Source organism: Macaca mulatta, chromosome 1, assembly GCF_049350105.2.
Source record: "Macaca mulatta isolate MMU2019108-1 chromosome 1, T2T-MMU8v2.0, whole genome shotgun sequence".
Lineage (NCBI taxonomy): Eukaryota > Metazoa > Chordata > Mammalia > Primates > Cercopithecidae > Macaca > Macaca mulatta.
Genome location: NC_133406.1, coordinates 56,198,211 through 56,486,568, shown reverse-complemented (window position 1 = coordinate 56,486,568; position 288,358 = coordinate 56,198,211). Strand labels below are relative to the sequence as shown.

At 36.0% G+C, this 288,358-nt stretch overlaps 1 protein-coding gene, 1 long non-coding RNA gene and 1 pseudogene across 7 annotated transcripts; 1 reads left to right on the top strand and 2 right to left on the bottom strand.

Annotated features, from left to right (window-relative positions):
* Positions 1–83,328: 83,328 nt before the first annotated feature.
* On the bottom strand, positions 83,329–205,592 carry PTPRC (protein tyrosine phosphatase receptor type C). Of its 5 annotated transcripts, XM_015120723.3 has the most exons (33): positions 205,550–205,592; positions 205,346–205,461; positions 150,332–150,358; positions 145,411–145,608; positions 142,614–142,754; positions 139,760–139,903; positions 138,907–138,981; positions 137,780–137,806; positions 135,074–135,307; positions 133,791–133,919; positions 132,204–132,341; positions 128,949–129,068; positions 124,841–124,999; positions 122,539–122,744; positions 118,354–118,414; positions 112,283–112,391; positions 111,560–111,594; positions 108,988–109,097; positions 108,343–108,433; positions 108,176–108,252; positions 106,189–106,225; positions 105,994–106,091; positions 105,199–105,324; positions 98,376–98,533; positions 98,045–98,180; positions 96,223–96,372; positions 92,162–92,252; positions 90,814–90,947; positions 89,744–89,878; positions 87,974–88,096; positions 87,573–87,751; positions 85,922–86,057; positions 83,329–84,418 (listed from the first exon to the last, which is right to left on the bottom strand). In XM_015120723.3, the coding sequence occupies exons 2-33, from the start codon at positions 205,416–205,418 to the stop codon at positions 84,143–84,145; spliced, it is 3,933 nt and encodes a 1,310-aa protein (XP_014976209.2). In that variant the 5' UTR covers positions 205,419–205,461; positions 205,550–205,592; the 3' UTR covers positions 83,329–84,142. The 5 variants fall into 5 exon arrangements, with proteins under 5 accessions (XP_014976209.2, XP_014976216.2, XP_014976221.2 ...); XM_015120730.3 differs by lacking the exon at positions 139,760–139,903; XM_015120735.3 differs by lacking the exon at positions 145,411–145,608.
* Positions 164,101–164,831, top strand: LOC100428174 (phosphatidylethanolamine-binding protein 1 pseudogene; annotated as a pseudogene).
* A 25,503-nt stretch (positions 205,593–231,095) lies between the features above and the next one.
* LOC144340847 (uncharacterized) lies at positions 231,096–283,253 on the bottom strand. 2 transcript variants are annotated; one of them, XR_013417315.1, is made up of 3 exons: positions 283,137–283,253; positions 239,376–239,472; positions 231,096–231,922 (listed from the first exon to the last, which is right to left on the bottom strand). It is a non-coding gene; the product is annotated as an uncharacterized LOC144340847 (long non-coding RNA). The 2 variants fall into 2 exon arrangements; XR_013417313.1 differs by lacking the exon at positions 283,137–283,253 and adding an exon at positions 248,012–248,152.
* Between the last annotated feature and the right edge of the window lie 5,105 nt (positions 283,254–288,358).

Sequence of the window (288,358 nt, the reverse complement as noted above, 5' to 3'; positions counted from 1 at the left end):
TAATCTCAATTTAAACGACCCCATCATAATAGTAGTTTAGGCGAAAACCTTAGAGTCAGCCCTTTCATCCCCCAAATCAAGCGACTTAATTATTGGCTATTCCTTATGATGGTTTCTATTGTAGCCAGGGCCACCATCCTATCTACCTGAATTGTGATAGAATCTCACCTCATTTCTCCTCTTCCTTGGGCTCTTGGCAGTCTCTTCTTCATGAGGTACAGGGAGAAATCCTTTTGAAATGCAAACCTGATGATGTCACTCCTCTCCTTAAAGCCAGTAATGGCCCCCCTTTTACACAGAGAAAGAGAGGAATTCCCAGCAATGGCCCCCCAGAACCCATGTGACCCTCCACCTTCATCTTCTATGGCTCTTCACCTTGTATATTCCCTTCCAGCCCCAATGGCCACCTTACTGTTATTCTAATAGGCTTTCTCACAGGCCTGTCACACTCCTCCCTTTTCATCTTTGCAAATGAAGATATGCCCTATACCCGCAGCACCTTCCCACAGATATCTTAATAGCTATTTTTTGTCTCTTTCAGGCCTATGACCAAATAATTGGCTTTACAGTGAGACCTATACTGGCCATGTTGTCTTATTAGACAAACTGTTCCCCAATCTACCTCTCAAATTTATCTTATTCTGTAACATTTAGCCCCTTCCAATATATTACACAATTTATGCAGTTTTTATGTATATTAATTGCATACTTTCTCTCTTCCACCACTAGAATGTAAGCTCTTTGAGTGGAGAGATAGTTTCTTTTTTAATTGATTCATCCTAAGTGCCTAGAATAGTGCATGATATATAGCAAGAGATGAATAAAATTTTAGTTTACTGAATGAAAGAATGAATGTATATTTTGAAGTGATTAAATAAAATAGTCTAAACTACAGCACCTACCACAGTGACTAGCAAAGAGAAAACACTAACCATACATTATATTTATTGTCAAGCAATTTGCTGGGGATACCTTCTGGGGACACTGGATCACTGAATGTATCATTTTGGTCATGTGGAAATAGCTCCCTATATAAAGTTCTATATGAGTTCTAAGAGCAATGGGGTTAAAACAAGGAAACTTAATCTGAGGGATTTTTGTTCATCAAATCCCACACTTGTTTGCATGATGATAAATTTTTGGTGTAAAAAGACTATTCATGACCATTTTATCAAACAAGATTGTTGTACAGTGTTTCCCACCTAATGGTAAGCAGTGCATTACCTTAGCTGTCTTCAGGCTGTCTTTTTCTGAACTTATTTATAAATGTCTCTAGAGAAATCATCACACTTTATTTTGAAGGTTTTAAGAAGTATCTGACACACATGTCTCACAGGTATTTCATTAAGGGCCTAACGAATGAAATGGTTCACATTTTATAACTAAAAAGAAATTCCCTTGATATCAGAACAATTATTCAATTCCTTAATACTTGTGATGAGCAATGCTTGTGAAGTCACAGGAATCAACATAAATAGCCTTTCTGGACTTTGCAGGTCTTTGGTTTCCAGGTTGGAAATACATGGTTACTATTTTTGGCATATGCAAGACTTTTAAGAATGAATCAAATTTCTACGTTTACTTTAGGGATTAACATATACAGGCAGGGCAGATTAAAAAGCTGTAAAATCTTTGCAACTTCAATAAAAAGACATGAAAAATGTTATTTTTAATTATTTTAGTTATATAGTGCTGATAGCAGAGGCGAAATCGAAACATGGAAAACAAGATGCTAGCGTAAAACACCTTATTTTTTTGTTTGTTTTGTTTTCTTCAAAGAACATTTATCATGTGTTTGAAGGGTACTGAGTTAACAAGGCTCTGGTGCAAACCCTACCTAACCATGGGGTGGAAGGTTTACAGCAGTGTCACTTCCAGCTGCCAGCAGGTGCTGCTCTGGGTATCAGGCTAAAGACTCGATTCATTAAGTTCTGCCACTCCAGTACTGTACTCTTTATGACAAGAAAAACAAGAAGGAACAGTGAGTCTCTTATATTTAACCCATAAAACTTAACACTCTGACCTCAATCATATAAACCAGAAGTGAAAGAGGCAATTGCAAATCTGACCAATAAAACTGGTAAAGCACTTACATACTGGGAGTAGAAGAATATATGTCTTCGTGTAGGGGAAAAAGAACAATCTGCAAATTCCTGTTAGGTGGTACCAGAACTGGTGTAGTCCATATCCTCTGCAGCATTTTAGATGTGTTTGTGCATGCTTGGTACACTACTGGGTGGCCTCATTACAAGCTTGGTTACACAAGGGACTGGGGAAGCCTTGGAGTAGAAAGATATATAAGAGAAGGGCCACACCACCAAAGCCTCTATTGTGGAGAGAAAGTCAAATCCCAAATCTGTTCCTTTCCTTCTCTGTGTCAGGACTGAAAAACCCATTTGTGTCCTAGAAAGATTTTAAAGTAGATACGAGAGAACTATTTTGTACTAAAACCCAGATGCAGGGCACAAGGCAATGCTCCTTTGGAACAAATCCTTCCAGGCCTACAGCAAACATGAGGTTTTGGTGCACAGGAACCTCAGCTTGTTCTGCTTTATGCAGGCAGAAAAGGCCTAATGATGAATCTCTTTATCTTTACATGGAATCATACAAAAAGGTCCACCACTCCCATAGTTTTGCTGTATTTAGGGCTAGAATAAATCCCTTTTAAGGCTCCTTTCTGTGTTCTCCTGGAAGAGGTGGGGTGGAGAGGTTGAAGACAGGGAAGAAGACTCTTGCTGAGAATGAGAACCTGGTTGATGCCTCTTTTGTTTAAGGAAACTCCAGAATGTGTGCTTGGGTAACTTTGAGTAGTTTGGGGTAGGTGGTGAACTGTGACACTGTCTTTCTAAGGAAGTCGCTGGTAAGTAGAGTATAAAAGAATAAAACAGTCTTTAAGGAAACAGACTCTGAGTAAAGATGGTCAGTGAACCAAGGAAGAAATGTTAGTAATTTATTGATTTTTAAAATTCACTTAAAAGTTTTCTATTTATTATTCTCCGATATCATCTCCTAGTTATAACTCAACTGATAGTAAACATGTGCCACGCACAATGGTTTATTTGTTATACTTTTGATGAATTATGGAAAATATGTTGCCTTCAATATGACATACAGTAATGTGAGGGAAAGTGGAGTGGAAACGAGGGACTTTTTGAGAAGCAAGCAAGGAGGTCTGGAGTAGGCATCCTTAAAATCGTTTATGTGGCTGCCAGCATTTTAAGATGACCCCCTATAAATGCAATGAGCCAGAACTACTGCAATTATGTTATATTACATAGCAAAGTAATTTGACAGATGTTGAGAAGGTTATTCATCAGTTGACTTGAAGATAGGGGGTGTCTCCCGGTTGACCTAATCTAATCACACAAACCTTTTAAAAGCAGACTTTCTTCCAGCTGGTAGCAGAAGACATTCGAGATATTGGAAGTTTCAGGGAGATTTGGCATGAGGTTGGTTTATTGTGGAGATGGAGGGGAACAGGTGAAAGGACCTCAAAGCAGATTTTAGGAACTAAACGTGACCTCCTGACTGAAAGCCAGCAAGAAGACTGGCACCTCACTCCTGCAACCACATGGAAGTAAATTCTGCCAACAACATAAATGACCTTGGAAAGAAATTCTTCCCCAGATATTCCAAGTAAGAATGTAATCTAGGCAAGACTTTGGTTTTAGCCTCATGAGATCCTAGATTGAAAACCCAGCTGAGCCCTCCTAGACTTCTGACCTACATATCTGTGCTATAATAAATGGGTGTTGCTTTAAGCAGCTAAAGTTGTGGTAATTTATTATGCAGCAATAGAAAACTAATACACTTGGGGAAACTGAGATGAGAAAATGCTGGTTTTCTTCAATAAGTGGAAGGACATTGGATTAAAAGTTTGGCAAAAAGTGCCTGGAGGATGTGGAACCATCTAAGTGTCAGACAATAAACAAGGGTAATTTTAGGTCAACGCTTATTAGGCATTTTGATTAGGTGTCCAAGGAATACCAAAATCCCCTGTTTGCTTGTGTGGCAGCCATGGGAATGTGCCTCTCAACCTTCAACCACAGAAAGTGTAATTGAACTCCAGCTGCTGCTCTTTGAAATCCATCACTGCTTTGTACCAAGGCTATGCCTGTAAAAGGGCTGCTCCTTGCCAATCATTGAGTGCAAACTGATTCCTAAGGCACGGTCATTTTGGAGCAACAAGAGACTTTTCCGATGGCTTTGGTTTGAGTTCTTGACAGCTTTTGTGACACTTCCTTAAACTGTATAGAAGTATAGGTGCTTCCCTCCAATCTCTCTTCCCTTCCTCCTACACGGGGATGAGACTTGCATCCTATTAGACTGTTTTCTCAGTCCTTCCTTCCTTCCTTCCTTCCTTCCTTCCTTCCTTCCTTCCTTCCTTCCTTCCTTCTTTCCTTTCTTTTTTAGAGACCTGATCTTACTGTCATCCAGGCTGGACTGCAGTGACATCACCATAGCTTACCCCAGTCTTGAACTCCTGGGCTCGAGCCATCCTCCGACCTCAACCTTTTGAGTAGCTATGACTGTAGGTGCATTCCCCCACATCTGGCTAATTTTTTAAGACTTTTGGTAGAAATGAAGTCCTGCTATGTTGCCCAGGCTGTTCTCAAACCTGAAACTCCTGGGCTTAAGCAATCCTCCTACTTTGGCTTCCCAAAGAACTGGGATTACAGGTGTGAGTCACTGCACCTGGCCTTCACCATTTCTTCATGCAGGCTTTTTTTTTTTTTTCTAACAAAATCCATGTAAGCTTAATACTGTCTTAAACAGTCTGCTTTTTGGAGAATCCGGAGTAACACAGCTGGATTCTCTCTCTTAGTTTCAATATGAACATAAGACAAATGCTGATGACACAAATATTACCAACTGAGGCTTTGGGTCTGAGTGCTAATGTAGACCTGTTGTAAACCAGGCAATACCTCATCAAGCCCCCTTCACCTCAGCTAAATTATAACCATGTTGACCTGAATGTACAAGGATCAAAGGATCCTGTCAATCCAAACTTGAGCTTCAGATTCTACCACTACAATAATGGGATGACTGGATGAGTCAAAGCATCTCCACCAACATCAGAAGAGAAGGACTCAGAGAAAAGAACTATTATGTTGGTGCAAAAGTTATTGTGGTTTTTGCCATTTAAAAGTAATGGCGAATACTGCAATGATTTTTGTACCACCCAGTAAGAGCAAGTTCTTGCCTTCATGCCTAGATTCCAGTTGGCAGTAACTCTGGTCTAGATGTCAAATGGGTCAAAAAAGCATCCAAGGAGAGGGGGAGTGACTAAGTGACTCTTTGGCTTCACTACCTCAGCTACTAGTCTGGTTGAGTGGAAGGAAGAAATAAATTATGACGAGAAGAGCTTTCATTTTTATTTTCTTTAAAGCATCCATTCATAGAAAATGTGGAGTAATTAGTGACCTGGAAAACGACCACTCAATCAAGATTACTCCTTCCTGGGGAGGAAGATATTAAAGAGAGCAGCATAAAAGAGACTGGAGCTCTCCTTTTGGAGTCACTTTGTAGCTTGAAGGTGTCCAAATTTCTGGAGATGGCATCAGAAGATAGGACTGTTGTAAGGTCAGCAATTGTCTTAGTTCTCTTCTCTGATTCCTCTTCTGGCATGGATGGAGATGCTTTGACTCAACCAGTCGTCCCATTGCTGTAGTGGTAAAATCTGAAACTCAAGCCTTCTCCTTCTGGCCAACAGAAGTATCAGCAGTGAGATATTTGCATGAACTCAGCAGGCTGCAGGAATGTCAGGAAAATACTTTCTCACCTCAGGGGATCTGGGCAGAAGAAGAAAAAAACGGCAAATATCAGAGGATAACATAGTACTGGACACACATAACCCACTCTAGGATCATCTCAGCCATATTGGATGACAATTTAAAGGAAACTTAAGGTCCTATAGTAGCAGACAAGGATTAAAACCTGGGTTGTAAAAGTTACAAACACATTGAATAATCCTTGGTAGGCATAAATGTATTGATCTGCTCATAAATTTGAATTTTATGCCTCTCTCACTTAAAAACAGACTCAGTAAATACACTTTCAAGTACTTATTATTTCCTCCAGACTTAGTTGGAATTTAGTCCTTCTGTCTAATTAGATGTAATTTCTGTTTTCCAATAATGTATATGTATTAAAAATTATGTGAGAACTGCTTTTATTTTATGAGCTGCAAGTATACTATAATACAATATTTCTTAATGTTAAAGATTTTTTAAAAGATGAGATGTGTAAAGAAAATCTATGCTCAACTCTTTGAAAGTGATACACTATACCAAACTGTGTGCCATACCCCATTTGGGCTATCATAACAAAATACCTTAAAGTAGATGGCTTATAAATAGCAGAAATTTATTTATCACAGTTCTGGAGGCTGGGAAGTCCAAGATAAAGGTACCAGCAGATTTAGCATCTGGTGAGAGCCAGCTTTTTCATAGATGGCTATCTTCTTTGTAACTTCACACAGTGGAAAGGACAAGGGAGCTACTGGGGCCTCTTTTATAAAGGCACTAATTCCATTCATGACCTAATCACCTTTCAGTGGCCCTTCCTTCCAATACTAACACATGGACATGAGAGAGCTTATCTCTCTCTCTCTCTCTACTCTTCATGAGGATGCAAGAAGACGGCTATCTGCAAACCAGGACATGGGCCCTCACTAGTCACTGGCTCAACTAGTACCTTGATCTTGGGTTTCTCAACCTCTAGAAATGAAAAAAAATAATTTTTTGTCATTTAAGCCATCTAGTCTATGGTATATTTGTTGTAGCACTACCAATGACTAAGACAATCCTATAATTCACAACTGAAAATTATTTGTCTTAAAACTGTTGGCATGCTATAAAAATGTTTTTTAACTTTAAAGTAATAAATGAGGTTGAAATGTAGTCATTGCGAAATAAAGTTAAACTTTGTGTCAACCAACATCTATGAATTAAACTGGCATTTCTCTTTATACTAGGGTGATTTTTGTATGCTATAGTTGGCAAAGTTTGTAAATTATAAATCAGTAAGAGACCTATTTAAAATATGCTTTTGATGAGAGTCCTGAACGCACCCCTGAGGTTCAAGCTAGAAGACATCTCACCTTCAAGAAATTCTTCTGCATATTATTTGCCTAGACCCACTGAGGGGAAGGACATTATACGAAGAACAAAAGATCACTATTGTTTTTTGTCAAAGATGTTTTTTTAATAGGTCCCTATCAAGGTATATTTTAAATAATATATGAAAACCCTATCATAACAATTGAAAAAATAAACTGGTTCTGAGGCTAGGTCAAGGATTCAGGGATTGAGAGATCAGGAAATCAAATTTTATACAAATAGAGGACCCAGAATAAATCATTAAACCTGATTTAACATGTATTACTACAGTTGTTCACTCTCAAAAGGAGTCAACATGGAAGGCACTGAAAGAGCACTGGCTTTGTAATTCAGTTCAAATCCCAGCTCTGTCCTTTGCCCTTTGCTTTCTGTAGTTCAGTGTTTCTGTGCCTCACTTTGAAAAGTAAAGGAGATAGGAAATGTGAAAATGAATATCATATATATGAAATGGATGGTAATGAGGGCATATATTTTAGGTAATGCCATTTTTTTTTCTGATGCCTTTCAGCCAGCTATTGGGTCAACTCTTAATTCATGGCAATGAAGTCTTTTTGGGAGGCCAGAAAGACGGTGGGCAGTTAGGGAAAACCTGAGTAACTGAAAACAATTGAAACTTCAAGATTCTGTAGACACTGTTTTTACCCAAGTTAAAAAAAAAAAAAATCAGGTATCCTTTGTGTTTTGTTTGCTTTCACTCCTCTTTCCACGTTTTTCTTAGAAACAATACAAAGGGAAGTGCTGGAAAGGAAGGTGTGTTCCCTTTAAATGATACAGAAGAGGGAAAGGGAAGTGTTGGGTACAGGAGGGCATGGTCCCTGGCTAGGGCTCCACCCCTAGGACTGTCACCACGGACCTATGTGAGGACAGGTATTTTTGTTTTTCTTCCCAAATGTTGCATTTCCCAAGACCACCCTCACCTGCCATGCCCTCATCCTGTGCCTATAAAAGCTCCAGAACCCCAGCAGGCAGACACACAAATGGCTGGACATCAAGAGGACGTCAAGGGGAGCACACCAGTGGATAACAACACCTACAGATCCTGGCACACTGGCAGGCCATCAAAGGTGGAACAATGCAGAGTTTGGCTGGAGTGGTCAGAGGGAAGCCCGGGCCTCTGAGTGGCTTGACTCCAGGAGAAAACCACCTCCCTCTGGCTCCCCCAACTTCTAAGAGTTATTTCCAATCAATAAAACCTTGTACTCATTCTCCAAGCCCAAGTGTGATCTGATTTTTCCGGTACACCAAGGCAAGAACCCTGGGATACAGAAAGCCCTTTGTCCTTGCAGGAGTCTAATTGAACTGACTAACACAAACTGCCTACAGATGGCTAAACCAAAAGAGCACCCTGTAATACATGTCCACTAAAGCTTCAGCTGTGAACATTCACCCCTAGACACTGCTGTGAGGTCAGAGCCCCACAGCATACCTGTCTGTATGCTGCCCTAGAGGTTTGAGCAGCAGAGCACTGAAGAAGTGAGCCACACCCCCGTCGCACACCCTGTGAGAGGGACAAGAGAACTTTTCCCATTTAAATTGGGGGCTCGTCTGGGATCTCGGAAGGTGAGTGTGAACAAAAGCGAAACTGCCAGGTCTGCCTTTCTTCCAAAACCCTACCACCTCTCTTTCTTTCTTGTGGGTAAGAGGCTATGTTTTCCTTTCATCTCTTTTCTTTCTTGCACACAGTTGAAATGGCTCTTATTTCTCCGTTTATAATGTTAAGAGTTTTGCTGCAGGCTATGGCAATGTTACTAAGTAAAATGAGCATTTGGCTCAACCACCAAAGGTGCAAATCAGACCAATTTTTCCTAGAGTTACCATGTATGCCTCCACCTTGACAGTCATAGGCACGCATGGCTCAGGGCACCTTTCCCCTCCCAGCTCGGGTGTGTGGGTGTGCCTGCAGCAGTCAAAGACCAAGCCCAACAGCCATGGGCGGGGGGAGGCTGGATAAAACTGGTGGTAGCTGGGACCCTACTGGGTGCTTCCTGCCCAACGTGCCAGTGAAACCTTCCCTCCCCTGGCCAAGGAATTCAGCCTGCTCTGACCTAAGGGAAGGATGGGAAAGTTATAAGGATTAGAGGGACCCACTTGCACTATGTCAGGGGTTCTTCTCCCAGCATCTCCCCCTTTTTTCCCCTTAAACTGTTTTTCTCTTTTTTCATTTTCTAAGTGAGAGGGGTCCCTCTCCCAACTCTGTTTCTGGTAGGGAAGTTAACAGAAGAGTGACCCTTGCTGGCTGAGAACTGCAGATTCAGCAGGGCACATGTGAGACACTCTAAACAGAAACAGCCTCTAAAATGCCTTTTCAGTCCCGAACTAGATTCTAAGCTTCAGGCTGAGGTCCTAGAAAGAAAAAACGGATCCAAAGCCAGGAAATAGGCACAATGTAAATGGGCAGGACCAATTACTGTTGACTAAATCCCCCACCCCATGGAAGGAGGCCATGGTTCATGGCATAAACAGGCCCAGGGAACTCAGAGTTTGCCAACAGCAGGGAGAAAGGGAGGCATAGGTGAGGGCAGTTAATTCTGATTCTCCAGGTTTTCCCTGCTTTATGGGTACATACTGCATTTGTACCTAAGGCCGGCGCCTGGCTAAGGTCACTGGGGCTCAGGGACAAGAAGTGGAAAGTGAAGGGAGGATGCTCACCTTCTCTCTCCATCTCACCCTGAATTTTTCAGTGAAAGAAGAAAGGGAAATGAGGATGCGTCTTTACCCTCTCTTTCTGAATGGACAACCAGTTCTCTTCACCACCCCCAGCTTATACTCCTCTGGAGTGTGTCCTGAACCATTGGGATTGCTTTGACCCTCAGAATCTGGAGGAAAAATGCTTCATAGCCCTCTGCACAAAGGTTTACCCAAATTGTGGTTTACGGGAAGGACTGGGTTGGCCCCAGGAAGGAACCCATTCATTTCAATAGCATCCAGCAGTTGGAACTTGTCTGGAGATGTGAGGACAGATTGTCTGAGGCCCCATATATGCAGGCTTTCTATACCTTACAAGGCAATCCAGACCTTTGCCAAAAGTGTGAGATTGATCCAGCTCTCCTGTTTGCCATCTCAGGGAAGGCTGTATGGGGAAAGTCCAGGGCATTAAGTCCCAGAGGCACTCCCAGCTGAGGAGCCGACTTCCTCCAGCCCTGCTCCTCTGGGTTCACCCAGACCTCCCTATTCTGCTTCAGCCTCTCACTTGTCCCCTCCTAGATATCCTCACCCTAAACAAGCCCCATTCTCACTCTTGCTGCTCCAAAAGATGCCCAGTGAATTTGGGACCAGTAAGGTCCAGGTCCCCTTTTCTCTACAGGACTTAAAGCAAATTAAGGGGGATCCTGGCAAGTTTTCAGGTTACCCTGATAGATACATAGAGGCTTTCGAGAATTTCACCCAAATAGTTGAGCTCTCCTGGAAAGACGTTCCGTTACTTTTGAATCAAACCCTGATGGACACTGAAGAACAGACTACTCTGCAAGCAGCAGAGAGACATGGGGATGAGCTTTGTATCACTTATAGCATCAGGGAAGGAGGCGAATATTATCCCAACTGGAAGAGAAGCAGTACCAATGGATGACCCTAAACGGGATCCTAATGATGAGGTTGAAGCCTGGAAGAGGAGACACTTTCCGGTGTACATAATGGAAGGCTTATGTAGAACTAGAACCAAGCCTCTCAATTATACTCAGTTGTCCATGATCGACCAGAGATTTGATGGAAACCCCACTGCCTTCCTGGAGAGAATAAGAGAGGCCTTGGTAAAGCATACCTCTCTCTCTCCTGATTCAGTCGAGGGACAACTAATACTAAAGGATAAATTTATTATCCAGGCAGCTCATGACATTAGGAGGAAGCTACAAAAACAGTCCCTGGAACCAGACAGTACTTTAGAGAACCTCCTGAAAGTAGCCACCTCAGTCTTTCATAATAGAGACAGGAGGCCCTGGAATGAGAGAGGAAATACAGAAGCTTTAATGGCCACCAAGCAAGCTCACAAACCCCAGAATTCTCAGTGTGCTCCTGTTAACTGCTAAAGATATAGCAAGAACAGTTATTTCATTCTAAACGTTTATCCACGCCCATGCAAGGTTTAATTTCTTTCACCTGGGTGAAACAGCACAGGGTACGATGTTGTTGTTAGTAGATTTTACTGCTTGTCTCTGTAATCTTTGGCACTAAATTCTTTTTTTGTATAATACACATATTTAACCCATGCATACTTAAACTTATAAAACTTGTTTTTTCCCTCTTACGCCTAGAAGCCATCAAATTCCAAACGGTCGGACAACCAGAGCCTCAGACAATGGTTCTCCTTTGTTAGAAACCCTTAGATAGGCCGGGCGCGGTGGCTCAAGCCTGTAATCCCAGCACTTTGGGAGGCCAAGACGGGCGGATCACGAGGTCAGGAGATCGAGACCATCCTGGCTAACACAATGAAACCCCGTCTCCACTAAAAATACAAAAAAATTAGCCGGGCGTGGTGGCGGCACCTGTAGTCCCAGCTACTCGGGAGGCTGAGGCATGAGAATGGCGGGAACCCGGGAGGCGGAGCTTGCAGTGAGCCGAGATCACGCCACTGCACTCCAGCCTGGGCGACAGAGCGAGACTCCGCCTCAAAAAAAAAAAGAAAAAGAAACCCTTAGATAGACCTCTGGGAGGAGTCTGACTGCCATTTCCCCCAAAACAACACCCGGCTGTCAGCAGGAAACAGCTAAGACAGGTCATCCAGTTAGACGTACCTCTTTGGAGTGGGGAAATGATACTAAAGGGAAGTGCTGGGAAGGGAAGGGCATGGTCCCTTTAAATGATACAGAAGGGAAGAGAAGTGCTGGGTAGAGGAGGGCATGGTCCCTGGCTAGGGCTCCACCCCCAGGCCTGTGCCTACGAACCTAGATGAAGACAGGTATTTTTGTCTTCCTTCCAAAATATTGCATTTCCCAAGACCACCCTGGGCTGCCCTGTGTCTATAAAAGCCTCAAGACCCTAGCAGGCAGGGACACAAGCTGCTGGACATCTGGAGGAATACATCTGCGGAAGAAGATGGAAGCAGCTGGACGTCAAGAGGCTGTTGAGGGGAGCACACCGGTGGAAGAGCACACGACGCTGGCACGCTGGCAGGCCATCAGAGTTTGGCCGGGGTAGTCGGAGGAGAGCTCGGGCTGCTGAGTGGCTCAACTCCAGGGGAAAACCATCTCCCTTCTGGCTTCACCATCTGCTGAGAACTACTTCCACTCAATAAAACCTTGCATTCATTCTGCAAGCCCACATGTGAACTGATTTTTCCAGTACACCAACGCAAGAAACCTCGGAATACAGAAAGCCCTCTGTCCTTCCGGTAAGGCAGGGGGGTCCAATTGAGCTAACACAAGGCACTTACGGATGCCTAAACTAAAAGAGCAACCTGTAACACATGCCCACTAGAGCTTCAGCTGCAAACTCCTAGATACTGCCATGGGGTCGGAACCCCACAGTCTGCCCGTCTGTCTGCTCCCCTAGAGGTTTGAGCAGCTGGGCAATGAAGAGGTGAGCCACACCCCCCAGTGCACACCCTGTGAGGGGGACAAGGGAACTTTTCCTGTTTCAGAAACACCAAAGTACAATCAATCCATCAAACGAAAAAAACAACAACAGCCTAAAAGACAAGGTTGATGTGAAGGAGAAAAATACAGTATGTATAATGCTCAAACTGATTTTTAACACTGGACACTTGAGAGTTGTCAATGTTTACATGATTCAGACATACCAAAATGCTAAATAAATTCCCCTAATATAAAGTCAGTTCTATACATTTTAAGAATCAATTATGGGGAGCCAGGAGTGATAATTCAACTGAATAATTTTCCTCAAGTGTTAGGCATATGTAGAAATGCCTAATTGTAAAGTAACAAAAATCATCCTGAGTGTTTCAATTTCATGTTTGCCTAACAACCAGTATACTCACTAGAAATGACAAGTTGTACACATTGCATTATAGGGGAAGCTATAAAGAAGTTCAAACTTTTTTCCTCTACTTCATTCTTAAACATGAAAAGACAACTGTTTTGAGCTGAATTTGTTTCTTTTCTAATAGAGTTATTATAAAGAGTTCTCCGCCTCCTCCTTTCAGGCATTTCTGAATGTTTTTATTTACTGTTCGAGCAATTCCAGGAACTACGTACCTGTGGTTCGTGGCATTCATGTTCTTTATAGGGCCCCACGTTTTCAGGGAGGTTGTAAAGCTTTTATTATTTTCGGAGAAATCTCTGCTGTTGTGGTAAGGGTGGATTTCTACTCTGCTGTATTTGATATGCCTAAAAGAACATTCTTATTACAATATAACAGTGAGTACTCAAAACGACGTGTAGAAACAGGAAGAAGTTTGAGCTAACAGAATTTATGTGAAAATGATGCACAGGGAAAGATAATGGGATGGGGCTACGCCATAGAGACTGCGTCTGATCCATGCTCATCCTTTACAACCATCAGTCTAAGCTCAGAAGAGGGAATCTCTTTGCATAAGGGCTGTCTTTCTCCTTCTAACAATTGTGGGAGGCTTGATGTTCTTCATTGATCTCAAACAAGGATTAAGAATTTTTATTAAAATGGGGTTTAGCAAACCACTACCAACCAATAGCCATTGGAACCTTTAATAAATGATGAAAATTTTATGCTGTTATGAGATTAGTGTAATCTTGGTAGCATAGACATGGTTCTAGGTGATTTGCTATTTGGCTAGGTATAGATTTAAATGTATATTTGAGGTTAGTCTGAAGTTAGGACTTAATTTTTAAAGAAATAGTGATAGTTTCTCTCCCACAGTTTATTTTAGACATCCTGAAGCTATCATGTAGACTAATACTGCTACTGTCGCGTCTCAGTTTGCTAACTTACTAGGGGCTTACCTATACATGCACTGATTTATCTACATCCTACTCCAGTTGGTCTCTCTGAGCTTCCAAAAACTCACAAAAGCCATTTTGAATTGATGACACTGCCAGGGAACCAATGGACTGTGATTTATAAAAGGGTGACTGATCGTTTTTTCATGTCTTTGATATGTACAGACCCTGCTGAGAAGAGAGCATGTGCCACATTTCTTGAGGCAGCACATTTTCTCTACATTATGGTATCATGGACTTGGCAAAACATGGCTGGGAAACATCTAGCTAATGTTTAAATAATTCCAAATATGGCATTAACTATCTAACAAAGAAGGTATATTTACACTGGGAAACACTGAAGAGCATATTTAGAATAACTCAGTACCACTTACGTGGAGGAGGACACTAACTCAGTATTATAATTAGAAGAGCAGCCAAAGTCTCATAATATTGCAAACTATCTTCCCTAATGTAACATGTACATTTCCTATATTATCCATTTTGCCTACTTCACAATATTTGTGTGTGTGTTTATGTTTTGACAATAGAGTACCTTCAGCATTGCACTATAGTATTGAGTCTCCAGCTAAAATACAAACACTATTTAGAAAAGGTGACATGTTATGCTTTGCCTGTCACAATCATTCCAGCTGTGACATTTAGAGTAATGAGATTTAAAGTGGTTATATATTTAAAAGACTAGATGAAAGACAGAAATAATTTGAAGCAATACTGAAATCTGAAGTTGCCTCATTGGCATTTCTTCATGGTCCAAGATCACCTTTAACTCAATGTAACTGAAGGTAAAATCATTTACTTCCCCACCACACCTGATTGCTTTATTTAGACCCCTCTGCCTTCCCAGTCACTTAGTATAGAAACCTCAGAGTTATCTCTGACTCCTCCTTCTTCTCGGCTCTTCTTGTGACATTTGTTGATGGATTCTGACATCCTACCTCCTTTTCTATCCATATGCCTTGGTACAGGGCTTATGATTGACCATGTAGACATTGCATGAACCTGTTCAGGAAGCTGCTTGCAATTAAATTAATTAATTTGTTTAGCTGCTGTATCCTTTACTAATTGTAAATTAATTTATGATAGAAAACATTATTTAGTCATAGTTTTTCATTAATTCATTGATATCTAACAAAGCCCATTGCCTAGCTTTGTGTGTGTGTTTATGTATATTTTCATGGATGTGCAATGTCTTTTGATAAAATTCAGCATTATGTAAATAGATACAAGCTATAAGTCCAGGAAAGCCAGGTGACAGCATTAATGATAATATATACTATTTTTGAATGCCTACATTGTGCCAGTTAGTTGAGACATATTCTGTAAGATCAGTCCAACAACCTTCAGAGGCAAGTGTTACTAGTCACATTTTCTAGATAACTAAATAAAGATTCAAAGATGTTAAGTAATTGTCTAGATCCATCTATCTCCAGAACCTTTATATCCATAAAGACAGGTGCTGTGGAAAGAAGGAGAAGGTGTTATGAACAAGAGATAGAAAGGTCTTGATGATATGCTTTTGCTTTTGTCTTAAGTTTTGCTCAGATTCCCAATCTGTCCACTAAGCTCCTTCAGGTATACTAGGAAAATTCATGTTGTGTTATAAAAATTATATTTGGATGAGCAGTAATAGAGAATACTGGGTAGTCCAACACTCCATACATGCATATAAAGTTACTTTTTGATTGTAGAGCTGTCATTTTCAGTTAGGAGGCGCATAATCACGTGCATGTGCATATGCATTTATGTGTGTCTGTTGTTTGAAAGGCCGATATTTGCACTCCTTCAAGTCTCCTGACAAATCTCTTTTCAGAGAAAAATCAGGATACTTAGAACTTAGTGTAAATTGTTTATTGCATTTTGAGAATGCTGCAAATCCTTTCTTCTCTTGACTTGAGCTGCTAAGCTGAAGCCTAAAGCTGATTACACAATTGTGTCCTAGAGTATTTAAAATAACTTTTCAATGTGTCAAATATGATAAATGTTGAGACTGACCATTCGTGATTCTTTCTCAGATTGGGAGTTCCTTTCAGAATTAAATCACAAATATTCATGTACAATGTATGTCTGAAGTGGATTTGATTAAATTGCTCTGTATCCCATGTTCTGGAGAAGTATTCTATCTGAGTTGTATTTACTATGTTGAAATTTATTTTTGAAGTAGAATTTCACTGTACAGGTGTCTTTCTATTGTGCATTAGTGGTTTTTGTTGTTGTTGATTTTTACTTCCTTGGCTAAAAAGAAAAAGTCGTAAGTCAGTCAACTTGACAAAGATTCTTGTAAGAATTACCCCATTGTCACAGAGATGTTTGATGTAATTGAACCAACACTCCTTAACTACTTTCCATATGCAAAGAACTCTGATATATGTTTTTGTCTTATCTAATCCCTGACAACACGGTGAGTTGGGTACCGTTATCTCTATTATATAGATAAGGAAGCCAGGACCCAGAAACCATAAGGGACCTGCTAAGGTCAGGCATTTGGTAATGATATGAATTCTAACTTGGGATTTTGAGAACAGAACAGAATTGTATAAATTGTCTCCTCGAGTCTCAAACCCTACTAGCCACCACACATGTTATTTTAGCAGTTCCTCGTGGCCTCAGAAGTGTAAAGATTATGATACCCAAGACACCTTTGGAACTGAATTATGGCAGATCCCTAGCCTGCTAAATAGGTCAGAGATTTGAATGAACATAGCATTGTGAGTACAGATTCTTAAAACTTCAAAACATGTTTAAAATGCTTTCTCGATCAATGATTAACATGAAAGTTTATTTTCCAGTCATAGGAAAGAAAACTATAGAAAGTTTGTGGATAAATAGCTCAGATTGTAGAGTCAAAAGCTTAGGAGATCACCTTTAATACTTTTTACCTTTGTGACCTTGTGTAAGTTTCTTAACATTTTTGAGCCTTAGTTTCTTCTTATGGAGTATGGAGATAATGGCACTTATGACTTGTGAGGATGAACTGGATGTTCACTGAGAACTATTGTTATAATTATTATCATTCCTGTAAGACTTTGAGAAGGTAAATTACATGATAAAACTTTTTCAATGGTTATTATTATATTTCAAGACATGTGATTGGAACTGAGGTATAAATGGTCTATGCAATGCGGTAATTTTTCCCTCAAATTTATGTTACCCAGAGGGTAGAATTATGCCATTACTTTTAGTTTCTCATGATAAAACATTTTGGGAGAAGTTATCATATGATATTCTTCCTATCTCTCAGAAGTATTTCATAAACTATTCTGAGAAGTCAATAATTTCCTATAATTTATACAGCACTTTTAAAATTCTTAATATTTTTTCTACTTTATAACAACACTATGATGTTGAAAAGCTAAATATTACCATTCTTATTTTAAAAAGTAGAAAGTGAAATTGAAAGTGAAGTTTCAGTAAACAAACACATGTATAAATCTGGAGTGCCTTCTCTTAGACCATGCCAAGGAAACATTTTCTCAAATGATAAGAAAAGAGAACACAAAAAAGTCAGAACGACTTCAAAACTACTGTGATTTTTTCACTTTAATGTTGAAGTCCTTTAGAAGCTTCTCAAGCAAACACAGAATCCATTGCAGAAGTGAGAAATCCATTGATTAACTAAAGATATTTTCTCTTCAAAATCATGATTCAAAATATTTGCTCTTACTAAGAGGAGAAACTGAGCCTATCAAGACATTCTATAATAAATTTTCACAAGTAATGACATTCTGGAGTTATGTTAACATGCATATTTTATCTCTGCATTATGATTCAGTCTCAAAATAAAAATTAAAATACTTTAGAATATAACATCCTTGACAGATAGCTCATTTAAAAAATTGCTACCTTTTCCTGTAGAGCCTAGATGTTGTGGGTTAATCAATGTGTGCAGCTTTAAAAGACATAAACAAACACACTACCAACCACACCAAAAAAACAAACAAACAAAAAAAAAACCCCTGAAAAACCCACAGGCGTTCCTACTTCCACTGAAGCTAATGGATGCCATTATAATCTTACCAATAGATGTAAGCAGAGGAATCTGGGTGGGGTTTACCAAGGAACATTTAAAAGAGAACCGACTTGTATACTTTGCTTCTCTTTCTATCTGTCTGAAACGTCAACTGCAGGTGCAACAGAAATGAGGGAAACATCAAGAGAATACTTGGGTCTAGAGTCAAGATACCCTTGAGCTACAGCACCAGCCTTGAATTAACCATCTTGATTTTGTATTATTATAAACTGAGTGAATGAATGACTTAGTGACTGAATGACACAATGAATGAATTCTGATTTTATTAAAGTCATTATCATTTGAGATTTCTGTTATATAAGGTCATACCCAATTATTAAGTGAAATAATATCCACAGGAAAAAGTGACCATACATGAGCTCAAGCAGTGACTTAGTGAGGCCATCTGCCTACACGTAGTCACCATCTCTACAAAGACACAAAGTAAAATAAGCCCTTTGAGAAGTGATGGAAAAAAAAGACTTCATTGATGAAAACTAAGAAATTATATATATATATATATATATATATATGCAATATATATCCATAATTACTAGTATTTCACTTGTTCCAAACTTTATTACACTGAAAATAATCTCACTGTAGACCTGAAAATTAAAGTAATATCATAAAACTTAATTTGCCTTTTTTTTTGTTTTATGTCAGCTCAATTCCTTTTACAACCCAGTAAACTTTCATTTGAAATAAATGTAATAGAGCTAAAGGTCTGCCATAATCTACAGAACCTGTAAAAGGTCTGTGGTCCATAGACATGAGCAGCCACTAGCTGAGCACCATATGCACACAGGTGATGATGAAATCTGCAGTTTTCAAGGAAGTCCAGGCTTCCCTTTAGCCCTGTGGCTGGGCTATATTTCACAGCAGCAGCTGGAGTGAACCGAGGCATGGAAGCTCAACCACACAGGCCTTAGCAGGAGTTCTCAGACTGTCTGCCTGCCAGGCTCTGTCCTGTGATCTGTGGGCACCATTCATAAACTTGGTTTCCCATTAAAAAAAAAAGAAATACTTTAAAAATCATGTATCTTCTACTCTTTAAAAACATAGCCCTGTGATAACTATTCAGATTAAAATATGACAATTAATACTTGTTGTGTTGATTTAAATAGGATAAGGTAGGGAAAAGACCCCAAAGACCTTTTTTTATTAGACCAAAGTGATACAAAAACAATGTATTTAATAAACTCAGCCCTGAAACCTGGACTCACACCCAGTTTTGTTAAGAGCAACAGGTGATGGGGCTGTGAGCAATGAAGACTGCTGGCAGGCCCTGGCCCTGCTGTCTCTCAGTTGAACTCTTGTTAAATGTGCTGCTCCAGGACCCATTCTCTGACAAGGGGGATATCCCATTTCCCTAGGATATAAGACAACTCCAAAAAGTTCTTCAATTTTATTACTGTAATCCCTGGATATTTTCTTGTCTCTGTTGAAATCTTGCCTTAGCATCAAATAGCTTCTACCTCCAAAGCTTTTAAATATTGCTAAACTTTATCATGAATAAGAAACAAAACACTGTGATTCATGACAACAGATGGGATCCTCTGTCATCATTTCCCTTAAAATGGATCTTACAAATGACCTATTTTACATATACAATATATGTGAAATATGGTTGTAGTTGCATCAAATTATAAAACTAGAGGAGTATTTGATGATGAAGAATGAAAATGCAAGTACTACGAGGTGGAAAACACTCAAGTCAGTATCAGTTGTCACCCTAATAGGAATTACAAGTTAGTTTTATTTTGTCCCCCTTTCCAATGCAATATATTAACTTTCTAATTAAAGTAAATGAAGTGAAGTCAATAGTATGAGGAGAAGTCAAGGGAAACTTCCTTGAGGGGTTTATAGTAAGCAGAATAATGCCCTCTCCCAAAATGCCCATATTCTAATTCTAGAAATCTATGACTATCTTACTCTACAGAGAAAAAGGGACTTTGCAGATTTAATTAAGGGCCTTGAAGTGGGAAGATTACCCTGGATAATTTAGGAGTACCCAATATAATCCCAATGGTCCCTATAAGTGGAATAAGGAGGTCAGAGTCACAGAGAGACTTTTGAAGATGCCACGCTGCTGGTTTTGAAAATGAAGAAAGGAAAGTCTCCATTCCATAAGACAATGTGGCCTCTAGGAAACAGATTCTCTCTTGGAGTCTCTGGAAGGAAGGCAGGCCCGCCATCATCTTGATTTTAGCTTGGGAAGACCTATTTTCAACTTCTGACCTCCAGAAGTGTAAAATAATACATTTCCATTGTTTTATGCTACTAATTTGGAGAAATTTGTTTCAGCAACAATAGGAAACTAATACAGAGTTGATATTTGGTTTGAATCTTGAAGATTGAATTCAATAGAACAATTATGGAAAAGAGTGCATTCTCATCAAAGGAAACAATAAATGTTAAAGCATGAAGGTTAGTAGGAGGATGTCAAGTTGACTTGCATAAAATGAAGATATATGTGAGGAGATACGTGTGTGTGAGGTCAGATTAGGTGACAGAAGGATATTCATATACTCAAAGAATTTATCTGCTCTTCTAAGGAGTTTGAAAAATGAGGAACTACTGAGAAAGACTTAATTGTATCTACATTTGGGAAATTTTTTAAAATAGCAGTCACAAGAAATGGAGCAAAACTGAAATGCAATGATAGCAGTTAAGATCCAAAGATCCTAATACCAACCAGGAATGATATTTGATATGACCACCTATATAGGAGCACTAGGATGGAGCAAAGGCATAGCTAAGGTGCTGGCTGGATACCAAAGGAAAACTTGAGTCTGGTTCTGATTTGCATATGTAGCAACTGAGCAGACCTGGCAGGATCAGAATAATAACTACTGTCCAAGTGTCTTAGAAATACCCTGGCCCCTCCATCACTGCAAAAGAAGATGCACAGTAAGAATTTTCAGTAAATTGGAGATGTTATTTAATAAAATCATTCTTAGAAATACGCAATTTAAACTTTACTGCTGTCCAAGAAAAACAGACTTATTTGTGACTAGAATTCATGCACATTAGCAGGCAAATCTTTAATTTTCTATTTATCTTACACTTTTAACTACTTGATCTGTATAGGAGATTAATTCTCTCCATTTTTACACTAATCTAAATAAAGAGTCATTTTGACAAGGTTTTGAGCACTGATTAGTCGACAACAACCACTACAACAAGCAATCCCCAGGAAAGCTTTCTATTTTTCATACCTCTGTATATAGGACAATGAGAAGTCATTTATTTTCACCATGTAATAGAGTTTGAATCTTGGACAGGTTTTCTTTTTTGAAGCAATTTACAAGAGCATGAGATACTCAAACATGCCTTATATTAATTCTTTGTTAAGAAAGCATTTCAAAATATTTACTCACTTGTTTTTCTTGCCTTTGAAGCCCAAATCTTTATTTTCAGTCTTTTGCAGATTTCCCAATATACTTAGGCATAGAGAGAGCATGTGCTGAAGTTTCTTCTTAGAACTCACCTATATGAATAAATATATAAGTAACAATCTGTGTGACTCTTAAATGTGCATTTTGCAAATTACGTGTCAAATACAACATATTATCTGAATATTCTAACCGTGTCTTTTTTCTATATAACTCATCAACTTTTCACTCTCAATAGAGGTGAAGACGAGTTATTTGTTAGACCTGACTTAGTTTGACAAGCTTACATGACTTGCAAAGAAGTTACCAATGGAAACAATGTTTTTGTCTCACAGTATATATCCATATTTTTTTCTTCTGCAAATTTCTGTGAACCATTAACAAAATGAATATTTGCAGATATTTTATTCACTGAAAGAAATTGACATTATATTCATTTTGCCTACGTGTAATGACAGAGCTATAATAAAATAAATTAAGACATACTGTGATTATTTCAATATTATGATACCATGATACTGGTGTAAAAGTATTAAGACTGGAAATTGAAATTGAAAATATGTGGGGACCATCTCTGATCAGTAGAAATGTAAATAAACAATTATAAAATAGTAAAATCATATGAAAATAAATGATTACATAAATGTTATTCATTTTCTGTGAAGAAACAATTAAGAACTTTCTTTTTCTAAATAGAAAATAGACTGATAGTATAAATCTTAAGACAATGTTAATAGATGCCTTTAAAGCTAAGGATAATCTGCTGAAAGTGACAGAAAGATAGCCCTGTTTCCCTCATCATCCCAGCTAAAAATAGCCAAAGTCCTACATAGGAGTGAGGCTGTCCTGGACACGAACGCATAGTTGGTCTGCCTGCTGACTGTAGACACATGAGTGAATCATCTGACAAGCCCAACCCACAGCAGAATTCCAAATTAAATAAATGCTTGCTCTTTAGGCCACTAAGTTTTGTGGGAGTCATTGTGGTAATAAAGAATTTACACAGAAATTAATACCGAGGAAAAGTGATACTATAACACCTAAAATATATAGTGTTGGCTTTTGGAACTAGGTGGCAGAAAGAAGATGACAAAATGGCAAGCAAAGTGTTAGCAAGGCCTAAACAAAAATGGTGAGAAAATTATGATAAGTCTGGTAAAATGGACACATGCTATAAAACAGCAAATAAATCTGTTTTTGAAATTGGTTAAGAAGAAATTCAGGTAGACTATTTAAAGTGTCATCTGGCCTGCACAGCAAAATACACTATCATTAGAGTGAAAAGGCAACCTACAAAAACAGGAGAAAAATTTTGCAATCTACCCATCTGACAAAGGTCTAATATCCAGAAATTACAGGGAACTTAAATATATTTACAAGAAAAATACAACCCCATCAAATAGTGGGCAAAGGATATGAACAGACACTTCTTAAAAGAAGACATGTACATGACCAACAAACATATGAATAAAAAGCTCAACATCACTGATCATCAGAGAAATGCACATGGGCTTGATAAGTAGTTGGAATTAAGTCTAGATAGAGAAGTTTATCACTAAAATAATCATAGGTATTGTTTTTATAATTAGAGTTGAAAGAAATCAGATTCATAGAAAACCTAAAATGTTTTTAAGGGAGTTATATAGGAAGAAGTGTTGCCAGATTAAAAATTAAGGTATTTGAAAATTAAAAAGCCTTCTGGGCTTTCAACATTTTTTGGCCAAGAAAGAACTAAGAAAGTTCCTCAAAGGCCCTGTTTTCTAGTGATGTCTTTAGAGTGGCCAAGGAGGCGAGGAAATGGAAGTAAAGTTGACTTGAACAATGTAGGGGTTAGAGATGCCAATATCCGCAAGGTCAAAAATCTATGTATACATTTGACTCTCCACAAACGTAATTACTAATGGCCTACTCTTGACCAGAAGCATTACTAATATCATATATAGTTGATTAACACATTTTTATGTTATATGTATTATATACTCTATTCTTACAATACTGTAAGCTAGAGAAAAGGAAATGTTAAGAAAATCATCAAGAGTAGAAACTATATTTACTATTCATTAAGTGGAAGTGGGTCATCATAAAAGTCTTCATCCTTATTGTCTTCATGTTGAGTAGGCTAAGGAGAAGTAGAAAGGGGTGGTTTTGCTGTCCCAGGGTGACATGGTGGAAGAAGAGGAGGAGGTAGAAAAAGAGGCAGGGGAGGCAGGCACACTCAGTGTAACTTTATGGAAATATATTGTAATTTCTGACTTTTTGCTTTTTCGTTTCTCTAAAAATATTTCTATGCAGTAATAATTCTTCTTCCACCATTTGCTTTAGTATCAGTGCCATTATCAGAGAAGGATTCTTGTCATAAAAGAAGTCAAAAGCAGTCTTGAATAATCAAATCTTTCTTCCACCTAATTGTCCAATGTCAGTTTGTTTTCTGTCACTGCTTCTTCTATGCCTTTTCCTCATCATCTGACACTGGTTGGGAAGCACTCAATTCCATTGAGTCGTATTCTGTTATTCCTCTGTTGTGATGTCTATTAGGTCTTTAATTTCTTCAGGACCCAGATCTGGAAAGCCTTCATCTTTCACCTTTTTTTCCCCCCTTTTTGCCATATTCACAATCTCTTTCATAATTTTCTTAATTGGCTCTGTTATAAATCTTGTGAAGTCAGGTACAACATCTGGATACTTTTCTCCAGCAGGAATTTATTGTTTTGGGGTTGGTGGCTTTCATGGCCTTTTCTATAACAATGATGACATCTTTAATAATGCAATCCTTCCAGACTTTCATAACGTTCTTCTCTATTGGGGTTCTTCTCCATAGAATTGACAATCCTTTTCATAGAGTACTGTGTGTAGTGAGCCATAAAGGTCCTTACAGTGCTCTAATCTAGAGCCTGAATTAGAGATACTGAGTTTAAGAACAAGTAGACCACTTCAACATCTTTGCCACTGAATTCATGGAGTTCTGGGTGGCTAGGGATATTGTTCAATACCAAAAGTACTTTAAAAGGCAGTCTCTTCCCGGCAAAGTGCATTCTGACTTTAGGGAAAAATATAGATAGAACAACTCCAGAAACAAAACAAAACAAAACAAAACAAACAAACAAACAAAAAAACCCTTCTTATTCAGGCCTGCTTGTTGTGCAACTAAAAGACTGGCAGCTGGTGTTTATCTTTTCCCTTCAAGGTTTGAGAGTTAGCAGCTTTATAGATTATGGCAGTCCTAATCATAAACCCCACTGCATTTGCACAAAAATATTGGGTAAGCCTATGTTTTCTGTCTTAAATCTTGGTGCTTGCTTCTCTTTCTTACTAACACATAGTCTTTGTGGCATTTTTTTTTTTTCAAAAATGAGGCACTGTTGTCTACATTGAAAACCAGTTTAGGCAGATATCCTTTCTCCTCGATGATTCTCTCAATGGCACCTCGGAACTTGTCTGCTGCCTCCTGGTCAGCAGAAGCTGCTTTTCCTGTTATCTTAACATTTTTAAAGCTAGCCCTAGCCCTCTTTCTAAAATCATCAAACTATCCTTTGCTGGCATTAAATTATCCAGCTTTAGATCCTTCACCTTCCTTCTGCTTTAAGTTGTCATACAATGGTTTTTTCCTTAAATCATATTAGATTCTTATAGGGATTGCCTTTTTCATACAATCCTGCACCCACATAAAAGCTACATTTTTGATACAAGATTAAAGCGTGTTTTGAAAAAAGTATAAGATTTTCATGACTGCTTGTACAGTTGCAGTGAGGGCTTCACAAATTTCCTTTTCTTTTTTCACAGCAGCCCTTACCCTGGATTCATTTATCTTGAAATGGCAGGTAACCACAGCCACAGACCTCAATATACAGTTTACACTGAGAAATTCAGCTTTGTCATTTAATATCATGACTTTTCTCTGGTTCTTTGGAGCCCTTGCAGCATCATTAGTGGCACTTTGTTTTGAGAAAAGTCAGGGACCCTGAACAGAGGGACTGGCTGGAACCACGGCAGAAAAACATAAATTGTGAAGGTTTCATGGACATTTATCAGTTCCCTACTCTTATAATTTCTTATGCCTGTCTTTACTTTAATCTCTTAATTCCGTTATCTTCATAAACTGAGAATGTATGTCACCTCAGGACCACTATTGTACAAATTGGTTGTAAAAAGTGTGTTTGAACATTATTGAAGCAGAGCACCTTGAAAAAGAACAGAATAACAGCTATTTTCAGGGAACGAGGGAAGATAACCATAAGCTTTGAATGCCTGTGGGTTTAGGCAGAACAGAGCCATATTTTTCTTCTTGCAGAGAGCCTATAAATGGATGTGCAAGTAAGAGAGATATCGCTGAATTCTTTTCCCAGCAAGGAATACCCTGGGGAAGGAATGCATTCCTAGGGGGAGATCTATAAACAGCTGGTCTGGGAGTGTCTGTCTTATGCAGTTGAGATAAAGACTAAAATATGCCCTAGTCTTCTGCAGTACCCTCAGGCTTACTAGGATTGGGAAATTCCAGCCTGGTAAATTTTGGTCAGACCAGTTCTCTGCTCTCCAACACTGTTTTCTGTTAAGATGTTTATCAAGACAATACATGCACAGTGGGACATAGACCCTCATCAGCAATTCTAACTTTGCCCTTTACCTTGTGATCTTTATTGCCCTTTGAAGCATGTGGTCTTTGTGACCTACTCCCTGTTCATACACCCCCTCCCCCCTTTTTTTTTCTTTTTTTTTTTTTCTTTTGAGACACAGTCTCGCTCTGTCACCAAGGCTGGAGTGCAGTGGCGCAATCTTGGCTCACTGCGAGCTCCGCTTCCCAGGTTCACACCATTCTCCTGCCTCAGCCTCCCAAGTAGCTGGGACTACAGGTGCCTGCCACCATACCCGGCTAATTTTTTGTATTTTTAGTAGAGACGGTGTTTCACTGTGTTAGCCAGGATGGTTTTGATCTCCCAACCTCATGATCCGCCCGCCTCGGCCTCCCAAAGTCCTGGAATTACAGATGTGAGCCACTGCACCCAGCCCCTTTTAAAATCCCTAATAAAAACTTGCTGGTTTTGCAGCTCAGAGAACATCACAGACCTACTGATATGTGATATACAGAAAATATATATGTGAATATATATATGTGATATACAGAAAATATATATGTGATATACAGAAAATTCCTCTCTCTGTACTCTTTCTCTTTATTTCTCAGACTGGCTGACATTTAGGGAAAGTAGAAAGAACTTACATTGAAATATTGGGGACCGGTTCCCCTGATAACTTTGTATACTGCCATGGTGTTCATCAGTGCTTATGGTATTCCACTAAGCAGAATGAAAAGTTTGTGAGAACTTAGAGATCACTTTTTACTGCAATACACAATTTATTGGAGAGACAACTTGCTCCTGTGGAGATGATTAATGTCACAAGGTATTTTGAGTGGATACTCACAACATGTGAGCTCACCATAATAGCAACTGCAGGTGGCTAAAAAAAAATTACACTCATACAGTATGTACCACAGTTAGTAACATAGTTATGATTTAATACTACATCTTTACATTCATTTACATTTCTGTCCACTGCAAATGGCACCATGTACAATTGGTGTTTGTGTCAGTAGTTTCAATCAATTTTAACTTTTTGTAATTGGTATGTGTATACTTTATGGTGAGTAAATTATAAAATAAACAAGTATCTACATATATTTTATGCATTCATGACATACCCATATTTTTCTTATTTCATTTCCAGGCTACATGGTTCATCTGAGTTTTTTAAATTATCACAAATGTCCAAAGTCTTTTTTTATATAGTTTTTGAAAAAAATCTGCTTACAAGTGGACCCATGAATTTCAGACTCATGTTGTTCAAAGGTCAACTGTAGTCTCAACTGGCAAAGTCAAGAAAGAACACACAGGTAAAATCAAAATCCACAGAGAACAATTAACTTGAGAATGTCCAGATTATAAAACAAAAAACAGTACTTAATTAAGGGCTATTTCCCACTCACAGAGTAGGAAATTTGGCAATATTTGCTCAGTAGGATTTCAGAATGCTGTTGGTCAGCGACAACTCTTTCATTAATTCTTTTCCAAATGAGAGTATTTGTTATAGTTATCATGCCTCCTTTCTACCTTTGTATGTTAGGAGAATGTGGGATACTTAAATTGTCTTTTTGGTCCTTTAATCTCTGCATCAAGAGGAACCGTATCAGGACCTGATATAAAATTTCAAGCTTTATGCAGCAATTTCAAGCTTCATGCTGCAATTGGATAAGACTTTGGGGATCTTGGGAGGGGGTGAGAGGATTTTGCAAGTGGAAGTGATATGACTAGTTGTGGCAGAAGGTAGAGTAATTATATATTGATGGTCAAGAAATGCCCACAAGTCTTCACTCTACCCTCTCTTCAGGGCCTTTGCAATGTGACTTTATAATTCCTCCCATCAAGAACTCCTTAAATTTGTGGCATTTTTTTCCAAAATGGGACTCTGTTGTCTACATTAAAAACCTTATAAATGTCTTATAATTGCCATTTATCTACATGTCTAATTTTATGCCAGTTCTATACTGCCTTAATTACTCTTGCTTTGTAGTACATTTTAAAATTTGGAAGTGTGAGTCCTCCAACTTTGCTCTTCTTTTCCAAGATTATTTTAGATATCCATTGTTGAGTTGTTGTCTATTGTTAAAAGTAGAAACAAAACCTAATTAAACACATGTCATTGGCTTTGGACATAAGAGGTATTTGGTGCTTTCCCTTTAAATATGAACATGTTTAGCACAGTGCCAGCTACATTTTATGCACCTAGTAAATGTTTATCCCCATTTATGTCTGCTTTCTCTTCACACACAAAGGAATATCTTATAGTGTAAGATAAACTTTGGCAGCTATTAAATATTTTCTGTGTGCATATTTTGGATCATAGGATTTTCTATCTTTCAATGCAGTATATGGTATATGGGAATAACCTCTAATGAAACACATGAGATCACAAAGTTAACACATAGTGATCTTAGTAAAACATGGTGGGAACTTAAATCATCTGGTCTAGCTGTATAGCACTTCGTGTAACAATGCAGGGCCAGATATGCACAGTGCTGACCAAGCTAGGAATGATAATATCTGACAAGTTAGGTTGCTTTGCTTGTTGATATGATGATCTTGAGAGAGCTGTCAGGCACTTTATGCCTGATGAACTGTAGAGCAGCCTGTGCTTCTCTGACTGTGTTTTTTCCTGTCTGGGATGTGGGGAAATAACAGAGACATAAACCCCCGGAACCTCTATTTAGTGGCCTGGAACACTGAGTTTTTTTGTAGGCTATTTTCTGGGTATTGCTGAAATTTCCCACAGAAAGCAAGAGCCACTAAAATCACTTCTCTGTCTGCTAAAGGGATTTTCTCATTCTTTGGATCCCTTCTCTCACCTCCACTTTTTGGGTCCACATCCCTTTTTGAATTTTCTCCTCTTTCTTGAAGGGTGACTTATTATAATTACATACTTCATTAGACATTGTTATGCTCTTCTTCCATATCCTTATAGCTACAAATTTCCTGACTCTCCCTGACATTCTTGCCAAATCATATTTTTTGCAAAGGTTTCCCAAACTGGTGTAATTATAATAAAATCTGAAGAAGAGGGTGACGATTTTGGAGAATAGTCAGACACCAAATATACTTTTAAGTAGCTGTTGTATTCTAGGCATTCTGTTAGCTACAGAAGACACATCCATTAACAAGATGGATATCTCCCTTTCCACACTGTTAAACAAATACTTATATATGTAGTAAGTGCTGTGAAAAAGTGCATATTTCTGTTGGGAGTAGCATTTGGCCAGAGATATCTAGAGGAAATTGAGACTTGAAGAACAAATATGGGAAGGTTGATGGAAGGAACATTCCATCCAAAGGAAATAATGTATGGAAGCCCTGGGGTGGGAGAAAACACACCCTGTTTGAAGATCTAAGAGAAATTCTATATTACTGGAACTTAGAAGAAAGAAAGAAAGAAAATGAGGTTGTGCATTTGGAAGGAGACACCTGAAGTCAGTCTTAGAGACCACTTTTAGGATTCTATCCTAATGCCTAGGGGAAGATTGATGGTTCATCCATAAGACTGGCATGAAGGGAGTGACATTTTCAAAAGATGCATCTATGGATTGGAGGTATATTGGAAGGGGTGCAAGGAAGTATAAAGAAAAATAAATTAATTTATTAACTCTTGAAAGATGGAAACTGCAAATCTCGAGGTTCTGGGAGAAGAAGGCATGGATAATGACATGTTGGTTGTAGCCTGAGAAAGTAGGGGTATGTAGAAGTTAGACATGCCATACTGTTGATATTCCAGAATGCCAGAATGGGAAGGATGTGTGCATCACTCTAGGCAGGTGGGGTTATTAACAGTTTGGGGTATGTTAAATTGCATGCCTGGAATAATACTTTATGAAGGGAGAGCACACACTTCATAACATTCCTAAATATTAAAGTCTATTGAGTTTAAGCTCTTGCTAAGTTAGGAATATTTTTGCCTGCCTGTTCTCATCTTATACTGGATTTCAATAAAATGGATTCTTCATTTGGGTAATAAAACTCAGTCTGTTGCTTGTAAAATTTGAGCACACATGCTCACAAGTCGTAGACTGAAGAAGGAGACAGCATGAGCCAAGGTCTTTGAAGAGAATCGGAAGGTTGATGACTGAGAAGCCTCTGCAAAATACATTAATGTCTATTTTTACCTCCAGATGGAACCTTGAAAGGCAAGGCCACAGGACAAGGGATGAGCCAGAGCAATGCCCTTTACTGACATAGCTTGGGAGTCACGACCGTGGACTCTTAATAAACCTGTCATGGTGATTTTCATGTGTTGATTCTCTGGGATAAAGCACAAAATTTAAAGGCAACTCTATGTCATTTTATGAGGAATGAGGGAGTGGAGAAGGTTTGGGAAGAAAAAACAAAAAGGTGCCAACGCATGTATTTTAACAATCAAAGGAAGCAGCTTACTTTTTCCCAAGTGAAGTGAAGCCGGTGGATAGCCGTTTCTTGTGCGTTTGTGCTGCCGCTTTGCCTTTTGTGGTAGAGAAATAACTTGGATTCAGGAGATTCATATGCTCATGGGATCCACAAAGCTTGTTTTGATGAGACTCTACTGTTTAACCCAGCAAGGGTAGGTAGCCAATATTGCTTGCTTTCCTGTCTTTCCCGTGCCTCCTCTTGGTTCTTGGAAACAGACTAAGAAGTTATGATTTTGTTCCCTAAATGCTTCATGCCTGTTTTCCTGCTGTCTGTTATACATATATGAGTCATTTTCCAAATGTTTAAAAGACAAAAATATTGTGTCAGAGCTCATTGTAGCACCCTGAAATTCTTTGAAGAGACCAAAATCTCTAATGGAAATTGCTCTGAACCAGGAACCTTGATAATAGCTCTCTATTATAGTTCACTTTGTCACTCACTGGCTGCATGAACCTGGACAAGCCAATATGTGTCCTCAGGCTTCAGTTTCCAACCGTGTGCAATTTAAAGCATGGATTGGATGATCTCTAATCATGTTTTTATGACTTTTTTGGTTGTATGAAGAACTCGCTCTGTTAGATATACTCAAAGACTATAAACATGTTAACACAATGGTTATCACTCCAGAGCTATTGATGAAAAGAAATTAGGACGAAAAGTGAAAAAGGAGAAAGAGAAGGACAGAGGAAATGCCAGACTTTAGATGATGTGACTCATTTTAGTACTTGAACTGTATTTGGGCCAAATAAGAAACTTCATTTAGGTTGTTGCATCAATCAACTTAAGCTAGATTGTGCTGCAGTAACAAATAATTGATTATCAGCGTCATGAAACAATAATTTGTTTTAAATTCACATTTTATATCCAGCATGGTTTGGTTGGTCTTGGCTCTGCTTCATATTTAGTCATTTCTGGGCCTGGGCTTACAGAGAAACCTCCACTAGGGATATACCATTCTTGAATCAAAGGCTACAATAAAATCACATGAGTGCTCTTAGGCTGCTGGTGAGAAGTGGCATGTTTCACTCCCATTTCCATTTGATCAGCTGAAGCAAGTAACCAGGGCAAGCCTGACATCAGTGGAAGCAGGAAACACAATCATCTTACAACCACAGTAAGAAACATTTAGGATCAATAATGCAGTTGAGTACAGTAGCATTTTTATGAAAACTGAACAAAATTTAGTGGCCCCATCAAGGGAAGTAAGGACATCTGACCATAGATGTGCTAACCAAAGTCAAATTGTAGTCTACAGAATCATCATTATTGATGATCCATGGAGAATTTGTTCCAGGACCCCATCAGATACAAAAATTCACAGATACACAAGTCTCTGATATAAAATGACATAGCAATTGCATATAATCCATGTACATCCTTTCACATACTTTAAATCGTCTCTAGATTACTTATGATATCTAATACAATGTAAATGCCATGTAAATAATTGTTATATTGTATTTTTTTTTTCGCTGTTTTGAGGCAGGTCTCGCTCTGCCACCCAGGCTAGGAGTGCAGTAGAGAGAATACAGTTTACTGCAGACTCAACCTTCCAGGCTCAAGCAATCCTCTGACCTCAGCCTTCCAAGTAGCTGGGACTACAGGCACACTCTACCATTCCCAACTAATTTTTGTATTTTTTGTAGAGATGTGGTTTTGCCATATTGTCCAGGCTGGTCTTTTACTGTTGAATTGCTATCTTTTATTGCTTTTGTTTTTGAATATATTTGATCCATGGTTGAGTCCATGAACGTGGAACCTGTGGACATGGAGACCCAACAATAGTACTTAATGTCTTTCTAACACAGCTACCTTAGATACTCTGGAAAAATTGTATGCCAGCCAAAGCAGTGGAACAACCATATTCTACTCACTGGATTGTCCTCAACTGTTCAACAATACCTCCCAAACCTGTTCCTGATTTCCTCCCAACATGCAATGACTCCATTCTCATTGTGCTCTTACCTGTTTCACTTAGTTGGATTATTTCTGTTCAAAAATATGCATGATTTTTAAAACTCAGAGTTTCACAGCTCTTAAAAGTTGTATAAACCACTGTATTTATTCGATAAATGTGGGTGAATTTGGCTTCCTACAAAGCAATAACGAATCTTCCACATATGAAGTTTACCGTTTCTGCAGATGGAAAACTGTGTAACTTGCTTCTCACATCATTGTTTTCATTTTGCAAGATATGAGTTTCTTGAATATTGATGTCACCTATAATACATAAAAATTAAAGTAATTTAGTGCACCTTAGCTTGATAGCTTTCTAAAGATATAAACAAGCTACTTGGTTTAATGAGGGAAAAATATTGGTCTAAAGGAAAATGGACTGACAGCTTTGTTACATATTAAAAATCAACCAATAACTATCTTTTAGTGTTGTTGGTGGTAGTTGTTTTGTTTTTTTAAGCAGGAAACACACAGATACACTCTAAAAATCATTCTTAGTAAAAGTCTTTAATATCATTTTACTTATAGATACTAAGTATAAATCCTCCATTAAATCTGTGTTAAAATATAATATTCTTTTATTTGTCAATTAATAATTTGTAATGGCCAGAAAGTAACCATTTCTAAAGCAGTTCTCTAGACAAAGTAAACTTGTAAACCACCATTAGATGCTTTTGCTCCTTCCTCTCTGTCACGTGATATTAAAAAAGACTGACCTGGGTGTGGTGGCTCACACCTGTAATCCCAGCAATTTGGGAGTCCAAGGCTGGCAGATCACCTGAGGTCAGGAATTTGAGACCAGCCTGACCAACATGGAGAAACCCCACCTCTACTAAAAATACAAAATTAACCGGGTGTGGTGGCACATGCCTGTAATCCCAGCTACTGGGGAGGCTGTGGCAGGAGAATCATTTGAACCTGGGAGGTGGAGGTTGCAGTGAACCGAGATCACGCCGTTGTACTCCAGCCTGGACAACAAGGGTGAAACTCTGTCACAAAAAAAAAAAAAAAAAGAAAAGAAAAAAAAAATTCTTGGGACATGTACCATTGTGCTAAATCTTCCATTGATGAACATATTGCAATCTTTCCATTGTTGTTTCACTTCTCAGCTTTTTATGCAGGTACATTTTTTAAATTATCAGCAGACAAAATATGTCTCATCCTTTTCCTATTTATTCATATTCTTTTCATTTGCCATTTTTCAGTATTTGGAGTATGCTGGCCATGAGTCCCACCTTACAGACTGGCTCACTGAAAGATTCAAATACTTCCTCCAGTCAAATATCCCCAACTGTTATTTCCAACAATTCCTTGTTACTTACCGGCTTTATTACTTTGGGCTTTTGTTTTCAACTTCTGCATATTGATTTATAACTAACTGTTATTTTTAGCTGTGTAATCTTAAACTAGTCACGTGAATTCCCTGGATTCCAGTTTTCTTAACTGTAAAATGAGCAAACTATGAGAATTCATCCATGTTGTTATGAATATAAAATAAACTATTGCTAATAAAACTCTTAAAATAGTGCCTGGCCACGGTAGCTCATGCCTGTAATCCCAGCACTTTGGGAGGCCAAGGCAGGGGGATCACGAGGTCAAGACATTGAGACCATCCTGGCCAATATGGTGAAACGCTGTCTCTACTAAAAATACAAAAATTAGCTGGGTGTGGAGGCGGGCGCCTGTAGTCCCAGCTACTTGGCAGGCTGAGGCAGGAGAATAGCTTGAACCCAGGAGGTGGAGGTTGCAATGAACTGAGATCCTGCCACTGCCCTCCAGCCTGGTAACAGAGTGAGGCTCTGTCTCAAACAAACAAATAAACAAACATATAGTAAGTGCTCAATAAATGTTAACGATTACTATGGAGATCAACACCTGTAATAATATTTAGTTTTCTAATTCCACTTTCCTACTAATGCAGCCCTTTCCATTTCTGGCTTTGAAAATAAAAATGTTTTCAATAATACAAGAAATGCATTTAACAATTTTACTTACAAAACAGTTTTGCACATAACATTTCAGTAAGCTCCATGAAGGTAGGAATCTCTGGCTTCCTGTCTTGTTCAGTGTGGTAAGATGTTTCTTGGTAACTGCTGACTGAATGAAAAACCGAATAATGTCATTTTATACTTGCACCCCTGAGTCTCATGAAGAAATGGTGATATATATTAAACCAATCATATTCATTTGGTAGGGCTACCATAACAAAGTACCACGGATTGGATGGAGGGCTTGGGCAACAGAAATTTATTTTCTCATAATTCTGAAAGCTATAACTCTAAGCTCCAGGTGTTGGCAGGATTGGTTTCTTCTGGAAGCCTCTCTCCTTGGCTATAGATAGCCGTCTTCTCCCTCCGAATTCATATGGTCTTCCCTCTGAATATGTGTGTTTTACTGTCTGTTTCTTATAAAGACATCAGTCATACCGGTTAAGGTTCACCATAAGGATCTCATTTTAAACTTAATAATCCCTTAAAGTGCCCCCTTTCTCCAACTATAGTCACATGTGAAGTCCTGGGAGTTAGGACTTTCACCTATGAATTTTGGAGGAATTCAACTCATAACACTAGTCTCTTATATGAGAGTAACATAGAGAACCAACTCCCTTTAGTTATCAGGTCCATTTCTCTTCCATCAAAATGTGCTTTACCTTGGTATCAGTGGCCATTGCTAAGCAAACAAACATTTGACAAAACTAAGACTCATCTAAGGGTCCAAAATTCACATGCAGAAAGACGTGGGAATAGAGATTAAAAATCAAGATCAAAATTTTAAAATTGGCAGAAAAATGCTAGATAAACTACTAAGTGAAAGGAAGTCAGGATGAAGGGAGAAAGGAAGAAAAAGGTCTACTAGAAAAATAACTTTTTGTGTGTCTCTTTTTATTAAAGCTAACTTAAACACACAAAAGAAAGTTGTTTTATGTCAGTAATCTAAGAATTAGGGGAAAAGGTAACATTAGCCATAATATTGTTAGAATCCTGCTTAAATCATTTTTAAAAATGTATGCCGATCCTAAATACTCTGAAAGAATTGATAAAACAAGAGCATTTTTAAAAAATGTATATACAACAAACTACCAACAAGCAAATAAAACCAAAATTAATTGTAGAGTTTTTATTAACTGCCCTAGAAGTGGTTCTATTTGTGTCAGCCAACAGCTTGTCACAACAACCACAACTGTTATGTTCAAATTGTGCTGCTTAAAGTCTTAGCCCTTGAAGCAGTGTTCCACACACTATTTCTGCATTAATCCATGAAGTTAATAAGCATTTGTCTCCCCAGTGGTGCCTCACTGTCTAACTGAACTACTTATATCCTGTAAATTTGCAGTCTGTTTGACTTCTAGAAAACAAAGCAGTCAGGCTTGCCTGATCTCATCAGTTTAATCGTAGAATATCTAACCTACTCCACAACCCTTGTATCTTTATATTTTAAAAATTGGCAAAGCAAGAGCTGTTATTAGAGACATGTGTTCCAGACTGTAATCAGAAATTGTGAGTCTTTCTGGATGAACATGAAAAGATGAATATAGTATATTAAAAACGAATGTGGCTAATGAATTACTATGTGCCGAAATTACCATAGTAGTCATGTATAGTATGACATTGTTGAGGACTTAAGTAACAGTCAAAAAACGCACTTTCCAAGGAAAACGATTAGCCCAGAGAGTCATGAATCTGTCAAATAACCCAAAAGAGTGAGTGTATATTGGAGATTCTTACATATTAATCATAGTTTTACCTGAAAGTTTCTTAGCGCTAGCTAAGTTAAGTCTGAGCAGTCAAGAAATAGCACATATCAATCAAAGGAGCTTTATCCCAGAGATATTTGTGAACAAAAATGTACCATTCTGTGAACTGCATCCTTAGAGGTTTGTACCTTCTTGGTACTAAGCAAATTGATATCATGGTTATATAACGTTGCAGGGAGGCAGAGTGCCATAAAGATGCATTCATTATAAAGAACAAAACCAGATACACAGGTCTTCTTTCTGTTTTGCCATTTGGACAGTACATCACAAAAGCCTTCCCTGTTTTGTGCTTAGTGAAAAAAAAATAAGAATGACTAGTATTCATAAAATACCTATTCAGTTCCAATCACATTTAATGATTTAATAATTAAATTTGATGTTAATCCAATTATCAGATTGAATTCATATAACCACCCTGTGTATGGAATATTATCATCATTCCCCATTTTAAACCATGAGAAAGGGAAGCTAAATAACTTTCTAATGGTGGCACACTCAATGAGTGGTAGATCGTGGACTTGAACTGGCGTATTTGCTGCCAGAGTACAATAACTAACCACTATGCTCTACAGCAATTTGGGGCATAACATTTAGTTAACCTTAGCCTAAGAGAGAAAATGCTGAAAGCAGCCATGCATGAATGTGTCTTAGTAGGACAGAGGCCAGGTTTCTTTCAAGGAAGAAATAGCAATAGGACTTAGTCCATGTAGAGAACTTCCTCTGTGAACACTGCAAGCACCTTTTAAGCAGTAATGAAGAGTAAGGATTGAGATCCTGGGTTTGACTACCAGGTCTACTGCTCACCACCTATGGGACAATGAGAAATTCTTCTAACTTCTCTAAGTTTCAATTTCTTCACTATTTACTTAAGGTAACAATAGTATTTATCTCATGTTTGAAGAAGTAATACAACTTTCTTATTTTTAATATTTTGAAAAATAATGCAGAATGTATTAAGAAGCACACATCATTAAGTCCATTTGACAGAAGAAAAAACTAGGATGTAAAATTTACATTAAATTCAGTAATTTCTGAAGTCTAAATCTATGTTTTTCCTCCTAAAATGTGTAGCTTATTATAACCACGGTTTTTATCTAAATTTTCAAAAGTTACAATTAACTGTTAGGTGATAATAAATTCACTGTCAATGGGGATGTTGATTTATATTGTGGGGTCCATCTAGCAAAGAAGTGACATTTAGTTAAAATATGAGCTACGTAAGCATCTTTCCTGAGCCTGAGATATGGTGACTTGATGACCACTAAAATATCTGACCATCCATAGCTTTGACTCCTTGAAAGATTTCAGATTCTGTTATCACGCTTCTTCATGTAAGCAGAAAACAGTGTTATAGTGTCTTTCTCCTTGGCTAGTTACCTTAGTTGGTTATTTTATGTTTCTAATTACATTGAATTATTGGGTCCAGGCCAATATATTTATTACACTGTGAGCAAGTAAACTTTGTGTTCTACGACCCTAGGGTAAATCCTGAAATTCATCAAGATTCCTTGAAATGCAAGTATGGATGAATAAACTCCAATTCATTTCCAATTCTGGGAACTAGACTAAGATATATGCACTAATAAAGGCACTCTGGTAGCTTTATTTTTTATTCAAAAAATATTAATCCTTGGGTAGAAACAATTCACTACAAAAAAAAAGCTACATTTTGCAGAAGGTCATTTCAGTTTTATTAGTACTAATGTTGGGTCTCCTTTCCTGAAATCTGAAATTAACTTGCAAGTTCTGAATTGATACTTAATCTACGCCTGCCATGCTAAGTGAGATAATTTTTAAACTGAATGTGTGAATGAATGAATGAATGAATGAATGAATGAGTGAACAAACAAATAAATAAAATACCTGTACTGGAACACAACTTTCAATTTAATTTACCATTCTAGTACCCTCTGCTGCCTTTTGCAGACATTATAAGTATGTTAGACTGAAAGTTGATTCAAGAAAAAAACAGAATTCTCTTTGAACTATTTTATTTCAACTGTGTATTCTCTTACATGTTATGTAGAGTTTATGTAATTTTGTTTTTGTAGAATCAAGTCTCTCATGAGAGCTTTATTTTCTTTCATTTGCATTTATTTTTATGCCTTGTCCTTGCTATTTTTATGCTCAAAGGCCATACTCAGTTATCATTTCAAATAAACAAGAGAAGATCAACTTGAATGGACTGGAACAGAGAAGAGATGCGCACATCAAACAGCACTCCGCCATTTACCAAGATGCAGTGATATAAAATTTGCTGTAATTTTTAAAGGTAATGAGAATAAAGTTTTAGTCAAAAAAGGGGAACAGATCCTTTGAATCAATGCAGAGGAAGGCTTTGAATATTGCCCAACACAAATTCGTAAATTTTCTTAAAACATTATGAGACTTGTTTGCATTTTCTTTTAGCTCATCAGCTATCATTAATGTTATTTTATATGTGGCTCAAGACAGTTTTTCTTCCAGTGTGGCCCAGGGAAGCCAAAAGATTGGACATCCCTTTTTAAAATAAATCCTCACTGAGATTTTATGTAAATGGAGTTGTAGTGACTCACAATGTTAGACATAACATCCAACAACATGTATGTTTCAATTTCCACTTCCAGAAATGGAGCAACTTTTATTGGACTTGCCCACCTTGCCACAAAATACCATCTTAAAATGGAATAAAATATGCAAGACAATACTTAAAAAAAATGGGCAACAGAAAGACAAGACTGTGATCCTTGAAAGAAAGAAAAACATATAATGAACCTTATATCCAGCCCAGGTTTCTGCTTGAAGGAACTTTCCATACTGCAGTGCAGATGCATAGACTCCAGATGGAGAACAGTGGGCCATTCTGGTAAAAGAAACAGAGATTGGAGTCTGGGATGATGAGACAGCTGGAATTTCTGGCTCAAGATATCAGTAAGGGGGAAAATACCCAGAATGGGAGGCCCCAGAAGTTTTCATGGGATTCCCTCTCAGGTTCTCTGCCAAGAGATTATTTGACACACACAGGCAGGCCTCCACAGGGTCAGAATAGTGTGGCTCCTGGGGGCAGATTGATGAGTAAAGACACTTGGTATTGTACAGTGCTAGAAAAGGTGATTTCTGGTTCATCCGGAGGGACCAAGCCTTGCTGAACACCTTGGGCATTTAGTTGCAACTTCCAAAATATTATACCTTAAAAGTAAATACCACTCTCTAATGTAAGATCTGAATCCCAGAAACAAGATCCAAACCAAAGTTTAGGGTCCTAACTTAACATAACCCATCACTTACTTGTATTTCTATAGTTCTTGTCATTTTGCATACCCATTCATATTTTTTTATTCATTCAGTAAATAGCAAGTATTCACTAAGCTCTCATTATATACATTAGGGTACAACGGTAAGCACTTTCATGTTGTTGAGTATACATAAAACATCTCCTTGGTATTTGCCTTCTTTCTCATTCTTTTAATCACTATCTGCCCACCAAAACCCAAAGCAATTTTTCTGAGCCACATCTCTGTATTTCAATTTGAATATAATTAATCTGAAACCACTATTCCCAAGCTAGAGTGAATATAGCCATTATAATGGCAACTGGAAAACTCTGTAGCTGTGATCAATTGAGAAATGAAAAACAATCATAAGTGAGCAGTTCAGGCATTGCTCATAATGTCTGTAACTCATGCTTTATTTTACTATTATTGTTTCAGATTTAAAAAAAGCTTTTTCCTTTCACTCTGAAATTATAAAATGAGAAATATAAACCAATGTTTTAATGCTATATCAACTTTGTAGTAACATAAACATGTTGATATTTTGAAGTGATTCAAATACTTTTGGTCATCAAAGGGTATTTATTAGACATGTTCAACAGTTTATAGAGTTATTTGATAGACTCTTTCAATATGTACAGACATAAAAGGAACACAAATTCTTTTCTTAAAAGAATTTAAAGCATAGTTCACACATCATAATGATCACATTTCTCTCCCTAAATATTTTCAAAACAGATATTTTTACCATTTTACAGATAGAAAAACTGAGATTCATTTTATATTAAGTAATAAAATCCAGACTTCTCAGGCCCTGTCCAGCATATACTGGCTTCCAGCAAAGCAGCTCCTTGAATTTAAATTTTCAAAAGAGCTGTTTCCTATTCTAGGCTTACACACATTTGATGTTGAATTTCAAAAAGGCAAAAAGCTCTTTGTGTATGAGTTTCATTCTGGCAAACATAAGTGCATTTTGCCATAATGTGGGATGAAATGAGAAAAATTGAAAAAGTATATTAATTCTCTATTTAATTGCAATGGTATGAATTAGAGTAGAGACTCCTTACAATGCTGTAAAATAGGGTAATATATTTTCATAAAAGAATAATAAACTAAAACTACATAGAAATCAAATGAATTTCGATATGAGTTATTAGAAGAAATTAAGGTATGTCTACTTTATTGTAACAGTTCCCTAAATTTATCTAATGTTTATAATTTTGTATTGTATACTGAGATTAAAAGATGATAAGATTTCTAATATATGCATAAAATAAACCACAAGAAATTCTAACCTCTGGAAGCTATTGTATTAGCATTAAGCCCTAAACTTAAAAAAAGAAAAAAAAAATGTAACAACAGCCAAAGTAAAAAACGCTGAGTCTTAAGTCTACTAATCTAAAACTAATCAGTGGCTATTTCTGAAACTATCTATCTAGGAAGAGACTCCGAGACAATTGTGTTTTGGGATTAGTGATATAAGTACTGAGATTAAAGTAATATCTTTCACTTTTGAAATCCATGTGTCCCTTGGAAACCAGTGGGCCTGAAGCACCCTGACAATATTGGTGCTATACATGAAGGAATGATACCAACATTGAGCATCAAAAACAGAAGTGTACATATTAGACCAATGATTCTCAACCAGGGGATGATTCTGCTCCCAGGAGACATTTGTCAATGCCTAGAAGCATTTCTGATTGTCACAGCTTGGGCGTGTACCTAACATCTAGTGGTTAGAGACCAGGGAGGCTGCTAAACATCTGCTGAGAACAGAAAAATCCCCTATGAGAAAGAACTATCTGACCCAAAATGTCAATATTGTAGAAGTTGAGAAACTCTGAATTAAACTAGTATTAATAGTAATCACAACTTTTAAAAAGCATTGAGATAAACCTATTAACATGTGTCTTAGTTTGTGTTGTACTCTTATAACAGAATACCTGAGACTGGGTAATTTATAAAAAAACAGAAATTTATTTCACACAATTCTAGAAGCTGGGGAGTCCAAGATCAAAGCACAAGCAGGTTTGGTGTCATGTAAAAGGCCTAGTCTCTGCTTTCAAGAATGTGCTTTGAGCACTGTATCCTCCAGAGGGAAGGAACACTCTTGCTCACAGAGCAGAACCATGGAAGGGCAAAGAGAAGATGAGAGAGTGGGCAAGACAAGGCCACCCTTTTGTAATGGCATCAATCTCGCCCATGAGGGTGGAGCCCCTGTAGCCTAATCACTTCTTAAAAACCCCACTGTTAATACTTTCACGATGGCAACTAAATTTCAAACTGAGTTTTAGAGGAGGCAAACATTCAAACGACAGCAACATGTAAATAAAGTTGTTTGTAGTAGGAGTGAATTTTTAAGATTTCTTTGTTGGTAATTGAAGTGTTACCATATATGGTACATAGATTAGGTATTTTGCAATCTTTCTTGACTGAAATCAAAGGAGCTTTTGAACAGGAACAATGAGATAGCTGATATGGTAGCTCTGTGTCCAAATCATATCTCAAATTGTAATCACCACATGTTGAGGGATGGACCTGGTAGGAGGTGATTGGATCATGGGGGTGTTTTCCCCCATGCTGTTCTCATGATAGTGAGGGGGGTTCTCATGAGATCTGATAATGTAAAAGTAGCAGTTTCCCCTGTGCTCTCTCTCTCTCCTGCTGCCTTGTGAAGAAGGTGCTTGCTTCCCCTTTGCCTTCTGTCATGAATGTAAGTTTTCTGAAGCTTCCCAAGCGAGTGGAACTGTGAGGTAATTAAACCTCTTTCCCTTATAAATTACCCAGTCTCAGGTATTTCTTTATAGTTCTGTGAAAACAGACTAATACAGAGAATGGGTACAAGGAGTGGGGAAAAGCTATAATGATAACCTGAAAATGTGGCATCTACATTAGATATGGGTAACAGGTAGAGGCTGGAACAGTTTGGAGGACTCAGAAGAAGACAGGAAGATGTGGGAATATTTGAAACATCTTAGAGACTTGTTTAATGGTTTTGACCAAAATGCTGGTAGTGATATAGACAATGAAATTCAGGCTGAAGCAGTCTCAGATGGAGATGTGGAACTTCTTGGGAACTGGAGCAAAGGTCACTCTTGCCATGCTTTGGCACAGAGACTGGCAGCATTTTGCCCCTGCCCTAGAGATCTGTGGAATTTTGAATTTCAGAGACATAAGTTAGGGTATTTGGCAGAATAAATTTCTAAGCAGCAAGGCATTCAAGAGGTGACTTAGCTTTTTCTGAAGACATTCAGTCATATGCATTCAAAAAGAGATGGTTTGGAATTGGAACTTATTTTTGAAAGGGAAGCAGAGTGTAAAGGTTTGGAAAATTTGGAGCCTGACCATATGGTAGAAAAGAAGAAAAATCCATTTTCTTGGAAAAATTCAAGTTGGCTGCAGAAATTTGCACAAGTAACAAGAAGCCAAGACAATGGTTAAAATGTCTCCAGGGCTTGTCAGAGATCTTCACGACAGCTCCTACAATCACAAGCTCAGAGCCCTAAGAGGGAAAAATGGGCTGGGTCCAGAGCCCTGCTTCTCTGTGCAGCCCTGGAACATGGCACTGAGCATCCCAGCCACTCCAGCTCCAGTCACAGCTGACAGGGGCCAAGTTACAGGTCAGGCCATTGGTTCAGAGAGTGCAAGCCCAAGTCTTGGCAGATTCCACATGGTGTTGGGCCTGCAGGTGTTCAGAATACAAGAGTTGAATTTGGAGAACCTCTGCCTAGATTTCAGAGGATGTATGGAAATGCCTGGATGTCCAGGCAGAAGTCTGTTGCAGGAGAGAGCCCTCATGGAGATCCTCTGCTCGGGCAGTGTGGAAGGGAAATGTGGGGTTGGAACCCACACACAGAGCCCCCACTGGGGCACTGCCTAGTGGAGTTGTGGGATGGAAGAGGGCTACCATTCTCCAGACCCTAGAATGGTAGATCCACCAACAGCTTGGACCGTGTGACTAGAAAAGCCACAGGCACTCAACGTCAGTCTGTGAAAGCAGCCACAGGAGCTGTACCCTGCGGAGACTCAGGGGCAGAGTTGCCCAAGATTGTGGGAGATCACGCCTTCCATCAGCGTGGCCTTGATGTGAGACAGGGAGTCAAAGGAGATTTACAGCTTTAAGATTTAATGACTGCCCAGCTGGGTTTCAGACTTTGTTTTGGCCAATTTCTCCCATTTGGAATGGAAACAATTACCCAATGTCTGTACCCCCATTGTACCTTGGAAGTAATTAACTTGCTTTTGATTTTACTGGAAAATAGGTGGAAGAGTCTTGCCTTGTCTCAGATGAGACTTTGGACTTGGACTTTTGGGTTAAAGCTGGAATGAGTTAAGACTTTAAAAGACTGTTGGAAAGGCATGATTGGTTTTGAAATGTGAAAAGAACATGAGATTTGGGAGGAGCTGGGACGAAATGATATGGTTTGGCTCTGTATCCCCACCCCAATCTCGTCTCTGATTGTAATCTTCACCTGGTGGGAGGTGATTGGATCATGGGGGTGTTTTCCCCCATGCTGTTCTCATGATAGTGAAGGAGTTCTTATGAGAACTGATGGTGTAAATGTAACAGTTTCTCCTGTGTTCTCTCTCTTTCCTGCTGCCTTGTGAAGAAAATGCTTGCTTCCTCTATACCTTCTGCCATGATTGTAAAGTTTCCTGAGGCCTCCCCAGCCATGTGGAACTGTGAGTTAACTAAACTGCTTTCCCTTTGCCCAGTCTCAGGTATTTCTTTATACTAGCAGGAAAATGAACTAATACAATAGCATGTTAGTTGTGATCAAGGTACTGTAACTTAGGACTATATTTAAATTAAGTCCATTTAAAATTTCAAGAAAACCAAATGTTTGTGCTTTTTATCATGGTTTTAAAATATAAATCATATTCTTATGCACTTCTTTTCCCAGATAACATGCTTTAGGGGGCCAGAATCTCACTAGAAATTGCCATGAAATTTATGTAGATTAACTAAAGCTAAAAATAAAGTAGATTGATTGACCAAGTTGAAAATAGGTTCTTGCAAACTCTAGACCCTGCTCAGATGCTATTCTGAGCACATTCCTTGTTAATGTACCTGGTGCAGTGTCCTACTGAATCAGCATTTGTTGGTGAAAGTAGTATTATTGATGACCACAGCTACTTATAGCTTCAGAGCAACAGTTAATTATTAATCCCAGACCCAAATATTGTACATGTCAAAACAAAACCGTTAAATATAACAAGGTTGTGGAAATTTTTAAAAGCTGCTCTAAATTCATACAGACTGAATGAATACTGATTTTGAGGCTGAGGATAATAGTAATGACATGAGTAGAGATGTGAAATCTATGTGAATTACACACAGTTTATGAATGCTAATGAGGAAAGAACAAGATGTAATGATTTTTTTTCCTGAACTGAATATGTACATCCTTGCTTTTACTTTGAGAAATTGTTTTTTGAGGGCTGAGCTAAATTAATAACTTGCTTTCCAATAATATAGTTTTATTCACAGAAACCTTAAGTTATTCAGTCACTTTGATAAATTACTGTTTCACTCTTTCTATATAAAGTGGGAATAATATTGTAGCTTTCCCTAGATAATTCAGGGGTGAAAGGTACTATATAAAAGCATAGTATTTATTATGAAACTGGCCTTATAGCTTATAGATTTCATGATGATTTCATTTGGGCTTAGCTAATGGCTTTTCCATTATTGCTGGGTAACCAGGAGAACATGCTGGATCCTATAGAACTATCCAAACTGGAATAATCTCAAAGGTTCCAACAACAATGGTAAATGTGTTGGCTGTGCTAGAATCCTTTGAGGGCCCTGTGGCTTATGTTGATTAATCGCCTTTCACTCCTAAGCCTTTACATGTAATAGTAAGTGTTTTAAATACTCTCTTTCTGAAGTGATTTCCAAAGCTCTTTGCAGTTCTAAAATGCTATGATACTCTATAAGTACTATTGTTTTTCTTTCTCACAAGACAGTTTCTTCCTTTGAGTAGACACTGATGAATGAATCACCTCCTGAAATACCATCAACATCAAAACAGAAATCACCCCATTGTCATAACTGCAGGTAGAAGAACTTCAGGATAGAATCAACCAGATCAGAGTTAACAAAGAAGGAATGTATACAAGACATTAAAGCACAATGCTTTTAAATGTTCCAATAAAATTGAATGTAATGTATTTTTCAGATATATTTTTAATCCTTCTAATGTGAGAGGTAATTTGTGAAAGAACATGTTAAAAATAAAAACTATAACAATGAAAACTAAAGTTATTTAGAAATATAGTTCTAATGAACATACATGCTATTCTAGGACATTTTAGGCCATCTAGAAACTCTCAAACTCTACTGACTCCACTGTATCTGTGTTCTTCAGTCAGAACCTGAAGATATTTTCATGATTTCTTACATAAGAATAAACAAAACTCTTTGTCATCAAAGATAGATTTTTTCCAGCACTTGCTTTAGAGAATGAAATGTATTGGGTATTGTATGTATTTCTAAACTAATTTGTTTTCATTAAAACTATATTCTGCTCATCAAGAAAAATAAAAAGAAGGATAAGGGAAGAAAAGGGAAAAACTAAGGAAACGCTAGGTGAAAAATAAAGCAGCAGTCATTCAAAAATATTCATGGACTACAGAGAAATCTGAAGGTCTCTGCTTTTAATAGTCAACATCTGCCTTTAAAAACATATCAATCACATGATCACTAGCAGCTGTTGCAATTCGACTTTTAATCAGCCATGATTTTCAAAAGAGAGAAAGAATGTCGCTGGATCAGTGGATGGAAAGTTATTGCTTAGAATGCATCAACTTGGAACTGGAAACCAATTCAAAATTTAAAAAGACAAAACTTTACTAAGCACTGTAAACACTATTATGTGTAAAGTACTGTGCTATGAACAGCATAAATGGTCGCACATGTTTGGAAGCCCGAAGAAAACAATGCAGGTTGTGACATGTATTCAAACTGATACATTTAATGTCACGTGACATGTGTTTAAAAAAAAAAAAACTCTACCAATCATAGCAAGGCAGGAAAACACAAAAGCATCATATATTTCAATCACAATAAATACTGACTGGAATGGATCCTCCAAATTTTAAGGGACGATTCTTCTCTAGGTATCTGTAACTCCCACCGATGCTATTGGAAATTAATAATTCGTGTGGGAGTGAGAACATCAGGGATTGTAGCAATTTTACATCTGTCAGGAAACAGGCTACTTCTGGTTTGAATTACCTACATGCTTCCTTGGAGAAAACTTGTCAGGTCTGTGCCATTTACCTTTTCATGCTGGCAACATGCTAAAAATTATTGCATTAAAGCAGGGCATGTTGTTCCAAACTAAAGAAAAAAAATGTATTTACTTCCAGCACAGGATACTTTTAAATTTATCAACCATTTGCTTCTAGAGCTGGTCACAGAGGAATCACTGGTGTTCAATAAGATCAAAAGAGAATTAGATTTACATGTGACTTACGCTGGCAAAATAGCTATTTGTTGCACCCCAGGAACACGTATATTGGGAATGTTTTCTCTAGTGTCATATTCACTGAGATCATGGTGGTGATAATGTTTTATGTGTGATGGCTAAATAAATTTCAATTGAATTCCCTTGGAAGATGTATATTTACAGTCCGAGTTTTCCTTAAATGACAAAAACAACCAATTTATTTTTTCCTGTATTTATTATTTATTATAAATAAAAGGCATAGATGAACTATAGACATAAATATTGCATGGTGGTTAATTTTATAATGGGAAATGATTTCTCATAACCGCTCTAAATTATATCCTACAAGATTTATGAGCATAATCATGATTGTTAGCCATCATATCTTGCTCTAGAGCACAGCAAACATTTATTGAAGACATATGTGCCTATACCCTCATATTCAAATATTCTATATTCAAAAATGATGATAGATAAACATATACAAAGGTATGGCCTTTGCTTTCCTAGAGTTAAGTCATAGAACAAACAATAGGACAGTTGCAACTGGGATGCAAATGGAGATTAAGAGGAGAAAATAATGGCTTCTGTCTTGGAGTGGTAGAAAGAGTGGGATGAGTACCTGAGAAAGCTTTACTGGTGATGGGATATTTGTGTCAGCTCTGTGGTGTGTGAAGGGCATCCTAAGTAAAGGAAAGCACATAACTGGTAGCAGCGTAGGTAGCACTGAACCAGAAGCATGGCTACAATTTAGCACAGATGTTGGAAAAAGAAAAGGGATGAAACAGAGCCCCTAAACTGTAGCTGGATTGTAAACAGTTTTTCTTGCCATGCTTTCATATGTACAACAACAACAACAACAAAACCTGAGAATCCATCCGAATATTATTTTCTAACTCTGCTCTGAGAAGTCATAAGATTTACATGGGGATCCATCAGTGACAAAAAATGTGGGTGAGATAAGAAGAGGAATGAGTTCCAGCATCCCAATTCCCTTACAGATTTCAGCCAGATATGAGCATCGTTTATCCACCAGATGCTATTAAAGAAAGGGTGTTGCTATTTAAGTAAAAATAAATAAATAAAGGAGTGAAGAAGTTTAAAAATCACCACATTATATTTTTGAAATGAGAAAACCACAGATAAACAATATTTCAGTTGGTTGGTTGGTTGGTTGATTGGTTGGTTAATTGGTTAGGTGGCCAGTTGGTTGGTTGGGTGGTTGCTTAGATGGTTTATAAAGCCATTCTGACAGCTGTTGAAGAATGTGTTTGAGGAGGACAGACCACTTTTGAAGGAAATGCAACAATTAATGTGAGACATAATAGAAACCTAAAATAGGTCACTTGAAAAATGAAAAAAAAAGAGGGCAGACTTATCCAGATGGACTGCTTAGCACTCAATACCAAATTAGAAAGTAACATGGTTTAGAGGTGGGGGTGTACAGCAGGGATATCCAAAGTGTAAACCATGGGCCTGCAGCATCAGTATCCCTGATAGTCTCAGGGCCACCCTAAACTTCTTGAATCAGAATCACTGGGTCAGGAGCAAAGTGGGAGGAAGTAAAAATCTGTGTTATAACATATCTGCCCGATGATTTGTATGTGTGACAAAGTTGTAGAAACACCTATATAAAAGGTGAGCCAATATTCCTAGTTTAGTAAATAGAGGGGGTAGTGACTGAAAAAAAGGTATATTTGGAGACCAAGATAATTGTTACAGTTTTGGATATGTCATACTTGATATAATTCAAGGTTATCCAAGTAGAAATTAAGAAATGTGAGTCTGGATCTCAAGACAGGAGTTAGGATGGGTTATTGATGAAGGTAATACATGCTGCTTTAAGAGTAAACTCCTACATTTTAGTGTCTACACCTGCAGGCATTTGTTTTCTGTTTGTGTTAGGTCCCAATAGGTATTACTGATCGATAGGTTTCTCAAAGTTTCTCCAACAGGTGGCCTCACTGATTCACCAATTCTCTGACTGGTAGTCTCATCAGCCTCAGGATGCAGGTAAAAATGAGCATGGAAGACCATGCATGGCAAGCCCAAAAGATGTTACTTGCTGTGATATTATGAAATAGATATGTGGTCTTGGTCCACGTTTCCTGGTGTACAGCTCCTAAAACACTTGAAATCTTCAAAGTTATAAGAGTGTATTTTGTAAGCTAATAAGATGAGTGGTTAGTGGGGCTCCTAGGTAGCTTCAAGATAAGGGTTGGACACCACAAAAATCCAGCCATGATTACAGGGTTAGGACTATTAGACCCACCTCCCAACCTCCAGGGAGGGAAGAGCGATCAATGGTTGAGCTAATCAATGGCCAATAATGTAATCAATCATGCCTATGTAATGAAGCCTCCATAAAAACCCAAAAGGATAGGTTTCAGAAAGCTTCTGGATAGCTGAGCATATGGAGGCTCCTAGAGGGTAGCATGTCTGGAGAGGGTATAGAAGCTTTGCTCCCCTTCTCCTGTACCTTGCCTCCAGATGCATCTCTTCCATTTGGCTGTTCATCTGTATTCTTTGTAATATCCTTTATAATAAATGGGTAAACATAAGTGTCTCCCTGAGTTCTATAAGCCATCCTATCAAAGTAATCAAATTGGAGAAGTAGAGTCAAAGGAACCCTGATTTGTAGCCAGTCAGTTAGAAGTATAGGTGACAATCTACTACTTTTGATAGGCATCTGAAGTGGGGGGGAATCTTGTGGGACTGAATCCTCAACCTATGGGATCTAACACCTGGATCAATAGTGTCAGAATGGAATTAAATTATAGGACACTTAGTTGGTGTTTACTGAAGAATTGCTTCATAAATAGGGAGAAGCCCACACATCTGGTGTCAGAAGTGTTGTGCTGTGTGACTATGTGAGAACAGGAAAACCACTTGGTTTTTCCCATTTCTATACTAGCATGCCAACTTGAATGGGATAATTCAACCATTTGGTCAAATCTTGCTGCAAGACAGGTGATAAAATATATTCTAGCTGTGAACCTAGGAAGAAGGAGACAGAGATTTAATAAAATGTCAGCCGGTCTGGGCCACTCTTGGGTACAGCAGTTTAAGAATCAGAAGTACATGGAATGCTTTTTGAAACCATGGAAGAAGACAGACTGTTCTATTTAACATGTCTTTTGCCAAAAAGCAGCATAAATATCATGATAAGACATATCGATATGCTAGTCAACTGATGAGATGTATTGCATAAGCATAAAAAAAAAAGTTCACAACACTTTCAGACACAAAGGCAGAAAATTAGGAAAATAGAAGTAAGGCCAACAATATTCAGGATATCGGAATTGATTTTGCTTTCTTTTGGAGGACAGCTCATATAGCTAAAGATTTGTCACAGTTTTTTGAGATTGAAGGAAGCACAACTAGTCATTAGGAAACCCTATTCTTATCCTAAAAAGTGATTATTGTAAAATAAATGCATACATACTGCTTTCTTGAATAGATACAATATTTATGTAAATGTCCTTTTTCATAGTATTATTTATATTTTGGCTTTTCTATGAAGCACTCAGTTTGTCTTACAGTATCTCATTCCTTTCTTAAAAAACCACATACCTAAGAGCTAAGATCGTAGATGTATTGAAAAGTGATAGAATAAGAACTTAGCTGCAAAAGGCTTTTATCCAAAGGCACAAGATAAAATCAAATCAACTGTATTAATATAGAAGGGAGTTGAAATTTCCAGTGTTGATCTTATTTGATAGCTGAAAATGATCCACACCGCATTATGTTTTTTTCTTCGGAAAACAATCAGCTTAGTGGTGAGCAGGAAGTTAAGTAACTTAAAATAATTCCTTTATATACTATGCAGAGCGTTTTCTTCATTTAGTTTTCATCTATCTTTGCAGACTTACTCACTTTATAATTCCTGGCTTACTAGTTTCTCACTGTCATTCTCCCATCCTCATCACCCAGCCCCAGCAGACCTGGAGAGAGCTTCAAGAAACTCAGAAAGCTTTGTGGAGCACATTTGAAAACAAGAGAGGAAAACAAGCAGAAAGACACACAGGCTAGACTTAGAAAATGATTTAGAATGTTCTCTTCATGGCTTTTCCTAGTAAGGTAAGGGGCCAAAGTAGTTCACTCCATTGATATTTGAATATTCACCATTGTAAGCCCTTTTTCACACATGGCATGATAATATTATATAATTCAGATATGTGTTATTAGGTATAAAGGAGATAAGAACTACCTGAGACCTAATAGTATTTAATAGACTCCAAATTATCTCTATCTTGTTATCATTAGTTCCTGTGACAGCACTAGATGAAATCTCCCAGAAGAGGGAGCTGTGGTGGACTGGAGGTTTGCCCTCCCTCTACTCAGACAGGTCACACTGCTAACAGTGGGCTATGGGTTGCTATGGTTATCACAGAAAGCTGCTGAATAGGGAGGGAACTGTGACAGCTGCTGTAATGTGGAGGGGCCCTTAACCCCTGTAAACTTTTGTGAAAGTGGTTTCCTTTGTGATGAGCTTGAGATGTTACACTGCTTACTTTCGTGTTGCTAGTGTATATCCTGAGGTCAATAAACTTTCCTAAGATTGTGTGACCCAGACTGGTGTTTGCCTTCAAAACATTACCCTGGCAACCAGAGGGAAGTCTTAGCTACAGAGAGAGGTAGGGGCATCCTAGTGACCTTTTGTCTGGAATGTACCTCCCTCTCTTCTCGAGAAAATTCTAATCATATTTCAAATGTCACTTCTTTTCCTGAGGTTTGCCCTACTTGTTTCCCCAGATCATCTCAGAAAAATCATTTCCCCTTCTGTGTTCCTATTGAGCTTTAGGCCAAATCGCAAACACAAAACAACCGCTTTAAGTTGCAGTGGTAGACAAGGTAGCTACACAGCTTTGCAAATTTAGTGTCAGCACGTCTTCATCTCTCAAACTCAGGTGGGCATCTGTTCTTCCTAAAAAAGCCAGGATAGGACAAAGCCTATTTCAATTAAACTGTAGGCCAAAGGGATGTGAGGAACAAAAGATGCAAAGAAGAGAAACAAAGTCACACAAATAGAAAGGTTATCACTGCATCAATAATTCACCAGTGGCAGGCCTTTAGAAGGTTTACTGGGAGGAAGTAACTCAGTTATACACAAAGAGTAAATAATCTGAATTTAAATGAATACCAAAAACGTCAAAAAGGGCAATTTTTCTGCAAATAACCAAGAGAAACTCTAAAATAAAGAACTCATATTCCAATCCAGATTAATACTTATCCAGAAAATGTTGAGATCTTGTACTTCAAAGAAAAAGGAAGGAAAACTATCTTTAGTTATGATGGTGGTTTCTGTTTGTTTTGGTTGTGATATTATTATATTATTTTTAACTAATGTCTAATAATGAAAAGTATATTAATAGCTATTAATAACATTTATTGATAGCTTATGATGTGCCAGGTATTTTATTGTATACTAAGGACTTCACATCGACTATACAACCAAGTATTTTTATTGTTGATATTTTTCAAGTGAGAATATTGAGACTTAGAAAGGTTAAGTTACTGGCTGAATGTGACAAAGCGAGGCTGGTTACAAAAGGTAGGATTGAAGTCATGCCTTCTGGGTTAAAAATGTGCTCCCTTTACCTCACCATTATATTATATTGTGAGGACTTTTATGTGAACATCTATAATACTGTTTACCATCATCATAACTTGTATCCTCAGTGGAGGAGAAGACAGGGGCAAGGGTCAGGGCAATTATACCACAAAGCAACGAAAATACTGATGGGGCAAGCTCCTCCAAGGGAGATAAATGGATGGGTACAAGAGGACAATGACTTGACAAGGGACAGAAGAATCTTCTAAGCCAAAGAGAGCAGAATTGACTGAGTGGGAGCATAAATCAGTGCCTTCCTGTGAGCAGTGGCTTGGAGACCCAAGCTGGTTCCCTCATGCTACCCCATGATGTCAGAGTGCTTTGTTTCCAGGTGTCCGAATGAAAGAGAGAGAGTGGAGAAGGTACACCCGTTGTTGACTGACTTAGAGAGAAGTTCTCTGCTCACCGTCCTTCAGTGAGAATTGCTCACATGACCAGACCCATATGTATGTGGGAAAAGAAAACACGGCCATTTGGTGAGATCTAAAATTCTAACAAATCCATTAATGGTTATAACCCAACAGTTGATTTGTTTTCTGCTTATTTCTCCAGCCCCAATCTAACCAAACCAGTCTTCTCTTTATCTATTTTTGACACCAAGACTCCACTTGACAGTCTTCGCAGGTATTGTTTCCCTTCCTTTTTCAGTAGTTAATTCCTGCATATCTTACAGAGTGCCTTTTTTTTTTTTTTTTTTTTTTTTTTGAGACGGAGTCTCGCTCTGTAGCCCAGGCTGGAGTGCAGTGGCCGGATCTCAGCTCACTGCAAGCTCCGCCTCCCGGGTTCACGCCATTCTCCGGCCTCAGCCTCCCGAGTAGCTGGGACTACAGGCGCCCGCCACCTCACCCGGCTAGTTTTTTTTTTTTTTTTTTTTTTTTTGTATTTCTTAGTAGAGACGGGGTTTCACCGTGTTAGCCAGGATGGTCTCGATCTCCTGACCTAGTGATCCGCCCGTCTCGGCCTCCCAAAGTGCTGGGAATACAGGCTTGAGCCACCGCGCCCGGCCCAGAGTGCCTTTTAATTACATCTTCAGGGAAGACTTTTTTGGCTCGACCAAATCCTAGATAAGGTTCTCGTAACACCACCTACCATTTTTGGTTTCAGTATCAATTTTATACTTTGTAATTATTTGACTAATTTTTTTCTCCCCTTCTACTAATAGACTGTAATTTGAGTGGGAGCTGTCTTTTTGGTTCATTGTTTTGTTTTTAGAGATTTACAATAGTAGATACTTAATAAATGCTAGCTGACTGAATGATTGACTGACTGGCTGAATAAATAAATACATAAATGATTGACTGACTGGCTGAATAAATAAATACATAGTATCTTTATTAGCATTTTATCACTAGAAGCTTTCAAAGAGTAGAATATCACTTGTCAAAAATGCTATAGAAGAACTGGTATTTGAAACCAATGGATTATTCATTTATTTATTCATTACATACATTTTGAGTGTCTGTACTGTTAGGGATTATGAGGCACTGGAGACCAATTTGGAACTCAGAGAAACTTTCCATCAATCACCATGCTTGCCTTCATCTCGTCTTTGAACACTCTTCCTTCTACCTGGAGCCCTCCTTCACTGTGCCTTTTTCTTTTTTCTCTAACTAATTTTTAAACACCCCAGGAGTCTCAGCTTAAGTGAATTTCATCCAGGTACATCCATGACTCCCAAAATCTGTTTTAAAGGCACTATGTGTCACTTGTATGTTAGTTATCATGGGGTATATAGGATGGGTGAAAACAGGTGTGGCAGACCACTGCTGCTCCCCCAGTGTCCACCCTTCTCCACTGACATATCATGAACTTTTAGCTGAGCACAGAGCCACCCAGTTAAAGACCACATTTTCCATCCTTCCTGCAGCTAGGTGGCTTCTTGCAGCTGGGCTGGCCACAGGACTACACATTGATGAAAGAGATGGGCGTAGATGTATGTATGATCCTTTCAGGTCTTTTCCTTGTTTATGATAGTCCATAAAGTCCCCTGATCCCTTCTCCCTTTCTTCTGGCTGTAGTAATAGCAAAAATTGGAGCAGACTTCTCGGGCCTATAAGTGTGGGGCATGGCCCTACCAATCCACAAACATACAGGAGAGAAATGCACATTTGCTTATTTATTTCATTATACTTTGGGGTTTGTTAACAGAAGCTTAGCTTATAATCTGACTAGTGCAACAGAGATCATATTTGTAAAGTTTATCTTCGTATCCACTTCTTGATGCGTTGGATCTGGCGGATAGTAGGAACCTAATAACTATTTATTGAATAAATGAATGAGTGGTTTGGTAATGTCAAAATGAGGGGTGTGATGATTCAGGCTGGGAAATGGCCAGTCTCCAGGTAATAATACGAACCAAGAAATACATATTAGGCTTGATTATTCCTTGCATAGAGAGACACATAACCTAGATGAATATATATTTATATATGATATATATTTAATAAACATTATATATTTCAATAAATATTAGGCATATTATATTAAATATATAGCATACATTAATATATACTGTATTATATATTATATCATTCATGTTGTTATAATTTAGTATGTTATAAATGTCATTAAATTATAATTTTATTATATTATACATATTATAATATAGATAATACATATATAAAACATATTATTTTCCTTAGAGGAAATCAGTTCATTATTTAAAGACTGAAGGAAAAATTGAGATGCATAGGCTGAAAGGCAGAGAATAAAACAGATTTCAGCAAATTGTTAAGTTATTAACTGTTTGGTGATTTTTCTAAAAAATGAAAACTCATATTTAAGTAATAGCAATCTGTGAGAATCCTGAGGGACAGCAGTACAGTTTCTTTCTTTATTCTTTAATAATTGGTGTTTTAGTTTTCCTATTGGAGACACTTGGCTTAATTTTGGTGTCTTATGTTTACCTCCCCAACTTGGCAGCAGTACCTTTTCGTAGACTCTTCAATCTAGGGCTAGAATTGGGTATTATCATTGGAAACAGAACAATGCTAATTTTCTTTATTCCGTTTTTTTCCCATTCTTATTTAGACTTAGTTCATTTTTAATCATTCTGTTATTTTTTTGTGAGTGCAGCCATATTTTTAAATATATGCATACTTACACAAGATCTACTTAATGGTAACAGGAAGGACCTCCAGAGCATCTGCCCCAGTTACTTATCAGGTCACTTTTTATCCTCTAAATATAGATTATTCATTGCTATCACTATTTTTCTTTGTAGTCTATCTTTATTGGGGTTATTCTCTCCAGTGGTGATCACTACGACCTCTATGCAGTTATTTCACTGATGAATCAATCCATATAATAATCTGACAAAAATCTTAAAATGACTTTTTCAGGTTTAGGTAGCGGATTACTGCAATGTAATGATTACTGAATTTGAAATATATGCAATTCATGTAGATGCTGAGTGTTAGGAAAATCTCAGAGTTCAGGAAAGGAAGTCTTCGTTGAGATGGTATTACCAAAGTAATAACTGCTAGGCCTCCTCAGGCCTTGTCGTGGATGTCCTAGAACATCACTTCTACCACATCTTATTGGTAGAAGCCAGTCCCAAGGTAAACTTCAATTTCAGTAACAGGAAAAACAGTCTACGAATGAAATTGAGGAGTGCCAGGGAGTAGCAGTTGGTGCCCATCTTTGCAAACTATTTACTATACACAGCACACTCTTGAAGTCCAGAAATTTGTCTTCCATTATTTCAGAAACATATGCTTGAATATTCAGTTTCCTCCATTTTCCTCTTTATTTACCACACTCTTGCACATATGGGATCCCACTGTCCATTTTCTATAAATATCATTTTCCTATTATATAAAATATTTTAAAATACAGATTTAAAGTTTTTTTCTCTCCTATAATTTTTCTTCAGGTTCCTAATTAAATTTTTAACTCCTCTTTCATTTTGCAACTTGATGGCTTTTTCTCTTTCATTTACTTTCTGGTATCTGTCAGTTCAATATTTTAAATTTTATTCTCTTCTTTGAACACTTGTAGCTCTACTTTAACTAGAATTCAAATTGCCATTTTCATAAATCTGTTTGAGTTTTTGAAGGGTGACTTGGGTCATGGTATCCATTTACTTCCTGGTGATGATAATTTTATATCTGTGTTCAACAACCAGCTTTTTTTTTTTTTTTTTTCATTTCTACCTCTTTTGGGAGGTAATAGTTTTGCAGAGATTGTATTTTGTTTCTTTTTTGAGTATTTTTGAATGGACCATCAATTTGTGGAAGAATATTGTAAGATACAATTTCTTTGCTGTCAGTAGGATATTCTCTAATAAAAGGTTTTGTTTATGTGTGTGAAAGTTGATTTAAATTTTCCTTCTATTTTCAGCTATTAAATATCAGCAGCTGCATATAGCTTATAAATCCCACATTTTTCACTCTATCTTTTAGTTGCATAGACAATGCACTTACACTCTTCCTCTCTCCTCTGGATGTGTGCTTTCTATACATGCTCAGCTACAATTCTCTCTCTCTCTCTTTTTTTTTTTCTGAGACAGAGTTTTGCTCTTGTTGCCCAGTCTGGAGTGCAATGGTATGATCTTGGCTCACCGCAACCTCCGCCTCCCAGGTTCAAGCCATTCTCCTGCCTCAGCCTCCCAAGTAGCTGGGATTACAGGCACATGCTACCACACCCAGCTAATTTTGTATTTTTAGTAGAGACCAGGTTTCACCATGTTGGTCAGGTTGGTCTCGAACTCCTGACCTCAAGTAATCCACCCGCCTCGGCCTCCCAAAGTGCTGGGATTACAGGCATGAGCCACTGCACTGGGCCCCCTCAGCTACAAGCTACAATTCTTAATCTCCTTCTCACCCTTTCCCTCCTTCTGCTGCTTCCTCACGCCCTTGTTACCCTCAGGCCTCTTCCACAGGCACCAACATGGCCCAGTATCATCATTCCAAGCAATGACTTCACAGTTTTATCCTTTGGGAGATGTGATACTGTTGGGGAAGTCTGTTCTTTTCCACTTTTTTCCTGATTGTCTTCTCCCAATATCATCACTCACCCTAGTTGTCGTCATATACATTTCATATATACTCTCTTACAATCAGTGATGTTAATACTTTTTTAAAAGCTCCAAATTGCCTGTGTAAATATTGTAGCTACAGCTTTAAAATAATTCTTCTATTGTCTCTTATACCTACAATTAGGAGCTGCATAACAACATTTCAGTCAATGATGGACCGTACGTACGTTGCTGCTCCTGTAAGGTTATAATATCATGTTTTTACTATACCTTTTTATGTTCAGATATATTTAGATACATAAATACATCCTATTGCATTACAATTACCTACAATGTTCAGTGCAGTAACATGCTGTACAGGTTTGAGGCCTAAGAGCAACTGTACCATACAGTTTAGGTGTACAGTGGCCTATACTATCTAGGTTTGTGGACGTATACTCTGATGTTCTCACAATGACAAAAGAGCCTAACAATGCATTTCTCAGAATATCTCCCCATCATTAAATGTCTCATGACTGTACATATGTATTTATGCACACACACACACGCACACACACACACACAGACTAAATATATGAGGTAAACAAATGAGGCCACAGAATTCATAGGCACAATTCAAAGAATTCAATGTATGAACACCCAGTACCCAGCTGGTATTCTGAAAGAAACAGAATATTAATAGACCTTTGATGCTCCTGTGTGATTTTATCAATAGCATGCTCCTTCCCCCTGTCCACAGGTAAGCATGTCCTGAAGGCTGTATCATTAGTTTGTTTGTTTATATTTTTAGAATACCGATGTGTATACATGCATGCATACATACATATATATGATTTGTAAAGTGTATATTGTTTACTTTTACCTGTTTTGGGCCTTTATAAAAATGAAATGATTTTTTAAGCACTCTTCTACAGTTTCTTTTTCTTTTCTTTCATACTCATAGCTGTCAATCATTCATTTACATTCATTTTATAATTATGAAAGTTTCTCAAGTATATATAAAATCAGTGTGTTATAAAGCATCATAGCTTCAAATTTGCACATTTAAAACTAAATGGTTGTCAAAGTTATTTAGTAGACGTTTATTTTTCCAAGTACCACTGTATAGAACCTATTCAACTTTTATTATTTTTCTGTTTTAGTTTTTCACAGGACTTAGAATTATGTGTGCATGTGTTTATATTTGAATATTGATTCTGTACTGGTCATACTTGTTACAAGTATATACTCCAAGTTTCTGACTTGCTTTTTCATTCTTAATATATCTTTCAATGAACAAAAGCTCTTTTAAGATACTGAGTTGTATAATTTTTTTTCCTTTAGGGATGGTGCTATTTGTATCTTGTTTACAAAGTCCTTCTCTCTCCTAAAACAAGAAAGTTATTCTCCTATTTGTTTATCTAAAAGTTTACAATTTTCCTTTTGCATTTAAGTTTATAAATTATGGAACTAACATTTGTGTATTATATGAAATAGGGAAGCAATTTAATTCTTTTCCATATGACCAATCAATTGCCTCGGTAGCTTTCCCCATTGATCTGCATTGCTAAGTCTATTGTAAATTATGTTCCCTACAAATTCACAAGTCCGTTTTATTAGTCTATTCCTAGATTACTGCCACAGTATATTAGATTGAGTATATTTAAAACATATTTTTATGTCTAGTGATAGAAGTTCTTTGACCTGAGTTTTCCAGTCTCCTCTATTTTTGTGATTCTCCTTCCCCTTCTCCCCACCCTCTCCAATTTATTCTCCTCGCATTTGTCTCCCTCTTTCCTCATATTTCTTTCTTTCCATCTTTTCTGCATCTCTTCTTTTCCTTCTACTTCTCTTCCTATAGTTTTTCCTTTTTTATTTCTCTCCCTGTCTTCCTCTCTTCCTTTATATTCCAATCTTCCCATTCCCTTAATTTATTCTTGAAAGGACTAATAATTGTTTGACTCTCAAATAAACTGTAGCTAAGTATAGGAGACAAAAATATGAGTGGGATTTAAGTTAAGGGAGAAACTACTTCTAAGAATAATAAATTTAAAGGGAAAATTGAGCAGGGATCCAGAAATGATTCTTGTAGTAGGTAGCATTTGAGTTAGGACTTAAAGTGACAGCTAGATTTTAGAGTGAATATCTCCAGGCTCAAGGCCTTCCAAGTAGAAGAAACACATTGAAATAAGTTTCAGGAAGATAAAAATATAGGTGATGGCATGCAGTAAGTAGAGCATTTCAACTAGTCCATGGGTGCACATGGTAGAGGGTCCTAAGTCAGCAAAAGAGAGTGACCTTAGTGTCCTTTCCTTGTGAGTCATTGAAGAACCACGAAAAGATATGCTATAGGAAGGTTATTTCAATGTGTTACATAAACCAAAGATGGGAACAACTGGAGTCCAGGAAACCATAAAACAGTACTGGCATAGTTTAGTCAAAAGGTAGCAAGGGCATATGCTAGAGCCTTGGCATCAGGAATCAAAATAACAGACACCTGCCAGTCTTTGCAAAAAGACCATCAACCGGTCCTGGTAATCATGGGCAGTGAGGGAGGGGATGAGATCATAGATAGCACTGAGACCTTGACCCTGGAAGAGTAGGAGGTTGCAAATTCCATTTACAAGGACTGGATGGGAATATCTAGTAGTGTATTGAAAATGTGAGTTTGGTCTCTCTGAGGAGCAGCTGATGCCACACAGACAGAGGAGGAGAATGTGTAGAAGTGGGAAAATGTGAATTTGGATACTGTAGTATAGTGGAAGCTAAGAAAATATTCTCCTTATCATTGAAAATGGTCAAAATCAGAGTCACCATCCCACAATTAGAAATAGGCCAGCAGGACCCCTTGTCCTTGGGGAAATCAGTGTCCATCTTCTAGGTCCAAAGCCCTTAGAATGTTTACTGTCAGGCCGTGGCATTGAGGAAAAGGCAGTGGGCTGTTGGTGTCTGTAGGCCCAGGTTAGTGGAGGATGGGGATGAGGAAATTCATGCTTATAGTGTCATATGCTACAGAAGTCAGGAAGCATGAGGATTAAAATGAATTACTAAATTTATTAATCTAGAGATTATTATTAAATTTGGAAAGACTAGTGGCAGGAGAGGATTTGGGGCTAGAGATGAGAGTTCAAAGATTTGAAGATCAACTAAGGAAGGAGAAAATGTAGACAGCTGATTTACACTATAATTTTGAGAATTTGGAGTTGATCAGGAGAGAGGTCTGGTGGGCTGAGGAGCTATGGGGGATGGAAAAATAGAGCATTGTTTTTAGAATGGGGAAAAACTTGTTTGTAGTTCAGAAAGATAAAGAGAAGAAACAAGTTTGAAGAAGCAGAGGCTGATAAACTTGTGGAGTAGTTTGAGTCTATGGAACCAAGAATACAGGTGGAGGGGTCTCATGTAGGAAAGAAGGGATAAGCAATGCCTAATCCTTTGAGGGAGAAGAAGGCCTGAAGGAATTGAGATATAGAGGGATTTTGAGTTAGGAAGGTACCTACCAAGGAAACACTCTGAATCTTCTGCTCTCAGTGAAGCAGAAGAAGGAGTCATCGGCTTAGAGTGATGAAGGGGCTGAGTGTACTCAGAACTGAATATCACAAAGGGTTGCAAACAAATAGCTTTGCAAAATGTGATCAAGATTTAATCACCAATCTGTGGCAGCATCCATAGAAACATATCTGGTGTTTTTACAGGCATACCTCGGAGATACTGCGGGTTTGGTTCCAGTCCACCTCAATAAAGCGAGTTACACACAACTATTTTGGTTTCCCAGTGCACATAAAAGTCATGTTTATACTATACTGTAGTCTATTAAGTGTGCAATAGCATTATGTCTAAAAAAAGTACTACCTTAATTAAAAATACTTTATTGCTGAAAAATGCTGACACAGAGACTTGAAGTGAGCACACGTTGTTGGAAAACTGGCGCCAATAGATTTTCTCAAGGCAGGGTTGCCACAAGCTCCTATCTTCAGTTTATTAAAATAAATCAGTGTCTGCAAAGCACAGTAAAGCAACATGGAATAGAACAAGGTATACCTGTATTATTATGCTGTTGTTGGTATTGCTATGGATGTGCTTAATTTCAGATTTGCTTTCCTACTAATATTAGCACTGAATAGTTGAGGGAAAACTTTCATTTTCTGCCTTACTGCTTATAAAACATGTTAATAGGTAAAAATAGAAATCAAAGCCATCTTTTCTTTTTGTGTGTGAAATTACAGAGTACAAGTTTAAAAAACAAGTTTTCGTTTAACTCTAGAGGCAGACCTAAATCTTGAGGGGCATAAAAAAAGATTTCACATGGGAAGCTGGATTTTTAGGCTAATGAATGCAACTCTATTTTTGATACTATGCTGTGTGTTTATATAAAATAGAGGAGCATTTTAGGCCAATTAGTGGCTTGCAAACCCTATACTTTTTCCAGCAAGGACTAAGCTTGACAAACTTGAGAAGTTAATACAGAGAAGCGTTGGCAGTGGATCGTGCGGTTGGCTTGACTCAAGGCAACAAAGCTTTAGCATAAATTAGTTTTTATTTGTTAAAAGAAAAACAAATTCTGTTTGTTTTTGTAATACAGTTTGTTGGTTCTTTTAATTTGGGGGAAAATTTGGGGAATTCCAGTTCTCAGAGAAGTGAGAAGCTGAGCTCAGCATGAGCCAGGCCCTGGCTTCCAGGCCCTGTGTAAACAGCCACATGCGTCTTCCTCAATACACCTCGGTTTGAGGCAGCAGGGCGGGCCTGTTATGCCTGGACCTCAGCTGAACCAAGAGTGCTAGCCAGCCAATGACTGCTGTGTGATCCACAGTAGATTATTCAGACCACCAAAGGGAGCCTGTGGCTCTTCTCCCACCAACCTTTAGCCCTGACTTTTATGTAGTGGCTGTGGAAAGCAAATTTTATAGAATGCTATTACTTTGATGGAGAGATGATCTCATCCTGTTCGCGAGTTTTGCAGATAAGAAAAGTGAAAATAGGACTCAGAATTTGGTTGAGTCAAAGCAGACTGGTACAATACCTGACAAACTCAATTCCCAAGTCGAAGGTCCTTGAATATAAAGTATACAATCAGTAGACTCCTTTTCAGATGTCCATGTGAGAACTACAGTAAATGAGGGGTGTGTGTGTGTGTGTGTGTGCGCGCGCGTGTGTGTTTTCATCCCAGTCTAGAAAAAAAGACAGACATGAAAATCAAATGACTTGTAGCACAGCTAATGGTAAAATCTTCCAAATCCAGAATTCCTGTGATCATTGTGTTCCACTCAGCAGCATAAGCCCCAGTCTTCGTGGCAATTCCCAGTTGAAGTAAAGCTCGTTGCGGCTGGAGAAACTTGATGTGATTGTTGCTACCTGTCACTTATTTTCACGAGTTTGTACCATTTCAAGATTTGTGGCGCAAGGGTTTCTTTAGAAGTCTGCAACTAGTATTAGTTCGGTCCTTTTGAACTTACAAAAGCAGTGTCACATTCACAGTACCTTTGGTACTCACAGTAACACTATAAAGTGTTGTGGCAGATATTGCTGGTTGTTGCCAATTTCTATTTTCTTCTTCTATAGTAACAGAATCTCTGCTTTTTATATGGACACAAAAGCCACATATCCCAGCCTAGTTAGGTGTGGCCATATAGCTAAATTATGGCCAATGAGATAAGAGTAGAGGTAATGAGGTATAGGTAGAGTTAATGTTTGGAAATTCAATGTTCTGTCAACAAACGGCGACAGCACACTCTCCACTGGCTGGAATAATGCTGGGCTTGAGAAACCTTGTTCTAGGTGATTTTGATACATTCACGAATAATAAATGCATATTACTATCATTATAAAGATAAATGGTTGTGTGACCTTGTACACATTATTTAATCATTCTAAATTTGCTTTTCCAATCTAAATTTGAGATACTAATAGTCGCCATAAGGGATATGATAAATATTAGAAGGGAGGTATATAAAGTGTTGTCAGTACTAATAGCAAGCAGAGCCTGGTTTTGAGAACTGTAGAGTGTGGGGGACAAGAGGGGAAGAGATACAGAGGCGACTGCAGGAGTGGGACTGAGAGGCAGTGGCCGGTGTCAGAAGGCCTTCCTCTTTTTCGTGAGGTGGCTGTGGTGCATTCTTTACTGAACAGGACAAGACTCTGTGGTTAGTGCTGGAACTCTTTGTCCTGAGTTAACAGTAACAGGAAGAGTGACTCAATATCCAGCCTCAAAGGATGGAGAAGCTGAGTCTGGTTTGAAACTTCCTCTCTCAAGTCAGGATTTGTCTGGGAACTAGATGAGTAGAAATGACTGTTAGTGTGCTCCATAGAGACCAATAGGCCCAGCTAAGACAGGCTGGGTGGGAAAAAAGGCCGAGGGGATGAGAGAATTTGGGCAACAGGAATTTTTATTAGCCTGGTGGTTTGAGCTAAGTTTTAACAGCCAGTAGACCTACGCTTGAATCCTAGATCTACTACTTAGCAACTGTTATTGGTACCAATTTCCACATCCTTAAAGTGGGAATAATAGCTAGCTTTTGAAGTCTGTTAATCATAGCCATCATCTACTGAATTCATACTGTGGATCAATCGCTTTTGTAAATATTTGTGCTCATGATCTTAAGTAATCTTCACAATGCTGGGAGGCAAAAACCGTCATGATTTCCAAGTTACAGAAGAGAAAACTGGGGCATAGGGAGGTCAGAACATAGACTCACACGATCAAACTCTACTTCGTTGTTGCTTTTCCACTTAGGATTAAATGAGAAAATATAAAGTACTTAACACAATGGTTGGCTCATTGCCTTGAATAAATAGTAACTTTAAAATATTATCCCAATTTTAGAGATGAAAACCATGAAGCTAAGAACATCAAAGCAAATGTCCCCGAACTGTGTGACTTTGTTGGTAGAACAAGGTTCACGCGTTTAACTCCACACAGTTTTGATACATTCTGCCTTGAGCCAAAAGGGTATCCAACAGTGTGGAAGCAGGTGCCTCACCCAGGATGGAGCAGGATGCTCCACCAGCTCTCAGGGGTCATGCCTGAACTCTAAGGACATGGCTTTATCCTTCTCAGGATGTATTCGTCGCCTGCTACATCTTGAACACAGCAGCCATGAGCAGTCTTCATCCCATGACCGCTGCCCGCCCCTTGTTTCCGCAGACCCAGACTCCTGGAGTGCTCAAGTCACATGATCAAGTGCTCATTTCTGTTTGTGAAGTGTCTCAGCCAAAAGGAAAACCATTAGGTATCAAATTGCAAGTAGAAAGCATCCAAGAAGCTGCCTATTCCAGCACCAGTTCCTGCCAAAGAACCTTAAATAAACTTGGTGGAGGGAAGATGTCTGAAATTACTCAGTACGCAGTATATTTAGTTTGTTAGATTAATAATAGAACTTGATTTCATCTAACTAATTAATTTGAGTTCTAAAAGCAGACACAAATAATAGGCTTCGTTTTTTTCTTTCATTCTGATTCCCTTTGGGGAATTTTTTTTGGGTAAAATTTAGTCAATGTATTACTAAGGATAAAAGAAGTGAAGTAGTTATCTAAAGAGTGAAGTAGTTTTTTATTTATTTATATTTTTAACCAAAGGTGAGAGGTAAAGTCAAGCAATTTCTCTAACAATCAATTGCTATAAACAGCAGTAACATGGATAGAAAAGAATACTTGAACAGGAAAAAAAATCAATACAACTTAAAAACCACAATTAAACACGTAAAATGTTTGCCTTCATTTTTGAAAAGTATCTTATCTCAATACAATATTTTCTGAAGGAAACTGAACAGTTATGTCCCTATTTTAAAAAAATAAGTCTAATAAGGTAGACATTCCTTATGTTCTACATGATTTAATGAATTTCATGACACTTGACTGACTTCTCATTGCAAGGCACATTAATATAAATGACTCTCACTAAGCAACAAATGCTGGAGACAGAAGTTCCTCTGCCCTGAGAGCTCCCTGTGAGAGAGAAGAGGGTGAGCAGGAGTCAGGCACGTCCTTGTTCCTAGCACTTGAAATGGGAGAGGACTGGCCAGAAAGCAGAAGAAAACAAGATCTAATGTTTTACCTTTGAGTAAAATTTATTTTCTTGGAAAAAAAAAATACATGGGTGAGAGTGCAGTTCTCCATACTCGTTTAAATGCTCCAGGAATAATTTTTGGAGGAACTGGAGTAAAGTTCAAGGCAGATGTTGAGACTGGGAAACAAAAAAGTAGTATAAGATCATTTAGTAAGGAAGGGTAAGAATAGGCTGAAAGGAGGCAATTCAACAAGACCAGGGAATAGTTGAATGTCAGAGTCAGGATTAAACACAAAAGTAGAAAGTTGGATATTTAAACCGTGAGATGTTAATACATGTAGTTAAGAGTGAAGCAGTAGAAAATTAGCTGAGTAGGCAGAACAGGCAAAGCATCAGGACAGCAAAGAAACCCCTAAATTAATGGGCGGAAGAGTTACAAACACAAAAGCAATGAAAGGTCCAAACCCCAAGCTGTGAAATCAGTTGGTTCAAACTGCCAGTCACAAATAGTACATGAAGGAAAATTTAAAGTACTTACACTTAATAAAAAGAATTTCCCTCTCCTGGGACAGCAACAGTTTGAAGAAGAGAAAAAGCGTTTGTGTAAAAATCAAGGACATTTTGCCTTTTCCCATGAAGCACTGAAGAAAGGAAGAAAGCTAGGGAAAATAAGAAAAGATGGTTTGCCTCTCTGGGACACGTTCCTCCTGGTGACATTCCTCTTCCTCCCCCTGGTCTGATGGTGGTGTAAATAGTCCTTCTTAGCACACAAAGTAGATAGGCTATATGCTCTGCAATACAGAGTCTGCCTTTTTGGGATCTATAAATCAAAGATGCCACAGATATGTGATAGTGAGTCTGAAGTCAATACAGGTCATAAGGACAGATTAATTGATCCTGTGAAGATGCTTTGCAGACGACAAACAGTTGACCAAAATGATAACTGACCGTGTGGTTAAGGGGTCACATTCTCTAGTAAGGTGGTACTTCCCAAACTTGTTCACCTCAAGAGCTCTGAGTAAATGAAAATAGTTAGAAGACATACTGGAGACATGCATGGTGGCTCACACCTGCAATCTCAGCACTTTGAGAGGTTGAGGCAGGAAGATCACTTGAGCCCAGGAGTTCAAGACCAGCCTGGGCCACAAAGGGAGACCCCCCATCTCTAATTAAGATAAAGAAATTAAAATAGACAGATGTGGGGGCATGTGCCTATAGTCCCAGCTATTCAGGAAGCTGAGGTGGGAGGGTCTCTTGAGTCCAGGAGGTTGAGGCTGCAGTGAGCAGGGACCATGCCACTGCATTCTGGTCTGGGTGACAGAGGGAGAGACTGTGTCTAAAAAAAAAAAAAAAAAAAGACACACTGGAGTAAAGAGGATGCAGGAGAAGATCTAGTTCTCATGCGAGGCCTCTTTATCCTTGCAGATAACCTCAAGGTTCCTGTGGCTTCAGAACAAGGTGAGGGATATGAGGATCGATGTCAAAGTATACAAGGGCCTCCTCCACATGGTTCGGAAGCTTTGCCTTAAGAGACAGTCTTAGATCTCCTGAGTAGTTACTCTTAGAGGCAGGGAGCCATACAGTTAGATGAATGAATATAAGCAAATGTCAAAGTTAAACAGAAATCCTGGAAAATGTTGTATAGAGAAACTGAGTCCAACACAGGCTAAGGTGATGTCTCAAGTGGTAAATATAAATTAATGAAAGAGTCATTATTTCCCTGGAATGAAAAGGGAGATCTTCTCTCTTCCCTCTTCATTTTCTTCCTCCTCCTCCTCTTCCTCTTTTTCCTACTCTTCTTCCTGTTCGTCCTCCTCCCAACATGTATACAAATGCAATCAACAGAGGCAGATAAAGAGAAAAGTAACCCAGCAGACCAACAGCAACAATTTTATACAATGGAAAATAGGACTGGTAAAATGTTCAGGCTGCTGTGTTTTGTCAGGCCAGAGCCATGTTTTTTAAAATAATTGAATTTGTGTGCTTTTCAGTAAAGTATATGTTTTCCATGTTTTAGAAGCTGCCACCACTTAATATTTTATCAACTTTTTTCATTCATTTTTGTTATTTTTCTAACCTCTGAAGATATTTGAGTTTTGCAAACTCCAGCTTTTGAGTGATTCAGAGAAGACCTTGAAACCAGCATTGTGAGAGGCATAACCTCTAAAGATGGCCAGTCCAGCAGAGATAAGCTTGGGGTCCAAGGAAAATAATGTACAAAAACAAGACCACAACTAGCAGGAAGACAGAAATGACTTCTAGTAAGAAAACACTGTTACTATGAGTTATCATAACAGTTTCTAATTTTTAAATTATAAACACAGATTTGTGCATACACATTTTTTCTAAAATATGTATTTCTTATATTTTTTTTTATTAAATATACGTCTAGTTTACCACTGTATTTTGTTATTTAGTGAATTCTTTCATTTCCAAGTGTATCCAAAGAAGATGTTGGAGTACCTAAATTTACATGAACTTAATCTGTCATCTGACTAAGATACTGCTAACTAAATATTTTGGCAGAGAAGACTCTTTATTGAGTCTTCCACATAGCCTAGAATACATTGCATAAATGAACTTCAGGGAATGTATTTTTATATTTGTCAAAATACAAAGCCTTTGTAACATTGTTCGGATTTGGGTCAAAGAAAAATATGACCCAACCTGTAACTCTGTATCTACATATATTTTTTGCCAGCTAGTGTTGTGTGAAATGAAGAAAGGTATATGACTGAAAAGATTAGAGTAAGAAATCTACAAGTGAAATCTCTGACCCTAAAAACGCACTCACTTCCCAGGACTGCCTGCTGTCATCAATGAGCTACGAGTGGATTTCTATAAAGAGTAAGTAAAGATACCAGGCAGGTCCACTTTGGGAAGATTGTATGAAACATAGTTTAGAAAAAAAAAAATTCTCCAGAAAGAATACAATCAATTTATCCTATAAGGACTTTTCTTAAGTAAGTGTTAAGTAAGTGTAGGCAACCTCAGTAATATAAAATATCAGCATACACCTGAAAACCTGTACTGAAAGCAGGTAGGACTGTACTGTATGGTTTATTGACACGCACATGTAAGTTGCAGCATTTAGAAACCCACCCACCATCAGAATCAAGCCATTGTAAATGTTTTAGCGCAACCTGGTGGTCATTCTGTTTTCTACAACAAGGTGATAAAAGGCATTCAAACACATCTATTTAAAAATATTTCAGTATAATAAAATCATCCCAGAGAAAACAGATTGTTCCCATGAAATTTACTATTCTGTGTTACCTAATAATAAAATATAAAAATAAATTGATAAAAAACATAGTTTTTAAAACTTTGCTTTTAATTCAGCATTCATTTAGAAAGGAACTATATATATTGGGTGAAAAAGCATTCAAGACTGAAAATCCAGTCTTCAAAAATTCATTTTCTTTTCTCAGAGGATAAATTTAATCAAACTAATTCTTTAGATTATTTAAAACATTCTAACTTGGTCTTAGAGAAAGGAAAAGTTGGAATTTAAAAATAAGTAAATTATATTTACGTAGAAAAACTCTTAGAAATCCACATATAAAAACTGAATGCTTATGATATGTTGTTTTACTAATTACTAAAAATTTAATGTAGAATAATAAAAAAGTGTAAGATCATTTTATAATTTACTTGTCTGTTATCTCTAGCATACAAACACCACAGAATTCATTTAGGTTGTATATGAGCCTTATAAGTTTTTTTTTAAAAAAAAGAAAAAGTTGTCTACTTCCCATAAATCAAGACTTAGGAGACCCAGTTTGATGGAGATTGAAATCCTCAGAGAAGATTTACTTTCCAGAGAGCATTCAGGGACTTATTTCTTCTAAAATTTTAGATGATAAATTATTGGGGTCAGAACTGTTAAGAAGTTTGAATATTCTTTCAAGATTTTCTTTCTAGACTTTGAAGAACAGTATCAAGCAAGTACATAAATAAAGCCCAGAGTTTCCACAGTGCATTTATCATCAATCCACTGCCTCTCACCTCTTGGGGAATATTTACATTTTCTTTAAAGATGTTATGATTGTACAGGATTAAATATCAGTCTTATTTCTAAATTAATGATTTAGTGTTAATCGTCAAGCCAGTAATTCTAATTTAGAGATGTATCTTTATGGAGAACTTCAGCTTCAAATGTGATTATTTTACTGAACTTAGATGGAATATCTACTTGGTTGTCTATAATGGATTAGCCCAACTTTAAAGAGCTTTACACAATGGAAAAAGCAAGTGCTTCTCTTACTTAATACTACAAAGAAATTATACTTTCCCTTGGTGAAATTCACTTATTTTTTAGTTTATTTCTATGAACATGAGCTATTTCATACTTATAAAAGCTTAATTTATTAAAATTATAGATTCTCATGAATAAAATTATTGTTTTAAATGTCCATTTAGTAATAAAGTCACTTCACTGCGTCCCTGTAAAATTCATGAAACATCACATTATTTGTACAATATGTTGTCCTATGACAGAACTACCTGTTTGGTTAGATGAAGTGGAATTGTTCAATGTGCATCCAGATGGAAGTTAATGGCACATTTGTTTTTGCACATGTCTGCTGGGAAAAAACGTCAATGGAGACTTCTGGGACATCATATTTTATTAGTTGCTTTAAAGTAATACCCATTTCCTGTCTTAAAACTTGGTAGGTGGCGTGTGAAATTATTTTTAGTTAAGGTAAAGAAACTAGGCAAGAAGTCCTACAGCCAGGTGCTCCCCTCCATGTCAAAAAAAAAAAAAAAAAAATCTTCAAGGATGAGAGGCCTCAGAATAACTTTGCTAAGTCGACTTGGCTTCATTCCGTCACTTTTTAAAATTCCTCTCTGAATTCCCCTTACTTAAGCCCCCACTTTCGTGTCCCAGTCTCACTGACACAGTGTTGTATGAAAATTTAACTCTGCTGTCTAAATGGGGTTTGGGGCAGACCATAAAGGCCCCCCAAAAACTTGATTCCTTCCACTTAAAACACCTCCAGTAAATGTCCCCCAAACACATCATGTGCCAGGTGCTTGAAAGACAAGTGGCAAAGTGGCAAGCTCACTGGGAGATGAACTCTGTTAAGGCGAATCAAGAAGAAGAAAAGGCACAGGGGGTAAAGCATGCAGTGAAAATGTTGAAAATGGTTAGTCCCATTGGAGAACTAAAGCAGCTAAGCATCCTGGAAGCTGGAGAAAACAGCACCACATTTATTCTAAGACATAAAACCAAGTTTGTGAGTGATGTGGTTGAGAAAGAAATGATAATAAAGTTGAGAACTATCTGTAGTACATATTTTACTGGAGATTGATATAATTTGTATTTCAAAAACATTATGGGGGTGGCTATGTATAGGTAGTGGCAGAGCGTATACAGGATATTACCCTATCTTCTCAATTTTCTTGTGAACCTGAAATTACTCTCTAGAAAGTCTCAAAAACTAAAAAAATTAAAAGTTCAGTCACGGCTAAAACCAAGGTGATTTATTCTTATAATAGCAATTAAAGCACACCTATTGCACATTTAGATGTTTCCACTACTGCAAGTTGCTACAGAAAAGATATACAGATAGGTACAGGTGTAGTTTCTGATGTTGAGGAATGATGTTCCCTAAGGAAGATACTTATTAAAAGGTTACAGTGGAATATGATATATACTACAGTAGAATTACAATCAATGTGTTATGAAGGAAAGATGAAGAGACTAATAAACTCTGACTGTGAGGCAGTGAGACGATCTTTACAGATCTGGTAATATTTGAAATGTGTCTTAAAGGCATTGATGTTTACAATAAGTGGGAAAGAGCTCAGGTTATCTCATCAAGGAAGTCTGGAGCTGGGCAAAAGAAACACAGATAACAAGTACCTGGAATAGGAAAACATTGTAACTAATATGCTCGGAGAGCTATTTCCTCATAGAGCATCCACACAAGGTGATTAAAAGTGAATACCCTGAGAATAAATTAATAAGAATTTGTGGAAGTACAATTATATTTAAGAGAGAAAACATCAATAGAAGATACAAAAAGTTGAAGATTCTTGAAGAGTAGAACAAAAGGATAAGAAGATTTTTTTTAATTGGCCACAAAATATAAGAAAAATTAGGGAATGCAGACGTTCAATACAAAAACAAGGTTCTGTATCTTCGCCCTTTCACACATAAATACCCAAAGAAGAATGAAATGGGTAAAACAGAGAAAAAGAGATACAGAAAGAAATTGACAGGATAGGCAGAAGTGAGCAAATTATCAAGGGAACAGTCAGTGCTGAAAAACAAAAGAGAGATTCCTTTAAAAATCTGAAGGAAACTAATAGACGTGGAAGATTGAACAACTGCCCCTGAAGGATGCCAAATGTATGAAAGAGAAATTCAAAGATACAGTAAATTTAAAATTTCATGAAAAAAATAAAATCTGAATAGAAGGATTAAAAATACACATTGTGTCTCAGGAAGAATCCATACAGAAAGACTGGCACCAAGATTGAGCAGGATGGACTTCATAATTTCAAAGATCAAGAAAGAATCATACAATCATCCAGGAAAAAAAGACAATTAATGCTTATAAGAGAAAACGTTTGGTTTGGCTCCAACATTTCACAGCAACAACCAACGACAGAATTCCATGAAATTAAGTTTATACAATTCTTTGGGACAAAAAAAAAAAGACTCTTAATTTTTTTAAAAAAATTTTTGCTATGCTTTCTTTCAATCATAAAAATGCTACATATTCTCAAATATTCAAGATCAGAAGGAAACAGCATCATAAAGAAGTTTGACAAGACCCACTTTAACTTTATGATGAAATCATGCTAGTTAAAGATGAATAAGGCCGGGAGTGGTGGCTCACACCTGTAATCCCAACACTGTGGGAGGCCGAGATGGGCGGATCATGAGAAGTCAGGAGTTTGAGACTAGCCTGGCCAAAAGGTAAAACACGGTCTCTACTAAAAATGCAAAAATTAGCCGGACATGGTGGCACATGCCTGTAATCCCAGCTCCTCTGGAGGCTGAAGCAGGACAATCGCTTGAACCTAGGAGGCATAGGCTTCAGTGAGCCGAGATTACGCCACTGCACTCTAGCCTGGGCAAAAGAGCAAAAGTGAGACTCTGTCTAAAAAATAAATAAATATATATATAAAGAAATAAAATAAAAAATTTAAATTTAAAAAGATGAATGAAAATAAGGATTTAAGGATTTTAGCAATAGAAAAACCCTACAAAGACTCTAGATTCTGATTCATTTTAAATGTAGGCCTACTGCAGGGCTCGTTTAATATTGTGGATTTAGCAACATAAATACAAAAAATATCAAGAAGTGTAGAGAGACAATGATGGAGGAAGTTTGAATATGACAATTCATTATCTTGAATAGCAGGAATATATATAATAGTAAGTGCAGTTAAACAATTTTGAAGTTTTTATGATCTTTCTTTGGCTTAGGTTCAGTATGAAGTCATAAAATATATGTTGTAAAAAAAGAAATTTGAGTATAGGTTAAAAAATTATTTTTTAACTTGTTACAATTCTTTTTTCTTTATTATGTTCATGTGAATTAAAAAATAATCATTTTTAATATAAGGAAAATCTGTATTTTATGTTTTCAAATTTTTGTTATTACTAGATTTTTCTACATTTTTAAAAATATAAAAACGGACCAGGCATGGTGGCTTATGCCTGTAATCCCAGCACTTTGGGAGGCCGAGGCAGGTGGATCACGTGAGGTCAGGGGTTTGAGACCATCCTGATCAACATGGTGAAACCTGATCTCTACTAAAAATACAAAGATTAGCTGCGTGTGGTGGCATACACCTGTAATTCCAGCCACTTGGGAGGCTGAGGCAGGAGAATGGCTTGAACTCAGGAGTTGGAGATTGCAGTAAGCCGAGATTGTGCCACTGCACTCCAGCCTGGCAACAGAGCAGGACTCCGTCTTAAAACAAAGAAAAGAAAGAAAAAAAAAATCTAAAAATATTCTTATTTAGCCTTCCTTCTTCCTCCTTCCATCCTTTCTTTTCTCCCTTCTTCCTTCCTTTCTTTCTTTCTCCCTTCCTTTCCTCTTTTCTTCCTTCTATGTGTAGATAGAGAAACAACTAGAATCATATCCACAAAAATATAATGATGTTTATATCTGTAAGTCTGTTAGGGAATTTTCTTTAATGATTTTTCAAATAGGGAATAGATTCACAGTTTAAAACTCAGAACTGTATGCTAACATGTCCAAGCTCCTTCTGATGTCACCATCTCCTGCCATTCCCTATAGGTAATGAATAGAGTACCTTAGTTTCTTTAACTGGATGGCCATAAATGGGCACTTTAGTTGTTTCCAATAATTTCTCTTTTCAAAGGAAGATGTAATAAATAATCTGTACATGTATTTTGTAACTGAATAGATATTCCTCGAGGGTAACTCCCCAGATGTAGAGTTTCTAGGTAAATGTAGAAATACACCTATACATTTGATAGCTATTGCCACATTGGCCTTTTTAAGGTTGTTTATTTTGTCCTGGTAAAATCATGAAAGTTCTTATTTCCCCACAACACTGAAAACAGGATATATTTACTATTGAAAATTGTTATCTCAGTGAAGTTTTAACTACCATTTTTCTTATCTGAGTAAAGTTGAGCATATGTTTAGGGCCTTTTGGAAATCTTGTTCTGTGAACTCTCTTTTCTCCTTTCACCACTTTCCAGCTGGATTTGGGATAGTTCATTAACATTTTTATTGGTGCTTTTCTGTGTCACTTGCTTTTTTAAAATAAGGATGTATCGTTTAACAAAATAATATTTATTCCAAAAAGCACAAACACCAGAGATCAAGAGTTTGGCCCAATAAAAGACAGGGAAACTTCTTCTGAGATAGGAAAGGAAAAGTGAATATGATAAAGATATAATATATTTTTAAATGCACAAGAACAAATTCAGGCGAATGTCTGCTATTTTTTTCTAAAGTGAAAGAATCAATGACACTTGATGAAAGTAGTAGCCATGGAGATGTTCACATTTGGGAGAATACTAAGGGGGATAGTAAAAGAGATCAATTGAAAACAGGAAAAAATCTATTCATTACATTGTGGTCTGGAATTGATGTTGGAATCATTCATATTTCATAGTGCCAATAGGTAAGTTTTATTTTTTAAAATAGTAATAGTTTCAAGTAGAGCAGCAGCTGGAGTAGGAATGGAGGCAAGGAGGAGAGAAATCTGACTGATAAAAGCTTAGTTGTTAATGGAGCTGATAGGCCACCATAGGAGAAGGGACTGATGATGCTGTTGCACAAGGAATTGAAGTGAGGGCATGGAAAAAATTAAATAATTGAAATAAGAAGAAATACTAGACTTTTCAGTGGAGTAGCTAGAAATTCCAGACAATATCCAATTCTTCCCTTTTTTTTGCAAAAGTTAATATTATAACGTGTCTTGCTCTTGTAATAATTTCAGTTGCCACATAAAATCACAAAATATAAGTCTCAGCTAATATTCCCGGACAGATGTCTTATACATAAATCTCCATAGAATTATATAAAATAATAAATAGCCTACAAAGGATGTCATCTTGTGATGCTAAATAAAATTAATCTCTTCCTTTAACATTATATAAATATAGAGTTGACTTTATTTCTGAAATTCAGATGTTCCTTAAATGACTACAGGACATTGAATTAAAACATACTGTAGAAATCTGTAGAGAGAAACTTATAAGACTTTAGTAATTTGACTAAAGTTGTCATTGATTCAACTGGTTTTGACCTTTTTTAACTTCTTGCATTTAAATTGGAAACAAATATTTTGCAATCTCCTGAAAGAACAAGTAGAGTTTATTTCCCACTGACTCCCATCAAAGAGAAACTTGACTTCCATGATTTAATGTCAGTTTAAGCAAAGAGAAAACCGCCAAAGCATATTTTATTTATAAAAATAACTTGGTTCATTTAAGAATGCATTTTATAAAACTGAAACTGACTGTGAGCTCAGATGAGAAACATTTGCCTGTCTTAGGGGAAACCCATACACTTGCACACACACTGGAAAAAACAGATTAAAGTGTACTACCACATTTATATCCTTGATATGCATTTTCTCAGATAATTCACTTGACTCTAGCTATTGAACAATCACTTCTTGTTTGTTAAAGTAAGTGTGATTCTTTACATTTTACTTGTGTTCCTTCAAGATGGATGCAAAATTATCATTTAAGATTACCAGATGCTCTAAGATAGTATGGGATCAAAGTCAAGATTCAGCATCTAGGACAAAGATCTGGTAGATTATTAAAGAGTTGGTAACCTAATCAATATACATCCAGGTGAGAAAAAAATAGTGTAAGGTAAAAAAATGCATTAAAAAAACTAACAAACAAACAACAACAAAAAAAACATGATGTCAAAGGAATCAGTGCTAAAACCTTCTACAGAGTGTTACCTTAAATACCTAAGCGTTCTTTGCTATTGTCTATAAGGATCCTCCACAATATAAGAGAAATAATGGGAAATTTATTTGCCGAGTCAATTCAGAGTAACTCAACGCAGATACTAGATGGCCCTTGAAAAAGTTTAGTTTTTTGAATTTCTGGTAATTTTGACAAAAACATTCACACTTTTAGCTTTAGATCTTTTCCGTATTCTTTGTTTCCACTGCCGCCTTTAGCCTAAGTTGTCAATGCAATGAAAACAAATACATATAATTGAAAGCTCTTTTATAAAGGCATTTGCTACATGCCATGTTTTTAAACTACAATAATCCCTTTCACTCCTGTCTTATAAATTATAGCATACTTCAAAAGCACAGAAATATAATTCATGATGGACTAATCTGTGTTAATGACAAGTCAGAATTATTGATTACCCATAAAAATTCTCAGCGGACAGTGACCTAATACAACATCAGGAGACCCCTACATTAAGCTTGTGTTAACCAGCGGGGACAGGTTCTGCGGATGACCAGTTTCTCTTCCCAGCTTTCATACCATGGCCAGATTATTTCCTTTCCTGGTGCCACATTCTCTTCCCACTTCAAAACGTGTACATAAAAAACTAAAGATTACACAACCTGTAAAAATTCAATAAAATATTTTTATTCTTTGGTGGGATACCAGCTTCTATGGCTGTGATTTCCCTGCTCTCTATGAAAGATATGACTGAATCCAACAAACTTCCCTTTTCTGAAAAATTAAATAAAAATGCACCAGAGTTTCCACTTTTACTGTGGAAAGGGTGAATAAGCATCAAGAAAGCAATGTTTTTCTAGAAGGAAAAACATGGGTTGTTTTACATAGAAAGTCCATTTCCAGGGAACTGGAAATACTAAGCTAGGGACAACTAGATCAGAAGAGAGCTCCCTTGGACTCAATGTGTCACCCCGGATAGAGTTAATGAGTCACACTCCCCATAAATGTGGTTTGCATTTTATGGTGCCCTGTTAACTTGTTTTAAATACTGGTTGATGGGTCCTCTGACAAACACACAGAAATGTGATCCAAACAGTAAGAACTTGTTCTGATTACCAAATTGTGGGACAATGGAACAATGACGTTTGTTATTTATTGTAGTGTTTTATTTCCTGGCACTCATTTCAGCCATGAGGTGATCTTTGCTCATACAAATTATGAGAACAATTCTTTCCCATGGTTGTTTTAAGAGTGTGTTTATTTTTATATAATAACTTCAATGCTGTGAGTTCGTCTAAGCTCACTATGTTGTGCAGTGTTGAGAGCATACATTACACACGGTTTTGGTTTTTGTTTTCATCATGAAATAAAGAAAAGACATAAAACAATTTAGGTTGTTTTCTACACCAATTTTTCAAAGCACATGAGCTTGATATTTGCAAGGTGGATTATGAGCACAGCCTACAGTGTTTGGAAGAGCTGGTTCAAGTCCTGGCTCTGTCACCTGCTATAACAGACCAGATACCAAACTTTTCTAACCCTTTACCCCATATACAATGGAAATAAGAATATATGTGGCATAGGATTTGTCTTAAGAAATCAATGCAAGTGTAAAACAAGTGATAAATACCTGACATGTGTTGCATCTCAATAACCTTTAATTATAATAATAATTTTTTAATTATGTGTAATGATATGAGATACATATTCTTGATTGAATCAGTATTTTTAAAGTTCCCATTTGCACACTAATGTAAATAGTTTCATTTAATCTTTTCATCTCAGGATCTGACAAAGCTGAACCCTCAAATGTTCTTCTAAAATATCTTCAACTTTTATTTTAAGTTCAGTGGTACATGTGCACGTTTATTACATAGGAAAACTTTTGTTGTGGGTTTTTTTTGTACAGATTATTTCATCACTCAGGCATTAAGCCTAGTACCCATTAGTTATTTTTCCTGATCCTCTCTGTTCTCTCTCCCTCCAATAGGCCCCAGTGTGTGTTGTTCCCCTCTATGTATCCATGTGTTCTCATCATTTATCTCGCACTTATAAGTGAGAACACATGGTATTTGATTTTCTGTTCCTGAATTAGTTTGCTAAGGATAATGGCCTCCAACTCCATCCATGTCCCTGCAGAAGATATGATCTCATTCTTTTTATGGCTGCATAATATACCATGAGGTATATGTACCACATTTTACTTGTCCAGGCTATAACTGATGGGCATTTAAGTTGATTCCATGTCTTTGCTATTGTGAGTAGTGCTTCATGTGTCTATGTATCTTTATAATAGAATGACTTATATTCCTTTGGGTATATACCCACTAATGGGATTGCTGGGTCAAATGGTAATTCTGTCTTTAGGTCTCTGAGGAATCGCTACACTGTCTTCCACAAGAGTTGAACTAATTTACATTCCCACCAACAGTGTATAAGTGCTCCCTTTTTGCCACAACCTTGCCAGCATCTGTTGTTTTTTGCCTTTCATAATAGCCTCTCTTATTGGCATGAGATATCTCATTGTGGTTTTGATTTGCACTTCTCTAATGATCAGCGATGCTGAGCTTTTTGTCACATGATTGTTGGCCACATGTATGTCTTCTTTTGAAAAATATCTTTTTATGTCCTTTGTCCACTTTTTAAGGGTTTTTTTTTCTTGTAAATTTAAGTTCCTTGTAGATTCTGGATACTAGACCTTTGTCAGATGCATAGTTTGCAAACATGTTTTCCCGTTCTGTAGGTTGTCTGTTTACTCTGTTGATAGTTTCTTTTGCTGTGCAGAAGCTCTTTAGTTTAATTAGATTCCATTTGTCAATTTGTGCTTTTGTTGCTATTGCTTTTGCCATCTTCATCATAAAACGTTTGCCAGTTCCTACATCCTGAATGGTAGGTATATAGATTGCTTTCCAGAGTTTATATAGTTTTGGGTTTTACATTTAAGTCTTTAATCCATCTCAAGTCAATTTTTGTATATGGTAAAAGGAAAGTGTCCAGTTTTAATCTTCTGTATATGGCTAGCCAGTTATCCCAGCACCATTTATTAAAAAGAGAATCTTTTTCCCATTGTTGTTTTTTGTCAGGTTTGTCGAGGATCAGACAGTTGTAGCTGTGTAATCTTACTTATGGGTTCTCTATTCTGTCCTATTGGTTATGTGTCTGTTTTTGTACCTGTATCATGCTGTTTTGGTTACTGTGGCCTTGTAGTATAGTTTGAAGTGGGGTAGCATGATGCTAACAAATGTGTTCTTTTTGCTTAGGATTGCCTTAGTTATTCAGGCTCTTTTTTTGTTCCCTGTGAATTTTAGAATAGTTTTTTTTTTTTTTTTTGAGACGGAGTCTCACGCTGTTGCCCAGGCTGGAGTGCAGTGGCGCGATCTCGGCTCACTGCAAGCTCTGCCTCCCGGGTTCCCGCCATTCTCCTGCCTCAGCCTCCTGAGTAGCTGGGACTACAGGCGCCCGCCACCGCGCCCGGCTAATTTTTTGTATTTTTAGTAGAGACGGGGTTTCATTGTGGTCTCGATCTCCTGACCTTGTGATCCGCCCGCCTCGGCCTCCCAAAGTGCTGGGATTACAGGCTTGAGCCACCGCGCCCGGCCTAGAATAGTTTTTTTTTAAATGTGAAGAGTGTCAATGGTAGTTTAATAAGGAATAGCATTGAATCTATAAATTGCTTTGAGCATTATAGTTAAATGCTTTGGGCATTTTAACGATATTGCTTCTTCTTGTCCAATAGCGTGGACTGTTTTTCCATTTATTCGTGTCATCTCTGATTTCTTTGAGTAGTGATTTGTACTAAAACAACTAGAGAACCAAGAGCCAACAAATCCCAAAGCTAGCAGAAGACAAGAAATAATCAAAATCAGAGCTGAACTGAAGGAGATTGAGACACATGAAAAAATTCAAAAGATCAATGAATTCAGGAGCTGGATTTTTGAAAACATTAATAAAATAGACCACTAGCTAGACTACCACCACCACCAACAACAAAAAAGCCCAGGACCCAATGGATTTACAGCTGAATTCTACCAGATGAACAAAGAATAGCTGTTACCATTCCTACCGAAACTATGCCAAAAAAATTGAAAAGGTGGAACTTCTTTCTAACTCATTCTATGAGGCCAGCATCATCTTGATACCAAAACCTGACAGAGATACAACAAAAAAGAAAACTTCGGGCCAATATTTGACAAACATTGATGCAAAAATTCTCAACAAAATACTAGCAAACCAAATCCAGCAGCACATCAAAAAGCTTATCCACCATGTTCAAGTAGACTTTATCCCTGGGATGCAAGGTTGGTTCAACAAACACAAATCAATATACATGATTCATCACAGAAACAGAACTAAAAAGAAAAAACACGTGATTATCTCAATAGTTGCAGAAAAGGCTTTCGATCAAATTCAACATCCATTCATGTTGAAAACTCTTGAAAATCTAGGTATTGAAAAAACATACCTCAAAATAACGAGCCCCATATGTGATAAACCCACAGCTACCATCATACTAAATGAGTAAAAGATGGAAGCATTCCCACTGAAAATCACCACAAGACAAGTATGCCCTCTCTCACCACTCCTGTTCAACATAGTATTGGAAGTTCTGGCCAGGGCAATAAGGGAAGAGAAAGAAAGAAAGGACCTCTAAATAGGAAGAGAGAAAGCCAAACTATTCCTGCTTGCAGACGTCATGATCCTGTATCTAGAAAATCCCATAGTCTCAGCCAAAAAGCTTCTCAGGATAATGAATAACTTTAGCAAGGTCTCAGGATACAAAATCAATGTGCAAAAATCACTAGCATTCCTATAACCAACAATAGCCAAGCAGAGAGCCAAACTCCCATTCACAATTGCCACAAAAAGAATAACATGCCTAGGAATACAGCTAACCAGAGAGGGGAAGGAGCTCTCTGCAAGGAGAACTACAAATGTTCTTTTAAGTGAAGTAGATATAGTTGATCCTTCCATGTTAAAACGGCAAGATTTAAAAAAAAAAAATAGGATGCCAAGTTAAATTTAAATTTCTAATAAACAAGAAACAATTTTTGGTGCAAATATGTCCCAAATACTGCATGGGACATACTTGCACTAAAAAACTATTCCTGTTTCATTTAAAATTCAAATGTGACTCAATGCCTTGTATTTTATCTGACAATCAAATTCCATGTCATTGTGAAGAAAGTAATCATGGATAGTTTAAGTAAAGAAGAGTTTGTCTTTAGGGGATCATAGCAAAAAACAAGAATTCATTTGTTGTCAATTATCAAAAGCTTTTAATTGTCACAAACATAATTAAAATTTGCAATCACTTTTGATTTGGGCAAAGAATAAAATGTAAAGAGGTTTACAAAAGAATGAATACAAATAAAATGGACCCTTAGAAGAATGAATCTTTTCACTTAAAACAGGAAATAAAAAAGCCTAATTTTGAATGTCTTTGAAGAACCTGAAGATCATTCCAGATGTAAAGTTTGTGTAAGAGATTGAAAGCACAGCCTTTTCTACTCATTTTAACAGATATTCATTTCCTTTGAAGCGATACATTTGAAGGTCTTCATATCAAGAAACATGTTTCAATTAGCTAGGAGCAATTATCATTCACTTATTCAGATCTAACATGGTGTTATGAGGACATCTTAGAACTAATATCTGGTATAAATCTAAAATTAAGATCAGTCCTAGTTAGTTGTAAAAATAAATTTTATATTTAATGTTTTAGAGGGAAAAAACAAAAATAGATATGAAAATTTATCTGTACAACTATAAGAATTCTGAGTGGAAGCTTAACACATTTAAAATTATCATTGCAAAGACAGACGTTCAGCTAATAACTTTACACAGTTTTCCTCTTGCAAGAAAATATTAAAATGTATATCTCTTAAATGAAATATTTATCTGTCACTTATGTACACAATTAGTAGCCTGGGACCTGGAGTCTAGGGTTACTACATGTATCTTTTATGCCCATCGAATTCTAATACCAGGAATAAAGCAAACAACTTTAAAAGAAACCTAGAAGTTTCTTTTTGCCCAACAAATGGAATATTCTGGATTCAGAACATTATCCCTACAATGAACCAGGCTTTTGTAAGTCAAAACTTTTTGCTTAATATTTCTGACTGGGTCCTGGAATTAATAATGGCGGTGCCAAAGTTTAGCAAATAAATCTTTTATACCTTGTAACAGATCCCCATGAATGCAACCCATAGCCATAGACATAGACCTATAAATCACATATTATTTCTTTCTAAAGGTAAAAATCATAGACATATAATTCCATGTTGGTGCCATGGGTATCCCTTCTGTTTAGTATATGTTCTCACAAAGTAATGGGCTTTCTTAGCCACTTTATCTCTTTCTTTACAACAAATTCCCATATGTGGAAAAAAAAATGTTTCAAGCTTGATTCTTAAACTAACAGAAATTATTATTGCTCTATTTTCTAAGTAGTTTTTATCTTTGAAAAGATAGTGTCAGGTGGAAAATACATTTAAAACACACAACTACCATATTTGGAAGATGTTACTTGCAATTGAAACTTCTGAAGAAAAACTTTGCTTGTAGATTATTTAGACTTTCTGCTATTTGTATTTTGAAGCAATTCACAGAAAAAGTAGGCATACATCATAATGTTCTATTGAACTGCAAATTTTAACTACATTATCTAGAAAATGGCAACTGATCAAGTTTCAATAGAAGAAAAGAAGGCATAATGGTTTGAGTGACTGAAGAGATAAGTGAAAGCAAACTTTATTTTTTGTGCCTATAATTGGTGACTCTAATCCCCTTTTCTCGCTAGTAGGTAAAGATGTAATAAGTAATCTTAATATAAATTAGAAACTATGGCTTCATTGTAAAATTTACTTCTTTCCATCTGTTAAATAAGCACGAGGATCTATATAATACTATAAGGGTTAATTGTTAATTTTATGTGTTACAATAATGAAATAATTAGAAGTAGGGACACAAAATAAATGTGAGTTGAATGGACAGCAATTGATGCTGTATAGTTAAGACATATAAAATCAGACAAAAGAGTAAAGATGTAGAAAACCAAACCAATCTAAAGGCTGTATTTGACCTTTGTAATAAGCTATTACAGAATTCATGAAAATGAGTTTTTATTACTTCATGAAACATACCACTATTCTTGATTTTTTTCTAGATCTTAAACAATTATTAGACTATTGGATAACTGGGGCCTGTAAAATTGTTCTGCAAATGTTAATAACTGCATTAAACATATTTCAACAGGTGCATACACATTTCAGATTTGAACATATAACACAATGTATTATAAACAAGAAAAAAAAATCGTTGAATTTTATTATGATTAGTGATATCCATTCCCGGTAAAAAGAATCTAAGCATTGGAGAAGTTCAAAGTAAATGCTTTAATGAAAGTTATGAATGGTATTTAACATGAGACCTATGCATATGCAATATTATATTTTTCATATCAATGAAAAATTCCATAAAAATAGCTATGTTAAATTTCATATGTAAACATTTAACAAATATATTTGTATTTTTTTATTTTTATACAATGAATATTAATACATATTGCATTGGTTTATTTTAATGACGTTTATTTAAGTTCAATTGTACAAAACATAATTCGTGGTCAAAAGTATCAAGCAATAAATTTTAAATATTGTACAGGGAATAATAGATGATAAAAAATTGTAAACCCCATGTAAAGACAGCCAGATAAGCTCACTGGAAATTTTTTAATTAAATAAGCTTAAAAAGATATTGGATTAAATGATAATATATGGAATATAAGATTTCCAAATGTTAATTTAGTTAACTGTTTTGTAGTAGCTATACACACACATACCACTTTTATGTACTATCTCTAGAAGTAAAATCTGGAACTATATAAGATATATAAGATATATATGAGTAGAACAAGGAGGACATCTTGAGGTCATTTTAGAAATGTACATGATTTTATAGTCTGCACACAGTTTATGATTTTAAAAACAGATCCTTCAAGCTAAGTAAACACTTCTAATATAAAATGTATTTTTTCTTGATAAAAACAAAAAGGCAAAGCAAAAGCTTTTAGATTCACTTGAAAGAATTCTCTTTCTCTCTCACACAAACACACGCATACACACATATACATACACATGTAAAGGTTACAAAGAAGTTGTTTCTTACTGAATAAGAAATAAAATTTTAAAATAAGCATACGTCTGTACAAACTGTTCTGGCAAAACTATCTTAAATATTTTTCCACAGTAGTAAAATAGAACCCTTCCACAAATATTGGTTCAATACATTTAATTAATCCACTGTATACTATTTTCACTTCCTACTTCTAGAAAAATAGAAATAACAGCTAACAGGAGGTTTGGAGTTTCCCCATTTATGTCTTTTCCTATGAACCTTGATTTAAAGCTGGACTTGCAGGACCATTGACAGAATGTTCTGGCCCCTCAGTGCCACTTGTGGGTTCAGAACCTGTAGCCTGTTCCTTTGCTTCAGGGAGCTTTTCTGTGGCACCAAGTGGATTAACACAATTAGCATCCTGCTTTACTTTGTCCACTTCATTATCAAATTCAATTTTATCTTCTTGATGGTTGTTTTTCTTTACTTGTCCATTCTGAGCAGGGTAGGTGCTGGCAATGATGTCATATAGGAATTGGTATTGCTCCTAGTAAAGGAATTAAGCAGGAAATTACACGAAGAAAGTTGATGTCATTATTTTTATGCCAGATGAAGATTAGCAAGAACTAATGATTTATTTGTGGAAGTATTGGATGACAGAAAAGTACTTTGATATGTTCTCATAAAGACATTTAAATAATTTAGTTTCTTTATGGTCCTAAAGGGTTGACTGCAGGGTACTTTTTGAACTTTACCTTGGAGCAACCCCAAACTGGTGTTCACTCCTCTCATGGGCCATTTCCATGCCTTTGCTCATGATGCCATATTTTGTACCTATCCTCCTGTCTAATGCCTACAAATCATTTAAGAATCAGAGCAGGAATCACCTGCTTCAAGAAGCGCTCCTTGATTCCTAAAGTTTAAATTAAATGCCCTCATTTGTGTTCTTCTTATAATTTCTCTGTCATTTTACATACTACATTGATTAGTAAATACCTGACTTTCCCTCAAACTCACCAATTAGACTCTTTATAGCAAGAACATATAGCAAGCATTTGATACATTTTTAAGTATCAAGATTTGAAATCTCAATATCATACATGATTAAAAGCTTTATATAGTTTAGTGAGTAATTAAGTTTACACTGTGAATAAGGATTAATTCCCAGATGACCATCTACAGGTACTACCACCTAGAGGGTATACACGATAGATCGATTACAAGAAAATAAAACTTATTTTCCTCCCTGTATCCACATTTCTTTGCAATATGAATTTGCAGGCCCTCTCAAGAAGTGGGGTCTGTTTCCTACCCCTTGAATCTGGGCAGGCTTTATGACTTATCCGACTAATAATATACAGAAGAAGACATCTGTGTCACTTTCAAACCTGGGCCTCAAGTGGTCTCACACAAATCTTCTTTCCTCTGTGGAACTTGCTGCTTTAATGTGAATAAGCCTGGGCTAGTCTTCTGGATGAGGAGGGACATGTGGCCTACTCGTTGTTGTTGCCATAGCTAAATGGCAGCCACATGCCAGCCTGCTGGCAGTGTAGGTCACTTTAGACCAGCCAAACTGTAGGGCACACATCAGCTGAAGGCAGACACATGAGTCAGCCTGGTCTCTATTGGCTGAGCTTGAGGGCATCAGCAGAACATTCCAGCATATCATTAGACTACTGAACCATAATAAATGTTACTTGTTTAGGCCCCCAAATTTGGGGGTGGTTTATTACACAACACAAATAGATACAGGAGTGAAGGCAAGAAAATTAAGAAATTCAGGAGCATTTAGGGAAAGACTCTTCATGAACTCTCACAACAAAGGGCTAGGAACTTTAGGCTCTTATTTAGATTGATAACAATTTAATGTGAATTATCATGTAAAAGTAGAAAAGATAAAAGAATAGGAAAGAAAATATAGGAAAGGAGAGAAAAGGAAAGGGAGAAAAGAACAAAAGAGAGGAAAGGAGAGGAGAAAAAAAAAGGAAACCATCAAAAAGAAAAAAAAAAAGTTCCAAGCACGTTAAAAGCAACAGTGAAGTATACTTACAAATGTGGAAACCATGCCAGGCCTAGCTTTGCGTAGAGCTTTTACCACTTGAAAAATATCCACTACCTCTTCTGTTTCCGCACTTTCTAAGAGATTTAACAAAGCACAAAATATTCCCGTTTGCTGAGATCCATCCCTATAAAAGAAAGAAAAGGTAGAAAATAATCCTACTTGTTACCAAAAAGGATGATATTAGAATAAAAACAGGAAGAGAGAAAATATATTTTTTACTTTATGTTTATCATAATTATCTTATTCCAACCTCTTTCAAGAACCAAATTATGTATGCTAAATGCATTTTTAGGCAAACTTTTTCAATTTAAGAGTATGATAATCCTGGAATTGAAAACTTATTTGTCTTAGGCTTTAAAAATATATTTTCTTTTATTTAGTATTTTATAGATTTTAGTGCATTTTTATTTACATCTGAAGTTGTTGAAACCAATATCAGAATGTCAGTATGATAGACAAGGAAACTAAGATTTCGAGAAGAGAAAGGTATAGCTTGAAGCTGATGTAACCAGAACTATTAGACCTAATATTCTGTAAATTACTAGAACACATGCTTCTTCACTCTTCTGCCTCTCTACCACGTTCACAAATGTTTTCACTTCTGCATCAGTAGAAAAGTACTATCCAGTAGAATTATTCATTAAAAAGAGAGCAATTAAATAGTTTACCAAACAATGAGCAGTATAAAGCATTATCATGAAGATTCGGTTTAAACAATATGTTACCAGCAGGGTGCTTTAGTTATTGTACATAAATCATATTCTAAGAAACATATATAGTTTTACAGTGTAAACTTCCCTTTCTCAGCTTTCTTTCCACATAAATGCTGAATATTTGTATATTTCTAAAGGCTTGATTCTAGTGTATGCGATTCCAATAATAACAATTAGACTTTTTCAGAAATTCTAAAAGCTTTTCACTAGATTAACATTCCTCATTTTACTTTAATGTTTTTCATTTCTCATTTACTTCAATATTCTTTTTTGTGTAAACTTTTATATTATATATCCTTCTTTCAATTATATTGCTTATTTAAGATGAATATGTAAGCATCTATCATCTATCACAGATGAAGGAACTAATAAAATCCAGTAGTATTATTGATATTATCACAATCTTTGCCCTTTGGTTCAGTTTAGAAAATTAAATAATGAGTTTCAAATCAAAATTGCTAACCTTTGGGATTTCAGTTAATATTTAACTTAAAATATGTTTAATAAACTTCATGTTCATTAAACATATTAGGTGTTTTTGTGACACCTAATAGAGTAGATCAATGTATATGAGTATATGTGTAATGTGATACCCATCTACCTATCTGTTCACACACCTTTCCATTCATTAATTCATTCACACAGATGACATTCCTGGCTCAATGTTAGCTACTAAGGAATCAAAGATGACATGACTCCAAGTATTAAAAAACACAACTTAAAATTACTGCACTATAATATAACCACTTCTATTATATTTCTATAATAGTTATGCTGTGGAAACAACCAAGAGAGTGACTGACTCCATAAGAAGTTTTTACTGTGGTTATGTGTTTCATATATGAGGATAAATAGGTAAGACAACATGTGAACCGGGAAGTCAAGCATTATGATTTTTGGAGCACATTCTACCAAATCCCACCCACCTGCAGTGAATGAGGAGAGGTGTACTCTTGTGATGCTTGTTCCCTTCGGAGGAATTCTTCTGGGGAAGTTTTTCTTTGAGGACCTGAATCAGAGAGACTAATTCCTTGGGTTCTGCAGGAAGCTGCTCCACACTCCAGTTTGTATATTGGTACTGGTACACAGTTCGAGAGTCTTTCCTCTAAAATCAGAATTGAAGAGAGCATTAACTGGAGTGAAGGTCAGCTTATTTTCTAATTTGATAGTCATATTTTCTTCACAATTACTTTTATTTAAATAATTTTAAAATGTTATTCTGAAACATTATGTATATGTTGGCCTTGCCTGCATAGAGTAATTTACATTCATTTTGCTACCAGATCCATTATACGAAAGAAACATACTCCCAAAATTGTTTCCATACCTTGGAATGTCTCAGTTCAAAGACACGAAGGGTGTAAGTTGAAGATTTGTTTGTGTCTTTCATGTCAACTTCGATATCTCCATATGTTTGCTTTCCTTCTCCCCAGTACTGAGCACAGATTTCCTGGATAAAAGAAGACAATTCAACAGTTTCTGTTTGCTATTTAAAGTATGCAAAGGATCAGTCTCCTTCTTTCTCCCTTTCTCTCTCTTTCTCTGTCTGTGCCTCTTTTCTATTAAATGAAAAATTATTGTTTGCTAAATTTGAAACCTGCTTATAAAAATCCAGAATCTAGTTTAAGCATTGGGGACTCATTTAATAAATATGTGGTATTTCCTTGTGTAAGAAAAGGGAAGCTGAGCACAATCGAGGTGGCTGCGACACCCCCGGAACAGCTGTCCCCCGGAACAGCTGTCTTCCTTAGTGTAGGTCTTTGAGGTTTGCTCCTCTTTTCCACATGCTTATCATCACCTCTTCAATATTTATGGCTGGCATGAGTCAATGTTATTCACGACCCTTTCAATAACTCAGGTCCCACTGTCCCTTCAGTGGTTCTTGAGGAAGAAGGCTGCATCTTTTGGAGCTTTGTCTCTGTCATCTTGTTGACCAACACCATGAGCAGCTTTATATATTTTGTCTGCATATCTAAGGAAAGGGCCAGATTGAAGAGTAGATGAATCACAAAAGTGTTTCTTCTCGCTACCAACTGTTGTCTACCAACTACGACCCATCAATTTCTGACAAATACAGGCAGTCCTGCCTGTACTTCCATCCTGTTTCCCAGCTTTCACAATTTATATGAAGGAAAAGATTGTGGGAATTCCACGCTAGAAATCTGGACATATGTTCCTTTAAAACAGAAAACATAAAAAGCAACTTTCCATGTACAGGGGAAGGGGACCAGGTGAGGGTGAGAAAGAGTGAGATTTGGGGGAGAGAGAGGGACATAATAAATCTTAAATCTTTTGCATACTTATAAGGTTATTCACTGAATAAGCTTGAACATATGTCAGATAATGTGGTCGGTGCTAAAGCTGAGTGAGATCTACCACCAGAGAAATTTTAATAATAACTGAAGATATTAAGGAAAGGATAAAATATCTGTCACAAGCATTAAGTAAAAGATCAAATTATATCTTAGATTCACCTTCAACTATAGACTTTTATGGCAATAAATATTACATGGGAATAAAGAAAGGAGGATACAGATATATTTTTCAGGACTTTGGTTTTGTTAAAAGCATAGGGTCAAAATTGGAAGAGAGCACACATTTAGTTACATGGAACATCAATAAGTTTAGACTCAGTGATGACAATGCAAATGGTGTGTTCAGGCTTGGGCACAAAACCTGCTTGTCCAGAGTGGAGAGGATGGAAAACATAAAAATGGGAGGAAGATGAAAGACACATGACAGGGTGATTGTCGAGGGCGCTGGATATCCCAAAAAGAGCTTGGTTTTTATCTTGAGAAAATGAGGAAAACAGAGTGAAAATGTAGCTGTTATTTGCTGTGACACTGGCATTGCTGCGTCCTGGCTAATCTGTGAGTAGCATGCAAGACTGGAGGGGGCAAACACGAGAGACTGTCAGAATCCAGACATAGCTGATGGAGGCCAACACCAGGGTGAAAGGGGTAAGATTGAGCAGACAGAATTGTGTGATGGAGGGCTAAAAAAGATGTGGGTATGGTGATCAAGCAAGCAATCCAAGACTGGAGAATGAAGTTTTATGACAGAGAGGTTTAAAAAAAAAATCCTCAAAAGTACAAACCTGGTCTCCGTGTTTCAGTTCTGTCAGCATAACAATAACTTTGACTTTTCTTTGGAAGATCATCTGCCAAAAGTCACCAATGGTCTCCTTCAGTGGTCCCTGAGCAGCAATCATCACTTCAGGTTTCCAGTAGCTCTTTTTAGACAAAAAAGGGTGGGACTTTGTTACTACAGAAGAGAGCTCAGTAGATTCTTAAAATAACCATTTTGAAATAGAGTTACTTAGTTTGATATCAGTGCTGTCACATACAAATAGTAAGATTCCTATGTCCAAGAAACAATGTAATAGCTATGTGTAAAATAATTATGCAGATAATAATTCTTAGCTAATAATGTAAAATCAAGATTACAACATATCTTGGGAAACAAGTTTTCCTTTCCACAAAAGACACACCTTTTTGTTTCTCTATAAAGGTTAGTGTGATTATAACAATAAAATACTTAAGCATTTGAAATTACCTTCATCATGTCTATACTAATTTTAATTAGTGTCTTTATATTTTTATTGTATTTCTTAATTAAACTAATATTCCATGAATGTGTGCTTTAGGAAACTGGAAAATAAGTAAATCCAACTTAATGTATAAATAATAAATATTTAATAAATGACTAAAGTTTCATTGTTTGAATTCTCAGTTAATTAAAAAGGTGGGGGATGTGACACAGACTCACCTAATAATTCAGTTAATCTGAATGAAAAGTTTCTAACCATACAAATATGCAAATTTGGCTTTGCCTACAATTTGGGTATCTGAGCATGTATAAACATTTTCAAATACTTGTATTTGCTCAAATTTTACTATTTTTAAAATTGATGTGATTATAGCCATATTTGTCATAAAATATAACCAATAGCATTAACTTATTTTGTATCAGGTTATTAGGTTATAGTATTTTTAAATCTTTCATTAAGTTAAAATGTAGCATTGAAATTGAAACTCTCATGTCAATCTATATGTAGTTATGACCAAGCTCATTATTCTTTTATAAAATCACTTAATGAATGGCCCTAATAACATAGATATGACTTTAAAATGGCTGGATCTTGGGTTTTGCAATTTAAGTACCTACCATTATAAAAGATGCATTGATGTATTTGCTTGGTTCCTCTGAATCACTGTCATCATCAGAGGATTCATCTGAATCATGGTCACTCTCTTTACTCATTTCCAGCTCATGTTTAAGTGGCACTCTGTTATAGTCATCTATGTAAAATAAATCAGTAGTAAGCCTTCCTTTAAAAAATTAAATTTCTTCTTCATTGTCATGTGGAAATTTGAAAGTATTTAAAAAGGGACACATTGCATTATGAAAACTTATTGATCTGCATGAAATAAGATCCTATATAAAATTCAGTACTTGTTGATAAACAAATTATACAACAAAAGTCTAAGGAAAAGGATTCCAGGAAAAAACATGGAACATAATTACATGTCAAACAACAAATACATATCATAACATTATATATGATTATTTAATTTTTGATACATACACTTTAGTTTCCCATACAATATTATAATTCTGCTTGATATAAGTTTACAAAATACATAGCTTAGATTTTTTCCCTCAATTACATTCCAGTAACATTAAATTAACAATCTTATATAGGTAGCTTTGATTAATTACTTTTTAGCCCAGAAAATTATTTGATCCATAATTTCTCACTGTTTCTTAATTGCTATAATTTACAATAACTTGGTCAAATGATTTGATTAACCATATCACCATCAATTCCATATTTTAAACTACATTCGTAAGGACTCCTGTGGAAATCAACTAGGTCAGCCATGCACTGATCTGATTTATTTGGTCGTCTAATTTATCAACTTGTGTTATATTTTATCCATGCTAATTTTAGTTTATGCAGCTGAATAAAATTACCATATGTGATGTTAATATGCTTAAAGAGTAGAATTCAAGTCTTGAAACTGTGCATATTGTGATCTGTTAAATTTGATGATTTAGAGTTTATAGAGTATATCCCCCTACTTTCAACCTCCCAGATATAAGGGATAAAAAGGAAACATAAAGAGAACAAATGGATGTAATTTTTACTATTTGTCAATTACTCTGGAGTAAATAACTGAAATAAACTAAAAATGAAAGAAAATGGGTAAAAGAGACTTGCTCTGTTTTCTCCCAGCTTTAAATATTTCACTTTTACGACAATTCATTTCTGAAATAATTGGTAAAAAGAAAACACTGAATACAGTCTACCCTCCAAAGCCCATTGTAAATGTTCAGGATTATAAGTCTTTGCAATAACTAGTATTTCAATACCTATTAACTTCTTCCCTATTAACAATCAAATGTTGAAATCTTGCTTCAAGATCATTTGTATGAGTGTGTGTCCCACATTAAACAAATCCAAAAGAGCTTAACTTTATCTGATATGAAAAAAATAAAATAAACTACATACATGGGATGACATTAGAATTCCTGTTTTTATTTTTATTTTCTTCCTGATTTCCAATGTGCTGTGTCCTCCAGCTCCTATATGAAGGAAGTCTCTGAAGAAAAAAAATGAAAAACTCATTTAAAATGTAAATATTGGCTTATTGCATAATAAGATGCTCCCTAAAGAAAAGCATTTCATTATTTTTTGTGAAATTTGCATATGCTCCCTATAGGCCATAATTTTTCAGTTTGCCTCTGATTATTTTTTTCTTTAAATTGCTCAGGCATTTAGTCCTTTTGACAGGGTGAGTATGAGCTAAAGATATATAATATGTAACAGACTATGTCTCCTTCTTCAGAGCTGCTTGATAGAAAAATAATAGTTTGTTCTTACATAAGTTGAAAGCACTAGACTGATGTTGATCTATATTGCAAAAGCAATGGTAAGTTATTTTAAGTTATCAGAAATAAACTTTGGAGACACCACATTCATAGGAGACTTGGCACATGTTTTGAAAGTTGATTCTTAATTTGTTTACACCTTCTAGATTGATTTCCTCTCACCCACAGTTACTAATTAGTCAGAAGAGATCTATCATTTCTACAGATGAGGCTCACAAATCCTTTTAGTTTTCCTTCCTCCTACTTAATCTAGTCTACCCTCATTTGTCACTTGTAAAACATCAACAATTTCTTAACTGGCCTCTTTGTCTCCAATCTCGCTTGCTCTCATGCTTCTAAAACACAAAACAGAAGATGCTTTTCTGAAGATTAACTTTCCACCACTATAAGAAAACAAAAAACCTCCTCAAAATAGTGTAAGAAGTCTTTAGTGACATGCCCCTGACTATTTCTCCAGCCTTAAACCCTTCTAGGTCCCTCCATACTTCTACCAAACCAGCTTCCTCAATTCTTGGAAAGGCCAAGCTTTTCTTTAACTCTTGGCAGATAAACTTGTTTGTTGTTGTTGTTGTTGTTTGTTTGTTTTTGTTTTTTTCTTACTTGAACTACCTTTTCCCCTTTTGGTTGCTCTAATAACTTTTCTTACCCTATAGGTATCAGTTTAAATGCCAATTTATTCTGGAAGACCTCCCTGCCTCCAGTCTTTCCTCTCCACTAGTCCTTAAATAAGTAGTTGTCAAGTGAACAATATTTAATGATAATATTTAATGTTACAAATAACTTAAACTGAGAAAGCTCCTCATGTACAATTCAGTAAGATTTTATATACACACACATGCATGTATATATGTGTGTGTATATAGATATATATTTTTTCAGCATGGTACCCTCGTTCAAATTAATCATGGCACTCTGTTTCAAACCTCATTCATAGCTATGTAATTGAGTGAAAGCAAACATCATCATTGAATTTTAGGCCACTTAAACACCACCATGAGCTGCATGAAGGACCACATGTTTTGGAAATTATTATAACACCTTGTGCTCTTGTGAGTGTAGTCACCGAGGCAGCCTGTGCCCTGTAGCAATACTCAGGATTATAGGTGGAATTAATGGTTCACCTTCATCTAAGACACAAAGGATCTGTCACTCTTAAATCTCTGCCTGCTTCACATGCCATCACAAGTCTAAGCTTCCCAGTGCATCCACATTCCCCAGACTTTTATTCCTGAATGGTTATTTGTATCCTCAGATACAACCCAGTCTCTTACACCTTACCCAACAGTGCCTTCCTCCCCTGCCCTCTGATGCTCATAGTCTGTCATCTGTGAACTCCCATTTATCCTAATCATCTTCTTCCAACAGTCACTTCACCTTTTATTTTCTTTCCACCAATTGAACTTTCCATCACTGAAAGTGATGGAAAATTGAAACATGGATGTCAGCTAAGAACACCACCAATAACTCGGCAGCCCTTTTAGGAAAAAGTTGACTTTCCCCCTCATACTCCTTTTACCTCACAGCTTTAAGAAAAGATACGTGTTCTCCTTACTCTCTGATTCTACTTGCAAACCATTTCTACTTATTCTCTTTCAAATAAACCAACCACTCTGATATTCCTGCCATCATATTATGCTAGCTTCTATCCACTGCCCTTCACTGGGAAGTGTCAGGTATTGATTTCTAAATCACTCCACCTCATTTAGTTTTAGGCTTGGCTAAGTATGTGCTCTTCTTTCCAAGGTCTGTCATCATTTTTGGTTAATTCAACATTGACAAGAATGATCTATCCAACACTCTAGTCCCTTCATTTCTTAGCTTCTTCACCTCCCATGACTTTCCCTCCACTTCCCAGTCATCCACTTTCATCATTCCACCTTTGTAGGTTTCATTCCAAATACCACATCACCTCTAAAATCACAACTTCAATTATCCCTGTTGTTGAAAATTACCCCTATTATTCCTGGTCATTTATTCTAGTATGTTCAACCTAGCAATCTGTAATTCTATCAAAATGTCCAACCTATTATCCTTACTGCTTTCTCTCACCTCCCTCGTGCGGCCAATTTGCTTTTTATTTTCCACCTCAGTCATCATTCATTTGTAAACACCCTCAACTTGTTTGCCTCACTACTTTCAAATAGACACTTTTCAAAATCTAGATAGGTTTAACTCAACCATCTGCACACACAGCCTTGACCCTCAAAGAGCTGAATGCTGCTTTAGAAAACAATACAACCAACTGACTAATTCCTCTTTAAACTTATAATGATAAATTTAGATGATCAAATGATAACTTCTGGCAATCTGCCTAGGGAGATTGCTTTTCTACTTTGAGATAACTAGTTCATACCCTTCCTCAAGCATTAAGCTCTTCTTTGCCCTACTCGCTCCTGTATCTCTCAACTCTCAACTGATGATCTAGCCTCATATTTTCTTGAAAAAGTGATAGATCATCAGGCAAGAGCTGCCTCAATTTCCCAATACTAAATTGACCAACCGACTTGCATCTCTACCCTCATCTTCTGTCTTACTGTCTGCTTAAATGGAATAATTTCACTGCTTCTATCTGTGATCTGGATCACATCCTCTCATCCGTCTTCCTGTGACCACTTGCAGATCATTTTGACTCCTGTGCCTAGAATTGTACTTGGCACACACAGCAGAAACTCAAGCACATTTGTTTAGTGAAAAATAGTCTGTCTTTTCTATAGTAAATAAACATTCATAAGAATGTTTAACTTAAATGTATAACTGTCTCTAAACAGCATATGTGTTTACATGGATTAGTAGGGCAGGTATAAGGTATATTGAATATGGTTAATTTATCAGCTAGAAAAGCAAGAAAACAACAATAAAACACTACTCTGCTTGAGACTACCCTGTGCCTGCTAGTTCTTCCATTGTAAGTACAGGTCTTCTGGGGTATTGAGTCACTTGGTGATTACTGCATGCTCCACCTCCACCCCCATCTTAACTCCACTTTGATCCTAAACATTAAATGGTTCTGCATCTGACTAAAAGCATACTCCTGGTCTTTAGAAACTCTGAATTTACCAGTTCGGTACATTACAGAATGACTCACTAAACTGGAAATCATAGGTGGAACAAAAAAAACACAAAACACTTTTTTGACAACGGAGCAATTTGAGGACAGATATGCCAAATTTCTGAAATTATAGTGAACTACATGCTAGGTTAGCTGTCAGAATAATTGCCTAATAAATAGGTTAGGACACATGTACTTATCCTTTACTGTCTGTCTGGCAGATCCAGCCAGTTCAACTTCCTAAGCAGTCATAAACTCTTCTAATGATTTCCTTTACAAACGAAAACCAGATACGGTTTTTAAAGGTGATATGCTATATTGCCTTTGGCAGATGAGTTTTGTGGCTACATACTGTTATCTTGACACTTTATTTTATACCAGCTTAATGAGGAATGACCGAAAGTGTTAGTAATAAAGTCAGATTTCTGGGTCTAAAGAAATCTATATAATTGTTGTGTGGATTCAGGCATTTCTCTTAACTCGCTGTGTCCTAGTTTTCTCATCTGTGCTCCACTGGTTCTGGTGAGGACCAAACACAAGTGCTATGTCAAGTGCATAGCAAACACCTAGAAAGTGGATGACACTCAGTAAAAGTTGCCTGTAATTATTATCAGTGTTGTCACCATCATTACCTGGAATTCAGCCTCTAGTGGAGATGGCTCACTGGGTGGATCCCTTTTCTTCATGTTATGTAGATATGGATGTAATTCAGACAAATTCACTTCTGTTTCTCCAAACTGATTGTATTCAACCAAAGCCTGATGGATCAAGATGTACTGGGCCTACAATTTCAGGAAAAAATACAGATAATTAACTAATAATTTAGAGTCCTGCAAGTCATATTTAATTAAAATACACATTCCCCATAATTTTGCTCATATTGGAACAATACATGGCAAAGCAAACTGATATCTATAATATTTATGTGATACCTATAATATTCTGGAAGTTCACTCTCAGAGTTTTCTGGAATATGAGCAAATTCTATTTTCAGATTATTTTTTCAGAAAAATTACTTTACAAATAGATTATCCATGTACTCTGTATTGCACAACTTTTATTCCTAAAAACTAAAAAACATTGTATGTTACTTCATTTAGTAATTATTGGGACAATAAGCCAAATTACTGAATGTAAAACCATAATAAATTTCACAGTATATTCAAGAGGTAAAAAAGCAAGTTGTTATTCCTTAGAAAACCTTTTTAAATAGTTTTTAGAACTTTCAAAATAAGAAAACTATTTTTTAATAAGAAAATTATTTTTTTAATCCAATATGCCAAACCCAGATTTAACCACTCTTAACTGCTTATTTTGTTTGAATCCAGTATTTTCAAGGAAATAGTATACTTTTGATAATCCTCTTTAACTACCACCTTTAGTTCCCTGAGTTTGGCAGTATCTTTCCACTGTACTTTATTTTCCACTGTAAATCATTTCTTTTTATCTGGTTAACAATTTGTTTTTATATTTCTACTCGGCTATCTATGCATCTATAATCATAAGCACTGTACATTTTTGTGCTTTAAAAAAATCACATGAATTATATCTTGAATGTTTCGTGTGCCAACTTTACTCACTCATTGTTTTCATCTGAGCATCTCTCCAAACAGACAGACACAAACCTAGATTATTGCTTTCTACCACAACATAGCATTTGTTGTACAGAGAGTTCACATGTCCAAATTTCGTTTTCCTATTCCCCTATTGATACATATTTATGGTATTTCCATTTTTTCATTGGTATATATTTCAGTTTTGTGGGGTTTTTTTTTTTTTCTATTCTTGCAAATGTTTCTAGTTGATGCTTCTCTTGGGTATGTGCACATATGTGATTTTTGTGAGGTCAAATACAGACATTTTTAGTAATAACCATCACTTACAATCACCAAATGCATAGCATGTGCCAGAGACTTGTTTAAGTGTTTTACTTGTATTACTTTTGGGGTTATAAGTCTGTGAGGTATTATCATTGCCTCCATTTTACAGATGACTTAACTGAGGCGCAGTCAGACTAAAAATACTTAATAAATAATACCACTCACCCTTGTATTAATAATTAAAAGCAAGATTTGGAACCTGAAAGTGTAGTTTCTAAAACCAGGCTGTTGACTACTATACTATTCCGTCTCTTCAGTTTAATTTTATGAGATGATGCCAAATCTGTTTTCAGCGTTTTTAGTTTTCTTGCCAATCTGATATATGTTAATGGTAGTTCATTATTTTAAAAAGTATATGTTTTGTGGTCATCTTTCTTCCACAGTACTTTTAGGCACTAATGAAAAATGCTTCTAAGTATTTCTGGTGATTATCACATGTCTTAGTTTTCAGGAAATCATCTACTCTTTGAAGTTGTGAAGAATTTCGATTTTTTAAAATATCATTAATATCACTTGGAAAAGATTTAAGTCCAAAGAACCAAAGTGAGAATAATCACTAAAGGTTAGAACATACCTCTACTTGAACCATCAGGCATCTCTGTCGCCTTAGCTTGACAACGTAACCATAAACATCTACTTTGTTCTCAGCTTCCAGGCCTTCTAGCATGGCATCAATTCCAATATAGGTGCCTGTGCGCCCGACACCAGCACTGGCAAACCAAGCAAATAAAAGGTAAAGGCATGATCATGGTAAAGCTGCAGGTGTGAAACAGATATAAGAATCTAAGTTTCTCCCATAGGTTGTTTCCCAAAATAGCAATTGCCAAAGGGAAAGAGGTCTCTAACAGCCCTAGGCAGGTGGATTCTGTTGGAGTTGTTGTTGTTGTTGTTGTTGTTTTTCCTACCTGCAGTGCACCACAATGGGACCACTGAAGAAATTGCTGAAGGCATTCACTCTCCTTCTCAGTTTGAGGAGCAAGTGAGGATCCTCAGGCACCCCGTGGTCTGGCCAGCTGGTAAACTGAATGTGAGTCACCTCTCTTCCAGTTGCTTTTTCTTTTTTCTAGTCAAGAGATAATATATTCTTTGAAATGATTTTTTAAAGCAGACTATGAAACATAAATAAGTGGAAGGGAGTACCAATACAGAGTCTCCTCGTGCAAACATAAACCACTCAAAAGAGTTCATAATTTCCTCAGGTGTCTTATACATCTTCTCAGCCATGACTGCATTTTCCTTTTTAATCAATAACTAGTAGCTAAGATATTGTGCAGGACTTGCATGCACTACCCGGTAAGCAATATCTTACCAGTAAGGTAAGTAAGGTAAAGAAAGTATAACCAAAATTTCTAGGAACTTGCATGCTGTCAAGCCAAAAAAAAAAAAAACAAAAACAAAATAAACATACACCATAAAAGGGGGGTGCATGGCTGAAAGCTTTTTGGATGTGTGTTTAAAATGATATGGTAAAGGTCATTCTCACAGCTGTTTAAAATACTTCTACTTGATAGGCCAGCAAGCAGGACTCATTCTTATGTGAGCAAAGTCTGATTATTTGATGAACATTATATTCCTTAGACCTTCACATGGTAGCACTGTCAACTCAGAATGTAGAGAGGATTAAGGAAAGTCAGCCCCAGGTTACTGCTCAGGTTTGTTCTAATTTCAAGGTAACCACCACAAGATGCATAAGTCATAATTCTCTCACCAGGTATAAAGAACCATCTACATTTAGATAACAAAAGAAACATACAAACTGAGTTAATTAACACCAGTAAACCCAGACTACAGAATGTAGCCAGATAATCATCAACCTAGAAATATACCCTCATATCTATGGATCCGGTGCCTTTGTGGCTTAGTCAAACAAGTATTTAGCCAGAAACTATTGATAGGATTGTTTCACAGCACTCTATAGACATAACAATTAGTAATACCATGGAAATCTAAGAAGACCTATGGAGATATATAGAGTAAGTCTATTTCTTCTGTAGAAAATGTATCTAGACTATACAAAAATAAAATTTAGATTACTAAAAGGCCTACAATAAATGAAGTTAAGAGAAAATCTTAACCCCCTATACAAAGACTTGTATTTTTTTTAAACAGCTCTATTAAGAGATGTTTTACAATCTTGATAGGTTGCATGTATCCAGGAATTTATCTATTTCTTCTAAGTTTTCCAATTTATTAGCATATAACTGCTCATAGTAGCATCTAATGATCACTTAAATTTCTACAGTATCAGTGGCAATGTCTCTTTTTTCATCTGTGACTGTATTTATTTGAGTCTCCACTCTTTTACCCTTAGTCTGGCTGAAGGTTTATCAATTTTATCTTTTTTTTTTTTTTTTCTTTTTTTGAGATGGAGTCTCGCTGCAAAGCCCAGGCTGGAGTGCAATGATGCAATCTTCACTCACTGCAACCTCGGCTTCCCAGGTTCAAGTGATTCTACTGCCTCAGCCTCCCAAGTAGCTGGGATTACAGGTGCATGCCACCACACCTGGCTAATTTTTTTTCTTTTTTTTTTTTTTTTTTAATTTTTAGTAGAGATGGGGTTTCACCATATTGGCCAGGCTGGTCTCAAACTCCTGACCTCAAGTGATACAGCCACCTTGGCCTCTTAAAGTACTGGGATTTCAGGCATGAGCCACTGCACCTGGCCTGTCAATTTTATCTCTTTTTAAAAGACAACACTTTATTTCATTGATGCTTTGTATTATTTTTTTATTTCAATTTCACTTATTTCTACTTTGATCTTTATTTTTTTTTTCTTCCAATTTACCGTTTGGTTTGTGCTTGCTTTTCTAGTTCTTTGAAATGTATCATGTTGTTTATTTGAAATTTTTCTTTTTTAATGCAGGTGCTTACTCTTACAAACTTTTCTCTTAGTACTGCTTTCACTGTATCACATAGGATTTGGATTGTTGTGTTCCCATTTTCATTTGTTTTGAGAAATTTTAAAATTTCCTTAGTGATTTCCTCATTGAATCAGTGGTCATTGAGGAATACATTGTTCACTCTCCACAAGTTTGTATAGTTTCCAAAATTCTTGTTATTGATTTCTAGTTTGATTGTAGTCAAAGAAAAGTTTATATAATTCATTTTTTAAAATTTTATAAGACTTGCTTCATAGCATAACACAAGGTATGTCCCTGAGTATGATCCATGGATCTGAAGAATGTGTATCCTTCAGATATTGGTTGAAGTGTTCTATAAATGTCTGTTAGGTTCATTTGGTCTAAAATGCAAATTAAGACCAATGTTTCTTTGTTGATTTTCTTCCTGGGTGATCTGACTAATGCTGAAAGTAGGGTGTTGAAGTCTCCAACTGCTATTGTATTGGAGTCTATCTCTCTCTTTAGCTCTAATAATATTTGCTTTATATATCTGTGTGCTCCAGTATTATGTGCATATATATTTACAATTGTTATATCCTCTTGCTGAATTAACTCCTTTATCATTACATAGAGACAATCAATATCTCTTTTATTCGTTTTTGTGTTGAAATACACCTGTGTAATATAAGTATAGGTACTCCTTCTCTTTTTAGGTTTCCATTTACATGGAATATAATTTTCCATCTCTTATTTTAAGTCTGTTTGTGTCTTTACAGGTGAAGAATGTTTCTTGTAAGCAACAGATTGTTGGGTCTTATTTTATTAATCTATTCAGCCACTCTATGTATTTTGTTTACAGAGTTTAGTACACTGATATTCAGTGTTATTGTTGATAAATAAAGACTTACTCCTGCCATTTTGTTATTTCTTGTATGGTTATTTTGTGGCCTCCTCTTCCTTCTTTCTTTTCTTCCTGTCTTCCTTTAAGTGAAGGTGATTTTTCTCTGGTGGTCTGTTTTAATTTCTTGCTTTTTATTTTTATGTATCTGTTGAATGCTTTTGGATTTGGGGTTATCATAAGGCTTGCAAACAATATCTTATAATCCATTATTTTATGCTGAAGACAACAGAGATTGTGTAAACAAACTAACAAGCAAAGTGTAATATAATGAAAATGCTACATTTTAACTTCATTCCTCCATTTTTTATCATTTTATTATTTCAATTCATTTATTATTTTGCTCTCCGTGTCTTGAAAAGTTGATGTCACCATTATTGTTGGTACCCAAAACCTGAATGGACAACAAGTAATGAGATGGAGGTTCTAATGAAAAGTTTCCCAGCAAAGAAAAGCCCAGGACCTAATGGCTTCATTACTGTATTTTACCAAACATTTAAAGAAGAACTAATACCAATTCTACTCAAACTATTCCAAAAAATGGAAGAGAAGGGAATTCTTCCAAACTCATTCTACAAAGCCAGTATTACTCTGATACCAAAACCAGACAAGTACACATCAAGAAAAAGAAAACTATCAGTCAATATCCCTGCAAAAAGCCTCAACAAAATACTAGCAAACTGAATTCAACAGCACATTAAAAATATCATTCGTCCTGATCAAGTGGCATTTATCCAAGGGATGCAAGGATGGTTCAACATACACAAATCAATTATTGTGATACATCATATCAACAGAATGAAGGACAAAAGACATATGATCATTTCAATTGATGCTGAAAAATTATTTCATAAAAATTCAACATCTCTTCATAGTAAAAAAAACCCTCAAAAAACAGGGTAATGAAGGAACATACCTCAACAGAATAAAAGTCACATATGACATACCCACAGCTAGCATCATACTAAATGAGAAAAAACTGAAAGCCTTTCTTCTAAGATCTGGATAAAGACAAGGATGCCCACTTTCACCACTGTTGTTCAACATAGTACTGGAAGTCCAAGCTAGAGCAATCAGACAAGAGAAAGAAACATATGGCATCCAAATTGGAAAGGAAGAAGTCAAATTATCCTTGTTTGCACATTATATGATCTTATATTTGGAAAAACCTAAATACTTCACCAAAAAAACTATTAGAATTGATTCACAAATTCAGTAAGGTCATACGATACAAAATCAACATTAAAAAATAGTATTTTTATATGCCAACATTGAACTATCTGAAAAAGAAATCAAGAAAGTAATCTCATTTGCAGTAGATAAAAACAACATAAATACCTAGGAATAAACTTAACCAAAGAAGTAAAAGATCTCTACAATGAAAACTGGGAAATATTGATGCAAGAAATTGAAGAGGACATAAAAAATGGAAAGCTATTCCATGTTCAAGACTGAGTATTGTTAGAATGTCCATACTACTCAAAACTATCTACAGATTCAATGCAATCTCTATCAAAATACCAATAATATTCCTTACAAGTAGAAAAAAATAATCCTAACACTTATATGAAACCACAAAAGACCCAGAAAAGCCAAAGCCATCCTAAGTGAAAAGAACAAAACTAGAGGAATCACAATACCTGACTTGAAATTATACTTCAGGGCTATAGTAACCAGAACAGCATGGTACTGGCATAGAAACATACATAGAGCAATGAAACACAATAGAGAACACATGAATAATTCTATAAGTCTACAGTGAACTCGTTTTTGACAAAGGTACCAAGAATATGCATTGGGGAAAGGACAGTTTCCACAATACATTGTACTGTGAAAACTGGATATTCATATGTGGAAGAATGAAACTAAACCCCTACCTCTTGCTGTATATAAACATTAAGTAAAAAATGGATTAGACTTAGATATAAGACCTTAATCTATGAAACTACTAAAAGAAAATGTTGGAAGAACTCTCCAGGACATTGGTTTGTGCAAAATTATTGAATAATGCCCCACGAGCAGAGGCAAACATAGCAAAAATGAACAAGTAGAATTACATCAAGTTAGAAAGCTTCTGTACAGCAAAGAAAACAATCAACAAAGTGAAGAGACAAGCCACAGAATGAGGGAAAATATTTTCCAACTCTCCATCTGACAAAGGATTAATATCCAGAATACAAAAGAAGCTTATAGAACTTTATGATAAAAAATCTAATAATCTGATTTTTAAATAGGCAAAAGATCTGAACAGAAATTTCTCAAAAGAAGACATACAAATGGCAAACAGATATATAAAAAGGTGGCCAATATTATTTATTATCAGAGAAATGCAAATCAAAACTATATTATCGCCTCGTTCCAGTTATAATGACTTATATATAAAAGACAACCAAAAATGAATGCTTGCAAGGATGTGAAGAAAAGAAAACCCTCAGACAATGTTGGTAAGAAAGTAAATCAGTACAACAACTATATAGGACAATCTGGAGGTTTCTCAAAAAAAAAAAAAAAAATACTAAAAATAGCACTACCATATGATCCAGCAATCCCACTGTTTGGTATATACCCCAAAGAAAGGAAACAGTAGATTGAAGAGATATCTGCACTCCCGTGTTTATTGGAGCACTGTTCATAATAGTCAACTTTTGGAAACAACCTAAGCATCAATCAACAGATGAATGGATAAAGAAAATGTAGTACATATATACAATGAAGTATTATTCAGCCATAAAAAGGGGTAAGATATAGTCATTTGCAACAATATGGATGGACCTGGAGGACTTATGTTAAGTGAAATAAGCCAGACACAGAAATACAGACTTCATATATTGTTACTTATTTGTGGGAGCTAAAATTTAAAATAATTGAACTCTTGGATATACAGAGTAGAATGATGGTTATCGAAGGATGGGAAGGGTATGGCAGGGGTGGAAATGGTGATGGTTAATGTGTACAAAAATATAATTAGATAAAAAGAAGAAGATCCAGTGTTTGATAGCACAACAGGGTGACAATTCAACAATAATTTATTATGCATTTCAAAATAAACAAAACAGTATAATTGGATTGTTTGCAACAGAAAGAAAGGATAAATGCTTGAGATAATGGACCCCCCATTTACCCTGATGTGATTGTTATGCATTGTATGCCTGCATCAAAACATCTCATTTACCCCATAAATATACCTACCATGTACCCCAAAAAATTAAAAATAAAATTCATTTGTTGGAAATAAAAGATACATTTTACATACCATAAAGTTCACCAGTTTAAAATGTACAATTCGGTATTCATATTACATTCACTAAAGGATACAACCATCACCTTTATATCTAATTACAGAACATTTTCATCATCACAAAATGAAAGGCTGTTCTTATTTGCAGCCACTCCCCTTTTCTGTTTGACCTCCTCAGCTCCAGGCAACCACTGATCTACTTTCTGTCTTTATTGGCTTGCCTATTGTGGATTTTTCATATAAATGGAATTATATAATATGCATGATGACTTCCATTTTAACTATTATCTAAGGCCACAATGACCTCCTTATTTTCTGAACTAAACATTCCATCGCTGCTGCATAGTTAGAACTTTATACTTCTTATAGTGTTCTCTAATTCTGTCATTTCTCTTATGGAAAAATTAATCTTTTTCATAAAAGTAGAAACTCACTGACAATAAGGACAAATTGCTTATTCTTTTAACAATTCGATTATGTATTCAACACATTTAATGGACCTTCCCTCTTTTTATAATACTTCGAGGGTCACAGTATAATACTTTCGATTTGACTTGGACAAAAACGTCTTGACCAGTGACTTAAATTTGACCCTATTGGCTTTTGTCATTGTTCCAACCACAGCTTTTCATCCTAAAGGTTATCAAAAATAATTTTTCCTGATATATTTTAATTTCTCAAATTTAATATTCCATAATTATATTTTTATAAAAACAGTATCAAAACAAAAATTATGTAAAAAACAAACTCACATTTACAATGTTCAATTTCTGAATGATGTAATCTGGACATCTTTTGTGCTGGTTGATCTTTACAACAACATCTCCAAAAGCCCGAGTGCCCTCTTCCATTGACGGCCAGTATTCTGCACACTTGTTCTGTATTTGAAAACATTATTAAGTATTTGAATTTTTAATTTAAGCCAATTTTTATCCAACTTTCTTTAAAGAGTGAAAACAAAACCTATACTCATTTGAAATTCTCAAAACATTTGTGTAGTTCAAGCATATATAAACCTTAAGCTGTGATGCTTGATATATGTTCTATTTCCCACTTATGAGTGCTGTAGAATTTCCTTCATACTTTTTAGCGAGATGATCTTTCCAGGCTTACATGCATGTTAAGAGAGGAGACAATCATTTGTCAGCAAAAAAGATGTGATTGCTTGTGGTTAATTTTAGGTAGGGGGACAGAGAGGCTTTTACTCCTAAAGTCACATTACATGACTCACCACCTATCTGCCCAAGGTCAGTTTTGTTTCGAGTATTAAGTTCTTGTGAAGCTAAAACAGTGAAATTTACTGAACTTATAACAACACTGCAAAGAAACAGGAATCAAGTTTAATTAATCAGAAACAGACATATATTTGTATGTTAAAAGTTTTAGTTTTCTACAGGTATGAAAAATTTAAATAAAAGTTAATACTGATTAAAATAGAGAACTCTCTGTTTAGTCATGAGGCAGATATACGTGGCTTTTCAAAATGCCATTCAACACTTTATTTTCCTAACCCCAAGATCCACACTATGAATCTTCTTTGTTCTTACCCTGTTTCCTTCTTCACATCGAGTGACCATGACAATAACTGTGGCTTTCTGTTCCCAAATCATCCTCCAGAAATCATCAACGGTTTCATCCCTGGGACCTAGGAGGTAAACAAATAAAAGTTGATAAGAAATGTTTTCTTAAAAGTGCTATAAAATAATTTTTCAAAAAGAATATTGGATTATCAAAGAAATTACCTTGTGCAGCAATGTATTTCCTGGGTTCTTTGAAACCCTATTGAAAACACATGCAAAGATATGTCATTTGCTGAACATTCAATTACTCATTAACATGAAAAATTGTGAGTTAGAGGAATTGCCTTAGATCTATCATTTTGTGATTGTGAATTTCTCTGGGCAGTTTCAAAGTATTAAGGGGATCTTATTAATTGGTGGTCAGGCATTTAATTTGCTCAACATGTTAGCATTTGCAAAGAATATTCATGACTTTCATGTATCTTTGCTGTAAACTTCAAGCAATTTTAACACTAGGCTTCATCTTCATCTGAGATGTTGTTATAATTTACAAAAGTGCTCTAGACATTTCAACATTTTATATCCTGCCAACTCTTATAGGATCATCTGCCACTGTTTAAACCTGCTCACCAGCCATGCAGTTACTTTTGGGATTTTTACTCAATTTCTTTCAACAAATCATTCTTGGATTTTACCCGCATTTTCACCTCTTAATTTCTGCTGGAATATGATGATTCCCTAGACTTCTCTGCCATTTCGGATAAGAGATATAATAACTTTCATTTCATTACCTACAATGTCTGCTTTCTCTGCTCCTGTTACCAAGATAAAGGAGTACAGAGGCAGATAAAATATTATACTGGCTTCTTCCAGAATTATCTCAGACTCCTAAATTCACCTCAGCAATGAAAGGAGCTCTTCAGAAAGAGATGGCCTTTACCATTGGATTAAATTTGAAACACGGGTCACAAGAATTCAACATTAATTTAAGTAACTTCCTGAAACTTCTATCTCATGACACAGTATTGCGCATACATTCATTTACTTAATAAGTATTTATTGAATAGCTACAATATGTTAATCACCTATCTAAAAGCAGAAGACATATGCTTTCTGGGAGCTCCAAGTTCCAATGGAGAAACATAAGTAACCTGATACCATAATTACCATATATATTTGAATAGAAAATATAGTTGCTTCTGGTAGGTGAGGACACTGGGAAAATGGCAGATTTGGGGAGAAAAAAAGATTTTTTCAGTCTGTATATATTTTTATACTGTTTAAAATTATTTAACCTATATAATGGATTAATTATTTAACATTTGTATAATAAATTAAATTTTAAGATATTTTAAATAAATTAACCACGTACAGACATTTACATTTCTGCATAAATCCAGTGGACAGATGATCTGTGTTGATGAGGAGTGTCTGCTGAAATTTAGTATGATTAAATTAACGGATAACATTTTGGAGTCAGTCAGACTCTGGTTGAATTTCAACTCAAGTATTTACCAGTTGTGTGAACAAGGACAAGGTAATTAACTAAACTGAGCCTTCCAGTCCTCACTTATATGGCACATGGCTGAGGCAAATGTGGGCTTCTTTTGAGAAATACATGTATAGATTATTTAGTCTAATATCTAGCACACAAGAGGTACCAGAGTACATTAAATTAATTCTTAATATAATTTTGTTTGTAGAGGAAAATTCTGTTATACCCAATACCAATAGTCACATAATAAATATCCTTGCAAATATTAATAATTTTCTGTTTTTATCAGTGACATATGGGCTCACTTCAAAATATTTTTAATAATATTTCTAAAATTTTGCCGAGACAAAGAAGGAGCTGAATGAAATATACAGGAATAAGAAAAATGCAAATTTTGGCCGGGCGCGGTGGCTCACGCCTGTAATCCCAGCACTTTGGGAGGCCGAGGCAGGCGGATCACAAGGTCAGGAGATCAGGAGATCGAGACCACGGTGAAACCCCGTCCCTACTAAAAATACAAAAAATTAGCTGGGCGCGGTGGCGGGCGCCTGTAGTCCCAGCTGCTCGGGAGGCTGAGGCAGGAGAATGGCGTGAGCCTGGGAGGTGGAGCTTGCAGTGAGCCGAGATCACGCCAGTGCACTCCAGCCTGGGCGACAGAGCGAGACTCCGTCTCAAAAAAAAAAAAAAAAAGGAAAAATGCAAATTTTTACTCACATCAATATAGCTGGCATTTATGTAGTTTGACCCTGCATCTCCATTTATCTCAGAGAGTTCAACACGGTTATAATCATCTGTTTAAGGAAAAGAAAAATAAACAAGTAAAATAATGAATAATCAAGTGGCCTAAATATATGGGAATTCAATACTCGGTAAGTACTCACAAGGAAGAATGTCAACATAACGGTTTTTATTCTGGTTAAAGGGCTTTCGAGCTTCCTTTATAGGAAACTTGCTGAACACCCGCGGGATGCTCTGAAAGAAACAATGATTTCTTGGATCACAGAAGATTCAGGAAAAATGATCGTTTTGAGCAAATGAGATATCCTGTAAAACATTTTCCTCATATTGCTAAAAAAATTTGCTTAGAGTAATTGAAATTAAGATCAGGAATTATGTAAAAATAAAATCACTTTTTTAAAAAAAAATTAATGATTGACAACTTTCAGAACAAATCTCTTGAGTAGGGACAAATTTAGGATTAGTTGTTGTGTCACTATCAAATTCATTTAAAAACAGATACTTGGATGAGTACCTAGAGTACAACTACAAAATCAGCCAAATACATTTTGTGACACAACTTCATAATACAATAAAGCATTACATTGAAATATTTACTAGCTCCACACTATAATCTCGTCAACCTCTATGAGTCTCCTTCTGGTTCATAGATATCTGCTAATAATATCTATTTTGCTTATGTTGCAATATCAAGTGGGATAAATTATGAAGGCAAATTGCAATATAAATACATTTAAAGTGGAATTGTCTTGATGTTGAATTTATCATATAACAAAAGCAACACACACCTGAAATTCAGCCAGAAAAAGTCTTCCTTCATCAGCAATCTTCCTCTTATAAGTTTCCAACAAAATATCTGCATGGATTGGCTCCACATTCATCAGTTGTTTTTCATCATCTGGAAACATATTAAAGATTCAGTACTAGTTATATGTGTCTTTCAGGTGGGCATACACATTTCATTAAATTTACACCGTGTACTCAATCCTTTAGCTTCTTTCCTCTTCGTATACATTTCATCTGAGAAATCTCACTCACATCCAAACATTTACCTACAAATCAATGACTGCTCAATCTTGTACTTCAGATCTCTTCTGGGCTTTATATTGTTCCCTCTACCAGAATGTTCTTCCCCATTTTCTATGCTTAGAGAAGGGATGCCAGACTAAACATCACCATTATAAGGACATTCACATTTGTTTGATAATATGTATTTTATAGCAATTGCCATACTTATTTATTTATAATACAATTATTATTTTTCTTTGTATTGTTTTCATTTTCAACTTGTAAAATGCTGTAAACATGCAAATGAAATAAGACAATATGATTAATACCCTTATACCCATGACACAGCTTAATTTGATCATCTGTTTACACTAAACGGTGAAACAGTTGTGTTAATTCGTTTTGCTTCAAGTACATGAAACACATGATATACTATGTTTGTGAAATAACTTACTAAATAGTAAAAGTATACTAACCATAAAAAGCTATAATTGCATATGGAACTTGAAAACCAAACCCTTTAGAAAGGTAAGATAATTTAATCTGTCACATATATAAAAAGTATGTTTCTCCCACTCTTCCATGTACTACTGATAGTATTTCTTTCAGTAATCATATTAATTTTACCCATTTAACAGATAAAGAAAAAAGGTATCCATGAGGGCAACCCATTTGTCTTACTACCCATGGAAACTTTCTATCCAATCACAGCTATCAAACTGGCTATATGCAATTGTTTCTTTAGGTTGTTGGGAATGCCTGGTATTCATTCATTCTGAACTGAGGGCCACATTCAGGGTTTCATGGGGTCTGAATGAGTAAATTCTACTGCATTCCAAGGTGCAATCAGTATCAATTTTGAGATAAAATATTTCATTGACACTTTCCAAGTCCACCTTAACTCCTTGAGATGGATTTTCCTTTTCTGCTCAGGTGTTTATTACTGATTGTGCTCTTCATTCCTCCCTCAGCTTATGAAAATGAATCCTCAGGATACCCTATCTCAGTGTTATTTATTCACTAATATTTATCAAATCCTAGATACTCACTTTGGTACTGGGCATAAAGCAGTAAATAAGAAAAAAAGCCTCCATGCTTTCACAAAGCTTACATTCTAGTTAGGGGAGTATAATCAACAACCAAATGAATAAATATGTAATAAGGGGTCAGATAGTGTTACATTCTGCAAATAAAAATAAAGCCTTTTAAGGAGCACAAAAGATTCAACCCTAAAGTTTCTGCATAGAGACCTGGTACCTGCTATTACCAGAGGGAAACACTTCTAACACAGATTAACACAAAGGACTTCTGAAATTATTCCTGTCTTAAGCATGAGAAAGCAAGTAAATTTCTTTATTGTAAACAAAAGTTCAATTTCTGCAAAGGTTCAACTTTGTCCCTTTTTATTGGATTAGAAATCACATTTTTAAAAAATTAAATAATATAAATGTTGAAAAAAAAGATAAACAAATTTGTTTTCTTCTCCTAAGTAAAATTGCTGTTCTTTATCCTGTCCATAAATGCGTCTTTAGTGGGAGCAGCCAGCATTCCACCCCGGCAGGGACTTGAGGAGATGTACCATCTCCCCATCTCTGTGACTTCCATCCACTCTTCCCTCCACCACTCCCTAATTTGTTGGTCCATTGGTTCCCCACAATCTTAACAGAACAGATTTCCGCCCTCGCACACAGTTTTCTATCTTCTATATATGTATAGAATCATACACATTCAACTACTAGGGCATGTATCAAATTACCGTCGTATTTCTTGATATATCTGCTTTCCTCTATTAGATTACAAACCCTTTAAGGGCAGAGTCTGTGCCTGTCACTGTAGTACTCTCAGTACCTGGCACAATGCTTGGCGTACACTGGGAACTTCACAGGTGCTGAGTGAGTAAAGGAATTTAAGTTTTATCACTGTATCAACAGAAGTCCAAGTTAAATTAAAAATGCCCGGTTCTTATTTAAAATGAATGGGACTGGGCACAGTGGTTCATGCCTGTAATCCCAGCACTTTGGGAGGCCAAGGTGGGCGGATTACTTGAGGCCAGGAGTTCGAAACCAGTCTGGGCAACATGGTGATATCCCATCTCTACTAAAAATACAAAAATTAGCTGGGCCTGGTGCTTTGTGTCTGTAATCCCAGATACTTGGGAAGCTGAGGCACAAGAGAATTGCTTGAACCTGGAGGCAGAGGCTGCAGTAAGCAGAGATTACACCACCACACTTCAGCCTGGGCGACAGAATGAGACTCTGTCTTAAAATAAATATAAATAAATAAATGAAATAAAATGAATGGATTCAAATGCAGGGGAAGGAATATTCATCAGCAAAAAATATGCATACTTACCCCTTTCAACAAGCTCCTGTTGTTCATCCAAATTGCTGTGAAAACAGGAAAAATAAGTTTCTATATTCTCAAGAAGCACAGAATTCAGTTGGTATTTAACTTATATTTAATGAATACATTGAAGGGAAAGGAAGGAAGTCAGGGAGAAGAAAAGGAGAAGAGAGGAAAGGAGAAGAGGAAAGGAGGGAAGGCAGGAAGAGAGCCTGGAGCAAAGGGAGGACAGAAGGATGGGAGAGAGGAGAGTCAGAGAGGAGAGAGGAGGGTGAGGGAGGAAAAGAAACAACCAAGACTTGTTTGCTAAACTCACATAAGTAGCCAAATGATTTTATTTTAAATCTTCTGTTTTTCATAAGATGTGGTTGTTTCTGGCCAACGAAACACATTAACTTCCCCAGACATCTACCTCCTTTCTTTTGCTTTCGTCACTCCTAGATCCCTCTGACCCACTTTGTACTAAAAAACACACACATTCTTTTCACTGGTTATTATTAAACAAGTCCACAATATTATTAGTAAATTAGGAAAATAACATTAATGTTTAATTCAAACCAATAAAACCATACTAAAAGTTTTTGATTAAAAGTTCCGTCATGAAGTGGGCTTTATGCTGTCTTCTCTCTAGTTCATGTATTTCATTTAACTGGTTCCCTCACTGCCATATGGATATGTGTTTGCACCATTACTACTACCATTATTATTTGAAAATTCATAATCAACTCTTACCAGGATCTTTTCTTATGTAGATCATAGATTTTATAGAGAACAACAAGTAGGGCTATTGATGTCACAATAATCAGAAATGCCAGAAATGCTATCAGTGCCTTAGAATTATCTAGAAATGAAAAATAATACATTCAGAGAACCATTGTCAAACAACTTGCTAGACTGGTTGAATAATCACCTCCAAAGTATTTACATTTTAATATTTTTCAATTTATTGTGAGGTTTGAAAAAATAAACATTTTAGAATAAGGTCAAATACAATAAAGTTCTAATTCTGTGATTTTGGCCATATTGTTTAGAACCAATAAAAACATTTTATATTTAAGGAGAGTAAGAAGAGAAGAACAATTCTCTTTCTCTTGATTAAATAAAGTTCTTTTATAAGACACATTTAAATTTAATTCTCTTTTTTCCAGACACTTCAGTTTGAAGGGATCAAGGAGGTAATCCAGTTATTATAATTTTTGGAGACAAACTCATATAGTTTAACTTCGTATGCAGAAGAGGGTAGTCTCTTAAGGGGATGAGAAAGACTTCTACTTCACAAAGATAAACCCTCTTACCTGTTCATTGAGGTGTAAAATCAATTCAAGAGACAAAAATGGTTTCATTCTGTAGTTAGGATAAGACTTACCCTGACTTAAATATTCACTAAGTTTAATGTGAAATCCTGCCTTTTCCTAAGGAAAGGGCATAGAAGAGAGGGTGTGTTGGAAATATCTCCAGTATATTCACCTTTTCTTATGTAGTGAAAATGCAGCAAAATAATGCGGTGACTTAAGAGCCTCAGCTCCAGAGCCAGACTGCTTAGCTTCCAACCCTAGCTCTACCACTTCTTAGTTGGGAACTTGGCCAGATTTCTTATTATCTTTGTCCCTCCTTTCCCAAAATCCTAAAATGTGACTAAAGGTGTTGATTCACAGTAAACACGTAGCACGGTGGCTGGGACGTAGTAAGCACTAATTATTCACTATTCACAAAAAATATTTTTGGCCTTTGGTCGTCTGCCAAATTCAGCTCTAGGCACTTAGGATATCTACAAAAAGAAAAACAAGAGTCCTGTTCTCATAGAACTTACTCTCTAGTGAAGAAAAATAGATAATTAATAATAAACAGAAAAAATAAGTAAATGGTGAAATAGGTTAGAAGATAAGAAGGACTGTGAAGATAAAAAGGAAGACAGTCTGTGGAAATGCTACAGAATATAAGGCAGAAAAAAATATTAGTTTTCAGGAAATTTGCATTCTCTTTGGGGGAAACAGACACCAGAAAGGTAACTGAACAGACAAGCACAGTGTCTTACCCCTGTAACCCCAGCACTTTGGGAGGTTGAGGTGGGTGGATCACTTGAGGCCAGGAGTTTCAGAGCGAACTGGCCAACATGGTGAAACCTCATCTCTACTAAATATACAAAAAAATTAGCTGGGCATGGTGTGTGTCTGTAATGCCAACTACTTTGGAGGCTAAGACATGAGAATTACTTGAACCCAGGAGGCAGAGGTTGCAGTGAGCCAAGATTGCACCACTGCACTCCAACCTGGGCGACAGAGCAAGACTCTGTCAAAAAAGAAAAGAAAAAAGAAAGGTAAGTGAACAAATGAAATAATTATGTATTTTTTCATATAGTCTGAAAAAAATAAGTAGGGTGATAAGGAAGTAGAGGGGACGTATTTTATGTATGGTGAGTGGAGGCCTTGAGCATGAGACAGTTCTTCCACAACTGGAAAGATGGAAATGACTCTACCAAGCAAACAGCTGCCAGAAACAGTTCATCTCATGATCAAAATTTCTGTAACTGGGAACTCATACAAATAGGAATATTGAAAGTAATTTCAGATAGAGACTGTAAGACCTGAGCTTGAATTCAGGCTCTGTCATTTCTTTGACTCATAGAGCAAATAGATTAAATTATCCAAACTTGAGTTTCCTCATATACAAAATAGAAATAATGTTATCTCCCTTAACGGGGTATTTATACTGCTGGCATATATAAAGATGGATAGATAGATGAATGTGAATATATAGGTGGATGGCAGTGAACATTTTTAGGCAAGAAGTTCTTATTGCAATAGGCTCCTAAAATGACCCAAAGTGTTCCTTGTCTTATCTCTATCTCAAATTCTTTTCACTGAAATTGTCAATCCATACCAGTGATTACTAGTATACGTATATCAATCAGCATGATTGTTTCCAGATTTTGTGAATAAAAACCTCATCAGAGGCAACATCTAACCTCTAGAACACTCTGAAGTGAGATTTTGCAAGAAACTGCAAATGACTATAAGATAGCATTCCAATCCATAATAATGAATTAGATTAGGTTATAAAAATATTAAGCAGCATAAGACTTTTCTCGATAAACCTAATAATAAAATAGCCAGTCTTCAGATAAGCTTGCATTCTAAGCACACATGTGTTTCCCCCTTCTTTCCAGGAACTCTGCCAATATTAAAGAACTGAAAATGTCGTAGATCTATAATGACAGAGAAAATGAGAGAAGGGAAATTAGAGGTAGAGCAATTTCAACAAGTTGTAGAAGGTAGAAAACAAAGGAAAGGAGGCCACAGCCTAAATCAAAGGAACAGATTCCATTTGCTCAGAATGCCTGAGTCTCAGGTTTGAAAGTGACATATGCAGTAAATGTGAAACATGGGTCAGAACATGGAAGTCAAATGTCTATTTACAGCAACAACAACAACAACAACAACAAATATCTTCTTGAAAAAATACTACCAGGGAGGAGAAGACAGAAGGAAAATTAAATGAAAGCAGTGAGAGACTCAGAATAAAGTCAGACCCAGTACAGAGAAGGGATGAGGTGCAGGACTAAAATTAGGAGGACACTGTAATTGTCCACATATGCAATAGTTGGACACCTATCTTCCCGTCCTACTGTGAGAAGAACCACTTTACCCTATGACAAGGAGTAGGGTGATTCTGGAGATTAATTTCTGCAGATTAATTGATTGTTGGTGATAATGAATGATATCAGAAAAAAATAAATCAACAATATCATAGGAAATCTCCTCAGTCATCAAGATCTTCTAAGGACCACAGAACATCTGATCAACCTTTCCTTTTGTCTCACTGTGACTATGACTAGACTACCAATAAGAACCAAGCTCTTAAGGAAACCAGCAACACCAAAGGGGAACGCCAAAATAATAAGTCGACTTATGAGTTCTATGACTAATAGACTTGACAAAAGACTATGGGAAGAAAATGCAGCAAAGAATTATCAGATACATAAATCTTCAGGTTACAAAGGTCAATAGCATCCAGAAAAATGGATGAAAAAGATTCAGGGCCGGATTCACACCTGTAATCCCAGCACTTTGGGAGGCCAAGGCAGGAGGATCATTTGAGATCAAGAGTTCAAGACTAGCCTGACCAACATGTTGAAATCCCATCTCTACTGAAAATACAAAAATTAGCCAGGCATGGTGGTGAATGCCTGTAATCCCAGCTACTTGGGAAGCTGAAGCAGGAGCATCACTTGAACCCAGGAGGCAGAGGTTGCAGCGAGCCAAGATTGTGCCACTGCACTCCAGCCTGGGCAACAAGAATGGAGCAAAACTCCCTCTAAAAACAAAAAACAAAGCAAAACAAACAAACAAAAAATTCAGGTAAGACCAAGAATAAACAGAGAAACCTAATATTTCCAGGGGGGGGAAATCTGAAAACAGACCAAAATAAATAAATAAATAAATAAATATGTGTGTGTGTGTGTGTGTGTATATATATATAATATATATGTGTGTGTGTGTATGTGTATATATATATATATAGAGAGAGAGAGAGAGAGGGAGAGGGAGAATCAGGATGAAATTAGAAAGTAAAATTGGATTCAGGAAAATAAGACAGAAATAATTTTTAAATTCTAAAATTTTTAGCTTAGAATTTTATATCTACTCGATACACTGAACAAGTGCCAGAGTAGAATAAAGATATTTTTATGTATGAGAGAGTTGGAATACTTTTTTCTTATACTAGAGTGTATATGTTAGTGAAATCAGAAGGAAAAAAAAAAGTGTGATACAGCAAATCTAAACCAGAAAACTGATGGAGGAATATTTTAAGATGGGGTGTGAGAGTCCAGATCAGAAGAAGAAAGGGTCCCCAGGAGTTCAATTGACAATGACATCAAAATACGGGTGGTGGAATGTTACGCTGGGGAATCCCAACAACACATCTCTAGTAGCTGTACCCTAGCAATTCACAACCCAAGTCCTTTCCTGGAATAGATATCACTATTTTCAAAGTAACTATATTATTTATCTCTTAGGGTAATGATATTGTGAGCGGAGAGTGAATACAATGTTGTCTCCTTTGTGGAAAAAGGATGCGGGCTAATTTTTTGGCTCCATTGACCTGGAAACCTGATAAAAGTGGAATATTAGCTGGTTACCAGACAACATTGCTAATGGCAAAATGACCCTTGATTGCTAAATTACGCCTGAACAGGGAGTGCTATATATGAACTCTATTGTCCTCATGGGAAGTACTAGCTTTGTGTTTCCCTGAGTGCAGTGCTCGCTCATAACTGAGCACACCCTCCCCTGTCGGCATGTCTGGAAGCTATGCCCATGGAAATAGTATAAGAAATACGATTCCTTTTGGAATGCAGCTCCTACACCTACACATGTGGTCTCATTCTCTCATATCTCAGTTGTCTTTGAGAGTGTCATAAGAAAAGTAGCTGGATTACTGCGTGCACTGCTGCAAGGGTTCCTGCTGCAAGGATTCCCACTGCCAGGCTCCCTTGCTAGCATGCTGTGCTTTCTGTCCTGTGTCTTTCCAAGTGAAATAGTTCCAGATCTGGCCTATTAAGATGTGAGTGTGAGATGTTCAGCTGAGTCTATGACCGCTATAAATTATTTACAATTTAATAGGAAAGATTCCATGAAGTCATTTTTATTATAAAGATATTATAAAAGAAAAAGGTAATGTGGAGATAAAATCAAAGCTATATTGCTGGATTTTTTTTTTGACATTTAACACAAAGAGGTTTTGTTTCATAAATCTGAGCAGAAAGAACTACAACTTTACAGAGGGCTTAGTAAAGCAGTTTGGAAAATAAGCTGTTTTTATATTTTCTCTTTTGACTTTGCATTCATATCAGTGACTGTGCACATGCATATGTATGTAAGAGAGGAAGACCTAGAAGTGGCAAAGATAGAAAGACCTACAAGTTGCTGACAACAAAGTACATACAGTTTAAATAATTCTATTTACAATGTTAACCGGTAGAAAAAGCCCAAAATAGCATACTAGGTCTCCTTCCTCCAAAGGCTCAGATCAATTGGTAATGTTAGTAACTCTAGAAAGAGCAGTATACAATATTGCTTTTACATATATATGTATATATGTGTATATATGTATATATGTGTATATATATGTGTGTGTGTATATATATGTGTGTGTGTGCGTGTATATATAAATATGAAGGAAACTATAAGGAGACCCAAAAGTAGAAATGGTTAAAAGTGGTTGCCTGGCAAACAGAATCATGGGTGGGGAAAGTAACATGCAGCTGTTATTTTCATTATTATAATGAAATTTAATCATAAGTAATTTTTTCATGTACACCTTTACTTTGATTAAAATATTTTAAATATCAATGATAAACATTTACATAACTATATTGTTATTAGGGAGGGCTTATCATAGCTTCCATTAGGTAAATCAAGACAGACTCATATCAAAGGCCCACTTCTGCTAAGCATATGCTAAAGAGACAATAAAATAAACAGATAATCTAAAATAGTATGCAAAAAATGTTACTAACATAATGATATTTCATAAACATAATCATAATTTAATAGTTTGGGTATATAAATCCTCTTATAAATTCAACAATCCTTTAATAATTGGATCTCCTAACTTGAATTTAAGATATTGTATTTTAATATATTTAGCCTATATATATATGGTTTTACTGACAATTAAAAATATCATATTTATGGAAAAGACATAATTGAAGCATTTAACAATCAAATGTGATTATAAGTGTAAAATAAGCATTTATATATATCTTAATATATATAATAAATAGCCCAGTGATAACTTACAAGATGTTGATTCACGTAAAATAACTGGTTCTCCAGAATATTTTCCATTGTGATAATAGGCCTGAATTTCAGTAACAAAAAATAAAATAGTTAGTTTTCTAATTATTTCTACATTATATTATAATGTAAAACATATATATTATTTTTCACACCATGCTGTGTATTTACATTAAAAGTATGCTGATTTGCTTTAAAGTTAAACTTCAAGGTTATGTCGGTATGTTGTCAAATATATTTGAAAGACAAAAAGATATCTTATCTCACTTAGCAATAATAATATTAATAGTTATTAAACAATTATTAAATAGTTATTTAAAAAATGAAACTGGATGAAGAAATAAAATCCAATACATCAAAATGTTCATAACTAAAAGTTAAAATTCACTATTAATAGGCTAATATTTCATTTAAAAAGGAAATTCAACCATATGCTGTTTACTAGAATTATACATAAAACGCACATACTTTTTTAATGGCCCTGAAAAAACTTACTATATAGGCATAAGGATCATAAACACCTGTGTCTCATAAAAAGTGATGCAAATAAAGTGAAAACAATTTACATATACAGGGAAACTGAAAGGAGCCAAAGAGAAGTAAAATCTTTGACCAAAAAAATTTAAGTAAAATATATTTGAATAATATCATTCAAAGAGAATAATAATAAATATAATAAATCTGACAAATATATATCTAAGCTTTTATCCTATGGAGAATATATAATTTACTCAATATTCACAGAATATTCATAAATATCATACACTGAGCTGTAAAAATTATTCTACAAATCCAAAAAGGCAGAAATTGTAAAAGCCAATTAACTTTTACAAATTAATAATTAATAGCAACAAGAAATTAAAGCCCCAGAAATGTAGAAAATCCCTCTTAAATAATGGATATATTAAAAACTCCTCCAAGTTATAACTGCACACTCATTAGAAATCATCAATAATCAAAATGTTTTACTTTAAGAATCATTGATTACATATCATGTGAAGGCCTTCAGAAATTAGTGATAAACAATATGGACATGAGATACAGTCAATCAAAGTACAATCCATAGCCTTTTTTTTCCTTTAGTTTATAAAAATGAAAAAAAAATTACAAGGATGAAAACAGTTTTAATCCGAAAGTCACCTGAAGAACATCAAAATAAATCTGTGGAAAAGAAAAGTAATAATAATAAATCGACTTCATTAATTTGTTAACCAGAGATCACAATGGTGAAAAAGCTGAAATGACTGCTCTCTCATGAAGGTGTAAACACAAAACATGATAGTGGAGACAGAAATAAGCATAAAAAGAAGATACAGCAAGTATAACAAAGAAAACAAAAGACAGTCTTTTGAAGAGTAGGGGAAGAGAATTCGAAACTGAGTATCTCCTAGTTTGAATGTTAAGGTTCTATTTTAATATGATGTAAACCTATATTTTTCCAGAATAACTTATAAGATTTGAAGAATGGGAGAGGCATATTCTAGGAAGTGGGAAGAGCATGGAGTGAGGTAGCTAGAGAGAGTAACACCTAGATGCCTCTTAGAAAATACAGAGAAACCAGTGCACCTGGAGCTTAATGGACACTGGGGAAGCAGTGGGAAATGAAGCATAATATGTGATGATGTGACAATAACAAAATATTTTCTCTACACTGACTATTCTTTGAAAAAAGTATATATGGCACACTCACTCAAAAAGATTAAAATATCTGAAAAGACTAATCCTATTGAAAGAAAATATAAAAGAGTCGTAAAGAATTTCTCTGCATGAAAGGAATGAAAACAAATTTTTCAGGAACAAATCACTCCTATACTATTTAAAGTTATAGAGTATAGGCTTCGCACAGTGGCTCACGCCTGTAATCCCAGCACTTTGGGAGGTAAGGTGGGCAGATCACTTAAGATCAGGTGTTCCAGGTCAGCCTGGCCAACATGGTGAACCCCCGTCTCTACTAAAAATACAAAAATTAGCCGAGTATGGTGGTGCATGCCCGTAATCCCAGCTACTTGGGAGGCTGAGGCAGGAGAATCGCTTGAACCTGGGAGACGGAGGTTGCAGTGAGCTGAGATCACGCCACTACACTCCAGTCTGGGTGACAAAGTGAGACTCTGTCTCGAAAAAATAATAATAAAAATTTTTAAAAAGTTATATGATATAGAAAAACTGGAACATATAAGCAATATGTTTATCAGATCAGTGTAACCTTTATACCAAATTTAATAAGAATGATGTCATCCAACGCCTATGTCAACAACATCTCTACTCACTGAATGATCTCCTTTTTGAATATCTACTAATAAAGACAATAAAATAATAGACTTGATTTCAATAATACTCTGAGAGAGTAGCACACAATGACAGAGCAGGGGTTTTTCTCTTAGAATGTGACAATGGTTTTGCATCATATAAACAAATCACACCAGGCCATCACAACTATGGCATCATCTATCATAATGCCATAAAAATCGATAAAATCTAACCGACATTTCCAGTTCAAAAACAAAACCAAAAAGTTTATAAATAAAAAAAACATTTCTTTAAGTGATAAAGAATATGGGCCGGGCACAGTGGCTCACGCTTGTAATCCCAACAATTTGGGAGGCTGAAGCAGGCGGATTACTTGAGGTCAGGAGTTCCAGACCATCCAGGCCAACATGGTGAAACCCCATCTCTACTAAAAATACAAAAATTTGCCGGGTGTGGTGGCAGGTGCCTGTAATTCTAGCTACTCGGGAGGCTGAGGCAGAAGAATCACTTGAACCCAGGAGGCAGAGGTTGCAGTGAACTGAGATCGCACCACCACACTCCAGCCTGGGCAACAGAGCAAGACTCCATCTCAAAACAAAAAACAACAACAACAAAAAAAACACAACAACAAAACAAAACAAAAAAAGAATATGGAGTCATTTGTCAACATCATATTAAAAAGTTAACTATGGAAATTTCTATTTAACAGGAATAAAAGTGACAGATACATTTGTTTAAAAATAAAAAGGGGAATTATGTAAGACTTAAAGTGCTGTGAAGAAAATTAAAAGGCAAATTATAAACCGATAACAACATTTATTACGCATGTGACAAAGAGTTTACTATCACTAATATTCAAAGCATTTCTCCAGAGAAAACTGGATAAAAGAGGTAAAGAATAACACACAGAACAATAAGTAAAGAAACTTCATTAAAATAAAGTTTTTTACCATATTTCAACCCCCAAATATATTTCATACCATATTTCAACCTCCAAATAAAGAAAAAGAAAGGCATATTCAGTGTTGGTGAACTTCTCAAGAAGCAGTCATTTCATGCACTGATACACAAGGACAATTTGGTAAATTTTATAGAAAAAAAGTTACATATCCAAAAAATCCCAAAATACGTATACATTCCTTCTAACCCAATAAATGCATTATTAGGAATTTATGAAACAAATTATTAAAGACATATTCAAAAATTTTGCTTTACCAATAAGTGTGTTATTTGAATGTTGTTTATATTAGAGACCAACATAGTTATAGTTAATAGAATATGATGAAGCCATACATAGAATATTTTGGTCATTAAATACTACACAGTAGTTAAATATTTAACATAGAAAGGTGTGCATGATATAATGATGTATTAAAAATACAGTTTACCAAACTGTATTCTGAATGTTGATAATACATGTGTTAAATGCATAGAAATGTGTATGCTATGAAAATATATGTACAAAATATGATCAGTAGACAGTGAGATAATGAGTATTTTAAATTCTGTATGCTCACTAGTATTTTCTAGGATTTATTTCAAATATTTTCTAATCTCAAGGTACGTGTGAAATTTTGCAAGTGAAAAATTCCACATTAATAAAGACAGAAAGCCAAAGTAAAGAAAAGGTAGATTTGGTAAAGTAATAATCTGTTGTGCATAAAGTGTTGTGCTTCTTAACACAGAAGCAATAATTTAACTATAATTAAGTCGTATTGAAGTTCTAAAATATTCCAATGAAACATTTGCTTTACACCACTGACTTTAGTTATAGGAATAAAAATTTTCAAGTCAAAAAATTGAGACTTTTTAAGTATGATTCCATTAACATCAGAGCTTCTCAATCTCATGTGAACAGTGATCTTAAAGTTATTCAAGTACTATGAATCAATCATTATCATGTATGTTGGTACTATAGTAATGTAGAGAGCATACTTTTACCTTAAGATTGTAGTATGTTGAATATTGAAGATTGTTTACAGAGAAATCGCACTCAGATTGTGACAGATTTCTAACTAGAGTATTTCCAGCTTCGACTTCCAGAAGGTAAAGTTCAGTGGGGCCATTAACGTCCCTGGGAGCCTCACACTTGACACGCATACTATTATCTGATGTGGAGACAATCATGTTCTGGACCTGGCTTGGAGCTATCAAAATGAAGAAAGATTTGTCATTAATAATTTAATAGAGGCATGTGTAAATTATTTGACAATACTTGGATACAGTATAAAGTATTTTAAGTGTTAGCTTGGGGATTATAAATGAGAAAGTTATGATAGTACATAAATTAAAAAGCAATATAGAAACCCTGAAAAATAAATCACTTATTTATTTGGTAAGTATTAGCATATAGGTTGTACATGAAGCCATGTGAGTTATTGCAATCCCTGAAGGAGAGTGTGTAGAATTAAAGAATAGAGAAAAAGGGAGCGGAGTGGGGAAGAGAGGGAGTTTTGTGAGAGGAGAGGAAAAATGTTGTTGATTGGGAAACCTCTAAGGCCTATTATACAATCCAGACCCTCCTTTCCTACAGTGCTAATGTTATCCTGCTAAACTCCTAGATGGGTTCTTCAGGAATAGAAACAAATTGTCTGCATTTTCTGTGATATAGAAACTCAAGAAAACAACAAATGCATAGAGCTCCAGGACCTGAACTTTCAAACCAAAACCTAAATGACCTTAAAAGTGTTTCACATTCAGCCGCAAACAGCACATTTCTTCACAAATACAGAGCTCGTTAGGGTCTCTGGAGCTATAGATGCTGCCTTAAAACAGGGCATTTCTTCTTCCCTGTCCTCGATGGAGGTTAGCAGATCTAGCTTTCGGCCTGGAAACTATGGAGAGATTATACTAGTGGCAAGAGCCAAACGCCATTGAAAGGAAATCTTAAATGGATAACGTGACATAAAATAAAACAGTAAGTAGTTGAGGGTAATGAAGAGAAGAAAATGTTAATAAAATATTATATTTTATGAAATGTTTTATCAGGTGAACAGAGGTCAGTAGGCTAATGCTTTATGAGACACTGCTAGGTTTCTGATTACAATTAATATTTCCAGATAGTAAAGACAACAGCAAACAGTGAATGTTTTAATCTAAGTTGGTTAGGTAGTTAACTGCTTGAAATTTTACAAACTGACGCCAGTTAAGATGCTTTTATGCTTTGAATCCAGGATAACGGTTTTCTGAATTTTTTGATTTTACATGTTTATAAGCCCTAGATATTAACAAATGTGCCAGGTAAATGTTTTAGCTAGAATAAAGATAGAAATATTGTAGGCTCGTAAGTTCATACTGTGTCCGGAATTGGTGGGTTCTTGGTTTGGCTGACTTCAAGAATGAAGCTGCGGACCCTCACAGTATTACAGTTCTTAAAGATGGTGTGTCTGGAGTTTGTTCCTTCTGATGTTGGGAGTGTTCTGAGTTTCTTCCTTCTGGTGGGTTCGTACTGGCCTCAGGAGTGACGCTGCAGATCTTCCCGGTAAGCGTTACAGCTCATAAAGATGGCATGGACCCAAAGAGTGAGCGGCAGCAAGATTTATTGCAAAGAGCCAAATAACAAAGCTTCCACAGTGTGGAAGGGGACCAGAACAGGTTGCCGCTGGCTGGCTCAGGCAGTCTGCTTTTATTCCCTTATCTGACACCCACATCCTGCTGATTGGTCCATGTTAAGGAGAGCTTATTGGTCTATTTTCCAAACCTTGAGCTAGACACAGTGTGCTGATTGGTGTATTTACAATTCCTTAGATAGACATAAAGGTTTTCCAAGTCGCACTAGACCCAGGACAGTTCAAGCGAGGTGAATGTGGGGCAGAAGTGCTGGGGAACCTGGTGCAACCTCCGCAGCTGCTGGTCCGGGTGCTAAACCCCTCACTGCCCTGGGCGGGACTTGCCAGCTGGCCGCTCCAAGTGTGGGGCCGTGGAGCCCGCACCCACCCGAAACTAGCACTGACCTGTGAGCCGCTGGCCTGTGAGCGCCGTGCACAGCCCCCATTCCCACCGGCACCTCTCCTTCCACACCTCCCTGCAAGCCCCCGCAAGCAGAGGGAGCTGGCTCCGGCCTCAGCCAGCCCAGAGAGGGGCTCCCACAGTGCTGTGGTGGGCTGAAGGACTCCTGAAGCACTGCCAGAGTGGATGCCGAGGCAGAGGATGCCCCAAGAGGGAGGGCTGCTAGCACGTTGTCACCTCTCAATGCCTTGCTTTTTACCATTTATGGAAAGAAGCATTAAAACATATAACTTACGTGCACTTTCAGTTGTGAAATTACATGTTGCAGCAGTTCCATTACGTTGCACTTTTGCAATGATGTAGGCATGTAATGATAAACTATAGTTTGTATAAGGTTTCAAATTTTGCAAATGATATGTTGTCAGGTGTTTATCCAGACTGAGGCATTTTTTTGCTGAGGAAAAACGTGAAAAAATTTAGTAAGTCATTAAAAGTCAGTACTACCACATATCTAATTTGGTCTCTACATCATATTGTTCCAAGTGGACTTCAAACTATTGAGTGATTGAAAAATAAGTACATCCTTGATACTCAAAAGTACCTACAATTATCAGCCAGTGTATTGAAGAAATTCAGTTATCATTGGTAAAATTAAATATTGAAAAATTATGGTTTTATATCATTAATTTGGTACATAAAATATTTAATGAGTTCAGACTCATTTGTAAAGATGATCTCTTTTTTTTCTGAGAAAACACAGCCCCCAGTGAACACTATAAGTCTTGAGTTGCATGTTTCAGAATGATTCTTTTTTGGAAAACCTTTTCTGATATGTAATCTCCAAACTTTGAACATCGATCAGTATTAGCTACTGTTTTGAATGTTACATGCAGAATCCATTTGATCATCAGTCATTAGGTTGATTCTATCATAGTAATTTGAACACTAGAGTAATTAATGGGACTTGTGAGAATGAGGGAGTTTCATGCTGGAAGTGGAATTAAGCTGTTCATTGAAAGGTAAGTGGAACTGAGTACGTGTAAGGGAGAAAAGAAAACCTTACAGACAAAAGAAGGAATGTTTTTGAGTTTAGGGACAAACCTGATCAGGACAACAGCTCTGGCTGGGGAGGCATATGAGAAGTAGGACAGTGTCTAAGTGTGTTTTCACACTCAAGCAGAAGAGTTAGCACTTGTTAAGTAAAAAAATCACCAGCTGCTGCTATTTTTGAGTAGCCAAGTGACATCAGGAAAGAGGATGATTAGAGTGACAACATGTTTCTGGAGAGCAGTTACAGTGATAATAATAATATAATATCAATAATGATTTTAAAAAACAATAACTCACTGTATGTGCCAAGCACTGTTTCAAGGGGTATACATGAAATAATTAATTTAACCATCACTGCAACTATTATCTGGCACTCAGTATCATCTGATTTTACAGATGACAAAACTGAGCCACAGAGAGATTAAGCAATTTGTTCTATTTTTTTTCTTTAAAAAATAAAAGGCATTACACAAAATAACTTCCAGCGACATCATGGTGGTCTTGAAAGGTGCCTATTGCTTTCAGTAACTTTTGAAAAATAATCCTTTAAATCCAATCAAAGCACAAAAGGTCTCTTCCCCAATTATCCAATTACCAAGAAGCTTCACTGTCACTTGCCCTCATTAAGTTAATGAGATAAAACTGCAGTTCTCCAAAATATTTTATGCTAAAAATGTGAGAAAAAACAAACAAACACACTTGGGAGGCCAAGGCGGGCGGATCATGAGTTTAGGAGATCAAGACCATCCTGGCTAACACAGTGAAACTCCGTCTCTACTAAAAATACAAAAAAATTAGCCGGGCATAGGAGCGGGCGCCTGTAGTCCCAGCTACTCCGTAGGCTGAGGCAGGAGAATGGCGTGAACCCGGGAGGCTGAGCTTGCAGTGAGCCGAGAGGCGCCACTGCACTCCAGTCTGGGCGACAGCAAGACTCCGTCTCAAACAAACAAACAAACAAACAAACACAGGAGCAAAAAGAAAACAGATCAAGCTACTGAACTTGAACATCTATCACATTTTCTGTTAACCTCAGTTTCATCATATGAACTATGAAGATATGTGTGCACATCTCCACTGAGTTATTAAAATAGTTGATAAAATCTTTAAATAATACATAATAAAAAATAGCTGCTAAATGAAGAAAACTAAATTAATGTCAATTGCATTTTTTGTCCTCTTTTAATCCCTCTCTTTTAGAGACATTGAAAAAATTAAATTGTGAAGTAATGAAGTGAAATTTAATATCTGATTAAAAAGTAATACAAACTGCAAATTTCATAGACTTTCTTCCTGTGGATTTTTAATAGTACTTTTATTTAAAATGGTGAGAAAAGTTAAATTGCCTTAACAATACTATAATCCTATCAACTCTCTTTGCTTTAGGTAACACGGGAGGGGAGAGAGGTGTATGTTTGAGATGAAGAAGAAAACAAAAGCAGAGCAGGCTGTTTAGAGTAGAGCTGGCTCCAAAGAGCCCTTTATGCAGTGTCAGGGCATGGTCCAAAGCTGCATTCAGTCACCAATCGGTGGCTTTGGAGAAAAGAAAACACACAGCCTGATATCATCTAGCCTCCCCTTCTCAGCCATTCAATCCCGTTTAAGTGTTCTATGCGGACAGCTATTAAATTTGAGTAACACTATTTAGTTGCCCAATAAGAAGGACCCATGCTAGTTGCCAGCAAACAAAGCAAAATTCAATGACTGCTACTAACTCATTACATCCTTTTTACCCTAATTATGCAAATACAGTGGAAATACAGTTTTAAAAAAAAACTGTGTAAAATTTAAAGAGCCATAGACGCATAAAATGTCTACCATATACTCTGACATCGACAATACTCTCTAGCAGAGAGAGTGTAGACATTGAAGAATGCAGCAAGGGAGAGTGAATAGAGGATTCAGAGAAGAGAAAAAAAAAACGAACAATGTGTTCTCATAGAAGCTACACAAAGTGTTTGTAAAAGAGGTGTCCAATGAGGCAGACAGTACCTCTGTTGTTTTATCTTCCTGGAATTTCCATTTTTTCTTCCCCATAGACTTAACTTTTAAATTTACCGTAACCTCAAATATATTATATATATTTCTTTTCCTTGGCCTTTGAATGTTAATTTGAAAACTACATGCATATCTAACTTTGCTTTAGTAGTCTGATTATTAAGACCTAAAGACACTAGCAAAAAAAAAAAAAAAAAGGCCATTAAAATATAAAATAATATAATGAAGAAAAATAGTCTTTCACTTTTCAAGTTTTGAAATTTATGTCTGGTTCCTTCCCCACAGCACAGAGTGACAGAATTCTGTAATTTTTTTTTTTTTTTTTTTTTTTTTTTGAGACGGAGTCTCGCTCTGTTGCCCAGCCCAGGCTGGAGTGCAGTGGCGCGATCTCGGCTCACTGCAAGCTCCGCCTCCCGGGTTCACGCCATTCTCCTGCCTCAGCCTCCCGAGTAGCTGGGACTACAGGCGCCCACAACCGCGCCCAGCTAATTTTTTGTAATTTTTAGTAGAGACGGGGTTTCACCGTGGTCTCGATCTCCTGACCTTGTGATCCGCCCGCCTCGGCCTCCCAAAGTGCTGGGATTACAGGCGTGAGCCACCGCGCCCGGCCCTTCACTCCTATTTTAACCTATGGATAAAAGAATAGAGAAAGGGTTATCCCAGGCATTGAGGATGATGCTCTGAGATACTCCACTGATGTTATTTTCTACAAACATTTTAGATCCTTTAAATTGTCCAGAAGATATTTGTTCTCTTAAATAGCACATCATTTGAACATTTCATGAGTAAACTAGTCATAGCACATTTCTTTCTTGTTTTTTTTTTTTTTTTTTTTAATATATTACTTCTGCAGAAGTCTAATTCTAAACTTAGAACTATGCTCCCAAGATTATACCAACCTGGTCTCAGTGGTTACATGGGCCCATGCTCATTTTTATTCACCCAACATTTTGTCTGTATTATTAGCTGAAACAAGTTTTACAAGGGGTTTACTTGTTTGTTGGTTTGTTTAGAAGTCTGAATGATGAGTTCAAAGTGGTTAAAATCACTTACATAATACTTGCAAGACCGAAATGAGTATTGTCATCCAGAGATTTTCTGTCTCTAGGCTTTGCAGCACAAAGATTTAAACTAAGATCAAGAAAGACAAGCCAATATTTAGAATGTTCTAGATTTTAGTCATTTCTGAGACTGGAAAGCTTTGAATGAGTGGAAGCAGTTTTAAGATCTGGGTGTATACTATGACTATCCCGTCTCTCAGCAGAGAGCTTCGTGGCTCACTGGCTCGATCAAAATTTCTAGTACTTTCAAATTCTTGATTTCTCTTTTCTGATGAAATTAAATTCTACACAGATTACCTGTCTTGCTTACATAACAGAGAGTAAAATTATGAAATGATCTTTGAGGGGGATTCCAGGTAATTACTCCTTGATGTGCATCTTCATGTCTACAAACAACATTCTGAGGCTGTCCTGGAACTGTTAAAAGAATAAGAACGTTAAGTAATATGAAAAATAAGACCTGGATAAAGCATTCTTCATATTATAAGCATGCATTATTGATAACCATGTTTTGACAAATGATGAATTAAAAATAAAATTTAAAGAAATGCATCTGGGCTTATTTAATTTGTTTTAGAGTAAATTCCTTCAACAAAGTAAATGTCACACCAGATTGGCATTGTGAAACCTAAGCATTCCACTGACTTGAAGATATCTGAGAACCCCCTCTTCCTTTCATACACATTATTCATATATATTATTACCCAGATACTACCTACAAATCCGGAGATTTGTAGGTTTTGCTGTGCTGAAAACCTAGCATTCACAGCACTAATAAATGTAGCAATCATTGAGTAGCACTTGTCATTGCTTTCAGTAACTAGTCATTTGAAACTGAGAAAAACTGATAAATGTTTAAATAAAGTGTATGAAGTAAAATTGACATTAAAATGTACCCATTTGAGGTATAGTTTAATGAGTTTTAACAAATGTATACATCCACATAACCAACACCACAATCAGGATGAAGAAAATTTCTGTGATCCCAAAATGTCCTTCTGTGACACTTCCCAGTCAACTCAGTTCCTTTGACCAGACTCACATAGCGTCTGATCAAATTTCTGTTACTACAGATTAAATTTGTCTTTTTACCCATTGCATATAAATAAAATTAAACAGTAAGTACTTTTTCACACCTAACATATTGCACTCAATGTAATGTTCTGAAGATTCATCCATTTAGTTGCATGTGTCATAGTTACCTTTTAAAAATCTATCAGTAGTTATTGTAAAGATATACCATGTTTTACCTATGATTCAGCAGTTAATACACATTTGGGCTGTTTCCAGGTTTTGGCTACTATGAATGAATCTGCTTTGTCATGTTTCCTCTTTGGTAAATACCTGTAGTGAAATTCCTGGGTCATGGCTGCACATCCTAACCAATAGTAGTATCTGTCTTTTTAAGTTTAGTCATTTGAATGGATGTATAGTATTATCATCTCGGTATTGTTTTAATTTGCATTTCTCAGATAACTAATGATGTTGAGCATCATTTAATGTGTTTATTAACTGCTTATATATCCTCTTTTGTGAAGTATATATTAAAAATGTTTGTCCATTTTCAATTGAGCTATTTTATTCCTTATTTTGCAGCTGAAAGAGCTCTCTATATGTTCTGAAAAAACTTCTGTTGTTGAAAAATTTAATTTTGATTTTTACAAATGATTTATTACTTTTTATTTCCTTAATGGCTTCATCCAAAGAGCAGGAATGTTAAATTTTGATGAACTCCAATTCATCAAAAAATTTTTATGTTTCTTGCTTTTGTGCCCTAAGAAATCTTTGCTGAAGGCACACATTTTCTCCTATGTCTTTTGATTAGAATTTTTATAATTATAGCTTTAGTATTTAGGTCTGGAATTCATTTTGAATTAATTTTTATGTTTGTTGAGAGGTGAGAGCTGATGTTCATTTTCTTTCTACAGAGATACCAGTATCATTAGTTGAAAAGACTATTTTTCTCCCACTGATTTTTGTGCTTTTTTCAAATATAAAACATAGTTTTCTGGGATTTCTATTTTGTTTCACAGATTGATAAAGAATGTAATAATTGTGGTACTTATAAAAATATATTAAAATTTTCTAGTTATGCTGAGGATATAGTTTTTACATAGTTTTATTTGCTCTTCTTGTAGCTATATATTATTTTGGAGGATTATAAGGAGACATGGATTTAGGCAGCCTCTTTAGCCTTCAACTACCCTTTTTATATAAAACTTAGAATCACGGGCCAGGCATGGTGGCTCATGCCTGTAATTCCAGCACTTTGGGAGGCCGAGGTGGGCAGATCACGAGGTCAGGAGATCAAGACCATCTTGGCTAACACGGTGAAACCTCGTCTCTACTAAAAATACAGAAAATTAGCCGGGTGTGGTGGCGGGCACCTGTAGTCCCAGCTACTTGGGAGGCCGAGGCAGAGAGTTGCTTGAACCCAGGAGTCGAAGGTTGCAGTGAGCCGAGATCGCCCACTGCACTCCAGTCAGGGTGACAGAGAGAGACTCCGTCTCAAAATCAAATCAAAACAAAACAAAACAAAACTTAGAATCACATTAGTAAGCTGTGTCAAAAATTTCTCAATATTATCGTTAATAAACAAGTTCAGTAATGTGACAGATTGCAAGATCAATACAGAAAAAGCAATTGTATTTTTGTACATTAGTAACAAATCTGAAAATGTGATTAAGAAAACAACAGCATTATAACCAGGTATAAACTTAAACTAGAAATAAATTTAACAAAAGAATTATAAGACTAATGCACTGAAAACTACAAAACATTTTGAAAATAAATTAAAGAAGAAGACACCTTGTGTTCATGAACTGGAAGACTAACATGGTTAAGATGGCAATATTTCCCAAATTGATCTACAGATTCAGTGCAACCCCCGAAAGAATCCCAGATGACTTCTTCATAAAAATTGAAAAGTTGATCCTAAAGTTCATACAGAATTCCAAGTTCCCTTAGATATTCTAAACAATCTTGAGAAAAAGTAACAATTTGGGGGAACTTACAGTTTCCAATTTCAAAGTTTACTACAAAGCAGCAGTAATTGACAGTGTAAGCATGACATATAAATCTATAAAATAAATCTGAAAGTTCAGAAATAAACCCATCATTATGGTCAACTAATTTTTGATATGAATGGCAAGACTATTCAATGGGAGAATAAATAGTGTTTTCAGCAAATGGCACTAAAAAATTAGATGGCCATAAGCAATAAAATGAAATTAGACTCTTACCTCACCCCGTATACAAATATTAACTCAAAGTAGGTAACAGAGCTAAATTTAAGAGCTAATGCTATAAAATTTTTAGAACAAAACATATGGATAAATCTGCATGACTTGGCAATGGACTTTTACATATGACACCAAAAGCATAAGCAAAAGAAGTAAAAATAGATAAATTGAGCTTCGTTGAAATAAAAAGCATATGCTTAAAAAGTATCAAAAACAGTAAAAAGACAACTCATTTCCTATGATTCTCAAGGAATTATAAGAACATGAAAAGGAAAGCAATTTTATATATAAATGTAAGTAACATACTCACTCCCAAAATCTGTTTTTATAAGTTTGGTTATGTTAATATACTTGTGGTTATTATAGAGTATTTCTGAGTCACACTTATACTCATATTCAGGTTCAAGGTTTTCTAAATAAATGCCTTCCTTATTATATGTTTTATTACCTGAAATAAAGAAATATTTCAAATGAGTATATCTATGCAATATTTCACACACACATTTATTTTCTAATTTCACATTTGTAATTCTCTATTTAATATTTATCAGATTGAAACATCCATGGAGATTGTCAAAATAATAAAAGTAAAAGATCCTGAAAATAATTTTGCTACATTCCACTTTTAAGAAAATACAGGCTGAGTTTCCCTTATTCAAAATTCCTGGCACCAGAAGTGTTTTGGATTTAGGTTTTTTTTGGTTTTTTTTTTTTTCAGATTTTGGAATATTTGCATATAAATGATAAGATATCTTGGGGATAGGACACAAGTTCAAATTCAAAATTCATTTATGTTTCATATATGCCTCATATATGAATAGCTTGAGGTCATTTATTTTTCTCTGGGGATGCTGACTAAATTCTGTGTTGTGTTTCTGCATTTTGACTATGACCAGTCACTTTAGGTCACATGTAAAATTTTTCACTTGTTTGAGCCACATCATGTTGGCACTCAAAAAGTACTGGATTCTGAGAACATTTTGGATTCTGGGTTTTCAGATTAGGGATGCTCAATCTGTATATAGCAAATATAACTTAAAGTTGAGATTGCACCTCAGCTAGTCTTTGTCTAACAGATTCTCTAGAGAAAACATTTTATTATCATTGGTCTGTCTTATGTTTGCTGTTCCTTTCCTCATCCGCTTGCCTCATGGCCATGAATCTATACGATGATGATTATGTAATGATTACACCCAGTGCAATGCTCCATCCTCTATGTGTGTATCTGTGGATGTACGTGCATGCACATGCACACCTGCGCACATCTATCTGTCATGCCAGCTATGGCCTGGCAGATGGCTTTATGTCAAAGGGTGGGAGAGTTCATCGCATTAAATTCAAATACACTTTAAAAATACTATCTCAATTATTAGTTGTCTCAATTCAAACCCAAACATATCCCTAGATGCACTTGCTCTTCTTTTTCTGCTGTCTTGTTATTTAAGTGTTCTTGAACTTGTGTATCAATTTTGTTGATGCAGAATGGAAAAAGTAAACTCTTGAACCATACAATCTTGTATTTGTTTTCCTTCATAACAGAGTTCGTGTATTATTATTTTCTTATAACACCCTTATCTCATGATCTCTTCAACAATGCCTGTGTATAATAATTGCCAAGAAAATTATTGTAAATTAATTGACTTTTAATTTTTAGATATTTATTTTTCATGAGAAATATTCATTTTGTGAATTTGTTTGAATGGTATAAATAATTTAATTATTTGACTCTAAATATACCAGAGACCAAGAAAAAGACAAGAAAGAAAAAAGACAAACAGAGGGAGAAAAGAGAAGCAGAGAGGAAGAGAGAAAGGACAGAGAGTAAAATTAAATAATATCTAGAGCAACATTGTACTACAAAAAAAAAAAAATTCTCTGGTCAATGTTATATTCTTACCACATTGAAATCTGTAGGTAATTTTACTTTTATCACAAGCAAAGGTTTCAATAATTTTCCATTTTAAACAAATAGTGGTATTTGCTTCTACATCCGGTGTACAATCATCTAACTGAAACTTTTCAACCTCTGTCAAGAAGATACAGAAATAAATTTGATTAGTATTTCATAATGTGTGCCCCAAGCCCTCACTAATTCCTAACTTGTCAGTTAAAGCCACTGAAATTATGCTAATAACAGAATTTGGTAAGTATTGAGATTGCTATGGGAAAAGTCTAATAACTCTAGGGATTTGGTGTTTTTTAAATTATTTACTTTATTATTTTTAGCACCATATATTTTGGTAGTATTTCATTTATAAGTTATACTACATTAAAAAATGAAATGCAAGCAAACATTGATAAAATTGTAGCTTTTGCACATTTTAAAACAAACACTCATTCCGTTTTGTATTTTTGTTTATATCTTCAATTTTTGTTTACTCTTTACTTTGAATTGAATGATTATTATAAAGAGTATTGGGGGTTTCCTTCTCGGGAAATGCATTTTTAAGTATTGTTACCTTCTGCGTTTAATTAGTAATTTATCTCAGTAATATTTTGGGAAAATGAATAAATTAAATGGATTTTTAACATATTTAAATGTTAATAAATATATTAATAGTCTCGAATTATTAAATGATATGACTTTTTTTTTAAATTACACAGCTCTGGAATCCCTTTTCCAGAATGCTTTTGGCTAAGAGATGCTTCCCTGGAGTCTGCCCGACGCCTGTCACCCCCTCCTCTTTCCCAGCAGTAGCTTAGCTGACAAAACCAGCTTGATCTCCCTCACATGACCATAACCTTCCTCTTTTGAATGTATTTGTTCTTCCCGTACACATCAAATCCTTTCTGTTTCTCCCTAATATAATTAAGATAAATGTGTACTTAAAGCAGAATAAATATATGTACATATGTAATTAATGACTTCAGTTAAGTAGAGGAGAATAAAGAAAGCTTGTAGACAATCACTTAGCAGGATAAATCATATTTAGTATATATGAACATCTCCCTGTTAAAGAAGTAGAAGTGGTGATTTATGATTATAAACAGAAGGCTTATATGACTCTATCATTTTTACTTGGTTAAGAAAGCAGAAAGTTCACCCACTCTTTTCCAAGGGACTTCCTTTTCCTCAGCCCTGTTCTCTCACCAGACCAGTTCCTGTGACCAGTGGAGAACACCACACGCGAAAGTGTACTGATTTTATAAATTTATGAAAAGAAATAAATTGATATTTACCTGGTGGCACATCTAATTTTAATTCTTTATGACGATCTGTACATGAATTATGAGATACGAAAACATTCATTTCTTTACATTCTGGAAGATTAAGCACCTCATTGTTTGTGCAAATATTGTGTGTGTGATTATTGTTTGTACATTCCACATTCTCATTAACATTTAGCTTTGCTGTAAATAATTTAGTTTTGTTGTTATATAAGTAATCCACAGGGATGGTTGCATATTTTTCAGCTAAAAGAAAATAGAACATTGAGTGTTATCTTATTTTTCCAGAATAAACAAAACCACATTCATGCAAATGCCAAAATATCAAATCAACTAACCAAATATCCCCAAAAACATGAAAAGGAAGAAACATATCAGATGCCTCCCTATCATTTTTCTCGTAATTCTCTGTGCTTTACTGCCCTATCAACAACCCCAGCTTGTAAATTTATATTTGAATGATTACCAGATGAGCGTCTGTCTTCCTAGCTGGACTTGGAATTTCCATGAGAGCAAAGTCTGGTCTATTTTTATTATCACTGTAAATCTAGGAATATGCATAATATTTATCATTAATGGGAACTCACTAGTTACTTGTTGACTTGATGCACAAATAAATGATGCATCTGACACATTTATTCTTGCTTTATAATTTTCTTGTTTTCTAAAATGTAGTTATTAACTATCTGTCTCTTCATATATGTGGAGCAGTAATTACTCAGACACCAGAAGCCCTCATTCATTCCTTAACTTGGATAAAATTATGATTGATAATATACCTCCAAAGCACCTTTTTTTTTAGTGTCAACAATTTCTGCTGAGTGATAAAAATATCTTTACAACAAATATAAATTTATTAATTCATTGTTATTCACCAAAAATTATTAAGCCTTTGTCATGCATAAGACATGGTCACCAACACTAGGAATTCAAAGGCAAGTTAGATATAATCAGCTTTTAGAAATGTATCCTCCAATGTGAAGGCAGACACGTGCATGAATTGCAGGAGACATACAAACCTCTAAAATAAGATTATGCCAGAAATAATGTGGCACTAAAAAGAGAGAGATCTGTTCCATTTGGAAGGTATGGGACAGGATTTCCAGAGAAAGTGACTTAGTTTGTGTTTTAAAATATGGACAGGAAATAGAAAAATAGACATGGGGTTTGGGGAATGAGGTTGGAGCAGAATTCCAATTGTAGAGGAAGAGCAGGAGTGGCCACAGAGGCAGGAAGGAACAGTATATGTTTAGAAAACTGTAAGTGGGTGACTCATGCCTGTAATCCCAGCACTTTGGAAGGCTGAGGCGGGTTGATCACCTGAGGTCAGGAGTTCAAGACCAGCGTGGGCAACATGGTGAAACCCCATCTCTACTAAAAATAGAAAAATCAGCTGGGCTCAGTGGCATGTGCCTGTAGTCCCAGCTACTTGGGAGGCTGAGGCAGGAGAATCACTTGAACCTGGGAGGCAGAGGTTGCAGTGAACTGAGATTGTACCACTGCACTCCAGCCCAGGCAACAGAGTGAGAAAAAAAGAAAAGAAAAGAAAAGAAAAGAAAAGAAAAGAAAAGAAAAGAAAAGAAAAGAAAAGAAAAGAAAAGAAAAAGAAGGAAGGAAGGAAGGAAGGAAGGAAGGAGGGAAGGAGGGAGGGAGGGAGGGAGGGAGGGAAGAAAGGAAAGAAAGAAGGAAGGAAGGAAGGAAGGAAGGAAGGAAGGAAGGAAGGAAGGAAGGAAGGAAGGAAAGAAAACTGCAAGTGGTTCCATATTACTTAAGTGAAGAACATAAGGAGGCAATGATGCAAGAAGAGAGGAGGAGAGGTGAGTAACAACATGATTATAAAAGATAATATTAATTAAACATACATATGAAGGCCACTCTTTGCACTAAATGTACGGAAAGCTACTGAAGGCAGTGACTCCAGTGGTGAGACTTAGAAATGAATGGAGGAATAAGCCCTGATCATGAAGAACCACTTTGCTTCAACTGAGAATCAAGGAAGAAAATGAGAAAAAAAAAAAAAAAAGAGAGAGACAAACTGTTTTCAAGTATCTGCTTTGAACCAGCCCCTAACAAGCAAGACACAAAGAGAGAGAAAGAGAGAGAGATTTTTCCTCTTGATAAGCTTTGAAGGTATTATCCACATTTTATATTTATCATCACACTGAATCCTTGTCCTCCCCCTGTGCACCAACAAATTTGCTGTCATTTCATTTTTTTTCAAATACCTAAACTAAAATTAAGTAGCTTTACCAAAGTTGTCTAACTGGAAAATTTAGTTTTCAACTCTTATTTTGGATTCCAGGGTTATATGTGCAAGTTTGTTACAAAGGTATATTGCATGATGCTGGGGTTTGCAGTAAAATTGAATTCGACACCCAGGAAGTAGGCATAGTTCCCAATATAGGTAGTTTTCCAACCCTTGCCTTCCTCCCTCCATCATCGCTCTTGTATTTCCCAGTGTTTATCATTCCCAACTCTATGTCCCTGTGTAGCGAGTACACATCCTGGTACTCAAATCTAGGTCTGAATATAAAATCAAAACATCTTACTACTAAGAGATACTAGCTCTTAAAATTTGAGACTAGTCATTGGTGAGAAATTAGAGCCAGTGAGTTCAGCTTGCTAGTGGGTCCTGAAAGCTTGGAATAAAGAAAGATGTAATTAAAGTGCTATCCCAAAGTGAGGTATGCTGAGGTATATTTAAGTAAATAAACTTACCACATGTTGGCTTAGATGTAGTAGTAGCTGTAATGGAGGAAAAAAGAATGTAAATTACTAAAATTTTGCTTTAGACTATCTGCCATGTCATTTTGGGGATTTACAGTACTTCTACTTCACAAAGTCTATCCAGTTAGATTTAACAGAATATGAAGAATTTGCCTAGTACAGGTTTTCATTTCAAAACTTAAAGCATTATAAAGGAGTGAGCTAATTCTACAAACTTTTTCATGAATATACCCAATAAATGCAATTAGCAATATTAAGACTTTTAGGTACACATCTAATTGCAGTATAGCAACATGGCTGAAGATTCACACAGCCAAAAATATTTTAAAGGTCTTCATTTGTTTGATTAGTCTCGATGTCAATTTATATAATTATAATTCCCATAGTACGAAGTTCATACTTTTCGTTTACAAAAAAAAAAAAAAAAAAAGTCAGAGAAAAGGCAAGGACTGCTTCATTCTCTAGATTAGCTTTTGTAAGCTCTTTGCACATCTACTAGATCCAGGGTAACAAGTTGCTCTCTCAACAGATCGAGTAGTGTCTTGTGTGGGTGTATGCATTTCAGTGAATAATTGGGAGGACATGTGCTTTGTGTAAGCTAAGAGATCTCTGCTCATCTCGATTCTGGGTTGGAAGAATGTGGAGAGAATGGTGGGCTTGTAAGCTCTGATCAGCTTACTTGCTGATTCACACATACCAGTATTGCTGTAGCCACCCGTCAATGTCTCTTTCCTTTATCTCCATGCCCTCTCACTGCTTAACTGGAACTCTGCAACCAGCCCTATGCTGCTCACTGCTTGCAATGGACAGCCCCTTTGATGGGCCTGTTCTTTCCCATACTAAGACCTAAACCCCTGAGAGAAAAAGTTCCAGTAGATGTGGTTATTTCTCACACATGCTTTCTGATGGATTATGACAGTAACAATTATATCCTGATCTCATCAGCTGTTGCACTGCTAAGCAGAGAAATGTCTTCCTGCTGTTCCATCACCCTCAGGATTCAAACACTTAATGCAACTTAAAGAAAGCAGCCTGAGGTAGAGTGGGTAGAAGGCCCTTGTGAGAGCACATCACCAGGCACGTGGGGATTGTGTGGCTGTGACTGAGGGTAACGTCACCTATTGTTGGGGTTGAAATGACAGTGCTTCCAGAAGGGCTCGGAGTGGTTGTTTCAGAGGCATTAAGGTAGGAAACTGCAAGAAAATGAACAGAAGAATAAAAGTTAATGTGTTTGTTATATTGAAAGGTAAAAGAAAAACTCTTTAGCAAAGATAATTTCCTAATGGAATCTTTTCTCTGTGAGTCCTCTTTTGATTTGACGTTTGCTTGTTTTAAAAATAATAAAGTGAATCAAAGATTTATTTCAAGTCATTTAAACTGAACATTGTATAAATTGAGAGAAAACTATTCATTCCTTGATATAATTCTTAGTTGATGTGCAATCTTCCTCAAACTATTCATTTCCCTTTCATTCGCAGCTTTGCATATTTGGATTCTAATAAGGGTCACAATTACTCTTTTAAAATATTTATTACATACCAGATTTTACATATTCAGTCATCACATTAATATTTTGAAAGGAGTGTTATTATGTCCATTTTTACACAAAGCAAATCTGACATACAGAAAGTATTAGTAATTTGCCCTATAATCAGCTAGGAAGTTGAAGAAACTGGATTTGATCCTAGAGCTATATGACATTAAGGCCTATTATTGATTCTTCTTTGCCATGGACTTTTGTAATGTTAATAATAAAATAAAATACGCCCAGAAAAAGCTTACTGGCAAGTTTCTTTTGCGTAATTTGGTGTTAATACGTGAGCATTTGTAAAATGAGAAACTAGATTAGAAACTAGCTCTTTTATTATTGTGCAAATAATATTTGGCACAATAATAAAAGAGCTGCATTAAAGTTTTGAGTTTCCATTTCATTATCTATAACTGAAGACACCTAGAGCACCATAGTCAGACCTGAGGTGTTCGCTGTGATGGTGGTGTTGGAGGTGCGTGCAGGTAAGGCAGCAGAGCTGTTGCGTGCAGGGATGAGGGTGGTTGCTAATGGGGAAATTGGGTCTGTAGGAAAGGTGCTGGCTGTACTCCTCTCTCCTGGGACATCTGCAATCAGAAGGGCCATCAGTACCATCAGTTGTGTCTGTCATGCAATGACAATAGTCAGATAGCCAACATGAGCACAATTACTAAAGTTAAGGCAAAGAAACAAACCTTCAAGCCCTTCTGCTATACCACGACACATATATTCTACAGAACCGTACCCAAAACACCAGGGCTTATGGGAAAGATGACTTTAGGGGCAGACAACTGGAAACCTATGTGGCTTCATAATCAGAGCACAACTTAAAATATATATATATATGTATATATATGTGTATATATATTTATATAGTTTGGACAGCCCAAGAAGCCTAAAATGCTGGGCTGCAGGCTGCCTTAGGCAATATAAAAAATGTATCAAAGCAGTAGAGACAGGTGCTGTCTTAGTGGTGCTGAGACCACGTAGATGGAGGTAGAGCTCTGAGTGTGAAAGGTTGGCACAGGAGGAAATGCAACTTGATACATGCTGAGAGCCTTGCAGGCACACACCTCTCTGGGGAGGGATCCCTGGGTGCAGGTGCTCAGTTTTAATTTTCTTAAAATAGAGCTGAATGGGATCCTGCCTGTGCCACAGCATGAGCTCAAAGGTTTTCTTTTTTTTCCTTTCCAGCTGAAGGTTACAATTCTACTTTCACAATTCAGGCTCCCCTGGCCAGGAAAAATCAAATTGGCTTGAAATCCAACAAGCTCCACATTACAGTGGCATCATTCTTTTATTTTCCAATCACATGGGGGCTAATTGGTATAGAATCTAGGGTTGTAGCCAAAGAAACTGCACATTGTACTGGGTTAGAACTTTTCATTGTCAGGCTTCAAATTATGTAAGGTATTTTACATCATTGCCCAACATCACAACCAGAATTACAGCACAGGCAATCAATGTATATTCATTTGGTGCCTACTAGATGACTAGCACTATGCTAGTTGCCATGGAAAAAGCAAAATAAATATGAGCTACCCTCTATTCAAGAGCTTGTTGGGTTATTTTCTGTCAAGATCCCTGGGGTCATCAGTTCAATGACGTGAGATTAATCTCACATTTGCAGGCAGAGTCTGTATTTCAGCAGTGATACACGCATGCATGTTCTGAACATGGCTTTGATTTGAGCATGCAGGTGTCTACCAGTTACAAATGCAGTACAGTCTATAATTTCACACATACATTCCATTAGAATTGAAAATGCATCTTCCAAATAATTGAGCATGGGTTCTCAGCTCAGTCTTCAAAAGCCGCTAAACCACGAAATTTAACTAAACCATAGAACAGAATAAACAACATAAACATGAGGTTTTCCATTCTGGATCCCCAGAGGAGGGCTTCAGCAGAACATGTAGAAGAGTGAGGAAAGCTCATTTATTCATCTTTTAAAAAACTCATTCAGACATAGAACTGGCCCCCTGCAGAGTTTTGAAAGCAGCCTTTTTCCACCTTCTTTTCCACACTCCTCTCACTCACTTGTTCTGTTCTCCCCTCTCCAGCAGACCCTGCTCCCAAGCCATTTTGAGGCTTCCACTCTCAACCTCCCCGAACTCCCTACCTTCCCTCCTCCTCACTTGAAAACTTCTTTTCTCTTGTTATGCAGGTACTCTCAGTGGTGGTTATGGGTGGCATTTACAATTTTAATCAGTTTGATTAATCCTAATAGATTTTTAAACAGTGGAATTAGCCACTTTGAGCAGAAGAATTCCTGGATCAGGACACAGCAGACTAGTCTGTGTGACAACTAGCCCCCAGGGGTCAGTCCCCTTTTGTTATTTTCCAGTTTCTTCCCTTCCACAATTTCGGGTTCTGTGGGTTTGCTAAAAGCTCCAAATATTTTTATTGTGGTTCCCATGGCAGCCAGACTAGGTGGAATGAGGCAGGTGAGGGCGGCTCTTCTCCCACTTGTTTAAAGAGGGTGGATTGTCTGGAATGACTTTTATGCCAAGGGCGCAGTTTTAATACTGCAAAATAATAATTATTCTATATGATGTGCTTGATTCCTACCTAAAGCAAGACCATGTTCCTGCCAGCTACATAGGTCTACCATTTATATCTTTAACTTTCAAGCGTTCAGATCACTGAAATTACATATGCGACTGTGTGGATTTGTGATCTGACAAAAAAACATACTTGTTTTTCTTGCATATAAAAGGGCACCACGAAGTGATATGGAGACTAATTTTGAAAAGAAAAGGGAGGAAATATTTTGTACTGTTGTTATAAACACAGAGATGCCATCCTGAAAGATTCTTGATGTTTGAAGGGGAAACAAAACCATTCCTTTCTTTTTTCTCATTCTGTAAATAACAGTGTCATTGTGGTTACAACTTCTCACTGCCCTTCATTGATAATAGGAGTCACTCTTCAGCCTGGTTTCTGTTGGTGTAAAGTCTTTAAGTAAAGATTTATGCATGTTATTTCTTACTTCTAACAAAAAGTTTTCCTTGTAGAATAATTGCCTAAAATATATAAAAAATAGACTGTCCTGAATACCTCTTTCCTCCTGAGCAGATTTTTGCTGTAGTCTCACAATTCTCATTATTATTTCATCTCTACTAAAAAGACAATTGTTCTGTGGTTTCACATTCCTAAGAGTGACTGAAATTCCAAATTCATCAACTAACAGTAGCTGCACGTTAAATAAGTGGTTAGATTTCCTCACACCATTCTTAAATACAGGTAGTCGTCTTGCACTCTTCATATTTGCACAAGTCTAAAGGACCCGCAAACCTGAGATATCATTGCTGCGTGGGGTAGGGCTGAGTGTGGTATTGGCGGCGGAGCCGCTGGGTGTCTGCGTGTCAGTTCCAGTAGAGGGCGTCTGCGAGTCTGCATGCGTGGGAAGGTGAGGCGTCAGTGCTGATGAAACACCTAAGGTAGGAAAGTGAGATCATTACATCAATCTTCCCCCACTGGAGATGAATAATTTATTAAGAGGTTATAAGGAGCAAATTGCGATTGTAGTTTACCAAACTGTGAAGTGACCGTATCTGTTAAAATGTGTCTATCAGTATTTAAATTTGCTTGACTGGAAAGTGACAGGCACCTGAGTCCTCTATTTACATATCCTTGGGAGGTTTCCTGAGCTGGATGCAGCCACAGAGAATTCGTGTTTCCAGGTGGCATTACTGACTTTCAAATCACTATGAGCTTTCTGAATTCTCCATCAACTCTACAAACTGACAGATGCAACATTTCTTTGTAAGCAGAATAAGAAAGGAATCTTCCAATATACTAGTATCTCTTACAAATTACAAAGAAAAGAAGAAATTTAAAAATGGACAAGAGATGTGACAAACATCTACCTAATATACACAAGGGTCCAAAGGTATATGAAAAAATGTTCAGTGTTACAAACAAATTTTTAAATGTAAATCAACATGAAATATTTCTAACTAGCATACTGGCAGAGTTTGAAAAGGTTGATAAGATCTAGTGTTTGAAAACATGTGGAAACAATCTCACATGTCCATGCTTACACACACAGTCTCTCACATACTCACAAAATCATATGTTGAGAGCCTGGAGGATATACAACAGTGGTTAAAAAGGTATCTTTAAGGAACAGAATTTAAAGGGATGGTATTTTCATTGTGTGTCTTTTAAGTACATATGAAGTATACACTTTATATACTTTACTCCTATATGTATATATTTATATGTATGTATATATAGGATTAAAGTATATACACACAATACATACATATATTTTATATATATTTAACAGTATATACAAATATATATAACATATACCCATCTATATTGAAAATGTTTTGAAATAGTCATCAACTATTCTTATAAAAATAAAATTACACAATTAAATTTAATGTTATGCACATGGATGGTTATTGTAACCATTTTCAAAAATGAACAATTTTGAATAGTGTATATAATATTCTTAGAAATATGGACTAAAGGATTTTTACCCCAATTATATCAATAAATGAAAAAATTGCATTCAGCTGTATAAATCAATCACAATCATAAATTAAATAACTCATATAGACTTTATTCCAATAGATAATTGAAACATGACCTGATGAAAAGATTATTTTCTAGAAAAGAAAGTGTGTTTTTATTTGAAAGCATAAACTTTTCTAGGTAATTTCACCATCAGTATTATTTTGCTAGAGCAAATCAGTATTTTAAAATTATTCATCCTTATTTTCAATCTATTCTACTTTAAACCTTTCTCATACTGTGCTCTATCTGTAAATTTATGGCTTAAGTGGTTTTAGATTTTTAAAATGTGGAAATGAAAGTTAGGAATGTTGCACGTTTTTATTCGTATATGTGACATGAAATACAGAACCTTCAAAAGGAAAACGCTATGTAACACTACTCAGGCAACAAACAAAATAATAAAATAGCATGAGATGTTCTACCTAGTCATCAACACCTTCATCCTTGCCTTCCTTTAGTAAAAATTTTGGGCAATGTGTTCAAATTTTTACAATGTTTAGACAGAACCTAGTCACTACTCTGCTATGGTGACAGGGAAACAAATGGAAGATTAAATGCACAGTCTTGTACTTGCTGTAGGAAGGCACTGACTGTTTATTTAACTGCTTACTATATCCAATAAACTTCATCAGTATGGTACTCAAAATACTTTGAAGTACCCTAAACAAAATTTCTGTGATGGTGTTATATACGCTTGTTTTTTCAAATGAAGATAAATGGCATTGTTAAACAGTTCAAATAGCTTAGTATCTTTTATCAAAGTATGTCTATAAACCTGTTTGCCCAAAAAAAATGTCAACATAACACATTATTTCAGGAAAGCATGAACACTCTCCTGATAGTAAATTTGAGTACTGAATACACTGGCAGACCTGTTGCTAAACATTAAATGAGCATATACTTATATCAGCATTGTAAGGAGCATCAGTGTCCCTCCTTGGCAAAAATATCTCTCACATCAATCTGATTTTTTCTGGGAACATGGCTACATTGCCTTTTATTTTACCAGTAGAACTCACCACCTTAATTAAAAATGTTTTCAATAATGCAAATGCTCTTAAAAGAAACTCATATAACAAAATTGGGTTGTCAATTCTCAGAATGGATTTAAAAATAATACATTCTCTATCTTCAACAATTTTTGGATAAAGAGAATCTAGAATGAAACAAAGAAATGGGAAGATTCCCGTTTAAGGCACCTTCCAAGGAGAGCAGGACTGATAATCTCTGAACTTGGGAAATTCTCATCTGTCCGGGTGGCAGGAAGCCAAGCGGGAGAATCATGGAGAGTGTGTATAGATCAGAGGATACTAGAACAAATTTCCCTCCTGATTGTCCTTGGAGATCTTGCCTCCCTCCTTTTCTCTCTGCACTCCCTAACAACATGCATTAATTACTTTGGTCGATCTATATTTCACAGATACCAATTTCCTGCAATTTCTGCACTTCAACAAAATCACATCCTCAGAAACTGTGAAAATAATTTTCAAGTTGTACTGATAACTTTAGAATTTTTTAAATGACATTGCCCTGATATTTAAGTTAACAACTTTTGTGTGCCAACCTGTCGTATTAAAAGCACTAGCGTTATCCAAAGAGTCCGGGGATACGTGGGTTGAAGTATTGTCTGAACTAAGAGATGGTGTGGTCTCTGAGAAGTCATTTTCTCTTTCAGAGATGCTTGCGGGTGAGAATGCAGTGGTGTGAGTAGGTAAGGGGTCACTTGAAAGTGGAACACTGGGCATCTTTGTCGTTCTCCGTCCTGTTAAATTAATGGAAAATGGAAGAAGGACAAAATAAATATGTGAATCATATCCCAAATGTATGCTCATCCCAGTATACTAACTCCCCAGTCCATTATAGTGTATATATACCTATATCTACACATACATACACACACACCACACATAAGTATATGTATATGGTGTGTATATGTATTCATAAATATATATACACAAATATACATGCATACATACAAATATTGATGCATACAGAGATACATATAATATATAGACACAGATCTAAAACAAGTTACAGAACGTCGGCTAAAGATAACAATGGGGAAACGAAATTGAAAGCAGCTTCTCACCTATCCAAAGCAATTGTGTTCAGAAGGATGAAGCATAATGGGTAAAGATGATTAAAAAAATTAAAAAGTTGTAGATAAAGAAAAGGATAAAGAAAGGCAAAGTTAGAAGGTTTTTAGGAGAGCTAGGGTTTCAGGAGAAAAAAAATGAAAGACAAAACTTCTATTTATTCATGGATATATATACATATATATATATTTGAGACAGAGCCTCACTCTGTCACCAGGCTGGAGTGCGGTGACGTGATCATGGCTCACTGCAACCTCCGACTCCCTGGTTCAAGCGATTCTCCTGCCTCAGCCTCCCAAGTAGCTGGGATTACAGGCATACACCACCACATCCAGCTAATTTTTGTATTTTTAGTAGAGACGGGGTTTCACCATGTTGGTCAGGATGGTCTCGATCTCCTGACCTCATGATCCACCCGCTTCGACCTCCCAAAGTGCTGGGATTACAGGTGTGAGCCACCACGCCCGGCCTATTCATGGATTCTTAAAAAAATAAATTAAATGCAAACAAAGCAATGAAAATGTGTATAAAGGACTGAAAAACGAAACTCACAACTAGGTTTACAAACAACCAAAGTCTACAGAAATGTCTTTGACTTCATGATAACAAAGAGATACAAGTTAAAATACTGAAATAATTTCCACAGTTCAAGTTTCTTTAAAAAGAGGAAAATACATCACAATGTAGTAGTGGAATAAGTTTATGCACAGTTGACATGAGTGTACAATGGTTAAAAAAAAAAATATTCTGCAGGGCAAATTAGCACTACTAATTAAAGTCCTTTAAAATTTTTTCATGCTCTTTTACTGAAAAAAGCGGTTTTCTTTATAAAAGAATAGAAAAATGCACCAAATTTGTTAAAAAAGAAAAAACTAATGTGATCTCTGGATGCTGGGATTATAAAGATGTATTTAAATTTTTTTTTTTTTTTTTTTTTTTTTTTGCTTAACGTATATTTACTTTTTGAAAAGCAAAAAAATATATTTTAAAATATTCAATTAGGCAAAAACTGAGCTATATCACACAACAAGTAATAATTAATTCAGTTCAACAAGATTGGGTAAAAGACAATGGCATAAATATGGAAAAAGGGAGAGAATGAGAGAGAAACTAGAAAAGGAGTAGAGATGATAGGACAGAAAAGAGTTAAGAATGAAAATTGCAATATTACTCAATAGAGAAGAAAATGGAAATAGTATTAAAAACAGCTTTATTCATTAGTATCAAAGTTAAAGTTAATTTTTACTAAATACAGAAAAAATTCATCTTAATTATATTGTACTTCAGAAATGTCAATATACATGAAATATTGCAGAACTATTCTGTGATTACAGAAATGCAAAATGATCATAGACTTGTTATGTGTGTTATTTTCCAAAGAAAAACTTTAGTCTCTAGAATTTTATAACCAAATACCTCACAAATAAATCCATCAAACTTTTATCCATAATTACATGCCAGCATATCCAACTAAGTACAGTAATAGGATAGTAACTACCTCTAGTCTTCAGTATAAAATCAGGTCTAACTTAATATTTTTTCATCTGCTATGCATTGAATAAAAGAAGGGGAGGAAGCCGGGCGCGGTGGCTCACGCCTGTAATCCCAGTACTTTGGGAGGCCGAGGCAGGTGGATCACGAGGTCAGGAGATCGAGACCATCCTGGCTAACACAGTGAAACCCCGTCTCTACTAAAAAAATACAAAAAATCAGCCGGGCGTGGTGGCGGGCGCCTGTGGTCCCAGCTACTCAGGAGTCTGAGGCAGGAGAATGGCGTGAACCCGGGAGGCGGAGCTTCCCGGGAGGCGGAGCTTGCAGTGAGCCCAGACAGCGCCACTGCACTCCAGCCTAGACTCTGTCTCAAAAAAAAAAAAAAAAAAAAAAAAAAGAAAGGGAGGGAGAGAGGGTGGGAGAAAAGAAAGGAAAAGAGAAGTGGGTGGGAGTAAGGTGGTGGAAAGAAAGTAGGAAAGAAGGGAGGGAGGAAGGAAGCAGAGAGTTTAGAATTCTTTCTATTCACATTAAGTCACTGTCATCATTATAGATGATTTTTATAATGACAATTGTAATTTTGTCATTATAAAAGATTGACAATTATTAATTTGTTATTTTTAGATTAAACCAATTCTGGTGTCTGCGGGCTTCCAATGATCCCTTTTGCTTTGAGAGAAATGTTGCAACAAGTTCCCTTTATCGTCCACTATCATTCTTTTATTAGATGTGAATTACAAACAGACCAGAAAGAAAATTATGCAACAGTCTCCTTATAATAGTATGTGATGGTTAATATTGAGTGTCAACTTGATTGGATTGAAGGATGCAAAGTATTGTTTCTGGGTATGCCTGTGAGAGTATTGCCAAAGGAGATTAACATTTGAGTCAGTGGACTGGGGGAGGCAGACCCTCCCCACAATTCCCCCAAACTCCGCCCAATGTGAGTGGGCATCATCCAATCAACTGCCAGCGAGGCTAGAAAAAGCAGTCACAAGAAGGTAGGAGAAGTGGGCTTGCTGAGTCTTCTGGTCTTCATCTTTTTCTCCTGCTGGCTGCTTCCTGCTCTTGAACATCAGACTCCAAGTTCTTCAGCTTTTGGACTCTTGGACTTACTCCAGTGATTTGCCAGGGTTCTCAGGCCTTTGGCCACTGACTGAGGCTGCACTGTCAGCTTCCCTGCTTTTGAGGTTTTGGGACTCCGATTGGCTTCCTTGCTCCTCAGCTTGCAGACAGCCTATTGTGGGACTTCACCTTGTGATTGTGAGTCAATACTCCTTAATAAACTACCCCTCATATACACATCTCTCCTATTAGTTCTGTCCCTCTAGAGAATCCTGACTAATACACAGTACTATGCTATTTTGATAAGTAGCATTCCTGAAGATACTTCTGGCCAAGCAAATTCAGTCCCAGGTGTAGGAAGAAAGGTTTTCAGAGAACCACTCTCCTTCATATCTTTGCACACATCTTAAGTTCAATTCACATTCCCGTTCACAAATAAGAATTTAAAATTAGAAAACCTGACTCAATTGCCAATTCCACATTGTTCTTGAACCTCCACTTTGCAAATTCTCCTGGTTTCCATTAATGACATTGTTGTGGCCAGTATTTGGGAGAGACCACTTTCCTTTGCATTTTGGTTAACAGTGTTAACTTACCTGGTTTCATCACTTGGAGGCTTGTCATAATAGAGTCAATTCAGAGGTAACAGAAACTCCCTCAATAAGGTGATGAGTCATCTGCCATTTTAAAAAATCACTCCCCATTCTACCTTATACCCATCCCTTTCCTGCAAAAATAACCAGTTGGTATGGTTGAGATGAATCAATCTTCTGTAAAAGTTGGAGATACTAAGTTGCATTTGAGTAGGTGGCATAAACCAATCACAATCTACTATGCAGGAATGACTTTCATTTATTTATAAAACATCACTGTCATGCTAAAAAACTGTAAAATTATGTTAGACCTTTTTTAAAAATAAGGAAATATAGTTCTTATGCAGATTCAGAAGTGTTTTTGTTAGTATTTTCATGGTTATTTGTTTTCTTCATTTGGACTGAATTTTTATTTATGACAAAAATAATCATTTTAATAACCCAATTTCATGATATGTTGAATGTACATTAGTTGTGACTGTGCATTACTATATTAAATCAAAATTGTTTTCATCAATTTACTTACCTTCTTAATACGTACTGTCAACCATATGATTATGCAGGAAATAAATAATACATTTTCAGTAACATCATTTAAGTGATGTGATTTTTTTAACCATCTGCAATTTAATTTTCTCTCTTATTTTGCATGTACTATGTATGAATTTATTTGCAGCATCTCCGTTTTTTAAATTTAATTTATCTCAGGATCAAGACATTTATTAGGACTATTAATTGAATTGTTCAGTAGAATTTGAAAATTATTATGTAAAAATATCTTAATAGTCTCAAAGGTTTTGTATACCATTGAAAAACGCACCATACTCTTAAAGAAATATAGACATATACAAACCTATTATCTACATATCTATAACATAGATAGACAACTCTTAACCTGCTTTCAGACTATAAAATTTTGTGATCTAACTTAAATGCATTTATTTGTAGTCTTAAAATATTAAAAGAGAGTAGAAACCTGTTGTGTGATTTACTGTCAAGTTCAGGGAAAGTTACTATTTATACACAAAACATATATATAAATTTAATAGCATGTTTAGGTAGTTATTAAACTTTATAACATATAAGCAGAAAGTTTAAGAACAAGTGAATGTCAAGAATCATTCATGATTATAAAATTTATCCTTAAAAATAATTTCAGTGATAATAATAGAAAATTGTTATTAAATATATAAACTTTGCAACAAGAATATAAAATAGTAAAAATACAAATATTAATTCTTACCAGTGGGGGAAAGTGTTGAGCCTTGCCCTGCAAAGAAGAAACAAAAATCTCTTAGAAAATTTCAAATTTCATTCATATTCATGTAAACATATATTAGATTTTTACATGTACCTCAAGCTTATGATAGAACATTCACCAAGTGGCAATTTTCAGTAGCTTTTACCCTAATGAAACTATATTCCCTCTCTTAATATCATGTTTACAAAGCCCAAATATGTCAAAATTATGTTATTTATTTTTTGAATGCCCAGGCTAAATCAGAAACATAACAGACTAAAGGATCACTATCAGGATTAATTTCAAACCTGCAAAAGACTTTTGAAAAACTTTTGAAACATTTTTTTCCCAAATGCATTCATTTATTTAGATAATGACGATTAATTGAGCACCTATTTTGTGCTAGACATTATGCTACATGCTAGGGATATAATATGACCAACATATAAAAATTCCCTGCCCTCAATGAGCTCAATTTAGTGTGAGATATGAACAAAAACAATCAATACAGCGTGATGACAGGTGAGACAGAATGTGCTAAAGGAGCACATAACAGGATCATCTTATTTATATTTCCAGGGTTGGTGGTTGGCTGGTAGAGGAGTTGATACAGAGGATTTCTTGGATGTATTTAAGGTACGACCTAAAGGATTGCATATAGCTAGCTTGGTCCCAGAGGAATAAGAAGCTGGGATTTATCTTACAGGCTTTAGATATCCATTAGAGGGATGTCTTTAATGGGAGGCCTAATGGAGAAACATTTGAATTTTAGATCAACCTTTCAGGAAATGGAAAATGGATTATTAGAGAGCAAAGGTGAGGGCAGGAAAATCAGGAGACTAAAACCAAAGCAAAACAGACAGAGATGATGTTCTACATAAGAAGAATTGTACCCCAAAAGAAAGGATGGGGAAAAGGACCTATGAAACGCTTAAGCAGCACCAAGACTTCGTAAATCCTTGCAAGTGAGAATAAAGGAGAAAGAGTAATATGGAAAATATCTCAACTGATAGTTTAACATGCTAGTGAGTTGTAGTTTCACTGAACTTAAGAAATAATAAACAATGAGTAGAGAGAGGTGAATTGGAATTTGCTTGAGATTCCATGTGAAAATGTTTAATAGCATTTGAACACAGAGGTTCGTAGCTCATGCTATACATCTGGGTTGATGCTATAGATCAGCATACAGATACATTTTACAGCTACAAAGGTGAAGGAGATCACCAAACTATGTAAAAGAGAAGAGTCCTATTGGGTGAACCCCACTCCCGATATTCAACGTGGGTTCTTTTCTATTTCCCTAAGTGCCGGCTGGTCTGAGAAACAAAGGGAAAGAGTACCAGAGAGAAATTTTAAAACTGGGTGTCCGGGGGAGACATCATATGTCGGCAGGTTCCGTGATGCCCCCCTTAGCCATAAAACCAGCAAGTTTTTATTAGCGATTTTCAAAAGGGGAGGGAGTGTACGAATAGGGTGTGGGTCACAGAGATCACATGCTTCACAAGGTAATAAAATATCACAAAGCAAATGGAGGCAGGGCGAGATCACATGACCACAGGAAGGGGCAAAATTAAAATTGCTAATGAAGTTTCGGGGACCCATTGTCATTGATAACATCTTATCAGGAGACAGGGTTTTAGAGCAGACAACCCGTCTGATCAAAATTTATTAGGTGGGAATTTCCTCGTCCTAATAAGCCTGGGAGCCCTACGGAGACTGGGGCTTATTTCATCCCTTTGTCTACCACAGTAAAAGACAGCCACCCCCAAAGCGGCCATTTTAGAGGCCTACCCCCAGGGGCGCATTCTCTTTCTCAGGGATGCTCCTTGATGAGAAAAAGAATTCAGCGATATTTCTCCTATTTGCTTTTGAAAGAAGAGAAATATGGCTCTGTTCTGCCTGGCTTACTGGCAGTCAGAATTTAAGGTTATCTCTCTTGTTCCCCAAACATTGCTGTTATCCTGTTCTTTTTTCAAGGTGCCCAGATTTCATATTGTTCAAACACACACGCTCTATAAACAATTTGTGCATGACCACAGGGTCCTGAGGCGACATACATCCTCCTCAGCTTACAAAGATGATGGGATTAAGAGATTGAAGTAGACAGGCATAGGAAATCACAAGGGTATTGATTGGGGAAGTGGTAAGTGTCCATGAAATCTACACAATTTGTCAGAGATTGCAGTAACGACAGGCATAAGAAAATATAAAAGTATTAGTTTGGGGAACTAATAAATGCCCATGAAATCATCACAATTTATGTTGTTCTGCCATGGCTTCAGCCAGTCCCTCTGTCCGGGGTCCCTTACTTCCTGCAACAGTGTCTAAGATAGAATCCTGAAGTTCAGTGAATATTAAGGAGAGAGCCAGCATAGGTAATCAAATTTTCCAAGTAGGAGAAAAACTGTAGCAAACAGGAATAAAGAGTAGAGGGTAATTCAAGAAGGAAGTGGTTGAAGTGAAATAATATGGGGATTAACATGCGGGATAAATATGGGAGAGTAACATGGGTCAACTGGATTTATCATCTGGGTTTGTGGAAATGTTGAAAAGAGCAGCTTTCTTGGCATCATGTGAACTAGATTCAGTCTACAGTGAAGTGCAATGTTTTCATCCCTCATCTTAGTAAATGCCTACTTAAAAAATTCTAAAGTTCTTTTCCAAATGACAACAAACTCAGATTATTAAAGGGAATCAGAGATCAGATGGAAGAGTGAATTAGCTGATACTTAAGGTGACTTCCTGCCTTTATATTCTATCTTCTGAGAACAAACTGACGTGAAAACGTTTTCTTCCTTCAGAGTTGCTGTCAGAGGAGCATCACTCAGTATTTTTCAATGACATTCCCTGGCTTATTCCTTGAAGTAAAATGTATTTTTATATCATTGATGGGTGATACATAATTATTAACATATTTACTTTCTTATTTTCTCATTGTATTTCTCTTTTTCTTAATAATTCATACTTAAATATTGTTTTTAATTGATATGGTTTGTATTTTTGTCCCTTTTCTTATCTAGTTAACTTTTATCTTTCTGTTTCATGTAAACTATTATTATGTTTATTTTCCCATTAACAGTGTTCCCACTCTTCTTATTTGTTCTTATTTCCCTCTAAATTAAGGTCTTAGAATTGTGTTGGTTTGCAAAAGTGGTAATAAGAAAAAAATATTAGTATAGTAATAATTAATACCTCTCATGTTTGAAATGAAAGGAAGTGTCCTTTGTTGTTTGTGAAGAACACAGCATATCGCCAAATTTAAAATATCCAAGTTGCTTTTGAGTGTGTGAACATACTTTATACAACACATATATCTTCTTTATCTGAGAAATACATGAGCTCTTAAGTATCTAAAATTATGTTGATATGCCCCTTCTCATGCAAGCACCTAATTCCTTGGAACTTGAAACAAGTTAATTTAGTTCACTTAGGTTCAAGAAACATATATTTTTGTGCTGGCATGCTGTTAGAGACTAGGTTCAAACATGATCAAAGCATGATCCTTGCCCTGGAAAATCTTATAATCCATAAGAGACATATATCTAGTTATCTGCAAAGACATTTCACTCATGGATACACCTGATTAAGACTAATAATCAAAATTGCTCCCATCAACATCAACATGAATCACATAATAAGAGGAAGAGGAGGAGAGAAAGAGAAGCAGCTGTAGCCAAGAGTTTTGTGTATAAGAAGTGATTCATAAGTAATTGTTGGATTCTTTTAAGCATGAGTAAGTGCAAAGGAGAAACCAAACAGATCTGATGATAACAGCTTTAGAAGAAGAGTCAAGGAGCAAGCATTGTAGACCTTGAAAAGGAGATTGAACTTTTTCCTCAGAATGATGGAAGCCATTGGATCAGTTAATACAGAGGAGAAATCAGAAAGTAAATTTGATGACAGAGAAAAGAGGAATCTTAATGTTACCTGCACCACTAATTCCACAGACCACTATATTCTATTGTTCTGATTTACTACCTTGTTGTCACCAACTATAGAGAGTGTTTCGTAGAAGAAAATTATAATTCATCATCCGTTTACTACAGAAATGAGAAGAAAAATGCTGGGACACTATGTGAAGCTATTTCTTTTTGAACAAAAGAACTGTGAATACCTGAGTAAATATACTAGAACTGTTTCCAACCAGTACACTATGCATCAGACTACATACATGTTCCATGTCTCAGAGAGATTAATAAACTTCCAAGTGACCCAAAAGCAATGAGTTTTTTAAAAGAAATACATGACGTATAGTATTTTAATCTAACTTCTGAAAAGAAGGACAAGAGGTAAATTACCAAAGTGGAGAAGACTGTCTCTAATGATTTACTTTTTTAAATAATAATTTTAAAATGATATTTTATTATTATTAATTGTTAATATGTATTGAGTGTTTACTGGGTGCCAGGCACTATACTAAGTCTTTTGCTTATGTTTTTTTCTTAAGCACCACAAAAACCCTACGAAGCTTAGAAAAGTCAAGTGTCTTGGCCAAGTTCACAAGGCCAGTTTAGTATATGCGAGCCAGCTTTGAACTTGAGCCTGTCTGACTTTACAGGCCATACTCTCACTCATCAGACATCCCTCTTTTCCCATCAACTTGTCTTGACAGCCTTTCCTCTTCGTATGAAATTTTAAGTATGAAAATCTTTTAGAGAAGGTATTTATTAAAAACTCATAAGCTAAGTAAAAATCTTAATCATAATTTGACTGCAAGTAAATTACTAGTAGTGCTACAAATGCTAAAATAACCTTGACCCTAAAAATAGATATGCAGATTAAATCATAATATGCTGAGTGAATGCTCTATAATGGTACAAACAAATATTAGAGAAAACTCAGAGGTGTGTCGACTTAATTTATTACAGAATATTGTTTTGACAGGAAAGTCAACCAAATCACACTAATATCAAGCACAATTACTAAAATTTACAGACTTTTTGTTTAGATGTTAAGAAGTTTCTGGAGCTAGAGGACAGAATAACAGGCATATATATATATATTTTTTTTTTTCTGAACTCATCATCGCTTCATATTCAAAATTTCCTCAAATCTTTTCATCTTTAATGCAGCAAAATTTAATATCCTTGGAAAACAGCATAATATATAAAGATCTAACATTTTCCTTTCTTCTATGTTCATGCTTACTTCGCATAAAGGCCTCTTGAATTGAATATGTGTTTATTTGTACACCGATTTATCACTGGATATGATTCTAAATTCCTCCACTGAGTGATTTTTAGGCTACGCTGTATTATTTCATTTTTATATACTGTTTCAAATATGCACATGAACACACACACACACACACACACGCACACACGCCCCACACCATTTTATCTTTTTAAAACAAAATTCCAAGACTTCAGCATCACTGTTTAGACTTAGTGTAAGACTAAACTCACTTGTCCTCATGGTCATAAAATCCCTATAAACAGATTTTTAGTTTTGGTAACACTTTTAGTCAACATGATCCATGACAGAAAAGTGTTTTTGTCCTTGAGAAAAACACATAGAATCAATTTAAAATAAAAATTTTAAGTTAAAAACTACTTCAAAATGTAAGCCAATGCCCTTAAGAATATAATGTAGACACTAGAGTGATCCAACTTGAAGCAACATATCAATTTTCACAAGCCATGTGCACTAGATTACATAAGTCTATGTTTTCAATCTTTTTAATATTAAAAATTTTAGCAGTCTTAAAGTAGGAACACACTAAATGTGACCTATATAAAATAGCTTAATTAAAACACCTACATAGCATCTAAAGGACATGCCCTCCAAAAAGTGATCTAATGACTGTGTGTGTGTGTGTGTGTGTGTGTGTGTGTGTGTGTGTGTGTGTTTGCTCCTGTATTTTTTTTTTTTTATTATACTTTAAGTTCTAGGGTACATGTGCACAACGTGCAGGTTTGTTACATATGTATACTTGTGCCATGTTGGTGTGCTGCACCCATCAACTCGTCAGCACCCATCAACTCATCATTTACATCAGTTATAACTCCCAATGCCATCTTTCCCCTCTCCCTGCTCCCCATAATAGGCCCCAATGTGTGATGTTCCCCTTCCCATGTCCAAGTGTTCTCATTGTTCAATTCCCACCTATGAGTGAGAACATGCAGGGTTTGGTTTTCTGTTCTTGCGAAAGTTTGCTGAGAATGGTGGTTTTCAGCTGCACCAATGTCCCTACAAAGGACACGAACTCATCCTTTTTTATGGCTGCATAGTATTCCATGGTGTATATGTACCACATTTTCTTAATCCAGTCTGTCACTATTCACAATAGCAAAGACTTGGAATCAACCCATCTAATGATTTTTATATCAATGTTAGCAGTACACTAACAAATACTTTGGTGGAGAATGCCTTTATATATTAAATAAGGTAGGGGGTAGGTGAAGGTACTTAACTACTTAGAGAAAACTATACAACCAAATATCTGCAATAATTTATTAATGTCTCTATCATATTTTAATTCTTCCTAAACTACATGAGCAATGACTTCAATTGTCTGTTGCACTCCATATGTGCAAACATTATCAAACATTACTAAAATCATAGATAGAAGCTACTGTGCTGAATCTTCACTGATAGAAAAAAAAGACCTGATGAGATTAGTTGTGGCCAGGTGCAGTGGTGCACACCTGGAATCCCAGCACTTTGGGAGGGAGAGGCAGGTGGATCACTTGAGCCAAGTGATCCAGGCTGGGCAACATGTAAAACCTCATCTCTACTAAAAACACAAAAATCAGCCAGGTGTGCTGATGTGTGCCTATAGTCCCAGCTACTTGGGAGGCTAAGCCCAGGAGTGGGGGTTGAGGCTGTAGTGAAATGTGAAGGTGCCACTGCACTCCAGCCTGGGTGACAGAGTGAGACCCTGACTCAAAAACAAAAAACAACAACAAAAAAGATTGGTCGTATAAGATATTCAACTATTTCATGACCTATCCATTTAGACTGGAGTATATGGTTAAATATTATTCTGCTTGTCCAGTGCAAAACAAATGAACTGATGTAGCTACCTAATTTGTTTTATGTATGTAGACAGCCTTGTACTGTACCCTAGTTCCTGTATTACTTAAAAGTGACAATATATTCTTAGTGGAGTCAAACAGATTTGGGAAGAGCAAATAACATTTTTGCATAAAGTACTTAATAACTAGTGCATAATAAATATTTATTTAATATTTGGAGATTATTTAATACAAATTACACTACAATATATGTAAACATTCTTTATGAACAATACTGGGAAGGTGTGGAAAATAGGTAAAGAAAAATATGTGAAATAGTAATGGAAATTAAGAGGGCACACGTGTAGGTGTGTGACAATAAAGAAAAGGCACCACTATTTATCAAAGTATGAACTGCATTGAGCTTTCTCTCAAATTCTATGAACACATCAAATCAATATGAAATGAAACACAGTAAAATATCTAGTGTTCTACATATTACAGTTACTACATTCTATAGTTTAACTTTTATTTTCTAGGGATGAAATTTTTTACATTTTTTTAAACTTAAAAGCCTTGCGTTTTCGTTAGTCAAAGGAGTATTTAGTAATATTTCAGTAGGTGGCACCATAGCACTAAAAATCTGTAAATTATCTAAGAGCTCTTTTTCCCATTATAATCCTGTTGTGAATCACCAATGGAATTGACTAGATACATTAAACAGATGAAAATGTAGATAACAGAACATTTGATCTTCAAAGCTGTGTTATTCTAACACATGTATTGTTACTGAATTTACCTTTCCCAATATGTTTCTTTTACAACTCAAAATGTTTAAATGATGACAAATCAAAGTTACCTTGAAGTCACACCCCTAAGTCCCCGATCAGAGATTTCAGCAAAAACTAGGAATCAATTTGAGTGAAAACGGCATTTCAAAAGACATACTTGGGCTTTAAATACCACCCGTTCTCCCTCCCCCCTAAAAAAAAATGGGATGCTATTTCCAAGGGAATTTAAACCTGTCTAGTTCTGCAAATCTGGGAAAAGTACAAGGGCAGAAGGGTAAAATAGAATAGATGAAATAAATACTTATTCTCAGCATCTGCCCTAAAATGAATGATAGCATGTTTTGAAGGTTGAGAATGCATACTTGACCTCCATAAACATAAAGGCTGTACAAAAGTGGAAAAAAGCAAATCAAGACAAAAAATAAGGGTCAGCTGAAACAGATATGTATGGCTTTCCTTTCTTAGCAATGCATGATAATAATAAAGTATACAATAAAAATAAGAGAATTACACTTTTCTTTATGCTGGAAATCTTCTATGTGATCCACAGACAATAACTCTAACAAATCATATTAAATTATCAAGTATTTATGGAGTAAGCACTCTGGGCAGTGACAAACCAGGGGTTAGGATTTCAGAAAACCACAGGAAACAGTCTTTTCTACCCTCCATTAGCTTAATCAGTCAATACAATAATGATAGCAACAGTTTACTGAAATGTTATGTAGCAGACATTATGCACACCTCTTTTATATATATATATATATATATATATATATATATATATATATATATATATTTTCCTTTAAACATCCCAGCAAGTCAATGAGTTAGCATTATTTATCCTTTTTTATAGGGAATGAAACTGGGACCTAAAAGAGTTAAGTAAATGTAAGTAAATTGCTCACAGGCACACACGAGGAAAGTGTTAGATTTGATGTAGTGTCTATTTAATGATTTTCTTATTCTTTATGTGGACTTTATGTTAAAATATTGCATATATTAATATTATGTTTGGAATCTCGTGAGTAAAGCACTTTCTGCTTATCATCAGAAAATAATTCCAAAGATTTCTACTCAGACAGAAGCAAAGGATTTTAGTGATTATTGACACACATTTCATTCGATAGGAAACTAAGACTCAGTGAGTTTAGTGCCTTTCTGATTTCATTCAATCCAGTTAAGGCACGTGAATTTATGAATTCCACCAATGTCCAGAGAATTTCAACATCCCTTTATTGAGGCCTTAAATACAAACGGACATCCAAGAAACACTAGACCAAAGCCTCTAATAAGAAATAAAGATGGAGCTCAAATAAACAAAAGAAGGACTTGGGAGAATGAGGCAATGCAAGGAGCAAAAGAAAGGATAACCAACTACAATTCATATTTTCAGAAATGATAAAACATTGCATCCCTGAACAAAGAGCAAGAGGTTATAAAAAGCAACATTTCAAGATCAAGAGAAGAAGTCAACAGATACTGGCAAAAATCTTTTTTTTTTTTTAAAGAAACAGAACAACAATAAAAGATAACATTTAAAAATCACAAAATATCAAGAGAGGGGTGGGAGCAAAAGACTGTTCTTATTTACTCTAGGCCTTACAGTACTATTTAAACTTTCAAATTATAGACACACATTTTAAATAATAATGCAAATAATAAATAAAAATATCATTATGTAAAGCAGAATTGAGGATAAAGATGGCAAATTTTGGGGTCATGAGAGGAATAAAATCAAATAATTAAAAAAATTTAAAGATCGCAATCATATCTAGTTGTCTCCCAATGAATTATGGTGTCCAATATTTAAAATAATATTTTTTGCTTGTGAATACATATGAGTTTGCAAACACACACCTCTAAAACTAGGAATGCATTTGTAGGTATTTTATACCTGACCTAAAACATCATGTTATATATTGCAGGCATGTTGATTAACAAAACAATTAATGACAAAAAATTAATAAAGGCTGCTAGATAACCATCTAAGAACAATCAGTTACACTGCTTTTTTTCTGTCTTAAAATATTTATCTACAAGTCAGGGGGAAAATGATTATCACTTCCTGTGTAATGATGGTCAAATTGAAGTCTTTGATTTAGATATGTGTGCCTTTAAATGTCCCATAGTCAAATCTGTTTCAGAAGTAATTCACGCTACATACCCTTTGGAGATATTTATAAAGTGTGTTAATATATTAAAAGCATAGAAAAACTTATGTCACTTCGTTTAGCTCAAGATCTCCTAAAAGTATTTGCCACAAACTCATTTTTTCCCATGGACATACTATAGGACACTTGTACGATGTAACTGCAATGTTTCTGAGAACATAGTTTACAAAATTGTGGCTTGTTATCAGTTATGTATATTTGTGTGTGTATAACCAGTATTATTATCCTGAGTAATCCTTTATTTGTATTGATCCTGACTGGGCATATTTAAATATGATTAAAAGGTGTATATTTCTGGGCTCCAACTCTGGAAAATCTGATTTAGTATATTTGTGGGGTAGCGTGATCTGTGCACTGATACTTTCTTAAAGCTCTGATGGTGATTGTGATGGAAACAAGGGTTAAGAACAACTGAGAAAGATGCTTCCTTATCCATATTTTCTTTTTAAACATTTTCCAGAATAGGTTTATTCCCATATTAATTGTATTTTTGCTTCTTATGAAAATGTATGTTTTCATTTACCTAAATCCAGGGATATATACCTGATTTATACAATATACTTCAGATAGCAAAAACCATTTAATTATATTAATGTCTTAGTAAGTATACATTTTTGTAGCTCTTTGCTTCCTCTAGGATCGGTTGTGAACATCGTTAAAGTACAAAGAATCATCAAAAGATGTTTGCATAGGTGGTCAAATATTTTATTAGTGTATTTAGTGCTATCAACAGCGTTTACTATTTAATAAGCAGCTACTATGTGGATGACATTGTCTTAAATACTGTTACATATTATTTTATCTAATCATTGTAGAAATAAATCCTACAAAGTAGATGGTATTCTCTTCTTTTCACAGACGAAAGTTCAAAATCATAAATATGTGTATGCAAGGCTAAAGAACTTGTAGCAAAATGAGTCTAGATTTAAATGCAGATCTGTCTGACTCTAAAAACCCCCATGCTTGTTCAACTACATTGCGCTATAAGGAAAAAATATTTAATGCTAAATCCAGTATTTGTGCTAAAGAACTATTAGGGACTCAAAAATGAGTAAATATTATGTATAATCATCAAAATGGGATTCAGAGTACCACACATTAAAATTTATTGTTAAAAAGTGCAAATTGCTGGACAATGACTACAAAAGGGGTAGATTCTTATATTTCAGAAAAACAGGAGAGGAAAAGTGAATAGGCCTACAGCTGACAAAAATGGTAGAATGAACTTGTCTGTCCTTCAGTATTTTTACCCAAATCTGTAAGGAAAGAAGAACAGAACATGCTAAAAAAAGTCATGATTTTATTATGTCTGTGCTTTGAAACAAAGCAAAACAAACAAAAGCTTTTGCCAATCAACCTACACCTTGTAAAAGAAGTGGGGTGAGGGAAAGAATAGGTGAATGAAGCTCCCCATAGAAAATAAACAGTGCTAAGACAGTGAGTGTCTGTGAATTTAATCTAGTTCTGTAGAAACGTGTTTACAGCACCAACCACAACCCTTTCTAAATGAGCCAGGAGAGAAATTAAAATTGTACTTTTTTGTGAACTAACTACAATATAATAAAAAATTCACAGAAAATAAATGTTAGATTATAGGGAGTGCACCTAATAGAAACTAATCTCCCATCTCACAAACAGAATCAAATGTCCGCTGAGGCTGCACAAAAGCCTTCCACTCCTAAAAGCCGAGAATAATAAAAGCAAAGGCTGATAAATGCACTGCTTATTTTTTCTTATTTCCCTTTAATGAAAACTCTGAACAGAAACACTTGGTTTACTTTCAAAATCATTAAAGGAACCCAGGCATAATGGGAAAAGCTACACTTTCAAATAGAAGAGGTTTTCAATGTGTTGTTCTCATAAGACTGCTGTTTGCACAGCTAAAAGCTAACAGCAGTGTCTTTACTGCTCTTGTGGTTTCTTCTCTTCGGTGTACTTCTGTTTTTCTTATTCTGAGTCTTTATAGGAAAGGAAGAGGCGCAGCTCATGCGGTTAAGCACACAGGCGCTACCAAATGGTGCAATACGTTGCCATAGCACCAGCATAATCAGCCCTATCTCGGGGTTAAAACCACAACTTCTCTAGTTGACGTTGAGCTGCCTGACTATACATTTAACTGCTACAAAATGCTGAATTTCCAGATTGATTTGTGTTTGCTTCAATAGAAATGTATTTCAAAAGTAAGGTTAGTTTTATTATGCGTTTTATTTCAGAAGCACTTCATTTTGAAAAGCACTCACGAATGCTATTTTGATGACAAAAATAAGTTAAACCCAATCTTATATTTAAAAACATAAAAAGTCACCGTTGATTTGGCCAGCAATTAAACTTTATTAATTCATTACATTATGAAACCTGGAGAAAATAGATCACAAAGAAAAAAGTAAGACAAAATGTTTATTTGTAAACAGAACTCACATTCCTTTACCACTAGATAATGAAATGATAAAATATAGTCTAGGCAAGGATATTTCCTATTTGTTCAGAGACATTATCATCACATATGAAATACAACCCTACCAGTGGGAAACATGGCATTGCACGCTTTGCAAGCAAATGCACTGCGCTAAGTTGAACAGCTTCCTAGATACACACTTGATAGTCTCATGAAAGACAATGCCTGAAAAAAAAGACATGTGTAGAAACATTTTGCTGCCTTGTCACATTCCCTGATACCCTGCAGCCCTAGTTGGTAACCATTTTCCATGCTGTGTATTCCTACCAGTTGTCTTATGTTCTGACTAAATAATTATTTCATAAGATAGAAAATATTAAAATAATATATTAACATTCATTAATAATAAATCCTGAAAAGGATAATGAGATCCTTTTCATTTAACTTCTTTGGGAAAATTCATATTGGGCCAGCTCTTCATCCCTTTATACATCAGAAAGTGGTTTCTCGATCTTTAGTAAACAAGGAACATTTACCGAATACCTACTATTTGATACGTTATCATATATAATCCTCCTAATATTTCTATGTGATAAGCATTATTATTCTTGTTTTATAAAGGACAAAAGGAAGACACAGCTGGTTTAAATATATTGCTTTGAATATAGAGTAACAGTGCAAAAACTCAATCCCAGGTCTACTAGAATCCAAAGCTCCTGCATTTCCTCCTAACTCCATAATGCTGCCTCCTGGGAATAGAGGATTCAGAGCATCCATTTCACATCATTCTCCTGAATTTCGGTACATAGTCCTTGAATTCCTAGTATCTGTGGTCTGTGGCTTCCTCTTACTTTCCATTGCCTTTACCCTGGTCCAGGTACTTATCATGTCCTATTTCAATAATGTTTATACTCAGTTTCTAAACTGACGACTTCCTCCATCCCTTCCCCATGCATGCTAGATACTGCCACATTGATCTACTTGTAAAATGCACTGATGTGTGTCCCTTTTCTGTTAAAATATTTTAGTAGATTCCAAACTCTTTACTATTCACTTTACATCAATTCCTCTGAACTTTATATAACTTTACATCATTCCTCTTCAGTTCAAAGGAGACTGTTGTATCTTTTTTTTTTTTTTTCTTCTTCTATGAGAGAGTTTGCTCTGTGGCCCAGGCTGGAGTGCCGTGGCACTATCTCAGTTCACTGCAACCTCCACCTCCCGGGTTCAAGCGGTTCTCCTGCCTCAGCCTCCTGAGTAGATGATGGGATTACAAGCATGCAGCACCACACCTGGCTAATATTTGTATTTTTAGTAGAGACGGGACTTCACCATGTTGTCCAGAATGGTCTCGAACTCCTGACCTCAAGTAATCCGCCCGCCTCGGCCTCCCAATGTTGTGGCTATTAAACAAGACAGTTTGTGAAGCTTTTAGTAATATTTTTAAAATAATATAAATGAACCCCGGCTTCCCTGGCTAGTTTTCAGAGGCTGCCGAGTCGCCGTTGCGCCTGCTCCTGGCCTAGTAGAACGCCCAGCTGCGCGCTCCGCTCTTGCGCAGCCATGCCAGGGGGACCTCAGCAAGCGATTCAGTCCCTTGAGCCTGCAGGAAGGGGACGGGCAGCCGCAGCACTCGCTGCCTGTCACCTACGCCAGGGCGGCGGTGGACGAGCTGGGCAAAGTGCTGACGCCCACCTAGGTTAACAGACCCTCCAGCATTTCATGGGATGATCTTGATTAAAGGAAACTCTACACCTTCGTCCTAACAGAAACCGATGCTCCCGGCAGGAAAGAGCCCCAGTACACAGAATGGCGTCATTTCCTGGTGGTCAACATGAAGGGCAATGACATCAGCAGTGGCACAGTCCTCTCCATTACGTGGGCTCGGGGCCTCCGGAGGGCACAGGCCTCCACCGCTATGCCTGCCTGGTTTACAAGCGGGACAGGCTGCTGAAATGTGACCAGCCCATCCTCAGCAATGGATCTGGAGACCACGGTGGCAAATTCAAAACGGCATCCTTCGGTCAAAAGTACGAGCTCTGCCGGGCGTGGTGGCTCACTCCTGTAATCCCAGCACTTTGGGAGGCTTAGGCCGGTGGATCACGAGGTCAGTAAATCAAGATCATGCTGGCCAACGTGGTGAAACCCCGTCTCTACTAAAAATACAAAAAAAAAAAAAAAAAAAAAAAAAAAAAGCTGGGTGTGGTGGCGCCAGCCTGTAGTCCCAGCTACTCGGGAGAATGAGGCAGGAGAATGGCTTGAACCCGGGTGGCAGAGGTTGCAGTGAGGCGAGATCGGGCCACTGCACTCTAGCCTGGCGACAAAGCAAGACTCAGTCTCAAAAACAACAACAACAACAACGACGAGCTCAGGGCCCCAGTGGCCAACAAGCATTACCAGGCTGAGTGGGATGACTTTGTGCCCAAACTGCACTGCACGAGCAGCTGTCTGGGAAATAGGGGGCAGCTCAGGGACCTGAACTGTCCCAGAGGCCCCAAGCCGTGTTCTCCAGTTCAGTGTTGCATGTATAATAGATTTCTCCTCTTCCGGCTCTCCTTTGCACAGGCAAGACATGAGCAGTCAGATGGTTTAGGGTAACTTCTTCTGCTACCTGGCCTTTATAATTCTAGTCACTCACTCACTCTGGTGTATGTTTTGATCAAAGTGGAACTCTATTTTGAGGAATATTTTGGTACTGTGATGGGGTCATCAAATTAATATGAAAATAGCAATGCAGAGTTTAAAGAAGAAAAAGCTGGGGGAAAAAAGACCAAGCCTACAGTAATAGAGCAAAGCATCAAAGAATCTTTAAGGGAGGTTACTCACGCGCCACCCCCCCCCCAAAAAAAAATAAAGGAAAAAGGATTGGTTGCCTCTCTGCCTTTGTGATCCTGAGACCAGAATTGTACTCAGCGTGTTTTTATGGTGCTGTCGCTGACCTAGAAAACCAGAGGCTGACTGGCATGGAGGCTAAACCCCAACACGGTGCATCTCAGATGCCTTAATAGGCGTCAGTATCTTGCTCTGGACCCTTTAAAAAGCAATCCTGGAAAAAGCATTAGGGAGAGTGGCTTTGCTGTTGTTGGGGCATGGCCATCTAGACTGGCAGCAGTACTCATTGACAGCTTATTAGGAATCCTTAAAACTGTAGTTGTTAAATTGATAGCTCTTCATTGGGGGTAAGAAAAGCTGATCTGGAGTTGTTGAATGTTGGGTTAATTCTGCTGTTTGCTTATAATTGAATAAAAATAGAAATGTTGAGTGAACAAGATCAAAAAGTTCTATAAATGGTAGTAATTACTGTTATTGTTACCACCATCTAGATTATCACCTTCAGGCATTTTGACTTTTTAATTTGATTTGTCCTTCTTAAAGACACTGGTGAAATCAGCATCTCTTGTATCCTACACAGTAGTTAGTTTATAGAAGGACAATAAACATTTTTGGATTTACTCTTAGTATAGTTTGTGCCTATGGTTCCACAGTAAAAATACTTTGAGCAATATAATTTTGAAACTCACTGTAAGATATGTGTAATTCCTCATTTCATAAGATGGTATTGCATTTCCTCTTGGCATTTTCATGTGCTTTTGAATTTTCATATGTATCTACATTTATGTTCATGCAATAAAGAACAAAATGTAAAACTGTACCTGGAAATATACATCCCTATGTGGAAATAAAGAGCTGGACTTTATATTGTCCTCGGAATGACATAGTTTTGAATCCTAGCTCAGCCAACTAAGGTCTTATACAGGTTAAGTGATATTTGTGAGGTTTAGTCTCCTTGTTTTTAGAGCCATAATCATAAAATCTAGTTTATATATGAGTTGATATGAGGATTAGATAAAGCAATAAATGCAGGAGGCTTTTGCTTGTGCATAGCTGAGAAAAATTTGAATCCACACAGTATTGTTTAAATTTAATCATTTTGGTCATACTGTAGCCACATTACAATGTGAAAGTGCAATCGTTTCCTACTTTCTATGGAAGCAGGGAGGAAGAATGCCTACCCTATTCTTAGGATAATAATGGAAGACTCCCCCAAAATAAGTAATGTTTAAGTTAAGAAGGATATGTTTGAGTGAGGTAGGAAAGGAAAATGATGAGTCTTTTAGAAAAAAAATAGCAATGTGGCCCAACGTTGAGATTCTAGTACATTTCAGAAAGTAAAAGTTGTTCTTCCTGGCTGAAAAGCAAGATGTAAGGTAGAAGTGTGCTAGAAATCTTTCTGGAAAATAAATGTGATGCTGATAATGAAGGCCCTCTCTTATAAACTGAGAATTTTTAACATTATCCTCAGGTGACAGGAATTATTATAGAGCTGTCAGTAGGTGATTAATCCCATTTGTGGAATGCAGAGCGGAACTTAGGAATGCAAGGTTGGAGATGAGGCCATGTATCAGCAGGTTGTAAAATGCTTTTAGAATTTAAAATGGACAGCAGGACCACAGGTAATGTTGGATAAATGTTCATTACAGTTAACACCAGTCTATCCTTCTGCTTTTTTCACTCAGTGACCACCAATGGTAGTAATTTTCAAAAGAGATTCAGAAATCCAGTTATAGATAAAACTAAGAGGTTATGCAGGCTGAGCCACCCATTCTTTTAATTGGGACACAAAATCTTATTTTATTGTTAATTATGAATAGGGTAAGAATCTAAATATGCCTACCCTCTTGACCTTGATTTCTGATTTTTACATAAATATTCTATGATCATGCAACTTGTACTGAGCAAAGAAGAAAAGAAATCTGAGTTATGTTCCCAGATTACAGTATTTAGTGTGCCCATTAACTTGAATACACCTATCTCATTCAATGCTGTATTTTATCATATTCTTTTTGCACTTCCCTTTGTTCCTTGGAGGAATTTAAAGAAATGTTATCAAAAGCAAGGCTTATGAGTGATCAACTCTCAAAAAGATACCAACTCAAAATAAAGATACCAACTCTCAAGATGTGATTTTCCAATGACCTGTCACCTCTGATTCTATCTTTGTGCAAGGCAATGGGAATGACTACTCTCCCTCCCCCCGCGTTCTGAATGCCAGGCCTCACTTCACTGAACAGTACAGAACAAATCCAGAGCCATGCAAAGTCTCAGGAACCCGGTTTCTTGGCATTCATCCAGAAAAGTACTTCAGAAACCCCTCACTGACTGATACAGATCTACCATCTGTTTCTTAAGTTTAACAATTGTACAGAGAAAGTTTTTCACAGTTGGATGAAAAAAAGGCATGGTCTCTTTCAAGTTTGTATTCAATTTACTATTCCTCCTGTTGATTGGCTGATTCCCAAATGTCAAAAGAACACCTAATGCTTATGTTGAATCTATACTAAACTAGTCACCATTTTAAAACTCAGAAGCACGGTTCCTAAAGACCTTGTAATGTCCAGTACTGCCTTGGGCATTCATACAGCGCATTAATACTCCATGTACTGAATTAAATAAAACTGGCTTGACTTAGTTATTAAAACAACAGCAACATTTACAAGCCCTTTAGCAACATTTGAAGAGTGGGTCTAAGTAAAATTATTCATTATTTGTCTGGTTTTCATTTCAAACATTTATTTTACTGATTTTTAATCTTAATGTAAACATTTTAATTCCAGATAGCATCCAGAGCTTCGATCTTGAGGTACAGTCTAAGGTAGGGATGATATTTCGGTCTTTGACACAGTTCTACAATAATGCTTCCAATATTCTCTAGTTATCTTTTTAAATGAAATTAGTAGGTACAACAGAAATTACTTACCCATTCCGAGAATATAGCTCCTGACCTGATAAAGCTAGACGGAAAAAGATGGTTGCCTTTCCTTTATAATGAGAAACTCTTCCAGGGAAAATTGACTGTGTTTTCAAATGATCAGTTTATCAGCATACTTTTATAATTCATACCCAATTTATAGAGATATAAAAATAGTTTTATGTCTCACATTTGATGAAATTCAGTTCTTGACACAGTATGTCATTTCATGGCATAAAATAAAGAACACATTTGGGTTGATCATTCTATGGGAAATCTTAGGGAAGGTTTATAGATTTATCACTTTTTGCATTATTTTGTCTCTTTATGATAATTTAATCCAATAAAACCTAGTCAGGTGGAAGATCAAACTAAAATTGGATGGATTCTTATTATTAATGAGATATTATCATTGGCATATGCTTTTTAAAAGAATAAAAGCTAAATATTAGTAATGAAGTAAAGATAAAGCACATTTAATGAGAAAGTTTTGGGGATTTTTTTCTATAATAGATACATTTTATTGTCTATTACCTACCTCAGCAAAACTATATTTTCTTTTAAATTTAGATGTTTGCTTCTCATCAATATTAATTCTAAGTTGAAAGAATATAATTACTATTCTAGTAAAATGTTTAGAACTGAGAAATATACAGTCATTTTTTTCTTTCAAATTCTTAAAATCAGGCCTTTGGATCAAATAAACATTTTAGTTAGGTGAAATTCACATGCTATTTTACTGTCAATAACATCTCAGAGGATCAGAAAACTAACAGAGGCAATGAGCAGTTTCCAAAAGAAAAAAGGCAGAAAACCATCACAAATCCTAGGGGACTAAAGATACATAAGAAATAAATGCAACATGAGGTCCTAGATTGGATGCCATGGCAGGAAAACAACAATATTGGAGAAATGGGCAAAATTCAAGTAAAGGTTATAATTTTGGTTAATAGCATTGTACCAATGGTTACTTCTTAGTTTTAACAAATGTACTCTTGGCAAATGTTAACATTAGAGGAAACCAAATGAAGAGTAAATGGGGACTTTCCTAACTGTCTTTGAAACTTTTCTGTAAATCTAAAATTATTCCCAAATTGAAAGCTTATTTTTAAAAGGTTTGTTTGTAACTAGTTCAGCAAAAGATGAAGCAGAGCATAGCATAGATTCATTTTGTTTCACTTTAAAATTGAGTGTTTTTGTGATTAGGACATTTTCATAGCACATCTTATAAATGTTTGCAATCATAGCCCCAGTTATTATGTTATAATTATATGTTATTATATATGTTATATATATATAAAATATGTATGCCATATATATAACATACTATTGTATATTATGTTATTATTATAGAGTCATAATGCAGATGATGAAGGCTACCATTACTAAAAAGACAGTGTTATCCATCCTGACATTGTAAAATTGTAAATTTTCACAACTGTAAAATTTCACATTTAAAAAATATAATAAAGCTTACCTACCTATCTGCTTAATACTTGAAACTGCTTTATAGAATTGTCATTCACTAGCTGTGAATTTATTGTTAAATGCCTTCATTGGACATGATCTCATGAGTCTTTGTGACTGGACAGCATCCCTCATCTAACTCAAGTGATGAGCATGAGATGCCGCTCCAAGTGTTGTAAAAAGGAGACACGACCTCTAAGCCAAAGAGGCTGTGTCATTCTACTGCGTATGAGGAACAAATGCAACTACAACAAAGGTCTTCATTTTAAGAAGATAAATCTGGATTAAGTCAAAATACATAAAATAATTTGTTTGGAAAACTTTCTGATTGCTGCTTTATGGTGTACAAAATGAACAACAAATGTCTACTAATAAAAGTTTGATTTTATGGTTTTTAGCCTCTAGATACATACATAATTCATCCACATGGGAAAAATCATTACATTAAAACAATTTTGGGAGAGAAGTACATTATTAATACTTTAAAATTTCAATTTCTTAAATTTGGTTTGACTTTCTACAACATACAAGGAAAGTTAAGAAAAAAAAATCAGAAACCAAAAGGCTTATTCTACCGCATTTCTTGGGAAATTGTCTCACTTTGAGAGTATATGATTCTTTAGTCATTAATTACACCTTCTCTATTTTTCTAGAAGATTGTTTTCCATAGTATCACTGGAGGAGCAGTTAAAATGTACTCTTCCATTTTTCTGAATAATAAACTGAGGGTGGAATTATACCTCTGTAATGGAAATAACCAAAACAATATCTTTGAATGTATTGAAAATAAACACTTTCCTCTTCATTTACTCAATAAATATTTTTAAATGACCATTATTTGACTGGGCATGTACACAGCACTTATTATGTATCAAGCATTATACTAGGTTATATATACATATATACATGTGTATATACCATACACATTAGCTTCCTCAATCATTGTAATAATATGAAGTATATATAATTATTACCTCTATTTTAGAGACAAAGAAAGCACAATAAGGCACAATAAATAACTTGTTTGAAATCATTCGGCTTGTGAGTAGCTGAGAAAAATTTGAATCCACACAGTATTTTTTAAATTTAATTATTTTGATCATACTGTAGCCACATTACAATGTGAAAGTACAATCATTTCCTACTTTCTATGGAAGGAGGAAGAATGCTTACCCTATTCTTAGGGTAATAATGGAAGACTCCCCAAAATAAGTAATGTCTAAGTTAAGAAGGATATGTTTGAGTGAGGTAGGAAAGGAAAATGATGAGTCTTTTAGAAAAAAAATAGCAATGTGGCCCAACGTTGAGATTCTAGTACATTTCAGAAAGTAAAAGTTGTTCTTCCTGGCTGAAAAGCAAGATGTAAGGTAGAAGGGTGCTAGAAATCTTTCTGGAAAATAAATGTGATGCTGATAATGAAGGCCCTCTCTTATAAACTGAGAAGTTTTAACATTATCCTCAGGTGACAAGAATTATTATAGAGCCTTCAATAGGTCGTTAATCCCATTTGTGGAATGCACAGTGGAACTTAGGAATGCAAGGCTGGAGATAAGGCTGTGTATTAGCAGACTGCAAAATGCTTTTAGAATACAGTTAAAATGGGGCCATGCACAGTGACTCATGCTTGTAATTCCAGCACTGTGGTAGGACAAGATGGGTAGATCACCTGAGATCAGGAATTCCAGACTAGCCTGGCCAACATGGTGAAACCCCATCTCCACCAAAAATAAAAAATAAAAATTAGCGTGCGCCTGTAAACCCAGCTACTTGGGAGACAGACAGGAGCATCGCTTGAACCCTGGAGGTGGAGGTTGCAGTGAGCCCAGATGGCGCCACTGCACTCCAGTCTGGGTGACAGAGCAAGACTCCATCTCAAACCAAACCAAACCAAACCAAACCAAAAACAACAGTTAAAATGGTTTCAGCTACAACTAATAGAAAAAAAGGAACTCAGAGTAAACACTAAGGAATTTATTGTCTTACAAAACAGAATTAGCTCAATGGTTTGATGATGGTATTGGGACCCAGATTCCTTCCATATGTTTGCTCTGACATCCACAGGGTGTGGGCCAAACTACCCTACTGGTCCCAAAAATACTAGGTGCCACATTCTCATCAAATATGAACCAGAGACGGGAGAGGGGTCTTGTTTCCTTTTGTCTCTTTTTAAGATTGAGGAAAAAGCTTCCCTAAAACTCCTTCACATTTCACTGGTCTTACTTGCAGCACTATCAAAGGGAATGCAGTTACCATACTTCACTTTGACCAGTCTGGATGTAACTTTAGGTTACGGGAAAACAGCAAAACCCAGTGAAATTTTAAGTCATATGGAAAGGCATGGATAACTTAATAATTAAATACAAAATAATTTTAATGAAGGTTTCATTAGCAAGAAAAATGCAGAGATATGAGATGATAACAATCTCAGAGACTACTGCAGAAATGTGAGTGGCCTAAATCAAAGTTGTGGCAATGGAAGCAGAGGTGAATATCTTAAGACATGAAGAATATAGACTTCCTAGCATGTTCTTTGTAAGTCAATGCTGAGTTAAGGGAAAAGGAGAATATGTTCTAGGTTATATTGGCTCAGGCAAGTGTATGGAAGCTGATATAATTCACCAATATAGGAAATATAACAGCAAGGCAAGTTAATGAAAGAAGTTTTTGAGTTCAATAATGTTGAATTTGGGATACCAGTGGGATACTAGTTGGAAATGTCTAGTACATAGTTGGAGAAATGGGTCTTTAATACAAAAAAGACAGCAGAACTGGAGATATAGATGTAGAAGTCACAAATTTATAACAGACAAATTAAGCAATGGGAGTAGGTGATTTCACCCTAAATGATAGCATAGGGTAGAGGAGACAAAGTTCTAGAATGGAATACATACCAACACCAACATGTAACAAGGGAATAGAGAAAGAGGAGCCAGAGGGCTGAGATAAATAAGAGAACTAGAAGGTAGTTTCATGTTTCATGAAAATTGGGGGAGGACAGAATTTTGAAAAGAAGGAAGTTGTCAATAACGTCAAATGCCTCTGAGAGGTGAAGTATAATAAATGCTCTAGCTTGGTCCATTGGGTTTAATTTATTGGAAACAGGGCGGGGGTGCAAGGGAGGTGATACTAGTGTATGCATGGAAGTTGTTTTGGTGGTGTGCTGGGAGAACAAGCCAGAAAGCAGTAAATGTGAACCTGTGAGAGTGTAGACTTGGAGGCTAGAAAAAAATCTTTTAAAAAAATCTTTTAAGAAGTTTGTGAAGCAGCAAAGAGCAATCGAGAATATGAATTAGATAGAGACTTGTAAAGGAAAGTGGGTATTTTTTTTGTTAACTGCACTGCCATTCAAACTTGTCTCAAAATTGTGTCTGGGTGATAATATATACAAATAGTTTTGGAGTCTATGGAAGAAATGCTCTAGACTTTGAAAATATAAGGTAAATATTTCTGGGGTATATAATATATTAAATCTCTTAGATGATTTAATTTTTAAAATTTTTTTGTGTAAGTTATTAATGTGTCCAAAGCTATTTTGTCTTCCTTTTTCTATGTATTTCTTCAATGGTGTCTTCTTTTATCACAAATCTTTAAACTCAGAACTAATCACATTTCATATTTAGGATGTTGAATATAGTTTTCATATCTAATAAGGTCGTATAACAGTCTTTAATAATTATAAATATTTCATTATGGAGATTTTTGACTTCCAGTGCCTTTCTTTTAAAATGCTAAGAAAAATAAGAAGCAGAAACATTTATATTCAGTATTTCAGGACAAGTCTGTAAAGTAGGCCCTAGTCAAGCTATACCAGGGGTATGTTTCACTCATGACCTATTTAACAAAACGTCTGTATCACTATAAAAACTCCTGAGATAAGTATAGAAGTTAATTCAAAAAAGAAGCTAGTAATACTTATATGCTTCATTTGGCATTAAGAATAGTAATTATTCTTACAGTTCCGTATTAAGTTGCTCACAATAGAAAATAAAATTAGTATTAGTTTTCTTTATTAAGGTCCTTTGGGTGATGCCAAAGAAAACCTGATATAAATTCATTTCCTTTCACAAATGTGATTTTCATAATGATGAGAGTAATAACAGAAGTGGGTAAGAAGATGCCGCATTTTGAAAAAAAAAGATTCCATCGTTCAGTTGACTTTAAAGCCCCAGGACTAAGTAAGCTATTCAGTTAAAATAAAACCTGATTTTAAAAAATTCCCGATTGTATATTTTTGCACAAAAAATACATTGTTCATTTTCTTTGGGGAAAGAAGGGGTCTGGGAGTGGCTGGCAGGAGGTCTGGATTAGATTCTGACTCTGCTGTTAGTAGGAATGGGCAAGTCAGGGATTCACCATGCCATGGATTCCATGTCCGTGGGATTCAGCAGTGAGATATTAGGGAAGCTTAAAACATAGTATAAAAATAAAGTGAAAACTTTAAAAAGTGAAGGGAAATATATATATACACACACATATATATGTGTATATATATTTAAATCTAATAATACATTTTTTTCAAAAGAAGTAAGTAGTTTCATGAGTATATAGCAGATTAGGTAGTATGATGGGCGACACAGTACATGAAAGGAGGCCAGAAAGCATAAAAGGAGGACATAGGGTGCAGGTGGGTACCTGCGGGTAGCAGAAAAGGCTGGCAGACAACAGATGTGAGCATGACCAGTCAGAGATAAAGAGCCTTATGCAGGAATGTGGTGACAGGGTAAACAACACTAAGTATTAGTCATTTCAAACATACTGTCAAATCTACCACGGTTTGAACTCTGAAAATAAGTGTGTTCATTTTTGTGGTTACTATGCAACCACTTAGATATTTCTTTGTAATTTTTGCCCAATGTGCTAGTTTTGGGTACTATTTCAACCATCTTATTTGCAAAGAAGTCAATCTTTTGAAACTACTACCATTAGACTGAATCACATAAAAGTATTTCTTTTGTAGGCCAGCAATAACCAAATATCATCAATTTCAAATGTTTGAGCCTGTATGTTACATTACACCTACTTTATGTGTGCAAATATCTTCAAATTAATTGTACCATAGCTCTCAGGTGGTCTTGTTACTGCCTCCATGGATAGCTGGCAGGTAAAGTGGGGTTTTCTTATGCTCTCTTAATTTCCCTTCAATACATATCTATTCACCTAAAGACTAATTCTTCCACAGGAAGAAGAAATGGATTCCCCAACTCTGAAAGGCTGAAACATTCAGCCATGCCCTTTTGGGATCTGAAATCACCTGTCCTTACACAGAACCTACCTAATTCCTTATCATTCATTCTCACTTCAAACTTGGTCATGTATCTTTTCTATAAACTATGTAATTAGAATTATCAGCACCATTTTATATTTACTTTCCATGTACCCAAGGGTGTTTATGTAAGTTTCTCAGGCCCCCTTACTTATGCTATCTCATATTGTTAATTCCTTGTAGTGGTATGAAAGGTGCTTGGCAAAATTAAAGCACTCAATTTGTATGCAAGTCCATAACACAGACATTTTAATACTTTCTGGTCCTTTGTGTTATGCCCTTCCTTCTCTTCTTGATCTACCTAACTCCTATATTGTCTTCAAAACCCTAATTTAGGTGATATTATTTTTTGCTATCAAGTTACACTGTGCTTATGTTTATATATAACTTAGCTGGGCATGGTGGCATGTGACTATACTCGGGAGGCTGAGGCAGGAGAATCACAGGAACTCAGGAGTTTGAAACCAGCCTGAGCAACATAGTGAGACCCTGTCTCTAAAACAAAACAAAACGAAAAAGACATCGCACCATGATACCACCTTGGATTTGAGTAGCTGGAATGCTCTTCCTCCAAATAGCCATATGGCTGGCTTTCACTGTTTTTGCTGGTTGTCCAATATTTATTTCTGTAAGATCATCCCTGCCACTCTAACAATCATTATTCTACTGTTAGGAGAGTATATTTTAACTCTCACATCTGTATTCAGTTAGCTAAAAGCTAACATTGTAAGCTAAGTTGTGTATACAAGCTAACACATGCAATTTTCTAACAATGCCTCCCTTGCTTTGCAGAAATATGACTGATTGCCTACTTCTTCTCAGTCCTTATCTTTATTACCATCTTCTCTCTTGCTGTGCACCGCCTAGAATGCCTGAGACACAGCTACTACCTATTGAAATTCTAGGATTTAAATTCTATCAACTGCATGGAAATTTCTCTGAACATTCCACTTTCACTGATATCTTCTTTTATATTTCCATGACACGTTATGAATTGACAGTTTGCATATGTGTAGATGTCTTGTCCTATGAATAAAATAAATATGTTTTCAAGGCAGAGACTGTGACTTTCTTTTCTATATTCTTACTAGCATCTAGCTCTGTGCTTTGCAGTTAGCAAGTATTCCATAGCACAGTAAGAATGACTGAATGAATGGATGAGTGCCATCTACTCCTTTATTGTCCATCAATAATGCACCCAAGGCTAAATCCTAGCTTTCCTAACTCACTTGGCCAGACCAGTTGACATTCTTTATTCCCGTCTGAGGCAGGTTGCCTATTTTTTTCAGTCTTTGTACATTGGGAAACTTGTCAGATAAAAGGCCTAATATAGATTCAATCATGTAAAATGACTATCAGCTACGGCAACTAGAAGACATGATAAACATTCCAAAGCTATTCATAATCCCATTCTTCCTTGTTAAATGCTACAATAGAGGCTGGAAAACAAGAATAATTTCTTTCTCAGGGACCCCTTCCCACCTCTGACAGCAATGAGTGGTTATATGTTACATTTCTGGCCAATAAGTGTAGACAAAAGCTTCTGGGGAAGGTTTCCATCCCTGAATAAAGAGGCAAAATCTCACTAGGAAAAATATATTACCACTTTGCCCTCCCTTTCTTTTTGCTGGAATGTGGATGAAAGGTGTGGATGTATAGCATCCCAAATGAGATAGGAGATGCTGAGCATGAGGACAAAAGCCTATCGAATGGGGTGTCAGAAAAGAAACATCAAAATATCGTAAGTTGCTTAGAGCATTATTATGTTTCTGTACTAGTCATGGATTTCATTCCTTTAGATCTTTAGTTGTAGAACTCCAATGTATTTGAACCACTAGTGATCACATTTTATTTTGTTTGATAGCTGAATACAAAGCTGGCTGATTCAGTGATCTACAAGGTCATGAGTGAGTTATCTTATACTCATCCTCATTTAAGCAAATTATGTTTAACTTAAAAAGACAAATGAAAATGAATCTATTTTAATAAATATATTATTGGTGGAAATATTCATAGTCTACCTTGAAAGGAGTGTTATGTTAAGATTGTTTTGCTTATAGAGTAATTTATGCCTTTAATTTCTGTGTCTAGTCTTTCTAAGCCAGAATGAAAATCTGTTCATCATGATCTCTGTTATAGCCCTCTGCATATTTGAAGGCTGCTGTTATATCACATCATACATTAAGCTCAGTTAATAGATTAACAGACCCTTTATTTTTACATTTACTATAGTATCTAGACATGGTTAGCAAATGCTTTTATTATTCCCTTATTTTCTTTATAAGATAGATGAGTATTACATATACCAAAGCATCTGCTTTGGAGCCACTATGATCACTAAAAGAATCTTTTCATTGTTCCGACCTTCTCCTTCCTACATGTGTGGAAAAAACACATGATTCCAGACATACACATGGTTGTCTAATTCTGTTGTTTAACCCTCTATGAACAGATGTCTGCAATGCTCCCTACACACCTTTTTTTTTTTTTTTTTTTTTGAAACAGGATCTTGCTCTGTTGCCCAGGTTAGAGTGCTGGAGTGCAGTGGTGTGACCATGGCTCACTGCAGCCTCCATTTCCTCGACTCAAACAATTTTTTCACCTCAGCCTCCCAAGTAGCTGGGACCACAGGTACCACACCCAGCTAATTTTTGTATTTTTTGTAGAGATGGGATTTGTCATGTTACCCTGTCCAGTCTTGAACTCTTAGGCTCAAGTGATTCCCCCGTCTTGGCTCTCAAAGTGCCTACATCTTTAAATGTGAGTATTTGAGCATATTGAATGATAATGACCTGCCCTTTGCAGGTAAAGATATACTAATAACATAATATAAACAGTACATACACTTGGGTTGTCTTTCTAGGACTGGGAAGAGAATCATATTCTATTTTTCCAAATTCTCATTTTATCCTGAATGTGCCAATGTAATTATTTGCCAACACATTGCCAGACATGCTCCCTAGTCTGTGCTATAGCGTTTGTTACCATGCACCACACTGAACATACTTGAATATTTCTGTCATGTTTACCACCCAGATGGTGAGAATCCAAGGAAAGGAGACACTTGTACTAAGTTCATAGTTTATCTGTTCTTGGAAACACATAACTGCACGAAGAGATCAGGATGAAAATATCATTATAGTTACCCCAATTACCTCAAGGTGGAAGTCTGGGCCAGACAACCACAGAGACCTGCCATTGCAAAACATCTCTCTGTATGCCTGGGGGACCTGGCTGTTCTGGTTTTTCACGATCTTTGACATCTGCCTGTTCTCACTTGGCTCCTGCCTTACCCTCAGGGTCCCAGTAATGACTTCTTGACTGTGACAACTTTGACGAAAATGCATTCATCAAAATTATAATAAAAATTAAAATATCTTTTTAAAAATATGATACTTCACTCATGTATTAAATTGCTTTAAAAGGCTGCAGGGATGTTCCAAAAACACCCCCCACCCCTTGTACTGGCTCCAATCCCATTCAGATCCAAAGGGTAACTCTCCAGATTAAGATACCTGGATTTTTCATGATAGTCCCCCAGAACATTAGCTTTAAGGGAAAAAATATAGCATTTTGGTCCTCTTCCGGTCATAAGCCATTTTTTAATATGGGAGTATCACAAAGTCAAAAAGAAAGAGCCCTTAAAATATTTCTTCCAATGCTAGAGCCTATGTGGACATAAGGGAGAGGCTTAGGGCATGGGGAGAATAAATACTTGATTTCAAATCTAGCAACTATCAGGATTATAAGTGACCTCGGAGAGGAGATTTTGTATTCTTCCAAAACAGCCTATTCTAGAGCTTCACACACACAGCTCTGAAGAGGAAGTAGACATCTGAGATGAAGAGGAGAGCAGTTTCTGGTATATCTGGGTTAGAGTTGTCCAAATTTTCAAAAAGCATTCACTATATCGTATTAAAGGCCACTGTATCTGATTTTGTCATTGAGTAACATGACTATTAGAAATGATGGTTGAGAAAGAATTTTAAAAAACAGTTCTGTGTTCTACATGGAAGTAGGAAGGAGTGTCTGCACTGGGGCACAATAAGATTGTTACAGACTTATGGGATCACATCATGTCCTCTGAGATGTGCTCTCACACAGATAGTAGGGACTTAGTTTTTCTCCCACATAGCATCTTTAAGTCTCTTCTTGCTACCCAAATAATATATTTTGAGGCCAATACATTTTGCAGTTATGACAAAATTCACATCCAAAAGCTATTTAAAACAAATATTTTCCAATTTTTGTACCGTTCCCTCTCAAATGTGGGAAGACGGTCTGTTCCTTTTTTCTCACAGCCACAGACACTGCCTTCCGGAAACAGAATAAAAACCCACACTGTTCTTAATTATTAAAAAACCAATTTTCTGAGAACATATACACTTAATTGATATAGAAAAGTTATAGCAAACATTATCTTAAATAGTAATATTTATCATTCTCATCGCCCCTAGAGCATCTTTAACATACTTTTCCTTCCATGAACTAAAGGCATGTAGGGTTAAAAAAAAGGATAGTTCTGGAAACATTAGTAGTGTTTATTATGACTATTAATATAGAAAAAATATTTTGCTTTTGTCTCCATACTCTGTTGTTAGGCAGGTAACATGATGTCATACATTAATAATAAAAATAATAATAGCATAACAATGAAAATAATAATTACTAACATATATTCAGTAATTTTTATTTTCCAATCATTTATTCTTTAGTACCTGTGAGGTATGCACTCAAATTATTTTCACTTAAAGATGAGGAAACTGATGCACAAAGAGGTTTATCACTCTTTCCAGAGAAATGTAATAAGTGGCAGAGTTGGGATTTAAATCCAATAAATCTAGTTATTAAAGTCTGCAATCTTAACCATCACAAAACTACCTTGCAGTCAATATTATATATCAAGGCCACTAAGTCAGCTGTGGATTCAGAGGGTGGCTACAGGTCTCCAATGCCCAGGTCAGGACTTTGTCCATTTGACCAAGCTTCTAACTGAAGTCTTCTTCAACTACCTCCAGAAGCTTGCCAGTACCTCAACGTATTCAGGCTCAAGATTGCTTCCTTCTATTTCCAGTTTAAAGCTTATTTAATTGGATGAAGGAATCTTACAGCTAAAAGTGCTCCTAAGAATTCTATTTTTCAAAAGATAAAAAGTTAAAGACCATTATTATTCCAATTGTTACCACTACCAGCTTGGTTTGGCTCCATTAATGCACGAAAAGAATGAAATTCAGCAAGGAATAGAGGGAAGCAGGTGTACTCAGCAGGGTTCAGGTCTAAGAAATTTAAAATTACACAGAAGAAGTAGTCATAAGTTCAGTCTTGCCTGCAGTGCAATTGTGCTGGGAGATTGTCTTTACTCATCAGTAGGTAGTCATAGACTCGTTGAAATCTATTGCATTTCCTAGCTGAAGAGACATGGGAAGTACAACACAGATGCTCCATCTCCCCTTTGGCCAGTAGCTCTTGCTCTGGCCAGGGGTCAGGCATTATTCAGCTCCTCCCTCCCACATGTGTACAATGGTCATATGGCACAGTTACATCAACTGCAGAGAGGGAATAGTTAGTTCAGAATGAAAGCGTGATAAGAGATCCTTATATTGAAGGAAAAACTATAGTTTTCATGATTCCTATGAAAACATTTAAGTGTGACAGTTATAGAAGCAGACATGTTAAAAGAACAGAAACATAACTGTCAAATAGCTAAGGTTATCTATAGTATCTGTAAAACTATTTTAGGAAAGGAGAAAGGAATACTGGTCAATGTTTGGAAAGTGAAAAAAAATAAAAATAAAAATAAATAAAAATAAAAATAAAAAAAAGGCAGGAGTATCCAGAATACGGAGAGAACTACATTTTAGGTTTTTCACAATTCCTAATTACTTTTCCCTTTTTTCACCCTTTCAATCCTCTTCTATTTCTCTTATTTCTATCATATAAGCCACTCTATTAAGACATTCTAGTTTAAAATATATATTGACATTTATGTATATACTAATACGGTCTCATGGTTATACACATACACACACACGCACAAGTGCGCGCACGCGCACGCGCGCGCGCACACACACACAGCTCTCAGAAAATTCCCAGCCAAAATGATCCTAGAATCAAATTGTTCAGATCAAACCTTGGCTCTGCCTTTTATTAGCTCTGTAATCTCAAATAAATTGCCTACATTTTCCATGCCTCAGATTCTTTATCTATAAAATAGGAATAAGAAATACATATACATCATAAAATTATTGTAAGAATTAGATGAGTGAATAAATGTATGCATTAAACATAGCACCTAGCACATATGAAGTCCTGAATATTATCAGTTGTCTTCATGATTATTTTTATTGATATTACTATTAATAAAATAGCCAACACATCATGGAAGTGCGTTTTCTAAATCTGGTTAGGTTGACTCTGAGATTGCTGATTTGTGCAATATAAAAACTGGTTGACCGGTTGGACGTGGTGGCTTCTTAATCACCGTCTTTTGGAAGACAAGTCTTTGTTCATTCAAGGTACCAGGTCCCTGTGTCCAGTCCAGTAATATCACACATTATAAATGAAATTGAAAACCAAGAGTATTCAAATGAGGTTAACCGGAGGTAGATAGTGGGGAGGGGAGCAAGATAATGTGTCAAATATGGAAACTTAAAGAAGTTTATTTTGTCCTAAGAAGAAATAGTATAGATGAAAATACAATAAATACATTCAAATACTTGAAGTATTATTATAAGAAAGAGGTATGGTCCTATTCCATACTCCTGTAAGGATAAGAATTTTATCTCATTGGCTTATCAGTTGTTCTCAGTGTTTTCTGGAGGCTCAAGCTAGTCCCCAAGAACCTTTTAAAGGTTCTTCAAGGTCAAAATAATACTAATTAAGTGTTATAAGTATGATTATTTACCTAATAGTACTAAGAAGTTATTTTTATTTTTCTCTCTTTCTCTCATTAGTAGAAAATTAGTGTTTCCAGAAACTATATGGTATATAATATTACAACAGATAGAGAATATAAAAGCATATATGAGAATCCAGCTATCTGTTATTCAGACAGACATTTTAAAGATTTATTAAAATGCAAAAAAGTGACACTATTCTTATTAAATCTTTGTTTTGTAATATCTGGTTGTTTTTCATGCAATATGTGCTATTTATATTAATATATTTGTTTATTACTACTATTAAATAACTAAATATTTTTAAATTCTGTCTAGTTCATTTTACAATAAATATACATAACTCACATAGACAAAAGCTCTTTATATTCCACAATTATAGCTAAAAATTGAGTTTACGTTTAAGAATCACGTAGGCAAAAGCTCTTTATATTCCACAATTATAGCTAAAAATTGAGTTTACGTTTAAGAATGTTTAAAAATGAGTCCAGAGACTAAAAGGCATGAGAACCATTGGCTTCGATAATAATGTCGAAAGATTTTGAAATCACAAATTTCAAAATATTTGAGCAGTTCAGCACTAAATTAGGCTTTTCTTTTTTTTCTTAATACAGTCTTCAGAAAATATTCAGTGAGTGTGTGTGGTAAGAGGGATATATATACGTTACTCCTAGTCACCTCTAAGGCTTCTTTCAACTCAGATTCTGCCGCTCCATTGGGAAAGGAATTGAAAAAGAGAGCTTACTGAAAATACTGTTCTCATAAGCCTGGTGTGAAAGTTAGCAGCTAGGCATGTGGTTAGTTTGGGGGTGAAGCAAAAAGTGAAGAACCCCAGTGCAAGAATATAATGCATTTTGAATCATTGTACTGGTGGTAGATTCTCTAATGAAGATGATAAGGCTCAAGGGCTTGCTGTCAATTACTTAGATTTCATAACGGGACGTCTTCTCAGGAGGACGGAAACTGGAATCCATGTTGGCCTTACAGGTCTTCTCTGAATATTCCAGAAACTAATAGTGAAAATTAATTCAAGATGGATTAGAGACTTAAATGTTAGACCTAATACCATAAAAACCCTAGAGGAAAACCTAGGTAGTACCATTCAGGACATAGGCATGGGCAAAGACTTCATGTCTCAAACACCAAAAGCAACGGCAGCAAAAGCCAAAATTGACAAATGGGATCTCATTAAACTAAAGAGCTTCTGCACAGCAAAAGAAACCACCATCAGAGTGAACAGGCAACCTACAGAATAGGAGAAAATTTTTGCAATCTACTCATCTGACAAAGGGCTAATATCCAGAATCTACAAAGAACTCAAACAAATTTACAAGAAAAAAACAAACAACCCCATCAAAAAGTGGGCAAAGGATATGAACAGACATTTCTCAAAAGAAGACATTCATACAGCCAACAGACACATGAAAAAATGCTCATCATCACTGGCCATCAGAGAAATGCAAATCAAAACCACAATGAGATACCATCTCACACCAGTTAGAATGGCAATCATTAAAAAGTCAGGAAACAACAGGTGCTGGAGAGGATGTGGAGAAATAGGAACACTTGTACACTGTTGGTGGGATTGTAAACTAGTTCAACCATTATGGAAAACAGTATGGCGATTCCTCAAGGATCTAGAACTAGGTGTACCATATAACCCAGCCATCCCATTACTGGGTATACACCCAAAGGATTATAAATCATGCTGCTATAAAGACACATGCACACGTTTATTGTTTATTGCGGCACTATTCACAATAGCAAAGACTTGGAATCAACCCAAATGTCCATCAGTGACAGACTGGATTAAGAAAATGTGGCACATATACACCATGGAATACTATGCAGCCATAAAAAAGGATGAGTTTGTGTCCTTTGTAGGGACATGGATGCAGCTGGAAACCATCATTCTTAGCAAACTATCACAAGAACAGAAAACCAAACACCGCATGTTCTCACTCATAGGTGGGAACTGAACAATGAGATCACTTGGACTCGGGAAGGGGAACATCACACATCGGGGCCTATCACGGGGAGTGGGGAGGGGGGAGGGATTGCATTGGGAGTTATACCTGATGTAAATGACGAGTTGATGGGTGCTGACGAGTTGATGGGTGCAGCACACCAACATGGCACAAGTATACATATGTAACAAACCTGCACGTTATGCACATGTACCCTAGAACTTAAAGTATAATAATAATAAAAAAAAGATTCTTTCAAAAGGTATGATAGATGCACACATGGTTTGCCCTCTAAACTGTGTCACAGATGACAACCTCATAACCTCTACCTGTTGTCCTGGTTCTACCATTTATTTCAACACAAAATACTCGCAAACACACACCACACACATACACACACACATATATACACACACATATATTTGTGTGTGTGTATGTAAATTACATATTTTCCTCTTTCATATAACTTTATATTCAAAATTTAAACACAGCTGCACAAAAGATAATTGTGCAAATCACAGGAACACAATTCACAAAGGAAATGTAAATAAGCATATGATAAAACCCTAAACACAGTAAAAAATTAATCACAAAATGATAAATTGAAGAAATATCAGTTTTTATAAAAACACATTTGAAAATGATAAAATTAAACTCTGACAAAAGTATGTGAAAGGAAACTCATACAATGCTAGGAAGGGAATAGAGAAAACAACTTTTCTGAAAGCCATTTGTCAATATCTATGAAGAGACTGAAAATGTTTTCATTTTTTATCACAGGAATTCCAGGCCTAGGACATTATCTTAAAAAAAGATCGAATATATATATCTATATATCTATATCTATATATAGATATATATATAGAGAGAGAGATGGACAAATATATATGTATATAAATATATATATACATATATATATTGACAATGATTTCTGTATAATGATATGCATTTTAAAGAAAAACTACCAAAATATCCTTCTTTGAAAACGAAAAAATCTAGTTTTACAGAAAAATTAAGAAAAATATTCTTGGCCAGGAACAGTGGCTCATGCCTGTAATCCCAACACTTTGGGAGGCCAAGGTGGGCAGATCACCTGAGGTCCTGAGGTCGGGAGTTCGAGACCAGCCTGACCAACATAGAGAATCCTCGTCTGTACTAAACATACAAAATTAGCAAGGCATGGTGGTGCATGCCTGTAATCCCAGCTACTCGGGAGTCTGAGGCAGGAGAATCGCTTGAACCTGGGAGGCATAGGTTGCAGTGAACTGAGATCATGGCATTGAAATCCAGCCTGGGCAACAAAAAAAAAAAAAAAAGGAGAAAATATTCTTCAAAGCCATGTTAGCCATGTTGATCATTAAACACACACAGTTGATTTCCTCAGACAGTCCGAACTATTGTGTCCTCAAAATGAGCACTCCACCCTCTGTCCCTCCGTAGTGGAGCACCTCCACTGCATGGGGCCTACACAAGAAATCCCACCTGGGGCGGGGTCACATGCGTCTTTTCCACCAATTTGTCTTCTGTTCCCTGGCATAGAGCAATACTAACATTTGTGAAATATTTGTAGAAAACACAGCTGCCTTTTCTACAAAAGATGCCAATAATTACTATAAAATAGTATGTGTCTAGTGGCAACAGACAAGAGAACAAGGCAGAAATCAAAACATGAAGAAGCTGGTGTCTCCTTCTTAGAGATCAGGTGTCTCCACTGGCCCATTAATTGTCATAATGGCCTCTGAGTTCTAACCTTAAAAAAAGTATATTCTCTTATCTCTCGAAATTTTAATTTTACTTGAAATAAGTTGGTTCTCAACTTCAAATTCATCATTAAGATATTTGTAAAATATGACATTGAGAAATGCTGTCTGGAAAGAAAATACTTTTCCTTAGTACTGCAGAGGCAGAATGCCACAGAAATGCACATACTTCCTGCGCATGTCTGTAGGGTAGTACCGTATCACTTATTCACTTTAACATTCTCAAACGATTTGATGAAAATACTCTTTCTTCTAAAGATTTTTACTCTAAAAGGAAGGGATAGCTGGATTTTTTTTTTTCTGATTATCATGAGCAACCAGAAAACTGTGCTACACTCTCTAAGGGGACACAAATTGTCATAATTTTCCAGAAAAGAACATAATAAGAGCAGAAGTACAATTCCATCAAATCTTGCCACATATGTGTTATATTTAGTACTCTGGGTAACAAATGCCAAACTTTTAACCACTTTTTAGGGGTGAGAGGAGAGGAAAGGACAGAGCAGGCATAGAAAACTTGTTACATTAGTCTGTAAAAGAGCAAGCAAAAGACTTCACCAAAGTTACCACTTCATGACAAGAAATATTTTTCTTATATAGGAGAGATTGATAAATCATGAGAAACATTCTAGGTTATCCTTATCATTCTGTCTTAAGGAGGTATGTATACATTGCGTTTCTTTCAGGAGCAAATTACAGTCCACATTGCTTTATTTTGTTCCCTCCTTGTATAAGAAAGCAACATAATAATATAATACCCAAGCTCAATGTTTTGTCATTTTTACTATCAGATTATCAGTCATAGTATCCGTCTGTCTAAACAAAACATGCTAAAATATTCCCATGATACCAGATTATCTCATAGAGTTATAGAGCCTCATCAATTCATGTGTGTCATTATTAATTCAACAAATATGTATTTAAAGGCTACTCTGTAACGTTAGGCTCTGCCTATACAAAGGCAAAGGAAAACATCTTTCTCTCTGAAAGGTGCTTAAAGCAGAAAGAAACTAAAAAGCAAATAAGGAAGGGTATTCCAATGAGACAGACCAGAAAGACGTCCCTGTGGGCATGTAGGATGGCTGAAATCTGTATGTGCTCCCCACCTCTTCCCTGGAAAGGTGAAAAACCTGTACTGTTGCACAGAGCTTGGGCACAGTTTAGTTTAACACACATTCACCGAGTATTGAATCATAATTATACTATTTTTGTCTATGGAAGAGATGCCACAAATGCATGTTTTATGGGCTATGAAGAAAGTCAATGTCAACAATAAACCTAAAAAAAAAAAGTTTTTGAGTTCATTCTGGAGTAAAGCAGAGACATTCAAAGATGGGCAGCAACTCGAATGGAAAGAGGCCAGCTGTAAAACGTCACAGAAGACCTGCAGTAGAAATACAATCCTGAGGTGAATATTTAGCAAGAATGGGCTTGCGGACTTCTGGTATTTCCATTTGGGTGGAGATTAAAAAAAAAAAAAGAGCAAAAGTTTTCTCATAATATTTTGCAACTTCTGCTTCCGGACCCAGTCAGAGCCCAAAAGCAGCAAGAGAGGTAAAATGAAAACACTGAACATTGTTTTTTTTTGTTTTGTTTTAAATAGTAATTGATTTTTCACTCATAAAACTGAGTATACTTAATTCAGGTATGCTTGAGATTTCAAATGAATATCTATAGTGAATGTATTTTTATTTAAAAGGAGAAAATGGTTTATTCTTGACATCCTTTATCTTAGCTTAGAGAGAAATAAAATCTTCATTGTATGAATCCAATAAAAACAGAAAATAGTGTGGCTTACAAAAGTTAGATTTTTTTAAAGGAATAAAATGGAAAGCACCAGTAATCTGATGATAATATTAAATAACAGAAAAAGTCCTTGCCATTAACACTTTATCAACTAGTAAACAGAAAAATCTACTTTCTTAAAGATTAATTATCTACAATGTGATTAGCATAAATGCACAGCTAAGTTTTCCTGCTCCAGTAAGTGAATATTTTAGATTTCAGAACGAACTTTGCTTTACTAGAAAAAGGTAAATCAAAATATTTAATCTACATAAGAATACATATAGTGTGTGTGTATATATATATAGATAGATATACTATACGTATTAAAAAGAACCTCTTGATTCCATCCTATAGTGGAGTTAGAATGTTCTATTAACACAAGTAGATATTTCGTTTTAAACAAAACTGATTTTTTTTCCTACTCTAATTTAATCTCCTTGCCTAATGACCTGTCCTCCAACAGGTCTGCCTACTTAAACAATTTCTAGTCACAGGATGTGGCTGCCACAGTTTTATCTCCATCTGGCAGAACATAACCAAACTGCTTGAGCTCTCAGCTCCCATTTTATAGCAACTAAACTTTCCTTGTTCATCTACTCCCCCACGCCACCTCCATGACGTGCATTTCTCGTAAAACCACAGATCAGTAAACTTCCTCAGGGAACTTGCAGTAATATATGACCAAAAAAAAAAAAAAAAGGGTAGTAGCCCTGTGATGTGTAGCAGAATTCATCAGACTAGCTCTCTGGTCTGGCACTGATTGCCAGGCAAGCTTCCATTGTACCTTCATAGTTCATGCACAATGAGCTATCCCTGTATTAGACCCTCGTAGGTATTTGGATCCATGGGCAAAAAACTGAGTAGGGGAGGGAATAAAAGGGAAGCAACACCACCTTTTAAGTCAAAAACTGAGGATAATAGATTGCTATTTCTTCTATATGCAAAGGATGAAAATATACCTGTGACTCTTTTCACTATGAAATGCTTAATGTTTGTTCTAGCAATTCTTACTGGAAATCACTGCCTTACACAGTTGCAAATGTCTTAGATTAGTATAATGAACATCTATGATTGGAAACGAGTCCCTGTTAATCTTTGAAATAATGACCAAATTGTTGTAATCTCTGGTAAGTACGATTCGTAAATACATGGGTAACTCTCACAGGACAAAAATTACATCCTACTTATAGTGAATATATTTTTATATCATTTTGTTAAAACTTTTTAAATTTTTCTAATACTTAATACTTAATTGTTACTACAAAATTCTCACCTGTGAATATTTTAAGTTTTTTAAAATTGTATGATATCTCCTTTGTTCATTGTATAGAGTACCCAACAAACTTCATGGTGAGTAATGCTTAGTGGGTGCTTTCTGATGAAGCATCTGGTAGTTTAACCAACTGGTCTAGAATAGCACAATGTTACTGCTGGGAGCCATAAAGAAATTATTTCAATGAAGTTTGTAGTTTGCAGTTAAGTTGGCGAGGGTAGTCAATTTTGCCCTCAGTTGACGTTTGGTAATGCCTGGAGACATTTGTGGTTGTCACAGTCAGAGTAGATTGGGTAAATGTGCTGCTGTGTCTAGTTTGCAGAGGCAGGAGTGTTGCTAAGCATCCAACAATGCCCAGGTCATCTCAATTCTCCAACTAGATTGTCCACAGGGCCAAGATTCAGAAACTAGTCTAAGCTGTAAATCTCACTGAAAAAGAAACCAAGGCTTAAAAAAGTCAAGTGACTTATTGAATACCACATACCAGAATCTCAGTCTAGTGAAGAGGAATTAGTAATAGAGTTAGGATTCAAAACTTGTCCATAAATGCCTAATCCAATATTCATTTCATTGTATCAGGCCAAAGGACAAATACCTCATAATATACTGGAGGAATTCTAGACCAAGTTCCCTCATTTTTGGTGTAACAAAGGACAAGTCACTAAATATCTATGACTTTCAATTTTCTCATTTGTAAAATAGATGGGTTGAAATAGATTATTTCTAAGATCTCTTGCTTCTTTAAAATTACTTGTTGTACAAATAATGCTACTTTACATTATAGTAGTCTCCAAATTTCCAAATTCCTATTCTCTTTGTTTCAATGTTTTCTCTTTTTAAAATGTTTTGTGCAGGAATTCTAACTCAAATAAAAGCAGGAAATATGTCAGCTAATTAAAAAAAAAAAAATCAACCAGCAACTTGAACAATACTTGGCTCTCAGTAAATAGTAAAGAACATCAAAAAATAAAAGGTATTCTTATTTGTTATTATTTAGTGGAAGACACATTCTCTGGTCCTTTTATATCTTGTATACAAATTAACTTATTTTGATTGTATCCATGCAATCTAAGACAATAAAAACAGAAGAAAAAATAGCCACATAAACAGAAAAGTGTTGTTACTGATTTAATTGAATTGATTTGACATTTTCAGTCCACTGATATATTTCCTGAGATAAAAGTTGCCCTAAGTGTTCATGAATCTGTAGTTCATTCTTAGTAATTTTAACATGAAAAAACTGATGTGTTTAAATTTTCATTTTAATATTCATCTTTTCTATAAAATATTGTAAAATTCTACTCTCTAAGATACTATTGTTATACATATTTATTACTATTATTACATATTAATATGAATTTTGAGAAACTTTCCTTTGCATGATTTTCTCAAATTACAAAGTATATAATTCTCTTATAAAGGACAGCAGGTTTAAAATGGAGCAAGGAGCTGTGGAAATGTATTTAAGGGGAGGGAGAGGCCAAATTTGGTTGTTACACACTATATTTTATTGATTAAAGAGTCTGGCAGATTAATTGCTATAACTGTAAAATAGGACAACAGATAAAAAGAGAAAATGTATAGTTGTCTTTTCTTCACTAAAAAAACTAGTACTTGTAATCTGTGTATATAAATTTTTGGTGTACCATATAATCCCTACTCTCCTTTCATTATAAAGTGAGGGAATGAAATCTTAGCTATTGCATTGTTCTTTCAATCCACTAGTTAATTCTTTTTAATCAGAGGAAAATAAGCTATCATTTATTTATTTATTTTACTCAAAAAGAATTTTAATCTGACCCATGTGCCATTGTTATTGTTAACCTCTAGACATTTTAACAGCATTTTGATGGACCTTAAATCAATTAACACTATAAAGGAAAACATCTGTGGCTCTAATACATTTTAGAGTTGCTCTTAATATTTTTTGTAAGGATTTTAAAACACATTTAATTACATAAGGCCACTGAAAATTCCATAATTCACTGTGTGGTAAAATACCAGATATTAAAATCATGTCAATTTTATTAACAAACATGAAGCATGCATATCTGTAAGAGGGAGTTATTAGAAAACCCAGCGGAAGGAAATGTTTTCTTGCCCATCAAATCCAGATGTTCAGTTCATAAAATGGAGGCCCAGAAAAAAGGCAAGTTATGGCACTGAATAACATTAAGAAGTGTTACCTCTGATAAAATTCGTGGACAAAATAGATTTTTAAATAAATAATGCTTTACTTTCGTCTTAAAGTAGTATTTTTCTACTTTACATGTGGAATAGAATAATGGATGAATTAAAATAAAAGGCACACGATTTCCTTTTTCACAAGCACCTTTATGTAAATATTAATATGTTTTAAAATGTAAAGAATACTCTTTAGCAAAAAGATAGATCCATGGGAAATATTTTCTTTCAGACACTGACAAAACTTAAACTGGAGCAAAGATGGCTCTATGTATGGTATTGATTATTTTTTCTTTTCCTTGGTCTGTTGCTCTTTAGCAAATATAGATGTTTATAGAATAATTACAAAATAGGAGTTCATGTTGACAGTGGTTGAACATTCTATATTTCAGTATTTCAATTTGTAAAATAATTTGTGAATCATTTCTTATTTTTTAAATCAAGATTTCAACTTTTATTTTAATTCTTAAAGTGAAAAACCAAATGAGAAACTAATCATAGTTTCTATACTCCTTTATAGTTTTCCAAATTCTTAAACAGTATAACAATTCCTCAAATATTTTACACTTAATGAAGTGATTTTACATTCATTTTCTATAACCACCTTATAGACACGTAAACTAAATTAAAATTTAGTTTAAGAGAATGCATTTTATTAAGGCTAACAAAAAAGTCCTTTGATGCTTTGAGCATAACACATTTGTTCTTGATAATTGACTAATTAAGATAGATGGGAAGATACGTACAGTTAAATTGATAATAGAAAGTACCCTTTACAGTGTTCCTGAAAAATAGAATGTGATAAAACTGGCACAAATTTTACATTCGACAACTAAAGGTATTTTTATTATTCTTATTTTCTTGTCTTTGAAGTACTTCTTATATTGTATCTGACTTGTTCTACTTCCACAATTTTGAGGTTCCACTTGCCTTTGATCTCTCAGTAGCCATTCCCAATAGTTCTTTCATCCACACCATCGAGCTGCCCTTGACATAACACCACCTTTTATTCTTAGAAAAGGGAAAATATTTTATTTCAAAGGCTTTGGTGATTTTCCCTCATGGGTCACCCTGAAAGTATTTTTCGTCTTCCTCTAGGTGAGAACCTCTTATTCCTTGAGCCTCTAGATGGATTCCCAGGTTCCCTCTGTTCAGAGTTACCATTCAGCAAGGAGGAATCACAGCTATTCACATTTCAATGACGCTGATTCCTCTTTTACCTAGATGGAATGCTATTTCTTTCATTCACACTTTATCCTTGAAATAATGACCAAAAAAAAGGGGGGGGGGAGGTAATATTTGTTTACATAATTGGATTAACATCTGAAAATGGATTACTTAGGTTTGCTAGGCTTTTATTATCTTTTATTAGATAGATATTTTAATATCTCCCTGCTGCTTACACACAACTACATTTTACAGCATTGGGAGTAAATTATGCTTTCTGATTTCACAAATGATAGTGCCTACATGCACGCTTATCTGTTTCTAACACACTAATATAGTGTTTGTATTAAGTGGGAGAGATTTCTTTCAATCTCTTCCCCCTTCTCCTCCTCTCTCTCCCTCCCCTTCAAGTTCTCTCCTAGTCTTTTAAATGAGGATTAAGCAGATGTGCTTAAACTGCGGCTTTATATCTACATGAAAATTAAGCATCGACAGGAAGAGAAAGCTGCACAGCTTTCTCCTGTACTGAGCTTTTTCAATACATTCTCACTACTCTTGAGATCACAGTAAACTGCCAAAACACCTGATGTGCCCATTTTTCAACTTAAGCAAAATATCATAATACAAAATAAATATCGATAGATAATATTTTGATTACTTACTCTTTTGTTTTAACCATAATTCTGTTTTCCCTATTAAGACTAGTGACCAAGGATTATACATTCGTTGAATGATCTGTAGAACTAGAAGCAACGTAGAAACAAATCTAAGACTGAATAGCCTGGTGTGCATTGAAGCATCATATGGAGTGCCAGGCACATGAGAGACATTCAGTGTTACTTCCCTTTCCTGACCCCTTCTTTTGCAACTTTAGTACTGTATTTAAAATTAGAACAAGGAAAATTAAATTGAACTATTCCCTTTTAGGATATGACAACCAGTACATTTTATGATAAATATCAGGAAACACAAATTAACAAATTTGCTTATGTTAAAGACAAGTATAAACTAGACTATACAATGACATGAGCTTGTTAAATGAGATAACATTTATAAAATGTTAACAGAAGTGCCTGGCACAGAGTAAGCCCTATTTTTTATTAGCTAACTTTTTCTTATTAGCCAACTACCAGTAAGTACAAAATTAAGTAGCTCTAAAAAACATGTTTTAAAGAAACCTGCCAAGCCTGAGATCAAAATTACACACAGAGATATACATACACCGACAAAAGGATTTATCTCTATTTATGTGTGGTTTAATTTTCATGATATTAGATTCCACCTAATAACTGCCACATTGATGACAATTACTTTTTAAATTTCTCAAATAAATGGAAGGTTTAACTTCAATTTTAAAATAAACCAGTTATTTAACCAATTCACACACACACACACACACAATCTCAATATGTTCAAGTATTGTCTTAAACAATATTTTTAAATATGTATCAAAACAAAACATAAGCCACAAAATGGTTCAACAGAGCATTACCTTTGCATGAAATTTTCAGTTAAATTTCTAATTCATTCGTCTCTCAATATATTCTGTAGCTTTTATTAAAACAAATTATGTTAAGTTGTACCTCTTTCTTTTTCTAATTGTTAAGCTAGCAAGGGATATATAGGTAAAGACATTTAATTCTTCCAAATATTATTATAAATTCCTTAATAATTACTTTTGTAACAATATTAAAGTTAATAGAGATATTTACCAATAGCGTGTTCACAATAAACCTTTCAAGAGGAGACATAAATTCAGATTTTTATGTGGAATTTACTGAATTCTCACTACAATGCCAACCCTTTTCAACATTCAAAGCAAAGTATAATTCCACTTTTTTTCACTGGCTACCTCTTCTCACTATCTTTTTCTAGCTCCTCCTTGTGTCTCTTCCAAATACGAAGTTTCCCAAAGCTCAGAAACCAGTCATCTGCTCATCTCTAGATGTTTATTTACACTGTCACATGCAGTCCTTTAGCTTTAAGTTCCATCTGAATGCAATGACTCCTATATTTATGTCTCCAGTTGAGACCTACTGAATGGGCCTCAGCCTCTTATCTCCAATGGATTTCTTGACATCTCTACCATCTAATGAAAATCAGACATCAATAACAGCCCAAACATAACATTGGATTGCCAACCCCCTAATTTGGCTCTTTCCCTCCCCAGTGCTTATGGGGGCGAAAAAAAGCCATTCTCTAAAATGTCTTTGTCTTTTCCATGCAGCCACTTCTCTTAATTTTATGTCAATCTTTCCTTTCTTTCTACCTGTGCTGCCAACACCTGGTCCAGATCACATCCCCTTTCTCTGTCCTCCCATTCAGTCTCCTTATAACTGGTTCCAGGCTTTGCCTTACTTCCAATCTATTCTCTTCATAGCAGTCAAAGTGATCTCTTCAACACAGAAAGAATATTAGGATATTCTGTACTTAAGAATTTAAAATGACCCCTTCCCTTTATACTTCAGGTAAAATTAAAGTTCTTTCCATTTCCATCAAGGTCCTATGGGATCTGCCTTCTGCTTATCTTTCTAGCTTCACCACAACCTGCTCAGTTCTTACTCACCATACTACAAGTGCTTGACCTTTCTGTGCCTTGAACCCACCAATTTGTTTGGTTTTGCCATAGAACCTTTACTCCTGCCAGTCTCCCTCACATGGATCCCCATATTCTTGCCAGTCAACAAGTAGCTCAATGACTCTTCTTCATAAAGCTCTTCCCCAATCACTCTGTCTGAAGGTGCATTCACCCCTAAATCCGGCTCAGGCCTGTCTCTACCATATTACACTACTTAATTTTCTTCACAGCTTTTATATATAACTGAAGTTATCTCAATTTGTTGTTTGTTTTCTTGCTATCTCTCACTACTAGAAAGTCAGTTTCATAAAAGTAGGTACACTTTCTGCTTTATTTACCACTATGTCAGCACTTAAAACAGTTTTTGTCTCAGCAGGGGCTCTATAAACAATTGATGAATCAATGAGTGAATCATCTCATTTAATATCTCTTGTTATTTCCATTTTACAGACAAGGAAACTGAGGCTTTGGAAGGTAATTTTCCCCCAATTTTTCATCATTGTAAGTCTCCAATGATGAAATTAGAATGGAATCCAGGCAAGATTTCAAAGACTGACTTCTTTAAAGTACTTTAAAAGTAGCGATTATCTGAATCTGACATTTACATTAACATTTCTTCAAGTTACTTGTATCAGCTCCCTGACCTTTTCCTTTTTCTTTGGTTTATCTGTTTCCTTCATATCACCACTTCCTTTCAGTCAAAACTCTCAACTGATGTCTTATGCTTCATTTATGTTTCCTTAGCCATTGCATACCTTTTTCATACCTAAAGCATGAATAAGTAAATTCAGAAAATAAGAACATGGGTCGTTGGAAAGTAGAAATACATGGAGTTTAGTAAGCACAAGTTAAAATCTTATTTTATAAACCAGACTATCTGGAAATCTAAGTCTAAGAAGTCAAAATAGAATATGAGGCCTAAATTATCTGATTGGAATCCACATTTATCACATGAACCAAACAATGTTTTGTTTTGTTTTAGTCTCCCTAAAGTTTAGTCAACTTGTCTCTGGAATACAAAAGTGTAGGATGGGTTTACCTGGTTCATTTAATATGCTTTTTGGATGACTATAAGAAAATTATCTAGTGTCTACACTTCCTGGAATAAGATGAGAACCTTATGTGTTTTCCATGATCAAAGTATTTAACAAAGGTCAAGTTACTTCCCTTGCACTTCAAAAAAAAAAAAAAATCTAGATACTTTGGTGAATTATTTAATGTTTTTCACTTTATGTAATATCAAAAATGAGTTAGGTGGGGGAAAATCCATTCTTTCCATCATATCACTCACCTCAAGACAGACTCAGTCCTGTCCTTTGTTAGCCTCCTTTTCAGGATGATTGTAACACATCACATCAGCATTCAGGGTGAAGACAAATTAATCAAAGATGTCTTTTTGCTTTTTATAAAAGTCATGCAATCGTATGTGAATTTGATCTTGCTAAAGACACAGAAGCAGCTCAGTACACAATGGTTCATGTAAGTAGCTAAATCAGGTGAATGAACTTACACGCATATGTCACACAAACAACCTCTGAGAAACTACCAGCTCCCATTCAGTCCTGCTGTGATTTACCCATCATCACGCAGTCATGTCTTAAATTCCTGATTATTAAACTGACCACTAAGAAGATTGATTGAGCGGAAAATCTAGAATCAGGTCTATCTAGAATCAGATAGACCCCGATTAAGACCCCAGCCTTCACCCCACTCCCTACAACTCTCATTTGCTATTAGCTGGTGACCTTGGAAAATTAGAAAGACTACAAAAAAAAAAAAAAGTAAAAATTTGTTTGTGTGCCATGTATTTCTGTACGTTTTCCCTTTTCTCTCCACATAAACATTTTATTTTCAGAATAAATTACAAAACAAACAAACCAAAACAAAATAGGACTATTGTCTAGTACCTCTTCAAATCTACCAACTTTATTTATTGAATATCTAATAATAATCTATGCATCTCAGTGGCAGCACCAGAACTTCTATAATTTAAAAGTCTGCAAAGAAAATCTAGTTGTAACAGGGACCTGGAGGTAGTCTTGTAAGAATATAAGTTTTACTTAATATATTATATATAATCTTAAAATAGTGATTTTTAAATTTATAACTTATAAAACATTTATAACACCAATAATTATCTGTAGCAAAGTATATTATTACTTTGAGGAGAAAGTTTTGGGGTGTTGATGAAGATTTTGGGAGATTTAAAACACCATCTCCAAGAAGCCACTGATACTAAAAGAATACAGCTTTCATGGGATATGGTATCCTGAGCCCACAGTACATGGAAAACACTCACAAAATAGTTGTTTATCAAATGAACCAATAAGTTAATAAATTACTGAATAGATCTAGTTGTCCTAGTCAAATGAAATACTCAGAAAGTTTTTAGATCTTGAGAACTGGAAACCTGAAATTCTTATTTGCCTATTTATTCATTTCTACATTTTTCAAATTGTCTAAAATAATCAAGTTTACTTGGGAAAAAAAATCGAACATGAAATTTCATACACAGCATGTGATCAAAAGATAGAGAAAGAAAAACAATTTGTTAGCAAGGGCTCTAAGCAATTTTCTTTTTCCTTCTATTTCTTGGCATTTGCCAAATTTTCTATTATGTAGAAAATTTTACCATAAATAATTCCCATAAATAACAATAAAAGGACAGAATCAAAATTGTTTTTAAGAATCATTAAGTGCCTTCTACATACAGAGTTTAGTTAAGCTGACAGACCATTCATTCATTTTTTCAGCAAACAAGTACTGAGGACCTGCAGGCACTGGCAAATAAGCAGAGACCCAGTTATAGCCTACATGAGCTCACCAGTTGCTGCAAGAGAGCCCAGTAAAGAGAACTCCAAGAGAATTATTCAAAGAATCATCACAGCAGAAGAACACCTATGCAGGTGTGAAAGGGGCTGAAGAGCAAGGGTTATACAAGTGGGGTGTGGGCTGTCCAGAGGAGGTGCTCTTTGAAGAAAATTTTGAATAGAATTTATAATTTGCCATATTGAAAAAAGGATGTGGAGAGAAGGAAAAACAGCATGGCCAACAGCTGGAAGACCACACAAGGTCACATTTTTAGAAAAATGCAAGTTACAAAAAGAGTCACAAAGTGGTTACAGATAAAGCTAGATAAATCTGAAGAGATTCAATTAGATATGTGTGTGCAATGCTAATTGCTTTTATTTTTCCTAAATGCACAAAGTCCAATGTAGGATGATTTGACACTTTCCTCACACACCATTTTACATTGAGAAGATGTTAAATTTATCACATTGATTCTTCTTTTTACTTTTTTCTCCAATAATGAATAAGAAGTTGGTATTAAGTGTGAAAGCTAATAAGAGGAATATTATACAAATGAATGATAATTAAAACATAATAATTCTAGACTACCGAGCAGTCTTAAAAGTGTTTCTAAAGTTTCCATTGGCTAGCTAAGAAATAATCCAAAGTGTCTTAAAATTTCAAAATGAATCTAGCTCAAAGAGCTGTCAATCTCCACATTAATGTCACTCATAGAAATTTCAACACAACAAAAAATTGAGAATGGTTAATACTGCCCAATCTGTTTGACAAAAATGAAAAATTACATAAATCATATTTTTGTAGCATTGAGACACAAAACCAATTAAAAAACTAAACTAGCAGTAGCCAAACTACACACATAAAATATTTATGGCCAAAGAGAAGAATTTAAACGGTTTTGGAAAATTTAGATCTGTATTGTTTGAAAAGAATTGCATTTAGAAAAGTAATAACCACAAAGGAAAATTCCCAAAAGCATAAGCTATATTCAGTAGAATTTGACATGGGTAAAATGGAGTCATGAATCTAATAGTTATGTAAAAATTAAACGAAAGTGATGCTGCTAAATATTAGTTCAGTAAAATTAAAATTAAAATGGAAAAACTGTCAAGGATTTAACTAGGGAATATATATATATAATAATCAGGGAATTAAATTGGTCTAATGGAGTTTTTTTTCCTCCAAAATTTATCTTCGAGGAAAACTCATAAATGTTGGTATATTCTAATAAAAAAATTATATTCATAAAAGTTGAGCCAAAACATACTTGGTATCAAATCATGGGTTCAGTATATTTTCTACCCACAGGAGACACTGAAAGAGGGATGGACAAAGGTGAGTTCTGCCTTTTACAGAGATTATCCTGGTAATGGTGGGTATGGACACAGTAAGGACTGAAGGCACGTGAGACTTCGGGCTATTTTTACAATAAGAAATCCCTGGCAAAGTAGAAGGCTGTGGATTTACAAACTATTTAGACTGTAGAATCTGGAGAAGCCTGAAAAATCTCTGAAATAACGCAAAGTTAAAAGAATTCAAAGGCTTATAACGGTTTATTCCTCTACCACTTAACCTTAAACTATCCCTTTATCTCCTCACAGTGTCTCAAAGGAAGAGATATCATTTAGAATCATGTTTATGCTAAAGGGCTATGTGCTCTGATTTCATGGGCTCACATGAAAAAATTTACAACTTCTCCAAGTATCTCATAGTTTCAAAGCATTTTCACAAATGTTATCGCTTTTAATGCTTATAACACTTTATAGATGAGGAAACTGGGTCTCAAGGATGAAAATTGATTTAGCTCAAAATCATGCGATTCATAGAGTTAGATTTTCAAAATATTTCTCACTACAAATGCCATGATGTTTCCCAGCTTGGAGTGGTTTCTGTCTCCCTTTCTATTATGCTTAATATTTTTTAATCAATAAATGATTACATTTTTCATCAAGTAGATGTGTTTAAAATATAGTGGACACACTGTATTGCCATGATATTGTCGTTTTGATATTGTCTCTTAGCATCATTGTTATCTATATAGGTTTCTGTAAACTATTGTCTTAAATGCAGGACAAATTTTATTTTAATTTAAAATGCAGAGAATGTCTTCTTGTCTATCAGTGATTTCTATTAAGTTCGCTATACCAGTTGTTCATATCCTAATACATATGAGTGTGTTACCTGAGTTACCCTCAGCTTTTGCCTTCTACTCCTACATTAGCAAATCTCTATTTTGGAGGGTAGATGGTTTTCTTCCAGGTACTCACATTTGATTATTTTCTTAAATATATGAATGATGGTCATTTATACTTCAGTATCATTGCATTGTAATTACAGTTTTGTAATAAATACCCTGTATAGTAGAAACTGAAGTTTCAGTTAGGTGGCTTTTTCCTTTCAGACACTTGACTCATTTTTAGAGGAAATAAATGTTGAATCTTTATATGCTGTAGAGTTAAGCATCATATAATATATTTGTTTAAGTTTCGTCTCTACTAAAGACTCTAATAAAAACCGATAATTTTGCTGATTGTCTTTTAAGAAATGAATCAATTGAAGTTACTATGAACGGATACAGAAGATGGTTGTTGACTTCACTAATATTGACTTTATGTATATTTATTCTTGTCCTGGATGAAAGGGTAGGAAAGCTTTTGTTTCTCTATTTGTTCTTGTTTTTGTTGTGATTCCTGAACATACAATTCTCTGCTTATAGCAGTCATTCCTAGACTCTTTTAACAGAGTGATATTGAAATAGCACACTGACATACAAACAGGAATGAAGATTAAATATTTTAGGCAATAATTAGATGTTTTCTAATCTAAATATTGGTTAAAGCCATGTACACAAAATCCAGTGATTACTATAATTTTTATTCCTGTGTATTTGGATATTACATAGAAATAGACATCACATCATATTGACAAAGTCTTGCCATATTTTTTTTCTGTGCATCATACCCTAAAAAGTGCTGTCTTTATGTATGCAAAAGTCATAGCACTAACCCTTTGGTATTAGGCCACTGCTATGGGGTTGGGTGTCTAGTACTTACAAAGATATTTAGACTAGATTGAAATTAATTTTAAACTGAAGATATGTTACATTTCCACTCTAATTGTTTCCCATGTAAATAACTACATAAACCTATATGATGTCTAGAAAAAAAAAATCAAAGTTCAGCGTTAATGAAAAATTTCTCTCTCTGCACCAAGCTGACATATACACACATGGTCTGAAGATGAAATCTTGTCTTTGTGAACACTGTATATTTGCCAAGAGAATGAACCAACCTCAGTACAAATCTGTGCCCCTTACCTACTCAGATTGACATTCATCACTACACTATCTGAAAAGAAATTATTCCCAGCTCTCTACAAACTTTTGGTGTGCAAATAATGCAACACGTAGAGTGCACCATATTCCATCTGCCTTTGCAAGCAATCCCAGAGCACTAGCATCAGTGTTCTAACCAGCAGTTGCCAGGACTGGACTTGATCTGTTTGTGTTATCACTCTGCTAGATTTGTATTTCCCTCCCATTCACAACTTTTCTTCCTATGGGTATGTGTATCTGAAGAATAAAATTGGCCCTCCAAATTACATTACCTAGAATGTCCAAAGAGCAGACCAAAGAAAATTTAGGAACAACATTCTCAAACTATGAACTTTTAGGAAGTCAGGAGGATCTTTCCAGACAAGAGGTGAGATAACAAGAGTAAAGAAGGGAGCAAAGAAAAAACAAAACAAAACAAAACAAAACAAAAACAAAAAGGCAAGCCTGTAAACATCTAGATCTAAAATCAATTTATTTAATCTGGACAAAATAGTCCTGCTACCTTCATCCTCCCACTTTGCCTCTGGTTAATTTTTTTTATCTCATATTCTCCCTCTTTTTGACTTCCCTCTTTCCTTTATCACTATAATCTGCAGTTTTATTGTTTTAAAATCCATGATTTATTCAGTGCCTGGCGATAAATCAGATATGGGAACTACGTGTTTATGCCTTTTGTGTCTCCTATACCTGATTTCATGTAGGTTATAATGTCAGTAAATCCACTAATTCACATGTCATCATCATCATCAATCACCATTACAACAACAAATTGAAATGACTTGAAAAATGCCAACAAAAGGTGATAAAAAGTGTGCAATTCAGTGGAGATATTTTGTGGCAAAAGTGACATAAGAGAACGTAATAGAAGAGGTAAGATTTGCCCAGAGTCTTAAACACCTTGAGAAAGTATAGAGGGGGGTGTTAAAACTACCTCCTGTTTATTTCCTTTTAATCAATCATAGAAGAAAAAGAAAGAAAGAAGAAAAAAAAAATCCCTTCCCAGCTCCAGGCCTAGCCCCCAGATCATTAGTGGAATCAGTTTCTCTGGCAAAAAAGATTAGAATTTATACCAAAGGCAATGAGAAGAAATCAGTATCCCTTTGCTTTTTATTTTATTTTTTAATCTGCAGATTACGTTTAAAAAAAAAGGATGAGACTTCAGACTGATTAAAAAAATATTACAATTTTGCAGGTGAGAAATAATAAAGCCATGAATTAAGATGATGGCAATGCAGATGTCAAAGCAAGAAGTTATTAGAGATTATTACAAAGCAAAATTTCAGGACTTGGGGAGCATGTCAATGTCTGGATTTAGGAAAGGAAGTAAGTTCCATATTTCTGAGGGATGAATCTAGAGATGGAGGATCAGAGTGATCAACACGTAATAGGCAATGATATGTAACCAAGTGGAGAAAAAAGAACAACACAGGCCAAAGTCTGAAGTTCATGGAAACGCCAAATAGACAAACATGGATGATAGATAGATAGATAGATAGATAGATAGATAGATAGATAGATAGACAGACTAGTATATATAACCCACAAATATATAACTAGTTTATGTGTGTGCATATATATAAAGAAATATATGTTCATGTATATGAACTAAGTTCAAGCTAACTACTCTGCCCCTATACTTAGTTACACAGAACAAAAGAGAAAAAGGTAATATAGGCCCTAACCCCTCGTAGCCTTTCCTGTAACAAAGTACATTTCAAATTCTAGCAATGGTAAGGGTCACAGGCAGGCTTTTAGGAGAGAATTTTTTTTCAAATCAATAAGTAATTCTACTCACATTCCCAAATCTCTAAATTATACAGTATTTAGAACTTAAAAGGACTGCTTACCAAATTCAATTAAATAATTTTCATTGAATGTCTGTGATGTACAAGGCATAGCCCATGTTTATAACATGAGATATATATTTTTAATACAGATGGAAAAATGAAGAATTATGTCCAGGAAATGAGTCTTAACTGTTATGACTCATAACAAAACTCATCATGTACCTCACATAGCATAACCCATATACTCTCAACTGCCATGCTATGGTGTGCTAGATCTGCCTGGCATTACAACTTTATTAGAACCAGAGAACATTCACCCTCGCCTGCATTCTTAAAACCATCATTGTCCCCTAAAATTATCTAGAAATTTTAAATAAAGTTTGGTTTCCAGTTGCCATCACAAAGAGGCACAGAGTAAGAGGATTAGGAAGTCTTCAGTAAAACTGAACCCTGCCTGGATGTTGCACTGCCAAAGACTCACTTTGGCCTTGTCCATGTGTGCATTTTAGAGATTAAATAAAATATTTGAATTGTGCATAGAGTTACCATTGATGGCTTTCTACGTTTGGCTCTATTTCTCTATGCTTTAGAGCATACAGTATAAAATTTGTTCCCCAAAAGTTTATTACTTCCTGTAGGCACTAAACTAATTTTGACACGTAAAAATGAAACATAGAATCCAACTCATTTGTTGCTAAAAAAGAAAAATATATAATTTAAAGCATTGAGAATTTTCCAAATTATACATCAAATCACAAAATGTTTCTTGCAACTTGAAAGGATTATAAACAATATTTGCAGATACAAATGATTATATCTGTAAATGTTTTTCCACAAAAAAGCATATATCTCAGGGAGTCTACAAATGTCTTTTAGAAAAATGTTTGCTCTCAATATTTATGTGAGCAACTGAAAATAAACTTGATTTTTCAAAATAAATCTATGTGTATCCATTTATTTGCTATGGTATAAATTATTGAGCAAAGCTGATGTAAAGGTTTCTAGATCCCATTATATTCTTATTTCAATTACAAATTCAAAGATGTGTCTTATGGTTTAAAAAGTCCTGTAATAGTATGAGTTGAATTTTTATGCACAAAGGAAATATTTCACACTCTGATTGAAGCATATAATAGGATATTTGATCTATTTGGGAGGTTCGGAAGTTTGCCTGGAATAAAAAGCAATGGAGCTAGACCTGAAGAAAATAATAGAAGCTAAATGAGTATAGAGAGAAGAAACGTATTCTGGCTTGCAAAACGTCTCAGTATTTCTTTATGGTCATTTAAAAATGCTTTTCAACATTTCCTCAGTGGGAATTTTAAATGAAAATCTGTTCTGATTTGTAATAATATACATGATCACTTCACTGAAATTATTATTCTTTATAATTTACTTTTTATTATGATAAGCTTTAAAGGGATGGTAACTTGATAAACATTTTCTGTACTAAGACAAATGCTGCATCTATATAGATTTTTTTAAAATACATCTTTGTGATAAAAAACAAAACAGCCACAACAACAAAAAATTATCTTATGTTGTTTTTCTTTCCTCTCTCCTAGGTTACTCCAAATAGAAATTGACAGTGTAACATGCTCAAGAGATAGCTACTTCCCTGACTTTCAGAGGAAAGGAGAACGGTAAGAGTCAAAAAAAGACTTCAAAGTGAATTGTAATAAGCAAGTTGTTTTAAAATACTTTTTATATTTTTTGCAATTTCTACAAAAGTTTTATTTTCAATGTCCTTTCAGATACTACATCATAAAGAGAAATATTAAATATTCATTATTAGTTACATTATATAATCTATTGAAATGCACTCATGATTCATATTGACACCGCTCAAGAACTATCCATTGAATAGAGGATAAACGTGCAAAGATTTCAAACTTTAATAGGCATTGGAAGTCCAACTAGTTACATTTTCCTACGGAATACAGCATTTGCATGATTTTAAGAGTTTAAATATTTCTATCTCATCAAGGCTGTAATATTTACCCACCACCCAGGAAGGGCGGTGGCTCCACAAGAATTTCTAAAGCAAAAATGTATTAAAACTACTAACAAGAAACTAAAAACTTGATTTAAAATACATTCAGTGATAAAAATTGCAGAAAGTTAATATTTTACTAAATATCTCAATATAGTTTTGAACTATTATATACCCAAGTATTCAATAAAATATGTCAATTAAACTCAAAATTTGAGGAAGCAAACTTCAGGTCTGGAAAGAGGGAGTGGCTTACATACAACCAAAGCTGTCTTATGACTTTTTAAAAGACCAAATTTGTTAAAAGAATAAAAACTCACTTATTTTATCATTTAAAAAATTCTCAGGCTTTTATAAATGTATGTTATTGTCACTTCGGAGGTTAAGTAATAATGTTGCTTTTGTAATATCTTTGAACAGTTGTAAACGAAGATAGAGATAGACAATGCTTTTCTTTTAAAATTGTATTTTTTTTTGTCCCTGAACATTTATGTCTTTTTAAACAGAAACAATGTATTCTGTCACACAACAAGCCTGTGTCTCCCTGAGACAACAATCTTGACGGTTTATAGCAGGCTTCTCACTTCCAGTTACCAACACATTTAAAGTATTTTTATGTCTATTTCAAACATTCCTCCAAAAAAGAAAAAATAATTTAAAAAATATTAATATCCTTGTACTTACCTGTCACAAATACTTCTGTGTCCAGAAAGGCAAAGACAAATGCCAAAAGTTTAAGCCACAAACACATGGTCATATCTGGAAGTCAGCCGTATCCCTAAGAAACAGCATGCGTCCTTCTGAAAGGCAAAATAATTGTTATCTCTGTAGAAGTTTTTCTCTGTGAAAACGAATCAAAAATGTAAAAGTAAATAAATAGATGCATACTCTCCACTGTTGTCTTATCAGACGAGGAACAATTTCCTCCTCTGTTACCCTAAGAACAAACCACTTGCTCGCTGCATGAGCTGCTAGGTGATGATGTCAGATTCGGTTTTACTAACTTCTCCAAAAATACTGTAAGGGTCCTCTTTGCAGGAAGTCAAAAAAGTTGTTCTAAGTTAGTAGAATGGCATTGCACTTCCTTAATTCAAGTAATTACACCAAGTTAGAAAGCTTTTTAAAAGATTTTCCCATCAAGGAAGATGTTTTTAAACTATCCAAATACTGCTCCTTTACAGTATCCATTACGATTTTTTTTTTAATTAAATCCCTACAAAATAATCAATAATTTTCTTACTTAAGAGATGAGAAACAGATTCAGCATGAGTGTAACAAAATGGGGGTTGGCAAGATGATACAGTACCTGACTTAGTAGAAAGTATCAATATTTGACTTAATAAGATGGCCAAATGAATGAAAAAACTACCAGTCTGGTTATTTTTGGCACCAGTATCATTTACCTTTAGAGCATTCAAAACTCAGCAATATGACAGTTTTAGCAGTAAAACCCATTTCTTATGCAAAAGCACTTTCAGACAGCTTAACAGTTTTGCCCCAAATCTTCCACAGATATCCTTGTGAAGCTAGGAGTGGAATCAGAATGCCATTTCTACTATAGCTACAGCAAACCCTGCTTCCAAAAACTAATGTTTCTGTGGCTTAGGATGTTCTTGGTGCTACTGATGAGGGAAAGGACAGTGAAAAACAAGAGATATCTTTAACAAAAGTTAACCTGTTTCCTTTTCCTCAGCAATGCTTTTTCAACTTTTTGACAAATAAGACAACTAATTAATACACAATGCTCTTCATAATTCTGATGTTCTTAGTTAAGTCCATCTATTAGGAAAACACTTACTGGCAAAGGTATAAATTCAACAATACAATTAAATGAATTGGTGTTATTAATACAACATTTATATGCCTTTACAAATAAAACTATACACACGTGCAATTCATTTATTTGAACAATAGATGATGCTTGGGGGACTTTTAGACAGACAGAGCCCCTGTGGTAATTCTGCAAACTCTAGTTGGGAAGATTATTGTAGGACTCTTATATTTAAGTAAATAAATCTTTTGATATTTACAAACATTTTTGTTTTACTCTTACATTGGCTGCTAGGAACCACAGAGCCAAATTTCTATGACACTTTGTGCAAATGGACATAACCCCATAGCTTAAACTCTAGGTAATAACCTTTTAATAAGATTGTAGTTAAGAATATTATTTTACTATGATTATTATTATATTTAACTTATGGAGCGCTTACTATGTGCCAGAACTGCTTTGCACTTTACTTACATTGTATAATTTGTACAATACCCTTGAGCTAGATAATGTTATTACTCCCCATTTTATCTGTGATGTTCAGAGAGGTTAGTTGATTTGTCTAAGATCTCGCAGCTAGGATGTAGGCAAGCTATATTTAGAACCCAAGTCTCCAAGTTTCATTTTGCTTTCCTTTTTACCAATCTTTCTGTACTATGTAAATTTATAATACTCTAAAAGATAGCCCTTTGAATCAGTGAAAATGAAATTATTCTCTTTTTGCAAATGTATTTTTAAATAAGATAGCTGTGCAAGTAAGCACTAATTTTCATGTGGGTAGGCCTAATAAAACATCAGGGTCAGAACTCATGGATTTGAATACTCATCTCCTCAGCCTACATCTTAAAATACGTTTGCAACAGAAAACTCTTTGGGGATTAGCTTTAAATATCTTTAAGCAAATACTTGTGTTCTGTTAGCTTACTGTTATGGCAGAATATTTGGCAAAATGAGAGGCCAAGAGAAAAGTGTATATGATCTTTTAAAAGGAAGAAAAGTATATAAAATATACTCTATAACAATGTAAGTTTAGCAGCCTTAAACAGGCATTTTAAAAGGGCTTTGTGGCTTTACAAAAACAGTAAAAAGTTAGGAGATTCAATTCCATTTCAGACAGGTGAGAAGACAGATTCTACCCAAGGAATCCAAGATAGATTAGCAACAAATGAGTTGCATTGTATGTGTTAATCCAACACGTATATAATGTTTTAATGTATTTATTGTGTTAAAATTGAGTTTAGTGTCTATAGGAAATATTAGAATTTTAAGTTACAAAATCTATATTGTATATTATAAAGGCATAAAGACATAGAGCTTGAAATACAGAGACATCAGCAGATAAATGTATATACAATTCTGATGGCACAGAATGGAGACAATGGCAACCCAGAGGTTTGATAGCCTGAGGTCCAGGCTGTCAGGTGGGTAAGCAAGAGGGAAGGCCCTAGCAGCTTGTTAGGAGACAGAGCTGGGCTGCCCTTGATGTTATACTACACTAAGCAGGACATCCAGGAAAGACTCTGGGTAGCAGCTGGTCTTTCCACAGGGCATCTGGGGAAATTTCTACTGTATCACATACAGGCCTGGCATCCAAGCCTTCCACTTGCATCAGCAGAAAACTCTCAAAGAAAATAGAAGGAGTATTTATGACATACTGACGTGATCCACTCTCACTGATTCCCAGAGGGAGGGTGGGCTGGCTGCTGATAAATGGGTATTTTGCAAAGAACAACTGAGACTAGGAAATGGCCAGGAAGTAACACCAGATTTCATACATAATAAATATAATGGCACTTATTGAGTAGCTGAAAACAGTATGTATCCAAAGTCATCTCAAACTTTGATGAAGAAAATTTCAAAATAATCATAGCTAATCAACTTACAATAGATTTTTAAAAGCTTAAAAACTTAATATTTACTTAAATCAATCATTTTCCAGATTTTTAAGGCTACATACAGTAGAGGTTATATAAAGACAGAAACAGATTACAAGTTAACTACAGAGGCAGATGTTACTCATTCGTTCATTCATTCATTCACTCACTCATTCATTCACTCATTCATTCACTCACTCATTCATTCAACAAATACAGAGCAAACTCCTATGTAAGCCAGTCATTTTACCTGACAAGAGGAAAAAAAATGGTGGTGAGCAAAAACAGTCATGCTCTGTTCCCTATCTATACTTTAGTGGAAAACACAATAATTAATTATCCAATCATCATGACACTTTCATCACAAAGGAAATACTTCACATTCTGATTTAAGCATATAATAGGATATTTGGTCTATTTGGGAGGTTGGGAAGTTTGCCTGAAATAAAAAGCAATGGAGCTAGACCTGAAGAAAATAATACAAGTTAAATGAGTATGAGGAGAAGGAAAGTATTTTAGGCAGAAATAATAAATTTAAAGGAGGAGACTGTGTTCAAGGAACAGGAAGAGATACGTGTGGCTGACGTAGAAAGAAGCAGAGCCTGGAAAATAAGGAGTCTTCGGAGGGAGATGACAGCCAAACCTTGCCAGGCCTTGCAGGTTCCAAGAAACATATATTTACCCTAAGAGCTAGGAGGAAGTTATGAAGCATTATAAACATTGTTCTTGAATTTTCTTACCAACCATCTCCATGTTCCAGATTTTATACCATCATTTGTTTCTCTATCCTCATATTATATGACTTCTTAATAGCATTAAACACAATCTTTCCTTCTCTAACCATTATGTTTTGTCAGCTTCCAAAATATCATTACCTACAAATTTAAATTTCCTTAACCCTTATATTCCTCAACAGTTGCCATATTGGGTCCTCTTCCTCTGTCTGACTGTTTTTTTTCTCTTTCAGACGGAGTCTCGGCTCCGTCGCCCAGGCTGGAGTGCAGTGGCACGATCTCGACTCACTGCAACCTCCACCTCCTGGGTTCAAGCGATTCTTCCGCCTCAGCTCCCCAAGTAGATGGGACTACATGCACGCACCACCATGCCCGGTTAATTTTTTGTATTTCAGTAGAGATGGGTTTTCACCATGTTGCCCAGGCAGGTCTCCAACTCCTGAGCTCAGGCAATCCACCCATCTTGGCCTCCCAAAGTGCTAGGGTTACAGGCGTTAGCCACCGCGCTCAGCCGACTTTTTTTTTTTTTTTTTTTTTCAGGGTCTGGCTCTGTCAACCAGGCTGGAGTGCAGTGGTGTGATCAGGACTCACTGCAGCTTCTACCTTCAGTGCTCAAGCGATCTTCCCACCTCAGCCTCCTGAGTAGCTAGGACTGTAGGTGTACACCACCACGCCCAGCTCAATTTTTGTAGAAATGGAGTTTTGCCATTTTGCCCAGGCCGGTCTCAAACTCCAGGACTCAAGCAATCCACCTGCCTCAGCCTCCCAAAGTGCTGGGATTACAGACATGTGGGCTACCTTGCCCAGTCCCTACCTAAGTTTTAAGTACTACTAAGATACATTACAAGCTCAATCCTGTACCCACCTCTCTCTTTCTGCGTGAGCTCCTTCTCGGAACGACTCGCGAATTTATATTTCCAGGCAGATCTATTATATATTTGAGATCTCTAGATTCACATTTTACTACCACATTCTTAACTAGTCCACCAGATTGTCTCATAGCCAACTCAACAGAACATAGAAGTCTTGATCTGTCCTTTCTTTAAACCCATCCCAAATCTCAATCATATTTATATCTGTAAATGCACCAGTATACACACAGCAACTTGTAACAGAAGCCTAATTTTTATTTTTTATTTCTCCTTTTCTGTCACAACTATTAAATCATGAACAAATCCCATTCATTCTCTCTCCACTATCTATCTTGTGTTCTGTTTCCAATTGTACCACTTAGAATCAAACCATCATCACTGCTCAGGCTTTTAACTAACTTCCAAGCTTCCATCTTATCTTCCTTCAGTATTTCCTCCAAAGAGAAATCAAATCGATCCCTGTCCATACAAATCAAGTTGGGATAAGTCCTTACTTAAAATCTGTCAGCATTTTTCTTATTTGCATGTTTAATAAAATCTAAACTCTGTATTATTTCTCCACCCATTTAATACACTTCCACCTGGTTCACACTATGCTCTAGTCACACTGATTTTTTTCTGTTCCTAGAAATGTCATGCTCTTTTCTATTTCAGGGCTTTAGCTCTTCATTCTTCCCAAGATGCTCTTCTGGTTCCCTCCCACCAATCACTCTACATAACTTCCTTCTGGTAACAGCATAAATGTCACTTCCTCAATGGAGTTTCCCTGACCATCCTACATAAAAGAAGCCTCTCTAAGTTACTTTCTATCTCAGAACCTTGTTTGTTTTCTCCGAGTTCTGGGATATATTTGTATATTCATATCCACCTCCCCCACAAGGGCACAAGCCTGTCCTCTAGATTAGGGGTCTCCAATCCTAGGGCTGTGGACTGGTACCCATGTGTGGCCTGTTAGGAACCAGGCCACACAGCAGGAGGTGAGATGCAGGCCAGTGAGTATTACCGCCTGAACTCCACCTCCTGTCAGATCAGCGGTGGCATTAGATTCTCTTAGGAGTGCAAACCCCATTCTGAACTGCACAGGAGAGGAAACTATGTTGCATGGCCCTTATGAGAATCTAACTAATGCCTGATGATCCGAGGTGGGGTGGTTTCATCTGAAAACTATCCCCTGACCCCAGTCCATGAAAAAATTGTCTTCCATGAAACCGGTCTCTGGTGCCAAAAAGGTCAGGGACCACTGTTTCAGATGATAGACCATGAGGCCTGGGCAGTACTTAATATAATGGTTGCCATATGTGATATATGTTAAATGAATAAATGGAAGAATGAATGATAAGATTTACACATGAAGCTGTGGAGTGGTCAACATATTGGGGGTTGGCAAGAGTAAGAATTGGGAAAACGGTGGAGAAGCTTATGCTGTTGCACAGGCAAAGAATGATGACAGTAGGAGTGTTTACCAGTTAAATAAATTACCAAATTACTTAACTCTAGCAGTTACAAAATTGTATTCACAATTCTTATAACACAATTGATATCCTTATCAATGAATGAAAATATAGGGACACAAACGAGAGAATACTTCTACATCTCTAAGATTTGATCTAGAAATACATTTTTTGCAATCTGTCATTTTGTCTTTTGAAAATTTAGGCTTTGAGGGCTGGGCGTGGTGGCTCATGCCTGTAATCCCAGCACTTTGGAAAGCCAAGGCAAGCAGATCACTTGAAGTTGGGAGTATGAGACCAGCCTGGCCAACATGGTGAAACCATGTCTCTACTAAAAATACAAAAATTAGCCGGGTGTAGTGGTGTGTCCCCATAATCCCAGCTACTCAGGAGACTGAGGCATGAGAATCACTTGGACCCACGAGGTGGAGGTTGTAGTGAGCCAAGACCATGCCACTGCATTCCAGCCTGGGCAACAGAGTTAGACCCTGTCTAAGAAAAGAAAAGAAAATTTAGTTTAAGCATTGAGGAAAGAAATATGTGGTACTGTCTTTGTGTAAAATGCAAATACAGACAAAGACAAGTCTTACCACTGGCAAATTGACCAAGGTAGGAGGTGGTGCTGCTTTGAAAGTTTTTCTCACTAGAACCTTAACTTTCCTGGTCATCTTAGATACACGCAGTGCATATATACCTATGTATCAGTGATCAATGCCAGCACTGTAGTTCTTTAACATGATGTTTTAAGAAACTATTTTTCCTAGTGGCCAAGAAACATGTTAAATCCTAGTTCTAGCAATGATCTCATCTCTCTAATATGGAGATAATAATACTTTTAAGTGTTGCCATGAGAATTAAGCATATTAATTAAGCAAACATTCAATAAATGGTATAAAGTAAACACACTTGGTTATAATTAAACATACACCAACATAGCATACATCCTATTCCTCTTTCTAATCCCAGCAGAAGAAGTATAGGGAGGGAGAAGAGTTCCCCTAGGACCTGACCAGGAAACATTTTTGCATTCTGCCATTTTGTATTTTGAAAATTTAGGCATTGAGAAAAGAAATATGTAGTACTTGATAAAACATCTCTCTGCCTTTGTGTAAACTTCAAATACAGACAAAGGTAAGTAGAAAAGAAATACGTGTTCCCTTCTGCAAGTGTCCCAGGCAAAGTCCTGATGAGTGCTAAAGATAAAGAGGAGGTGAAAGAGTTAAACTAGATATGAAAGTAAAGTGTTCAACTGGTCTGAAATGAACTTCGGGTTGTTTTTACTCAAAAGTTACTAGGAAGTTGAGGGACCTGCCATATATATTGTTAAAAGATGGAAAGAGGAAATTAAATATTCTTAGTTTTATTAACTTAAAGGTACTGTTGGTTTCAAGATGCATCCTGGCTTCGGCAACACTAAAATAATGTTTTATAAAACGTGCATCTTAGAATCAATGAAATACAGAAGCATAGCGGACCAGTGGCAAGATAACATATGATGTTTAATATTTATACCTGATTGAATCCAGACTGCTTAATAAACCAGTAATAAATACAAAGAACTACAAAGCATAGGTAATGAACTCGGAGACCAGTTTCCAAATCCATCTTAATGAGAAAGTCTTGTAACTTTTCACACATGAAGGCAGTATTCCACCCTGGAGTGGCCTTCTGTGGATTTCATATTTTTCTTGTTCCATGAGGTCTAAGCTGAGATGTGTTTGTTTTACTTCAGGTCTCACATTCAGTGTTGCAAGCCATGTATAACATTTGTTGATTCCTCTGATGGCTGCAGGTTGCTGAAACCTCTGCCTCTCTGTCTCCGTCTGTCTCTGCATCTCTTTCTGCATTGACTCTTGGCAATGACTCTCCTGTCTGGGTTCTGCCATTTGCGTACCTTGATGCATAAAGACAGCATGGGGCAAGTAGAGCAGGGAGTTTAAAATAGCTTCCAAATTCTCTGAGGATATATAATGTTGGAAAATATAACAGTATAAAATAGATGTCATAAATCCGTCCATGGTCCATTATATATGCTTAATTATAACCTAGTGTGTTTAAACCATTTATCGAATGCTTGCTTAATTAACTAATTTAGATTTCACGACAATGCTAAGATAGTATTATTGCCTTTTCAACATAATAGAAAATAAAAACAAAACATCATGCACACTTCACTGTATCTCTGCTGTCAGTGATGTTTTTCTCACACCATGTCTACCCAGCTGGTGTTCTGCTCACCTGCATTAATTTGTTTACCTTCATGTGCAGTTTTTCATCACTTGTCATACAACTCACATACTCTTTGTCATCAATTTGATGTGAAGCCATATTTGGTAGTGGTTTCTTACTTAAAAATATAATGGTCTGTGTATTTTTTTTTCCACACACACAAAAAAATTCTAGAAGTCCATCTCTGAATCACACAGTGGTTTCAATACACTGTGGAACAGCAACATAACATCAATAAATAATCAGTGGACAGTGTTATCAATGTTGCAGAGGGTGTACTTTCAAATTAAAGTTTCTGCATTCATTTTGTAATTAATTCCAATAGAAAATGATCACACACACACACACACACACACACACACAGAGCTTCTTTGAAAAAGCTAAAGCGAATCTCAAAATTGAAAGAACATAGATGTAGTGATGTTTCAAGTTTGTAACAGAGTCACAAAGTAAACAGTGACAGGTTACTTATGGATTGAACCCTACTAATCTAAAGTAAATAAAACTGGCCGGGCACGATAATTTGCGCCTGTAATCCTAGCACTTTGGGAGGCCTAGGCGGGTGGAATGCCTGAGCTCAGGAGTTCAAGACCAGCCTGGCCAACATGGCGAAACCCTGTCTCTACTAAAAATACAAAAAAAAAAAAAAAAAAAAAAAAAAAGCCAGGCGTGGTGACACATGCCTGTAATCCCAACTACTGGGGAGGCCAAGGCATGAAAATCACTTGAACCCAGGAGGTAGAGGTTACAGTGAGCCGAGATTGATCATGCTACTTCACTCTAGCCTGGGCAACAGAAGGAGAATCTGTCTCAAAAAGAAAAGAAAGGTAAATAAGGCTGAACTAAATAGAACAAGAGCCAAACACAAGTAAGAATGTGTAATTTTGATAAATGTATTCCTAGAACTTCAATCTTTTGCATGTCTCAACAATCACACTCTTGACATCTCAAAGTCATTATATATTGCTTTAGCCAATAAACACATTAAAAAGATTCATTCTCTACTCTGATTTGTCGAAAGTTTTTATCATACAAATTCTGATTATACTGGCTTTAGTTTAATAAAATCTTAAGTATCTCTCTGGGTTGACAAAATGCAATGTAATTTCTTACCCATTTTATTCTTAAAAGCAGCAGCCAGTATGCTGAGTTAGGTAGGTTCTTGCAGCTATTTCAACTCTCTTTTCATCACTCTGTATCATTCTTGAAACTAACTTCCTCCAATTTAACACTAATACCTCTTCAAGTAACTTTCTAAATGTATCTTAAGTTTATGAACTTCTTCCTGTTTAGATTATCACTATCTTAGTCCAAGTTACTAACATCTCAAATAAACAACTGAAACAGCCTCTTAACAGTTTTGCCCATATTTCCTCTAACATTATTTCTCACTAGCCAATCCATTATCCATCCTTCATCCTAAGAAGTCTTTTCTGAATAAAATCATATAGTGTCTACCGTACCCCTATCCCATCAAATCTAGGATTAAAAGAAAAATGCCTAAGAGGACCTCAAAGACTCAGCATCAATGCTGAACTCGCAATGAAGCCCCAACTTTCACCATCTTTCTAGGCTCCTCATCTCAGTCACACAAGTGTTGGCTTAGACCCTGCTTTTTACCATGGTCTTAGGAAGGTAATTGATTCTCTGTTTAGTGCCCTCTTCACCTTAAAAACTCTGCCCCCACCACCCATAATCACCTAGCAATATTCTTCCAATCCTTCACGTATGAGCTCAGTTGTACCAGTCCCCAAGAAGTCCTCCTTGTACTTCTCTCATTAGACCAAATACACTACCATGGGTCTCCTAGGATTATTTTTTTTTCATCTTCTTTATGGCACTTGTCAGATTAACTGGGGGATTATTTGATTAATTTTTGTTGCTTTCAGAAAATCATACATTCCATGAAGGCTAATACTCTAGCCCATAGGCAGAGGTGTACTACAATCAGTTGCTGAGTTGAATGAATAACCACAAAATATTTGCTGATGCTTTGGGGCTACCTAAGACTCTTAGGTCTTTTCACAACTCTGACATAGAGAATAAATTTCCTGGGAAGAGGGTTAGAATTAATTTGAGTTGTGGAAAGTAAAGGAGTATGATGATTTCTGAACACATGAATTGAGGTTACAAAAGCTTATCTGCTAACTTGTTTAGTAGAGCACCTTTATTCTTCCTACTTACAAATTCATTTTCTACCCTGCATGCAGGAAGAAACAAAATGTGCATGTAAAACCAAAGTTATCTCCCAAAGATATAATTCTATTTTAATGGAAGATCCTATTTCTCTAAGTACTGTTAATTAGTGCTAATGCTATCTGCTGGAACAATTAGATCCTCAAATTTATAACGACTCAAACATAGCAGGAGCTTATTTCTTCCCTCACGAAACAGTTCAAAGTGGCGTTCCAAGGTGGGCAGCTGATCTTCTCCATATAGGGATTCAATTAATAGTATTTTTCATTCTGAAACCCTGTAATCTCTTGGCTTTTCTGTTGTCTGCATTTAGTGGCAGAAGAAGAAGGAGTGTGTGCTTAAGGCACACACAGTTCTTAAAGGCCTAGGACTGGAAGTGACACAGATCAACTTGCCACCCACTCCACTAGCAATAACTATTCACATCGTCCAGGCCCAGACACCAGGGGGTGGAGGTGATGGGAAATGTATTCTTCTTTTGGGCATTCACTAGCCAGTCACAGCTCTAAACTGTGGAAGGGAAGTATAAATATGAGTTTTGGGGGACAAGTAGCATTTCTGCCCCAAATAACCTGAGTTTGAATAAGAAAAAGTTGTCCAAGAGAACTTGATGGTAGAAACAAGAAAGTACTGAAACATTCTACTATATGTAGAGTACAGTGGGAATAAAAATAAGTAATACCTTATCTATGTTGTCAAGGAGTTCAGTCCAGGGAGGAAAACGACAAAAGCACAACTACCTGTAATATAATATTATATGTGATAGATGTATAAACAAATATATGTGTATGTATGTTCAAAGTTTTGATAAAATACAAGTCTGTTAGAGCCTTCAGGATTTGCTTAGATCTTTAACATTTCCTTCGTTCTCTCTTAGAGGAATGCCAAGCATTGGGTTTTGTTGGTGCCAAAGGAATATTACTTTTAAAATGTTACTTGTTTTATAGACGTGCAGCATTTGTGATACCTTATTTCCTGTCAGATAATCTTGGTACTTTCATTTTTTATGAACTGTTGAGTTAATATGTAAGGTAGCAATTTTTCATGTTACAAAAAATCCTGTAAACTAAACAATATAACAAAGACATCACAGAAGTGAACTGAAGTGAAAATAGCAAACTATCATGTGCTTGCACAATTCTATAGGACTCACCATTTAAAGTACCAAAGGAGGAGTTTCCGTTTTAATTACTTATGTTTTTCTCAAAAACTACTACTAGTGGTAGTATATGGCTCACTACATTTCAGCCACTGTGCCGAGCGTTCACATGAATTTTCTCCCTTAATCATAGCACCAGGATGAGGTAGCTACTGTTAGCGTCATCATTTTTGCAGATGAGTGAACAGGTCCAAATTAGTAAAGAAACTTCCCATAGCTTATTTATACTATAAGAAACAGAACTAATATTTAAACCCAAGTCCCAAGTTCAATGATATGAACCCTAAATATTCTACATTAAGGAGTTTTCACTTACAAATAGATCAAACTCTATGTAACTCAAATGGCCACCGAAATGACACAGAATTGAATAACATTCTAAATCAAACATACTTCCTAGCTCTAAGAATAAACAGTGTAAGCACATGCAATATAAAAGCAAATATTTTTAGGGAGTTGATATCTAATCTCCTCTATCTAACTTCTAAAAATTAACATTTGGAGCCCTCTTCTTTCTCCACATTTTCTCTTAACATTTTATTGATTCCCACCAATTGAAATACTATAGATTTCCAGGGACTTGAATATCCATCCATATTTTCTACCCTTAGCCCCCAACCTCAATACTCCTATTTTCTACTGCCTAAAATAACAAGGCACTTGGGTGTTTCAAGGACAACCATATCCAAACCTGAACTCTTGGTTTTCCCACTTTTCACACCTGCTTTTCTGCCCCAGCACACTCCCCTACCTTGATGAGGACACAGCTACTCAAGCCAGACACGTTGATGTCATCTTGGATCCTCCTTTTTCCTCATTCCCCATTCTCATTTCAAGCATCCAAGCCCAATCCAGAACCAAGTTGTTTCCATTCTGTCCTCTAAAATGTTTATCAATTTCATCTTCTCCTTCCCATATCCAATACCACCATGTCCAGGCAGCACCGTTTCTCTTCTGGAGACTGGTACAGCCTCCTAACCTGTCTCCCTGCTTCCACTCTTGCACTCCTCTAAGCCATTCCCACACTGTAGCAGAAAAGAGTTTCCTAAAATGTAAATAAGTCCATGCTATTTCCTTGCATAAAATCTGTTAAAAGGTTTTATTTGCAATTTAAATAAAATTCAAACTCCTTATCAGAGCCCATAAATTCCCATGAGTTCTAGCCTTCACCTGGTTCTCACACCTGATCCTGTACGACTTTTCCACATTTGCCTTCATCCCATTACATACCCTGTTACTTCAGCAGTTATCTTTCCGTACTACTTCTCATCACTGGAACCTTCTCGATTTTACATCACTGCTTCACTCTCACCTTCTCAGCAACACTTTTCTTGATTATCCTTTCTAAAGAACATCCCCAACTATTATCTACCTCATCTCAACTCCTCAATCATTTATTTCATAACATTTTCCAATAATTGTGAATTTTTATTTTTCACTTTATTTACTAACCTTTTTTCTTTTTATTGATTTATTTATGTATTTATTTATTTTTAAATTATACTTTAAGTTCTAGGGTACATGTGCACAACGAGCAGGTTTGTTACATATGTATACATGTGTCATGTTGGTGTGCTGCACCCATTAACTCGTCATTTACATTAGGTATATCTCCTAATGCTATCCCTCCCCCCTACCTCTTACCCACAAGAGGACCCCGTGTGTGATGCTCCCCTTCCTGTGTCCAAGTGATCTCATTGTTCAATTCCCACCTATGAGTGAGAACTAACCTTTTTTCTATCTTCCCACTTAACTGTAAACTCCATAAGAACAAGGGCTTTGCTTATCTTGCCCATCAAATCACTTGTGCCAGGAATGGTGCCTTTTGTTTTACAAGATGCCCAATAAATATCTGTTATCAAAGAAGATAGTGATGGTATAAATAAATAAGTAGATAAATAAAAGATGTGCATATCTTTTTTCTTGTGAGAGGAATCTCTAACATGAATGATTTTGTTAGATAGAGAAACAGTACAAATTTAACTTCAGCCACTAAGTTTTGAGACCCTTATACAAATAATGTACCTTTTCTTGGCACAATATCCTCAAATATAAGATGGCAGATAGTATTTTGCAAAATTAGAAGTGAGTTAAATGAAATGACATATCAAGCATCTAGCACAGTGTTTTATATGTAGAAGGAGCTCAAGAAATATTAGCTCCTTGGAGAACATAGGCTGTGATCTAGACATTCATGCAAGAAGCAAGGGGAACTTATTTCTGTTGTTGGTGTTGCCACTTAATTTTTCTCTGACCACTTAACCACTTTTTTTTATTTCCCTATTTAAGGAAAATTCTCTACCTCTTCCCACCGACAAAATTCTCTCTCACATTAGCTTCCTCAGCTAATGATTGGACAATCTATCATTGCCTCCACCAGAAAAATTTAAGATAGTTTCTTTTTGAACTTTAACAGTAGCTAAAGGGGAAAAATTAAAATGCTAACTTTTTTCAAATTATATCCTAGTCCAATTTCCAAAATATTTCAATCCATAATTTTGAGCTATTTTTGAACATGAGTTTCAAAAAACTACAAGCCCATCTTTTCCAACCCCTTACCTAACAATTTGATATCCAGTTATAAGCCCATGAGAATCGCCTACCTGAAGGAGCCTGCCACCATGCCTGCGGATGACACTTGTTTTGGATCAATGGACTTTGCTTTCACGTGTAATCAGTTGGCTCACACTAACTGTTAGGAGTTTGAGACCTTTGTTTCCTTTGAGAGAGACATGGTGTTTCGGGGAAATGGTCAAAAGAAACTGACCGTTCCACTTTATGGCCAGCACACTGGCTAATAATCACACAGGTGCTTTATTCTCCAACCTGAACACATGAAGGGTTACCAGCTAATAATATTCCATGTTGTGTGATTTGGCATAAACTAGAAAATCAAGGGACTGCTATTTAATAACAAATAACTTCTTCACTAGATGAACCATCAGTTTATCCTAGTTTGGAAACATCTAGATGAATAAAAAATCTAGGACACTAAGAGCTATTAGCATTCTAAAATCTTCAGTTCTCAGTTGATCCTCATTTTTAAACTAAAGGTGTAAATTCGATGAAACTAGCATTTTCTTTTCCCCAAGTTTGAAATAAAGACATAAATTTTATCATGTTGATCATTGAACCCTAATTGTTAAAATGTCCACTGACTCGAGGAAAACAATTCAACAAAACCCTCTGCCCTCCAGAACTTCCTGCTCTGGGTGAAGTGTGTGAAGGTAAAGATGGCCACATGTTCTTTGACAAGACTTGAACAATAGAAAGAGCCTTGAGCAGCTTTCCATAAGGAGAGGATATGTTTGAGGTGATGGACATGCTAACTACCTTGGTTTGATTGTTATATAATCACACTATACCTTATAAACAGGTATAATTATTATGTTTCAATTATAAACAAAAAATGGCAGCTTATATGTCCTGTCTCTTGCACACTCATTCTTGAAGCCTTGAACCTTCAACCTAGAAATCCAACTACACTGTGGCTTCCATGCTGTGAGGGAGCCCAAGACAGCCACAAGGAGAAGTCATGTAAAGTAGAGATCAGCAAATTTTTCTGGGAAGGGCCAAATGGTAAGTATTTTAGGTTTTGCAATATATATGGTTTTTGTTGCAACTTTTCAACCCTGCAATTACAGAGATTATAGGTTATTTAAACAAACACGTGTGGCCATCTTCCAATAAATATAGACATAGATTTGAATTTCATATGTTTCACACCTCATGAAGAAGCAGTCTTCTTCTTTAGATTTGTTTAAACATTAAAAAATTTGAAAACCTTTTTGTTTGTGGGCTGCACAACCACAGCCTCAGATGGGTTTTGGCTGAAAATGAGAGAGAAAAAGAGAGAAAAGAGATATTCAGCCAGCCCTCAATTGTTCCAGCCTACAGACGTTTATGTCATCTCAGCTGAGGTCCCAAGCATCGGAACAAGATGAGTCATCTGCACTGGGTACTATCCAAATTCTTAGCCCCAAGAATCATCAGATGTTATAATAATAAATTATTTTAAGCCCTAATTTTGGGAGTAGCTTATTGAGCAAAAGTAGATAACTGGAACAACTCCTAAAGCAAACACAACAATGAGAAACTATATATAGTTGTAACTCTGTGAACACATCACTAGTATTGCCTCTCAGAAATGCCCTTTAAAAATATACGTGTAATATATAATTTTGGTTAATAATTGATTTTCTTCGTGTCATTGATATATGCCATTATCAAAGTCAGCAAAGTTTTGTTACAAATCACATTGAAAGGTGTAAGTTATAGTAAAACCAAATAGGAGATGAATTTTCTAAGTTTGCTATTAGAAATTAGGTAATAAAAGAAGCTTTCAATGTCTCATATCTAGATTTAAAGGAATAAAGAGTAATCTACTCTAAAACTGACCTATTCATTTGTGCCAGTCAACTGCAATTCCTCTTTCTTCTGGTAACCCTTTGAATATATCCTCCTCTGCCACTCTCACTCCCCATAACTCCAGAGAAGTTGTTTATAGAGATGGGGCACAGGTCTAAGCCCATAGGAATGCAGCATTTACCTGACCAAAAAAATTGGTTCTACGATAGACATATACCCCAATCATAGTCATTGTAGTCTGGTCAATTTTAAGTGGTATTTTGCAGAAAGAGATTCTCACTCCTGTTTTTTGTTGTTGTTGGGTGTGTGTGTGTGTGTGTGTGTGTGTGTGTGTGTGTGTTTGCTGGACTGAAAATTGGAAAGGCTGGAGTTTGGGTCTTCCCTTGCTACCATAGAAATTCTAAGTCTAAAGCCAAAGCAGCATAAATTCAACCATGGGGATGGGAACAAAGAGCTGTAGAGAAACATGATATTGTTTGCATACTCAATCTAGTATGTCAGATCTAGTTATATCCCTAAACGTTTTATCTTAGCCAATAAATTACATCTTTGCTTAAGTTAGAGTAGGTCAAATTTTGTGACAATTGTGACAGAAAGTGCAAAGTCCCCACATGGGAAAAGAGAATTTCTTCCACTGGAATATTCATTTACTTATTCTTTAACAAATATTTTTAGACTTATATCTAGTATATTCAAGCCACTAGCAATAGGACCCAAAAACACAAAAATAAGTAAGAACAAAGTCCACATTCCACAAGCAGAGGCTCACTACCAAGTAGTGAAGACAGACTTATAAACAAATATTAAAATGGAGTGTGATTAAATTGTCATGGCACTGAGACCTAAAGGAGGAAGTGATCAACTCTGCTTGAGTGGGCCGTAGAAGGTGCATAGGGGACACCTGTGAGCTGGGTGGGGGAAGGCAACAATTAACTTCCAAATAGAGGGTTAGCCGGTAGGAATGCAGGGAGATTTCCAAAAGAAACATCTCATTTGGACAGCTGTAAATACTTTATTTAGCAGACACATAATACGCAGAAGATGAATTTGGAGAGACGAGCTATTCTCAGGCACTGAAAAGTCCTGAATGGGATCCTCAAAGGTTTGGATTTCAATCTGTGAGCAATCAAGGATCATCAAGGCATTGTAAGCAGGAGAGGCATAGGGGAAAATTTATTTTTAATAAAATCAGTAAGTAGCACAGGATGGGCTTGACTGAGAGGGCAATAATCATGACACCACGATGAGGATAAGAACCAAGGAAAAAGACATGAAGCTGTAACAGGAGCCAGAGGTGAAAGCTATTAAAAATGCCTTATCAATATGTTTGGGACTGTCAGCATGAGGCGAGCAGTGAAAAACTCCCAGATTATCCCTGAGCATCTAAAATAGTCAAACTGGTAAGATACAGCTGATGTGGATAAATGTAATTATTTCCCCATTCTCGCTTAAGTCTGATTTCTCCTGTTTTGCACCTGACAAACGCTTCCTTTTTTCTTCCTCTCTGCTACCAATTCATCTCTATTCTCCCTCAACAAAGAATGTACAGCTTGATAACAGTCTATTTTGTTTTTGTTATTTTGTTTTTGTTCTTTCATCTTCTTTGTGTCATGACTCTTTCAGCAAACTTTTAATTGATATATTCTCTCTCTCTCCCCCTCCCTCCCTCTTCTCTCTCTCTTTTCTTTATTTTGTCCATGCACTCACAATGTGTCTCCTGACTTAAAATTCCAGGGGGGTGGGAAGTGGAGTAGAGATGTGGTGGGGATTGTTCAGACTTAAAGCCTAAGCACTTTTCAGGCTGGGTCCTCTACAACATTTTGTCCAGGTGGTATCTCACCAGCACATAGTGTAGGAAGTGCCACCTTGGCCTATAAGATGTAAAACAGCTAATGGAGGGCTCAAATGTAGCTCTCCACAAACTTCTCTCTTACTTTTGATGTGGGCGGAAATGAGCACTGCCTAAAATGCTCCACTGGTTTCACCCCTCCTAGCTGGGTGGTGCAACTGCAAAGCAAGTGCTGTGAACCTTGTGAGCGAACATTTGAGAGCCACAGATCCATGACCTGTGGCAATAACTTAGGGAACTATAAAACCAGAGGCATACTGATGCTAACAATAGGAACGTGGCCTTTCCTTCATCTTACTACGGAATGCCTTCCTGGCCCACAACTCAAAGGTGCCCTGAGAGCAGCATCTTCAGGAGTGCTGATGCACTTCCTTTGTGATGAACTAAACAGCCTCTGCTCTGCTGCAGAGCAAGGGTGAGACAGGAACATGTGCTCACAGGAAGTCAGTGGTTCCCTTTTTAACAATACCTGCTCCCAGTTCAGCCTTTTATAACTGCCTCTCAGAACTTCTATGTGTTGGACAGAGAAGCTGGGCTCTACTCTCCTTGCCCTTCTGTGGGACTCCTTTCCAGTGGCTGGGTGGAGGGGAGTTTGCTGGGGCAGGAAGCAGCAGAGGGAGTTCCACAGCAAAGGATGAGACTCAGCACAAGCTCACAGCTGTGTGAGCCGAGTTCTGTGCCTAGGTTAGATTTCACCTGTGGTTGTGGTAGGGGAGGGCAGCGGAAGTGTAATTCCTTCCGCATGACAGCAGATCAAGGTTCATATGTATGTGACATGCATATTAGGGCCAGCAGTTCCTCCTAAACAGGAGAGGTCCTCCCCTCCATGACACACACACATCCTGCCCTTAACTAATATTTACATGCTAACTCTGGACGATTCTTCATTTAAATAAAAAATGAATAATTTGAGGACACCTGAAATGACTTGAAAATGTCTGCTATGCTTAGAGATAAATGAGTGATGACACCATGTGGTTCATTATCTCCACAATGGTAAGGAAATAATTTAAGAGACAAAAACAAGGTAAATAGGACCATATCAATGACAAAACTGACCTTATCTTCTTAAGTATATTGTGAAGGAAAGTATATATTTTCATCTTGACCACCTGAATTGAGCCCTGAAGGAACTCCATTCTTTAGATCTACCCTTGTGATTCCCACTGATTCAATGAATAAAATTCCTTGAAGCCTGCTCTTTCATTTGTTTCTTTGGAGCACAAGAACCAGGACTGTGTTGGAAGACAGTGATCCTCAGCCTGATAGTCTGTGTTGATATATTTAAAAGAATGTAAGTAAATCTACACTTTTCAAATAGAAGAGGAAGTATTCACGCAAACGTGTAGTGCCTCCCTGTAGATGGATATGATCAGCTATCTTAGCTGCAAGTTTACAATTGTTGACATACTATAGAGATGATATTCTCAAGAAAGGATCAGAAAAATTCACTAGTAGTGATATAGTGAATGGTAGAACTAAAAATCAAAGATCTAGGATCTCGTCTTTTGTCTGCTATTAATTAGCTGAATGGTGTTCCACAAATTGTTTGACTTTCTAATCAAGTCAGCAAGTCTCAGTTTTGTAATTGCCAAAACAAATGATTTAAACTTCAGAATCTCTAAGGTTCATATATGCTAATATTTAAATATGGAAAGCATTATCTTAGTGTAAGGGCCCATTTCCCCTGAGTGAAGGGATGTAATGCACCAAGACAATAACAGCACAGCCAGGTTCTGGAGCTGTTTACCAGCCAAGGTGAATCCATCGACTTCCTCTGATGCTGTAAGGTGTCTTCTTCTATATCAATGTCCAAAAAATCTCAAGGATCCCTCCTCCATGGTCATTTGCATCAGTTACATTGGTGGTCTGGTTGAAATCAGCACATTAAGGTATGACTTCAATCTCCATTTGAAATCATTTCTCCTCCTAGCAGCTGATGAGGTTTTCCATCCCTCTCTGTTTCTGGGACTCCTGTGTCTTTCCTTCTCTCTGCAGCCAGTTTTTGCCTCTCTGCATAATATTTCAGATCTAGTTCCTGTAACTGGTAAGAGGATTACAATTAAACACGCGACCGAAATCTAGAAGTGTTTTGGTACGAGGTGTCAGAGCACTGCTTCTGGCAGCTTCTACAACTATGGATATGGTGTAGATAATTCTGTCAAAAGATGTATGGTCCTTAACATAGACATTAATGTCCTCAACAGTGCACATCAGCTGCCTTGCTGTGCATATCAGATTTCAGCAGCAGGGGCAAGTGGGAGTAGTACTGGCACCTTCAGCAAGTTTTGGAATGAGAGATGCCATCAGAGCTGTAAAAAAGAAAGACCAAGGATGGTAAGGGGTGGCATGAGGATGAGTCAAAGGTAGCATATATGAAACTATCTCCTGCCACCTCATAGGTGATACTCAAAACTACTTGAGAGAAATGTGAGGAAGGCTAGAGTTCACAAGTGGCAGAAGGGATACTGTGAACCTATTCTTGTCTATTGAGAATGGAATAGGAAACATATTTGGCACATATTTTAATAAGATGCTTTTTAAACTCCAACTGTCTGCAAATCACTTATAGCCAATATAAACAATTTATAGTTAGCATCTATACTTTCCGCAATTCCCAGAATCTTAACACTAATACAATGTTCTATGTTATGGTATATGCTCTTGGAATAACATGTCAAATACACTGAAACTCTAAAGTATAAAATATAGAGTATTAATAATCAACTGATTCACATTTATTTAAGCCACAAATTTGCATTGATTGTCTACCCTTTATTAGTTCAATGTGGTGTTATTATAGTGACAGTATACTAATGATCCAGTAAAAATGTACATCAAAATTAAGAATAATTTAGATAAATTTGGAGAGAGCATGATTCCAAACAATAATAGAAAAATGATGATACCATATTAATAACCATCATTTATTGGTTGCTGTTTTCATAAAACTCCTACATACATTACTTTATTTAAGTGTAAGAATCAATACTGAGTAGTATATTATCTCCATTATAGAGCAGGCAGAGGGATTTCAAAACAATGATTGCAAACTTATGGCTGTTTTTTTTTTTTTTTTTCTTTTTGACTCATATTATTGCTGTGGCTCTTTTAATCTGAATTAATTGGTAGCATTCAAAAATAAGAAGAATTTACATAAAAATTATATTTTTAACTTCCCTTTAAAAACAAGAATATTGTACAACACCAGAGTCCACATTCTCAGCATGACAATAATATGCTGATGTTGAATAATGTATATTCCTCTAAACAAGGCACCCAACTAGTCGCTAATATATTTTTTAAGATTTAATTGATATGTAATACACATATGGAAAAATGCAAAAAAAGGATTATTTTTATAAAGTTAACACAAAGTTAATTTTTACATTAAGAAACACCCAAATCAAGAAACAGAACATTATTAACACTTCCAAAGCCCCGCTTGTCTTCCTTCCAAATGACTCCCACCACCAAACATCATCACTGTCCTGATTTCTTACACCATAGGTTATTTTTTTGCTTTATCTATTTATTTATTTTTCTTTGAGACGGAGTGTCGCTCTTTCGCTCAGGCTGGAGTGAAGTGGCATGATCTCGGCTCACTGCAACCTCTGCCCCCTGGGTTCAAGCGATTCTCCTGCCTGCCTCAGTCTCTTGAGTAGCTGGGATTGCAGGCATTCGCCACCATGCCCAGCTAATTTTTTGTATTTTTAGTAGAGACAGGGTTTCGCCATGTTGGCCAGGCTGGTCTCAAATGCCTGACCTCAGGTGATTCCCCTGCCTCAGCCTCCAGCAACCACACCCAGCCAACCACCACATCTGGCCATTTTTGCTTGTTTTTGAACTTTACATAAGTGATACACAATTTCTTTCTTGTGTGTGGCTTCTGTTCCACATCATTTTGTTTGTGAGATTCATTCATGTTGCACTGCGTATTTGAAGCTTGTTCATTCTGGTTGTTGTATAGAATCTATTCATGAACATATATCCATTTTATTTATTCATTTGATTTTGCTATACATCTGACTTCTTTCTAATTTAAGACTATTGCAAATAGTGCTGCTGTGAATATTCTGCTGATGAATATCTTTTGGTGAATGTATATACCATTTCTCATAAGAATTCCTAAGAATAGAATTGCTGGGTCATATCATATACATACATTCAGCTTTAGTTAGACAATACCAAAAATATTTCCAAAGTGATTACACCAATTTGCACTTCCACCAGTAGTGTATGATCATTCCAACTGCTTCACTTTCTCGCCACCACTTTCTTCTCTCAACCTTGCCTTATGTATTGTTATTCCAATGTGGTGTAATAGTATCACATCATAGTTTTCATCTGTATTTCACTGATTATGAATGAAGTTGAATATTTTTCACAAGTCTGTTGGCCACTTAGGTAGCTTATTTTGTGAAGTGCCTGTCAAAGTCTTTTGTTCATTTTCTTTTCTTTTGAGTTTTCCTTCCTTTCCTAATTGATTTGTAGGAATTCTTTACATATTCTAAATACAAGGCTTTGTCAGTCTTGCAAATTATTTTCTCCCACATGTGGGCGTGACTTTTCACCTCTAACATGGTTTCTCATGAACAAAAGTTCTCAATTTTAATGTTATCTAATTTGCCTTTTTAAAATTTGTCCTTCTATGAAGAGTAATTTTTGTGCCCTGTACAGAAAATTGTTGGCCATCTGAAGTTTATGAAGATATTCTGCTATGATTTCTTTTTGAACATTTATTATTTGAGTATTCATATTCAGATATACAATCCATCTGGAATTGATATCTGTCCTTGATGCTGAAGTATGGGTTGGGATATGTATTTCCACGTGGTTATCCAGCTGACCCAGCACCATTTACTGAAAACAAAACAAAACAAAAAAACCCTTCCTCTGGTGAACTGTAGTGGTTCGTTTCTGGATTCTATTCAGCTCTTTATCTATTTTTACACCAACACTCAAAATTACTTTACCTTTATTAATATTCATAATTACTGATTATTATAGGATTTCACTCTCTCATTCTTGCTTTTATACACTGATCTATAAAAATGTAAGCCCCCCAGCATGGTCCCTCAACATCGTCTTGGCTAATCTTGGTCCTTTGCATTTCTTTATACATTTTGGAAACAGCTTGGCAATGTTCTCAAAATATCTCCTGGGATTTTTATTGAGATTGCATTAGATACAGCAATTTAGAAATAACTTATTTATATTACTCATCTTTCAAACTATTAATATGGTATACACTTCCATTTATTCAGGTATTCTTTCATTTTTCTTGGGAAAGTTTTGTTGCTTTAACTGTAGATGTCTTACATATTTTTATTAGATGTATTCTTAAATAGTTGATGTTGTTTTTGTTTTTGTTTTTTTGAGACAGAGTCTCACTCTGTCACTCAGGCTGCAGTGCAGTGGCACAATCTTAGCTCACTGCAACCTCTGCCTCTCAAGTTCAAGTGAACTGTGCCTGGCCATAGTTCTGTTTTTTGATACTATTATAAATTGTATTGTATTTTTATTTTCATTTCCAATTTGTTTGTTCCTGATATAAAGAAATGTAGGCCAGGTGTGGTGGCTCACACCTGTAATCCAAGCACTCTGGGAGGCCGAGGCAAGTGGATCAGGAGTTTGAGACCAGCCTGATCAACATGGTGAAACCATGTCTCTACTGAAAATACAAAATTAACTGGGCATGGTGGCACACACCTGTAATCCCAGATACTTGGGAGGCTGAGGCAGGAGAATCACTTGAATCCAGGAGGCTGAGGTTACAGTGAGCCGAAATCGGACATTGTACTCCAGCCTGGGCAACAAGAGCAAAACTTTGTCTCAAACAAAACAAAAAAAAAAAAAAAAAGAAAGAAAGAAAGAAACAAATAAAAAAGAAAAAAAGAAATGCAATTGGTTTTTGTTTAATGACCACATGCTATTGTCATTCAATGCTGCTAAAATCACTTACAAATATTAGTAATTTGCAGATTCATTTGGATTTTCTATGTACATGGCCGTATTTCTGCCATTCTTTGCCTTATGCCTTTTATTTCTTTTTCTTGCATTAGTCTACTAGGATGGGCCTCGAGTACCTTGTTGGGAAGCAGTGATGATACTGGGTAACAACTTTCAGTCCCAAACACAGGCAAAAACTTTCAATAATATCACATTTACTATAGGATATTCTGTAGGTTTTTACAGAAGCTCTTTGTCAGATTAAGAAACTGCCTTTCTCTACCCAACTCTCTAAGGTGTTTTTCTTTTTTTGCATCATAAATGTATTTATATTTTCCTACACCTGAGGAGATTATTATAAGATTTCTCTCTCTCATTCTCTGTCTCTTTTTTTAAATTATGTAGTAAAATTTCATTGATTGTTTTTGAATAGTAAACTTTCCCTTTAATTCTTGGAATAAAGTCTACCTGGTCACAATATATGGTACTAGGTAGGTCTATTATTCTTTGTACATTTCTCTGGTTTTATGTACTCATATTTTACTTAGTATTTTTGCTGGGTTTTTTTTTTTTTTTTTTTTTTTTTTTTTTTTTTTTTGTAATTTGCTAGAGTAAATTTTTGATAACAAGGTCCTGCTAGGCCAGGCACAGTGGCTCACACCTGCAATCCCAGCACTTTGGGAGGCCAAGACGGGTAGATCACTTGAGGTCAGGAGCTTGAGACCAGTCTGGCCAACATGGTGAAACCCCGTCTCTACCAAAAATACAAAAATTCGCCGAGAATGGTGGCATTCACTTATAATCCCAGCTACTCAGGAGGCTGAGGCAGGAGAATTGCTTGAACCGGGCGGCAGAGGTTCCAGTGAGCCAAGATTGCACCACTGCACTCCAGCCTGGGCGACAGAGCAACACTCTGTCTCAAAAAAAAAAAAAAAGAAAAAAGAAAAAAGAAAAAGATTATGCTAGCCTCTTAAACTAAACCGGAAGTGTTTCCTTTTTTGAGTTCCCAAGAAAAGTTTATACAAGTGAATGTTACTTCTTACAGTAGAGGAAAAAAAAAACTTGTGTTTTCCTCACCCATTTCAAGATTCACAGGTGAAATTTATATATAATCAAGGTTTTATGTGACATGGGATCCTTCAGAAATGAAAACTGAAAGACCCAGGGAAGACCATCTGTTTCTATGTTAAATCGAATCAAAGAAGTGGGTAATTTTATAGCAATATGATTGGACAAATATGTATGCTCTAATGGGAATAAACTGAGCAAGGCCTGTGTGTTCAGAGTCTTCTTGGCCTATCTGTGCAACATTTCTTTCTTCTTGGCATAGGGCAGGGCATCTGTCACAGGAGGGTCTTATGACCTACTTTCAGGAAAAGTAGGTCATAGACTGTTCTTTCTAGGTTTTATGGCTTGCTTTGGGGGAGAAAGTGGGGCAGGAGGCAAAAGGATGGAAGAAGGTCAGAGAGACCTCACTTCTGAGGCCCTTTTGTTTTCTTGAGCTCAAAGACAGCACGGCAAGGCACGATACTTTGGTGTATGATGTTCTAAACCCCAACATTACAAAAAGCATTTGGACCTGGAGGATTTTTGAGGGGAAAGAAGAGCAAAGATTTTAAATTTTAAAAAATCAATTTGTAAGTAAAAAACTTTTAACTTTCTAAGTCTTCTTGAGGTAGTTTTGATAAGCCATGTTTTCAAAAAAGTTATTAATTTAATACAAATTAACAACTTTATTGACACAATGTTATTCTTAATATAATTTTACTAACTCTTCAAAGTTTACAAGATGTGTTACAATGCCACTTTTTAAGTCCTGGTATTGGCATTTTATATATTCCATCTTTTTTTGTTTGTTTGTTTTCCTAGAGATTTATTCACCTGTTCAAATAACAGGCTTCTATGTTTTCTTAATTTTCTCATATAAATTTAATTTATATTTCATTGTTTTTTTATTCCTATCAATATTATTTCCCTTCTTGTATATTACCTTGATTTGATTTGCTATTCTATTTTTAGTTTCTTGAGTTAGAAGCTTCGGTCATTGATTTTTAATGTTTAATATTATCATAAGTTACAACCTTAACTCCTTCATCCCTGAAGCCATTTGGATTCACAGATCATTTAAATGACCATTAACTGGCCAGGCGCAGTGGCTCACACCTGTAATCCCAGCACTTAGGGAGGCCAAGGCGGGCAATTGGCCTGACGTCAGGAATTCGAGACCAGGTTGGCCAACATGGTGAAACCCGTCTCTACTGAAAATACAGAATTAGCTGGGCGTAGTGGTGCACGTCTGTAATCCCAAGTACTCAGGAGGCTGAGGTGGGAGAATCACTTGAACCCAGGAAACAGAGGCTGCAGTGAGCCGAGATCACACCATTGCACTCTAGCCTAGGCAAGAGGAGCGAAACTCCATCTTGAAACAAATACAAATAATAAAATAAATAAATGACCATTAACTTATCTAAAATCAGTGTGACGTGTTTGTAAGTTATACAAAGTGAATGATCAAATATTCAAATCCAGGACTGTCTGACAACTAAGTCCATGGTCTTTCCTATTCGTATAAAGTTGATCATATAAGCCAGGAAGCAGATGATATCCCCCACCAAAAAAAAGACAAGAAAGAAAGCAAAAGTAAAAGCAATGAATCTTGACTAATATCTACTTCTTGTCAAATACAGAGCAGCTTCTGGAGGAAATAGAGAAGGAACAGGAGAACCAAGAGAGTTATGTCTAGAGACTTCCTAATTGTGGAGCCTTAGACAAGTCCTTCCATCTTCCGAGGCCACTGTTTCTTCATCTGTAAAACAAGAAAGATGAGCTTATTATTTCCCAGGTTTTTCTCCACTATAACAGCAGAGTTTCAAAGAAGAAATGATGATTCATAATATTAAATGTTGCAGAGAGGTTAAACAACATAGTTTAAGAAAAGGACAATAAATTTAGTAATCAAGTAAGCATCATAATACTAAAAGTGTGATCCCAATTACAACAGTTTTTAAGATAAAATGGGTTGTATGCCTTTCTCAAGTAGACAGGGAAATCTGTGAGACGAGACATCTCCAACAGCACTTGCAAGTTGGGAAAAGTCATAGCAGGGCTAGGAGGAACCACACATAGACTTTTGTTAGCCAGATAATGACACTCAGTTTACTGAGTCCTCTTTCTCATAGCTACAGTGCTGTTTTGGTTTGGGCACAGGATAAAAATCAAGAAAGATCATGAATAGAAAAGAAAGGACAGATTAATTTAAGTTTTATCATCAAAGACTATCTGGCAAAAGTTAGTATAAAAAAATCTAAAAGAAACAGCATCATATCTAGATAGGGCAAACTTTAATAGACAGATAACGACACTCGGTTTTCTGAGACCTCTTACTCATAGCCACAGTGCTGTGCTGTTTTGGTTTGGGCACAGGATAAAATCAATCAAGAAAGATCATGAATAGAAAAAAAAAGGACAGATTAGCTTAGGTTTTATCATCAAAAGCTATCTGGCAAAAGTTGGTATAAAAAATCTAAAAGAAACAACATCATATCTAGATAAGGCAAGCTTTAATAGGACTAGTAAGTCATTGCACAAAGATGATTAGTGAAACATTTGTGACAAAATCCTTTTGTTGACCTAGGTCTTTCACCTATGACACTATGATGGCAATGCAAATTATAATTAAGAGCCTTAGTTCTCCCTGTTGAAAATATAGGAAAAGATTTCGCTTCTTTTTCTTAGCGCATTCACCTCAGAAAATTTGTAACTGTAAGCACTTTCTGTTCTCTTTATGATGTGTGTGGGGGCCTTTTATCAGCTTCATGACCCAGGGCTGTCCTTCTCAAGAAACTGGGAGCCATTTTTTGACATATACACGTAGCATCCCTATCTTCCAGTTTCTGTGGGAGGGCAGGATTCTAACTTCCTCCATGGGCATGTTGCTCCAAGTTGTAAAACTACCTCTTGTCATAGAGATACGATTAGTTTGTTTTATCCCTGGATAAAATCAATCAGTTAACAGAAATGCTGACTTTCATCACCATGGGAAAGTTAGGGTTAATTATGTGTGAGTGTTAAGTCTTCTTACTTGAAGACTAGTTATTGTTTTTATTGAAAAGGTGTATGCAATGGGTTATATCTCCTTGGCTATACATATGGGGGTGAGAGTCCTTTCCGCCTTGGTAATCTCTTAGCAGATTGCTTGTAAAGTGCATCACAGTCTGGCTTAATGCTTATCCTCTAGTGCTTAGCTCTACTATCTTTGTGGAGAGAATTTCTGGGTTGGGAGGTGATTTTGGTTTTAATTGTATTTTCACAACACGTATCAAGGTTGAATCCAGAACTGAACCATCTGAGACTCAAGAACACATTGCAAAATAAAGAAGCTCCTGCCTGGCCAGACTCCTTTATGTCTATTCCCAACAAACTAAATAGATCACTTGGCCAGAGGTAGATTGTTCTGGTGAAGGACAAGGAGAAGGGAGAGTCAATCCTACAATCTAGACACTTTAAATCAGAATCCCTTTCTTTGGTTCTCTCTCAGTAACTTTGTGCAGCTACGTAAGGGTCCCGTCCAAGAGCACGCTCTCACATTGAAGAAATAAAGGCAGATACTGGATTCCACTGTTCAAGAGCTCGGAAATGAAACAGAGATAAAGTTACCTGGAAGCTACTGAAGTATTTCAAGGTCTCTGGCTTATATGAGCCCCTTTCAAAGTGCTAGAAGATATTTAGGTGGTTTTGTTTTTATATTTGCAAAAGTAAGATCTTTCTGTATTCCTTTCAATGAAGAAGACCAACTAAATCATAAAAGCTTTAGCCCCCTGCTGTGAAAGGTAAAAAGAAATCGCAAGGGAGCAAGAAAGGGTGGAAGAGTGACACTGAATTTATGCATGTTTTAAAGACAGGATTTTCATATGAAAGTAGACACTTTCCAAAAATAGCTACTACAATTCTTAGAAAAAATTTTAAATTCCTGCCAAGTAATAGAAACTTCAGTTACCCAAATGACCTAAATTCTTGACATTTAACTAAAAAACCTGTCAGAAAATAGTTCACCAATATATCTGCTTTTCTTCCACATAATTTATTTCACACAATTAAATAGTGCCAGCTAAAAAGAAAATAGCATAATCCTTACAATGGTAGGTACCATCTTTTGAAAACAGAATGTTTTTGAAATTGGCAAATTTTAAGAATTTAGGAGTGTAAATTATGAAAGTATAATGTGAATATTATTTTGCTCTCACATACTGAAATATTTCAGCAAACATGCATAAATCGTTATTTATATGTAACTTGTTCATTTTATTATTATAAATATGTTAGGGTATGTGGCAGAAGGAAATGACAACCCTTTGTCCAAACATCCTTATTTCTAAAAGTTTCTGAATTAAAATAATAATAACATTCACTAAGTGTAACCCCAAGTGGGTTCCGGTATAGGGATATACAGAAAAAGCGGTCAGTAAAGGTTAATTTAAATGTTTTGTAATGTATGCAAACCTCAAGTATGAAAGGGGATGTAAAGGATAGGATATCCTCAAGCCTGCTGGAATCCTGAAGGATCCTGGGAATGAGCTCTCTTACTTTGTGAAGGCATAGAGTTTTACTGAGGCTTTTACCTTCAGTAAAGGATGGAAGCATGAGACTGGCAAGGTATACACAGATTTGGGAGTGTGCAGATGTGCACTGGAGGCAGATGACCTGGGCTGGCTTTCTATGGCCCCTACTCCACTCCCCTTCTGAAGGAGCTAGCTTTTAAAAGATTTACTCTATGAGGCCTATGGGGTTGTTGAAGTTGGCTAGAACTTTAACTTTTATCTTTCCTTCATCCAAATTTCCTGTGAGAGTCCCCTTGACTTTCACAAAATGAATGTGCTATAGAAGCTGAAAGAACAGTGTAACAAGAATGGAGATTTCATCTGCCTCGTTTTTTTTTCGAATCCAGTGGATGAGGTGCTTTGGCCTATTCATTTTCTGCCACTTGGAATTCCACATGGACAAAGATGGTAGTTAAATCCTCCGGAGCAAGAGCAGTGTCTGGATGTGATGTGTGTAAGAGGTACGGTGAGGCCAATTCAGGTTAGCTGACAATTCCTCTTGGGCACACGGGTGGTAGGGGAGAGGTACAGGCGCCATGGGATCAAAGGGCAAGACCTCAACAAACCATGCATTATACACAGATTCTTATTTTTTATGTTCTTCTGTAAATAATCTTAATGATTTAACAAATTTCAGCATTTGTTGCAATTGGAAGTCCTTTCTAACCAGACTCAAAGCCCCTGAAGTTTCCTCAGTTTTGTTTGTTTGTTTGATGGTTTTGGCTTTTGTTTTTGGTTTTATTTGGACATTGGTTTTTCATTCTGTCTTTATGATACAGTAACACAGAGCAATTCTCAAGAAGCAGTCCTGTGTTTGGTAATACCTGCTAATTAATTATTAATAAATTACTAATAATATAAAATAGTAATAATTGGATTCTTATTCAAAAAAAGAAAAGATAAAAATTCTCTCATTATTCACAGTTAATTATCTTAGCAGCTCAAATGTAAATACTACAGACTAATGAATTAGTTGCTTACAATTTATTAGTAAATAAATCAATGTAATTTTTCTTTTTAGAAATGAACACAAATAATGTTTACTTGGTGCATACAAAATATTTCCTTGATCTTTGAGGTATATGACAGAAGCCCTAAAATTTTAAATAGTAGCAGTGTTTTTTAAAAAAGTTATCTAACCATTATAACGGTATAATTATTGAGATGATCTGTTACATATCAATGTACTTTGATACATAGTAACAGCAAGAATGGCAATAATTTCATCACATTTAAAACAACTATTCCAAATACTCGTTTTAAAAACGTAAAATTTTCTGAGGAATACGCTTAATGAATTAAGTTGCCATATTCATCCAGCGTCATTTTACATAGGACGCCGCTGAAGCCCATTGTTTATTTTCCCCTGAAGCACGTGGCTATTGGCTAATTATCATGAGATCTAGAAGTTGAATCACATTTCTAGGGTACCATTTCTAAGAAGTATCTAAAAAATTTATAATTCTTTTTTTTTTTCATTTAATCAGACTGAATTAGAGTAGCCTATGTCTCTTAATGGAGGATAAGAGCACTTGGTGTAAAGATGGTCACAATTTTGACCCAATGGCAAGTAGAGACAGCCAATTGTCATAGCTCATTGGTTGTTTCTTCATTTACTGAATAAAGCAATGCATGCTAAAGGGCTTTAAAAACAAAGTTTGTTTGTAAAAATAATATTTTAAAAAGCTCTTCGGCTTTCAAGGCAAATGTTGTCATGTATTTTATACAACATGACATGTATCGATGTGACAGATTTGGGGATTTCAAAATATCCTATTAAGTGATGTGCTTTTACCTGTAGAAATCTGAAAGTTGCCAAGTGAATCTCCCATTGGCACAAAGACTTTATTTACATAGTGTAACAGAAGCTGTTATTTGGGACCTTGCTAAATTTGGTGAAAAAAAAAAAAAAAAAGTGCCCCATTTATTTTATCACTTCTAAGTATAGAAGAAAATAAAAATACATAAAGGTAAGAAAATGCCAAAACCACGATGAATCACATAAAGTACATATTTTGAACACTGTGTCATGTAACCAGTGCTGACCACCTAAGCAGTAGCAACAACAGGGCACTTATATAATTTATAATAAATCCAGCCATATAGCTGAGTTTTATATTTTATAGGATCAAGATCCTCAATTTAGCACAAGAAAACAGCACAGGAACCTCAAGTCAAAATGATTTCGGATATTTATTTTTGTAAATAATTTTCAATTCAAGCCTTTTGCTTTTCTATACTTAATCTTGTAATATGAAAATGTAGGCAGATAATTAAAAAGAAAATAGAAAATAAAAATAAACTAATGTTAATATTCACTTATGTTTTTAAGGTAGTATTTATTTTCTTGGGTTTGAATTAAGCATCCTGAAATTGTTATAGTCTAGGTTTCTTTGAAGCTTTGAGACTTTTAAGTTTAACGATATTACTAATGATATAAAGAGGTTAAAATGTGACTGCTGACATTATAATTAAAACTGCCAGATCTGGTTTACATAGGCTAACTCATTCATTTATGATCTACTGTGATTACTTTGTTTGTATATTGTGGTTGATATTGTAGGGCTTTATGTATTATTCATAACCTTATTATAATTAAAGTTTCTGTTTTGGACGACGTATTCTTAACAGGCTATGTCTGAGTACGAGTATGTTGGAAATTGTTCGCAACTAATTTCATATTCAAAATCTACAAAATAATTATCTTCGAAAGGCCCATAAAGTTTGAGGCATAATCTTTTGACTCTCAGAATTATCAAGTTTCCTTACGTAGATGGAATGTTTACTTGACATAGTAATAGTTCAATAAATGATAAGCATTGATTATGACATATGGTACTCCTGGCATTATATTATGCCAGGATTTCTTAGTCCCTGCTACTACTGACATTTTGGTCAGATAATTCTTTGTTGTAGGGATCTGTACTGGATATTATTAGATATTCAGCAGCACTCCCGACTTCAACTCACTAGATGTCATTAACATCTAGCAACAACCAAACCAAAATTTTCAACAACCAAAAATGTGTCCAGATATTGCCAATGTCCTCTGGGGTATAAAACTGCCACAAGTTGAAACCCCTGGATATTTTTTAAAATAAGTTAGGAAACCAATAGAAATGAGCTATATCTTTTACCTTTGATTGGTTTAAAACCACTTTCAATTAACATGGAGTCATCATGGCAGTTTTTCTCTCCTTCTTCCATAGCTATGAAACAGTTACAAGAGAAATGGAGAAAGGTGCGGTGTTATCAGGAGAGAAGGAGATGGAGTAATGCTAAATTGTACCATCTAAACTGTGTGGAGAACACATGCATAGGAATTGTTACTAGGTTGTTCTGTGGTCCATCAAAATCTCCATCTCTGACACATATAAATGCAGAAATTGGTAGCTTTTCAAGTAAAAAAGAATAGGCTTTGTATACTCCAAAGTGATTTTCAATGAAACAGAACATTTACATTTGTCCTTGCTATTTTCCCGGAGTGTGCCATGACAGAATCCTCACCCGGGGTGAACCTCCCACCGATGCCTCATCACACTGGCCCGCCTGTTGTCATTTTTGATGTGGCCTTGTAGAGTCCTGCTCAGAGCTGACTTAGCTCTGGGCTGCTCCTTACAGAAAATGTTAACAAGCACAGGCATTGAGGAAACAGCTCTCCTGCAGGGATTTTGACCTGAGGCCACAGATTCAGGAGTGAGTTTATAGCTTCATAGCATGTTTTTAATTTAGTCACCTCAAAGATTTGTATTTCTCAGACTTGCAAACTGCCCACCCCTCCTCCCATCCCTTGAGGGTCCCCCACCCCCATTCCCAACCCCAGAGGAAGTTTCTCTTGTAAAGAACAGAGAGTCCAGTTAGGTAACTAATGAGCTACATACACTGCTTGATAGACAGCTTTTTCCCTCTTCAAAAGACAGCTCATAGGGGTGCTTTGTGTTTGTGCACTACCAAAGTCACCACAAATCACCCCTTATGCAGCCACCTCCACCAAATTATTTTCTATTTATCAGACTTGATCACTAAGAGTAGCTTTTAATCTGAATTTTGACAATTGAAATTTTAGCTACCTCTGAAAACGAAAATAATCACTCATAGAATTAACTTTTTACACAGAAATTTCACATTCTGACGACTTGAAGTGGCAGGTTTTATACAATCTAAGTTTTCTCATTATTGACAGTTTTGTGTCTGGTAATTCTTTGTTGTGAGGTATGTCCTAGGCTTTGCAAGATGTTCAGCAATACCTCTGTCATTTACCCACTAGATGCCAGTAGCAGCCCCCTCCCTTCCCCCACAGTTTTGACAACCAAAAATGTCTCCAGACATTGACAGATACCCCCTGGGGGTAAAATCGCCCCTGATTGAGAACCACAGATCTAATGTGGCACAGAGTAAGTATCTGTCATTTGACTATGTGCTAGAACTTTAAGACTGTTACACATTTACTACTAGAAACACTTATAGTTACACATGACCCTTTTTCCCCCAAAAGGAAAACCCTTAAGAATTTAATTTTCAAAAAACTTTTTTACCAAATATCTTGAAAAACCCATTTATTAGAAAGCCATAGTTTTTCATTTTTTTGTGAGGGGTTTAAGTAATAAGTGTACATTTCCATAGTCAAGAGAAATATGACAATTCTCTCTGGCAGTTACATACCGGTTTCATGTGGACTTCCCAACTTCCTTGGATCAGGTCCATAACCTCTATATTGCAGAGTCTTCAGGGGAATGCTGGGCCGTGAGATAAGTTGAACCTGTTGTTAATCATGTATTTGTGATTGAATAATAGGGAACTGAGTGACTTAAGATTTTTCACTAAGAAGATATTATCAAAGCAGCAAGTGACAAATTTTACCAAATAGCATTATTAAAAATTAATTTAATTAATGTAGTTTTGATATCACTAGTACATGAGGTACATTTGTTATTAATATTTTTAATTTTAATTTTATAAAATAGATCGATATCTATGCAACTGTGTAGTTTCTTACTTACCTCAAGGAAGGAATTAAAATAGAGCATTATCTATTGCACTTTACAAGCATTATCCTTGATACATAAACTTTAAATAAAGGCTATTTGCTATAATCCATAAGAAAAACTCTGGTGAAGAGCAAAGAAGTTGTATGTAACAAGTGGAATAATTACAAAAATGGAAAAATAAAGAAGCACAAAAAATAGTGACATTGTAAAATGCAGTGACATTTTACACTTAACAGCTTTGCAGTTTAGAGGACACTTTTGTTATTACATAATAATGTATAAAAATTACATAATGAGACCTCAGTGAACAAAAGGCAAATAAATAATTTTTACTTATTCTTACTGTTACTAGAAGCAGGAATGGGGTATGGAGTATGAATTTTGTCATGCAATAGGTGGAATACAGTACGATGAAGGCTTCTCGGTAATTTTGGACAGATATTCCAGGTAACTCAGAAATACATGCTGATCTCTGTAAAATCTTTCCTGCTGTGTGATTTAAAAAGAAAGGCAAGCTTGCTTGCAGGCATTATGTAACTGGCAACCACAACTGGAGATATGTTATTGCCCGGATCTATGAGGTGCCAAACATGGATAGAAACAGCAGAACTCTAACGTAGAGTTCAAGGTTAATTAAGACATTGTACTTTAAATGACCAACCTTGTAGTAAGTGTGGAGAAGGGATTATCTCCAATTAGTGCATCAATTTTGAGGTAAGTTACCATCCGCATGGATTATTTTGGCTTAGCATGGGTTATAGATCAGAGTAAGACACAAAAGATGAAGAAGGAAATGTCAAAAGAAGAGCATCATACAGGGTCAGGAACAACAACAAAAATTCATTAGTTGCTTCTGACTAAAAGTCCTGTTAATAGTCTAGTGAGAATAAATGGAAACTAATACAAAAGCATCGTTAGTATTTTATATTACTTCTAGATCATATTTATGTCTTTATACTTAGGTGTATCTGTAGAGTAAACCAGATATATTATTTCATATAATGGTTTCTTTTTTCCTCACTAGATATTTTATTAGCTTTATGTAGTCAAATGTTAAAAGAATAGCCTTCAAGTATTATTTCAAACTGGTGAAATGGGGGATCCAACTAATATTTTAGACAAAATTTTGATGCTTAATGTAGGAGGATCCTATAAAATTACAGAATTGATAATAGTTGGTTAGGTATTTACATATTTATATACATTATCTCAGTATTTACATGGCTTTAATCAATATTATTTTACCTTCTTGTGTAGATGATCACATTATCCAATTGTATATCAAATGGGCCTTTGGTAAAAGTGAGGAACTTGTTTAAAGAGTTCCTACTATAAATCTTACAGAAACTATAATGATAATTACAATTCTATCATTTATTTTTACATGTAATACACACCCCTGCTCACCTATGCATGCACATACTTACACACACATACATACATATAAATAACAGGCACTGTCCTATTTTCCTATTTGCTATATGTATGATGTTAGCAAAACAGCTACAGTCCCTTTACTCAAGTAGTTCTCAGTGGGGTGTGGTCCGCCCTAAGGAGTTTACGAGCTGCACAATGGGAAGATTATCAAAAGTTTTAAGCAAGGAGTTATAAAATCTAACTTACATTTTTATTTCTTTTTTTTTGCTATTTTTTAAAAAAATTAATCTCACTTACATTTTTAAAAGATCACCTTTAAAAAACTTTGCATAACATGATGCATGTACTATAGAGATCCAAAAATTGATGTAAGGATATCAGCTAGGACACTAGTGCATTGGTCAAAATGAAAATTAATGATGCTTGATGCTTGGAAAAAAGAATGGAAAGAAAGAGATGGAGAAAAATCAACAGGATCCAGATATAGTTTTGAGGTAAGATTGACAAGACTTGAGGCTTTGAATTTGAAGATGGTGTTGAGGGTAAGGGTGAAATTTAAAGGTGGAAATGTTCAAAATCAGAAACCTGTTTGTACAGAAATTAAAAGTTTCATGGCAAATTCATAAAGAAATCAAAAGAAAATATCAAAACTGGAAGGACTTCTTGATAAACAGGATGACATAATATTTTGAATTTTGAATTAAAGTATAGTTTTGATAAACTATACTGGATAAAGTATAGTTTTGATAATAAGGCTGATAATGGATAATCAAAGCTATATTAAAGTATAGCTTTGATAATGAAGTGAATTCCTGGGCTGACCTACTGAACAACTTTTGAATCATTTACCATTGAGTGGGAGAAATATGGAAGTCATAGTTGACTATATTGTCTAATGGGGGTTCCCTAACTCCTCTCTCTTTTCACAACATATTTTGAAAAAGTCAGGTACTTCCTTTTTCAACTTCCCTCATAGCTAAGGACTGCCAGGTAGACTTGTTATTGCCAATAAGAAGTGAGTGAAAGCATGCTTCTGCTGCATGTGTTCCTAGAAAGATGTTTCTTACCTGATAAGAGAGTCAGATATACTACCTCTTGTCTTGCTCTCTCCTCACTCCCTCCCTTATCCTGTTCTCCCTGTTATTTCCCTTGCTCTACCATGGATGTCTCTTCACTTTCACCTCATGTCCTCTGACATGTGAGTCATGAGCCACAACTTGGTTTAATAATGTGATTTGGCTGTCTCTACTCATGCCTGAATAGTTTTGTCATCATAGTTGCTTGGACCAATAAAATGGGAATGCAAGTGAGGTGTCATTTATGGGTAGTAGTGTTAAGAAGTCCTACAAATCACTAAATATTAACCCATAATTCTGAAAAATCAAAATTAAAATATCCTACTCCAGACATCTTGCTAAGAAGGCAATAAATATTGATGCGGTTTGGCTCTGGTGCCACCCAAATCTCATGTTGAACTGTAATTCCCAAAGTTGGGGGAAGAAATGCGTGGGATGTGATTGACTCACAGGGTTTGGATTTCCCCCATGCTGTTCTCATGATAGCAGGTGAGTTCTCACAAGATCTGATGGTTTAAAGGTATGTGGCACTTCCACTTTTGCTCACTCTCTCTCTCCTGCTGCCATGTGAATAAAGTATTTGCTTCCCCTTCCCCTTCTGCCATGATTGTAAGTTTCTTGAGGCTTCCCAGTCATGCATCCTGTTAAGCCTGAAGAACTATGAGTCAATGAAACCTCTTTTCTTCATAAATTACCCAGTCTCAGGTAGTTCTTTATAGCAGTGTGAGAATAGACTAATAACGAAAATTGGTAACAGAAGGGTGGGGTATTGCTATAAAGATACCTGAAAATGTGGAAATGACTTTGGAACTGGGTAATAGGCAGAAGCTGGAAGAGTTTTGAAAGCTCAGAAGAAGATAGGAATATGTGGAAAGGTTTAGAACTTCCTAGAGACTTGTTGAATGGTTTTGACCAAAATGTCAATAGTAATATGGACAATGAAGTTCAAGCTGAGGTGGTCTGAAATGGAGATGAAGAACATACTGGGAACTGGAGTAAAGGTCACTCTTGCTATCCTTTAAGCAAACGGACTGGTGTCATTTACCTCTGAACTAAAGATCTGTGGAACTTTGAACTTGAGAGAGATGTTTTAGAGTATCTGGCGGGAGAAATTTCTGAGCAGCAAAGTGTTCCAAAATATGACCTGGCTGTTTCTAAAATGTTTGCTTATATGTGTGAACATAAAGATTTTCTGAATCTTGAACTTATATTTAAAAGAGAAGCAGAGCATAGAAGTTTAGAAAACTGGCCATGTGGTAGAAAAGAAAAACCCATCTTTTGGGAAAACGTCAAGCCAGCTGCAGATATTTGTATAAGTAAAGAGGAATCAAATGTTAATAGCAAAGAGAATGGGAAAAATGTCTCAGGGCATTTCAGAAACCTTCTCAGCAGCCCCTCCTATTAAAGGCCCATGGCTAGAAGGAAAAAGATGGTTTTGTGGGCCAAGTCCAGGGTCATTGCTTCAGAGGATGCAAGCCCCAAGTGGTGTTTGGCCTACAGTTGTGCAGAAGGCAAGAATTGAGGTTTGAGAACTTCCTCCTAGATTTCAGGGGATGTATGGAAACACCTGGGTATCCAGGCAGAAGTCTGATGCAGTGGAGGAGCCTTGACAGAGAACCTCTACTAGGGCAGTGATGAGGGGAAATGTGGGGTTGGAGCCCATATGGAGTCTATTCTCACACAGATGTAAAATTAAAGGAGGAGACCACCCCTCATATTGTCTTATGCTCAATTTCTGCCTCCAAAGAAAGAAAAAGTAAAAACTAAAAGGCAGAAATGAAATCCACAAGCAGATAGCCCGGCGCCACACCCTGGGCCTGGTAGATAAAGATCGACCCCTGACCTAACCAGTTATGCTATCTATAGATTACAGACATTGTATGGAAAACCACTGTAAAAATCCTATTCTGTTTTGTTCCGATCTAATTACCTGCTCATGCAGCCCCCAGTCATGTAACCCCTGCTTGCTCAATTGATCATGACCCTCTCACACGCACCCCCTTAGAGTTGTGAGGCCTTAAAGGGGACAGGAATTGCTCACTCAGGGAGCTCGGCTCTTGAGACAGGAGTCTTGCAGATACCCCCAGCTGAATAAACCCCTTCCTTCTTTAACTTGGTGTCTGAGGAGTTTTGTCTGCGGCTCAGGTAGTATTTAGTTTTGACAAAAATACTACCTGAGACTGGGTAGTCAATAAAGAAAAGGAACTTACACAGTTCTTCAGGCTTAATAGGAAGCATGACTGGGAGACCTTAGGCAACTTACAATTATAGTGGAGGGTAAAAGTGAAGCAAATACCTTCTTCACATGGTGGCAGGAGAGAGACAGAGTGAAGGGAGATGTTTCACACACTTTAAGCCATCAGATCTTGTGAGAACTGACTAACTATCATGAGAACAGCATGAGGGAAATCTAACTCCATGATCCGATCACCTCCCACCAGGTCCCTCCCCCAACACTGGGAATTAGAATTCAACATGAGATTTGGGGGTGGGACACAGAGCAAAACCACTTCATTCCTCCCCTGGCCGCTTCCCCATCTGATGTCCTTCTCACAATTCAAAACACAATCATGCATTCCTAACAGTCCCTGAAAGTCTAAACTAATTCCAGCATTAACTCAAAAGTCCAAGTCAAAGTGTAATCTGAGGCAAGGCAACTCCCTTCTGCTTATGAGCCCACAAAATCAAAAACAAGCTAGTTACTTCCAAGATATAATGAAGGTATTAGGCATTGGGCAAATGCTCCCATTCCAAATGTGAGAAATTGGCCAAAACAAAGGGGCTACAAGCCCCATGCAAGCTTAAAACCCAAGAATGCAGTCATTAAATCTTAAAGCTCTAAAATAATCTCCTTTAACTCCATGTCTCACATCCAGAGCATGCTGATGCAAGGGGTAGACTCCCAAGTCCTTGAGCAGCTCTGCCGCTGTGGATCTGCAGGGTACAGCCCCCATGGCTGCTTTCATAGCCTAAAGTTGAGTGCCTGTGGCTTTTTCAGGCACACAGTGCCAGTTGTCAGTTGCTCTACCATTTTGGGGTCTGGAGAACCGTGGCCCTCTTCTCACAGGTCCACTAGGCAGCACCCCAGTGGGGACTCTGTGTGTGGGCTCCAACAAAAAAATTAGCTGCACATAGTGGTAAAACACCTATAGTTCCAGCTCCTTGGGAGGCTGAAGCAGGAGGATTGCTTGAATCTTGCAGGTCAAGGCTGCAGTAAGCCACGATCAGGTCACTGCACTCCAGCCTAGGTAACAGAGCAAGACCCTGTTTCAAAAAACAAAATTGTGGGTGGAGGACATGAATGGAAACATATTTCAATTGATGGCAGTTGGCTTGGTACTATTCAAGGTTTCAGTATCCACTGGGGGTATTGGAATGTATCTTCTGTGGATAAAGGGACACTACTGTGTTACAATGCCTATCAAAAGCCTAGCAAAGAGAAAGGGCTCAGTAAATATTAACCACTCCACCTCTGGAACAATAGCCATAGAAATTTTACTGTGAGAGAGTAAATAGATGCTTAGTTAACTGTTTTCAAGTACAGTTTCTTGTAGGAAAAAAAGTATACAATCAAATAAAATGTCCATTGTTGCAATATCCTGAAATAATTTGAAAAATTCAGAATCTACTTAGTTTTAAGTTCTTTGAGGTCAGGAGTGAAACCTAAACTTAAGGAGGCTATAAAGTACTAGATGTTTTGTGTCCTTTGTAATTAGCATTTGAATAAATACCAGGGGAAACAGGAAGTGAGCATAGAATGTTTCTAGATGCACATTCTAGATACGGTAGGGAGGCTCTGCTATCTGTCTCTGTAAGTCTGTTCTGTTACAATGCAGCTAAGTCTCACCATGGGTTCTCCCATCCCTAGAGTGCGCTCTTAACCTTTGTTCCTGGCCTTGGATCATTAGATCTGCAGTTGTTACAGCCCCAGATATCGGCAGCTGTATTTATAACCACGGCCTAATAACCCAACCATGAACTTTGACCACCACCATCTGGTTTAACGATGTGGCTTTGTTGTTCTCTAACAAGCCTGAATAGTTCCACCATCACACTTGCTTGGCCCAGTGAAATGTGAGCGCAAGTGATGTGTGACTTCTGGGTGACAGAGTTAAACGCCCAGGTATGATTCACCAAGCTACCTATTCCCTGCCATATGATCCTGGGGGCAGATGGATAGCTGATCTCTGAGTGACTACAGTGAGCAAAGAAAGAAAGACTCCTGCCAAACCATGTGGACAGGTAGTAGAAGCAAGAAATTAACTTTTATTCTGTTAAGTATCTGAGATGTTGGTTGTTGCTTTCCACTGTATAACCTACTTTTCTTGACAAAACCCTCGTTAAAGCAGGGCCTGAGCTCCTCTCCACTATTTAAAGAACTCGGGGATCTATATCAGGACTAGCCATCCTGGAGATGTTCAGTAAAGATTATCTAATTGAACACAAAATGTCCAATAACAAAATATGGTTTTTTTTTGAAGGCCCAATAAAATGGGTCATGTTTTAGTCTCATTTTACAATTTATTAAGGTCAATGACAGCAAAGAAAGTAGTATTTTTTAAGATGCTTAAACTAGAGTGTTAAAGTAGGGGAGAGGTTCTTAATCTATTCTCTTCACTCTTGTGTGAGAGAAGCTATCATTTAAAACCCTTGCTCATTTCATACTTCAATCCTACTGGCTTTTCTTTTTTCCTCTGAGACAGAATCAGGCTCGAGTGCAGTGGCATGACTTCTTGAGTTCCAATGATTCCCCTGCCTCAACTACTGAATAGCTGGGATTACAGGTGCATATCACCACCCCTGGCTAATTTTTGTTTTTTAGTAGAGATGAGGTTTCACCATGCTGGCCAGGGTGATCTCAAACTTTTGACCTCCACTGATCTGCCCACCTCAGCCTCCCAAAGTGCTAGGATTACTGGCATGAGCCACGACACCTGGCCCCTACTGACTTAAAAAATATGAAGTTGTATGGTTGAAAAGTAACAGATTTTTCTTCTACTTTCTTCCTTTTCTCACTTTTTAGTCAAATAATTGTAATGTTCCCTTTGTAAAGTTGGGAAGAAGGACAATCAAGTGGGTAGCTAGTTTCTTGCACCTCTGTGGAAGAGCTGAACTTCCTCTGTGAAGAGCTTCACCACAGGGCCCTTGGAACTGGGGGCAGAGTGGCACATTTATACCAAGCACCCACTTCCACTTTCTCTCTAACACTTGAAAACTTTCACAGTACTTTTTCATTAAGGCTACTGTCAAGTCTGAAAAATAAAGACATTGCTTCATTTAGAAGTTATATTACTTGTGGATTATTTAAACTCCCCTAAATAACATCTAGACGATTTAGTAAGAAATGTGTTGTGTAGTGTACAGTCAACTCAGATACAAAGAATGTAATGTACTTTAGTGAGTACATTACTGTACTTGTAAAATTAAAATTTAACCAACATGTTGAATCAGGCACATAAAGTATTGACTACATTCACTTGCTTCTTTATAGACATTACTTTTGAGGTTCCTCTTTAGTGTTTAAATAAATAATAAAGTAAAAGCACAAACAGGAAAATAGGCTTTATAATTAATTATTTTATTTTGAAGTTTTGTTCTTATTATTTTTACTCTCAAGAAGAGGTAAAGTATCTTTAACTGGGTGAAAAGCAGATTGTCTTTACCAAACTGTATGTTTGGGTGTTTATGAATTCTCAGTATCTTTTGGGGGTACATATATAGTGTGCTAACATTTGAAAGTAAATAAAGAAACAAATTCTGAATATAAGTCTGGTTTCATACTTTAGGTTATGATCAAGACAAGGTGATTTGTTCCTGGACACAAGGTAAGCCCATATGCCACTAGGTTACCCCTCACCTTGCTAGACGGAGCTGCAGATTTATCAGGGCAAACCTTATGGGAACATCCTCTATCATTCTTCAGATGATAAGGCACTGGCTCCCATATTGAGCTTTAACAATCCAGTGAGTGAAACATGAAACACAGGGAGTATCTCTGGATTTAAAAACAGACATATAAGAAAAGTAAAATTATCATTCAACCTCAGGGTAATGGATGAAGGCACATCATGAATCTTAATCTTATAAATTTAATTTAATAAATGAAATACCTCTAAGATTTGAGGCTTTGTGGGATAAGAAACAATCACTGAAGACCTGCACTTTGAATAATCCAACATCAATTTTTGATTTTTATCTTACTCAATCTCTCAGCAACATTAGATATGGTTGACCCCTTACTATTTCTTGAAGTATTTTCTGTGCTTGGCTCCCAGGATGCCATACTTTCCTGGATTTTTCCCCATATCATTGTCTTCTACTCCTTTGTCTTTTGTTGATTCAGTCTCAATTCTTCAGCCTCTGAAGTTTAAAATGTACCAGAACCAGTCCATGCACTTATTTAGCCTCATTCTTCCTACTGATCTCCATACAATGCCATGTGTATGCTGAGGACTCTAAACTATCCCATCTGTTCCCTGGTGTCCAGATTTGAATAACTGCCTACCTGACATTTCAACTTGCGTCTCAAACTTAACATAACTCAATTTTCCTCAATAAAACTTTCCTTTCCATTGTTATCCATGTTAGTATATGAGATCATGATTTGGGCAAAAAACTTGGAAATAAATCTTTATTCCTTTTTCTCCCTCATATCCACCCAATCCATCAAACTTTATCAGCACTTCCTTTCAGATATTCTATAATTGTATCATTTATTACTACCCTTGTCCAAATCTACGTTTTCTCTTGACCCGTTGCAATCAATTTTCTACACAGCATCCAACATGTTATCCTTCAAAATGTTAAATATTTTTCTTTTACACATACACTAATGCTGAAAATCTTATAATAGCTTCTCATTACACTTAGAATAAAACCACAATACTCTATTTGAGCACTTGGTTCTCTCTCTATTCTCATCCTCTCAGTCCTGTGAACTGTCTCAAGCTACATTGACTCTCACAGTATTTTTTGGCAAGTCAGTCATGCTCTTATTGCTCTTTTTAAATTTGCTTATCTTTCTGCCTCAAATGTTCTTCCTCAAGGTAGCCTCATGGCTCACTCCCTCAATTCCTTCAGTGTATCTTCAAATTAATTATTCAAAGAGGGTCTCAAGTAATGTATGCAAATCAATTCCACACTCTCCTTTATCCCTGCTTAATTTTTCTTCATGGTCACCAAAAACAAGCAAAATAATGAGACAATGATCTTCGATATATTGGACATGAAACAATAAAAAACAGCAGTTTGTGAAAGACTAGAGTCAATCAAGGTGATCTCTAATTTGCCTCAGCTTATTGACTTAAAAAAATAATCCAGACCTCAGAACAAGAAAGAGGAACGCAAGTACAGCCTAGAGAACTTCCTGAGTTGAGGAGATGAAACCAAGAGTCTGGGGAGACCAACATGGGTAGAGTTTTCAGGACATAGTATACAAAAATAGAAAGCTCCACCAAAAAAAAAAAAAAATTCCAGAGACCTGCAGAAGAAGGTTGTTTTTTCAGCAGAATACTGATCAACACATGCATGTGAGGAAACCATCCAAAGCCAGGGGGAAAAAAACACTCAAAAAATTAGAGAAAGCAGTGTCTGGCATTAACACCGAGCTCTCACCAGCCAGAATGCACAACCATTTAATTCACAGGGCATTAGTAGGGTACTCAGAAGGGTCTTGCTTCAATAGTGAAAAATAATTAGCTCTAGACTAAACACTATTCTGGTCCCACATAATGAATCATAAAAGCAAAACACAAAAATATGAAATTGTTTTTAAGTAGCTGCATTCTAGAACAAAGCTCAAAAAGTTGTAGGAATACAAAAAACATTCAGTACTCCACAATGCAAATTCAAAGTGTTTGGCATCAAAAAAAAGTTTACCAGATATGCAAAGAAGTAGGAAAACACGACTCATAATGAGAAAAATGTTAATCAATTGAAACTGACCCAGAATATAAAGCAGATCATAGAATAAGAGCATAAACAAATTAATACTGCATTCCATATATTCAAACAAATAAGTAGCAACATAGGAATGGTATAAGAAAGACCCAAATCAAATATTCAGAGATAAAAAGTACAATGTATGTGATTTAAGAAATACACCATAAAAGATATCCTGCTTATTAAGCATTAGTGATTTTGAACACATAACAATTAAAACTCTCCAAAACAAAACATCTAAAATAATTTTCAAAAATGTCATAAATGAACTATGGAACAACTTTAAGTAGCCTAATATGCATTTAATTGGAGTTTCCAGAAAGGGGTGGATAGAAAATACATTTGAAGAAATAATGAATGAAAAATTTCCAAACTTGATGAAAGCTATAAAACTGCACATCTACAAGAAGTTCCATGAAACCCAAGGACAAAAAAATGAAGAAAACTATGGCAAGGCACATCAAAAACAAATTGGTCAAAGCCAGTACTAAAAATAAAATATCAAAAACAGTTTAAGAAAAAAAGAACTTTACATAAAGAAGAACAAAGATGAGGATGACAGCAGATTTCTCACTAGAAACAATGCAAGTAAGAAAACAGCATCTTTAAAGTACTGAGAGAAAAAAAGCATCATTCTATAATTCTATTCCAGTGAAAATGTTTTTCAACAGTAAAGGTAAGCTGGGCACAGTGGCACATACTGGTAGCCCCAGGTACTTGGGAGATTGAGGCAAAATAATTACTTCAGCCCCAAAATTTGAGGCCGACCTACGCAACATAGCAGAACAATTGTCTTTTAAGAAATAAATAGATAATTAAAATAGAGCCAAAGTAGTTTTTTTGCCAGACATGGTGGTGCATCCCTGTAATCCCAACACTTTGGGGGACAAGGCAGAAGGATTTGAAGCTAGGAGTTCAAGACCAGCCTGGGCAACATAGCAAAACCTCCTTTCCACTACAAATTTAAAAATTAGGCGGGCATGGGGGTGCACACCTATAGTTCCAGCTACTTAGGAGGCTGAGGCATGAGAATTGTTTAAGCCCAAGAGTTCAAGGCTGCAGTGAAACATAACTACACCATTGCACTTCAGCCTGGGTGAAAGAGCAAGACCCTATTTCAAAAAAACAAAGAAAAAAATATTTTGGGGAAAGACAAAAGCTGAAAGAATTAATCACCATCATATCTGCGCTGTTTGGAAAAAAAATAAAAATATATTATGGAATTTATAACACATATAAAAGTAAAATGTATGACAACAATAATAAAAAGGGCAGGGAGGGGTAAATGGAAGTATCAATTGTAAAGTTTGGTAATGTACTGTTGCAAGGCTCTTATAAGTAATGTCACTTCAAAATAAACTAAGTTAAAAACGTATACTCTAAATCCTGAACAATGAGTAATACAAAGCATAATAGCTAATACGCCAATAAGAAAATGTAATAGAAACAAAAGGTTAATCAAAAAGAAGGCAGACAAAAGAAGGAAAGAGGTGAAAGAAAAACAAATGGACAAATAGAAAACAAATGGCAAAATGATAGATTTAAATCTAACAACATTAAAGCCACATTAAATGCAAATGGTCTAAGCATACTACTTAATGGCAGGTATTGTCATAATGGATATAGACACAAGACCCAACTATATACTGTTGATAAACAATAAACTTTAAATATACATGATTTAAAATTAACAAAATGAAAAATATACACCATGATGATACCAGTGCAAAGAAAGCTACGATCAAAACAGTTGATTTTAGAACAACAAATATTACAAAGATAAAACTGATCATTTCATAGTGCTAAAGTGGTCCATTGTTTAAGAGAATATAATGATGTGGTTCAAGAGCTTCAAAATGCATAGAGCAAAACCTGATAGAACTCCAATAAAAAAGACAGAAATCTACAATTATAGTTAGAGATGTTAATTTCTTTCTGTCAATAATTGATAAAAGTAGACAGAAATCATTAAGTATATAGAATACTTGGATGACACTGTCAACTAAATTGACCTGGTTGACATTATAGCACACTTTACCCATAAGCAAATGATTACACTTTTTCAAATACATGTAGGACACCTATCAATATAAATCATAATCCAAGCCATAAAACAAATCTCAATACACTTAAAAGAAGTCAATTCTTACAAAGCATGTTTTCTGAATACCATAAAACTAAACTGGAAAAAAAACAGAAATGTCTTTGGAAAATCCTCATTTATTTGGAAACTAAATAATACTCTTATAAAACTTACAAGTCAAAGAAATCAAAAGGAAAATTAGAAAGTATTTTGAAGTGAAATGGACTTATGGAAGAGCTGAAAGAAAATTAAAACACAGCATATCAAAATTTTAGGGATACCACTAAAGAAGTATGTGGGAGTATTTGTAACACTAAATATCTATATCCAAAAATTTGAAAAGATCTCAAACCAATGACGTTAACCTTTAAAAGCTAGAAAGAGAACAGCAAATTAAATCCAATATAGGTGGAGGAAGAAATTTAGTAAATATCTGAACAGAAATTACTAAACTAGAAAATGTAAAAACAATAAACAAGGTTAATGAAATCAATAGTTAATTCTTTGAAAAAAGTCAATAAAATTAATAAAGTTCTAGCGGCCAGTCTGATCATGAAAAAAGAGAGAGAGATGGTACAAACTAAAAGAATAGAGATAAAAGAATTGATATTACTACAGAACGTATAAATATTTAAAGGATATTTAAGGAAATATTATAAAAAAATACTTTTAAGCCAATAAATATGAAACTTAGATAAAATGGACAGATTTCTTGAAAGACACAAGCAATGAAACATGCTCAAGAAAAAACAGATTTCCAGAATAGCACTATATCAATAAATAAATGAAACTTGAAATTAAGAACCTTCTTAGAAAGGAGAAATCTGGGAATATGGTGGAGAAGAAATAATCAGAAATGGGCCTTCCATCACTCCCAAGATAATAACTGCACTGGCAGAATTTGTCTGATTTAAATATTTTGGAACTCTGGAATCTACTGAAGAATTGAAGCTTTTGGGGGGACACTAGAATGGTAAATTGTGATCAATTTTGGTCATTTTTTTTTTTTTTTTTGAGGCGGAGTCTCGCTGTCACCCAGGCTGGAGTGCGGTCTTGGCTCACTGCAAGCTACGCCTCCCAAGTTCACGCCGTTGTCCTGCCTCAGCCTTCCAAGTGCTGGGACTACAGGCTCCCACCACCATGCCCAGCTTATTTTTTATATTTTTAGTAGAGACAGGGTTTCACCGTGTTAGCCAGGATGGTCTCGATCTCCTGACCTCGTGATCCGCCCTCCGCAGCCTCCCAAAGTGCTGGGATTACAGGCGTGAGCCACCGCGCCCGGCCTAATTTTGGTCAATTTTAACTCAGCACAGTAGCAGCTACTCATGCCTCACCTCGCCTTTTAGCCACATGGCAGGGAACTGTGCATATGTTCCTGGAGCAGCTTTCATACAACTTATGAGAGTGAGGGTGGGCAAAAAGGACGCTGTCCTCCCAATATTAGAGATCTGTGCTCAGATTGTCGATTGTTACTCTAATCATACAGGTGCTGATAAAGAGGTGGCAACTATTGTTGCCACATCTCCCTTAATTATTGCAAGCCCCTTCCACTGTGGCTGGGGTGACTTTGAGAAGATTTAAAGAGCTGGCACATTTGTTCTTTTTTTCTCCTTTTGGGGCCTAGTTATTGAAAACAATGAAGTTCAAAGGCAACTACCTATACAGAGGAAATAAGAAAGTTACTGTGTATTCACAGGGAATACATAGAAAAAGCTCAGAGAAGACCTAAGAAGACCTTAAGTTTAAACCTAAATCTGATCCTCAACACAGAGACAGCCTACAACAATAAAAAATAAATAAATAAACAGTAAACATGGAGGAAGGGGAAGAATCTGATTTCTAGAGTTACCACATTATTAGATTTAAATGTCAAGTTTTCAATAAAACAGGAAAGTATTGCCCATTCAAAGGAAAAAATAAACTAACAAAAACTGTCCCTGGAAAAGACCTGATGGCTGATCTACTAGACAAAGGCTGCAAAACAACTGATTTAAAGGTACTCAAAGAACTAAAGGAAAAGAGAGAGAAAGAAAAAAAAATGTGTGAATGAAATAGAAATATCAATAAAGAGATAGAAAACCTAAAAAATAGAGATAAAAAACAATTCTGGAACTGAAAAGTACAATAAATAAAATAAGAAGTCCACTAGGAAGATTCAAAGGCAAATTTGAGCAGGCGGAAGAAACAATCAACAAACTTAAAGACAGAAAATTGGAAATTACCAAGTGTGAGAAACAGAAATAAAAAACAAGCTTGAAAAGAAGTGAACAAAGCCTAAGGGACCTGTGCAATACCATCAAGCAGACTGACAGATGCATTGTAGAAGTTTCAGGGAGAATGGAGAGAAAGTGGCAGAAAGTTTATTTGAAGAAATATAATGGCCAAAAGCTTCCCAAATTTGATGAAAGACATAAAGATATCATCCAAGAAACTCAATGAACTCCAAGTGGGATGAACTCAAAGAGACCCCCTCTGAGACATATAATCAAACTCCCTAAACACGAAGAGAATCTAACAGCAATAAGAGAGAAGTGACTCAGCCCACACTCACAAGGGATCCTCAACGAAAGTATCAGCAGATTTCTCATCAGAAACATTGGAAGTCAAAAGGCAGTGAGCTAATATATTCAAAGTGTGAAAAGAAACAAACTACCAAGAATCCTATGTTAGGCAAAACATTACTTCAAAAGTGAGAAAGAAATTCGGACCATCCCAGATATACAAAAGTTGAGAACTGCCCCACAGGCTGAAATGAAAACACACCGAACAGTAACTCGAAGCCACATGAAAAAATAAACCTCTCAGTAAAAGTAAATATACGAGCAATTGTAAAAGCAGGTATTGTAACAATGGTGTGTAACTTCACTTTTTGTTTTCTGTGTGATTTAGAAGACTAATACTTTTAAAGAAACAATTATTAAGTCAAAAAGCTAACATTATTCTACCTTTGATTTCTAACTTCGCTTTTTGTTTTTTACATAATTCATGAAACTAAGGAATTTAAAAATTTTTAGTTCAGATTTCTGGACACATAAGATATGGATATGTAATTTTGTGATGTCAACAACTAAAAAGCATGGAGATGAAGCTGTTAAAGGAGAAAAGCTGTTGTATGCTATTAATGTAAAGCTGGTATAAATTAAATGTAATAATACTGTTGTGACTTTAAGATGTTGCATGTAATACTTATGGTAATCACAAAGAAAATAGCTAAAGAATATAAACAAAAGGAAGTAAGAAATAAATTTAAACATTTCAGTATAAAAAATCAGCTAAACACAAAAAAGACAATAATTTGGGAAATAAGGGACGAAAATGCCTTAGGGCATATAGAAAACAAGTAGCAAAATGAAGAAAGTAAGTCCCTCTTTGTTAGTACAGTCATGCATAATGCCATTTCAATCAATGTTGAACCACATGTATGACAGTGGTTCTATATGATTAAAATGGAGCTGAAAAATGTGTAACACCTAGTGACATTATAGCCATTATAACATCATAGTGTAATGTATTACCTTCTCTATGTTTATGTATGTTTAGATATACAAATACTTACCACTGTGTTACATAGCCTACAGTATTCAATACAGCAACATGCTGTACAGGTTTGTAGCCTAGGAGGCAATACCATATAGATTAGGTGTATAGTAGGCTATACTATGTAGGTTTGCATAAGTACACTCAGTTACGTTCACACACAACAATGAAATTGCCTTAAAATTCATTTCTCAGAATGTTTCCCCATTGTTAAGTATGCATAACTATAATTACATTAAATATAAATGCATTAATCTCTCCAATCAAAAGACAGAGATTGGCAGAATGGATTAAAAAGCATGATGTAACTATATGCTATCTAAAAGGGACTAATTTTAGATTGAAAGACACAAATAGGTGAAAAGTAAAAAGGTGGAAAAGATATTCCATGCAAATAGTAACCAAGAGACAGCATGGATGACTATACCAATTTCAGACAAAATAGACTATAAATCAAAAAAGTTCACAAGAGATAAATTGGGATATTATATTTTAATAAAAGCTTCAATATGGTATGAGGATATAATGATTAAAAATATTCACATACCTAATAACAGGCCTTCAAAATATGTGAAGCAAAAATTAACACAGTCAAAAGTAGGAATAAATAATTCTATAATAATTGTTGGAGATTTCAACATTCCACTCTAAATAATAGATATAACAACCACATAGAAGATAAGTAATGAAACAGAGCAATTGAATAACACAATAAACCAACTAGATCTAACAGACATATACAAAACACTCTACTCAATAGCAATGGAATACACCTTCTTCTCCAGTGCATATGAGATATTTTCCAGAATAGATCATCTCTTAGGCCACAAATTGAGTCTCAGTGAATTTTCAGTGATGATGTACAGTATCTTCATCAGTCACAAATGGATGAAATTAGAAATCAATAATAGGAGAAACACTAGAAAATTCACACATTTGTGGAAATTAAACAACACTTTTTTTTGACAAATAATGGTTAAACGAAGAAATCACTAGGGAAATTAGCAAACACTTAGAAACAAGTGAAAATGCAAACACAGCATACCAAAACTTATGGAACGTAGTGAAAGCAGTGCTAAGGGGAAAACAGTAGCTATAAGTGTTTGCATTAAAAAAAGAAATATCTCAAATTATCAATCAACCTTTACTCCTTAAGAAACCAGAAAAGAAAACAATTAATCACAAAGCTAGCAGAAGGAAAGGAATAATAAAGATTAGAGCGGAAATAAGCAAAAGAGAGAATAGAAAAATAATGGAGAATCAATGAAAACAAAATTTATTTCTTGAAAATATTAAGAAAATTGGCTAACCTTTAGCTAAGTAAACAATAAGATAGATAAGAAATTAATAATAAAAAGATAAAAACAAATTAATGAAATCAAAAATGAAATTGGGAACATCACTGCTGATTCTATAGAAATGAAAAGAAGGATTCTAAGAGAGTACAATAAAAAATTGTACAATAATGAATTAAATAACATAGGTGAAAATAGAAAAACTTCTAGCAATACAAAACCTAAAAAGACTACAGTATAAATAAGTAGAAAAATCTGAATGGACATATAACTACTAAGAAGATTGAATCAGTAATTTAAAAAATTTCCAACAAAGGAAAGCTCTATTGGCTTCACTAGCGAATTCTACCAAACACTTAAAGAAAAATTAATAACAGTCCCTCTCAAATTTTTCCAAAACATTGAAGACAAGATTGTCTTCTCTAATTCATTTGATAAGGCCAGCATTACCCCAATACTAAAGCCAGACAAAGATACTATAAAAAAAAAACTACAGACAAATATCCTGTATGAACATTGGTGCAAAAATCCTCCACAAACACAAGCAAGCCAAATTCAGCAGCACATTGCATAAAGTATACAAGATGAGTAAACGGGATTTATTTCTGGAATGCAAAGGTAGTTCAAAAATCAATATAATATACCACATTAACAGAATGAAGAAAAACAAACCAAATGATCATCTCAATTGAGGCAGAAAAGCATTTGAAAAATTCAACATTTTTTCATGATAAAACACTAAACAAACAAAGTGTAAAAGAAAACTACCTCAAAATAATAAAAGCCATATATGAAAACACCACAATGAACATTTTACTCAATGATAAAAGACTGACAGTTTTTCTTTAATACAATGCAAGGATTACTACTTTTGCCACTTCTATTTAATGTAGTACTGAAAGTCTTAGCCACAGCAATCATGAAATAAAAATAAATAAAAGGCATCTAAATTGGAAAAAAATTAGTAAATTTAAAAGAGGATTATATTATCTGGTTACACATCATCTGCAACCAGATAATATTATCTTATAGAAAAAAAAACTAAAAAATTTATAAAAAATCTATTAGAGCTAATAAACTCAGCAAAGGAACAAAATATAATGATACCACATAAAAATCAGTTGCTTTTTCCTTTTTCTTCAGAGATGAGGTCTCGCTCTGTAGGCCAGGCTAGAGTGCGGTGGCATGATCACAGCTCACTACCGCCTTGAATTCCTGAGCTCTAGGGATCCTCTTGCCTCAGCCTCCTGAGTAGCTAGGACTATAGGAGGGTGCCACCATGCCTAGCTGTTTTTTTAATTTTTTTTTTCTTTTGTAGAGACAGAGGTCTAGCTATTTTGTCCAGGTTTGTCTCTAACTCCTGACCTCATAAGATCCTCCTTTCTCAGCCTCCTAAATTGCTGAGAACATAGGTCTGAGCCACCACACCTGGCACAGCTGAACTTCTACACACTAAAAATGAACAATCTGAAAAAGAAATTAAGAAAATTTTATTTACAATAACATGAAAAATAAAATATTCAGGAATAAACTTAAACATGAAGGTGAAAGACCTGTACAATGAAAACTACAAAACATCTCAGAAAGAAATTAAAGACAAGTAAATAAAAGCAAATCCCATGTTAACAGCTTTAACAAAAATTTTGTTAAGATGCCAATGCTACCCAAAGTGACTACAGATTCAATGCAACCCCTATTAAAACCCCAATGGCATCTTTTGCAGAAATAGAAAAACCCATCTTAAAATTCATATGGAGTTTCAAGGTATGATGAGTAGCCAAAATAGTCATGAAAAATAAGAACAAAACTGAAGGATTCACACTTTCTGATTTCAAAACTTACTACAAATCTATAGCAATCAAAACAATATGTAACTGGCATAGCGATAGACATAAAAACCAATGGAATAGAATAGATAACCGAGAAATAAAATCTCACATATATGGTCAAATGATTTTTGAGAAGGGTGCCAAAACCATCCAATGAGGAAATTACAGCCTTTTAAACAAATGACACTATGAAAATTGGATATCCACATGCAAAATAATAAAGTTCAGTTCTCATCTAACACCGTATACAAAAATTAATTCAAAATGGATCCCTTACCAAATGTAAGATCTAAAATGATAAAACTCTTACGAGGAAACATAGGGCAAAAACTTCATGACACTGGCAATAGTTTATTTGGTATGACTCCAAGGGACAGGCAACAACAGCAAAAATGACAAATTGTACTTTATGAAAATTTAAAATTTTTATTCATCAAAAAACACTACCAACAGAGTAAAAAGCAACAGGATGCAAGAAAATATTTGCAAAATACATATCTGACAAGGAATTAATATCCAGAATATAGAAAGAACTCCTTAAAAACTCACCAACAAAAACACAAACAACTCAATTCAAAAATGGACAGAGGACTTGAATAGACATTTCTCCAAGGAATATAGGCAAATCACTGGTAAACGCACAAAAAGATACTCAAGATCACTAATCATTAGGGAAACACAATTCAAAACTATAATGAGATACCACCTCAAGTTCATTAGGATGACCATAATGTCTTTAGATGGTAGAAAATGGTATTAAGATTTACTAAATGAGACACATACAATTTTTTTTTCTTTAAATAAACTTGAATTCAGTGCTTTTCCAAAAAAAAAAAAAAAGAAAGAAAAAAAAAAGCTAAGATATATTTAGGATGTACTATTTACAGACCTCTGCCAGTATGGAACTGCAAGAGATTATATTTTTTTTAATTTTTATTTAAAGTTCAGGGGACAGAAATACCATTCAACTCAACAATTTCATTACTGAGCATATACCAAAAGGAATATAAGTCATTCTGTTATAAAGACACATGCATGTGTATATTTATTGCAGCATTATTCACAACAGCAAAGGCATAGAATCGAACTAAATGCCCATCAATGAGGGACTGGGTAAGGCAAATGTGGTATATATATATATATACACAATATATATACAATGGAATACTATGTAGTCATAAAAAAGAATGGGATAATGTCCTTTGCAGGTACATGGGTAGAGCTAGAGGTCATTATCCTTAGCTAACTAACACAAGAACAGAAAACCAAATACTGCATGTTTTCATTTAAATGTGGGAGCTAATGATGAGAACGCATGGACATATATACAGGGGAACAACACACACTGGGGCCTGCCTATTGGAGGGTGGGGAGTGGAAGGTGGAAGAAGGGAGAAGATCAGGAAAAATAATAGGTACTAAGCTTCATACCTGAATGATGAAATAATCTGCACAACAAATCCCATGATACAAGTTTGCCTGTGTAACAAGCCATGATTTCTAAAAACAGTAAAAACAAAAACTTGGAAAATAAGTGTTGGCAAGATTGTGGAGCAACTGGAATATTTGTGAACTGTTTGTGAAAATGTTAAATGGTATAGCCTCTTAAATAGTATGGTAGTTCTCTAAAAATTTAAAGATAGAATTACCATGTGACCCAGTAATTCCACTTCTTGGTATATACCCAAAAGAATTGAGGAGTCTCAAAGAGATAATTTAATAGCCGGGTTCATAGCAGCATTATTTAAACCAGCTAAAATTTGAGTGCAACCCAAGTGTTCATTGACAGTTGAATGGATAAGCAAATATAGTACAGAGGAATATTATTTAGCCTCAAAAAGGAAGGAAATTGTGATATATACCGTAACATTGGATGAACCTTGATATTATGCTAAGTGAAATATGCCGGTCATAAAAATAACACATACTGTATTATTCTACTTACATGAAGTACTTAGAGTAGTCAAGATCATAGAGACAGAAAATAGAATGATAGTTGTTAGGGCTGGGAGGAGAGGGAATGGGAATTTATTGTCCAGTGGCACAGAGTTGTGCAAAGAGTTCTGGAGGTGAGAGGTGGTGATGGTTGCACAATAGTGTGAATGTGCATAATGCCATTGAACTGTTTATTTTAAAAAAGTGAAACTACTGTGTATAACATTATAATGGTGTATATAAGTCATTATACATCTGTCCAAACCCATAGACTGTATAACACCAAGAGTGAATCTGAATATTAACTTTGGGCACGATGGCAGATAGGAGACAGGACTAACTTGCAGCTCCTACTCAGACAGAGCAGCATGTGGAGACTCACATCATAAATTTTTGATCCAAGAATGACCACAGGAACACACCAGGAAAGCCAAGAGAATCCACGGACCCTTTGTAGGAAGTGGATCACCCCTTCAGGCTCCCTGAGATGCCAAAAATCTGTCAGTCTGCTTGCTTTCTCAATGGGAAGGCTCATGGCCTGTGTCAAGTTCTTAGCTCTGGTCACCAGCTTCCTGAAAATAGACTCAGTGCTGTTGGGAGTGAGACTGGCCTTTGGGACTATAGGCTGAGTGGGAGCAGGGTAAGGTCTGTGACTGCCAGCTTTCCCCCACTTACCTAGTTACCTGCATGACTCAGCAGAGGCAACCATAATTCCTCTGGGAATATAACTCCATTGGACTGGGAACCACACCTCCATGCCCCACAGCAGCCAAAGCAAGCATTGCCTAAAGAGAGGCTGAGCTCAGACACACCTATCCCTGCCCCCACGTGTTGGTCTTTCTCTACCCACCCTGGTAGCCAAAGACAAAGGCCATAATCTCTTGGGAGCTCCATGGCCCCTATCCATGGCCTGAGAAACCTGAGAAACCTGAATATTTAACCAGGTTTTCCTAGGGCAAGTTTACATCTTCCCTATAGGTCCCCAGCAGATGCCTTGTGTGTGTGTGTGTGTGTGTGTGTGTGTGTGTGTGTGAGAGAGAGAGAGAGAGAGAGACAGAGTCTCACTCTTTTGCCCAGGCTGGAGTGCAGTGGCTCAATCTCAGCTCAGTGCAAGCTCCGCCTCCCAGGTTCACACCATTCTCCTGCCTCAGCCTCCCAAGTAGCTGGGACTACAGGTGCCTGCCAGCATGCCCAGCTAATGTTTTGTATTTTTAGTAGAGATGGGGTTTCACCGTGATAGCCAGGATGGACTCAATCCCCTGACCTCGTGATCCAGCCGCCTTGGCCTCCCAAAGTGCTAGGATTACAGGCATGAGCCACTGCGCCTGGCCACTGTTGCACTCTTGAAAGTGCCACCTACTGGCTGGAGGCTAACCAACACAAAACCAGTGCACTAAACAAAAACACAATCAAGGATCTTCACAGAGTCCACTTCACTTCCCTGTTACCTCTACAAGAGTAGGTGCTGGTATCTACAGCTATAAGACCTGAAGACAGATCACATCACAAGACTATTTGTAGACACTCCCCAGTACCAGTCCAGAGCCCAGCTGCTCTGCTGGGTGGCTAGACCCAGAAGAGCAAAAACAATCACTACAGTTTGACTCTCATGAAGCCCCATTCCTAGGGGAAGCAGGAGAACAGCAAAACAAGGGAGCACCCTAGGGGACAAAAAATCTAAACAGCATCGCTTGAATCCCAGACTCTGACAGTCTACCCAAATGAGAAAGAACTAGAAAAGCAATTCTGGTACTATGACAAAACAAGGTTCTTCAACATCCCCAAAAGATCATACTAGCTCACCAGTAATGGATCCAAACCAAGACAAAAATCTCTGAATTGCTAGAAAAAGAATTCAGAAAGTCAAGTATTAAGCTAAACAAGGAGGCAACAGAGAAAGGTGAAGTTAAAGAAATCAAAAGCTATGTTAAACATCCAAACCTAAGAATAATTGGTGTTCCGAAGGAAGAAGAGAAATCTAAAAGTGTGGAAAACATATGTGAGGGAATAATTGAAGGAAACTTCCCCAGCCTTGCTAGAGATCTAGACATCCAAATAAAAGAAACTCAAAGAACACCTGAGAAATTCATCACAAAAAGGTCATCGTCTAGGTACACAGTCATCAGGTTATCTAAAGTTAAGACAAAGGAAAGAATCTTAAGAGCTATGAGGCAGAAGTATGAGGTAACTTATAAAGGAAACCCTATCAGATTAAGAGCAGATGTATCAGTAGAAACCCTACAAACCAGAAGAGATTCTGGTCCTATTTTTAGCCTCCTTAAACAAAACAATTATAAGCCAAGAATTTTGTATCCATTGAAACTAAGATTCATAAATGAAGGAAACATACAGTCTTTTCCAGACAACCAAATGCTGAGAGAATTCATCACTACCAAGCCAGCATGGCAAGAACTGCTAAAAGGAGCTCTAAATCTTGAAACAAATTATTGAAGTACACCAAAATAGAACCACCTTAAGCATAAATCTCACAGGACCAATATAACAATAACACAATACAAAAAAACCCAAGATATTCAGACAGCAATGTATAGAATAGTACCTCACATTGCAATACTAACATCGAATAAAAATGGCCTAAATGCTCCACTTAAAAGATACAGAATGGCTAGGTATGGTGGCTCATACCTGTAATCCCAGCACTTTGGGAGGCCAAGGCAGGTGGATCACGAGGTCAGAGATTGAGACGGTCCTGGCCAACATGGTGAAACCCTGCCTCTACTAAAAATAAAAAAAAAATTGGTCAGGCATGGTGGCAGGCGCCTGTAGTCCCAGCTACTCGGGAGGCTGAGGCCGGAGAATGGTGTGAACCCAGGAGGCAGAGCTTGCATTGAGCCAAGATTGCACCACTGCACTCCAGCCTGGGTGACAGAGTGAGACTCTGTCTCAAAAAAACAAAACAAAACAAAACAAAACAAAAAGATATAGAATGGTAGAATGGGTAAGAATTCACCAATCAAGTATCTGCTGTCTTCAGGAGACTCACCTAACATATAAGAACTCACATGAACTTAAAGGGGTAGAAAAAGATATTTCATGCAAATAAACACCAAAAGCAAGCAAGAGTACTACTCTTATATCAGACAAAACAAACTTTCAAGCAACAGCAGTTAAAAAAGACAAAGAGGGGCCGGCTGCAGTGGCTCGTGCCTCTTAATCCTAGCACTTTGGGAGGCCAAGGCTGGTGGATCACCTGAGTTCAGAAGTTTGAGACCAGACTGGCCAACATGGTTAAACCCCGTCTCTACTAAAAATACAAAAATTAGCTCGGTGTGGTGGTGCGCATCTGTAGTCCCAGCTACTCAGGAGGCTGAGGCAGGAGAATCACTTGAATCCGGGAGGCAGAGGTTGCAGTGAGCCAAGATCACCCCACTGCACTCCAGCCTGGCGACAGAGCAAGACTCCGTCAAAAAAAAAAAAAAAAAAAAAAAGACAACGAAGGACATTATATAATGATAAAAGGATTAGTCCAACAGGAAAGTATCACAAGTCTAAATATATATTTGCACCTAACTCTAGAGCTCCTAAATTTATGAAACAGTTACTACTAGACCTAAGAAAAGAGATAGATCACAGTACAGTAATAGTGGAGGTCTTTGATACTCCACTGACAGCACTAGACAGGTCATCAAGACAGAAGGTCAACAAAGACATAATGGACTTACACTATACCCTACAACAAATGAACTTAACAGATATTTACAGAACATTCTATCAAACAACTGCAGAATATATATCTTATTCATCAGGCCATGGAACATTCTCCAAGATAGATCATATGATAGGACACAAAACAAGTCTCAGTAAATTTAAGAAAATCGAAATTATATTAAGTACTCTCTCAGACCACAATGGAACAAAATTGGAAATCAACTCCAAAAGGAACCCTCAAAAATGCAAATACATGGAAATTAAGTAACCTGCTCCTGAATAATCTTTGGGTCAACAATGAAATCAAAGGGGAAATAAAAAATTCTTTGAACTGAACAATAATAGTGACAACCTATCAAAGCCTCTGGGATACAGAAAAAGCAGGGCTAATAGGAAAGTTCATAGCATTGAATGCCTACATCAAAATGTCTGAAAGAGCATAAATAGACAATATAAGGTGCCACCTCATGGAACTGAAGAAACAAGAACAATCCAAACCAAAGCCCAGTAGAAGAAATAACAAAGATCAGAGCAGAACTAAATGAAATTGAAACAAACAAAAAAATATAAAAGACAAATGAAACAAAAAGCTGCTTCTTTGAAAAGATAAATAAAATTGATAGACCATTAGTGAGATTAACCAAGAAGAGAGAAGATCCAAATAAGCTCAATTAGAAATGGAACAGGAGATTACAATTGATAACACAGAAACACAAAAGGTCATTCAAGGCTACTATGAACACCTTTATGTGCATAAACTAGAAAACCTAGAGGATATGGATAAATTTCTGGAAATTTACAACCCTCCTAGATTAAAGAAGATATAGAGGAAGATATAGGATCTCTGAACAGACCAATAACAAGCAGTGAGATTGAAATGGTAATAAAAAAATTGTCCACAAAAAGTGCCCAGGACCAGACAGATTCACAGTTGAATTCTATCAGACATTCAAAGAAGAATTGGCACCAATCCTATAGACACTATTCTGAAGAAAGAGAAAAGGGGAATTCTCTGTAAATCATTCTATGAAGCCTTAATGCAAAAATCAGGAAAGGATATAACAAAAAACAGAAAACTACAGACCAATATCTCTGATGAACACAGATGCAAAAATCCTTGAGAAAATACTAGTGAACTGAATCCAACAGCATATCAAAATGATAATCCACCATGATCAAGTGGGTTTCATACCAGGGATGCAGGGATGGCTTAACATACATGAGTCAGTAAATGTTATACACCACATAAACAGAATTAAAAACAAAAATCACATGATCATCTCAATAGATGCAGAAAAAGCATTTGACAAAATCTAGCACTACTTTATGATTAAAACTGTCAGCAAAATTGTCATAGAAGGGGCATACCTTAAGGTAATAAAAGCTATCTACAACAAACCCACAGCCAACGTTATATTGAATGGGGAAAAGTTGAAAGCATTCCCCCTGAGACCTGGAGCAACAAGGATGCCCACTTTCACTGCTTCTATTCAACATAGTACTGGAAGTTCTAGCCAGAGCAAATAAAAGAAAGAAATGAAGGACATCCAAATTGGTAAAGAGGAAGTCAAACTGTCTATGTTTGCTGATGACATGACTGTATACCTGGAAAACCCTAAAGACTCATCCAAAAAGCTCTTAGAACTGGTAAGTGAATTCAGCAAAGTTTCAGAATACAAAATTAATGTACACAAATCAGTATCAGGCATCACATTACCAGACTTCAAACTAGGCTTGTAAGGTCTTAGTCACCAAAACAGCATGGTACTGGTATAAAAATAGGCACATAGACCAATGGAACAGAATAGAGAACCCAGAAATAAAACCAAATACTTACAGACGACTGATCTTCAACAAAGCAAATAAAAAATTAAAGTGAGTAAAGGACATCCTATTCAACAAATGGTGCTGGGATAATTGGCAACCCACATGTAGAAGAATGAAACTGGATCCTCATCTCTCACTCTATAAAAAAATCAAATCAAGATGGATCAACGACTTAAATTTAGGACCTGGAACCATAAAGATTCTAGAAGATAACATTGGAAAAACCCTTCTAGACACTGGCTTAGGCAAAGACTTCATGACCAAGAACCCAAAAGCAAATGCAACAAGAGCAAAGATAACTAGATAGGACTTAACTAAACTAAAAAGCTTCTGCACAGCAAAAGAAATAGCAAGGTTAGCAGACAACCTACAGAGTGGAAGAAAACCTTCACAATCCATACATCCAACAAAGGACTAATATCTAGAATCTACAAAGGACACAAACAAATCAGCAAGAAAAAAAAATTCCATCAAAAAGTGGGCTAAGTACATGAATAGACAATTCTCAAAAGAAGATACACGAATGGCCAATAAGTACATGGAAAAATACTCAACATCACTAATCATCAGAGAAATGCAAATCGAAACCACAATGTAATACCACCTCATGCCTACAATAATGGCCATAATAAAAAAATCAAAAAATAATAAATGCTGGAGGGGAGGTGGTGAAAGGAAATATTTCTACACTGTTGGTGGGAAGATAAACTAGTACAACCACTGTGAAAAACAGTGTGGAGATTCCTCAAAGAACTAAAAGTAGATCTGCCATTTGATCTAGCAATCCCATTACTAAGTACCCAGAGGAAAATAACTTATATGAAAAAGATACTTGCACACATGTTTACAGCAACACAATTTGCAGTTGCAAAAATATGGAACCAGCCCAAATGCCCATCAATCAATGAGTGGATAAAGAAAATGTGGTATACATATACCTTGGAATACTACTCAGCCATAAAAAGGAACTAAATAATGGCATTTGCAGCAACCTGGATGGAATTAGAGACTATTATCTTTTTTTTTTTTTTTTTTTTTTTGAGATGGAGTCTCACTCTGTCACCACCCAGGCTAGAATACAATGACAAGATCTTGGTTCACTGCAACCTCACCCTCCTGGGTTCAACCAATTCTCCTGTCTCAGCCTCTGCAGTTACTGGGATTATAGCTGCCCACCACCACACACAGCTAATTTTTTGTAGTTTTAATACAGACAAGGTTTTACCATGTTGGCCAGGCTGGTCTCGAACTCCTGACCTCAGGCGATCCACCCGCCTCAGCCTCCCAGACTGCTGGGATTACAGCCACCACACCCTGCTGAATACTATTATTCTAAGTGAAATAACTTAGGAATGGAAAATTAAACACCGTATGTTCTCACTCATATGTGGGAGCTAAGCTATGAGGACACAAAGGCATAAGAATGATACATTGGACTTTGGGGACTTGGGGGAAAAGGAGGGTTTGGCGAGGGATAAAAGACTATACATTGGGTACAATGTACACTGCTCAGATTATAGTGGCACCAAAATCCCAGAAATCACCACTAAAGAACTTATTCATATAACCAAACATCACTTGCTCCCCAAAAACCTATTGAAATTAAAAAATTAAAAAATTAAAAATAAATAAATAAAAATAAAACAATTTTTGGTTGGGCATGGTGGCTCACACCTGTAAACCTAGTGGAGACCAGCCTGGCCAACATGGTGAAACCCTGTCTCTACTAAAAATACAAAAATTAACTGGGCATGGTGGCGGGCACCTGTAATCGCAGATACTCAGGAGGTTGAGGCAGGAGAATTGCTTGAACCCAGCCAGCAGAGATTGCAGTGAGCTGAGATCGCACCACTGCACTCCAGCCTGGGCGACGAAGCAAGACTCTGTCTCAAAAAAAAGAAGAAAAAGAAAAAGAAAAGCAATTTTAAAAAATGTTAACACTGACTTCTAGGTGATAATGATGTGTCAATATAGATTTATCATTTGATTTGTAACAAATATATTGGTCTGGGAAATCTCCATACCTCCTGTACAATTTTGCTATGAATCTAAAACTCCTCTAAAAATAAAGTTTATAAAAATAATTTTAAAAAATAGAAAAAAGGTTAATACAATAAACTTTATGTTATGCATATTTTACCTGAATAAAAAAATGGGAAAAAAATTCCCAAAAAAGAAAACTCTAGGTCCACACAGTTTTGCTGGTAAATTCTATGAAATGTTTAAGGAAAAATTTATACCAATTCTAAACAAACTAGTCCAAATAATTGAAGACATTATTCCTCACTTTGTATTAGATACAAAATCTGGACAAAGACATTAAAAAAAGAGAAAAGTACAGAGCAATATCCTTCATGAACACAGATACAAAAATATTAAATAAAATTTAGCAAATTGAAACCAAATCAAGTTTTGTCCCAGAAATGCAAGATTTGTTTAACATTTAAAAATCAATAGATGTAATGTATCGTGGTAAAAAACTAAAAAGGAAAATCTATTATGATCTTCTTAGTTGATACAGAGGGAAGCATTTGACAAAATCCAACATTCTTTCCTGATAAAAATTCTCATCACACTAGGGTTAGAAGGGAATTTCCTTAACCTAATAATTGTCATCTGTGGAAATTCTATGGCTAATATTATTTTTAGTAGTGAAAACTGAATGTTTTCCCCTTAAAATGGGGATTGAGATAATGATGTCTGCTTTTATCTCTTCCTTTCAACATTGTGCAAGATATTTTAGCTCCCAAGCCAAGAGTAGTTATACAAAACACATCCTGATTTGTAAGAGAAAAGCACAATTGTCTTTATCTGATGGCAGTGTGATCTTTTCTGTAAAAACTTCAGTGAACAGTAAGCTAATAAAAAAAAGCTAAGTGAGTTAGCAAGGCTGCAGAATAAAAGGTCAATATAAAAATTCAATTGTGTTTCTAACTGTTCCCAATGAACATTACAAATTGAAATTTTTAAAACCATGAAAATACCATCAATAAATACCAACTACTTACATATGAGTCTGACAAAAGATGTTCAAGCCATGCAAACTAAAAACTGTAAAATACTACTGAGAAAAATTAAAGAAAACCTAAATAAGTACAGAACTGTTTCTGTTCATGGATGAGGAGACTCAACATCTTATAATGCAGATACTCTGCAAATTAATATATAGATTCAATGTATTCCCAGTCAAAATTTCATCAAGCTTTTATGTACAAATTGACAAGCTGATTCTAACATTTACTGGAAATTTAAGGGATCTAGAAAGCCAAAGCAATTTTATAAAAGAAAAAAAAAGATGATTAAGTCTACCTGACTTCGAGACTAATTATTCAGGTTAAAGTAATAAAGATGGTGTGGTATTGGTATTAAGATAGACAAATAGGCCAGGCGCGGTGGCTCACCCCTGTAATCCCAGCACTTTGGGAGGCCAGGATGGGCAGATCACGAGGTCAGGAGATCGAGACCATCCTGGCTAACACAGTGAAACCCTGTCTCTACGAAATAAATAAATAAATAAATAAATAACAAAAATTAGCCAGGTGTGGTGGCAGGTGCCTGTAGCCCCAGGTACTTGGGAGGCTGAGGCAGGAGAATGGCATGAACCCGGGAGGCGGAGCTTGCAGTGAAAAAAGACAAATAGATTAATGGACCAAACTAGAGTCCAGAAACAGGCTCATACATATAGAGACAACTGAATTTTGGCAAAGGTGAAAAGGCAATGCAGTGGAGAAAACATAGTCCTTTGACAAATGGTGCTAGAACAATTGGATAATGGCATGCAAAATATAAACTTTGATTCGCATGTTACACCATATACAAAAATTAGCTAAAAATAGATCCTAGACCTAAATGCAAAACCAAAAGCATTAACATTCTAAAACACATAGAAAATCTTTGTGACTTTGCATTAAACAAAGATTTAATTGATATGAAACTGAAAGAATAATTCATTAAAAATTAATAAATTGTATTTTATAAAAATTTAAATGTGTGACCTTTAAAAGTTACTATTAAAAAATTCAAAGATAAATCACAGACTTGGAGAAAACATTTGCAAATAATATCTGTAATAAGGCACATGCTACAGATACTGAGTTATTTGTATTATTTGGATAATATGAAGAACTCTCAAAAGTTAAGAGTAAGAAAAAAATTCAATTGTTCAAATGGAAAAAAATATTTGAAGGGACACATCACAAAATAATACACGTGGATGGCCAAGAGGCACCTGAACAGATGCTCAACTTTATTAGTCATTGGGTAAATGAAAATTAAAACCATAAGATTAGAGTACATTCCTATTAGAACAGCTAAAATTAAAAATGCTGACCATACCAAGTGTTGCCAAGGATGTGGAGCACTAGAATTCTCAAACAATGAGGATGGAAATGTAAAATGGTGCAGTCACTTTGCAAAACTGCCTGCCATCATTTAAAAATTGTAAAAGTATATGTATTATATACCTAGCAAGTCCACTCCTAGTTATTTACCCAATAAAAATAACAGAATATGTCCAAATGAAGACTTAGACAAAAAATTTGTAGCAGCATTGTTTTCAATAACCCCAAAATAGAAACAACCCAATATGTCCATCAACAGGTTAATGGATAAATAAATTTTAGTATATCCATATAATGAAATACTACTCAGCAGGAAATAAGAACAAAGTGCTATTACACACAGTGACATGAATGAACCTCAAAATAATTAAGCTAAGTGAATGAAGCTAGATAAAAAGGGTAAACAGTATGATTCCATTAATTATAAAACTCCAGAAGATGTAAACTTCCCTATAACAGAAAGCAGATCAGTAATTTCCTCTGGGCAAATGAAATGAAGGCAAGTAAGAAGGAGTGAGAAGGGTATTCAGGAAACATTTGGAGAAAATTGATGTGTTTACTATCTTGAAAGTGTGATGGTTTATAGATATATATATGTGTGTATATGCCAAAACTTATGAAATTGAACACTTTAAATATATGCAATTTATATTATGTCAATTATGCCTCAATAAAATTGATTCTAGAAAGAGAGTTACATGGAATTCAGGCTGTTGCTAGACAGAAAGATTTTGTAGCTATCATCTTAGTGGTGATAGCTCAGGAGTTCCTGCAAAGAAATTCAAGGTGCCACAATTCTTCTAATATATGCAGAATTTGGGTGCCCTAAGTTATTTATAGTCAACTGCTGGGAATTGAATGCCACCTATATTAAGTTGGAACGTGTGGCTCTTTGGCAAGTTTTCTTATCCAGCTTCACGGAGTTGTTGTGAGGATTTAATAGCTCACATAGGAAGTGCTCAGTAAATGTTATTATGAGCACATGTTATAAAATGATTTATTATTATGTCAATATTTGATGGAGGAGTTTCATTGCTTTGGTCAGCTACTTAAAGTCTATGACTCAGAGAGTCAACAACTTCTCTGATAATTGAAGCTATGGAAGAGAATGAGATGATTCAAAGACAGACTGAAAGGCAGAGGAAATAAATGAGCACAGAACCTTGGGGGAATGTCTGAGCTTAAGAGGAAAGAGATGGAAGGGGAACTAGATAAGAAAACTGAGAAGTGATACAGAGGTGGGAGGAAAGTAGGACATGGTGGGGTCACAGAGTATAAGAGAGGAAATATTTTCAAGAAAAGAACAGTTCTCAAATGCTGCAGTCATGAAAAAGAAGCTCAAACAAGAAAAGGCCATTGGATTTGGCAATAATGAATTTATGTTGTCCTTTGAGACAGCAATTTCATCAGAGGGATGGGGAAGCAAGGCACATGGTATGGGGCTATGAATGAGTGGTTAGGCAGTGTAGCAATTATTTCACATCACTTTTCAAGAAATTTAGAGATGCATAGAAGAAGAACAAAAAGACTAATAGCTCTAGGCAGGGCTAAGAGGGTATTTCCAGTGTTAGGGATTACCTGAGCATGTTTTCAGGACTAAATTAGGGGACTGTGAAGATGAGGTGACAGAAAACTTAAAAAAAGACAAAGTGAACTCTTTCAAAGCCAAGTTTTGAAAGAAACAAAAGAGGATAGGAAATAAGACACAGATGGAAGTCCTAGAAAACACTGAAGACCTTATGTTTTAAGAAAACTGGAACGAAAAATATAAACAAAAAAAGGAAGAGCGAGGACCAGAGGAGGAAAGTTGAGAACCCTGGTATCCTATGGCTGCAACTTCACTAGAGTAAGCACCACAGTCATAATCAGACAGAGAACTAGACTGTCACTGATGACATCAGAAGAATGAGAACCAACTTGAATTATCAAGAGTTAGATATTACCACACAGTTGACGTGCTATATGTATGTTGGTTGAAGAATTTAAAGATATAAAGAATATTGCAAGCTCATGTACCTGACAACACATTATCACTGACTCAAATTTTATTTGGTTTATAGTAAATAATTATCCTAATGCCAAGAGCTACAAGCAATCAATGACCAAATGTACAACCATGAAATAAGGAACGTGACCATTAGATACACTGGTACAAAGAGTATACCTCTTGGTTCTAGTTCCAATTCTGTCACATGGCCTTGGATTGGATGCTTTGCCTCACTAAGCCTTGGCATTCATCATACAGTTCCATTCAAGTCTAACATGGTAAAAATTAAATGTATTTATAAATGTACTTTATTTGCTTGTAGGTTGAATGACTGGCATGTTATTTTATTTCTAGAGATGATATTATCCTTGGCTTAACGAGGCTTGCAAAGTTGCTTTTCTTCTAATCCAAGACAAATATGATATTCCCATGACTAGATGAGAATAAATAATTGAGCAAACTCAAAGTTGACTGCCAGTCCTCTATACCTTGGGAGTTCAAACTAGTAGAGTCCTGCAGTCACTCTTAATTTCCAGCATATGAAGCTGCCAAAGTCATTTGACTGACTTCTTATGCCTCCTCTGTCACAGAGGCAGCCACTGCCCCTCTGATATTACATAGGTCACTCTAAACACTATGCAGAGTTGTATTTTAGAAATAATATTTCATGCTATTTAACTACATGATATTTTCCAGGGAGCCTGACTGCACATCAAGGAAAAGGGGTGCTTTGTTTCAGAAGGATTAGAATATAGCAGATAAGTATGAAGTTTCTGGAATCAGAACACCTGAGTTTTAATTCTGGCCTCACTGCCTACTAATTACAGCATAATCCCTCTAAGCCTCCTTTTCTCATCAGTAATATAGCACTGTTAAAATTTTAGTGTGCATATGCATAGAATATGCTTATGATAACATCTGACATATAATAAGCAATGAATGTTAATCTTTGTAGACATATGCTGAATTTGGAGTATTTTTTATCAGTGAAGATCTCTTCTGTTTGGATAATAATATATTATATTTACAGCCTGAATAGAAATTACTTTTATTCATCTTGAAAAAGGCATGTTTTCCAAACAAGGGGCAGAAGGAAATCCTCTATACTTTTCCTGGTCTTGTCTTTTTAAATCCATGAGGCTCTAGAAGGCAAAGAAGTAACTAATGATCTGTAGCAGGCAGCCCAGCCCGTGTGGCATTTTGCTATAGTAATTTCTTGTTCTCTACAAGCAATCATTAGGGACTGCCACCCTAACAGCATATTTTGTTTTAAATTAAAACAGCAACAGTAACAACAACAATTCGCCACCAAATTCTGGAGAGTAGATTAGGCTCTTCTATCACTTGAAAGTTTAAATAAGAAATAATTACCAAAAGGATGAGGGTTAGAGGATATATATTCATCTTTGTTTATAAAATTGATGAGAAAGGTAATTTTTAAAAAGAAACTTAACTTTGTTAGTTCAATTTTAGATGCTGAAGAAAAAATCTTCATAATAAAATCAAAATCCTAACTGATTTTTAAAAACTGAACAAAAACATTGTGCACATGTACCCTAGAACTTGAAGTATAATAATTAAAAAAAAAGATATGAGGAGAAAAAAAAACTGAATAAAAACATGTCAGTATCTTGAATATGGTTTATATAAATGCATTCCCACTTACTGGTCAAGTGACAAAACTGCCATCAATCAATTCAACAAGCATTTATTGAATGTCTACTGTGTGCTAATTGTTTTTCTAGAATTAACGATATAAACATGGCTAACAAAGAAAGAGAGCCACAACTAAAATGCTATTATTAAATACTAAAGCTAGGAAAAATTGATTCTAAGGGAACACAGAGAAGAGATATCTAGCTCAGACTGAGGATCTGAGGTCATGTCAACAGAGTTGAAACAGGGTCTCGAAAGGCTGTTAGGAGTTAGCCTGAGACACATGGTGGGGGAGGGTGTTCCAGGGAGAGGAGTAGCATGTGCAAAATCACAGTGGCTAGAGAAGCGAAAGTGAGTTCGTATGTCCAGATAAGTGGTTCTCAAGTGGGGAGGAATTAGGAGAAGCAAAAAGAGATCATGAGTTATTTTTTTATCAAACTGCATGTGTCCTTCTCCCCGTTTTCCCATTTTTATATGGTCCTACAAAGGGCCATTGTAATGAAATGAATGCTTGTGTCTCTCCGAAGTTCATATGCTAAACCTCTAACCCTCAGTGTGGTGGCATTTGTATTTGGGGCCTTTGGTTTGCATCAGGTCATGAGGATGGGGTCCCCGTGATGGGATTAGTAACAGGAAGTAAGGCCTGAACTCTCTCTCTCACTCTGCCATGTGAGGACATAACAAGAATGTGGCTGTCCACCAGCCAGAAAGAAAGCCTTCACCAGACATTGAATCTGCCAGCACCTTGATCTTAGACTTCCCAGCCTCTAGAACTGTGAGAAATAAGTGTCTGTTGTTTAAGCCACCTATTACATGGTATTTTGTTATAGCAGCCCAAGAAGACTAAGACAGCCATTTAATAGGGGGCATTTGAAAATTCTTCTAAAGTTAATCTGATCAGCCTTGCACTAAAATATTCCTCCACCTCCCTCCCACCCACCTACTCCTCTGTACCCCTATGGAGACCAATGGTCAAGGTACTGCTTGATATTGAAGTGTGTTAGTACAGAGGCTAAAGTAGGCAGAAGACTACTTTAGAAATCAATATGCCAAGCTGAATAGCTTAGAGTTTTAGTTGAAACAATACAAGAATTAGGCCAGAAAGTAAAATAATAATAATAATAATAATAATAATAATAATAAATGTGCATGTTAGAAGATGATTCTGTCGTAACTATACACTAAGGGTAGCAAACTTTCTGTAAATGGCCAAGTAGTAAGTATTTTAGCTTTGGCAGCGCATACCAGTCTGTGTTGCAACTGCAGCTAGAGCTAGAGTTTTGCAAGCCATACCAGTCTGTATTAACTCTGAAGCTAGAGCATGAAAGCAGCCAGAGATAGCATGTGAATTAAAGGATTTAAGTGTATTCTAAGAAAACTTTATTTACAAAAGTTGTCAGTGGTAATGAGCAGAATTTGACCCTGCTATAGAGAATGAACTGGAGAGGATATGACTAAGCTAGAGTCATATATTCCAATAACATAGCATAATTGACCAAGTAAGAAATGAAAAGGATTGAAGGGAGTCATTCGCAGAGGAGATAGAAGAGGGAATATAATTTAAATACACATAAGAGATAGAAACCATAGATCTTACAACCAATTAGATACAAGAGGAAATGATAATGAAAGTCCAAAGCATGGACATGACTTGAATGACAGTGTACATGTGACAGACCCCAGTGAATGGTGGCAAACCTTGTGGACACAGAGCTGTCATTGAAGAGAATATAGTACATGAGAAAGCTCTGCTCTCTGGCCACAAACCACAGCCTTGGCCAAAGTCATCATCTCCTTCCAGGAGCAGCTACATAATTTCCAGGATCCATTGCCAAATGAACATGCAGGATTCCACCTCCCCCTGTTGCTCAAAATTATTAAGAATTTCAAGACAATGAAAGTAAAGCATTAAACCAAGCATAGGGCCTTTCTAGGTGCTGGACCTTGTGCGACTGCACAAGTCATATGACCCTGAATCTGACCCTGCTCCATCTCCAGCACATGTACTAGCCTTAGCATGTCTATAATAAGGAACTTTGTTCTTAGAATCCAAACTTCTTAATTTACCTCCACAGCCCATTTTTTTGTAGTCTCCAAATCTACTACATAGACACAACAGCTGTATTTCAATAGTGATTTCAGCTTAAAGGAGGTTTTCTTTTTTTCCCTTACACTAACTCACATTTAAGATTATAGAAGAATGGCAATATGCATTGCCCATGACTGAGAATGAAGTTTGGAGGTGAGTTTTTCTCTGTGCATCATTTGACAAGTGCATTTTGAGAGTTTCTTTGAAAATGAATGCAAACACCAAAGTTTCAGACAGTAAACTGTGTTCCAAGGCTGGTGTTTCTTTAGAGATCTGTGGATGTCCTAGAAGACCAAACCTACCAGGAATCTTGGAGAATATCCTATGGTCAGTGAAGATGACTTTCTCTGTCAGAAGTCCAGAAACATATGCTGTCTGTGCAGTTCAGCCACCATTATTTTGTGCCTTTAATCAACTCAACATTTTGTAGTACATCTTCCTCAATGATGACACATGAGACCTGGATCTTCAAGATCTAAAATTTAAGGCCAGGCACAGTGGCTCATGCCTGTAATCCTAGCACTTTGGGAGGCTGAGGCTGGTGGATCACTTGAGGTCAGAAGTTTGAGACCAGCCTGGCCAACATAGTGAAACCCCATCTCTACCTAAAAAAAAAAAAAAAAAAAAAAAAAAAAAAAAAAAAAAGATTAGCCGTGTGTGGTGCCATGCACCTGTAGTCCCAGCTACGCAAGAGGCTGAGGCATGAGAATTGCTTGAACCTGGGAGGCAGAGGTTGCAGTGAGCCAAGATCATGCCACTATACTGCAACTTGGGTGACTGAGAGAGACTCTGTCTCAGGAAGAAAAAAAATCTAAAATTCATTTTTTGTATTATGTTTGTTCCCATTACATAAAGCTTCTAAGGATCTATTGTGACTAGATATTGGATAATTTAAATCCAAAACAAAGAGCAAATTAAAATAAAAATGTGACCCTAGCCAATTTCAGTGTTTATACATTTATACTCCATTTATAATTAATTACCTCCTTCTGTACCAAAATATATTATTTTCTATTCAGAGAAGGGTGAGACTGGCTACCCACATGCTAAAAATCTGACACAGAGGCCATATATACACAGTTGCTGGATAAAAAACACAGAATGCCAAGCATTTGCAAATATGTCAAACATACATATACTTTAAAATGTGTTGTTTATTTGAGATTCAAGAAGTGTATGCCCTGTATTTTTATTTTCTAAATCTGGGAACCCTATGCCTATGCTGAGTGGGAAACCAAGCCATATGGCTTCTAAAGTACCCTCTAGCCCTGAAATACTCAATTGCGATATGATTTTTTACCATTTCCAGTAAACTAAACTAAGACCAAACAGTAGAATTTGAAGGAGGGAAGATAGTGATTCAATAGAAGAAATCTGCTTATAAAGCAAAGCTATCAATTGTGTGCCCAAGCACAATCCATTTGATCAGCACCCCATCCGCCAGAGTACTCACTAATATAGAGGCTAGACAAATGGTCTACAAAGTGGGGAATGCCTTCCCACAGGAAATATTCATGGCAACCCATTGAAGTGAAGGAAGCAAAAATGAGAACGTGTAATTTTTTTAAAAAGAAAGAAGTATTTTGCTATAAATTAATAGAGAAATTGAGCCTGGTCCTCTGTCAGGAGGTAAAGATGTTCGGAAGGACCTGTGACAGTTTCACAACACAAGGGTTCAACAGAGAAATGCATATATTCATTTTCTGCCCTATTAAAACAGATGAATAAAAATATTTTTCATTTCTGAGCTTTGTTTTGCCACAAAGGATGTGGTACCTTTAAAAAACTTTAAAGCATCATTTTCTAAACTTAAATTTTACCATGCAATTTCTACAGGGTGTGAATTAATTTTTAAAACTATAAAATTGTAAAATCTCCCAATTATTGTGCAACAATACCTGATGAACATCAGAAATGCCAGGAATTTAATGGAAATATTTAAACAAAAACTTTTGCATAGTTGATAAATAAAATGTAACATGATTTAATAAGCACAGATAATAATATATTTCTTCTTGTGTAAGCTTGAGTTATCACAATCATTAAAACTAAGTATCAGAATTGTTTTATGATATAAATTTTTAACAATAATGAAATATATTCTTAATATTTTTCTCATAAGAAAATATACGTATCTATAAAAACCAAAAGTTTTGATATTTTACTTTACATAAAAATATTTCAGGGAAATTAAAATGTTTTGAATCATTCATAAATGAAATAAAACATATTATAAATTATATTTGTTTAATATTTGCCTTATCCTTTAATCTTCAATTTTGTAAATATTTTATTATATTTGATTACATTTAAAATTTATATAATTTATAAACCAATAACATTCAGAAATCAGAGGTGAAGGTATAAAAATTTCTATTGATAGTTGTATACTAAAATGCATATTCAGTGGCCTGCACAACTATCTATTGGAGGCATTGAGAACATACCTAAATTGGTTAAAGATTTATTCTAAATAAACTCTATGATTTGTCATTGTGTTTTTGTTTTTATTTTTCACCATCCTAAGTTTATTATTTGCAGCAATTCTACATTATTCCAGGTAAAACTACTCTTTCTTTTGGAGGAGTTGGAACTTTCCTGTTTTTGTAAATAAAGTTTAATTTGGAAACCCAGGCCAGAACTATTCTTAAATTGCTTTTTTGCTTCAAAATTTAGTGGGAGATGAGCAACACTGTTAATATCTAATTTAATAACTTCTACTATAGATTAAACCTATTTCCTCTTATTAAACATTGATAAAAATACATATAACTCTGAACTTGAATATGATTGCTAGATCCTTACCTTTAAAAAATAATTTTGTCATTTATAATTTGATTTTAAAAAATGTTATCTATTCTTTCTCTACTTTTTGTTAATTTGTCTACTTTTTGTATTAATGCATGTGTGGAGCAATAAATTTTTTAAATAATCATTTTATTTTGTGTTTTGGAATAAGGAGTTAGCGAATACATTTAGAAAATATTAGATGTAGGCAAAAATAGAAAGTGGATAACTTAGAGTTGCTCAAAATTGCTGTGAATCCCATCAAAAAGCTTATCCACCATGAGCAAGTAATATATTTTTGTTTGTTTGTTTGTTTGTTTATTTTTAGTCAGACTTTTGCTCTTTCCCCCAGCCTGGAGTGAAATGCTGTGATCTCGGCCCACTGCAACCTCCACCTGCCGGGTTCAAGCGATTCTCCTGCCTCAGCCTCCTGAGCAGCTGAGATTATGGCGCTCGCCACCATGCCCAGTTAAATTTTTTTTTTTTTTTTTGTATTTTTTAGTAGAGACAGGGTTCCAACACGTTGGCCAGGCTGGTGTTGAACTCCTAACCTCAGGTGATCCACCCGCCTCAGCCTCCCAAAGTGCTAGTATTACAGGCGTGAGCCCCTGTGCCCAGCCTGATCAAGTAAGCTTTTTTTGAACTTAAGACAATAGCCACATGGCTCTCTCAATAGATGCAGAAAAGGCTTTTGGTGAAATTCAACACCACCTTCATGTTTAAAAAACCAAACAAACAAAAAAACCCTCTCAATAAACTGGGTTTTGAAGGAACATACCTCAAAATAATACAAGCTATCTATGACAAACCCACAGCTAACATCACACTGAATGGGCAAAAGCTGGACGCAGTTCCCTTGAAAACCAGCACAAGACAAGGATGCTTTCTCTCAACACTCCTATTCAACATAATACTGGAAGTTCTGGACAAAGAAATCAGGCAAAAGAAAGAAATAAAGGGCACCTGATATGATTTGGCTCCGTATCCCCACCCAAATCTCATGTCAAATTATAATCCCCACATGTTGGAGCAGGGGCCTGTTAGGGGGTGACTGAACCATAGGGGCAGTTTCCCCCATGCTTTTCTCATGATAGAAAGTGAGTTCTCATGAAATCTAGTTGTTTGAAAGTGTGTAGCACTTTCCCGCTCTGCTCTCTCTTTCCTGCTTCACCTTCCACCGTGATTGTGAATTTCCTGAGGACTCCCAGCAATGCTTCTTGTACAGTCTGTGGAAATGTGAGTCAATTAAACTTCTTTTCTTCATAAATTACCCAGTCTCAGTAGTTCTTTATAGCTATGTGAAAATGGGCTATACAATATTTCAAATAGGAAGAGAGGAAGTCAAACTATCTCTGTTTGCAGATGATATGATTCTATATCAGAAAACTCCATAGTCTCAGTCCAAAAGCTTCTTCAGCTGATATGCAACTTCAGTGAAGTCTCAGGATACAAAATCAATGTTCAAAAATCACTAGCATTCTTATACATCAACAATAGACAAGCAGAGAACCAAATCAGGAAGGCAATCCCATTCACTACTTCCACAATCAAAATAAAATATCTAACAATATAGCTAACTAGGAAGGTAAAAGATCTCTGCAATGAAAAATGCAAAATACTGCTCAAGAAAAATCACAGATGACACAAACAAATGGAAAACTATTCCATGCTCATAAATAGGAAGAAAAAATATTGTTAAAATGGCCATACTTCCCAAAGCAATTTATAGATTCAATAGTATTTCTGTCCAACTACCAATGACATTCTTCACAGAACTAGAAAAATCTACTTTAAAATTAATATGGAATCCAAAAACAGCCTGAACAGACAAGGCAATCCTAAGCAAAAAGAACAAAGCTGGAGGCTTCACACTACCCAACTTCAATCTGTACTATAGGCCTATAGTAACCCAAACAGCATGGCACTAGTACCAAAACAGACACATCAGCCAATGGAACAGAATAGGTAGCCCAGAAATAAGGTCATACGTCTACAGTCATCTGATCTTTCACAAAACTGACAAAAACAAAGAGGAAAATACTCCCTGTTTAATAAATGGTGCTGGGATAACTGGATAGCCATATGCAGACGATTGAAAACTGGACCCCTTCCTTACACCACATACAAAAATCAATGCAAGATGGATTAAATACTTAAATGTAAAAATGTAAACTATAAAAAGCCCAGAAGGAAACTAAGCAATATCATTCTGGACATAGGAATGGGCAAAGATTTCATGATAAAGATGGCAAAAGCATTGCAAAAAAAGCAAAACTTGACAAATAGGATCTAATTAAACTAAAGAGCTTCTGCACAGCAAAAGAAACTATCAAGAGAGTAAATAACCTACAGAATGAGAAAATAATTTTGCAAACTCTGCAACCAACAAAAGCCTAATATCCAGCATCTATAATGAACTTAAATGATTTACGAGAAAAAAAAATCCAAATACCATTAAAAAGTGGGCAAAGGACATGAACTGACACTTTTCAAAAGAAGACATATAGCTGGGCGCAGTGGCTCACACCTATAATCCCAGCACTTTGGGAGGCCGAGGCTGGTGGATCACCTGAGATCAGGAGTTCGAGATGAGCCTGGCCACCCTGGTGAAATCCTGTCTCTACTAAACAAAAAATTAGCCAGGTGTGGTGGTGGACACCTGTAATTCCAGCTACTCGGGAGACTGAGGCAGGAGAATCACTTGAACCTGGAAGGCAGAGGTTGCGGTGAGCAGAGATCGCACCATTGCCCTCCAGCCTTGGCAATAATAGTGAAACTCCGTCTCAAAAAAAAAAAAAAAAAAAAAAGACATACATGCAGCCAAAAAGCATATGAAAAAAAGCTCAACATCACCAATCATTAGAGGAATGTAAATCAAAACCACAATGAGATACCATCTCACACTAGTCAGAATCACTATTATTAAAAAGTCAAAAACAAAAGGGAAAAAGGAATGCTTATACACTTTTGGTGGCGGTGTAAAATAGTTCAACCACTGTAAAAGCAGTGTGGCGATTTATCAAAGATCTAAAAACAGAACTACCATTTGATCCAGCAATGCCATTACCAGGTATATACCTAAAAATATGTAAATCATTCTATTATAAAGACACATGCATGTGTACGTTGATTGCAGCACTATTCACAATAGCAAAGACATGGAATCAACCTAAATGTCTATCAGTGGTAGACCTGATAAAGAAAATGTGATACACATACACCATGGAATACTACGCAACCATAAAAAGAATGAAATCATGTCCTATGCAGGAACATGGATGGAGCTGGAGGTCATTATCCTTAGTAAACTAATACAGGAACAGAAAACCAAATGCTGCATGTTCTCACTTATAAGTGGGAGCTAAATGATGAGAACACATGGACACAGAGGGAAACAACAGACACTGAGGTCTACTAGGCCATGAAGGGTGGGAGGAGGGAGAGGATCAGGAAAAATAACTAATGGGCACTAGGCTTAATACTTGGGTGATGAAGTAATTTGTACATGTACCCCTGAACGTAAACTAAAAGTTAAAAAAAGTGCTGTGAATTCTTGGTGACCTGAAAAGAAATAAATTGGACTAGAAATCACATGAATTTCGAGGTTAGTAATACGCATAAATGTGATCATTTGAGCAGTAGCAATCCATCTCAATAATAAAAAGATAAAAGTCTTCTCTAACTTAGGAAAGACAGAGATCATTATTTATTATAACTTTGTAACAAATGAAAATAATTCTCAATATCATGACTAGGCCATATTTTATAGGCAAAGTATAATTAACAAAAATGTTTTAGGAATCGAAATTGTTAGATGTCCTTTTTGTAAGAAAGAAAGACACAATAGAAATGATGTATATATACAAAAACAACATATATAGAGAGTTTTTTTCAACCTGGCTAAAGTAATTGCACTTTCTAAAATAACTACCTTTATTAATGTTTTAGTAGCTTATCAAGAAAACTCTCTATAAAGTGAAGAAAGGAAAAAACTTTCAAATGACTCACTGAGTTACTCTGTACTGACAGCAGATTGTGCAGGATAAATGAGCCCTGGGCCTGAATGCTCTCAGATCTGGCAGGGGATGTTGTGGCTTCTTACGGTTTCAGACTTGACTATGGACCTCTATTGTATTTTGCACTTGCTATATGAGGTTCCAATAAATTGTCACAAGCTTTGTGGTTACCAAAACCACCTTGAGAAATATGAAGAAGTAAAGGAGGGAGAGAGCACAGTAGTAGAGGCCCAAATGAAGTATTTTTATGTCATAAATTCCATAAGCACTTCTTCCAGCATAATCAAAGCACTTTTCCTCAGCTAATTTTATTCTATTTAAAGGAATATATGAAGATCTTGCATTCTAACTTAAGTCTTAGCTCCTAGCTCCTCATTCCTATCTATCTGAAAAACTTATCCTTGAAGATCCAACTCATCTCTTACCTCTTTTGTGACACCATCCATAAGGAACCTAGAATACTTTATGTAATGTTAACACACTGATTATCTTATGTTTAAAACCTGTCTTCTCAGTTGGAGTATGAGGCCTACAAGGCAAGGCACATACCTTATTCCTCTCCATGTTTCCAATGCTTATAACAGATCAGTTCAACATTGACAAATGCTTGACAAATAGAAAAAGGAAGGGGAGGGGAAGGGAGAGGAGAGGAGGAGTGGGGAGGGGAGGGAAAAGGGAGGGAAGGAAAGGGAAAGGAAGGGAAGGGGGAAAGAAGGAAAATAATGAAGGAAGGAAGAGAAAGAAAGGTAAAAAGAAAAAGAAAGAAGGAAAGAGGGAAAGATTAAATGAATGGACAAATGGATGAACAAGTGATGTTCAGAGAAGGCACTGGATGTGTTGCTAGTTTTTATTAGAGATTTGAGAAGAGTATAGCATAGTTCTCATTTAGTAATCCATGTTAAGCAAGCAATAGACTCAGCCTTAGCCTTGTATGGAGTGAAAGCGCAAGGAACGGCCATGTATTGGAGCCAAATTTAGTAGATAGAAATAAAAATTTAATACTAAATCAAAGCTAGGCGGATCATTAAAATAGAACTGTCAATCCAGAGGACTGAAGCAAAAAGTCAGAACCTAAGTAAAAAACAAAGAAATGGAAACAAGAAAAACTAGATGAAAGAAAAGGAAGAGAAGCAGAACCAAGAGAAATCCCTAAGGCAAAGGGAGTAATTACTACAGTTATTCATGTGCTGCTAATGACCTTAGCATTCCATAGTGACTAAGACTTACATCCTGGAATAAGTTTGCCTGAATTCTAATACTGGTTCTATTGCTTACAGATTCCTTACCGTTACGTGACAGTTTCCTCATTTATAAACCAACGATGATAATAATACCTACCTCATAGGGTTATTGTGATAATTAAATAAAATGTGGCTATTGCTATTAGGAGGTCCTCAATCAATTTGAACAAATGAAGTAAAATGAGAAGTTAAAAAAAAATGGCTTATTAATAGGATAATAGTATATATCAGTTTACTTAGACCAGTCCTGGTTTGTAAGTTATCCTGGTGCCTTGAAGTAGTATGTTCTTTTGCTGTTATAAAAACTTTAAAAACAAAATGCCTAAGAATTCTGTAGGATGTCAAGTTACAAAATAGTATTTTGAAACATGAAATAAAATACACAAATTTTAAAGAAAAATACTAAATTACACTTTATCAACATTTAAAATTTCTGAACAAAAGATAAACACCCCAAAAGATGACCAATTGTTCCAGTAATCAAGAAAATTCAGATAAAAGCACAGTGATAATTTGCTTCTATAATAGCAGATAGGTGGTTACAGAGCAAAATTCCCACGGGACCAAATAGAACTGGACAAATTGCAAAAGTTTTATAGTAGGTGGAGTATGCCCTTCAATTACAGTGCAAACTAGAAGTCAGTAATCAAAAGATAACTAGAAAATACCTAAATATTCAAGAGTTAGACAATATATTTCTAAATAATCCATAAGGTAAATAAGCAATCAAAATGGCAATGTTGGCAAGTGCAGTGGCTCTGGCCTGTAATCGCAGCACCTTGGGAGGCTGAGGTGGGAGGATCCCTTGAGATCAGCAGTTTGAGACCAGCCTGAGCAACATAGCAAGACCCTGTCTCTACAAAAAAAAAAAAAAAAAAAAAATCAAAAAATTAGCCAAGTGTGATGATGCATGCCTATAGTCCCAGCTACTCAGAAGACTGAGGTGGGAGAATGGCTTGAGCCTGGGAGATCCAGGCTGCAGTGAGCCATGACTGTGACACTGCACTCCAGCCTGGGCTACACAGTGAGATCTTCTCTCAAAAAAAGAAAAAAATAATAATGTTGTAAATGAGGATCAAAATATGGCATATCAAATTTTGGGAAGTAGCTAAAGCCATGCTTAGAGGAAGATGTATAGCATGAAGGCATATGTCACAAAAAAGAGTAAATAATTAATGTGTGGGGAAAAGAAAGAGATCAGCCTCTTACTGTGTCTATATAAAAAGAAGTAGACATAAGAGACTCCATTTTGTTCTGTATTTGAGATGCTGTTAATCTGTGACCCTGCCCCCAACCTTGATCTTGCAAGAGACATGTGCTGTGGTGACTCAAGGTTTAATGGATTTTGGGCTGTGCAGGATGTGTCTTTGTTAAACAAGTGCCTGAAGGCAGCTTGCTGGTTAAAAATCCTGCCCATCCCTGGGCAATGGAACATCTAGGTGTAAAACCCGATTGTATGCTCTGTTTACTGAGATAGGAGAAAACCGCCTTACGGCATAAAGTGGGACTCGCTGGCACAATGCTGCTAAAAGGTTTATGGAGATGTTTGCATATGCGTACCAAGGCACAGCATTTTCTTTTGAACTTACTCATGTCACAGAGATCTTTATCCATATGTCTTACTGCTAATTTTCTCCCTAAAATGATCCTATTGTCCTGCCACTCCCTTATCTTTAAGATGGTAAAGATAATTATCAATAAATACTAAGGGAACTCAGAGACCAGTGCCTCTGTGTGCTGAGCGCCGGTCCCCTGGGCCCACTTTTTCTTTCTCTATACTTTGTCTCTGTGTCTCATTTCTTTTCTCAAGTCTCTTGTTCCACCTAACAAGAAACACCCACAGGTGTGGAGGGGCAGGCCACCCCTTCATTAATGAATGATTTTTATTGATCTAAGAATCCATTTTAAGAAATTTAAAAATAACAGAAAATTAAATTTAAAGAAAGTAGAAAAAATAAATAAATATAAAGGTGAAAAGAAATGAAAGAAAACAAATGTACTATAGAACAAATAAATCCAAATGTTATTTTTTAAAAGACATATAAAAAGGGATAAACCTATATTAATATCTATTTTAAGTGGCAAAAATAACTTATGTCAGGAATAAAAGAGCTCATCACTATAGATGTTTATTCCAGAAAGGAATTTATACTCAAAGATCAATTAAAGTAATTCACCGTATTGACATAATAAAGGGGAAAATGGTTATATGATCATTTCAATAGATACAGAAAAAACATTTGATAAAATTCAACATCTGTGCAGTACTACTCCTTTTTTGGGGGGTGGGGTTGCAGAGTCTCACTCTGCCTTCCAGACTGGAGTGCAGGGGTGTGCTCTCTGCTCACTGCAACCTCTGCCTCCCAGGTTCAAGTGATTCCCAGGCCTCAGCCTCTCAGTAGCTGGGGCAACAGGCATGCATCATCACACTTGGCTAATTTTTATATTTTTAGTAGAGATGGGGTTTCACCATGTTGGTCAGGCTGGTCTTGAACTCCTGACCTCAGGTCATCTGCCCATCTCGGCCTCCCAAAGTGCTGGAATTACAGGCGTGAGCCACTGTGCCCAGCCTTCTCTTTCTAAAGTAGGACTAAAAGGGAATTTCATTAATTGGATTCTTTTAAATGACAGCAAGCATTATATTTTATGGTTAGATATTAAAAGCTTTCCTTCTTGGCTCCCAAATGAGACAAGAATATCTGATATCATTCTTCCAAATCAGAGTAGAAAACTCAGAATCATATTTAGGTTAAAAATGCGTGTTGATCTTAAGCATCTGAACTTGTTTTCTCCAGGAAATGGAGGAGGCAAGGAAAAAGAAAGAAAAAGGCAGACGATAATTATATATCACTGAACCTTTGTTATTTTTTTTAATGCAAAAAGAGATTTAAAAGATGGAGAAATGCAAGTAGAACCAGAGGCTAGTGTTAAAATATAGATGCTTTTGGTGTGAAAGAAAGAAAACATGGCAGAAAGCCAAGGAACTCGAGGTGATTTAAAGAGTCACAGGAAGAAAGGCAGACCAGAGCCTGGGAAATGAAACACTTGGAGACTGAAGGAGTAGGTTTCTGAATGTCCCTATGTTTTATGTCTTACTTCTATTTCATTTTTTATTATGGTGTAATAAATGCTCCCAAATCCTGGTACAAATTAGATTATTTGCTTTCCACTGATTCAGAAATAGTCATTGTGCCTTTGACAGGGATAAAAACATTATCAAAATGAAGAAACAAAATGGCCTTAAATGATTCTAATTTCTTTCAAAGCTCCCCCAACACACAGAATAAGAAGATAACCGCTTCCCTCCAATATCTTCCTAACAAAAAGAAAGTCAGTCACAGTCTGAATTCAATAGAAATATATGAACATAATAGTAAGCTAAACTAGTAGTAAAAGCCTGATATTAAATGACTATTTATAAATTGATATTTTCAATTTTCATGATCCATACTACAATAATCATTAATAAGCCTACTTATTCCAACAAATTCAATAATTTAATTTCAAGTGAGATGGATGTTATTCTCTAATGCAGTTCTTGCAAGTTAACATGAACAAGTAACTTTTTTCCAAAAGAACTTGTATAAAAAGGCACACCACACACTTGGAGCTTGTATCTATGTTTACTGCGTTTGTGTTAAATTTGTGTTAAATTAAGAACAACACTAGAATTGTTATACAGACAAAATAGCTACTATGTTACATTTTTCATCTGGACATGTTGTTGTCTTATAGACACAGCCAGAAATTCTTGGCAAAATCCAGGGCTCCTAGGTATACCATAGGTCAGTATTATATAGACTATGTAATTCTGGATTCAATCACAAATGGGCCATTAAAAGCTAACTTTATAAAATAAATAAATAAATAAGACCACCAAATCTGTTGGCTGAGTTTTGCCAGTGCATCTAGAACTGAACCTCACCAGCCCATTATAATCAGGACTGTAAATTGCCTGTTATTAAATTGTTTT

Coding starts and splice junctions, on each gene's coding strand:
- PTPRC (XM_015120723.3), bottom strand. CDS start 205,418: ATGACCATGTGTTTGTGGCTTAAACTTTTGGCATTTGTCTTTGCCTTT. Junction 98,534..105,198: donor AGAAATTGAACATTGTAAAT/GTGAGTTTGTTT, acceptor TCTCTTGACTAG/AAAAAAGAAAAAGCAACTGG. Junction 98,181..98,375: donor CCCATTGTGGTGCACTGCAG/GTAGGAAAAACA, acceptor TTGGTTTGCCAG/TGCTGGTGTCGGGCGCACAG.